At 47.4% G+C, this 286,891-nt stretch overlaps 4 protein-coding genes across 10 annotated transcripts; 2 read left to right on the forward strand and 2 right to left on the reverse strand.

Moving 5' to 3' along the window:
- Window positions 1-421: 421 nt before the first annotated feature.
- On the reverse strand, window positions 422-41,662 carry Rims3 (regulating synaptic membrane exocytosis 3). Of its 2 annotated transcripts, none has more exons than XM_085839004.1 (8): window positions 41,545-41,662; window positions 24,472-24,646; window positions 19,208-19,455; window positions 13,993-14,134; window positions 10,160-10,269; window positions 8,141-8,242; window positions 7,736-7,875; window positions 422-5,949 (listed from the first exon to the last, which is right to left on the reverse strand). In XM_085839004.1, the coding sequence occupies exons 3-8, from the start codon at window positions 19,422-19,424 to the stop codon at window positions 5,737-5,739; spliced, it is 924 nt and encodes a 307-aa protein (XP_085695130.1). In that variant the 5' UTR covers window positions 19,425-19,455; window positions 24,472-24,646; window positions 41,545-41,662; the 3' UTR covers window positions 422-5,736. The 2 variants fall into 2 exon arrangements, with proteins under 2 accessions (XP_085695130.1, XP_021016549.1); XM_021160890.3 differs by having other exon boundaries at window positions 41,356-41,659.
- Window positions 41,663-68,729: 27,067 nt separating this feature from the next.
- Window positions 68,730-131,855, forward strand: Nfyc (nuclear transcription factor Y subunit gamma). Of its 5 annotated transcripts, none has more exons than XM_021160775.3 (10): window positions 68,827-69,073; window positions 99,270-99,382; window positions 107,764-107,835; window positions 110,089-110,202; window positions 115,571-115,666; window positions 120,410-120,583; window positions 123,930-124,088; window positions 127,548-127,655; window positions 129,903-129,962; window positions 130,994-131,855. In XM_021160775.3, exons 2-10 carry the CDS (start codon window positions 99,278-99,280, stop codon window positions 131,111-131,113), a joined length of 1,008 nt encoding a protein of 335 aa, XP_021016434.1. In that variant the 5' UTR covers window positions 68,827-69,073; window positions 99,270-99,277; the 3' UTR covers window positions 131,114-131,855. The 5 variants fall into 5 exon arrangements, with proteins under 5 accessions (XP_085695132.1, XP_021016434.1, XP_085695133.1 ...); XM_085839007.1 differs by lacking the exon at window positions 68,827-69,073 and adding an exon at window positions 69,454-69,601; XM_085839005.1 differs by lacking the exon at window positions 68,827-69,073 and adding an exon at window positions 78,202-78,226.
- Window positions 131,856-141,822: 9,967 nt separating this feature from the next.
- On the forward strand, window positions 141,823-193,212 carry Kcnq4 (potassium voltage-gated channel subfamily Q member 4). 2 transcript variants are annotated; one of them, XM_021159917.3, is made up of 14 exons: window positions 141,823-142,139; window positions 171,600-171,690; window positions 172,078-172,204; window positions 172,402-172,577; window positions 173,236-173,361; window positions 173,764-173,874; window positions 174,045-174,140; window positions 176,039-176,127; window positions 177,745-177,906; window positions 184,607-184,827; window positions 187,005-187,104; window positions 189,443-189,574; window positions 190,830-190,959; window positions 191,280-193,212. In XM_021159917.3, exons 1-14 carry the CDS (start codon window positions 141,823-141,825, stop codon window positions 191,490-191,492), a joined length of 2,091 nt encoding a protein of 696 aa, XP_021015576.1. In that variant the 3' UTR covers window positions 191,493-193,212. The 2 variants fall into 2 exon arrangements, with proteins under 2 accessions (XP_021015576.1, XP_085695134.1); XM_085839008.1 differs by lacking the exon at window positions 177,745-177,906 and adding an exon at window positions 180,245-180,301.
- Window positions 193,213-220,085: 26,873 nt separating this feature from the next.
- Cited4 (Cbp/p300 interacting transactivator with ED-rich tail 4) lies at window positions 220,086-221,417 on the reverse strand. Its single transcript, XM_021161181.3, has one exon. The coding sequence runs from the start codon at window positions 221,172-221,174 to the stop codon at window positions 220,626-220,628; it is 549 nt and encodes a 182-aa protein (XP_021016840.1). The 5' UTR covers window positions 221,175-221,417; the 3' UTR covers window positions 220,086-220,625.
- Between the last annotated feature and the right edge of the window lie 65,474 nt (window positions 221,418-286,891).

Raw genomic sequence — 286,891 nt, forward strand, 5'->3', positions numbered from 1 at the left:
ATCAAATTTAAAAAGTCCTCTTCTGCTTGCTAGACTTTCTCTTTTTTTAATTATAAGTAAGATAAAACCTTATAAAACATCTTTTCTGCATTAGGATAAACACATTTTCTCCTTTAATCTATTAATACAGTAAATTGCAGATGGATTTTTATAATATAATGAAACATCTTGCATGCCCGTGATAAACACTGCTTAATTATGTCTTATTACATTTTAGTAATTGTTGGAATTCATAGTTTGCATTTGGGATTTTCCCATCTTTTAGAGGCAGGGGAGAGCGAGGGCTGCTGCAGAGGTCCCTGATTTACTGCAAGCCCCAGCTCCGAGCTTGGCTACTGGTGACTGTTTTTATAAGGTGTGGCTGGAGTCAGCCTTTGCCTCGTCTCTCCTGTCCCCTCTATTTGGGTGTGTCTTTTAGAGTCTGTAGAGACACAAAGCAAGGGTTTCTGAGGGTACCAGGTGGGAAGCCAACAGGCCAGTCTGATCCATCATGGCTCAGGAATGTTGCTGAGGGAACTAAGCACCCCAGGCAGGGGCAGGAGGCCGGCATCATCTCCATACCTTTTTCTGAGCTGTACCTCTTTCCCACCTCTCAAGCAACCCTCTTCCCTTTTTAAATACTCAGAACTCTTCTCTCTTGGAATGAAGAACATCCTCAGAAAGCCATACATAAAACCAATTTCAAATGGACTTTATTTTTTGTTTTCTGCCCAAATACTGTACATGCAGAAGCCATGTGAAGAATTTTCTCCTCAGGGGGATTGGCAAGGACATCACATGAGGCAGCCGGTATTCCCTCCCAGCTGTCCACCTGCCACCCAGGAGCCACAGTTTGGGAAGATGCTGCAGAGAGCTCAAATAGAAAAGGCTAATTGCTTTTATCTAAACAGTGTGCTTGTCAGTCCCTAACAGCTCTCGCTTTCTCTCGCGCTCTCTCTCTTTGCAGGATGCAATTGGAAATTCTAAAAAAGGGGTTCCTGCCTTCTGTGAGTTCTCATTGCTACAGGAGTTGCTAAGAAGTCTCAGGTCTGCTTTCCCTGAGGAAGCAGCCAAATTGCCTTCCAAGAGAAAGTTTTGGAGAAGAAATTTGGGAAGAAGTGGTTTTAAAAAGCCAAATACTTAGAAGGATGTTCCCTCTCTCATCCCATCAGAGAGAACTCCTTTGAAAGGGCTCTGAGTGTCCACTCTTCCTGGCCTGTCATCTAGAAGCAGAATGACGGGTGGCCCAGCCTGACTCCTGGCGGGGACATAGATCTACTCAGGACTCAGCCTAGGTGGTGACATTGCAGCACCTAGGGAACTGTCCACTGTAGAAGACCCTTGGTTATTTCTCACCAAGACCAGAGAGAGTGGTAGGAGGAGGGCAAACCACACAGAGGTGAAGCCACATCTGGGCTTTTCAGGAGCAGCATCTGGGCATGGACCAAATGAGGGCAGGCTCCCAGCGTGAGAACCAAGGGGGATGTGAAACAGGCCCCTAGCCATCTCAGCAACTCCAAGCCATAGACTTACAAAGCCTGGAGGGGGCCATGGAGCAACCAGCGAATGCTCTGGTTTTTACAGATGAGGACACAAGGTCACAGTTTCTGGCAAAAAGAAAAAAGAAGAAAAAAAGGTACAGAACAGCCATCCCTGTCTAGGTCATTGGCTAATGGGACAGATGCTCAGTTGTCCCTGGAATCTCAGGTCCAGGGACCCTTCCTGGCATCAATATGGACTTCCTTGCAGGCCCAAGGCCCTGTCCTTACTGGCGACTGTCCAGCCAGAGCTGGGTTTCTCCAAAGCAGCAACACAGGCTTTTCAAGGAGCACTTGCTAAGACAGACAGGAAGGAGATAAGGTCTCTCACCTCTGTGGCTTCTCTTATAGGCACAGCCATGCTGGGCCCACAGAAGCCCATGCTCGGGGTTGGGGGAAGGGAGTTGCTTTGCTACATGGAAAGATTAAGCCCTTTGTCAGAGAACAAGGACCCTCCCTTGGGCACGCCACCATCTGAGCTGTGTTCATCTAGCTCCACCGACAGAGCTGCTGCCCACGGAGGCCAAGTCGCTCTCTTTGGCATCACTGACATTGCTCCGAGATGCTCAGGCACTCTCCAAATGACCCTCTCCCAGCCAGGCCAGGCTGACTGGATGGGGCCCCCCTGCTCTCTGATGGTGGTTGATCTCCCTAGCTTCTTCTGAACTCTTCTGACCGGGCTAGAAGCAGGCTGGAGGGAGAAGGCAGGGAAGGAGCCTGCATTTCCATCTCCTCTCTGATCATCCATCAGAAGACGACGACGACGGAGAGGGGCTGTGATCCAAAGAACGTCTGTATGTGTCAGAACATTAGAGACAACAACTGAGGAGTGGGAGAGAAAAGGTGGTAGCAGGAAAGCAGGCCTCCTCTTGTCCACTTCCCTGTGGCCGCTACACAAATGCTGCTGGACAAGCTTCAGGCCACCACATGAAGTACCGCATCTCCCCACCCGGTGGAGAGCAACCTCGGGCAAAGGAAGCAACTTCTTAAGAGTCTGCACAGTGCTGGACGCAATCGGAGAAACACAGAAGAGCAGCCTTGCTAGGGCACTACTGCCTCCTAGGCCAAGGGCGATGGAGAATGTGAGGTATCAGGGGCCCTGGGTATGTCAGGGCTCCCGGGAACACAGTTGAGGATTGTGCTACATTTCATTTTCAAAGAAATGCCCTGGGAGGGCTCAGTTGTCTTTAAAACAAAAACAAAAACGGAGGCTGCTGGTCTCTCCCAGGCTGGCAGTTAAGGAAGAGCTGGCATGCTTCCCTGGTTGGGGGCTGAGCCCCTGGGAGAGTTAGCTTGACCCCAGTGCTCCAGGCACCGAGTCCCCAAGAGTAGAACCATCCAGGCACTACCACCCCTTCCTCTCTGGAGCTTCCTGCAGCTCTGCCTCCACCCCATAGTGTGCTGGCACTGCCTGGAACCTGCTGAAGAGGTGATGTTCAGAGTCTGGTGAGCTGAGAGGCAAGATGAGAGCGCCTCTGGCCGGTTCTTCCCCAAAGGATCAAATGTCCCTGTCAAACCAAGACTTGGCCCATTTCCTAGAGACCACTTCATATCACAGAGTCCCATCTCTGCTTTCCTTGTAGGAAAGGAATCTGTTAAAAAGTGGGACAGGCTGAGCAGGGCAGAAATACAGAGACATATGCTCTGAGTCATTTATCACTGCCCCTGCCCACAGCCCAGCATCGCTGTAGGGCTGCTCCTGTCCCAGCCCATCACCGACGAGTCTGGCCTGCCTAGAGGAGATGGGATGACTAAATCCCACTCCTGCAACCACTGACCCCTGGAGCAAGAGGTTCTGTGAGGTGGCCTGTTGGTAGGAGAACTCACAAGCACCTGGCTAATTCTTGATCCATTGTCCTTTCCTCAAAGGGCAGATGGCTCCCAGCCCAGGCAAAAGTCACACTTGGGCACACCTGCTTCTGGAATGGCATCCCACCCAGTGTAGCCCCCAATCCAGTGTGCTGAGAAACAAAGCTTTAAACCCAGCCTCCCCATCACATGTACACACTAGCCTTACACAACCCACACGTGGGAGCAAGCACCCAGAAGGGATTACTCAGTGTTAAGAAGAGTGAATTCCCCAAAATCAATTGGGGAGGGGGGCTATCTTCCATGGAGGTGGGACCGCCAAGTGCCCATCTCTTAGGTAGTTTACAGCCTCTGACTGTAGGCAGGTCAGCACGAGTTCCCAGCACATCAAGTCCCTCCTCTGGCTAGAGTATCCCCTGTGCTGACCCTCCTAAGAGGCAAGGGACACTCTGCTGGCAGCTCCCACTTCTGGGAGTGACTCAACGCCACATCTGCAAAGCTCTATGTTGTCAGTGGGTCACTGACACTCCTCCACTCCAGATGGCTTTCACACCATCCAGCCGGTAACTGCTTTAAAGGTGCACACACCTCAAGCACACACCTCAAGCAACAGCCTTTCACAAGCTAGTTTCCTCCTTGCCCCCAACCCATTAAGGCTTGGAGCCCAAGAGCACTTTGCCCCATATCTAGTGATATGGGAGATACATATATACTCCCTAGCCAGAAAGGCTGGCAAGAGAACTGGCCCCCACCTCCCTCTCCTGCCTGCAGGGACACATCCCCCGTTTGCTCCTTCTCCTCCTCCTCCTCACCCCAGTTTGCATGGGGGCTTCTTCATAGCCCTTCTTTGACAGTGCAGGACTCTGACTACAGGGAGGCCCTTTGGGCTGAGACAGCTTTGTGTACCCCAGCTTTGGTACAAACGAGATTCACATACAGGCCAAGGCTGCTTCACAGTTATCCCCATAGCTCTCCCTGCCTAGGCACTTATGCTAGAGGCATGGGCTAGGAGAGAGGCAGAGAGTCTTCCCCATCTCCCACCCATCACCTGTGTCCTTCCTCCTACTCGACATGGACCAGGGCTGCTTTGCCATCTCCCAGGCAGCCTCCAACCCTACCCTATAGCTAAGGAGGGGAGAACAGATGCAGCAGTCCAGAGCCAGCCTTCAGTATTCACATCAGCCATCTTGGGATCTGGCCCAGGCACTAGTCCCTCCAACAGTGTTCTCAGTGGTTGGGAGGAGCCCCAGCCAGACAAGGGAAGGGGGTAGTAAGGTAGAGGCAGCTGGGATGCCTAGAGCAGGGGCCCACTCAAGAAAGTCAGGGAGGTGGAGGGGTGAGTATTGCTGGTACAGAGCTGGTGACTGAGGCACCCTTGAATGCAGAGCCAGGCTGCCCACAGAGCTAGGAGGCTGGAGCCCTGGTGTGTCAGAACTCCAGATGGGGGTCTGGTGTCTACAGATGAGCAAAGAAAGTAGAACCCTGAAAGAATAGCTTCGTGCAGCCAATCCCAGGTCAGACAGGTTTCCAGACAGTGGCTCAAAACAAATTAGCCTTAGCCCTCCTTCCTCCAGCAAGTAGCCCTATCCATGGCACCTCTTACTAAGCCATGCTCCCTCAGGAATAACCCCAAAGGGGGACAGGGCCACCTCGATGCCTGAAAAGGCCAGCTACTTCAACAGGCAACCTCCTGGGTCCACTGGGAGCTCCTCTGGCATGTTGGAACACCCCAGGGGAAGAGAGGTCTCAGTACATCCTCTAGTGTGCCTGGCCTGCATCCTCCTCCCCAGACACCCTCTGTCCTGGGGCCCCGGCTAGGGCACTGAGTGAGCATGCTACATGCTGTGGAGTGCATTCAATGGGATGACCACCAGTGTGGCTGTGGTAGGGAGGAGAGATGTAGATTCCTAGATGGAACCAGGTGTGGTCAGCTGCAATGGATGCTACATTCCTCAAAAAAGCTGCAATGCTGGGAGAGGCAAAGAAAAAGACAAGACAGAAAAGCAAGTGGAGACCATAAGACAACAAGGCAGGGACTAAGCGAGGCCCACCAGTGGCCACATCCCCTATTTCCACCCCTGGAGACTCCATGGGCAAGAAGTGTCCATATGATGCTCCTTTGGGTACTTTCCAGCAAGATACAGAGATGTGGACTATATAGTCCATGTGATCACCAGGACTGATTGTACACAGACAAGTGGACAAATATGTGGACACACACACACACACATACAGAGACACACAGAGACACACTAGAGTCTCCACTGCCAGCTGGGACGAGCCCAGTGGCTAACAGGCATGCAGCAGGATAAGGGGTCCAGAAGGACATGGAGACTATGTACAGGGGGTGGTGGGGCCAGCAGGCTCCCATCCCCCAATAGCCCCTGGCCTCTTGTCCTCATCGAGGTCCTTAAGAGCACGAGGGGCTGGTGGCACTCTCCAAAGAGGACTGAGACAGGCGCCTGGTGAGGGATCCGAGTGTGGAGTCGGCCACAGAGGATGTGGGGAAGAGTTTGTACCAGCCGGTGACTGCAGCACTCAGGTCCAGCTCGTCCAGCATGATCTGGGCCATACCCATGAAGCACTTGTGGTCCATACGGCCGTAGTCTCCCCAGACGATCACCTGGCAGCAGTGGGAGGAAGAGGAAGGCACTGAACCCCCAGGACTGGACAGTGGGCCCAGGAACCTATCAGCTTCACCAGGGCACAGATGGGAGAGTCAGAATTAAAAATTATTTGGGCATGCACTGTCTGAGTGGCTGGGACATGGCAGGCTATATCCTATGGGGGCCATGCATTGTCTGAACTGTTGTAACAAGTCTTCTTTTCTCCTGTGGCCCAAAAGATCTAATTAACCAACACAGTGCCCCACAGTGACCTCGGATTAGATCCTGGGTGGATCTGGTTCCACTCCCCTCAACACCCAAGGCAGCCGCTCCCTCCAGGAGTCCAGGGCCTGGGTCACAGCTGCAGTCTTGTTGTGGGCCTTAATAAGCCCCTGGCCCGGCCCTGACTGGCTCCATCTGGAACTTGAGGAGGAAGCAATTACGTCAATGATTTTTCAATTTTTTTTTTTTTTTTTGAACAGGCATCTGATATTGGGCTTCTGCCCCAGAATCCTAGAGTTGTGCAGTTCTTTGGTTGGTAACCCCATGGGCTCTTACAACAGAACCGTCACAGCTCAGGCTGTTGTGTGTGTGTGTAGTGGTGGTGGTGGGGTGTAGCTGGACTGAAAACATCAGAGGTGGATTCCTGAAGGGGATTATGGGATTCCAGGCTCTTCCTCTGCTTCCTCCACAGCTCCGACTGACAGTGACCGGAGTCTCCACAACTCAGTCAGAATAATCTTTTCTCTTTTTTATTAATCTTAGGTGTTTGTTACAAATAAAAAGCAAGGAGTCTTTAGGCAAGGCAAGCCAATAGCAGCCCCCACCATGGTTTAACTTAATGGGTGGCTGCCCATGTGCATACATACACCTGAGTGGAGGTGCTCCCCAAAGGCCAGAGGCACCTCACCCTCCTGGAGCTAGAGTTAGAGGCAGCTGAGCCACCCAACATGGGTAATAGAAGCAGTCTTCTACAAGGGTAGTATATATTCTTAACCTCCAAGCCATCTCTTCTCACACATACCACCTACAGCAACTGTCAAGCAGGAATTTGAACTCAGGACAGAGCCAAGAAAATCATATAGGCCTATGTGAGCTCGGGTTCATCTACAGAAAGGGCACAATGAGGCAACCCCTTCCCCTCCCACTCATCAGAAAGACCCACCAACAGTGTTTCACTGTCAAGGAGCTGGGCCGAGAGTCACCTGAACGTGGACTCCTCTAGTCCCACAACTTAACAGTCATTTCATCCTTCCAAGCCCCTGCCTGCTCATCAGCACACTGGGGAAACCACACCTCCCTTCACAGAATCCTCTCTGACAGACACAATCATCCTAGAGAGTGCCTAGCCACACCCAGTCCCCAGTGAGGTACAGAGCACTGGTGGGCGGTAGCTACAGCCTGGTTCTCCTGCCCTGATGTGAGAACTGGGGAGCCATTTTGCCATGCCCAGAACCCTATGAACTGACAGGGGACAAAAGCATGCTGGGAAAATAAAAGGGGGGAAGGGAGGGAGGGAGGAAATGGGCAGGGGGGCTGGGGGGGGAGGGAAAGTGGCTGGGAAGATGCTCAGGAGAACAGTGCTTACCACAGAAGCTTGGTTCAATCCCTGGAGTCCATGCCAAGGTGAAGGGAGAGAACTGACTCCATGATAGACATGTACCCCCGTACATGTGCACCCCCCCACACAATGATTAACAGATATACATCAATGCCCCTGGTTCGATCCTTGAGCAGAACTTGAGAGCCTACCCTGTAAACACTGTCCTGGAGAACTTGAGAGTCTGCCCTGTAAACACTGACCTGCAGGACCTTGCCTTGAGGCCCCTCATCAAAGAGCAGAGCTTGCTGGTACAAGGGATCACAAGTCTTCTTGGCCACCTTTGTCTTTTTCTTGGCTACACATGCCCCGTTCTCCAGCAGGTAAGCCTTGATATAGGTGGCTGAAAATGAAGGAGTGTGGTTGGGAGAAGTGCCACAGCCTGCCTCGTCTCCACCCTCTAGGTAGTCCTGGCAGGGAGTGGATTGAGCTGGCCAGTGAACCCAGCAGACAAAGAGACGACCCAAACACTGTGTCTCCTCACCCCACTCCTGACCCATCTTGCTCAGCAACCTCCCACCGCTTTAGGCTACTGCTGAGCTGGGGACTGGCTGGTACCCCATCCCTACTGGGATCCTTCCTCAGGTCTCCCAGCTGCCTAGCCTCACCTGGGAGGGATTTGGAGCCTGGTTTGGGGGTCAGGCCCCGAGCTTCAATCACTTCCACCTCCAGCTGGCCACTCCGGTCCATGATGGCAATGTGCACATCTCCTGCAAGGAAAAGAATGAATGTCCAAGTGAGGTCACATGGAGCTGGCTGGCAGGATGCAACAGAAAACATTAATCTGCAGGGGATGCTACAGTGTCCCTGGGAAGGGAATATGATAGAGCAAACTGCACATGTTGAAACAGCTCTCGGGCTGGTGAGATGGCTCAGTGCGTAAGAGCACCCGACTGCTCTTCCAAAGGTCCGAAGTTCAAATCCCAGCAATCACATGGTGGCTCACAACCACCCGTAATGAGATCTGATACCCTCTTCTGGTGGGTCTGAAGACAAAGACAGCTACACTGTACTTACATATAATAAATAAATAAATAAATAAATAAATAAAGCTTTAAAAAAAAAAAAAAAAGAAAGAAAGAAATAGCTCTCAGGAGACCACTTCAAAGGGACCAAGGCACACTGTGGGGAGTGACCTTCAAGGAGCACATACTTAGGTTATAACTAATGACTGCCAAACTCTCACCCATGGATGGTGGGTGAGGGGCTTCTGCTTCACTACACAGAACAGGCAAGCCTGGGGGATGCAGCGTACGCGGCAGCCCTCAGCCAGTCTCCTCAGCATATGGCAGACGGATAACAGAAGAGTATCCATGCAAAGAGAAGCTAAGCTAGGAGCCTGCCCAGCACATCTTTGACCCCGGGAAAAACAGGCTGGGCAGGCCTAAACACCCTGCGTGATGAGAGCTCACAACACACTCCAAAAAAGGTAAGGGACTCAGTCATGCTGACTTCCAGGAACTCCTAGCTGTGCTCATTGTGGGTGAGCAAAGTTTAGAATTATACAGTAGTGTTTGGAACTCCCTTCAGACAGTGTTGAATTATAAACCTGAGTCCCCCTCCCTCCAATTAAATGGGTGAGACTTTGAGTTCTGTCAACCGTCATGTTATTATTGTACTGCATACTTTGGGGGCACGAATTCACCACAGTTAGACACACCCTGAAATTCGTCCTTCTCACTCCAGAGGTTCCTGACCTCAGCAAAAAGACCAAAGGGTGCCTAACCATGAATATATACTTGTTTTTCCCGGTCTGCAACACAAGGGGGCACCACACACAAAATATTCTAGGCTCTAATGGGTTCATTATAAGGTAGTGGCTGCCACTTCTCAAAGTGTAGGGAAGGGCCTGAGATATTGAGCAAAAGCTTGGAATTAAGCAAATCTGATACTCGGGCTGGAAGAGTAGACTCTGCCTCTCTGAGGGTCCTCTGGACCCCTCTTTCAAGGAAGAAAGGAGAGTACCATACAAAGAAGCCTGGCATAGAATCTAGCTCCATTTTCTGTTTCTGCTCTGAGGCTTAAAGGTCAAGCACCATCAGAAACATCTGGACCAGGTAAAGCTCAGGTTAGACTAATGGGGAAGCCTGCCTGGCCAGGACCCAAAAGCACAGGGTTGGGGGAAGATTTGAAAGCTGCTAAGAGGACCCAGCATGGGCTTTGAGCACTTCCTAGCTGCCAGGAAGAGATGAGAAAATTACTAAAGGTCCCTAGGTGCCAGTCACTGATGGGAGGAACCAGTCCAATTAGCCACGGTTCCTAAGGAGAGTGCTAAAATGCTTTATAGAAAGTATCTAACAGGAGTGCAGCAAGAAGAGGGGTTAGATTGCAGAACTGAAGCAGGAATTACTGATTCCATCTTCCAGATGAGGAAACAGAGGCTCAAGAAAGTCTAGGGAAGGTAAGTCAACATGGGCTAACAATGTGACCCAGCTATGCACTGAGGGATGCGACAGTCTGGAAAAGCTGCTGCTGGGTAGGGGTCCTTTCTGGCACCTCAGGAAGACACCTGCTGCTGCCTCTGATGCTGCTGCCGCCTTTGGCTCTACCACACATTGGACCCCAGAGCTCCTCCTTTCTACTATGCACCCCCCCCCCCAAACCTGCCCTTCTTCAGCAAGACTTACCCATGGGGGGTGTGGCCAGCGTCTGTCGCCCGACAATCTGGGCTGGTCCCAGGCCATCCAGAAAGTCACTGAACTGGCTTTCAGCTCCAAGCCGTGTGGGAAAAATAAACCTGCAGAAGGACACAGAAGGCATGTGAGGTAGCAGGTGGGCTCGGATGGGGTGGATGCAGAGTCCTTCCATCTGGGAGCCTTGGGTCTCAGGTTCTCTTCTATACAGTGTAACTATACTATTCTAAGTGGGAGTGAACATTTGTCATTTCTGCACATTGAAGAAAAAAATACTTTGGGCTACATTTCAGACAGTCCCGCTATGTATTTCTGGCTGACCTAGAATTCACCAGGAAGTCCAGGCTGGCCTCAGACTCATGACAACCCTCCTGCCTCATCCTCCCAAGTGCTTGGGTAACAAGTAGGTATCACAACGTCTAACTTGGAGAAAGACACTCTGGTATCACTAAAGAAGATAATGAAGATATTTAAGGCATTTGAATCCTTGAGCCTCAGTTTTGTTTGTTGAGACAAGTTCTTGCGACTCCCTGAGCCTCACAATGTGGCCAAGGGTGACCTTGAATTCCCAATCACCTTAATCTACCTGTTGACCTCTGAGATTACAGGCATGTACTACCATGTTCAGCTTAGGCAGTGCTAGAGACAGACCCCAGAGCTTCCTGCATGCTAAATGAACATGTTACCAACTGAAGCTACATCTCAGCCCAAGCCCCCAGAGTTCTGAAGTGAGCCTCAGAAGGCAGGGCTTGCTGGACACATGTATCCTCACAAAGGCATGCTAGTGCCAAGAACGAGAGACTCTGTCTGGAATGAGTTCCAAGAACAGAGGTTTGATTTTTTTTTTTTTTTAAACCAGGAACTTAAAATCCAAGTCAATAAGGTGAGATGGTGCTCAAAACGGGAGCAGAGACCAAAATAACCCAATGATAGGGCTTAGATGAATGGCAGGTGACTGTGGGTGGTCTGTGACTGGAGAGGAGGGGGCCGGAAATAGTAACAAGAAAAACTGACAGTGATTGAAAGCTGGCCAGCTGCCAGCAGTGCATTGAGTGTTCCGCGTGCCTTGTAGCATTAATCCTTACAACCAGTCTGTGTGGTGGGAACCCTTATCCAGTTTTACAGATGAAACAGACATTTCCAAGACAGAAGAGTCTGGCCTTGTCCACAACAGAGATGACAGTGCTCACTGGGGGGCTGGGGAGGACTGGGGCAGCTGGCACAGGGAAAAGTTCTGGATACTTGAGATAACAAATGGCAACAGATTTTTGCTTCTGTTCTGTTGCTGCTGCCACTGCCTCCTCGGGCCCCGGGGGTTCAGGGCATAGCCAACAGGAAAGCTTCTTTAGGGGCCACAGTGAACTAGAACATGCCAGTCTCCTAATGACAGCCATGAAAGGTGGGTCAGAAAAGAATCCCCATTGGACAGTTTGGAGCTCCACTGGTCAGTGACAGGCAGGGGGCAATAGGATTGTGGGACAGAACCTGTACTTCTCCTACAAGGCTTATCTCCCCCCCCCCCATCCCCAAGAAGCTTCAAAGACACCTGCCTTCATTAGCCTCCATCAACAGTAGCCTAGTGTCACTCTTTTTGTGGGACTGGGGGTGGGAACACATGCTCTGTGTGTGTGTGTGTGTGTGTGTGTGTGTGTGTGTGTGTGTGTCGGCCAAAGGTCATCACTGGGTGACTTTCTCAATCACTTTCCACTTTAGTTGTTTACATAGAATCTCCCATGGAACCTAGAGTTTGTAGATTTGGAGAGACTGGCTGCTAGCAAGCCCTAGGAATCCTGCTCTCTGTCCCCCAGTAATGGGCTTACAGGCATGTGAATGATCATATCCAGCCTTTGAACATGGGTGCTGGGACCCACACTCAGCTTGCACAGCAAACACTTTACTGACTGAACCTTCTCTCCGACTCTCTCATTTCTTGGTCTTCCTCCCCCACCCCCCACCCCTCTACCCATTCCTCTTTTTTTTTTTTTTTTTTTATTCACACAATGTCTTTTGTAGCCCAGGCTATTTTGGAACTCACTATGTAGTTAAGTCTCTGACTTTAAACTCTTGGTGCTGCCTCCATCTCTCAAGTGCTAGATTTACAGGTGTGACTGCCACCCCCAGTCTTAGTGTTACATTCTTATGACAGTGAGACCTCAGAAGAAATAGAAAGATGTAGACTAAAAAAAAAAAAAAATCTCAGAACTGGGGTGGTAGTGGTGGTGCTGGTGGTAGTAGTATACAGTATGGACTTTGTGAATAAAGGCTATGGAATCAAATGACCTTAGTGTAAACAAAGACTTGGGCACCACATTAAAACTGTGCCTGTGCCATTCAGGGACCTCAGTTTCCTCTCTCGTACATGGAGACACTGGTGTGTTACACACTCACTAAGGGCAAGTGCAAGTATTAAATGATCATAGCACATGGCTTCCAGAGAGGGAATCACTAGCCTTAGGTACCCAGCTTACTCTGTACAAGGTCTCATGTACAAATACTAATGGCTACTTATTTCCGTGAGAAGGTACAGTTGTCCATTTGTCTCTATAGGGTCTGCATCTGTGATTCAATCAACCACACACTGAAAATATGGAGGAAAAAGTCGTACTGAGCATATATAGATGGTTTTTTCTCATTCCTTAAACAATACAGTCTAAGCTTGGAATTGGGGGTGGATACCTATAATATCAGTCAATACTCAGGATGCAGAGGCAAGAGGATTCTGAATTCTGAATCCAAGACCAGCCTGACCTATATAGTGAGGCCTGTCTAACAAGCATCTCTACTGCATTTAGCTTATGTGGAGAATTACAAGCGATCTAGAGGATCTGGTGTATACAGAGGATGTGTACAGGTTGTATGCAAACATTATATCAGTGTATTTAAGGGATTCAAGAAGCTGTGGGTTTTGGATCCGTGGGAGGTCTTGGATCCAATCCCACAGGGATGCCAAAGTCTCTGTACAGTAGTGAGAGACAATAACTGCATATTAAATAAGCCACAGGATCCCAAGACTGAAAATTATAGAGGCCTGATGAAACACAAAATCTACAAAGCCCAATTTAGAACAGATCTGTGAAGTGTCTGTCTAAGCAATGACTTTCAAACGCTTACTGCAACTCGAATGCAAAAAAACCCAAACAACAAGAAACAAACAAAAAACCAAACCGAAAACAAAGACTGCTAAGACCCCAGCCCCCCATGGATGTCCTGGATAAAGAACTCAGGTTCTCCAGGCAATCCACCCTTGCCACACAGGTGACACCTGTATTATCTAGTTATTTTGCTAGTGCTGCTTTTGACCCACTACAGCGATTTTACTTCCTGCCTGTGAGTCACAAGGTAAGATGTGACAGTTTTTAAAACATGGATCTAGTCCAAGTTTCTTCCCTAATCTCCAAGCAAGGTGATTTATAAAGATTTCACACAACTAAGCCATGAAAATGGGTTTAGGCTTAGAAGGAATTTAGGGTCACAGTTTCCTTTCTGTATATGTCCTCTGGAGCAGGGTGTAGGATGGGTAATGGGAGGCAGGAGCCCCAATGTCCTTCCTGAAATAAAAGAACAAAAAATGTGCCCAGGGCCTCCGAGGAGACCTGGACCCCAGGGACAGGGGACGCTGGGGAAGGGGAGATGCAGGCATCTCGGCTGGAAAGCCAGTTGGCAGGTGCACACATGTGCCCTCGGAGATGTTGCTATGTAGGAGGGGACAAGGGATGCTGGGATAGGAGGGGAAATGCAGGTATCTATGTAGGAGGGGACAGGGGATGCTAGGGCAGGAGGGGGATGCAGGCGTCTCGGCTGGAAAGCCAGGTGGCAGGTGCACGCACGTGCCCTCGGAGCTGTTACTGTTGGTGCTCCCATCGGTAGACTCCCGGCTTCCCTGGCGGGTTACACGGCTCCGCATCTCCACTGCTATGCCAGTCTCTGTGCTCCGTCGGATGTTGCTTCGAAGCTTCTTGGTGGCCCCTTCTGGGGTTCCCATCCCAAGGAGAGAGAGGGGGAAAAGGTCAAAACATGGCCTAGGCTCCTTGAAGAGTGCTACCAAAGAGATTCTCTGATCAGAGGCAGGTGGGGATCTGCCAAGGCTGGGACACCACTTGAGCTGACCCCAAAGCTGCCCAGGGACATGCTGTGTGCTCCAATAGAAGTTCAATTGGAAGTAAACAGCCCTGTAGTCTTGGGGCCCTCACCATTCACTAGGCTCCCCCTCTCTACCTTCCCATTCTGTTTCATCTTGAACGCCAAAACTTAAGACTTGCTTCTTCCTCTCACTTCTGGAAAGTTTGTTCTAGGATTTCCAGGTTTACTTTCTCTTCTAGATATCTGACTAGACTCCAAAGCCCTCTCTGCTGCTCCGCTGGAAGTCTGGCCATTTGAAACTTGTCTTCTCAAGGTAAGTCTGGTGGAGAGCATCATGAATGTCAGGTCAGAGTCGGGTAACTAGCTTGTCCAGGACTGATGCTGGATTTGAGAAGGTCCATAGAAGAACCCCCCCAACCCCCCACCCCGACACACACACACACACACACACACACACCCTGTCTCTGTAGCTTCTGCTCAGGGGCCCCAGCCCCCTCCTTAGCCTGGCAGGAAACACAGGGCACTTTCCCTCTCTGAGTAGCACACCAGCCTGCCTGGGTTTCCATGGCAACCTTCTTAGCATTGCAGTGTGGTCCCTCTAGACAGCTCTCCTCCTGGGCGGGGGTGGGGTTGGGGGAAGACAGGCTGGGGTTTTTGCAGGGACTCCCCTGCTAAAGCTTGATGGCTGAGCAACTTGATGGGGAGGGAAGTGGCACTCAGATAGGGACTGTACCAAAAGGGCCATTTGCTGCCACCAGTTACAAGCCCAAGAAAACTGTTAGTGGAGTGGCCAGTAAGCATGCCTAGGGCAGAGTAGCAGCACACGATTCCGAAGGCAGCCAATGGGCTATGGAGGGAATGGTCAAGTCCCCAGCCTAGGAAAGGGAGGTTTTGCCCCACTTACCCTTCAGGAAGTCCCCACTGAATGAGAGAAGGCCGAGGGGACAAACTCTAGCAGATAGGGTGGTGGAGGGGAGGCAAAGAGAACAGGACAGTGTGCCAAGGAATATGGCTTCTAAACTCAATGTAGCCTATCTAGTCTAGATAGCTAGAATAGCCAGCACATCCAGGAACCATTGTCACACACACACACACACACACACACACACACACAGAGTCATTTTAGCTCGGACAGATTTTTCTTACACAGCATAAGATAGACACACAGGAGGGCTGACTATCATATATGTGAATAACTTCATGTATGATATCATGTGTCTGTATATACACAGTCACACAGGCCCTCCAGGTTTTGCATGGATAGAGTGTGCACTGTCAAACAGGTTGTGTGTGTGTGTGTGTGTGTGTATATATATATATATGATCTTTAACATCTAGAATTGAGCCCATCTACTCACCACACATCATGATGTCCACCCACCCATGTCGTGTGACCTGCCATGGGACTCCGTTCCTGACTCCTAACTGCCGACTCCCCTCTAACTCAGAAGACAGATGGCCATGGGGGCTGAAAGTCACCCTGCCTCCCCCTCACATCCTCACCCCCTCAACACACATTCTTTTGGAGCCTGGGAAAGCTCTGACCCATTTGGAAGTGAAATCACCTTCTTAGATAAGACTTGCCCAACCCGGTGTGAGTACCCATGAGTGGGGGACTCCTGGAGGGTCTGAGATATGCACTTCTCTAGGCCCCTCCATCACTTCAGTGAGGAGGAGTCTGGGTTCTGATGCTACAGAGCTGGGGCTAGCCAGGAGGCCCTCAGACTGCCTGCCTGCTGACATGCCACCCCTCCTTTCCCAGTGCTTCCTCTCTTGGAGGTGTGACTCAGCAGAGATTAAACTCTTCAGTTCGAGGGGGAAAGGTCTTGCATACTCAGAGCGAAATCCTCCCACTGGCTTCGTTCCCAGTTAGCCTAGGCCCCTGCTGAACCAGGGAATAACTATGGTGCTCCCTCTAGAAAACCAGACCAAATGGTTTGCAATAATTCAGTGTTCCCTGGAGAAAGCTTCCAGGAGCCATTCTCTCTGTGCTATCACATACAAAAGACCGGCAGCCATGGCCTGCAGCTACACTCTACCATCTTCCACAACTCTCATGCCCCTGACTCAGCCAGCACAGGAGGGAAGGGCTCTGTCCTTGGTACTGGACATTTAGAAGGGGGTTGCTTCAGCCCAGCATGACCCTCTGTGGTTCTGCCTGATTAATGTCGGGTCAGATTTTACATAGGTCCTAGGATCCCCAAACTCCTCACCCTTCATTGTTCCCACAATTCAGTAAACTGACAGATCTCAGAAGAAGTTGGGAGAGGGCATTGTTAGCTCCATTTTGCTGAAGAGGAAACAGCCCTAACTGGAAAGTGACTTTCTGACAGTTCCACAGAGGGCTATGGAGCCAGAACTAGCCCTCTAAAGCACAGGGTGGGATTTTAGAGATCTGCATTAGGGAAGCATAGTGATAAACTACAAGAGGGCAGGGGACCAGAGGGACTGGTGTGACAGACTAGACATTACACTACATGAACTGGGATCAGGAACAAAGAGGATCAGGCAGGGCTACAGCCAGCATAGGCTACTCATGAACTGGGAGGGTGGGGTTCTTGCAAGAGACGATCCAGAGCCCCAAAGGCTAGGCTGAGGAAAAGAATCCCTCCTAACTCCTCATAGCCAAGTTCTACGGGCAATCAAGCCCTTCTACTTAGGGCAACAGGGGTCCCCTTCTGGGATCTTTTCTCAGAGCAGCAATCCCTGGGTCAATGTCCATGGCGAGGTGACCACATACTTGTCTGATTCTCCCATCCAGGAGGATGCTGCAGGCTGAGGCATTGGCATACTCAAAGTTTGTACATACATTCGTGCATGTGCATGAATGCACGCACGCACACACACACACACACACACACACACAGAGAGACAGAGAGAGAGACAGAGAGACAGAGAGACAGAGAGAGAGAGAGAGAGAGAGAGAGAGAGAGAGAGAGAGAGAGAGAGAAATGAGAATAAAAATAAACCTTAAAAAAGTATTAACACTTTGCCGAGTGTCTCCCACGTGCCAGTCACAGGAGGCTGTGCACCTCTGCACATCTATCTTAACTCCCTTGTTCAGCAGGGGCCTAGGCTGGGCAGGAACAAAGTCAGAGGGAGGATTTCTCTCTGAGTTTGCAAGACCTTTCCCCCTCGAACTGGTTAGCCCTATAAAGCATATATTACCGTCTTCAACAAACAGCAGGCTCAGAGAAGTGAAGCAGCCTGCCTGAACTGTCCATCTAGTAAATGATGGGGTGTGGCCACACAGGCCAGCCTGGGGTCGTTCCCCAGGGAAGTGCCTTCTCCTCAGGCTCTGGAAGTCTCATAGATCAGTAAGAACATCAGACTGGATGACCTCGAGGGCCCTTCCTGCTATGACACTCAGTGATTAGATGAGTCACAGGGGCCTGCACTTGGAAGAATGTCTGGGCAATTCCCCTGGCCCCAGACCCTGAGCCCTCAGTTGTGCCCTTATGTACCACAAAGACAAGGGATCCAGATGCCCTGTCATCATTGCCTCTCCCCAAGACAGCAGGTCTTTCTGGCATCTACTCTCACCCCAGCCTGCTGCTGTCTGAAGCCACAGCAGATCTCTGCAATGACTCCCAGTGACTCAGGCCCTGCCTTGGCCTTAGAGATTATCTCTCTCAATCACTTTGCATATGAGACGTCTTTGAGTCTGAGGCTAGACTCCTGTGCTTGTACCACCAGACTCAGACCTCTGGAGTCCGACTCCTCCAAGGCCTTTGAATTTTAATCCTCTGCTTGGTTTCATCCCAGCCCTCTGTGTTCCAGTCCAGCTTCCCACCTCCCTTCTCCCTACTCTCAAGCCCACACTGCCCAGCCAAAGGCACCGATTGCCCCTATACCCCTTCTTATCGAGCCTTTCCCTGAGCAGAAACCACAAGGGATCCTGAGCACTGGAAAAGACCATCCCCTGTGTTCCTGAAGATGGCTTTGTAAAAATCTATTTTAAGGTCTGGAAAAGCACCCCCAAATACCAGCCCCAGTGGAGCGTCTTGATGAGCCTCCTCCCTGGATGCTCAACATTCTACCCTTCCCCACCCCCGTCCAGCTGCCTTCTTGAAGGGTTTTGGGGGAGTTGTTACTCTGAGCAAAATAAGCCGGAAGAGATTTAAAACAAAGCCAGCTGGTATCTGGACCGGTGCCACAAACTGAGGGGGTCTGGGTTGAGAGAGCTGGCTCTTCTGTGGTGTGGGGACCACATGTGGCTGTGTGAAACCAGGTGGGTACGCCCAAGTCTGAACATAACTGAAACTCTATAGCTAGCCGTCTGAGAATGCATGCCGTATACATGAGGATGTATCAGCTAAGGTGTAAGTGTGGCACTGTGAGGCACAGGTACATACATCTAAGTGATGTGGGTCCTTTTGTCTGTTCAGAGACCCATATTTAGAGTTTATTGCGACCATGGGCAGTGTAACAAGAGCGACAGGTCCATGCTTTCCTGGAAGTGTAAGAGGCATGCCTGAGCAAATGAACACTCTGGGTATGTCACTGTGTGAACCATATATTTGTCTCTGTCTTGTGTGACTCTGCAACACCTATGCATGACTATGCAACTGTATTTGTGGGGCTATTTGTCCTTAGGGGACTGAGAAATGACAAACAGGATCATGGAGCTGTGTGTCTGTAAAAAACGTGGGGTCCCTTAGCGTGGTTGTTTCTTATAAATGTACACGTCTGTACGTGGAGGCGGCAGCATGTAGAACAGGAGCCAGGAAGGACAACTGGGGCTTGAGTCCAGACTCCACCACCCTAGGCTGTGCAGGCTGGAGTGCCTGACTTTTCCTCTCTGGGCTGTTACTGCCTGCTAGTGAGAACCACAGCATATCACACACACCGGCCCATACAGCACCTACAGAGTGTGCACCTCTTCTTAAATCTCTGGAAACTCAACAACACATCCCCCACAACCCCCCACTTCGCCCATTTCTTTGTGTCCACACCCCTCACCAGGCTGGGGGAGCTGCAAGGTGCTTTTGCTCCACTGGGTCAAGCCGACGATAGCCACCATCTTGGCGCCCAGGCTGCTTCGCCGTTTCTTGGCTGTGGTGGTCCCGGCCCCACCTCCAGCTTGCTGGGATCCACAGATCTCACCGCTGATGCTGGAACTCCTTACGACATTCCTGGAGGCCCCTGCCGAGGCTGGACCAGGCTCCCCGTTAAACATGGTCCCCAGGATGGCAGGGCTTCAGGCAATTCTGCAGGTGAGTGAGAGAAAAAGGGATTCCGCATAAGACCCGTGACTCTCCTGCAACCCCACCGCCTCCTAGCTGTGGGAGTTTGGGTCATCCCTTGGCCTCTCTGAGGTGGTAAGGATGAAATGAATGAACCTCCAACTGACTCAATAAATGAGGGCAGGGTCACTTGCCTAATGTATGAGGCCTGGGGTGTGACACCCCCCTCCCCACCATAGCCACAATCAAAACCAAGGCCAGCAACCTGGCTTTGTGGGTACAATGCTTGCTGCCAAGCCTGACCTCAACTCTACCCCTGGAACTTACATAGTCCTAGGGAATCTCAACTTCCAAAAGTTGACTTTTAATCTTCCCATACTAACTATGCCACAGGCACACCACCACCCACTTTAAACAAACATGTAATTTAAAGTGTCTTAATATATAAAATAAAATAAGCAAAGTCCCTAGAGAACAAAAAGTGAGACTTTTACTGCCTGGCATGGACGAGCCGCGGATGCCCATTTGGCAGTATTAGGCTGGGGTGGGACTCTAAAGGCTCCCATGCAAACGCTGGGTGACTTTCTGACCAAACATGCTAAGAGTTTCAGTAAGGGGGCTGGAGAGATGGCTCAGCGGTTAAGAGCACTGGCTGCTCTTCCAGAGGTCCTGAGTTCAATTCCTAGCAATGAGTTCAATTCCTCACAGCCATCTGTAATGGGATCTGATGCCCTCTTTGGGTGTGTCTGAAGACAGCTACAGTGTACTCATATGTATAAAATAAATAAATGAATCTTTTTTTTAAAAAAAGAGTTTTCAGTAAATTCCTCAGCAAAGTAAAATTTAAAAAAAAAAAATCAAAGCCCTTCTACTTTTTAGGGTAGCTATAAGGATTAAAATGCAGAGAACAGTCCCAAGGCAGGTTGCTCTCCTATCAAGTGACAAGGACAAGCAAGGACAAAAGTCTATGCAGTCTGAGGAACAGCTTCTTCCGAAAGGCGCTGGCCCAGAAAAGTCTAAAGTGGAGTCAAAAATCACAGTTCCCAGTACTGCAGAGAGGTCTCGCTGTCGGCGTTTACCCCAGCTCTGTTTTGTGCTCTCAAAATACACTTTTAAGCCCTGGTATTTTTCATCTCACATCATATCGTAAGCATTTCCCAATGTCATTAACACTTTGTATAAATGTTTCAATGCCACTGTAATCGTCCCTTGTACAGACGGCACATAATTGACTTAAATATTTCAATGCAGTTTCCTCTTGAATCTGTTCCAAATGTCTCTCTCCTCTCTTTTAAATAAAGACTAAAGCCAGGCGTGGTGCTTCACGCCTGTGATTTCAGCGCTGGAGAGGTGGAGGCAGGAGGATCAGGTCACCAGACTGGGCTACATGAGACCTCGCCTCAAACAAAACAAGCAAAGGCTGAGATGAACATCTCTCTACGAAGGCTCTGCTGACTGCCTTAGGAACGGACTGACTGGCGGTGATGGAGTGTGGAACACCCAACCCTCTCCCTGCTGGCTAGCAGACAATGGTTTTGGCCAAGTGCTACCCTGCCTGTTGCTTCGGAGACAGAGACTGATTACCTTAAGGCCACTGGCTTTCTCCTCAGCAAGTTATTTGTTGGGGAGTAGACATCTGGCCATTGCTTAATCAATTCACCTTAGGAGTGGTAGAGCCCTGCTCCCTCCCAACCCATACCCTTCCACCTCAGCACAGCCACAGGCAGAACCTGCACTGCTGAGGACCACAGTACACAGCACAGAGAATATCAGGTCACACCTGGAGCCTGCTGTCATCTGGTACTCAGTTCAGAAAGAATGTGTTTTCTCTTGCCTAAGCCAGTTTGAATCAGTGTTCTCCATTATATCCAAAAGCATTCTGCCTGATATTAGGGCTTTAAAAAAAAATTCTTGGACTATATTGCCAAATCCCTTTCCAAAGTACAAAAATTTACTGTCCTCATTAACTGCATTCAACAAATGTTTAATTTCCTAAAATTCCAAGGCCAAGGCTGAGTGCCAGGGATACAGCACTAAGCCAGGGCCACTTGGTCCTGCCCTCCCAAGACCTCCAGTCCAGGAGGGGAGACAGACAGTAAATAACTAATTGTATCATTAAATATTTAATGCTGGTTACGATAAGAGCCAAGGAAGAGGAGGACAGAGGACTCTGAGAACACTCTGGGGGAGGGGATGGCAGGCGTCATGGCCTTGTCTTACACAGAGGTGGAGTCTCTTTGTGTTTGTATGTGTATGTGTGGAAGCAAGAAACTGGCATCCAGCCTCCACCTCAATCCTTCTCTACCTTATTTTGTGAGACTGGGTCTCTAACTGTACTTGGAGTTCAGTAATTTGGCCAGACCAGCTGGGGAGCTGAGCTCAGGCCCTCATTTGCATAGCAAGTCCTTTACCTACTTAACCACCTCTCCAGCCCTAGAAGTGGGGTCTCCAGCTACCACTGGCTCGGTGACTTAGCTGTTAAGTCCAAGACCACATTAGTTGGCTATGCTCAGGCACAGTAAGAAAGCCATCTCTTTGTTCTCTGTACCACCTAGCTTCTATGTTGGCATCCAGTCTTCCTGGGCTGGCTGTGCATCCCACAGGTCAGGACATTTTGCTTGAGAGATTGAATTTTCAAAAGGATGTAGAAAAGTGCAGGGGAAATGAAAGTGGAGGGGGGTTGCTTTTTCTGGCGGCTGAGGAAGACAATCCCCACGCCACTGAGGACAGCTACTAGTCCTTCTGTCACATGGCTCCTGCCAGCCCACCCAGTGAATTAAGGCTGTGGATAAGGGGGTGAGATGAGCCTCCTTCTGCCATCTGGGGCTGTGGGGACTGCTGTCCTGGGTGGTGCTACAGACTCTGGGGTTGTATTTCTCTACCCCCCATCAGCCTTAGAGCTAATGGAAAGTCTCTGTGGCCTGTGGTGATCTCCTCTGTTTAGTTTCCAGTTCTTGTGCCAGTCTGTGTGGGTTTGGGGGTATCTGTACAGTCTTCTGGTGGAAGATGGGACAGGGCTTATCTGATGCTGTGACTCTGCCACAGTGTGAGTCTAATTTGCCCACTACAGTAGCTTTGCTAGATGCCTTGTTATCTCTTCATGGCAGATGAGAACAGCGAGTCTCAGAGAAGCAGAACAGCTTGTCCCACTCTGCGAGAAAGTGGCATGGCTTGGATTAGAACCTGGGTCTCCTAAGTCTATAAAGAGGCCAACATGCCCCTGCCTCTCCATCCACCCTGAGTTTCTGAGTTCTTTGAGAAAACTGCAAGGAAAGTATCTACAATGATAAAGTCCAAGCTCCCCAAGCCAAGCATTTAAGGGGCAGAGATCCCAGACTGTAAGTAGAAAAGCAAACACGTTCCTGGTGAGCCTCCAGGACACTTGGGGGTGAGAAGGGACAGAATTCCAGACCATGCCAACCTGGGAGCTCATGTTTACTTGCGAATAATAAATGGACTGACAAGCAGACTGACATCCAGGGCTCTACCACAAAGAGCCATGTTCTCATCTTCAAGCATCCTTCCTTAGTACTGATGAGTGCTTACGTGATTCTAGTGTGCAGGCTACTCCTCAAGAAGGCAGGAGGAAACACATGCAAAGTGCTAGGCCTAAGGTCATGGGCACACGTCTTCCTACAGAAACCTGGAAGGGCTGGGCATCAGGATGTGGGTCAGAAGAAGCAGGTTCCTCTTGTCTTCTTTTCTGGGTCTTGGTTTCTTCATCTTTGTGTTAAATGGAAGGTGTTACATCAGGTGCAATGGGACAGTCTTTTTGTCGAGGAAACTGAGTGTGAGACTACATGCTGCAGGCAGGGGCAGAACTGGGGTTCGTGGGGCTCAGAACAGAGCTCAGCTGGCAGAGTGCTTGTCTAACTGGCACACATGTAGCCTCAAGCACTTGGGATGTAGAGACAAGAGGACCAGAAGTTCAAGGTCATCTGTAGTTCCATGAGTTTGGAACCAGCCTGGGCTACATCAGACTCTGTCTCAAAACAAGGAGCCATGGAATAAGATGGTAACAATAACATGTCTCTCAGTCCTCTCTGCAGGGAGCCAGAGACACAGGATCCAATCACAGTGGGTTCCAGAAGAAGATAGTCCACTACACTGCAACCCCCCGAGCTGTCAAATCACAAGGATTTGGAAGGGAAGGCGGCAGAGCCGGGGTATAACGAGGTCCAAATAGAACCCAGAACATAGTATGTTGCACACTGATGGACACGAATGATCGCCAAATGAACTACATCCTTTCCATGAAGGTCATATCAAGCATCCCCCTGCTTGCACAGGCAGGCTCTTTCCCTGCCCAGTTCATGACACCTCAAAGGTCATGACCCTCTTGAGGGCTCCTTGAGTTGCAAAGACCTCACTTAGCAGTGTTTGGCAATGATGCCCACCCACTACACAGCAGCAGAGGAGCTGGTTCTAACAGGAGATACCCAGGAATGGGACTAGTGCTTCCTTCTCTGCCCTGGGAGCTGAACCTCTACCTGAGATCTTGCTCCCCTAGGCACTCCACAGTTCCTGGAGCAGCTCTCAAGGCCCTAACAAGCCCCTTGCACCCTTGATGATGTGGCTAACAAGTCAAGCAGTTTTCCTTGACAAGCAATGAAGAACCCAAGAGCTCAAGATGAACTTACCACCTATTCTTACAACATGGAGGCCCATGGACCTCATCCCAGGGTGCTTGTACCATTATGCAGGAAAGGACTGCAAATGACTGAGGCTCATTCATCTTTCCCCACTATCTGCCTACAGCAGACATCAATAGTCCACCTTGTTCCCAGAGACCTGACAGACCTCAGAAGGCCCTCAACACAGTGCTCCAGCGCCAGCTCAGGAGAGCAGCCTCTGAGCCCAATCTGTCAAGCCCTAAATACTCCATCCTTTCAACATCGGTTAGGGAGATCAAGGCTCGGAATGGAAAAGAGATACATCCAAGGCTGTCCTCCAACCCTTCTTTTAAAGCCCAGATTCCCATCACCCGTCAGGAGTTCCCATCCTCCCTCCCTCTAACCTAGAAGGGAAGGTTAAACTCACCAAGCTGCTGAGTCTGAGTGTGGTGCTCCGCATCACAAGGGGCTGTGCTATCTCAACAGCACACCCCCTAGGGAATCCGCACAAAGCTTCACTTCTGCTGAGATACCAATTTTCAGAAAAGGAGGTAAAGGCAATCAGGGTAGGCTTCCAGGGGGAAGGAATGCGATGACAGGGTCTGCAAAGAAACAGAATCGAGCACAAAAAGACTGCAAGTTGAGGCTTTTGTCCCTAGGGAATCCTAGCAGCGGCCAGAGGGGAAACAGACGCCGAAGACAGCTGTGGGACACTGAGCAAATCCTCCCAGTATTCAGATATTATTTCCTCCTCTTGTTTTGCTTTTTGTTTGTTTGTTTGTTTGTTTTGCTTTTCGAGGCCACAAACTCAGAGCTCCATCTGCCTCAGAGACATGGTCGCAAGCAGCCCAGGCTGACTTCCAGCTCATTATAGCTAAGGACAACCTTGAACTCCTGACCCTTCAGCCTCCACATCCTAAGTGGGATGGCAGGCAGGTGCCACCACACAGTCTCTAATAATGAAGGACTCATGCAGGCCAGAATGCTCAGGAGCCCTGGGCCCATCCTCTGTCTGCTTTTGGTATATTCCCTAGTACCTGTTTGTCTCTTAGACCAGCAGTCCTCACCCTTCCTAATGCTGCAGCCCTTTAATACAGCGCCTCACACTGTGGTGACCCCAACCATAAAATATTCCATCGCTCCTTCATAACTGTAACGTCACTACTGTTCTGAATCACAGTGTAAATACCTGTGGGTTTTGATGCTCTTAGGCTACCCCTGTGAAAGGGTCCAGACCCCCAGCTTGAGAACCACTGCCATAGGTCCAGTGCCATAACCAGCAGTCGGGTGGGAGGCACTCCTAACTCTGAGAAAGTCGCCCAGAGGCCCAAGCCCTCCATGTCTTCCAAGAAGAATCTGATAACCACCTACACCTACCCAGCTTTCCCAGCTGACTATGGGTCAGATGGGCCAGCAGGAGTTGATGGAAAAAGACAAAACAAACAAAAAGCCAGAAGGCACGTGCTCAGGAGCTGGGCAGTGACAGCCGGGCCTGCCACTCATAAGCAGAGTCGAAGAGTTTCTACCTCCAACCCCCAGCACATGGCTCCTCTTCCCTAAAGTGGGATGACCACGTGTGCTCTGCTCTAGGAGTGGTAGATAAAAGGTTACAAAACAAGATTGGTACGTGTGCGCCTTCCAGCTGGGCAGTTACCTGCTTGCTGAGAACGACGGTGCCTGGAACATGGTAAACACTTTTCCAGAGTTGGTTCCTAACCCACCCCACCCCACCCCCGTGCAGCGTGTTCAGAAGGAAGTCCAGGGACTAATAAGATCACCCCCAAACACCACTCTAGGTGTGTGGGGGGACATATGCACCTCTCAGTTGGGATGGTGGGTAGCTATGTCAGCATCTATGTAGAGTCTGTGCTAGATGCTGGGGCTGGTGCCTAAGAACCCTGCCTCTCACCCTGGTAGAGGACCTAACTCTAGCCCCTCCTTCCTCTACTTAGGGAGCAGTGGGAGGATGACAGGGGTTGGTGTGTGGTGGGTGAGGCAGGCTAGTCCAAGAGGCACAGGCTGCCAGGGTGGGGTGGGGAACAAACCTCACCTAATCTCCTAGTGTGGAGACCTCTGTCTTTCCAGACAACAACACTCCCAACACATACATACATACATACATACATACATACATACATACACACACACACACAGAGAGAGAGAGAGAGAGAGAGAGAGAGAGAGAGAGAGAGAGAATTTCAAACATGATAGCATCATACAAACCCACAAAGCTGCTACCCACGTTTTAGAGACAGAGACACAAGTGTTCATCGATATGCACATGCCCCAACCAAGACGCTCACCCACACAAAGACACACAGAAGTAGCCACACAGCTATTCAGAGTCTGTGTACACACCTCATACAGTCACATGCAGTGTCTCCTCCCCTTGGCCCTGCCCAGTCAGAGGAGCAACAGCAAAGCCCCTTGCTTCCATTGGCAGGAAAGCGAGATGTGTGTTATCCCGAGGCTGGCTCCCTAGGCTGAGGCTCATACACCAGCTTGGAGTAGGCTCTTGCATGAGCTTAAACACATACACACTCATACACACTCCAACCCCCAACCCCATTCTCCTGGCCCCATCTCTGCTAGACCGGACAAAGAAGCTCATCGGAGAGGTTTGTGGTAAAGAGATGGGAAGCTGGCAGGGAGCAGCTGCTGTCACCATGGCTACCAGCTGACCCACTTCTCCTCCACCCAGACTGGCCCACCCAGTCCAGGAGAGCCAGTTACAGTCAGCTTTGGGTAAGGTTGGGGTCCTCTCCCATCACACACAGAAAAGGAAGAGCTCTCTGAGGGTGTGATAAAGGTTGAGCTGAGTCCCACAGAGCCTTCTATGACGGAAGGCACCAGGCTCCAGACAGTCTCTGAAAGCAGAGCACTGAAAATATGTTCCTGAGAGATCTGTGTCCTCCCATCATCTGGGTCTCTCACCTCAGAGCACCACCCAGGCCCTGGACACATTCTCCATCACAGCCCTCACAGTAATGCAGGGTGCAGTGATCATGTGCCTCCCTCACGGAGCCCCAGGGTTCAGTGTCCTTCCTCACAGGTCCAGCAGACTCTAGGCCGGGGAACAGGCACATGGAAAGCAAGGGCCACCTCCTGCTTCCTTCCAGGCTCAGCGCTGACGTGTGTCTTCTCCCAGCCAGGGGACTCCCGAGGACATGGCTCTGTGTATCCCCTCAGAACAGCAACTTAGAGCAACTCAGCCCCCAGGATGGTCAGTCACAGAAAGAGATGGTCTTTACACAGGAAGAACCCAACCCCTTTGCTTGACCCCAGCCATCTCATATCCTGACTTCAGTCCCTGACTTCCCCCTGTAGGTCCCACTACATCCTGGCTTCTTGTCCTATCCTGTAATAGGACCATACTAACTTCTTTTTCTTCATTCTTCACAAGTACCACGGTGTCTCCTCTGTTTACCTGGGGCACTCTTCTACATTTTTCCCCTACTGCCATGTTCCAAGAACTGCACGCTTGTCTGTCCCCCGCCCCCTTGCCTACCTGATTCCTGCTCTCCCCTCAGTTCCCCTTTGAAGGTCATCATTCCTAGCAACTTTCCAGGGCAAAGTCAGTCCCCTCCCTCTTGCTCCAGAACTCTGGTCAGTCCTTGAATGTTACAGTTAAAGCCCTGAGGCCCTGTACCTAAAGTGTGGCCTTGATTGAAAATGTGATCTTTGCAGATGTGATTAAAGTCATCCTGAAGGGTGGTGAGGGTGGGGTTGTCCCTACTCCAGCTTGTATCCCCTGCAGGAAGACAGCACTGAACAGAGAGAGGCAAAGGAAGAATGGTATGTAAGTCTAGACTGGAGTCAACAAGCCAAGGACTGCTAGTAGCCACCAGGAATCGACCTGCCAGACACCTCGATTTCCAACTCCCAACCTCCAGAGCTGTGGGAGAACAGAGCCAGGCTGCTCTGGGCTGTCTTATTTGTACTATTTTGTCTCAGCAGCCCTGGGAAATGAATATACCGCAGTCTGTGACTTGTTCAGTGCCTGTCTTCCATACCCAGCCTCAGGCTGTGAGCTGCTTAAAAACAGGAACTGTGTTCTTCACCCTAAATCCCAGGACCTGGCATGGGTCTGACAACATAGCAGGGCTCTGTAAATATTTACTGCAAGAATGAATGGCAACCAAGAGTACTAAATGAACGCCGATGAAGAGAGGATCCATGAGTCAGTTTTATTTTCTTCATGTGACATATTGTGTTTTCTAAAGCTACTACTTTAGAAACCGCATTAATGCTATAATAAAGGAAAAAAACAATAAATATTTTCCTTTCCAAAACATATGCTAAAATAACAGACATTTCCACCCATGTGCTAAAATAACAGACATTCCCACCCATGTGTGTTCTGAGACAGGGACAAGTTCTGCTCCATGCTTGACGACTGCTTTCTATTGATTAATCGACTCCTCCTTGGGTAGCCAGAGTACTTTCTGCACAGTTACAGAGCTGGAGCTCAGGCCTGGGCAGGTAGAGACTCCAGGTGGGAAGGCTACATACGGTCTTCTTGGCCATCTCCACTATCCACTCCTCCACCATAGACTGTGGAACCTAGCCAACATGGCAGCCATCACCTGATGGTGCTAAACTTGGCATCAGAGATTATCCTCCCATATCCTGGCGATGGGCCATGCATCAATACAAACAGTATACTCAATGAACATACAAAGCAGTGCTTCTCAGGCTCAGACGCCGACACAAATCACCTAGGGATCGTGCTGAAATGCAATTCTGACTCTAGGGCTCACAGATGGAGCCTGGAATTGTGTAGTTTTCACCAGCTTGCTACTGGCCTGTAGACCATAGTCTCAGGACTCATGGACTGGAGATGCCAAGGGAAAACTCTGGGTGCTCCGTAAAAAGAAAGAACACTGTAGGATGGGGAGAACCAGAGATAGCATCAGGAAGAAGTATGGAGCAGAGCAGAGCAGAGCAGAAGATGGGTGGGAATGGGAAGACAGGAAAAGAGTGGGAACTACGGAACAGGCATGTTCAGAGGCTCAAGAGCAGAGCATAGCAGAAAAGAAGGTAAACACAACAGGGAAGAGGGGACTGGAAAGAGGGCTTACAAGCAGTCAATTAGGGGCCCTGACTGTAGAGCTAAGCAGCATGTCTCTTAATCCCATAGGAATGAAATCTAACACGATTTAAGCACCATGCTTTCCAGAGATCAATCTGGCACTTCGTGAAGAATCAGAAACAGGCTGGTGGAGAGAACAGCTGCTCCATACAGGTTGGAAGGACTAGACTGCTGCCCTGCATGAGGGAAGGGGAAAGGGTAGGCATGAGTCAGGAGGGGCTTCGGGAGTCACTAGAGGGAGTAAAGGGACACATTTTGGAGAAAGGGGTAAATGGACTCCACGCTGATTTATAGGGAAGATGAAGATGTAAGGTGCCATCCGCAGAGCCTGAGGTCCCTGAGGACAAACCTGGCCAAAGCGAAAATGGGTCACAAGGAGTCTAAGCCAACACTGCAGTTTATGGGTATAGGAGCCACTGGACAGGAAGCAGATCCACTGAGCTCAGGGGACAATGGGCATGGTGGTTCAGGCCTGTAATTCCAACATTTGGGAGCCTGAGGCACAAGGAATCCCATGAGTTCAAGGTAGCCTGTGCTGCAGATTGAGTTCTTGTCTCTCTTTTGATGTTGTTTGGTTGAGTTTTATTTTGTTCTGTTTTGAGATAGGGTTTCTCTGTGTAGCCCTGGATGTCCTGGAACTCGATTTGTCTACTGGGCTGGCCTAGAACTCAGATATATGACTGCCTCTGCCTCCAGAGTGCTGAGGTTAGATAAAGGCATTAAAAAAAAAGGTAAACTCAGAGAAGATGACTTGAGAATACAGGTGGACAATCCTACACCACCTCACTGTAGAGGCCACAGAGAGGTCTGCCTCAGAAGCAGGAGAAGCCAAAGGGGACACTAATTGATTAATTGGCTAGATGGATAGGATCCTGCTATGTAGACAAGGCTGGTTTGCAACCTTTTACGCAAACGTCTAGGATTGCAGTTGGGTACAACCATATCCAACAGGAAAGGTAGAATTTGGATTGGCAGGGAAGGGTCTGATACTCTGGGGATGGCCTGGGATGCAGTAGGATCCCAGGGGCCATGAGGCTCCCAAACACTTAGTCCATCTCAGCCCAGCACTGAAAAAACAATTTCTGCACCCCCAAGCACATGTAAAGTTTGCCTACATGGCCACAGAACTCCCAGGCAGACCAGAGGTACAGGGGAATAGGTGTTTGACTCTGTCTCACAGCTGGTATGCACATCATTTATCGTCACCAGGACCCCTGTGAGAATAGACAGGGGTGCTACTAACAGTCTGGTGAATACTATAGACATGTGTAAACTCGGACCAACCTGGGACAAACGCCCTGAAAGATATCTGTTTCAGTAAGACACTCACCTGCTTCTCACGCTCCCCCATCGTAGATAGGGAGAAAAAAACTTACAGGGTGTCCTGGCAGAGACAGGCAAACTCATCGGGGGCAGAGGGACTGGTAATGGTGTTAGGCTCAAAGCCTTTCCTTAGGTAGCTCCCGCTTGAGCAAAGAGGCTCAGCAGGACAGCATCAGCAGTACCAAGGACAGCGGCCAGCGCACACTCCTTGCCTGCCCCTTCCCTGGTCAGGGCTGCCTTCCAAGCTAATCAATATTTCATGGAGGGAAGGGGCTCCAGTTACCAGCCCTGCACCAACCCGGAAGGCGCCGCCGCTGTGCCCACTGCCCACCCTGGGGACCTTCCTCTCATATTCAGCATGGCTTCAGCTGATCTGGTCACAGACAGAGGCAGCCTCTCTTCCTTCATCCCCAGGTCTCTTCCAGGCCTGTGAAACAAACACCTTCACCCAGAGCTAGACACACACTGCTCAAAGAAGGCCACATACACAAACATTAAGCACAACCACACCCAGCATGCAAGCTACCACAACAGGGCACTCAAACATGAAGCACAAGCATTCGCAGAGCACAGACATGTGCACAGACACACATCATTATGCATCACTGACTTCCATTGCACACATCAGAGATGGAATGACCACAGACCTACATCCACATCCCACCCATTAGATCTGCACATGCGCGTACACACACACACACACACACAATATGTCTTGACAGTGACCCCTCTCTCCATAGATACACAGCACACACCCACACTCTGCCCAGGTTCCTACTTTCCTGGTGCCAGGGCAAGGTACACAAGCTATGCATGTGACTAGGCAGGATACAGACAGACCCCTCTCTTTTTTTTCCTCCTTCCCTTCTGCAGTTTCTGCTCTGGACTTGAGCCCTGTAGAGAAACCTAGTTTCTGAGGTGTTTTTGGTCGCTGCAGTTCAGCCCTCAGGGACAAACAGGCACAAAGAGGTGTATAGAAGAAGGAGTTGGGGAATGGGGACCCTGGAGAACCCAAAGCCCCTTAGCTCTGTTGTCCTAGGGCTCCAAGCTCTGGGACACGAAGCTCTGAGGACTGCAACTCCCAAAGCCTCGCTGCAGCCTGGGGCTCCAGGCCCCTAGGGAGCTCCGAAGTCAGTGCTGTGTATGGAGACAGGAGACCATGATGTTGGAGCCCATCTACCACTCTATCCCAAGTCCTGGTATGGAACGAGAGTCTCTCCTGACCCCATCCAGACATCTCAACACCAACAGGCCCTTTCAAACAGGTTTTGGGGACCACACACAAATTCTCTTGTCTGCAGTAAGATCATTGCAAGAGTCTCAAAGCATAACCACTCCTCCAAAACAAACAGAAACCCAAAATAAAATCAAAGAACAGCCCAAGTGAGAAAGCATATGTGAAGACCTGGGTTTGATCCCCAGAACCACCAAAAAGAAAGAAAGGGAGAAGAAGGGAGAGTGAGGAGGGGGAGGAGGAGGAGGAGGGGGAGGAGGAGGAGGAGGGGGAGGAGAGCCTGAGCACAGAACAAGCAGAGGAGAGCAGGCCAACACAGCAGGAAAAACCTTCAATATTTTTAGGCAGATGGGAGGGACAACTTCCAAGATTCCGTAGGCAAAAGGTGCACAGCTCTGACTCCCTGCCTCACCACAACTCTGCATTCTCCACACATCAGTGCACCACACTGGTGACTCCTGCCAAACCCCAGTCTCCTGTCCATTATGTTCTTTAAGTTGACACTTTCAACTTAAATGAATTATTTTAAATAGAAATTCTGTTGCTACTATAAACAGAAAAGCCAATATCACCGTTAATAAATAGGAAAACACTGTAAACATGAGTAAAGTGAAACAACAACGTTATGGGCTGGTGAGTCGGCTCAGTGGGTAAGTCCCCTGCCTCCAACCCTAATGGCTGAAGTTCAGTTTCTGGGATCCCCGTGGTGGACGGAGGAGAACGGACTCCCACAGTTGTCCTCTGGTCTGCACTCGTACACGGTGGCATGTGCCCAATCACCTACTCACCCACTCAAGAGAAATGAATCTAATTGTACAAACCTGGCAGCTTACACTGTAACCCCAGCGCCAGAGAGGTGGAGGCAGTATGACACCAGACGTTTGAGGCCAGCCTGGGTTTCAGAGTAAATGCCAGGTCAGCCTAGGAGCGTGAGATCCTGTCTCAAAAAACCAAACCAAACAAGCAAAGATCTGTCACTGCAGTTCAGCAACACGGAGTTTCCAACCATAGCGCTCACCCCTATCAGAGCTCTCTCTACTGAGAGAGAGTGGGGAGGAACTGGGGAGTTCTGAGAGGCACTCACAACGATACAAACTCATTCTCCCTGAGGTGATCCTGGACATGCTAGAGTTGAGATAAAATTAATGTTCTCACCAAGTAAGCCGAGGTTATACCACAGCAGATCTGGGAGTCCCTGCACACCATCTTGGGTCCCATTAACGGTGCCATTCTACCATATGGGAAGCCCACCCACCTTGCTTTCCTCTCAAAGGAGCTGAGCACAGCAGCGGTCTGGCACCCTGTTGCCTCCACCCATTCTGGAATAACCATTTTATATGAATTGCTCCACTTGGGGCTGATGAGAGGACTTGGCAGGTAAAGGTGCCTACCACCAAGCCTGCTGACCTGAATTTGATCCCTAAGACCCACATGGTGGGAGGTCGAGAGAACTTCCTTCCACACGCTGTCCTTTGACCTCCATATGTGTGTTACTGTGTGTGCGCACACACACACACACACACACAAATACAAATTTCTAAAAGAGAAATTGCTCAGGGTTACTTTTTCCTATTTATATATTTATAATTTGTCACTATAGTCCCCCAACTAAGAGAAAACTCACAGCAGGAATTTTAATCTGCATTTTTAAGATGAGAAGAGGCCCAGACAGGCTAAGAGACTTGCCCACAGTCATACAGCTCCACAAGGCAGATCAACTAGCAGGAGATCTGACTCCCACACAGATGACATCACCCTCACTCTGGGTGATCCTGGGTTGGGCAGTGGGGAAGGCAGAAGCATGGGTACTGGCATATGCTTACAGGGCTCTCACAACCCCAAAGAGCAAACGGGCAGGAGCAGGTAGCCAAGAGTAGGAGTTTTGCCCTGGAGTTATACAGCAGGACATCTCTGCATCATCAACACAACCTCTCCAAACTTCAGCTTCCCTGTCTTGAAAATGGGTGAAATAACAGCACAGCTGTATCTTTAAAACATAGTGGAACCGTGTGGATGGTGCCTGGTATAGAGTAAGTGTCAAATGGTTTATTACTAGGAAAGCAGGAAGAGCAGAATCAACACAGGTCAGGAATGACTGGCTGGTGAGACAGCCACGAGATGGTTCTTCACTGAGGAAAGGAAATGATATTATTATATTGTACTATATATATAATGTATATAATAGTAATTATATTTTTAGTACTATTAGTATTATTACTATTATCATTCATTATTTTAGACAGGGTTTCTCTGTGTAGCCATGGCTGTCCTGGAACTCACTCTGTGGACCAGGCTAGCCTCGTGAACTCAGAGGTCTGCCACCTTCTTCTGCCACTTGAGAGCTGGGATGAAATGTGTGCTACTACTGGTAAGATCAGTCTTAAAGGATGAGTATGATTTGAGAGGGAAGATAATTCTGGTTGGTGTGGTGTTTCAATGCCTGTTGGGAGGCTGAGGCAGGAGGAATGTGAATTTGAAGCCAACCTGGGCTAAATGGTGAGATGGTATCTCAAAAGTTCAAATACTAAGGATGTAGCTTGGTAGATGGCGACTTGTTTAGTGTGTACAAGGCCCTGGAACTGATCCCTAGCACTAGAGGGAGACTATGATGAAGTGCAGTTCTAAGTACTCAGAACTTGCCTCGCCCCATCATCCCACACCTTCTATCTGTGCTTGGGCCCTGAACCACATGTGACATGTGACAAGTTCTTCAGTGTCTGCCCTAGCCACTATTACCCTGGAATGAGTTCCCTTTAAGTCACAATTCCAGGCCCCCTTTCTCTAGGCACTGTCTGCATAGAAGGTTGTCTGCCCACCTGCCTGCTCCACCTTAAACACATAGCAGATATCTTCTAAAGCACTTGCCTGGCTAGCAGTGACACACACACACACACACACACCCGAAGGAGGTTCCAGGAGCTTCGTTTATGTCTGACTTGGTGATCCCTCCCAGCAGATTAAAGGTGAGTGATTCAGAGTAACACCTAATTCCCTCAGAGCCAATCAGATCTTCTCCTGGGAATTTGGACTTAGATCTGCCAAGCCCTAGGTGCTAATTCTGAGTATGGCCAGAATCCAGGGTCATGATACCAGAATCCAGTCAGGGGACAGATAAGGCAAAGGCAGCCAGAAGGATGCAGAGAATGAAGATTCAAATTCTCCTGACCTTCCAGGTCCCGCCTTCCTAGACTAGTGATGTCTGTTTATCCATCCGTCCACACCCCCATACCCTACACCCCATTACCTGTAACAAACCTTTATTACTAAAGCTGGCTTGCCTGCTCTTTCCTAATTAGGACAGAAGAGAAGCTACTGGAGATATAAAGATGAACACCCTAAAAACACACACTGTACCCAAGCTTCAGGCTTATTGGAAGGAGACACTTATGTAGTGTTGACACTGATGCTGCGAGGGCAGGATAGGTAACCACACTGGACAGGCAAACAGTCCTACACAAGGGGAGGGGCGGGCGAGCCATCATAAGCAGTAAGAACAGCAAGTGTAGGTACACAGAGGCACAAAACAGCCTGGCCTGCTGGAGAGACAGCCAGGTGTTCAAAGCATGCTGCGGAAGCCGGAGAGGTGGGGATGGACGGAGAGTTGGGTACAGATCATAAAGAGCTTTGAATACCATGCTAAGAAGCTGAGGCTTTTTCCTGCTGGCTATGGGGAGCTATTGAAGTATTTTAAGTAGCAGGGGGTGACAAGGTCAGTTCTATGTTTTGGAATGATCACTCTGGGGATGTGTGGAGAAAAGATTGAAAAAGGAAGGCCTGGCGGTAGAGAGGCCACTGAGGAAGCTTCAGGATGAAGTACTTGCTCTTTCATGCACCAGCCAACTCACTGTGTACCTACTATGTGCCAGGGCTAGGTAACACAGGTGCCAGACCCACTGAATGCTCAGGTGAGCAAAGAGGATGGGAAGCAAGTAAAGGGTGCCAAGCGTCGTGAGGAAGTACAAGGTCCTGGGTCTGAGGCTCAGTCTCTAAGCGCTCACTGTGCAAGCATGAAGACCTGAGTTCAAATCCCAGCACCCATGTAAAAAGCCAGGTAAGGCTGTGTGAATGTGTGTGTGTGTCTGAGTGTACGTGTGAGTGTGCGTGTATGGGATTAGGGGACAGAAGTGGGAGGATCTTGCTGGCCAGTCAGCTTAGAGCCAAGACCATGAGCTTGCAGTGTGCTGAGAGACCATATCATGGATATGTGTATTTGCACACTCATGCGCATGAACCATACCACACACAGAGAGACATACACACACAGGAGGAGAAAAAGGAAAAGGAGGAGGAGGTGGTGGTCTCATGGATGTGAAGTGTTTTGCTTTTAGACTTCTCTGCTGTGGTAACACTTGGGAAGAGTCAGCAGGGCCCCAGGATGGGGTGTGCATCCAGGACAGTATGTGTGAACCTCCTTCCGTGGAGGTTAAGAAAGAATGGGAGAAGATGATGTAAAAAGGGGAGGTAAGAAACAGATTATACGGGGCCTTGGAGACTGCGTCAGTAAATCTGGATTTTATTCTAAGAAGTCCTGGAAGTTTTAAGCAGGGAAATGACACAATCAAACATTTATCTTTAGAAGATCGTGCTGGCTACATCTACCAAACGACAGCAAGTGGGGCAGTCATGAGAGTGTAAGGAATCCAGGCAGGAGGCTGTCATCGGCGTCTAAGTGACAGAGAGCAGTGCTCTGGAAGGGGGTGTGAGCAGGAAGAGGGGCTGCAGACCTGACCTGAGAGAGGAACGCTGGAGAACCAGGCTTGTTAGGCTTGGCTGTGGGGGCGAGGACAGGGAGGTGTCCAGGAGAATTTCCAGCTTCCAGCTTGAGCAAGTGGGTGGGTGACGGTGACGGTGATAGAGACAAGCCAGGGACCCTGGAAGCAGAGCAGGTGCAGGTGGGTGGAACTGGGGACCTGGGTTCCATCCTTAGGTGGTGTCTAGGGAGCAGTAAGACCAGGTACTGAACATGGAAGAGATGACTAAATTCAGAAGAGTAAGTGAGATGACCTGGGGAAGATAGGCAAGGGGACAATGTAGTGAAGAGAGGGACCAGTGTAACACAGGTGCCATGGCAACAGCAGGACCTGGGAGTAGAGCGGCCAGCCATTCTGGACTTGTACTGTCAGAATCATGAAGCCAAAAGCTTTCAGACCCCAAAGGCATCTGGCCTTGAATCTCCCTCTCCCAGGCAAGGAGCATACCCTGGGCTTAGAAAATGCCCAGATGAAAGCTTTCCCTTCCTCTGCAGCCCTTCATCCCTCTGGGCAAAGCTAAGCTCTCCCTCCCAAGCATGACAGTGCATGTCTATAATTCTAGCACCTGAGGAACTGAGACAGGAGAATTGCCACAAGTTGAAAGTAGCAGCCATGCAAGACAGGACTACACAGTAAGAGCCTATGAATTGAATGAATGAATGAATGCCAAGTTCTTCCAGGCTCAGCTCAGACAGGTGGAAACTTCCCAGCCTAGGCCTGCTGTCTTGCTACCAGACAGATACCCTGTCTTTGAAACTCAGGTCTTCCTCTTGATAAACTGTGGGGCTGTGGTCAAAGACCCTCAGTTCCCTCATCTATGCAATGGAGAGGATGACTGTTGTTTCCTCAGTGGTGAGAGTGGGTGTATAAAGCACTTAGCAGAGGAACCATAGGGCAAACACCACGCAAGCCTCACTGACATGAATATCCTTCTGCCTTCACACAGACAGTCACTACCCCACACCTCTCCCCCATCTTTGATGTCCCCCACTCAGGAGCTATGTTCAAGTCAGCATCCTCTCTGGACTGTGAGCTAGGTAACATGAAAACTCTAGTGCTAGATGACAGCTCAGGTCCCTTGTTCAAAACCACTCTTTTCAGACAGCGGCAGCAAAAAAATAAAAAAGTATGAGGTCCTACTAAGCACAGGATTTCTCCCACGCTAGCCCTTACAGTGTGAGGCCTGACACAGGCCTTACAATTTCCAGTGAGATTTTTCAATTTCCTCTTCCCGTTTTATAGTTGACGACATTAAAGTTTAGATACCATCTTGTTCTGCTTATGAACTGCTGGGTTAGGATTCAAACACATAGCAGTTTTCAAACCTCTACACCTTGCCCTCTGACTCCCTAGAGGCTGGGAAAACCTGGCCCCAAGGGCTGAGCTTCGGTCAACAAGGCTGAGATGTGGCTCAGCCCACAGAGAGGGATCTAGAGAGACTAGAACTGTCTCCCTCCTGGGAAGAGACACATAAACAAGGGCTCCCTGGGTACCACCTCTGCTGCTACTCAAGGGAGGGGCTAAGAGAGGGCAAAAGGTCACTCACGAGGAGGCTCACTTGTGCCCATAGGTTCCAAAACACACACTCTCTGGAAGTCTGACCCTGTCTCCAATCCTTAAAACCCTTTAGGGGTTGCCACTTCAGGCAACCCCTAAAGACTTCAGGATAACCCTCACATTTCTCCTATCCCGCTAATCCAGGGTTGTGGAGCTTGGCTGTCTCTGAGCCTACCACACGCCCCTCCACTACACCACCAGGAGCTGTAAACACTGTTGCCTCTATCATCCTTGCATCTTTGCCTACATGGCATCCTCCATGCTCAGCTAAGAGGACAGCCTCTCTGGAAGCCCTTCTAGAACCTCAAAGTAGGGGAGCAACCTGCAGTGGTGGGTCTATGAACCTTGCTCTCAGCACATGTCACCTATGTAATCACCTGCTCTACACCATGAGCCTGCTAGAGAGTGGTTGCCATAGAGCAAGGTGCTGCCTGGTCCCTACAGCTTGCTGTACCAACGGCACCGACCACAGAGGCAAGAGTGCACCCTCCTCCTCTGCCTCCCTTTCTTGTTTCTTGTGAAGTGACCTTGAAAGGTACCCTGGGTTGTTTTGTTTTGTGTTTGAGACAGGGTCCCGTGTAGCCCAGGCTGGCCTCCAACTTGTTATGTGGCTCAGTTTAGTCACTTGCCATCCCCTGGGATTACAGAATGTACCATCAGACTCAGCTCTTTCTATTCAGCTATCTTGAACTCTTAAGTGTGAAGAGTCCAAACTTGCAAGGGATGAGAATCACCAGAGAGGGTTCCACCTGCCCTAGGCTGGCTGCATATTCTGACATCACACTTAACCCAGTAGCACCTTCTAGGTAGCTGGGCCAGTCAGGATGCAAAGCATACCTGGTTTGAGTTTCAGTTTTGAAACAAGGTCTCATTCTGTAGCCCTGTCTGGCTTGGACTTTGCTATGTAGACTAATCCTACAACAACAACCCTACTGCCCCTGCCTTCCCAATCACAAGGCATTCAGCCATGCACCACCAAGCCCAGCAATAATTCTTGCTTTCCAAAGCCAACTGAGGCAAGGGAGGTGAGCTGGAAACCTGAAGTTGTCACAAGTGGAGGACATGAACCTTACTCTGTCCAATGCCCAAGTCCCTTGCCTTCTCTCTGCCACTGACCCTTGTGACTCACTACTCAAAACCAATCCATCTCACCCACAGAGCTCCTATCCCGTACCAGACATCCCTGTGCACACAGCCCCATCATGAAAAGAGGCTGGTGGCCAAGTCATCTGTACGCACTGTGAAAGAAACACCCCCAGGCCAGCCAAAAGCAAATGGGGGGAGGCACCCCCATTATCAGCAAAGTACTGCTGTAGGAGAAGTGCTCTGCACCCCAAATCGGTGGCAAGAGCCATAGTCAGCACTTCCCTACACCCCCTGTGCCTGGGCTCCTGACAAGAGTGGGGGACACAGAAAAGCCTTCCAAAGTAGGGCTCCTAAGGTCAGAGAGCCCTGGGGCGGCTAGCACCTGGGGGTAAAAGGTTTCAGCTGGGGAGTGGGGCAGACTCAGGTGAGAGTTCTCACATGGCACTAATGAAATCAACCACCAGCCTCCCTCCCCCTCCCCTGAGACCCTCCAGGCTCCAGCTGATGCAATGCCCAGGCCTGATAATTGTTTTCCTCACTCCTTAAAGGGCCAGCTACCACTCTAGCTATGGACAGATTACCCAGACCCCTGACAGCCCTGCCCCCAATCCCAGAGCTCAGAAACTGCTCAGGGTGAGCAGCAAAGAACCGGCGGCAGCGGCAGCTCAGAGTGCTCAGCCAGCCAGCAGCTTCAAGCCCGGGCTCCAAAGAGTAAAATCCAATCAATATCCAGAGACTAGGAGTGGCAAGGAGGGAGCAAGAACAGTTAAGACAGCAACACCTACACTGAGCACATCCCCTGGAGGAAGGGACTAAGGTCCCTGCTGAGTCCTCAGCTCCTGGCTCCAGCATGCCTGCCCCAGCAAATGCTTGGCACAGTGTTGCTTATAGTTCAGCAGTTACCCACTGAGCTCAGGAGGGCTAAGGGAGAAGCTGCTCAAACCTACCACTGTATTTATTCCTCCTAAAACCGTAGGACTGTTTTGCCGAAAGAGGCTCGGAGAAAGCAGGTAATTCCTTCCTTTCATATCACATAGCCAGAAAGTAGCAGAGCCAGGGTTGGAAGACAAGTTTAATCAGCTCTGGGGCTCTACCTCTTATAAACGGCCAGATGGTTGGAGAACCCAAGGAAGTCCCTGAATACCTGGTTTAAGCACAAACTGCATGGACCCCCTCCCCAGCAGGCCCCTGTCCAGAGAGTGTCCCATTGGGCCATCCTCTTCACTTGCCTATGGGGACAGTTGGCAGCTGCGTGATTGTGATTACGGACTAATTGGTGGCTGGCAGCAACTGTGGAGATGGGTTGTCAATCCCTTGGTGAAAGACCCTCTTTCCACCATTCAGGCCCCAAAGCCCAGTGAGAAGTCATCACCAGCAGAGAACAGAGCAATAGGAAAAGCAGCTGCCTTCCTTCTCTCTCCAAGACATCACCCTTAGAGATAGGGTTGGACACAGCAATTCCCCCAGGCCCAAGCCCTGAAGGCCCCTGATGGCACTGCCAGCTAGGGCCCCTTGTTACTCTGGCTTAGCTACATTTCCCACCTTAGCCAGGGACCACAAGAGCTATAGAGATACTAGGAGGGGAAACCACTCCTTGAGGTTGGGTTGTACAGAGGTAATGGGGGCCTGGGATCCAAGCAACCAGGAAGCCAGCCAAGGAGACCTATTCTCCCAAATGAACAAGATACCAGAATAGCCCATGAAGGGTCTTGCCAAGCTTCCTTGAAGCCTTGGGTGACCCATCGTGCCCCTGACCACTTTTTCCCAGCTTCCCAGAAGCCCCTTCTTTCACCCTGAAGCTGCGTGAGCACCACCTCTCTCCTTTTTACTAAGAAGGGGAGTGTTTCTCTGGGTACAATGGTGTCACGTTGGAAGGAAAAAGTGGCCGCTTCCCAACCAGGGTACAGGCAGGAGGGAGAAAGGCAGGCTACCTTTCCAGGAGGGATTTTAAGCACTTTGCAAAAATGCCATGCGAAGCAATGCTGTTGAAGATCAGGGCCCCAGGTGAAACCCTGAGCGTCAGCAAAGTACTCCAGATTCTAGGGTTCCTACCCCATTTTCCAGGTTTCCTCAGGCTCAGCCCCCGCCCCACAGTCATCCCAGGTTGTGCGCATCGCGGAGCCTCCCCCCTACCCCCGCCCCCCAGATCTGGCATACATCCCTACGTAGCGCTCGGCGGCCGGCCGGAACCCCCCTTCGCAGCGTGGTCCCCTGACCGCAGCCCCCTCCCCACGCCCACTCGCAGGCGCGCAAGGCCTGCTGACTTACCCCGAGGTGGGGCCGGGGTCCACGCCTGGAGCGGGGTTCCGCTGGCGGAGTGGCGCCGCAAGGCGAGGCAGGTGCTGCCCCGGGACCCCGCCCCGCGGACCCGGCGGTAGGCGCGGCCCGGCCCCGAGCGGGCGCGGACTCCGAAGGGGTAGGGACGCGGGGCGGGGAGGGGCAGCGACAGAGACTCACGGGGGCATCGCCCGCCACCGGGCCGGACAGCTCCGCTCCGCCCGCCTGCGCTGCTGGCTCCGCAGCCGCCACACAGTTCTCAGTCGCCGCCGGGTGCAAAGCCCAAGCCACGGCTGGCGGGAGGAAGCGGGCCCTGGCAGGGGCGGGGCCTAGGGCTGGTGGGAGGGATTAGTGGATGGGGCGGGGCCAGATGGGGCGGGGTCCGAAGGTGGGCGTGGCCTCTGGAATCTGGATCTTCTAGGTGTATCCTTGAGGAGTAGGCCTGGAAGAAGTGAACCTCTAAGAATCAGGGGTTGGGGGCCGCTCAAGTCCCTAAGATACTCCTCCTGTCCCCTGCCTGTCCACTCTTCTACACAATCTGTTCCTTCTCATCCTTCCTTGTCCTTGGGGGCACCTCCCAGGTGCCTCCATCTATTCTGAACAAGATCAAGGAATGTCAGATGGTAAGCAGTAAGGCTAAACACCTTACAAACATAGAGTCCATTTTAAAGACCAAAAAAGGGGGGAAACTTTCGGAGGAGAAATGACTTGCTCAAGTGCCTGCTGTAAAAGATTTTCTGGAAAGAGGGAGAGAGAGAAAGAGAGAGAGAGAGATTTCAGCAGTCACAAAAGAGTGCTGCTTTTGAAGATCAGAGTTCAGTTCCCAACACCCAAGTCAGACAACTGTGACTCCAGCTCCAAGGAATCTGATGCCCTCTTCTGGCATCTGAAGGCTCCAGCACATGTGTGCACATACACACACAAAGTGAAAGTAAGTCCTTTTTATATATATAAAAAAAAAAAAGGAATTTCCAATATACTTTCAGACTTCAGGTAAGGGACTGGAGTATCAGGTCTATGACCCATATTAGCTCCTTTGCCACCTGTGGCAGTGCCTTTCAATTTGGGACAGTTTTGTCCTGAAGGAATTTTTTCACAATATCTTGAGTTACTCGTAGTTTCCGAAATTATGAGGGGTTTCCAGTAAGAAACAACCCTGGAACTGTGCTGACCAGTCCTGATACCAAAGAGTCCTCAGGCCCAGTGTCAATAGGACTGCAAGTGGGAACCCTGTATTACTGTTGGTTCTCTAGAGGGACAGAATTTAGAGAAGAAACATACACACACATGCACACACATACACGCACACATGTGGGAGGGGGGTTATTAAAATGGCTTACAGGCTGTGATCCGGCTTGTCCAACAATGGCTGTACAATGGAAAGTCCAAGAACGTAGGAGTTATTCACTCCACAAGGCCAGATGGCCTTCAAAATCTGCTGGAATGCCAAAGAAGTGGGTTCAAATGTCAGTGCCAGACTGAGGTTGCCAGTGAGGGTGAGGGCCAGTATGCAAAGAGCAAGCTTCATTTGCTTCCATCAACAGTGGATCTTTCAACCTCAAACGATCCAGGGTAAAAGTGGGTCTTCCCACTTCAAATGATTTAATTAAGGGGGGAAAAATCCTTCATTGGTATACCACTTGGGTTTCAGTTAATTCCCAATAAGGTCAAGTTGACAACCTAGAAAAACCATTACACGGGGCTTGGCACTTGCCTGGATGTACTTCAAATGGATGTGCTGATTTAAGACCCAGCAGTTTAGGCTTCTAGAGAGATAGATGGCTTAGTGGATAAGAGCACTGGCTGCTCTTCTAGAGATTCTGAGTTCAATTTCCTGCAACCACATGGTAGCTCATAACCATGAGATCTGCTGCCCTCTTCTGACATGCAGGTGCACATGCAGATAGAGCACGCATACACTAAATGGACAAACGAACAAACCTTTAAAAAAAATTAAAACGACTTGGTGGCTTAAGAGTTGAGGTTTCCTCTCCTACAGTCCTGCCTGGTCCCAACTTGGTTGTGTTTAAGTGAGCTTAGGGCTGGTCAGCTCTGCTTTCAGACTGGAAAGTTTGTTTGTTTCTCTGTGTAGCCCTGGCTACCCTGGAAGGAACGTTGTAGACCAGGCTGGCCTCAGATTCAGGAGATCTGCCTGCCTTTTTCTCCAAGTGTTGGCATTAAAGGTGTGCACCACCAGGACAGGCTACTGCTGGAAAGTTCTTTATTTTGCAAAATTTAAATGAGGAGTGGGAAGGTGGAAAGAACCAGAGAAATGACTCCAATTAAAGGGCTTCCCTCACCCCATTCTATACCTTCTCCACATGGTAAACTGGGGCCCAGCGATGTGGAAAGCTGGGTCCCTCGAGGTGTCAGCTGAGACTCGTGATTGTATTTGTTTATTAATGATAATGTCCTTACTGTCTAATCTAGACCTAGAACCAGAGTCTGTGTGCTAGGCTGCTTGTTCTGGAGCAGGCAGGAGAATTAGATTAAAGTGGGCACTGTGAGGGCTGGGGGAGTTATCTGGAACAGTGAGGGAGGTGACTGATGGAGAATACAGAACTGTGAGGGTTAAAGTGCCTGAGGGGAGTCTCTCTCCCCTGCCACCTCTCTCCTCGCCTCTCTCCTCTGTCGAAGAGACCTGTAAGTCAGGCACCACCTTTGGCATCATGGTCATTTTGCTTGCTGTTGAAAAACCTTGGACTTCCTTTCTGAAGAGATATACAAATGTACATTTTGTGTATAAGTTCAGGTCCCTCAAAACTATGTGTGTGCTTCCAGAGGATTGAGGTGAGTTGGCTCTTAAGTCCAAATAGAAGAATTAAGCATGCAGAATTTTAAATTTAAAATTAAATTATATTTCAAAAAAACATATTACAAAGTTCATGTTGATAACACAGTATGCTAGCGAAGCAGGAATAGGCAGATCCATGAAACAAAACGGAATACAGAAATAGACCCACTGGTGACTGTAGTCGCACAGAAATTAAGCATTTCATGAACCTCTAGATGAGAGAAACTCGAGGTCTCCAAACACAAAGTAATTCAAAGGGGATGGAAATGCTAATTGCCAGGGCTTAGTACATATTGTACAGAAGTGCTGAACTAGCACACTGCCCTACATAAACAAATACAATTAGTGTGTGTTAACGAAATACTTTTAATGTTTAATGGAGAGGGAAATGTCAACTACCCTGATCTGATCATTGCACACTGTGTTTATTTACATGTATTGAATTATGACTCTCCACCCCATGCATTTGTACAATAACTAAATGTAAGAAACAGGCCCAGCCACACTGGGGAATTCTGGGAAGATGAAGATAGTGCTTCAGATAAATCAGGGGTGGAGGGGACTGATGGGTCATACCTGTAAGCTCGGCACTTGGAAGACTGAGAGGGAAGAGTCGGGAGTTAGAGTGTAGCCTGAGCTACACAGCAGGACCTGTCTCAAGAGAGCAAAGATGGAGACATCGAAAAAATAGGTCATTCATCAAGTGGAGAAAGAGAAAAAAGCCATGTCTTACACAAGTAGGAAAAAAAAAAAAAAACAGGTAGAACACATTTAAATAATTATAGCATATGACACACCGGAAGGAAAACACGGGCGAATATTTTGAACATCAGGAGACCAAAACCATTTTGTAAGCTGAGAAGCCGTAACAGAAAACACTGAGACATTCATTTTCTTGTCTACCAAAGAAATGACCATAGTATCAAATTTGAAAGACAAGTCATAAATTGGAGGGAATAAATGCTCTCCACTCTGCCCCTCTGGCCCGTTGTCTCTTCTCTCAAGCCTAGGGGGGAGTACACAAGGAGGGCCTGTGAAAGTCTGGACCAAGCACATTGCCGAGACTCTTCCTAAGGCATCCCGGCCAGCGCCCACCTGTTCTAGGACCGGGAAGGCCCGGAAACCCCGGCTCTGCCATCTGGGTCCTCAGCAGGTGACAAGGCTGAGCCAGGGTCTGGCCGCAAGCTGCTCACTACTTCCCTCACGTGGTCATTCTGGAAACTGCAAGTTTCAGTTCAAGCTACTTCATATAGTTTGTCAGTGTCTGTCTGTCTTTTTTTTTTTTTTTTTTTTTTTCTTTTTGTTATAGTGTGATTGTCTTTTTTAAAATTGGGTATTTATTTCATTTACATTTCCAATGCTATCCCAAAAGTCCCCCACATGCTCCCCACCCACTCCCTCACCCACCCTCTCCTACTTCTTGGCCCTGTCTCGTTCCCCTCCCTGTACTGAGGCATATAAAGTTTGCATGACCAATGTCTTTTCTTTCTTGAGAAAAGGTCTTACTATGTAATCCTGGATGTCATGGAACTCGTTTCGTAGACCAAGATGGTATCGAACTCCCAGAGAGCCACCTGCTTCTGTCTCCTGAGTGCTGGGATTAAAAGTGTGAGCCATCAGCCCGGCGTGGTGGCGCACGCCTTTAATCCCAGCACTCGGGAGGCAGAGGCAGGAGGATTTCTGAGTTCGAGGCCAGCCTGGTCTACAGAGTGAGTTCCAGGACAGCCAGGGCTACACAGAGAAACCCTGTCTCGAAAAACCAAAAAAAAAAAAAAAAAAAAAAAAAAAAAAAAAAAAAAAAGTGTGAGCCATCAAACTCATCCTGAGAAGCGGGGTTTGGTTTGTTTTTTTTTTTTTTTTCTTTTAATATGAATATATTGTCACTGTCCTCAGACACACCAGAAGAGGACATTAGATCAAATTACAGATGGTTTTGAGCCACCATGTGGTTGCTGGGAATTGAACTCAGGACCATTGGAAGAGCAGCCAGTGCTCTTAACTGCTGAGCCATCTCTCCAGCCCCGGAGCTTTTTCTTAAAATAAGTTTTCCCCCTTAAGAGAGTGAACTTCCACATAGTTGCTAAGTTAGTTCATTTGTGTGAGAAGCGAGTGTGTGTGTGTGTGTGTGTGTGTGTATACATGCCAAAAGTATCAAAGGATAACTTTCAGGAATCTATTCTCTCTACACTGTGGGTTCATAGAATCTATGGAGACCTTTCTCAAAAACAAAACAAACAAAAAAATAAAAGGGTGAGGCACTGGAGAGAGAGACGACAGACACAGAGAGACAGAGAGGAGTTCAGCAGTTAAGAGCATTTGCTGCTCCTGTAGAGAACCCAGGTTTGATGCCCAGTACCCTCATGGCACCACATGACTGGAGACTGTTATTCCAGCTCTGAGAGATCTGACAGCTTCTTCTGGGGTCACCTTTGCAAGCACCAGGCAGGCATGTAGTACCTATTGATAATGCAGGCAAAACATTCATACACAAAAATAAACGTTAAAAATGAAAAAGCAACAAAACATGAGACAGGAGGGCTGTGTGGCCAAAAGGCCTTGTCAGAAGCCCCCTGGAGGCCACCTGCTATTCTTCCATAGAGCAGCTATTGAAAGCCAGGCACTACTTACTGGGCATGGAAGAGTGCTTAAGACCCAGCTTGGCCCTCCTGAAATTCACAGCCTGGGTTAGATGTGGAGAGGAGATAGGAAAGGCAAAGGAAGATTCCAAATTCATAACGTAGGCACCCTAAGCAGGCCTGGCAGTCGGGCTGAGGAACACTTTTCCTCTATGCATCCTCTGCCTCCTCCTTACATTCTTTTCTAGGGCTAGAAAACAGGCGAGCATGATCTATACCTCCAAAGCCTTGCTGTGGGTTTTGGAGCACGCTTCTCCTGCCGGTATCTGGTATCTGGGCTCCGGCTTTCTTGGGAGCTTGGCTCACCAGGTGGCTCTGCTGATTACAGTGTTCCCCTGTCCCACCGCATGGCCCAAGGAGCATGTGCTCTGTCGGTCTCAGCCCACATGTCACCTTCCCCGGAAGCCCCCTGCTCTCTTGTCATCCCTGGCCAAGATGGCTCTCAGTGTGTGCTTCAGGGTGCAGACTGCGAAGCAGCGCAGTATGAACGGAGCAGGCTTTGGCATCGGAGCCCCGCTGTGCTGTTGATTTTCTGGGAATGGCTCTGAGTCTGTTTCCTTCAGCATGTGTGAAATGTGCTGCGGGCTTCAGAGGGGAGTTGTAAAGCTGAATGAGCAAATGTATATAAGCAACAGTGATCAAGACCCAGGGCTGGGCAAGTGCTGTTTATACTTCTGAGTTCTTTTCTGCTTTCATCTTCTCTATATCCCAAGTTCCCAAGGACCCAAAAGAGGACAGGGAAGAGGAGGAAGCTATCCATGATGGCACTGAGCATGCATGGCGACCTGGCTGCTGCGTTAATCAGGGAAAGAAATGGTGACTCCGTGGGGAACGTTCTAGGCAGGCTTTCCGGACCCTTGAGCCTCGATCATAATCGCAGCAATGGTGTAGTTTCTATGTGACTCACGTCCACTCTGAGGAAAGCCACCCACTTCAACCTCATCTCTTGCAACCCGAGAGTCCATTCCAGGACCAAAAGCAGAGCTCCTGGAGAGGCTGCGGTGGGGGTGCCAGCAGGAACGTGCTGCCAACTGCCCGCAAGTGCCTCTTAATCTCACTCTGCTTCTGTCTCTGGATGGGAACGTGAGAGTGAGACCAAAGGGCCAGAAGGAGCATGCAGGAGTCTGCCACCTTAGCCCTTCCATCCTCTAGACCAGAGCAGGTGGGGCCAGCACCTGAGGCAAAGGACGCCATTTCCAATATGAACTGCTGACATCTGATGGCCCTGCACAGGCCAGCTAGAGTGTCTCTAGGATCAAAGAACAAGAGGAAGTTTCCAGGTGGCAGAGGAAATTGAAGTAGAGAGGCCAGAGACAGGTAGGTCTTGGGCAATTGAGCCACCTACAAGCTAAGGTAAGAGACATAAGTATAGTGTGGAAGTACGGAGGAGATCATAGGTTCCAGTCCAGTCTGGGCAACACGGCATCCTACCAGGAGTGACAACACACACTCCATTGAACTGGAAACTCAGACTTCCCTAGTCATTTTGGGCTTTGAATGCCCTTAAACCAACAGGCTAAGAAAAGAATAATAGTGTTAGGAGGGGTGATAGATGCAGATTACCATGGGGAAATTGGACTGCCTCTCCACAATGGAGGTAGGCAGGATTGTCTGGAGTGCAGGAGATCCCTTAGGGCATCTCTTAGTACTACCATGCCCTGTGATTAAAGTCAGTGGGAAACTACAACAGCTTAATCCAAGCAGGATGGCAAGGGATGCAGACCCATCAGGAATGAAGGTATGAGTCACTCCTCCAAGAAAAGAGCCAAGACCTGCTGAGGTGCTTGCCGGGGGTAAAGGAAATACAGAGGGGATAGTAGAGGAAGGTAGTTAGTTATAAATACCAGCTAGGGCCTAGTGACTAGTTGCAGAAACAAGGATTATAAAGTAATACGAATGCTTCTGTTTTATTTTGTTAAGAACACATTTGTATAGCTATTTGTGCTTTCTTCCAATTTCTTTAACATCAATCAGTATTTAAGTTGAGATACTATAAGAATGTTCCCAGGGGACATTGCCCCATTGTAAGTTTACAAATGTGCTTGCAATTGTACGAGGAATTGTTATATCATGTTAGGCATATTCATGAATTTTTTTTTTTTTTTTTTTTTTTTTTTTTTTTTGGTTTTTCGAGACAGGGTTTCTCTGTGTAGCTCTGGCTGTCCTGGAACTCACTTTGTAGACCAGGCTGGCCTCGAACTCAGAAATCCTCCTACCTCTGCCTCCCAAGTGCTGGGATTAAAGGCGTGCGCCACCACGCCCAGCCTATTCATGAATTTTTTTATTGTTTCATTTGAACATGAGATATTATTTGTGTCAAGTTGACAAGGGGTGAATTGTAGTGGCCATTCCTGGTTATCACCTTTAATCTGGGCCACACCTTCTGCTAGAGACCTACATAAGGACATTGGAAGAAGGAAGATTCTTTCTTCCTTGCCTGCTTGCCTTGTGGGATTGAGCAACTGCTAGATCCTTGGACTTCCATTCACAGCTGCTGCTGACCATTGTTGGGGAATTGGGACTACAGACTGTAAGTCATTAACAGATTCCCTTACTATATAGAGACTACCAATAAGTCCTGTGACTCTAGAGAAACCTGACTGATATAATCTTAAATTTTAAAAAAGAGGAGGAAGAGGAGAAACAGGATTAAAATAAAAATGAAAGCAGAAGCCGGAATGACTTTAGGCAGCAGATGAAGGGGCAGTGCTGTCTGTAAATGGAACTGAAGAGGTGAGTGGGACAAGAAGAGAACAGGATGAGAACAGAGTTAGACCTGCTGTCTTAGCTAGGCTTTTACTGCTGTGAACAGACACCATGACCAAGGCCACTCTTAGAAGAACAGCATTTAATTGGGGCTGGCTTAGAAGTTCAGCCCATTATCATCATGGTGGGAGCATGGCAGCATCCAGGTAGGCATGGTGCAGGAGGAGCTGAGAGTTCTACGTCTTAATCTGAAAGCTTCTAGCAGAATACTGACTTCCAGGCAGCAAGGAGGAGGGTCTTAAAGCCCACACTCACAGTGACACATCTACTGCAACAGGGCCACACCTTCTAATAGTGCCACTCCCTGGGCCAAGCATATACAAACCATCACACCTGCCTCCTGCCAATCAGCTCCAGGTCGTCTAATGAGAGATACTCCTTGTACGTGAGCCACGTTGACTAGGTTCCTATATCTTGTAGCTCAATAAGCCTGATTCCACTGTCTGTCCCTCTTTGGAACTTGGTTTCCTGAACTATCTAACAGTTCTTTCCAGATCATGGTAGCAAGGCAACAGGGTCTGTTGCTGGCAAATGAGATGGGGATTGGAGCACTGACATCCCAGCTCCCAAAATAGCTTGGTGGCTGGTTAGCGGATCCAACACACACCTGGCTTTGAACCTGAGCCCCATTGCTACAATCTGCCTCCCCCTTCCATCACAGCCTTTGTTGGTTACAAAGGAGAGGAAGCGCTTGGAGGCACTCTTGGCAGCATCCTCTGGCTGCTAAATGCCCTACCTGCCCCCTTAACACCTTCCCTGACCGCTTTAGCCTCTGCGACAACTTCACTGCCAGGCTTGTTTCAAAGAAAGAGCTACCCCAGGAAGATCTTGAGACAAAGACACTTTTCTTTGGCATTGACGTTTCCTGCCTCCCAGCTGCTTGGCTCTCGCGTCTGCCCTGCCTTCCTCCTTGGCTAGGAACCATGTGTTGGTGACAGGTCCTTGCTTCTCTATGGTGCTTTGTGCTTTTCAGAGCCTTTTCACAGGCTCTTGTTTGCTGCTCACAGAAACTCAGGGAGGGGCAAGAAAAAGTAGAAGATGCCACTTACCGTCCCCCACCTCTCCTCTCCAGTTAGAACTATTTTATGGGCTTTAGAGAGTGTCTTACGTAGACCTGGCTGCCCTTGAATTTTATGTGTAGCTAAGGATATCACTTTTGAGTTCCTGATTCTCCTGCTTCCATCTCCCAAGGGCTGTGGTTTTAAGCACATGACACTAGGCCAGCAAAACAATTTACTTAAAAAGTTTTTTTGATAGTTTTTGCCATGTGTCCTAGGCTGGCCTCCAACTTATCCTCCTGCCTCATCCTCCTAAGTAGTGAGATTACAGGCATTCAATGCCACACTTGGCTGATACACACACACACACACACACACACACACACACACACATATGAATGAATGATTTTCAAGACAAGATTTCTCTGTATACTCTGGCTCTCCTGGAACTCACTCTGTAGACTAGGCTGGCCTCCACCTGCCTCTGCCTCCAGAGTGCTGGGATTAAAAGCTTGTGTCACCACTGCCTGGCTTAAAAATAAATTTTAATTATCTCTATGCTACTTTTAGAACAGGCATGGTGGTACACTTCTCTAATCCTGACACTTGGGACACAGAAATAAGCAGATCTCTGTGAGTCCTACGCCAACCTAGTCTACACAGTGAGTTAGAGGATAGCCAGAACTACATAGTAAAACCCTGCCTCAAACAAACAAACCAATGAAAATATTGAAACTGAGTTTCTTAATGACTTGCCTATGATCACACAGCAAGTTAATGGCTAAATGGAATCTAGATAGTTTCCAGGCAAGGACCACACTTTAATGTCGTTATCATCTCAGGATTTGCCTGACCCCAGCTTGCAAAATGGTACTGACATAGCAAGAAATGGCCATGAGAAGTAACACTCCTGTAGCTGCTGATCAGGGTTTGCAGGAGACATTTACAATAACCCCTCCAGAGACCTGACTGCCCCACCATGGCTTGGGTAGCACCAAGAGACTGCAGAAGAAGTCTGGAATGGATGCAAGGGTTTTGTGACAGTTCCTCTGGTGTTGGCAAGGAGAAATGCTTCGAAAACACTTCCCATTTTGATTGGAAGGTAAATCAGAATTTAGAGGTTTCCCCCATTTTGTTCCTCTGTCAGGATGCTAAAAAGTAAAAATAAATGAGTAAGAAGCAGGTGCAACAGACCTTGACTTCTTTCTCCCTAAACTCTACTTTGTGACAAAGACACACTTTCCTGTCCCCTGTTTTGGGCTCCCTTGTCAACTGTGTCCAGGGGTTCATTGGATACTTTTGGAGCCCTCTGAAGCTGTCACAGCAGAGTCAAATTATCTCACGAGGCAAGCTGCAAGCTCTCTGTGAGGCAGTCCTAGGGCAGAGGTGCAGCTCAGTTGATACAGTGCTTATCTGGTATGCACAAGGCCCCTGTTTGATCCCCACACAGAAGAAATCTAGCATGGAGATGCATGCCTATAACCCCAGCACTCGGGAGTGGAGACAAGAGGATCAAAGTCGTTATTGAGGATGTATCAAATGTGAGACCTGCCTAGACTACAAGAGTCCCTGTCTCAAACAAAACGAAAGGAAATGACAGTTTTATTGGTGAGGGAGTGGCAGTCCCCCAGTGCTTGTTGGGGGTCTGCCCTCTCTTCTTGGCAGTGCCCTGGCTGAGTGCTCACCACACCCCTCTGACGGTTTCACCTCATTCCACAACAGCAAGACCCCATTGCTGGGGAGCCGGCTATTTCTGTCAGCCTTTTCTGAGGACCAAGACAAAACTGTGTCCGTTGGGGTAAAGACAAGGCACCAGAGCTCAAACAAGGAATTTAGCTCAGTGAAATGTTTAGGAAGATTCTAGAAGACCTGGAGGAGGGAAAAGAGTAAGGTAGAATAAACTTAGTAGCAGCAAGAAACTCCTACCACCCCAAGGCCTAGAGCAGTGGTTTTCAACCTGTGGTATTCGACCCCTTTGGGGTTTACATATCAGATATTTACATTGTGATTCACAACAGTAGCAAAATTGAAGTAGCAATGAAAATAATTTGGTACTTGGGGGTCACCACAGCATGAGGAACTGTATTAAAGGGTCACAGCATTAGGAAGGTTGGGAACCACTGCTCTCGGAGATCAGATGAGAGGGTGTGATCTGTGCTCCTAGAACAGGGTGTTTTGTTTTGTTCTGATGCTACAAGCAGGATGACCAGCGATCTCTGGGGCTCCAGGAACCTTCTGCCAGACCTCCAGACCACTGACTGTGACAGTGGTCGGCCTCCAACCCTTCCAGAGACTCCACCCTTAAGCACTAGCTGCTGCCAGAGTTCCAGCAGATGCGGAGAGAACAGCAGCTTTGCCTTTCAGACATCCAGGCTGCCAGCCTCTCTTCAGGCACCGAAGTTCCTACCGGAACTTTCTATTGGTCAACACGACAAGAATCCAGGTGGCAGGAAGAAATCTGGGAGATGTATTTGGTTGAGGTGTGAGGGGCGAATGCATGTTCAGCATTCTTCAGTACAAAGCAGTGTGGGAAGGCGTGTGGGAAGCTGAGAGCCAACAGATGAGTGAGTACAAGCACAAACACTATTGAAACTTGCAACTCATTTTGGTACCATTCATAGACCATTATAGAGTCCATAATGTATTGGAAGTGGGGGTGGTGGTGAGGATCAAATCTAGGACTTTGGGGCTGGCGAGATGGCTCAGTGGTGAAGAGCACTGACTGCTCTTCCAGTGGTCCTGAGTTCAATTCCCAGCAACCACATGGTGGCTCACAACCATCATGGGGTCTGATGCCCTCTTCTGGTATGTCTGAAGACAGCAACAGTGTACTCATATAAATAAAGTAGATAAATCATTAAAAAAAATACTAGGACTTTGTACATGCTAAATAAGTGTTCTACCTTTGCTACGTACTATATATTGGATTCTGTCTGTCTGTCTGTCTGTCTATCAGTCTATCAGTTTATCATCTATCCATCTCCTTTGTGTTGCTGTTTGAAATAGGATCTTGCTAAATAGCCTAGGCTGGAATTCTCTCCAGTGCTGAAGTTATAGGTATAACGCATGATAACCCATCCACTTCTCTCGTTCTACCAGCCCCTCAAGTCCTTTTGAGGACCTATGTATTATTAGGAGGCTTGTTTCATCTGGTAGAGCAGGCTTGAACCAATCAGGGCACTCAGTACTTCTAGCTGCAATGATTGGCTGGGTGGGCACGTAAACATAGGTGGTCCAATCAGAGTCTGGCAGAAAGACTCTCTTCCTTTCTACTTGTAAATGGAAACGTGCGACATTTAGAACTGTTGACAGGTGTCTTGGGCCAGTATGAGAAGTGAAACCTACGAAGGGAGTGATGATGGTGGTGGTGATGTTGCTGATGGTGATGGGGGATGTTGATGGTGATGATAATGGTGATGATGGGGGTAGTGATGATGATGATGATGATGATGATGACGGTGGTGGTGGTGGGCTCGTACGTAACTCACTGTAGCCACCAGAGGGAATTCCAGCAGAGTGGACCAGGCTCATGCACCATATAATGTTTCATCAGTTGTAAAACATGAGCAAGCGGGCTGGAGAGTGGTTGTTAAATGGTTAAGAGCATTGGCTGAGTTCAACTCCCAGCAAACACATGGTGGCTCATAACCATCTATCATGAGGTCTGGTGCTCTCTTCTGGTGTGCAGGCACACATGCAAAAAAAAAAAAAAGGAACATTGTATACACGATACATCACGATACATAAATAAACCTTAAAAAGTCACGAGCAAGCAGGGGCCACTAATAAGCCTTTTGGAGACTTTAAAAGCAAAAGACAGTTCTAGGAGCCTGCATTCCCCACAGTAACATCCTAGATGAGGACTTTGAAATATTCTTCACTGTGTCTTCAACAAGAAATAAGTTCTATGCACTTGGCTGGGGCTCAGCTCAATGCTCAGCCATCAGCAGAGGAGCTCCTTGCAGTAGATGGTAGTTAACACAGAGTGCTCTGGACTGAGAGCAGAGCCTGGGAGACTTCGGAGCGCTCAGCACTAAACGGGATGCCTTCATCAACTCCCCTCCCCCAACACACACACACACACACACACACACACACACACACACACACACACACGGCTCGAGGATCTACAAGAAAGAGGGGCAGAAGGATTGTAAGAGCCAGAGGCAGGGGATGTCTTCAAGAAAACAATTTTCCAGTATCATGGAATTCCTGATATATGTAGGAACACACAAAGACTATATGACAACGTATACAATCATATACACCTAAACAAGTTCAAATCGAACAAAATTACAACATGGAAAAGAGGAAGTGGATTCAAGTCCCAGACCTGGCCAAGGTGTAATTTGCAATCAATACCTGTGAGGAAAGGGAGAATCGTTTTCTCCCATGGAGTGTTGCCAGATATCAACCACACTCCAGGGCAGGTCCGGTACCCAGGAGTAGCTGGCCAACACAAATGGATAGGCATGCTTTTTTTGTGCACCTTTTGCTTTGTTTTGTTGTTGTTGCTTTGTTTTGTTTTGTTTTTGTCTTATTGGGTTTTTTGTTTGTTTTGAGTTTTGGGGTTTTGTGTGGTTTGGTTTGGTTTGGTTTGGTTTGGTTTGATTTGGTTTGGTTTGGTTTGGTTGTTGTTTGAGAGAGAGAGAAAAGAAACATGAAGTTGGGCGAGTAGAAAAGTGGAGGAGCAGGAAGGAGTTGGGGGAGGGGAAAGAATTTGATCAAATATATTGTATAAAAATGTTTAACTGAAAACAAATAAATACAGCCTGGAGAGATGGCTTAGTGGTTGAGAGGTCTGGCTGTCCTTCCAGAGGACCTAGGTTCAAGTCCCCACACCCACATTGCAGCTCACAACTGTCTGTAAATTCCAGCTCCAGGGGACTCTACATCCTCATTCATGCATCCACGGCAGGTAAAACACCAATAAAACAAAAATAAATAATAAATAATAGGTCATTAAATAATAAATCTTTCACTGTGACCAGTGCACATGTTGATATACACAGGGCTAAAACAAATTTTATAGTACTTTTCACAGTACGTAATCTTGCTTTGTGCAGGTTACTCCATGTCCCTGTCCTGGTTTATGCTACCCCATTCCATAGTCTAAAATAAAAGCTTGCTCCACCATCTCAATGATTTCATCATCTCTTAATGTCTTGTGACCTGCAATTGGATCCACTTCCTATACATTGCCAACATCAATTGCTGCAAATTCTAACTCTTTTATCCCCCTTGGTCTTTTTTGGGGTAGAGTCTTAGTCTTGCTATACAGCCCTGGCTGGTCTAGAACTTGTTATGTAGCCCAAACTGGCCTCAATTCCATGGCAATCTTCCCATCTCTGTCTTTTGAGTGCTGGGATTACAAGCATTTGCCACCATACCCAACTAAAACCTTGATTTTTAGGCATTTTAAATGCTACCAACTGCCTTGTTTCTCACATTCTCCATCGTCACAACTCCACCGCTGTGTCCCATATCCTATCAGAGACGAGCAAGTGCTACATAGTGAGACCCTGTCACAAGTAAACAAACAAATACAAACACTTCTACTTTTAATTGTGTATATGTATGTCAGTTTGGGGTTTGTATATGAGAGTTCAGGTGCCTGAGGTTCCAGAAGAGGGCGTCAGGTCCCCTAGAGCTGGAGTTACAGGTGTTAGCGAGCCTCCTAACATGAGTGCTCGGAACTGAGCTCAGATCTTCTACAAGAAGAAGTGTTCGTGCGGGCTGTGGTGGCACACGCCTTTAATTCCAGCACTCAGGAGGCAGAGGCAGGCGGATTTCTGAGTTCGAGGCCAGCCTGATCTACAGAGTGAGTTCCAGGATAGCTAGGGCTATACAGAGAAACCCTGTCTCCAAAAAAAAAAAAAAAAAAAAAAATGTCTGTAACCACTGAGCGACCTCTCCAGCCCTGCAGCTTTTCTCTTGCACTGTCCATAACCTCTTGTCTGCCAGAATATTTAGTTTGCTCACCTGCTCTAGACCCTCTCAAAAGCAGAAATAAATCAAGAAAAGGCCCTTTTAAATTTTGATTTCAACTGCTCTCTTGAGTCTGAGATGTGGTTGAATGAGACAGGATGCAGGGATGCAGTAAATCGGCAGAAGAAGAGATACACTCAGCGTGGAGGAACCTGACAAGAAGGGGAACAGTGGGCACAGAGAGGAGGAGGCGGAAATCCAGATCCGCATGAATGAGTGGAAAGCAGAAGTAGATTTTGATCCCAGAGTAGCCTTCCTTAAGCTTTTCTTTTGAGACTTCCTGCTCTCTAGCTCCCACATCTTAGTTCCCCAAGGCTGATGTCTGGAGTCAGGTAAGCTTCGGTTCTGTCCTATCTGAGCCAAAGGACTTGGGGTACATTTCATCTCTTCTTTATATCCACCCACTTAGCCGAATAAAACCCATACTGCTTGGAATAGTGGTAGAGGCCTGCAATCACTGCATTTGGGAGGTAGATGAAGGAGGAGCGGGAATTCAAGGCCAGCCTCAGCTATCTAGTGACTTCGAGGCTAACCTAGACTGCAGGAGGTTCTGTCTCAACCAGAAAACCAAGCAACAAAATCGTCTCATCAAGTTGGTTAAGGACTAAATGACACCAGCACATGCTAACTCGCTTTATTAGCTCCCTACCACTATTAATTACTGCCATTACTAGTCCCCTACCAATATTAGTTACCACAGTGATTACTTGATCGAATTCTCTGGGCCAGGCACCTCTCTAAGGACTTCTGACAGAAAGGGTTTTCAAGCCACGCATTTCTAAATACTCCCTCTAATAACTTATCTATCATTGAGTATTTGAGTATGCACTATGTAACAGGCGTAAGTTGGGTTTTTTGGTTTTTTGTTTGTTTGTTTGTTTACCTTGAATGGATGCTAATCACCCACTATGATGTCAGATGTTTACAATATCTGGAGTTCCCCAGGTGGTCTTAGCTCACCCTGGAAGGACTCGAGATCTGTCTGACACAGGGAGAGAGCTATGGACCAAGTGTGGGCTCTGAGCTCTCTCCCTGGATATTCTTGTTGCAGGCTACCCCCACTTTGGTTCTAGACCTAACCCTTTCAGCTGACATTCTGCCTCTCTTTTTCAGTCTTCACCTTTGACTCCTACTTTCATTACATGCCTTTGAACTCTCTCAGCCCTACCCCACCTCATGGGACCAACAAGATTAGGAGAAAATGGGCTGGTGAGATGGCTCAGCAGCTAAGAGCACCCGACTGCTCTTCCAAAGGTCCTGAGTTCAAATCCCAGCAACCACATGGTGGCTCACAACCATCTGTAATGAGATCTGACTCCCTCTTCTGGTGTGTCTGAAGACAGCTACAGTGTACTTACATGTAATAAATAAATAAATCTTTAAACAAAAAAAAAAACAAAACAAAGATTAGGAGAAAAGTTTCATGTTCCCAATCTCTCCCTGCATAGGCTTCCAAACTGAGGTTAGCACACATCCAGAAGATATTTTAAAACCTGGTGTGGATTTTACACCATTATTTGGGGGGAAGGGTTGGTTTTGGGGTTTCTGAAACTGGATTTTAGAATCCAGTTAGCCCTCAGTTTGTGATTGTCTTGCCTCAGCCCCGCCCCCCTTTTAAAGATTTATTTATTTGTTTCATGTATGTGGGTATGCTGTCGCTGTCTTTAGACAACCCAGAAGGTGGCATCAGATCTCATTTCAGATGGTTGTGAACCACCAATGGTTGCTGAGACTTGAACTCAGGACCTCTGGAAGAGCAGTCAGTGCTTTTAACTGCTTAGCCATCTCTCCAGTCCTTGGACTCAGCTACTTGAGTGCTGAGGTTACAGGCGTGAACCACTACACCCAGCTCCCAACACATCTTACACTTCTTTTTATGTTTTGTTTGGTTTTGCTTTGTTTTGTTTTGTGGCTGGCCTTTCATTCACAGAGATCTGCCTGCACCTGCCTCCCGAGTGCTGGGATAAAGGCCCATGCCATCACACCAGGCAACACTTCTTGTTTTCATTCACTTCCCGTTACTATACTATTGCTGTGCAAAGGCACTGTGACCAAAGCAACTTGTAAAAGCAAGCATTTAACTGCCTTCTTACTTACAGTTCCAGAGGACTAGTCATTATGACGGGAAGTGTGGCAGCAGACATGCAGGTGGGCAGGCATGGTGCTCGAGCAGTAGTTGAGAGCTCACAAGATCTGCAGGTTACAGGCAGAGACAAAGAAGGCCTAGTGTGGGCTTCTGAAACCTCAAAGCCCACCCCTAGTAACACACTTCATCCAACATGGCCACACCTTATTTATTTATTTCCAAACAGAGTTTCTCTGTGTATTCCTGGCTGTCCTGGAACTCACTCTGTAGACCAGGCTGGCCTTGAACTCACATAGATCCACCTGCCTCTGCCTCCAAAGTGCTGGAACTAAAGGTGTGAGTCACCGCACCTAGTTAAGGCTGCACCTCTTGATCTCTCTCAAACAGTTCTACTAACTGAGAACCAAGCATTTAAGCGTCAGAGCCTCTGAGGCCCATCCTATTTGAAACAATCACACTGCCAAACCAATGGACTAGAGACCCCACTATGGCTCTTCTATCCTATCTCTCCTTGTGGCACAGTATGTTATTAGTCAACTTCAGATCTCTCAGTTCTCTGGCTCAGGGAGGTAAGTGGAGCTGGAATTCAAACCCAGATCAGGCTGATTCCAAATCATCTTCTATAACCAATACTCCACTATTCTTTCCAATGCAGGTCAAAAGGCTGTCTGAGTATTCTCTACAGTGTATGCATCTACCATATGTAGCTAAGTTTTATTTTAAGGGTCTTGCACATTCTAGGTAAGTTCTCTATCATGTAGCCCAGGTTACCCTTAAATTTTTTTGATTCTCCTGCATTCACCTCTGGCATGCTGGGATTACAGGTGTATGCTGGGATTACAGGTTCAGAGGTTCACCCCATAATCATCAAGGCAGGAACATGGCAGCATCCAGGCAGGCATCATTCAGGAGGAGCTGAGAGCTCTACATCTTCATCTGAAGGCTGCTAGCCAAATACTGACTTCCAGGCAGCTAGGACTAGGGTCTTAAAGCCCACACCCACAGTGACACACCTACTCCAACAAAGCCATACCTCCTAGTAGTGCCACTCCCTGGCCTAAACATATACAAACCATCTCTCTTTCCTCTCTCTCTCTCTCTCTCTCTCTCTCTCTCTCTCTCTCTCTCTCTCTCTCTCCATGTGTGTATGTGTGTAGCAGGATTTTCCCTGTCTAATTATCAATACAACAAGAAGCCTGTGATTGGACAGGGGAAAGGGAGGTGTAGCTAAGAGTTGTAGACACAAGAGAAGGAGAGGAGAAGAAAGGAAGTTGGAAGGATATGATCCAGATTCACATGGCTTTAAATAGTCACAGGTAGCTATAATATCATATAGGGATACAATAATTGGGATAACTTGTCTAATCTAGGTGGGCAGCTTATATCATTATCAATTGGCTCTGAAATTAATTGATATATAAATCTGACTGATTAATTATAAGCTTCTAGAGTTTTGATTTTACAGTGTTACTGGGAATTGTGACAGCTAACCTCAAGGTGGGCGGTCATTGCATGGGGGCTGGCATGGCAACAACCCACCAAGGGAACGTGGGAGCTCCCAGCCAGAGAGTCTGCTGAGATGAGAACACCTCGCTGGAGTCATGTGGCCCTCCAGTGCCCAATGTAGCACGAGAACTTGCAGTTCTTTTTAATATTTCCCACAACATGTGTGTGTTCTATATGCATATACATACATCTATATACATACAAATACATGTACATATGTATATTTGTTTTGTTTTGTGGTGGTATTGTTTTAAGACAAGGTCTCTTATAGTCCCTGTAGGCCTCGAACTCATTATGTAGCTATAGCTGGCCAATGAATGCCTTATCTTCTTACTCTACTTCCTGAGGGCAGGGTTCTAGATATGGGTCACCACTGGATAGTGTTTTGAATGTCAATGACCTGTGAGCCATGGGTGACTATGTTTTATAGTATATGGACTGTCGAATTTTTATTTTTAGAGTGATAAATGATGAGACAGGAATGCTTACTGTGGTGGCACACACCTGTCATTCTAGCACTCAGGAGATAGAGGCAAAGAGGATGAAGGATGTCCAGACTAGCTGGGGCCACATAGCAAGCCCCAGGCCCAGCCTACTCTATAGAGAAGGACCCTTGCCATAAACAAACAAACAGACAAACAAACAACCAAATAAGTAATACAATAAGGAAAGATTGTCAGGGGTGTGTCCCCTCCTCTTTCCTCAGATGCAATCATGCTCTGGAGGCTCTCTAAAGCAGGAATGGCTATAGCCCAAGGCCTCTAGAAGAGAAGTACTATCTTTGGCAGGAAGGCTTTCTTTGCTTATTAGCCTTGGGGTCATGTGCAGGTCTGTCCTTTCAAGGTTTTCTTGATGAAGAAGGGATTACATACTGAAGTTTCATGCATGGGGCACAGTCCTGTGTCTTAAAGGCATGAAGGGGATGCAGGAGCTGGGAGGCCATGCAGGGAAATGTTTGTCCTGAAGAGACACCACCAGTCTCTTGGCAGTGAGCCTCCAGAACCAATACAAATGACTAAATCAGATTGGATGCAATTATGCCTTGGGACTGACCAGCAGAGACAGGCAAGAAGAGTGGATTGTCCCAGCCTGTTTCTTCTTATCTCATTGATCAGTTTGTCTGGTGGACAGCAGGCAGCTTTCCCTGGTTCCTCTTGTGACTTCTCAGGAAGTCACATCCCACGTTTGTGAGGTAGTGGGCACCCAGAGTATGGAAGTTTTAGGAGAAGGAGACTCTATGTTTGTCCCAAGGTGGCCTCAGGCAGCAACCATGCATATCTCTGCTCGCTTTGTTGGCCTTGCCTTCGGTAGAGGTGGATCAAGTGGTTAGTGGTTTGGAAACCAAATACTGCTGAGATTCCGAAGAAGCACTGGACTGCAATGTGTGTCTCAATCAAAGTGATTGGTCGGATGGAGTCATGTGCCTGCTCCTCTCAGGTAGGTCATAGGAGAGCAACTACGGAAGGAAGTCTCCCCTCATGTCAGTACATATCCTCAGAAAGGCAGAGACCAAGACAGCATAATGCAAAAAACTCATCAAAACTAACCAACTAACTAACCAACCAACCAAACAAACAAACAAAGAAACACCTGTGAGAGAAAATGGGCATGAACTGGGAAAGCAGGCGTGGGGGTGGGGTGGGGGAGTTCTCATCTGGGGGGCACACTGGAGAATGGGGGTCAGTGATACAGTGTTGACCCCTAGTGAAGGATGGAGAGAAGGGAAGACATTCAGAGGGAACCATCTAGAGGGCAGTGTGGTTGTAAAAAAAAAATGGTGAGGGTACTGAGGTATCCTTGAGTCAAAATCATCTGTCAGAAATGTACTGCCTATTCTGGGAACAGGTCTTCTCTAAAACTGTTGCTCCCTGTAGTTGAGAGCAGCCTGGGAAGAGGAAGACTTCAGTGTAAGGAAGGATGGATTTTAGAGCTCTGTAGCTGCCAGTTGATCAGTTACAATTCCCCTCAGCAGAGATCTGAGAGTTATATTCATGCACCCCCTGAGGCTGGACCACAGAGAGATGAAGGATGGCTCTAAAGCCTAAAAAGGGTGGAGGTATGGGGAGAAGAGTGTGATTAACTAAGTGAAGAGGTTCATAGAAGTTCCTGGCCAGCCTGGGCTATATTAACCCTGTTTCAAACAAAACAAAACAAAACAAAGCAAAGCAAAGGAAAATGGGAAACAGTCATGTTGTTACTGGTTGAAAGGGCAAAGGGATGTGGGTTGTGCATTGAGGCAACAGGCGTCTGTTCCACAGCTTGTCATGGAAACACCACATGTCCCAAGATGCTTCCTCAAAAAATTAAATATAGGCTTAATTCATAAGGTCACTTGTAGATCTGAACCTGAAAAGAGCTGAAAGAACACTCTAAAACACGCTCCATTAAGTTGTGTGTGGTTTTATTGAAAGAGCGTTTCATTTTGTACCTCAAACTAGCCTTGATCTCACAGAAAACTTCCTGTCTCATCTTCCCAAGTGAGAGCTACCACATTCTACTTGTACACTGCTATTCAAAGCAGCGTTAGTCATAGCACCTGAAAGGTGGGAATAACTCAACTGTCCATCAAAATGAATTACAGTCACACATTAAATAAAATATTTAATATAAAAGAAACAATTATAAGGAGTGGTGACACACACTTTAATCCCAGCACTCCAGAGGCAGAGGCAGGTGGACCTCTGTGAGTTTGGGGCCAGCCAGGTCTACTTGTCACGTTCCAGCCTAGCCAGAGTTGTATGGTAAGAACCTGTTTTTTTTGTTGTTTGGTTTTTCGAGACAGGGTTTCTCTGTGTAGTCCTGGCTGCCCTGGAACTCGCTCTGTAGACCAGGCTGGCCTCGAACTCAGAAATCCACCTGCCTCTAGAACCTGTTTTTGTTTGTTTGTTTGTTTGTTTTAAAGCAGAGATGGTGACACAATCCTAATCCCATTCAAAGGGACTGAGAGTTTGAAGTGAGCCTAGGACACACACAGTGAATTTACGGATAGCCTGGGCTAGGGAGGTAACTGAATAAAATTCTTGCAATGTGTGATGATTGGTTTTAATGTCAGTTTGCCCCAAATTAGAATCACCTGAATAGGGAGTGTGACTGTTATTCCTGGTTATCAACTTGACTACATCTGGAATGAACTACAATCCTGAAATGGAGGGCGCACCTGTGATCCAGATCTTGAGGTTGGAAGACACAGGCTTCTAACCGGGATCTTGACAAGCGGGTCTTGTAGCATAGGGTCCTTGAAAAGCTTAGCCCCAGGCAAGGTAGTACACACCTTCAATCCCAGAAGACTGCACCTGAAGAGCTCGGAGTTCAAGGTCAGCCTGGGACAAAGCAAGTCCAAGATTCAGGTGTGGTGGTACATACCTTTAATCTGGGCCACACCTTCTGCTGGGAGCTTATATAAGGACTTTGCGAGAAGGAAGACTCATCTTCTTTGACTGTTTGCACTTACTTGCCAGCATATCTGTTAGAACCTACTTCTATAGAAGACCAGCTCAAAAAGCTAGCTTCGTGGACCAAGCAACTTCTAGACTTTTGGACTTCCCATCCACAGCTGCCCGTTGCTGGGTTAGTTGGACTACAAACTGTAAGTCATTACAATAAATTCCTTTAATATGTAGAAACATGCCATAAGTTCTGTGACTCTAGAGAACTCTGACTAATACAGGGGCCTTTCTTCTTGCCCGTTCAGCTTGCCTCTTAGTAGCTGCATTGATCTATCCTGTTGTTGTTGCTCATGCTTCCTTCACTGATAACAGAACCAACATTTCCAGGCCTCTACCGTTGACTAACAGCCAGTGGCTCTCCAGGAACCTTCCAGGTTTCTGGCACAGATTGGGACTGCTTAGGCGCCCACTGAACAACTACTGGGTTGTCAGCCTGTACAGTAAGACAGCTACTGTGGGACTACTCCAAGTAAATGAGGCACCCAGCATTAAAGACCGAACAGCTGCTAGGCTCTCCGCCTCTCAGGAGTGAGACAACTGTTACTACTTAAGCAGAAGGAAATGTCATAAATTATATTCATCTTATTGGTTTTCTTCTTCTAAAGAACCCTGGCTAATACACTGTGCAGGCATAAAGACCGGAGTTCAGATCCCCAGCACCATGATAAATACTGGGTGGGTACATCAGTCTACCTCCAATTCTTTTTATTTATTTATATTAGATATTTACTCTATTTACATTTAAAATGTAAATACCCCTACCTCCAATTCTAACACCTGGGAGGCAGAGAAGGAATCCCTGAAACAAGCCAACTAGCCTTACTAGCCACATCAGTGAGTTCTGGGTCTACTTGAGAGACTATACCTCCATGAATAATAGGGAGAGTGAATAAAGAACTTGCTTAACTTCAGCCTTGGGCCTCCACGAGTATATATACATGCATGTATACACAGCATATATATATACACACACATATATACACATGCACCCCCACAGATGAGACACCTCTCTCTCTCTCTCTCTCTCTCAAACTCCAACAGCATAAAGCTGATCCTTTATCCCTCTGTCTTTCTCTCCACTCCAAAACAGTGTGCCATGCAAGGAAGTGGTTTCTGAAATCCATCTGGCTTCTCTGGAGTGCTTAGAACCTTAAGGAATTTACTATGGTCCCAGAGCTGAGCTTTAACTTTTCAGACCCTGAAGCCTGATTTTTACAGTGAGCAGAGAGTGGAACAAAGTACTGGGGAGCTTTGATGGTCACACACTCACAGAAACCGTTATTTATGGAAATCCGCGTTGGACTAATTTATAAAGAGAAATACAGGGTGTTTTGGTTTGAGTGACACACACCTGCAGTCCTAGCTACTGAGGAGGCTAAAAAGGTGGAGGGTGGCTTGAGTCCGGGAATTTGAACCAGCCTCTCGACATTGCTGAGCCAGCATGCAGTCACATCAGGAAAGAGTGTGTAAGACTTTCTTGGTTGTCAACTTGACTGTATCTGGAATTAACTAAAACTCAAGTGAATCTGTACACCTGTGAGTGATTTCTTTTTGATTGAACCATTTGAGATGGGAAGATCCATCCTACACCCAGATCTTTTGAGGTGGGAAGATCTACCTTAAATCTTCTGGTGGCATTTTATATAAAGGAAGCTTTTGCTCTCAGCCCAGTTGTGTCCACTCTTGCCCTTCACTGGTGTCAGAGCCTACTTCTTTGGGATTCAGACATATGCTGAAGACCAGCTGAGGCATCCAGCCTTGTGGACTACTGGAGACAATTATAACTGAACCACAGCTTCTAAGCCAATATTTATTTATACACACACATATACCTCTAGAAAATCCTGACTAATACAACAAATACAAGATGCTAACCATTTCCACATCCCCTTTCTTTCTTTATTAATCAGGGATAAGTCTTTACTCTTTGGAGCGATCAAGTTAACATGGTAATAAGCACAAAGAGAAATGTTTGTGGCTTGTGTAGTTAGAAAGTTTAGAGGTAGGTACATAGAGCCTGATGTGGGGACTGGAGGACAGCCTAGTCATCTGTTTCCCCGAACCACTTTGTTCCTTGTGACTCTTTCTCTGGTTTTGTTTCTATTTTCACTTCATTATGTGGAGGAAAGACATGGCAGCAGGACAGGGAGGCCAGGGGCCAGAAGAAAGAAGCTGGCTGGTCACATTGTTGCATGCTGATCTTTAAATTAAAAAAAAATTATTTATACATATGTATACAGGTCCCCACAGAACTCAGAAGAACGTCTCAGATCTTCTGGAGCTGGGGTTGGAGTTGTGTATGACCAACTGACATGGGTGTTGGGAACTGAACTCAGGTCTTCTGGAAGAACAGCCAGTGCTCTTATAACCACTGAGCCATCTCTCCCGCCCCTGCATGCTGATGAGCTTAAGAGATTTTTTTTTTTTTTTTTAAGCAGAGGTTGCTTAAGAGAGTCTCATCTACCACATAGGTAACATCAGGTGCAAAATTTCTAGTGTTCAATATTCAATGTCCAACGTTTTCCTTTGGATCCTAACTTGTTTTGGGATGCTGTTCTTGGCCAAGTCCTTTGGTTCAAAGAATCTCTCCAAACAGGGTATAAATCACGTGACAAAACTGGTTCAGCTTGCTTCTTAAATTATATTCTCACTCTCGCCTTCTTTGAGATTCTTCCATCTGACTTGACCAGAGTTTGCTTTGTTTTGTGGTCATATTTGTAGATAAGCTCTTGGCTTACCCCCAGAGAGACCTGGGGCAGCAGCCAGAGGAATCCCAGCAGTTTGTAAGAATGAAGACAGAATTCTTGCTCCGATGATGCTGTATATCACATGTATTAGCTGTGGACTCGCGCCTCTTCATTCCCGCAGAAGCAGCTTTATTTGTGGCATGCTGCTTGCGTGGCAGAGGGAAAATAAATGATAAAGTAGACGCATAAGGACATAATAAGGACAGTTCATAAATTTCTGCTCAACTTCTGACCATCATACCAACATGGGAGGAGGAAGTAGGATGGTCAGAAGTTGAAGGTTATCTCTGACAAGACAGAAAGTTCAAGGCTAGTCCGAGCTACATGAAGCCCTGTCTTTTAAACACAAAAATTAAAACACATAGTTTGTGTGCCCTCCACCCTTGACTTCTAGTGCTGGCCCAAATGCCCTGTGCATGCTTGGTAAGAACTGGGCCAACATTCTGTTATTTAGTTGTATCCCTTGCCTTCTATTCATATTTCTGGGATCAAAACAAGGCTCAGCTAAGCTTGGTGTCTCATTCCTAGCACTTCGTTTCGAACAAAACCAAAACAAGCTCATTGCATCTCAAACATGTAATCTAAATACAGGGGAAATGAAGACAGGATAAGCAGGAGTTTGAGGCCATCCCCAACTACTTAGCAAGTTAGATTCCAGGCAGCTTGGGCTTCTTGAGGCCCTGTTTAAAACCAAGACAAAAATTCAGGCAGGGGAAGATGGTTCAGTGGGTAAAATACTTGCCTTGCAATCATAAAGACCTGAATTTGAGTTCTCAGCACCCGTGTAAAAGATAGATGTCAGGGGGCTGGAGAGATGGCTCAGTGGTTAAGAGCACTGATTGCTCTTCCAAAGGTCCTGAGTTCAAATCCCAGCAACCACATGGTGGCTCACAACCATCTGTAATGAGAAATGATGCCTTCTTCTGGTGTGTCTGAAGACAGCTACAGTTTGCTTGAATAAATAAATCTTAAAAAAAAAAAAAAAGATAGATGTCAGGATGTGCATCTGTAGTCCAGCAAACAAATCCAACCAACTGATAAACCAAACTTCAAAACAAGGCCATTCATACTGAGATTAGGGTTGGAAGTTCAATTCCTTAGAGATTCACACAGGAAAGGCTTTAGAGACAGGGCACAAAGACCATAGACACTTCATAGTAAGCAAGGACTCACGTTCATCTATTGTGCTTACTGTATTGTTATTGGTGGTAATACTGACCATTAAAACATCAAAATAGTACTGACAAATAGCTACTGTCCCTGTCCTTTTGCTAATTGCCCTCTTATCCCCTGGGACGTAGTAGTCAGAAATCAGCAAGCAAAGGGTTAAGAAGTAGTACAGGCTACTTTTAGGACCCTAAATGGACTTTTTTTTTGTCCCTTCTACTGTTTGTGTTCTGGGGATTAACCCCAGGGTGCTGTGCACAGTGAATAAATGTTCTGTTATAGAACTACACGCTCAGTCCTTTTTTTTTTTTTTTTTTTTTTTTTTTTTGAGACAGGGTTTCTCTGGCTGTCCTGGAACTCACTTTGTAGACCAGGCTAGCCTCGAACTCAGAAATCCGCCTGCCTCTGCCTTCTGTCTTTTCTTTTTTCTTTTCTTTTTCCTTTTCGTGTGTGTGTGTGTGTGTTTGTGTTTGCTGGGCATGGTAGTTTATGTCTGTAATCCCAGGACCCCGAGGCTAAGCAAGGAAGATATGGCTGAGTTTAAGGTCAGTGTCATGGAAACTTCACCCTATTTTTTGACACAGGGTTTCCCTGAGTAGTTCTGGAAGTCCTGGAACTCGGTAAGGCTGGTGTTGAACTCAGAGACCCTCTTGCTTCTGTCTTCCCAGGTGCTGGAATTTCAGTTCTACCGTGCTGGACCTCCCACTGAACCAGGAGCTTGCTTATTTAGCTAGGCTGGCAGGTTTCTTTTCAAGCCTTTCAGGTATGGGAGACTACTATGCTAGTGGCTTATGGAGTGTTGGGGGATCTAATCCAGGTCTTAATGCTTGTAGGAAGCACTTTACTGAGCCACCTCCCTTAAATTTTTTATGCCAATTTTAACGTTTTAAAATGTCACCTTTTTGGTTGTTTGGAAATTTTATTTATTCACTTACTGGTGTGTGTGTGTGTGTGTGTGTGTGCGCGCGCGCGTCGCACATTAATGATCAGAGTACAGCTTTCAGGACTCAGTTCTTCTGGTCCATCCTGGGTTCCAAGAATCGAATTCAGGTCGTCGGGTTTGCTGAGCCCCTGGCGGCTTTTTAAATTTGCCATGCCCGCGAAGTTCTTCTCTCCCTACCATTCATTTCCTTGAAAAACAAAACACGGAAAACTATTTCCTAAAACTTAGAAGCGAGCGCATCCTAGCTGAGCTTCAAGGATAGAACGTCCTCGGAGGTCACCGAGAAACGCCTCCCGAGTCCCTGGGAAGGGGCGGGGCCCCAAAAGTCTCCGCTCTCGCCATCCCGCTTGTCCCGGCAGGCAGCCCTACTCAATTCTCGCGAGACTTCAGGCACCTCAGCCGCTGCGCACTACGCGTTGCTGGGAGTCGAGGCGCGGAGTGGGGGGAGGGGCGGGGAGACGGTACAAACGGCGCGGCCGCCATCTTGTTTGCGCCCCCGCTCCGCACGCGCTCCGGTTTTTCGTGACGCACGCTTCCCCCTCCCCTCCGCCGCGCCCGGGCCTCTGCATTGCCCGACGGCGCAGCAGCGCGGGGGCGGCTGCTTTCTTCGCTGGACGCCGGAGTAGAGGCCTGTGAGTGTATGGAAGCTTAGGCGAGGAGGGGAGAGAGAGATGGGGCGGCGGGCAGTGAGGGCGGTGCTTCCCGCCAATGACGGAGAGCTCCCTTCCTTCTGCGGCCGCCGCTGCACTTCGGTCGGCTCTGCCACCGCCATGTTATGTGTTCTCCGGGCCCGCCGCTGTCGTCGCGGCTGCGCTCGCGGGGTCCGTGCGCCTGGGCCCGCGGGCTTTCTCCCATTGGCGGAAGGCGACGGCGGGGGGGCTCGCTCGTGATTGGTCGGCGGCGGGGAGGCCGCGGACCTGGCACCTTATTGGTCACGCCGGCTCCGGCCTTGGGGGGTGATGAAGGAATTGGCGGCTGTCGAGATGCTAGCTGCTCAGGCACAGGCAGCAGGGCGACAGTCCCTCTAATGCCAGCGTGGCGGGGAGTCTCCGGGACGGAGCCGGAGGCCCAAAGGAGAAAGAGAGTGGTAGCCTGGCGTGTGGCCTGCAACGGGAAGGGGTCACTACTAATACCAGAGGCACGGTCAATTACAAGATGGGGTGTGCAAGCCCCTGCCTTGTAAACACGGAACAGAAGTGTCTTCGAGACCTAGGGGTGCTAGACTTTGGAAATTGATCCAACTTGGGAATGACCCTGAGTAGAAGTCTGAGTGCATGGTATGGAAGTAGTGGGAGTAAGGACCAGAGGACAGAATCGGATTAGGGAGTCTGCTGTAAGAATTTGGGTTTTGAAACCCGGAGGACTAGTGTAGAACTCCAGATTCCATTCTTGGTTCTGAAATGGAGAGTGGGAACCAGGTAAACAGCCGGATCCCACTGGACAGGTGTATCAGCTTTTAGAGGCTGAATGCCATTTTAACATTAAGTAGAATCAGAAAGTCAGCTGTAGAATGTATTTGCATAATTGGGAAGTTGGGGGCTACAGGATTTGGGATCATGCTAGTTTGGAGATGTTAAGTGTGAAATTTTCCCTGGTCTAAGAAGAATATAGGATCAGAGCTTTGTGCTTGCTAGACAAACATTCTACCAACTGAGTTACCCCCCTTCCCCCTTAAAATTGATCTCGCTTAATTTTCAGTTCAGAGGGCAGGTGAGACAAACTCAGGAGTAATAGACCTTGTTTTGCGTGCTTACCTGGGTGTATAAGTATATTTTACAGTCACACAGATATTCTGTGAGGGAACAAGAGTTTGTAAGTTGCTGGACTCAGGTGTACTACTGTCCCTGTTGTGGGACCAGCCGTGCAGATTAGGGTGGGAAGGCTTGAGCCCAGGAATTTGAGGTCAACCTGTAAGATGTGGTGAAACTCTAAAAGGAAGACAAAACCACGAGGAATTTAGTTAAGTTCACAGCTAGTAAGTGACAGCGCAGATCCAGACACAGCTGGAATTCTCCATCCTTACACTGCTTTTAGAGTTCCCCACTTCATATCCTTCCTCCTCCTCTTCTTCCTCTGTCTTCCTCTTCCCTCTTTGCTCTCTCTTTCTTTGCCTTTTTTCTTTTGAGGCAAGTTCTCTGTAGTCCAGGCTACTCTTGCCTCAATCAGGCTGTCACTTACTAGCTGTGAACTTAACTAGCTGGTAATGACCTTTCACTCCTGATTCTTCTAGATCCACATCCTAACTGATGAGATTTCCCAGAGAGTCCTACCACTCTGGGATCTTGGAGCTCTTAATTCTTTTTTATTTTGAAAATTTTATTACATTTTAATTTATTATGTACATGTGAGTGTGTGAGCCATAGTATGCTGGAGGTCAGAGGACAGTTTGTAGGTATATGTTCATTCCCTCCTTCCATCATGTGAAATCCATGGGAGGAATTCCAGTCCTCAGGCTTTGTGGCATTGTGGCAAGAGCTCTTACCAGGTGAGCTACCGTGCCAACCTGGAGCTTATTTGATTTTATTTTCCTTTTTGAGATGGTGGTCTCACTATGTAGACCAGGCTGGTCTGGAATTCATAGAGATCCACCTCCTTCCTCAGGAATGGTGAGATTAAAGGTGTTACCATGACCAGCTGGAGCCCTTATTTATTATTTATTTAGGTTTTGTGTGTGTGCCTGTGAGAGAGAGGTGGGGGCAGGGGAGGGAGGTAGAGAAGGTTTCTCTGTGCAGCTCTGGCTATCCTGGAACTCCCTCTGTAAACCAGACTTGCCTCAAATTCAGAGATCTACTTGCCTCTGCCTCCTGAGTGCTGGGATTAAAGATCTGTGCCATCGCTGCCCTGCTGGAACCCCTGTATTTAAACTCTGTATTACCTTGATGCCACAGACTGTTGTGGGAAAAGGAAAACCCTTGCATCTTCAGCTGCTTTTAGGCATTTTTTTTGTGTGTGTGTGTGCTGAGGTTCTAAAGAGAGAACCTTGTTGAAGTCACTTAGCTTTGCAAATCCAAGCCATGTCTATCTTCGGTCACTGGATAGATCCTCATTCTACTGGACAGCATTGCCTCACCTATGGAAGCATTGACTTAGTGGTAGAGATGACCCTTTAAAGGCAGGTTCTTGGGCTGGGGATGTAGCTTTGTTGGTAGAGTATGAACCGTATTAAGGCCTGGGTTTGATCACTAGCATCTAATAAGCAGAACCCAGTGATGAATACTTGTAATGCCAGCATCTAGGACATAGAGATTGATGATAGCCTGGAATATATGAGACTCTGTCTCTAAGTTAATTAAAATGAAATAAAAACAAAGGCAGAGTCTTCCTGTGTAGCTCAAGCTAGCATCTAACTTGGGATTCTCTTGCCCCAGGCTCCTGAATATTGAGTCTACAGGGTATGTGTTGACTTTTCTTTAACCCCTTTGGTACAGTGCCCAGAGTGACATGTCAGGAAAGTGCACTACCACATGATTCCAGTGGTAACTTTAAGTAATGGTTCAAGTTTACCTCATTCATTGGAAGGAGAATGGCAGAGGACACACTTATGGTCACAAATGACCTTGAATTTTATTCCAGCCGCAGATATTACAACTTAAGGACATTTCTTAGCTAGCAAGTTGTTCTTTTCTAGTCTACTTATTTCAGAGGAAACTGAGTTATCTGATGTTTTACAGACTCTTTCATTTACTTTAGTTTCTCATGCATGAACTGAGAAGTTAGGAAGGTTAATAATGTACAGTTCATTTTAGTATTTTTCCTGCAGAGACTCAAAGTTCCCAACATCCTTTAAGTGGATCATTTACAGGAGGAAATGGATTATGCTTTGACCACAAAGTGCCTCTGGGAAGGGGCAGTAAAGAGGCTGATTTTAAAGTTGGACCTAGGAAAAAATTGTGTCTCTGTAGTTTCTGCAGTCTCTACTGTGTGTGCTGGGGTAGAGTCTTGTCTGAGTTTTCTTTTCTTTGTAAGTAGTAATTACAAGAAATGAGTATAATAGAGAATGAGAAGATGACATTGTGGACCTTAGTAAATGAGAGAACTCAGTATTTTCTTTTTGGAACTGCATAAAATGTGCCATTCTGACATCCAGTTAGAGCTTCCTCAACAAGGAGGTCTTTTATAATTCTTTCCTTGTTGTGTACAACAGGATTCCACTTGGGGGAGCAACCACTTGATAGGAAAGAGAAATCTAAATCATTTGTGGTTTAGAGGCTGATTTTCCACAGGTCAGTGTGAGGTCAGTCTTAAACTTCTAAATGCTCAAAGTGGTTGGGTAATTTGTTTCAGAGAAGAGTTATCTCATGATACCCTCTGCTAACTCCTAGTTGCATCAAAGTAAAGATGGAGGGGGAATGAAAAGATTTTCATATTTGCCAAAAGCAATTATTAAAGTTAAATAACCAGTATTATTCTGTCCAGTAATTTTTTAAGTTTTTTAATGTAGAAAATTTTAGTTGAAGTTGGATTTTTTTTTTTTTTTAAGTAAGAGGAAAATAACATTGTATGGGAAAAAAATCTGCTTGCAAACAAAACCTTTTATCAGGTTGCAAGATTTGTTGTACCATTCCCACCTTTCATCTTTCTCAGCGGTGACGTGCACTTGGATCCATTTCCAGAATGGGCTCATGCACCCAGTCTGCAGAGAACTTTCTAATGGAAAAACTTCAGGTGTAGTTTAGAGAGGTGAACTACAGTCTAGCTTTTCTACGTTTGAATGTTTCTAGAATCGGTTTAAACTAAAAGTTTACTTTTTCAATGTCTAAGGTACATAAAAGGGGCTGGAGAGATGGCTCCACTATTAAGAGCACTGACTGCGCTTCCAGAAGTCCTGAGTTCAAATCCCAGCAACCACATGGTGGCTCACAACCATCTGTAATGGAATTCGATGCACTCTTCTAGTGTGTCTGAAAACAGCTGCAGTGTACTCAGATTAAAAAAAAAAATTCTTAAAGGTACATAAAGGTGTCCTATTTAAGTTTTACTGTCCATTTAAAGTCAGTATATAAGGATTGCTCTGAGTATGAACTATAAACAATGATCTTGAACAGTGTTTCAGTAAGGTAAAAAATAAAATTACTCAAGAAATGATACTACTGTATGTATTGTTTTATATCATGACACTGGCGGAAAGCTGTTCATGGTACCTGATTGCTCCAATCCCCAAACTCAGTGAGCTGTATGAAGTGAGATTCTTTGCCAATGTTGTGTCCATTTTAAAATACGAGGGCTAATGAGGTATATACTATCTTCACAGTTGATTATCTTTGTTACTTTTAACTGTCTTAAAAATTCCTACTCTTCCCTGAGGGCTAAGTACCATAGAACTTGTTCATTATGAAACAGCACAGTTTGGGAAGCAGAGTGTGCTTGGTTGGCAGTAATCTGGAAGGCAGATATACTTTGTATACTTTGTTTTTGGTGATAATTTAATGTCATTTTCAGTAACACTAAATTTAAAAAGAAAAACATGTGCATTAAACTTTATATCCTTTTTCAAGGCAGGGTCTCTCTACGTAGCTATATCTGTCTTGGAACTCAGTATGTAGATGAGGCTGGCTTGAACTCACAGAGATGCCCTTGCCTCTGCTGGGACTAAAGGAATGTACTACCATGCCCAGCAAGTGCATTGAACTCTTCGCTATTTTAGAACACCAGCTGAATAAGGCTGCCTGGAGTCTTTCCACAAAAATGTGTTGCTGACTAGTGACCAAGTGAAATGTAGTTTCTTATTTTACAATTGTTAGGCCTTTGTACATGTGTGTTTGTGAGAACTGGTAAAGATTTTGTGTTAGGATCCTTGTGTAGTGGAGTTCAGGTGGTTGTTCTAGGGTAGTCTGTGAATGAAAAATAAATATTCTGTGCAGGACACCTGGGTCTTTCTTTGGGAAGGAATTCCTGAGAATGACGTATGTCTCAAGAATGACATGGATTCTTAGAGGTTAATAATATGTCAAAGGCTTTCCAGTCTAATAAAAAATAAGTTAAAATTAATAACATCTTTTTTTTGAGCTTGTATGGGGCACATTATTGTTATTCTATATGTGTCATTAACCACTGAGTCCCAGGCACCAACAGAATGACTCACTGGGTGAAAGTGTTTTGCCTTGCAAATCTAATGGCCTAACTTTGATCCTTAGAACCTGTGGTGGAAAGAGAGAACCTACTTCCAGACATTGCCCTCTGACCTCCACAGCCCACACATGGAGTAGTTATAAAATAACATTACAAGCACCAAATCTTATATTTTTCAAAGAATCTTAATAGTTCCCTTCCGACTCCCTCTCCCTCTTCTTACTCACTCCCCCTTTCTCACAGGCTTAACCGCCCTTCCCCCGTATTTTTAAACAGGCTGTTTCGGCCTCACTGTCCTGGAACTCACTATGTAGATCAGTCTGGCATAGAACTCACAGAAATCCTCCTTTCTCTGCCTACTGAATGCTGGGATTCTGATTTGGGATTGAGGGTCTGTGCCTGTAAGTAGTTACTGAACAAATTAAACTATTCTGGTCTTCCAACCTTGTAAGCTGTTACAGTACTGGAGACTTGCTGCAGTAGACCTTTAACAAGCTGGAGGTCATCGGCTACACGGTCATGATAAGGAGGAATTGGAGTCTCAATCTGTCTAGGTGCAAAGCGTTTTTGTGTGCTACTCCACATGGCTGCTCTTTTTCTTGACTTTACATGCTCTTGTCAAGTGTTGAAACAGCCTGTGACTAATAACCCCATTCATAGCGTTCTAGGCAGCTCACCCCATGTTTGCACAGCTGAGAGCTGAAGTAAGTTCCTCCAGAATAATCTCATCCATTTGTCTCATTCTATGCCTTGGAGTCTCTACCTGCCCTGTCTAATTTCTTGAGGAGTCTCACTATGTATCCCTGGCTAGCTTGGTACTGACTATGTAGTCTAGGCTGGTCTTGAAGACTATTTTTTAGCCAAGTAATTTAGGTGTATCATCTACCTAAGGTCCTCTTTTTCCTTTCATTCATTCATTTTCTAAGCACCAGTGCTACATGACTTTAATTTGATGATAGTCATGACTCTTAACTTTCTGGGCTGCCTTTGGGTTGTATCTTAAAAACTAATGGTGCCTGGCAGTGGTGCCGCACACCTTCAATCCCAGCACTCGGGAGGCAGAGGCAGGCAGATTTCTGAGTTCGAGGCCAGCCTGGTCTACAGAGTGAGTCCCAGGACAGCCAGGCTACATGGAGAAACCCTGTCTTGAAAAAGAAAAAAACGGGCTGGTGAGATGGCTCAGTGGGTAAGAGCACCCAACTGCTCTTCCAAAGGTCCAGAGTTCAAATCCCAGCAACCACATGGTGGCTAACAACCATCTGTAACGAGATCTGGCGCCCTCTTCTGGAGTGTCTGAAGACAGCTACAGTGTACTTACATATAATAAATAAGTAAATCTTTTAAAAAAAAAGTAAAAAAAAATGAAAAAGAAGAAAACACAAACAAACAAACAAAAACTAATGGTTAGGCTAACTTTCTGTTACTGTTGGAATTGAACCTAGGACCCTATGTGTGCTAGGCAAGTGTTCTGCCACTAAGCCACTAGCTGTGTCCTCAGTACCTCTTACATTTTAAAATGGTATCTCACTAAGTTGCCTGGTCTGGCCTTAGCTTTACCTACCATCCTCTTGCCTTCGTCTGTAGCTGGGATTACAGACTTGCACTGCCACATTTGGTTACTTCTGTCTTCTGAAAATATGTTAATACTTAAAAAAACAGAATCTTGAGGTAGGTTTGATATGGGAAGTAGCTGATAGTTGTTCAGAACTAAACCAGGGGGGAAAATGGCTCAGAAGCTATAATCTAGTGAATAGCTTCTGGTTTTCTTTAATTTGATTATAACTTTTGAGACTGGGTCCCTCTGTAACCCTGGCTGTCCTGGCTGTCACTGTGTAGACCAGGCTGGCCTTGAATTTACAGAAATCTGCCTGCCTCTGGCTCTTAAAGGCTGGGAGTAAAGGTGTGCACCACCATACCCAGCCTGATGTGTTTATAATTTTTAAAAGGTTTGAAACATTAAGATGCAAAGATTTGGCATTAAAATAATCTGACTTTTGTGTTTTTTTTTTTTTTAAATCTGGAGCTCACAGTGCCGTAGAGCAATGTTCTACATGACTGTTTTTGTTAGTGCTAATGGTACTTGGCCCTTTAGATGGGACATTCACTCTGCAGTGCTGCTCAGTTCTTACTGTCTCACTTACTGACACGGCAGCCAGAGTCAAGAGTAGTTTATATCTTTTCAGGGGACAGGAAGGGTCTGAACAGGATCTTGTTGTTTAGCTTTGGTCTAGTGCTTACTGTGTGCAGCCAGGGTGTCCTTCCTCCTGCTTCAGCCTCCAGGGTACTAGAATTACAAATGTGCACCTGATTTATATATTCATGCTGAGCATTGGGAATAGATGTAAGAAAGACATAGTTGCTGACTTGAAGAATCTCCTGTGGTAGTAAAGATATTTTGAAAAACAAATTATACTATGTATAAAGTACTGTAGTATGCTTAGGTATTTATTGAGAACCTACCACATTCCAGATTTGCTCAGTGCTCTCATTTATCTCAGTACTCCTGTGAAGTAATACTATTTTATCACTTTCAACAAGAAATGATCTCAGGAGTGGCTAAGTAATGTAGCTAATATCAAACAGCTAATAAGGAGGTAGCTTCTTGTCAGAAATTAGTGTTGTGGCCAACAATGAGCTCTCAGCCCCTGTGAGAGCACTGAAGCTTGAATTGTGTAACCTGAGTTACTGGTTTTTTCTCTTAGTGATTTGAGTGCTTTTTATGGTGAGTTGATGCAATTGTGTGGCATAGAGGGCTGCCAAGATTTGGGGCCAGGGAAGAATTGAAGTTAGAGTCCCAGATATCCCATGAGGCACTTAGTCTACAGTAATATCAGCTAGGGAGGAGAAAGCTATAGTAAGTGAATGGGTCAGATTGCCAAATGCAAATTCAAGGATAATTTGTGTTCTCTTCCTACTGTGGTTTGAATTCTACTGTGGTGACTGCTGATGAAAAATAGGAGTTGAAATGTTTTTCCTGTACACTGCCAGGGACTAATAAAAACTATGCCCAAGACTGTCACAGAGTAGCAAGGGACTTGATTGGTTTAATCGGGTACATCAAAAGCAGAGCTGAAGGGCAGACTTTTGGAACAATAAGCAGACCTCGGCTGTGACTGGTGGTGAAAGGCCTGGATTTCCGGCCTAAAAACCAGAGAGTTTTAGTTCCAGCTGGAAGTCCTCTTACACAGCTCTTTACAGCCGAGGAATTGCCTGCTGTAGGGCTACAGGACACAGAAGAGAGATTACTGCAAAGTATGTTTAGGGCTTTAGGACAAAGCTTGTTTGGTTCTGCATGATGTCTTCTCTGTAAAAAGCAGAGGATGTCATTTAGTACTTTATATATTTTTTAAAATTCTTACTCAAGCACAGTATAATGTACTGTGTATAGTCTTTACAGCGTGTACGACCTGTATTACAGATGGGTAAACTATGGTTCAAGCTTAGTCCTTGTCATATAATTAAAAGGTAGTTGGTAGAGTCCCGAATATATAGACAACCCTGTGTTATCCCTGGTGACCTTCAGCACCATAGAATGTTTCCAGAAACAACAGTGAGCCAAGTAAAACTATTAATCTCTCTGGAGATCAGTCCTGCTGGTTATTTAACAATCAAAGTAAACAAAACAAACAAAAAACCCAGACCTCTTTCTATGTAGATCACATTGGAATTCTGAATTCTTCTGCGCCATCCTCCCTGCTGGTTACATGGGATTACAGGTATGTGCTCCCATACCTGATTCAGAGTTTTGATGTCATAGAAGGCTTTTCCCCCATTACACTTTGAGTAAGTTGGAGTAGAGCATTGTGATAGGATTCTTTTGAAATGCTGAAGCCTCTGCAACCAACTTTACCCCCCAAAACATCCTATTTCGATTTGTTGGTGTTTACAATAAAATGCATTGCCTTGGTAGTAATCTATGCTTTTAAAATTTCTACAAACAGAAAGGTACCTTTAGAAATCATGAAGACTGCTGTATGGGCATAGCTCCACTTTGATATTATTAAGTTTTTCTTTTATTAACCCAACCTGGTTTTATTCTCTTAATAATGATCAACAAAAACCTGGAAATAGATGGTTACAACTTTCCAGGCTTTTGCACATTGCTTTTTTGGTTTACTGCCATAGGTTACTGTAGCAATATCTTACAGACACCGTTCAGGGCCAATCAGAAGCAGTGAAATTACCTTCAATTTTTTAAATGGAACTCCATAGCCAATAGAAAATCCTTTAGGTCGGAAATGTAGCGACCCTTTCTTTCGTTTTTTAAAGGACAATTCTAAATTTGCCCTCCCCTGTTTTAGAAGCGCATGAGACCATATGTGTCTGCTGTGTACATTTGCTAAATATTTCCAATCCTTAAGTTCTTGGGTTTGAAGTGAAGAATCTGACCCCTGTTCTGCTTCTCAAGGTAACTTTAAAACAGGAAGTGTACAAAGGAGGTAACTGATGACGTGAACAGCCAATCATGGCTTTGTATTCTTAGCTGATAAAGCAGCTCAGCCAATGGGACTGCTTCGGAGGCAAGGTTTGGTGTCAAATAGCAGGCTAGATTGAATGCCTTTGACTGTTAAAGTGGAAGGAGGCTGCAGGGCTTCATTGGAGCCTCAGAGTTTTTCACTGAGGCAGGGGTCAGCTGAAAGACAAAGAAAAATGGCGAATAGTTTGCTGGGGGGTGGGAGGACAGCTGTTCGGGTTTTCACTGGAATGAACGAACATTCCAGACTCAGGTTTCTGCATCTTCTGCTGCCTTTTGTCCTCCGTTCTTTTTTTGGGGGGAGGGATAGGAGTGACTTAAATTCTCCCTGTCCGAGGAGATATAAATAACTCCATGTAAAATTAATGCAGTTCTCGGTAAGTTTAATTCTTTGTTTTGTGTTGAGATGATAGAGACTATTTAGCTTCAGAGAGTGTAGACAAGTTGCACTGTTTCAGAAAATGGCCACTTTACATTCCGTGCATACCTTCTTGGTGCACCTAGATTACCTTGCTCTGTTTAGCTTTTGCATGCCCTTCAACTAAGATTTTCCTAGTTTAATATCAACAAGACAGATGCAAGAAGGGCTAATCAGTTTTCATGGGCATTCAGAAGCAGAGCACTTTGTCTTTGCATTGGGTAAACTTAACTGTTTTCCAAATAATTTTCCTTTGTTCAAGTGCACTGAAGCTTTTCTACAGAATAAGATGAGTTTTAAGAGGTTTTTTAAAAATTTTTTTATTTCCATGCATTTGGTTGACATATATGTTTTAAAGATAGAAGCACATTATTGTTCTTTCAATTGCTTGAAAATATGATTAGCAACTGATTCAGGTTCTAATGGGGGAAGGCCCACATGCCAGCCTGAAAATTCTCCTGTAACTTTCTTGATCTACTTATCTGTCTCTGGATTTTAATAAGATTCAATTGAGTAAGTCTTCATTGTTCATCTTAGTTTAATATGCTGACTAGTTTAGCATCCAGTTAATACTGGGTGTAAGGAGCTTACCATGTTTTTGTCAGCTGTTGATTGGGTGCTTTAAAATGATTTAAGCAGATGCCTTTGTTTTCAGTATGAAGTATATAAGGAAGGGGCTTACCTGCAGTTTGTGACTAGAAAAGTTAAAGTGTTTAGGTAGCCTTTTGCCCTTGGTATTTACCCCTTTCTTTAAGGATATGAAGCTTATGCAGATTGCTAATCCATAACAAGTCAGTTCTTATGAGTACTGAAATCATCAGTCCTATGTACTAAGATCTGTAATATGCCTGGTTTTTAAAAAGCAATTCTTTGTTTTCTCTTTATTTGGAAATGTTGGATGAAGGTCATTCGAACATTCCTGCTGCAGATCAGTTAGAGCAGTGAGGCAGCAGCTGTCCCTGGACAGGGAAAGGAGCAGGCCTGGCTGAGGAGAACTTGGAAGGTGTTGGTCTGCCTTCACTTGCTTCCTCTTGAGGGAAGGGTTTACCTGAGAAGGATCCCTTGGGGCTTTAAGTGTAGATAATGTGCAGCTGGAGTGGGGTAACAGCCCAAGTTCCTGGATGCAGGCCTCTGCCGCTGCTCTGAAAAGTGACCTTGAGGAGTTGAAAGATTGAAGGACAAAGTTTGTTTATGCAGATTGGAACTAAAAGGCTCTCTTAGGATGAAAGACTACTTCTGGGTGTTCTAGTCCAGTGGCTACTAGGAATCTGTTACAGTTCAGCTCAGGAGTTTTTAAAGGAGTAATAGGCCTGCATTCATTCTCTTCTTCCCCTGCTTTCTTTCCTACCCCCAGCCCCAGGAAAATTTTTCCTAAATCTTTCTGATATGATAATTGAGTGAATGATCTAACAGATTCAGAGTTCCTTGCATGCCATTCTGTCACCCTTGTAATCTCAAGGGTTCTTAGTGGAGAAAATGGTATTTCAGGAGTTCAAGTAGTTGTATTTGTGAAACTCCTCTTGGAGTATTGGAATGCTGATGGTAAGAAAATATTAATTTGAGGGAATTTTAAGTCCTAAGAGAAAGGATTATGTGTTAAATATTATATTTTAAATGATACTTCTTTATTTTGTATAGGTTGTTGGTACATATTAGTTGTTTCAACTTGTATATATGGTTAAAAAAAAAGATTTAGTGACCTTTTTGGCTCTGAGAGAGGTCTGTAACAGAGGGATAAAATTGAAGGTGAGAGAAAAAGGGAGGCTGAGGTAAAACTACAATCTAGAACTTTGGAGAGCTAGTTACTTAAAGCATGAAGCCAATTTTCCCATTTTTTTAAAAGGTCATCCATTACCTGGGGAAAACACAGGCACACCTGTGCAAATGCCTGAAGCAGCTAAGGTGTTTCCTGTATATTGAATGTTGAATGGCATTTGTGGACCCCTCATTTGATACTTCGTTGAAAGACATACGTTGAAAGACATACAATTCCTCATTTAATACATTAGACTTGAAAATATTTTCTATACAAAAGAGGAAAACTTTATATGATAAAGAAAGAGCAAAAAACCTTATGGAATTAACCATAACTCATACTGGAAGTGGCAGGAGAGAGAGGTGAGGGCCAGGGAGGCTTGGATAGAGCCTAACACCTGGACCTTTTTAGCTTGTCCAGTCTGGTGATAGACAGTATTTTGAGCCAGTAGAATATAAATTATTTAAAGCTGAGAGTCCTGTGCTCAAATCAGTTTTGAGTATGGGCAAGTCACCTGTTCAAAGTAAACATAAAAATATTAAATTATAAAACTATAGGGCCTAACAGGCTGTTAGCTGTGCAGCTTAGTTGGTAGAGTTGCTAGCATATAGGAAACCTCGGATTTGATTCCTAGCCCTTCATAAACCTGGCATGGTGATCCATGCCTATAATCGCAATACTTGGGAAGGGGGAAGCAAAAAGGTCATTCAATACCAGCCTGGCAATATCTCAGAAAAGAGACCCAGAAATAGCAATTTGGTGAGTGGGATAGTATGTGTGTGAACTGTGTACACATGCCTTGGTGTGTTGGGGACAGAGCTTAACACTGGGTGATTTCCTTTATCATCCACTGCTTTTCTTTTAAAACAGAATTTCTCAGTTAACTTGGAGCTTACCAATCGGCTAGACTGGCTGGCCAGTGAGCCCTAGTGTCCTTTTGTTTCTGCCTTCTTGTTATGAGATTACAAACAGGCCTATATACCACCATGCCTGACTTTTGACATGGATGTTGGGTATCTAAACTCAAGTCTTTAGGCTTGTATGTACTTTCTCACTGAGGCATTTCTCCAGCCCCCACTTTTACATTTGTGTGTGTGTGTGCTGGTGGTGGTGGTGATGATGATGATGGTAGTGAGGTCACGATCATGGTGTGCTGTACATGTAGGTTATAGGACAATTTCAGTAGTGGGTTCCCTCCTTTCACCATGTGTGATCTGGGGGCTTAGATTGAAAGGCTTAGAGGCTTTACCTGCTGAGGTCCCCCACCCCTACCACCATATATTGTCCAGGCAGGTCTTGAATACTCTAGTCAAGGATGACCTTGAATTCTTGACCTTTCTCCACCTCCTGTGTGTTGAGATTCTTGGTCTACACCATTTGGCCTCAGAGCTTCGGATAGAAACTAGGGCCTGGTGCCTGCAAGGCAAATAATCTACCTGCGCTACATCCCTGCACCATTATTTAGAGGTGAGTCTTGAGTGAGGTTCTGTATATTGAAAATTCTCTGCACATTATGAATAATTGCATAAATATTGTCTATTGCTGATGCAGGCTAATTGAGGGCCTGAAGTATTTTAGGGAGATAGGTGTGACATCAAAGAAAATGCTGGTGTTGTGATATACTTATAAAATAATGTTTGATTACCTCAGCTGCATATTCTCATTTGTGTTTACAGGATCCTGTATTTAAGTTAATTTATTTATTATTTTGTGTATGTATGTAAGTGTGGGCATGCATAAGAAATGGCATATGTGTGGAAGACAGGATAACTTTTAGGAGTCAGATCTCTACTTCTACCATGGATTTAAGAGATTACATTCAGGTCTCAACAAGTACCTGCTGAGCTATCTCACCAGCTCGATTCTGTCTATTTAATATATATTGGGATTATTGAACCATCATCAAGATTCTTATGAAGGAATTTTAACCGCTGTGTCAAAAATTGAGAGTCTCAGAGGATTCAGGAGTTCGTCAACCTCCCTGAGATACATGAAACCTGCCTCAAAAAACAAAACAACAAACATCAAATTAAGGACCTCAGAATAGGATACAGTGATCGTGTGTGTGTGGGTATGTGTGTATGCACATGTGGAGATCAGAGGATGACCACTTAAATATGGAGTTCAGGGATTAAACTCAGGTCGTTGGACTTGCCTAGCAAATGTTTTTTCCCACTGAGTCATCTCCTGGTCTTTTCCCCCTCCCACCTTTTTTAATGGAATGCTGCTTTAAAAAATGTCATCAAACTTAGGAGCTTCTCCAAGTAAAGACTGGGAATGGGAAGCCTGTTCTGATTGGATACTGAGGTGTGCATTTTATTTTCATGTGGGTAAGTTCTTGTTGCTGATTGCTTAGCAGAGATGTGTTGTTTATTTATTTATTTTTTTTTTTGCTTTGAGGTCGTGGTCTTTCTGTCTTCAATTATTTGGGAGCTTGAGAAGTAGAATACCTTGTAGACTAGTAGAGAACAAGTAAATATTGGATTGAAGACTTTAAAAAGAAAATAGGACTCATTAAAATCTAAGCATGAACATAAATTTGACACAGTTAATACTGTATATTGCTTCTGTAGTGTAAGTGATAGACCCTCATGGAGGCATTTTTCACACCTTCTTCTTTTTTTTTTTGGTCCTTTTGTTATTTTGTCTTTTTTTTTTTTTTTTTTTTTTCCTTTCAGAGCTGAGGACCAAACCCAGGGCCTTGTGCTTGCTAGGCAAGCGCTCTACCACTGAGCTAAATCCCCAACCCCTTTCACACTTATTTTACATGTCTAGTGTTACCTATTTTTAGGATTGTGCATCCCCTCCTAGTTGATATTTTGTGATTTCTTTCTTTTGAATTTCCTGTCCTATTAAGTTACTTCCTCTCAGGCATGGTCAATCTGAGGGATTGATGTTGATCTATTTTATTTTATTTTATTTTATTCTCTGTGTATTGAAAAACTTAATTCAGATAGAAGATTCAGCAAAGCTAACATTAACTTAGCTGAGTAATACCCTAGTTCCTAGACAGTGTATGCTTGAAAACAACAGCCTTGGTGACTCGGCTTTTTATTCCTAAAATTAGACTAGGCCACCTTTTCAAGAAGCTGTGTACTTGGGTTGTAGAGATGGCTCAGTGTTTAAGAACACTTGCTGTTCTAGAGGACTGAGGTCAGTTCCCAGCAACTACATCGTGGCTCACCACCACCTGTGATTCCAAAACAGGCTTTTTTTTTTCTCTCTCTCTTCAGACACTTCCCATGCATGTGGTACCTATACATAAATGCAGGCAAAATATGCATACATAGGAAATAAAAATAAATCTGAAAAAGGGTAAAAACGACAGAAAAAAACCCAAGTTGTATACTTTTGGAAGGGCTTCAGAAATCTAAAAAGCATTATTGCTGCTCCTTTTTTGTTTGTTTGTTTTGTTTTTTGTTTTTGCTTTTCTTTCCTTTTTCTTTTGCAGTACTAGGTATTAAATCCTGAGCCTTATAAAGGTTAGGTTAGCCCTCTACTACTGCTACATTCCTTAGCTCCTAAAATCATTGTTGAAGCAGATTGTGGATGTCTTTGTGAATCAGATTATTTTAACCCAAATTTATCCCCAGAGTTTGGTTAATTCTAAATGAGACTGAAAGAATAATTTAGGCAAGCACTCTAGTGCATCTGCAGCCCTCCTGGAGTCGTGGGATCTAGTCTAGTTTTTCTTGGAACAATTGAGGCCAGAGAGAGCTGGGGCTCTATTAAGATTTCAAGTTTTTAGTGACTGGCTTGTGTTAAAATCGGAGCTTTTAGTCCCACTCAATTCATTGCATGTTTGTTTTAATCATGTCTGGGTGATTTTATCTTTCGTGTTTCTTTTGGTACACCTGTACGGGACACAGAGAACAGAGAAGTAGACCATGAAGGAGGTTTGGTAGTCTACACGTAGATCTGTTGGTTCAGATGTTTGCTGTGGCAGCAGACCTAGTGTCCCTTTGGGGATTGAAAATCTCTTGCCTCAGCCAGTTGCTTGTTCTGAAAACTGAGAATCAGCTAGGAAGCTAATGGTGACCACCTGGCTGAGGTGTCCCAGAGAACTGGGTGACTTTTAGGCATTAACAAAGAAGTAAAATAAGGTACACAGCATAACACCTGCATTCCACCTCATGCTTTTTAATTCTTATTTGTTATTAATACACTTCAAGGGCAAGCTGTTCTCACATATGTTTGGGCCTAGTTCTTCAAATGAGTTCTTAAGGTGACATTTTAACGACATAAAGATTTTTAACATTTGACAAGACTAAAGTAGGAATCCTTGTCTGTGTATGCTTAAAGTAATACTTTATGCCAACTTCTCCCACCTCGCAAAATGGCATTATTATAAGTGTGCTCATGGGTAGCTGTGAATTTTTGTACTTTGTTTCTTTTTGGTAGCCTGTTTCTTGAAGTTTCTCTAACCACTATCATATATCTAAATGAAAAATCAGTTTATTGAAAGAATGAGGGACTGAGCCATATAACTTATAAAACATTAAGTCCTGAAATACTCTGTGATTGAAATTGATTATAGACACAGCTGAGTAGTATGTACTTCATGTCTGCATTATGCAAAACATGCCTTTTCTTTTCCATCTGTTCTTAGTATGAAGGCCAGCTCTGTAGAGCTTGGTCAGTTTCTACTTGTTGATTATGCTCATCTCCTTTCTCTCCATGCAGTAACTGACCCAAAGTTACGTATTGTAAATTGAGAGGGCGGCTGATTTACTTTTGTTGTTGTTGTTGTTACTGAAAAGGGCAGCTGATTTACTTTTGTTGTTGTTACTGAAAGTACTGTCATTTGGCTCCCATTTCCATGGTGTTAATTACATAGAAACATTTGGATAAAACTAGGTTTTCCTTTCTCTACCTATACTATATAATTCTTACCTCTGAGGAGATCCTGGTGGCTTTACACATTCTTTTTCAATAGTTCATTAGATTTACATATTGTGTGTGTGTGTGTGTGTGTGTGTGTGAAAACTTAAAATGCACAAGTAAAATTTTACTCCAGATTTAACAGCCTGGTAGGGATACTTACAGTATATTCCAAATATTAGGAACTGATGTGCAAAGTGCAAAGAAAGGACATAGGATTCAAAGGATGTGTGATGGGTTACAATCGTAGCTCAGTTGGTAGAGTACCTGCCTAGCATTCATAAAGCTTACCCCAAGTGGTAGCATGACTCTGCAGTCCTAGCATGGTAGGAGGAGATGGATGGGGTAAATACTGGAGGATCATACATGTAAGGTCATTTTCAGCTATATAGAGCAGTCAAAGCTAGCCTAAGCTTAAAAAAAAAATCAAGAGAGGAGACCTCAGTTTAGGAGGGTAAACAATAAAACTGGCTTTATCAGACTTCAGGAGGTAGGAACAAGACTGAGGCATTAAGAACAAGGTCATGATTCACAGTGCAACTTTTGCACTGAGGAGAACAGTAAATAGGTCACTGTGCTCAGTATAAAGAGATGAGTAAATGACAGGCAGGAGTAGTAACAGAAATGTCTAGGGAAATTGGAATCAGCTGTTGAAAAGGCCTTGACATTGAGAATGATTTCTGTTTGACATTAGTGACTGTAGAAGATGAAGGGTAGTAGATTGGTGCAGCTTTATCAGAAATATGCTTTCACTAAATTTACTGCACATCCTATGTAAAATGAAGATGGAGCTAGAAATTTTGTGATTTTTATTTTAACTTGATCTTTTCTTGAATAAACTTTGTAGATGACAATGTCACTTGACACGATGTCAAATGGTTGATCATGTCTGCTAGAGGCTTGTGAGGAAGTTTAGAGTAGTTGGTAACATAAGTGGCTTAGAATTATACTTGGCTCACAGTGATGGCTAAATGGGTATTAGCTATTGCCATTGTAATTATTATTTTTATTATTGTATGGAGGTTATGGAAGCCTGAATAAAATGGTGGCAGCATGATGAGAGGTCAGGTGAGGATACCACTGTTGAACACTGTCATGACTTAGCAGTTCGTGGAACATGAGGGACAGTCTGAATGACTAACACATAGGAACTTAGAGGGAATGGAGCAGGTTTGAAGAAAATATAAATTTGAATTTGGACATGGGAAATTTCTAGTTAGAAATGTCCAGTGGGTAGATTGTACATTTAGGACTGGACATTGGGGAAATGTCAGAATTGGTAGTATTGAGAATATTTGGATATTCTCATTGTCTTCTCCCTTCATTTTCTGTGACACTGCTAGGAATTAACTCTGTCTGTGGCCTTATGCCTAGTGGGCAAGTGTATCACCATTAAGTTATATCCCTAGCCAATAATAATTGGAGTTTAAACTCAGTAATTATAGCTATTCTCAGTGACAGATAAGAGAGAATCAAGGGAGAGAGAGAATGGTTAGAAATTATCAAGCTTCATCTCAGAGATAGAAGCATACAAAAGTGTTGGACCCGTGGGGTATGGTGGTTACACGCCTTTAATCTTACCGCTCAGGAGGCAGAGGCAGGAGAATCTCTGAATTTGAGGCCAGCCAGGGCTAGTGAGATCTTGTCTCAAACAAACAAAACCCAAATGAACAAATAAAACAACCATGCTAGAGACTGCCTATAACTAGGTATCCATAACAAGGTAGACATGCTATTTAGCCCTCATCTCCCTTAGGATGTTTTGAGTCCTGTGTGTGCATGATACATGAGAGCATCATTTTAAGCTCATAGGTATATATGCAAGAACCTAGTACTGACTTTCTTTGTGTCTTGACCTGCAAGAGAAACACAGCTCTAAAACCCAGAGCTTTTCAATTTCCCTAAAGATACAGAGGTGCTCCCTCTGATCTTACTGGGTAGTTCCCTGAAATGTGTGTGTACAGAAAGGTATCTCTCCATCCAGTGCAGAGATTAGATTCCTGGCTTGCATTGGATTTAGTGTTACTGATAATAATTTTGACAAGTCTGAAGTGTGAAGCCAACGAAAAGTACATGTGTAGGAATTTGGCAGTGCTTGTTTAGCAGATAATTTACATTCCAAAAGAGTCTTAGTTGAGAACCACTGATCTATAGGATCTAGCAGAATTTTCACTATAAACTACCTGTATTTAGTTTCTAGGTTAAATATGTTGTAATTATCTTCAATAGAAAAGAAAGACAAGAACTTGTCACTAGAGAATTAATGGTAAATTTCCAGCTGTCTTACTTGGTTATTTTTATCCTGAATTCTTGTGAATTCTTTTTCTTGGTAATTAACTGGCCAGATTCCTATTCAGCTACTCTCAACAATGGCTAAGCTTACAACAGTGTGCAGTATTTATATGAATCAGTGATTTAGTATTCTTATTTGGTACTTACTAATGTAGGTAGGACAGAAAATGATCTCCATTTTGAGGGTGAGGAAGCAGGGGCACAGCCTGATGAAATGAGCCCAGTGCTTTCTACACTGCCCTTCCTTATTATATAGGAAAACTGTGGTCTCTGCTTCCTCTTTCTGATGAGAACAGAAGCTTGCTTTTTGGGGAGTGAAGGAGGATTAGGGATGGCTCATGCTCATATGCTACTACTTGGGAAGTCTAGGCAGGGGGATTACCAAAAATTCAGGATCATCTTTTTTTATAGAGTGAGGACCCCCCCCCCCCACACACACATACCCTATCCTCCCAGTCTAAAAAAAGGTTGCAGGGTGGGGGCAAAAGCCAAGTGGTTGTTTGCACATGCCTTTAATCCCTAATCCTCAGGACTGAGGGTCTCTGAACTCAAGGCTAGCCAGGGCTACACAGAGAAATCTTGGCTGGAAAAAACAAAACAACAAGAAAATCTAGCCAAAGGGACACAAGAAAATTTCTTAAAGAGTTCTCAATCTTAAGGAACAAATGCATAGTAAGATTGAATTACTTTGAAAGCTTTTATTGAAAAAGGTGGCTTTAGTCACTTTTCAGAACAAATTACAGATAGATACTTTGGACAGTAATACATATTTGGGGAATTGCCTTCTGTGACTCCAAAGTTCACTACAGTCATACAAATAGATGCTTCCCAAAATAGATAACTTGGTTAGATCAGGGTTAGCATTTCTGCAGTACTTTTCAGTCATACAGGGCCACAATATGTAGTATGTATTGGGTTCTTCACTTAAACCACAGAGATCAGTATTTTTAAAATGAGAAATGACTGAACAGTCTGCTTTAGATGTCCTAGCTGTGGTTTATAATTCTTGCTTCACCCCTAGTGAAGTAGTTAGAACAAAGGGAATCTGTGCAGCTATTGAAACATATATAATGGAGGACTGACTAAGGCTGTTGGGTATTATAGTTTACCAAGCCCCAGAAAGTGAGTTGGGTCTACAAGGTCTTTCAATTTCCACTACTGGCTGGTAACCCATTGGTCTAATCTTAGTCCTCGAAGGATTCTGCAGCTTACCAAACTTGGAAACTTTAATCAGTTTCCACCTTGAAAAGAATATAACAATCTGCTAGCTTTGCATTAGAGATCTCAAAATAATTAGAAACAACAAAATAAAGATAGATATGTGTTCCAGCATGAGAAAATCCAAAAATTCTTTAATTTTATTTACCAATTAAAGAAAAAGATTTATTTTTATTTTTCTATATGTGTGTGCATGTACACAGAGGTTTCTATACTGATGAGCACAAGTACTTAAGAAGGAATCTCTCTATAGGCAGATTTCAAAAATCTGAGGCCAAGGAAAGGAGTCTTGAGATCTTAGACTAGTTCTTTTTTTTTGTTTTTCGAGACAGGGTTTCTCTGTATAGCCCTGGCTGTCCTGGAACTCAACTTTGTAGACCAGGCTGGCCTCGAACTCAGAAAGCCGCCTGCCTCTATCTCTCAAGTGCTGGGATTAAAGGCGTGTGCCACCACGCCTGGAAATTTATTTTTTTAATTTTTTTTAATTAGGTATTTTCTTCATTTACATTTCAAATGCTATCCCAAAAGTCCCCCAGACCCCCTCCCCTACTCCCCTATCCACCCACTTCTACCTTTTGGCCCTGGCGTTCCCCCATACTGAGGCATATAAAGTTTGCAAGACCAAGGGGCCTCTCTTTCCAATGATGGCTGACTAGGCCATCTTCTGATACATATGCAGCTAGAGACACGAGCTCCTGGGGTACTGGTTAGTTCATATTGTTGTTCCATCTATAGGGTTGCAGACCCCTTTAGCTCCTTGGGTACTTTCTCTAGCTCCTCCATTGGGGGCCCTGTGTTCCATCCAATAGCTGACTGTGAGCATCCACTTCTGTGTTTGCCAGGCCCTAGACTAGTTCTTGATTGAGGATCCTGTGTTTGGTCACTGGGTCCATGGTCCTTCAACTATATGCAGTACTTGTTTGTTTTGAATGTGTATCAGAAACAGTCACTTATATAAGAACCAGGAAGAAAATAGTGTGGACATTTGAGACTTAAAAGAGCAAATGCTAAAATAATAATAAACCACATTAATAAGTCTGGAAATGCCACATACAGAAGTAGACTCAATTGTGCACTAAGGATATTTTGAGAGGAAGAAAAAATATTGTTTGAGACTAATTAGTAAATATTAAATATTTATGTATTAAATGTCTTTACAGTTGGAAAGGAAAGATAAGTTTTTTATTTATGGTAGACCCCAAATCCTTAGACAGTAGTTATAGTCCATGAAATGGCCCCCAGAATTCTTGCTTTGTGTGTCCAGGAGTTTAAATAAAGATGGATCTAGGTGGATCTTTCTTTATTTTTTTCTTCTTTTAGCAATAAAAAAACAAAACAAAACAAAACCTTATGGTGGTTTGCTTCAGTCTCTATATACTTGACCATGCAATGCCTGAGGAGGCCAGAGGAGGGCGTCTGGACCCTCTGGAACTGACATTACAAACAGTTTTGAGTTGCCCCATAGGTACTGGGAATTGAATGTAGGTACTAAAAGAGCAGTCACTGTAATTAACCACTGAGCCATCTCCTTCCTCCACCCCCTCCCACCACCCTCAGATAAAACTCACTATGTGACTATAGGTGACCTGAAACTCATTATGTAGACCAGGTTGACCTCAAACTCAGAAATCTGCCTGCCTGCCTTTGGCTTCTAAGTGCTAGAATTAAAGATGCTCCCATTCAGAGCTTACTTCAGAGTTCGAAACAGAATTTTTCTTTTGGTGATAGGGTAAGTGGAGTATAGTAGCGCGGTAGCAGCCCTAGACTCCACATTCTGATTACTTCTACAAGACGAAACAGCCTTACACTCCCAGTTTATACAAATCTAAATTGTCAAAAGAGATGCATTCTAAAGAGTTACATGTTTCTGGATTCATTTGGAGGGGAAACCTGGATCTGTACTCATCACTGGCATTCCCAGTTTTTAGAATTTGAAACATTCCTAGTCACTTCCAGCTTTAATTGTTTGCTTTTTTTGGAATTAGAACATTTTGTTCTAACTTGACTTGTTTGAAAGGCCTGGAACTATTTGATATTTATAAAGAGATGAGAGGTCTCTTTTATTTTAATTTATATCTCCATGCATATGAAACAGGGCTTTTTAAAGAAAAGAAGTAAAGCAAGTACAGGGAAAGAAGGCTTGATTCCTGTCAGAGCTGTTGGAATGGAGCCATGCATGGGACTGCTCTGAGACTGCTGAGCAAGCAAGAGTGGCTCTAGGAAGTTAAGTGATTTGCCCACCATCAAAAACATACAGGAATTGGTATTAAGGACCCCCAGGTCCAATGTATTTTAACTTGTACTTTACTGCCCTCCACTGTTCATAGCTGAAAACTCATAGTTGCTGATATGTCAAGAAATTTGGGAATGGAAAGATAACGAAAAAGTGACAGCAGGCCAAGGAGAACAGATGTGGAGTGGTTTGTGTGTGGTCTCAGCACTCAGGAGGCTGAGGTAGGAGGATTACTTGAGACCAGGAGTTGGATACTTCCCGGGCCACCATAATGGGAACCTATGGAGAAAGAGAAGGAGACAGAGAAGTGGAAGCTACAAGGATGCTGGGAGAAAACGGATGTTTGGTCTAAGGATTTAAGTCAGTAATCCCATGCTGAGACTGTCTTTGAATATTTTGAAAATATACCTGAAAACAGCAGAGAGAGGAGGGAGAGAGGAGGGGGGGGGGAGGGAAGGGTAGAGAGAAAAGAAAAAGAAACTTAAGTACTTAATGTCTAATTCTCCTGTTCACTGTGTTGGAAACTTAAGTAATTTAATATGCCTAGTTGTGTAAAATTGGAATGATACTGATAAGTTTATCACTGAACTAAATGAAGATGTACTAAAGGTAATGTTTGTGGCAAGTGATTTGTAAATTCCAAAATTCCAAAGTTGTCATCTTTAAATACTGTTCAGAATCACACTTCTTAATTCTGGAAACAGAAATCTTGCCAGAAATTTGGCAAAGTTTATTTGTAAATCTCAGATGGCCTAGGAAGCAAAATGACACAACCTAGCTGCATAGGCCTTGATCTTTCTCCAGCTAATGTCAGGATTTCCTTCAGTGTCAAGGCCTGAAAAACTAGTTGCTCTACATTCTTTTGCAACAATGCATTTATTCTCTTTTGCCTGGAGAGTCAAAGACAGTACATTTATTACTTCTGTGGGGCAGAGGACGCAGGCCAGGCCTACTTCTAATGAAGGCTGAGCAGGTTAGGAGTCATGGAAGCCACAGAAGAGCTGTATGCTCCAGAAAAGCTTCATCCCGTGTTCTTCGACAGAAAGGAGTGAGTGAATAGAGCATATGACATTGCTCTAATTAGTACCCTTTTTCTTTAAGGGGCCACATACTTTAGGATTTGGAAGCCTTGTGGTTTCTTTTGAAAGCCATAGAGAACTCAAGCAAATGAGAATTGCATCTTCAAAGAAATTTCATTTACAAAACCAAACCATGCATCCTTAAGTCTCTTTCTGTCTTACCTTACTTACTGGGATTCATTAGAGCCTCCAATGGAGTGAACCTCCTACTGACATCATCTTGAGTTACACGTGTGCAGCAGAACACTTATTTTTTTATTTTTATTTTCGAGACAAAGTCTTGTTCTGTAGCCAGGTAGCCTGGCTTTATTTCTCATATTATGAGACTGGTTTTGGTATATCCCATACCATATCTAGTTACCACTAATGGTGATGTAATGAAAATGGCTCCAGTCAAAATCAAGACCATGACAATAGCAAGAGAACCACCCCTGCTGCTCCCTGATGTGCTCTACTACTGAGCTGTATCTTGATCTTCCAAGAGAGTCATCAGAGTGGCACAGTCCGCTTTAGAGGTCTTGTACAGACTGCATGCATAGTTCCTTTTTCTTCAAGAATGACAAAGTAACAGGTGTTATTTGCTAATAAGTACCTGTTTGTTCTTAATGATTCAATCGAATCATTGTTTGCAGCTTTTTTGTTGCATTTTTAGATTGAGTATAAGAGTACTGTGAGGAGCTGGAGAGATGGCTCTGTGGTTAAGAACACTGACTGCTCTTCCAGGTCATGAGTTCAATTCCCAGCAACCACATGGTGACTCACAACCATCTGTAATGGGCATCTGATGCCCTCTTCTAGTGTGTCTGAAGACAGTGACAGTGTACCCACATACATGAAATAAATAAATCTTTAAAAACAGAGTACTGTGAGCCTAGACCTCATGAATATTAGGGAAATCCTCTACAATGAATTAACTCACACCTTTCATAGCCTCAACAGAGCCTTAAACTCTCTCTGTAGCCCAGGCAAGACTTGAACTCGTGATTCTTCTGCTGCAGGCCTCCCTCTTGCTGAGATTGCAGATCTGCACTACTAAACCCAGTTGCAGTTTCTTACTTTATTGTTAATGTTTAGGCCAGACAGAGGTGTTTGCCCCTCCTCCTTACCAGAGTCTGTTTTAAGTGCCTTTTGGAAAGAGGCTCTAAGTTAAAATGATTAATGGTTGTTAAGGACATGCATCCTGTGCTTCTGCATCCTCAGCTGCTTTATAGCTACCAAGGCAAAGTTCTTGGATGTGTGTGGTCCTTTCTATTATTCCTTTTATATAAAGTTCACCTCAGGTAGTTTTTTGTTTTTTAAGAGATCCTTTGGAGCTAGAATTAACAGGGGGTTGGTTGCAAGACACATGGATTTTTCCACTGGTCTGAAACTCAACAGAGATTTGTCTGTCTCCACCTCCCAATTGCTGGAGATTGGTGTGCCACACTACCAAGATTTGGGATTCAGGAAGGGAAACACCTTTACTTGATAAGCCATCTTATCAGCCTGAGAAAACCCTTTATTCTAGAATCCTATGTAACCACTTCTCTTTGGTTATTCAGGCAATCCTTCCTCTCAGGTCAAGCTGTTCAGGCTTCCCTTTTCTTAGGCCATACTGCTCAATGACTCTTGCCTGTCACAGTGGCTACCTTATCATGTGCTAGTTGCTATGAGGGAACCAGAGATGGCTCATACAAGCAGCAGACTCAAGGAGGTACTACTAGGTTAAGGCTATTTAGAGATTTGAGCCTTGCAGAAACAATATTTTCATGATGGACTTTGAGTCTTTCCTTTTTAGCTTTGGAAAGGAAACCATTTATAAAATCAGTTAATTTAAAATCAGACAAATTAATAGATATTGGGAGTTGAAAATACTTCCAGAAATGACTATTGAGTACTTCATCTCATTAAACAAGTCTTATTCAAGTACTTAAAAAGTAATTAATGAACATGAATAATAAATTGAATATCAATAATGAATTGAATCTGAGAAATTCTATATTGCATTTTTCATAAGAGTGATGTAAGTTAATGTGTTTGGTCTAAAGACAGTTTTATTTTTGTCTTTGTTATATAAATAGCTTTATCCAGTGGTAGGCAATGACTTAACATAGAATGAAAAGAATCCTAAAGCTCCCAATTTCCACTAACTTCCCATATGGTCTCATTATGTGGCCCAGGTTGACCTAAACTTTCCCATTCTTTGCTTCTGCCTCCTAAATGCTGGTATTAGGAATAATTCTTCTAATTTAAATGTATGTTTCATCACCCAGATGAATCTTGAATGGTTTTCCATGGGGTGTAGAGGTTATAAATGAGCTAATTTTGTAGCAAGATCAATTCAGTTGTTGTTTATGTGCTAATTAATTACTAAAGTAATTCAAGTTACTCCTCCCCACTCCCTTTTGAGTATTTAGCCAGCAGAATTAGTTTGTGTTTATAGTTAGGCTGTCTGTGTTACATTAATATTAAATCATATTAAATTATACTTCAGTGAATAAATACTGAAAACAAAATTTTTATGAGCTATATTGCTTGAGATATAGTGTAAATTTTAAAGCCAGTCCATGTACCCTTATAATATATTATGTGTTTTGAAGGAAACAGTTAAAGCTTACCCAATTTTAAATCTCACAGGTGTCTGTGCTCCAGTGAAATCTAGTCACCAATGTCAGGTAAAGGAAAAGGCATTACTAGTAGCAGTGTGGATTCTCCCTTAACTGGGTAACAGTCTGCACAGCAGTGTGCTAAGATCACACCTATCCATGGTTCCCTGCAACAAAAGTTAGATTGTTTGTTTTTCCTGTTTTTTTTGTTTGTTTGTTTTTTGTTTGTTTGTTTAAGATATGGTCTCATTCAGCAGTCAGGACTGACCTCTAGACTCCAGATAATCCTTCTCCAGTGCTGAGATTATATGTATGAGCCACCATACTTTGCTTTAAATATGATAGCTTTGTGTGTGGTAGTAAGGAACCCAGAGTTATGTGAATGCTAGGCAAGTGCTTTAGCACTGAACCACATACCCATTTCTTCATCACTACTATCATTTTTTATAGCCTAGGTTAGTTTTGAACTCAGTCCTCTACCTCAGCCTCCTGAAGGCTGTGATTACAGGTGTATACTGCCACATCTGGCTAGAAAAATGTTTTAAAATTTTTGCCTGTTTAACAAAAGGTTGATTATCACTCTCTTGTCATGAATATTTCATAGGAAATTATTAATAGAACTAAATTGAAATTCTTTCCATGGAGCTGGAGGTGTAGCTCGGTAGAATGTTTACCTGGTAAACACCAAGCCTGAGTTTGGTCCCCAGTATCACATGAACTAGATGAGGTCATATATGCTTATAATGTCAGCACTCTGGAAGTAAAAGCAAGGGGATTAGAAGTTCAAAGTCATTCTTGGATATGTAGAGTTCTGGGCTAGCCTGGACCATGTGCAATGACTGTTTTAAAACATTTTTTTTTTCCAATGATTTCTCTGTTCTGGGTACATTTGAAGTACAATAAAGGCCCTGTGATAATAAGTGAAGTGCCATGGAACTGTGTTGTATGGGGTTTCTGTAGGTATTTAGGACTTGAGATTTTTATCTAGTCATTTCTATTTGTGATTCAACACCTCTTTTTAACTCTTTCCAAAAACTCTTAAGACAACATTGCTTCCCAGATACTAAAAGAGTTCTTGTTGATGTATAGAGCTCTTTATAACCCTCCAGCATCAGAAATTGGCTTCAACCATTTTTCCCATTACATCATCGTCCACTAATGCCATTACACCAGAGTGAAATCTGCTTTGAAGTCTTAACTGTCATGCCTCCCTGTACATACTCATTTCTTTAAAAAGGAAGTGGGGTGGGGTGGGGGATCAGGTAGGTTATGTAGTCCTAAGCAAACATTTAGCATGACTTAAGCATCCTCACAGTTTAAACCTAGATTTACCAGCCATTCCACTCTGCTAGTGGAGAATGGCCTACCCAACTGTACATACAAGAAGCCTAGGAAGTTACATATTTGAAGCCTAGTGTATTGTCTCATACCTTTAATCCTAGCATGCTTTTAATTCTAGCATATATGAGGCCAACTTAGTCTACATAGTGAGTTTCAGGACAGCCAGAGATACATAGTGAGACCTCCTGGGAGGTAGAATGAAAGAAAGTGCATTACATGTTTGGTCATGTGATCAACCTGGCTCTGGTACTTTTTTTTTAACCCTGCAGAATTAGTTCTAAGTAGCTTACATAGCACTTTCCCAGTGCCCTGTCACTGGGATATTAGACATTTTCAAGTAATTCCCTGCAATAGAAATTCCTTAGATAACCAAAAGTTCCTTGTCCTTCAGTTAAAAGCGAGCCAGGTAAGTGTTTTTAACTAGCTTTAAAAAAAGACAAAAGGATGGACCATCCAGAGACTACCCTACCCTGGGGTCCATCCCATAATCAGCCACCAAATGCAGACAGTATTGCATACGCCAGTAAGATTTTGCTGAAAGGACCCTGATATAGCTGTCTCCTGTGAGGCTTTTCCTAGCAAATACAGAAGTGGATGCTCACAGTCATCTATAGGATGGAACACAGGGTCCCCAATGTAGGAGCTAGAGAAAGTACCCAAGAGCTGAAGGGGTCTGCAACCCTATAGGTGGAACAACAATATGAATTAACCAGTACCCCCAGAACTCGTGTCTCTAGCTGCATATGTAGCAGAAGATGGCCTAGTAGGCCATCATTGGGAAGAGAGGCCCCTTGGTCTTGCAAACTTTATATGCCTCAGTACAGCTAGGAAGTGGGAGTGGGTGGGTAGGGGAGCAGGGCGGTTGGGGGGGGGGGAGTATGAGGGACTTTGGGGATAGCATTTGAAATGTAAATGAAGAAAATATCCAAAAAACAAAAAAGAAAGAAAAAAATGCTTTACAATATTATTTACAGTTCTGGCTACTAAGGGAATGTTTTTCTTTCTCTTTCTTTCTTTCTTTCTTTCTTTCTTTCTCTCTCTCTCTCTCTCTCTCTCTCTCTCTCTCTCTCTCTCTCTCTTTCTTTCTTTCTTTCTTTCTTTCTTTTGGGGGGGTGGATATTTTTCGAGACAGTGTTTCTCTGTGTAGCCTTGGCTATCCTGGAACTCACTTTGTAGACTAGGCAGGCCTCCAATTCAGAAATCCGCCTACCTCTGCCTCCCGAGTGTGCTGGGATTAAAGGTGTGCACCACCACGCCCGGCAAGGCCTTACTTCATTACAAAGTAGTTTGAAAAATGTAGGTTCAGACCTTCCTCTCTTCATCATGATTTTAGTCCACCACTTCTTTCACCTATCTTTTTTCTTTAACCCTCAACATTTATTTTCTGTGTATGTGTGTGTGCTACAGCACAAATGTGAAAGTCAAAGGACAACTTGAAGAAGCAGTTCCTTCCTGTTACCAATATCTTTGAACCATCTTATCCTCCCCTTTTTTTCTTTAAAAAAAGAAAAACAAAACAAAACAAAGTTTCATGTAGTACAGGATGACAAACTGTTTAGCCAAAGCTGACCTTGAACTCCTCATCTTGCTTCCACCTCAGACGTAGTAGGATTATGGCTTCAACTATCTTTAAAGCTTCTAATTGTTGGTGTACTGTGTTTGGGATTGTGCCAAAGCAAAGCTGGAATTAGGAAGCTATTAGGGAGTGCTCAGTTTCAGCTCAAGAGACTTCATACTACCCACTTAATTACCAGTTGTACCTTTAGCACTTTCAGTGTTTTTATTTAAGATAGATTTCTTGGCAATAAGAAGGAATAATAACATCAGAAACTCAGAGAAATAGTGTCTCAGTGTCTAACAAATAAATAAAAATTAATAAATGTAACCATTACTGTTATTTTCCAAAACCCTTTAGCCTTGTGTTCTGTGTTTATCATCAGTCCCCTATGCTACAGGCTGTGGCATGGAGTATGAGCAGCTACGGATAACTTAGAGAGCTTTGAAGACAATGATGCTGAAAATTATGAATTAGACTGGACCACAGAATTCCTTCCCATTCTGTGGGGATATTCCCATGGGAAGTTAACTTCTGATTCACATTACTACTCTTCCTCTGGCTCCTTCTCTGTGTGGCCCTCGCTGTCCGGGAACTCGCTCTGTAGACCAGGCTGGCCTCAAATTCACAAAGATCCACCTACCACTGCCTCCCTGCTGGGATTATAGGTATACATGGCCACTGCCTGGCTCAATACTTGATTTTCTAAATTGGAACTTTTTGATAATCTGTGATGTAATCTAGGAAAGTTTTGCTTCAAATGTCTTCTGTGAAGATGTAATAAATAAAGCCTATCAGCACAGCACAGACCTTAACACTGAATGAAACAAACCAGTGACAACATCTGAGGAAAGATAAATAACTAGCCCAGTCAGAAAGTATGACTTTATTATTTCTAATGTGCTTTGTGTCTGTGTGTGTTTTCAGTTGTGAAAATGTCCACAGAAGGAGGGTTTGGCGGTACCAGCAGCAGTGATGCCCAGCAAAGCCTCCAGTCCTTCTGGCCCAGAGTCATGGAAGAAATCCGAAACTTAACAGTGGTAAGGAAAAACATCGAGCTTCTAAAGCAGATCAGTAGAAACAAGACTCGGACACTTTTATTTTCAAGCATATTCAGGGGTAGTGTATTCCTGACCTGTATGTTGGGAAATAAAAATAGAATCTAACTTGTAGGAGGCAGTACCAAGGTGTGTTTGTGACAGTGGCTATCTGTTTAGATGTTCTGCTTGGAGGCAGGCTCATGTGGAACTGCGCTTTAGCCTATAGAGAGAAGCAGAGATTGTGCCTTCCTATGGTAGTTTCAGCCTGTTTCTTTAGTTATAGCCTAGTTTATTGACTGTACCAAATTTCTATAATTTTGGTAAAAACTATTGAACAGCTTATTCAGCAGGAGATCTGCTGTGAGCTAGCACTTACAGTACTAGATACACTTAGTTAAAACATACTTAGATTAGGGTTTCTCAGTAGCAGCATTATGGGATCTTTGTTCTAAGGGTCTAGTCAACTGCCAATAGCAATTTTTTCATAACTGTGATAAAAAAAAACCCCAAAACAAACTTCATAGACTAACAGATGTCCCTTTGAGCTAAAATCCTCTTCTGTTGATAACTATGAACATAGAAAAATCAGATATAATCACATTTTTAAGAAGCTTACCATCTTCTAATTGCAACTAGAGTAATATTTCTCAGTAGCTATTCACTCAGTACTTAAGGACAAAGTACTAGTGGTGAGTCCTCAAGCAATGAAAGGGAATGTACTGTGGGAGGCCCGGAGACAGTGTAGTGCCTGTTTTTCTCTGGTTGAGCTAGAGAAGGCTTTAAACAATGGCATATAGGATGTCTCAGCAGCTAAAGTACTTGCTACCAACCTGATAACTTGAGCTTTGATAAAATTTAATAAGAAACAAACAAAAAGAATAGCGTGTTTATTTTTATTGGGTCTTAAAATATGACCATTAGCCACATGGATTGGATGGGGAAATAGATTTATGCTAGGAAGCAAAAAGAGCACATGCAAAGGCTGGAGTCCTAGAGGAAAAAACCTGGGTTTAGAGGAAAAACAAAAAGATTTGTATGGTAAAGATTGGGGTAGGAATGCAGTATGTGGTACAGAGGTAGTAGCAAGAGAAAGGTGTGATAAAACAGAAGTATTTTCAGAAAACATTGTGTCTTAGCAAGTATGGAAGGAACTCCCTGTGTCTTGTGCCGTTGCTGCCTTGGCAGCATCAGCATTCTGGCCAAGCAGATGCCAGATTGTTTGTCCTGACATGGAGCTAATGTCTTAGGGTTAGCGGTGAGCAAGATTGATTTGTTTGTTTTTCTCAACAAATTCATATTTTTACCCACTTTGTTCTGTGCTGTGTTTTGTGACTCTAGTAATAACATTCAACAGACTAGATCATTGACCTCCTGGAAAATGTGTTCTCATAAAACAGACTGTAAATAAGTAAAAATTTAAACTAACTTGGTACTGTGAGTACCCATTGAGTATTTATCAGGTATTAGCATGGAGGTAATTAATGTTCTGAATATACCACTGGGTGGTGTTTGTTCACATAAGGGGGGTTTTGAATTATTGAGCTTGGCTGGACCTTTTCTGAGTGGCCTGTGCTCATAATGGATTTCCAAAAGTTTCTTTTCAGTATTCTGTCTATGCTGTTTCAGATAGAGTAAACAGAGGGCATAACAATGAAATTTATAAAGTCAGAAGTCTAGGGTGTTTTGCACAGATTTTTGAAAGATAATCTTTAATTTTAATAATCAGGATTCAGACACACACACACACACAATTTATTAGATTGGCTTATAGGATGCAACCTAGGTAGTCCAACAGTGAGTGTCTTAACAGTGGAGAATCCAAGAATCCGGTAGTTGCTCAGTCAGACCCAATAATGGTGTTGAAGGCCTAGAGGGCTGCTGGGCTTCAGTCCTGCTTGGAATCATGAAGAAATTGGTTCTCATATCAGCAGAGGAAATGTTGTAGCTAGATGAACTAGCCATTAACAGTGAGGGCAAACAGACGAAAGGCAAAGGTTCTTTCCTTCGTGTACTTCTGTGTAGGCTGCTACCAGAAAGTGCCAAGTTTAGTGGGTCTTCCTGCTTCAAATACTCTGATCAAGAAAATCCTTCACAGGAGTACCGCAGCAGTTTGTATTTTAGTTGATAACAGATTCAGTAAAGTTGACAGCCAAGATTAGCCATCATGTATATAATTTAGTGGTTATGTTTATTTGATTTTATGTGCTTTATTTGATTTAGATCAGGCTGGTGCAATACGAGTACCCTTCTGGTTCTAGTTTTGTAGGTGAAGAGAAAGAAATGAAAGAAGGAAGTTGTTTTTACTTGTTCTTCCATTGACTTAAATAAACTTGTCTCCCATGTATCTCAATTCCTTAGATCTCTACTGTGCTGTAACATCTGCTTGAAAGAATGACTGACATATAATAACTGCATAATGAATAATTGAATGAGCCAGACTTCTCCCTTCAGACTTAGTACAGAGCAATGTTAGTTCCAATTTTTCATAAGAGGGCTGGGGTGCTTGTTTCCTAAGAGTGAGGCCTGCAGTTAGTTCTCAGGCCTCTGACTATACCTCTGCCTCTGCAGCATGTCAGCACTTAATTTGTATTTTTCCAGGATTCAGTGGTACTTAATATTAGACTTTTGAAGGGAGTTGAGACAAGATCATTTTACACAGCCCTGATCAGTCTAGATTTGCACTGTGTAGACCAGGCTTGCCTTGAACTTGCAGCAGTCCTCCGGTGTCTGCTCCTAAAGCCTGGAATTACAGAAGTGTCACCACATCAAATTGATAGCAGACTTTCCCAAACGTGTCAGATCCTTTTAAAATGTTGAGCAGATTAAAAAAACCCTATTATGCATAAATTATCCAAGTATAAGTAGAACAGGACTATTTGTAAAAGTGATGTGTGTTTATATTGAGATTCTGGTTGTTCCAAAGCAAGTAACTGTACTTTGACAGGTGGTATATTTCATGATGTATTGAACATACCCGTCCTTAGTCATTTTAGTGTGAATCAATAGCAATTTATCTTTCATCTCAATTTGACCTTCCTATTCTGTACTCTAAAAAGCTCTGTAATTGTCCATAAATCCAGTTGCTCAGATGGGGATGAAGTTGGTTACAAAGTCTAGCAAAGCATCATGTCCTTCAGTGATTACATTGTATATTCCTGTTCACCTGGACTCCAGGGACAGGTAATAACAGGTTTTCATACTCTTTTAAATCCAGATTTCCCTCCACCCTCTGTCCCTGTCACTTCTATGGGGTGTGTGGGGTGAGGGTGGGATCCTTTCAGCTTTCCAAACACTAGAATTACAAGCATTTAGCACCATGTAAAGTCATAGTAGACATCTTGTCATTGAGTTTTATAATCATCAGGACCTTTAGAGTGGAGAGGAGAAAGCTAATTTAGTCTTTGAGGGAGTAGATTGGACAAATGACGAGGATCCTGATTCTTGAGAAATTTAGTCTTCCCCTGACTGACTTTCTATGTCTGGTTCAACCTTCAGGTAGCTGTAATTTAGTAATCAAGTCATTTAAAGTTCCATCTTTTCATGCTGAACACTTCTAGGTTGGACAAAGACATTTCTAACATGATAGTCAAATTATATTGACCAAATATAACCAAGCAAGAACATGGAAGACTGACAGACTGTTAAAAGACAGACCCTGGGGACTGAAGAGATGGGTCAGAATTTAAGAGCACTGGCTGCTCTTCCTGAGGATCTGGATTCAGCTCTCAGCATCCACATAGCAGCAGCTCATAACCATCTATAACTTCAGTCTTAGGGGATACAGCACCTTCTTCTGGTCTCTGGGGAGCAGGCAATTACGTAGTGCATAGATATACATGCAGGGAAAATACTCATACACATAAAATGAATAAAGATAAATCTTAAAAACAAATAGAGCTGGGCGTGGTGGCGCAAGCCTTTAATTCCAGCACTTAGGAGGCAGAGGCAGGCAGATTTCTGAGTTCGAGGACAGCCAGGGCTATACAGAAAAACCCTGTCTCAAAAAAACCAAAATAAATAAATAGATAAATAGATAAATAAATAAATAAAACAAATAGGTACTGGGCCAGGCATGGTAGCTTCATTTATTCCCAGCACTGGGTATTTTTTAAAGGCAGGTATATCTCTGAGTCCAAAGTCAGCCTGGTCTACATAGTGGTTCTAGACCAGCCAGAGCTACATGATGAGACCCTTCTTCAACAACAACCCATATAGATAGGCCAAATGCTATAATCTCTTTCTGTACATCTGTGCTTTGCAGACTTACAGAGTGACCCATAATCTTCACTCTTGATGATAGTTATGAAGGGAATTTTTAAAAAACCAATCAAAAAATCTTGATATCAGGATTCTACTCCTGAGTTCTATTTTGTCGGTTTGCAGCAGAGTGCAGGCAACTTGATTTTCTTTTTTTTTTTTTTTTTTTTTTTTAGTGGTTATATATATATATTTTTTTAATTAGGTATTTTCCTCATTTACATTTCCAATGCTATCCCAAAAGTCCCTCATACCCCCCCCCCCCACACACACACACAACTTGATTTTCAAAAGCTTCCCCTAGACATTTCTAGAATGAAGCCAACCATTAGAATGACTACTTTCAGAAGGATGAGAATCGTGACTTTCTGGAGTGTCCCAGTGAGCTTAGTAAGGAGATTTCTGTTACTTAGAACTCGGGGTTCTGTAGTGTAGCTTAGAACCTACTACTGACTTTTCTTTGGCTTTCAACTTGAGTAATTTCAAGTCTCCGGAAACTTGGCACTGTAACACAGTAGTAATTTAAGTGTAGTTCTCAGACCATAGTCAGGAGCACCATAGTGTTCAAAGATGCTCTTCTGCAGTTTACTCATCCAGTTCCCAAAGAGCAGAGGAAGAGTTTGGGTTAGTCCTTCCTCAAGTCAGCTGGGAGGAGTCAATGCTGTTTACTCTCACAGCGCTGCCTGCTGATGTTAAGTCAGCATGGGGATTCAGTAAGCTGTAGTAGAGAGATCTCCTTTTCTGCAAACTTACTTTGGGCTCTTATGTGTATCTAGAAAGCTGGAATGGAAGTCTAGAAAACTCAGCTGTTGTCAGGAACAGTTAACCTCACCTGACAGAACTCCCTGTTATGATCTATTTTTCACACAGTGCATCTTTAAAAAAATGTTTTTAATATTTTTTATGTAGAGAAGTGTTTTGTGTTGCCTGCATGTATGTATGGGTGGTACATGTGTGGTCCTTGTAGATGTCAGAAGAAGGCTTCAGGTCCTGTGAAACTGGACTTAAAGATGCTTGTGAGCTGCCATGTAGTGCTGGGAACCAAACCCAAGTCTTCTGCAAGAACAGCTGTGCTCTTTCCAGCAGCCCCCACATACTTCCTTTTGAAGAGGGACACTTCAAGGCTTGGGGATCATGAGACCTCACAAAAGAAAAAGGTTGGGTAGGTTAGCTACAGGGAATTTGATGCCCCTTTTTGGCCCCTTCAGGCAGTCTTACACATGTGACATATACATACACAGATATTCATGAGTATGTACAAAAAAATAAATCTTAAAAAATTTCTTTTGTCAATTTCACACATTTATGCAATGTATATTGATCATATCCACCCCAGATCTTCCCTCCCAATGCTTCTAGACCTCCCTGAACATTCCCCTTCACCTTCATAGCCTTTTTAAAAAGAACTAAGTCACTGTTGCCAGTTTTACCTGCATGGGCATGGGTGTGGAGTCTTCCATAGAAGCTTGAGTGATCTAGTAGTGACCTTACTCCCAAGAAAAATGACCCTCCTCCTGCCCTCAGTTGCCAGTGACCCCCCAGTTGGAGTTGGAGCCACATGAGCCCCTCTTGTCCGTGATGAAATGTTGACTGGCTTGATCTTCCAAGTCTTCTATACGTAACCATAGGTGCTGTCCGTCCATGAGTTCAGCAGCCATGTCATATCCAGAAGGCAGCATCCACAGCATCACTCCTAGTCCTTGAGCTCTTACATTCTTCTTAACCCTGTTTCCACAGTTTCCCTGAGCCTTTGAAGGATCAATAAAATGTCTCATTGAGGGAGAGATACGCATCAGTCAGTTATTTTTAGCACTTGACTGAGTACAAATTACTCACTGTAAAAAGAGCTTCTGTGATCAAGGCTGAAAGCAGAATTAATAATTGTGTATTAATGTAAATATTTAGAAGATAGTTTTATATTGACATTTAGAAAAAACTGGGATTACAGACTGCCACGGTGGGCTAGAAAGGCTTTTAGATTTGGGAGGAGGGGGGAGAGAGAGAGAGAGATCAACTCTGGGCTTTGGTTATGTAATCTTAGACATTAAATGACAAATGGCAGTACATTTGCAAGAGAGCTAACTCTTATGTGCTGTATGTATCCAGGGAGAACTTTGAGAGTTACATCCCTTTCCTCTGGTATTTTTGAGTAAGTAGCATTATCATCTTGTGTGATGTGCTACGCTAGTAAGAAGGCAAAGGATAGATTTCAGTGATTATACATTTTAAAACGTGCCTCCAGTCCAACTCCCTCTTTCTCTTGCTACCCTTTGCTCTCAGGTCATACTTCTCACACTGCATGCAGGTGGGATTGGTTCTTACTTTCTCTCTGTGAGAACACAAGCTTTTGCATCACTTACACATAATTTCTACCTTACCTTTCCTGTGGAATTTTTCCCAACTCTTCTTTTCTCCTAGACCCAATTTGACAGCTGTTACTTTCTTCTTTGTGTCTCCGTGGGACTTTATACTCTCTAGTGTAAGATAGAGACTGTATAATGTTTTTGATATGACTGTCTTTGGCAAATCACAAGTTCCTCAAGAATAGGGGTAGGGTTGCACATTCACGTAGTTTAGGTGTCATAGGTTAGGCTGGGCTGTAGGAATGAGTTAAAGAGGAGCAGAAGCAAGGTTAGAAATAGTGTCTTCTGTCTCCCGGTTAAGTTGTAATAACCTGGATATCTCTGCTTCTACCACTCCCAAGGTTAGTTATAGTAGAGGCTTCATGGAGAATGTTACCAAATTTGGAAAGAAAAAGATCAAAAGGTGATGTTTGAGCTTGTAGAGCTGAGTATAGCCAGGAAGCTTGTTGGTCTATGGAGAGACGTTTGGGTTTTTTGGTTCTTCTTTTTTTTTTTTTTTTTTGGTTTGTTTTTGTTTTTAAGTTTCTGCCTTGAAGGTATTCCTCTATGCTGCCAGTTCTTGTACTTTATGTTTGGTTTAGTGTTTTGGTTTGTTTGTTTGCTTGCCTGAGACAGAGTTTCTCTGTGTAGCCCTGGCTGTCCTGGAACTGCAACTCATTCTGTAGACCAGGTTGGCCTCAAACTCAAGTAGATCACCTGCCTCTGCCTCCTGAGTGCTAGGATTAAAGCCATGCACCACCATATCTTTTAGATAGTTTATCCTAATTTTTTTCTTCTATAAAGCCTCTCTCCCACTTACCCCCACCCCACCAGCCACTGGATTCTGAGAAACCTGGTGATATTTTTCTAGAATGCCTTTGATACATAGAGTTTTCTGTTTGTTTCAGAAAAGAAAATCTACTTGTGCTTGTTAATTCAAATAATAGTTCCTCCTTCTATAACATGATAACATAGATACCCAGGTGATCATACTGGGTTTAGAGAGCCATGCCCATATGAACACTCAGGAGATACCTAACTTCAGCACATATATTGCTGATTTTAGCACTCCACCATGTCTTCTCTTCAAGGTTATTTTTTATTTCTAGAATTATATCCACTTTTGAACATGTGTTAAAATAGCAGTAGTTTCAGAATAAAGCAAGAGGGGGTGAGGCTTAAATTGTACATAAATTGAGTGGTGACACTCAAAAAGTCCTTTCTTAAATCCTAGCCAGTGTAGTGTATTTTCCCTATCCTGTTTCTGTTTAAGAAATAAGTAGCAGTCATGATTCTAGAAGGCAGCTGCTGAATTTACCCTCATTTTCAGGTTCCCTACAGAATAGAGAACTGCAGCAACGTCAGGGAAAGCTCTGTGAATTTGAGGCCAGTAATGAGATCCTGTCTCAGACAAACTCAAAAGAACTGTCAGGACAGGGAATGCCTTGGAGGAGAAATTTTATTTTAATCTGCTTGTTGTAGATTAGTAACTTGGTTCCAGAAAAGGAAGGAAGAGGGGATGCTTGAAATGAACTTCTTCTAAGCAGAGGCAAAGATCCTGTTAGTGGTTGACTTTCCTTCATGAGTGCAGTCTGAGAGTTTGGAGCTCTACAAGGGCTGAGGAAGAGTTTTGTTTAGAGCGTGTGTTTTGTTAATTTATCTGTCCCTCTTTCCTTGCTGCATTTCCTGAGCTGGGCTCTGTCCCAGTCTGTCTGCCAGTGCCTGTGCTCAGCTACTTTGTTGCCCACTCCACACTCATGTGCCTCTTATTGCTCATTTCAGAAAGATTTCCGAGTACAGGAACTCCCACTGGCTCGTATTAAGAAGATTATGAAACTGGATGAAGATGTGAAGGTGAATTCACATTATTTTTATATTAGGTTCATATTAGAGCTAAAACTATAGGTACTGATTATTCCCCTATAGCTCAAGGTTTAACATAAATAAAAATATTATGTTACTTATGTTTTTTATTTGGCTTTTAATTAAAGTAGAAGTAACTTTAAATGAAACAGTTTTAGTTATTGAATGATTTTTCTTTGAAAATTGGGATATCATGGAATTTTTTTCCTCCAAGATACTTAGTGTTTGCTTTGAGATCAGGTGCTACCCCTGATTCTTTGCACTTCACAGTGTAAACATTTGCATACATCAGCTCAACAGAGCGCTGCTTTCCTCTCAGCACTTGCTACAGTCTCAAACCACCTGAGCTACAAGAAATTTCAAATAATACTGCATTGCCTTAGTTACTTCTCTGTTGTTGTGATGAGAGAGTGTGACTAAGGCAGTTTATAACAGGCTTTATTGGGGCTTATAGTTTCAGAGGGCTAGAATCTATGTTCCCTAAGTCAGGGAGCTTGCAACAGGTAGGTAGATATGGTACAAGCAGTTGCTAGGAGCTCACTGTTTTATTCTCCCCTCTGACAAATTTTCTCTGTATAGCCCTAACTTGTCTTAGAACTCTCTGTGTAGACTAGGCTGGACTTGAATTCAGCTATCCACCTCCCTCTGTCTCCTGAGTACTGGGATTAAAGGTGTTCACCATAACCTCCCTGCTGGAACTCACTTTTTTTTAAAATTAATTAATTAATTTTCTTTACATCCTGATTGCAGCCCCCTTTTCCAGTTCTCCCTTTGCAGCCCCTCCACCATACTCCCCTCCTCGGAGAAGGGTGAGGCCCTCCCTGGGTATTCATCCTGCCCTGGCACATCAAGTCATTGCAGGATTAGGTGCATTCTTTCCCACAGAGGCCAGACAAGGTGGCCAGTTAAGGGAATGAGATCCACAGGCGGGCAACAGATTCAGGGACAACTCCCACTTCAGTTGTTGGTGAATGGAGCTCACATTTTAAAACGCAAGCACCAGGTAGAGAGACTGGAATGATACAGGCTTTGAAACCTTAGAGCCTGCCCCCAGTGACATACCTCCTGGATTAGGCCACACTTCTAATCCTTCCCAAAGAATTCCAACTGGGGACCACATATTTAAATATATGAGCCTTATGGAGGCCATTTTCACTCCAAACTACCAAATGCACCTTTCTGATATTTTGATTATTTTAAAAACAAACAAACCATGAGTGAATCGTACTTGTGAAAGGATTAATCCCTGGCCTTTTTTTTTATTATTCCTAGAAGTTTACCTCTAATTATGATTCTTAGGGAAGAATAGTTCTGACTCTTTACCTCTCAAAATGTGTAAAGTCTTTGAATTTGCAAGGGAAACTAACAGTTCATATAGTTCTTACCTTTTATTAGCTTCTGTGAGTTTGTTTGTTTGCGTCTTGTTAAGACAGGTGTCACCTCATTATATAGCCCAGGTTTGGCTAGAGCTCTTGGTTTACCTGTCTCTGCCTCATGAGTGTGGTATTATAGGCATGTGCCACCTTGCCTACACACTACACAGCTATAGAAGTGTGCACAAAGATGAACCTATGTTGGTAGAACCAAGATCCCCATTCTCATCTTATATATCTTTAACTCTATCTACAGCTGCTCTTTACAGCTTTGGTTGAAGTCAGACATATTAAGACAGCTTAGTACATGTCAGGCACTGTGCTGGATACACTGGCCACCCCCACTTATTTCCCTCAGTCACACCGAAAGTTTGTTTTGTTTTGTTTTTAAGTTTAAGAAAACCAGAAAAGTGAGAAATATGAGATTTTATCCCGATCCATTGGTGCCCAGGCTCATTGTCTTTTCTCAAGTGGTTTCTTGGGATTCAGATCTAAACTCCGCTACCTGCTGGCTCTATAGCTATGGCTACATCACTTTACTTTCTTAAATTCTACTTTTTTTGAAGGTTAAAGAGAGTAAGCACCGGTACCTCTGTAATCCCAGCATTGGGAGGTGGAGGCAGGAAAACCAAGTGTCTAAGGAGCATGGTCTGAGACACTGATGAAAGCCAAGAGTAAACACCATGCCTTGACCTGGCAGTCATAGGTGCTGTGTCTTACTCCTACTCGGGGATTTAGTTTACTCTGGACGCTCCAGAGGCTACCACTTTATTTTTTAGTTCTTGTCTAAAGGTTGGCATCAACGCAAGAGGCTGACTGGCTTGAATGCTTTATCTGGTGGTTAACAGTGCATGCCTACAATCTCTTACAGATGATCAGTGCAGAAGCCCCTGTGCTGTTTGCTAAGGCAGCCCAGATTTTTATCACTGAGCTGACTCTTCGAGCCTGGATCCACACAGAGGATAACAAGCGTCGTACTCTTCAGGTAATGCAGACTCACATTGGTAAAACTAGGGCAAGCAACTTGTCTTCTCCCATGCTTTGGACTGATGGACCTCTGCCAAGCTGATATGTAACTGTGATCTTTCTCTGTTGAAACACAGGTATACTTTGTAGATACAATGATGGTATTTCCTTTCTAAGATTATTAGTTTACAGTTCTCACAAGGTTTTCACAGCTTAGTGATGGAGCACACTCTTTTACTTGGTGCACCTACACAGAGGCAAAGCTCAAGTCATCCAGTGCTTGCCTTTTTCTAGATGTAACTTCTGTTGGAAACTGAGAGCTGTTGGGAAAAGACAATCCCCAAAGAATTCAAGGTCTCATTCACTGCATAGATACTTATTTTTTGTTCCTTGTCTGCCTTCCTTGAAGTTGTTTTCTTTTGTTCTCTTTTTACTTTACTATTTTGTTGTGTTTGTTTGTTTGTTTGATTGATTGATTGATTGATTCAGGGCCTCACCATGTAACTCTGGCCAGCCTAGAACTCATTATGTAGGCCAGGCTGACCTTGAACTCATTGAGATCCACCTGTCTTTATTTTAACCTAGCAAGTCAATATTTATATTGTCTGTAGAACCCTCGATGATACTAGTTCTCAAAATTCTTTCTTATTATCTAGGCACTAGCTCTTAGAGCAGCAGTTCTCAACCTGTGAGTCAAGACCCCTTTGTGGGTCTCACCAGTAGCAAAATCACAGTTACAAAGTAGCAGTGGAATTAATTTTCTGGCTGGGGACATTAAAGTGCTGCAGCATTATAGAGGTTGAGAACCACTGTCCTAGAAGAAAGGTTTTCCAGATACAGACAAAAAAGGCGGGGAAGGTGTGTAGATACAAAGGACTGAAAGTATTTTTAATAAAGCCAATGAGTTCTTCATTTTCCTTTACCTACAAAAGTGGAAATGTATATGCCTACTCATTTCTATGTTTACTGAACACCTAAACTGTGACAGGACCTGTTATATGCCCTGTACATCAGCTGTGTACAAAACAGATACAGATCATATGCTTGTGGAGTGTGTAGCTAAGTGCAGATGCACGTTAAGTAGAAGTTAAGATTTGTATCTGGGCATGATAGTATAAGCCTGTAATTCCAACCTCAATAGACAGGAGCAGGATGATCACGGGGAGTCTGAGGCATGTTTGGTTGACACAGTAAAATTCAGGGAAATCAGAGCCACATGAATCAGGGAGATGTCTCAGTAGATAAAGTGGTTGTCATGTAAGCAGGAGAATCTGAGTCCACCTCTGCAGAACCCATGTAAAAAGCCACACACGGTGGTCTGCTTCTGTGTTAGGAAAGAGACAGGTGGGTTTCTGGAGCTCATTTTTTCAATCAGTTTAGCCAAATCATTGAGTCCCATGTTCTGTGAAAGACTCTGTCTCAAAAAAACATTAAGATGGAGAGAGACTCAGGAAGACTCTGATATCAGTCCCTGGCCTATGCATGCACTTGCACGTATGTATACCACACACACAAGTTAAGATTTATAGGCTTTACTGTTTATTTAATTTTGGGACAGGGTCTCTGTGTAGTCCAGGCTGCCCTGAATTATCTTCCCAGTCCTACTTATTTAAAAATATTGTGTCGGGCATGGTGGTGCACGCCTTTAATCCCAGCACTTGGGAGGCAGAGGCAGGTGGATTTCTGAGTTCGAGGCCAGGCTGGTCTACAAAGTAAGTTCCAGGACAGCCAGGGCTATACAGAGAAACCCTGTCTCAAAAAACCAAAAATAAATAAAATAAAATAAATAAAAATATTGTATGCATATGTACATGCATACTGTGGAGGCCAGAAGAAGGCATTGGATCTTCTGGAGCTGGAATTATAAGTGGGTGCTAGGAACCAAACTTGGATCCTCTGAAAGAACAGAACATTCTCCTAACCACCTCTCCAACTCTAGGTCTGAAATTTTTGATTTTCCTGAGTGCCAGGATTATAGGTATGTGCCACTATGCCCAACCACTATAGTGCATGGTGTCTGCACACTGTCTCTCACTCTCTTGTATATGTATATATGTACATATGATCTTGTATGTATGTATGTATGTATATGATACATGTGTTGGGGTGGTATATAATCTTGTAAAAGCTATTGTCTAGGTCAGTTCAGATTAAAAAGTAAAATGGAGAAAGTACTTGAATAATAGCCCTCCTAAAAGGTGATAGCAGGGCCTGGCAAAATGACTTAGCTAGGTGAAGTACATTAGACACACACACACACACACACACACACACACACACACACACACACACACGGGATAACCTGAGTTCAATCCATGGTGGAAGAAAAGAGCAAAGCTGCTGATCACTACACTCATACCATAGCATGCCTAATCTTACTGTGTCCCCTCTATAATTAATACAAAGGGTTTTAAAGGTAATGGCCATTAAGCCTGTGTGCAGCATCACTAGTCATCTGTGAGTAAGAGCTTAAAACCACAGTGAAAAATGTTCTAATCAACCAGAATTGATTAGGCCAGTATAGGTGTAGAAGGTATCTAAAAATGAATGCTGGTTAGAATGTACGGTGGTGTAATCACTCTTAAAAACCTACTTAACAATTTGCAAGAGTTAAACACATACTTACTCTAACTTGGCCATTCTACTCCTGGGTTTGCATTCTTACTTACTCATTTGTATGTTGTATTTATAACAAACTTATTTTTAATAGCTCAAAACTGGGAACAACTCAGCAACCCATCAGAAATATATAAACAGGTGGTGCACGCCTTTAATCCCAGCACTTGGGAGGCAGAGGCAGGAGGATTTCTGAGTTCGAGGCCAGCCTGGTCTACAAAGTGAGTTCTAAGACAGCCAGGGCCACACAGAGAAACCCTGTCTTGAAAAACCAACCAAACAAACAAACAAAAAAGAAATATATAAACAAATTCTGTTATATCATGAAATGGATCAGGATTTAGGATGTAAAGACTCCTGCTCCATATAATACAATAAAACTAAAAACTAGTAAAGATCCTAGAGGAAATTGTCTAGTGTATATTAAAGCACCACCTCCAGTGATAATGATCAGTGCTTCCTCAGTTGTAGGGTTAGTGTTAAATTTCTGTATTTCACTGAAATGAGTAACTCAGTAAAATATTAAGGAAGGCACAATAAAATGGGAGTGATGGTGCATACCTTTAATCCCAGCATTCCTGAGACAGAGGCACATGGAGCTCTTGAGTTCGAGACCAGCGTGGTCTACAGAGTGAGTTCCAGGACAGCCAGGGCTACACAGAGAAACTATCTCAAAACAAAACGAAACATCAAACTAACAAACTAACAGATATATACTTGGGAAGTGAAAGCAGGTTCTAGAGTACAAGGTCATCCTTGGCATATTCTCTCTCTCTTCTTCCCCCTCTACCCCCTCCCTCTCTCCCCCTACCCCCTCAAATTCAGGGCTAACCTGGGCTATAAGAAGGGTAGAAAAGATCAATTTAAATGAATTGAAATGTTTGCCTTTGTGTGTGTTTGGAGGTACTTTATTTTTTTCCTTCATTTCATTCTTAGGAAGCTGTTTAGTTAGCATGAATAGGTGTCATCATCAAGAACGCTATACTAGCGTGTTCATCTTAGATGAGTTCTGGCAGACTTTAAGATAATGCCCTTCTTCGGTTAGGAGGGTTTATTATCAAGTTGGTAGTTGGCAAGAATGGTGGATTGGAGGCTTGCATTTCAGTGGCTTGGAGCCATGACAGATACTAGGGAAGGAAAAAAACAACATTTCCATGACTCCTTTTGGCCCTTTGCTTAAGATGTGGGATCTAGAGGTTGCTAAGGAGTTTTTTGAGTTTGTTTGTTTTTCCTTGTTATGCTATTGTCAAGGATTTCAAACATAAAGTTTATAGTGAGTACCTGTATAGTTTTTCCCCAAATTCTGCTGTTAAAAGTTTTACTTTAGCAGGCCACAGGATAACTAACCAGGGCTATACAGAGAAACCCTGTTTTGAAAAACAAACAAATTGGGCTGGTGAGATGGCTTAGCAGTTAAGAGCACTGACTGCTCTTCTGGATGTTATGAGTTCAAATCCCAACAACCACATGGTGGCTCACAACCATCCCTAATGAGAAACAAATAATAATACTTCAAAAAACCAAAAAAACAACAAAAAACCTATGGACTGGAGTGAGTGGGGCCCGGGAGCAAGCGGGGCCCAGAGCAAGAAGGAGAAGGGAAGGGGGCGGGGAGGATAAATAAATAAAGTAAGAAAAACAAATTTATTATACCTCTCACTTCAGCCATGAAGTGATCTATTTTTAAATACATTTCAAAATTTACTTTCCCATATATACTTAACTATATCACTCACTTGAGCTTAGTGGTTTTGGTTTTGTTTTTATTTTTTTAACCTTAAAACTTTCAATAAAGTACACAAATCATATGGGAGAAAGTGTTGATTTTTATTATTCAAAGGAAGGGGAATATCAGACTTGAAGAGAAAGTCCACCTGTGACATTCTTTTCAGCTGACTCCTGTGTTCACTACCTACCTATAGTAAATTCAGGCTTGAGTATTCAGGCTCAAATTCAGATTAAACTATTCATTAAGCAATGCAGTTTTGATTTCTAAACTAAAACCCATAGGTAACATAAAAATCAAGTGACTGGGGCTGGTGAGATGGCTCAGTGGTTAAGAGCAGTGACTGCTCTTCAGAAGGTCCTGAGTTCAAATCCCAGCAACCACATGGTGGCTCACAACCATCCGTAACGAGATATGACTCCCTCTTCTGGTGTGTCTGAAGACAGCTACAGTGTACTTACATATAATAAATAAATCTTTAAAAAAAAAAAAAATCAAGTGACTGGATTATAAGTGCCTGTAAAAAGAAAACAACAACAAAAACCCAAACAGTGCTTAGGGCCTTTAAAAAGATCATACAAGTGAATGATGGGCTGACCTTGTGGACCACAGAATGCCAGTTGAGACTGCTGGCTTTGTCCTGAATTAGCCAGAGGATGGTGGTTTTACAACTTTATGGAAGCTTTGAAACCAGGACAAGCAGAAATAGTGGTGAGTAGGGCTCAGATGTCCTGTCCTAGAGCACGCGATATGTGTATCTCTTTCGTTGATTTCTGTCCAGCAAGTCTGCTATAAATTGGGCTGTTCTTATTTTTAGCTCTAGACAAACCTAGAGATTTTTAATACAGTCTAAAAGTCATCTCTTTGGGCTGGGGTATAGCTCAATGGTAGAATACCTGTCTAGCTTGTATAAAGCCCTAGGTTTAATCCCAGACACTGGGACTAGGGGATAGGATAGGATCATGCCCTTTTACTTGAAGGATAACAGCCAAAAGAACTAGATTCTTCCTAGGCCAGTTTTTAACTTTGTTTTTCTTTGTTACAGAGAAATGATATTGCTATGGCAATTACAAAATTTGATCAGTTCGACTTTCTCATCGATATTGTTCCAAGAGATGAACTGAAACCTCCAAAGCGCCAGGTGAGCAGGGAGGGTTTGCTCAGCTGCCACCTCCAGGGCCTGGGCAAGATGCTCTCCGGGGCTCCTCCCACCCACTCAAAGCATTTCTTGTTTGTGGTTCTCTTCTGTAGTCCAGATCATCCTCAGCATCTCCTTCTACTCATTTATGGGTACTTTTAACTCAGTGCCTCTGGGGTGGTGTTGCAGTGAGAACAAAGTTAAAAAGACTAGTCCCAATAGCGGGGTGAAGCTCAGTTCAGGATTTCTTCATCTAAAATAAAAGCTTTTTTCAGCCAGTCAGTTTTCAGATTCTAAGAAACAACCTCTTTGTGCCTAGTGATCAGATTGGAGCCAGTGGCTTTTATTCTCTTACTCTGTGCTGTGTCTCTGTAGTGTGATGACTCTACCCATCATCCACTGAGTCAAAACCTATGACCCCATGACCCCAGGAATCAATAATTAAAGTTCCCTAGATGCTTTAGTGTCCAGTGAAGTTTTAGAACCACCATTTACATTTTTCTTTTTAATTACAAGAACTGAGTGTCTGCCCTTCTTCTGCCTGTTCATCTCCAAAGATCACACCATTTGTTTTGTTCAGCAGTTGGGTGCATATAACTTAGTTGTGATTGTGATAGACCCCAGTCCTATAGAGCTCATTGTTTTAGGCACACAGTTTGCATGATTCACTAGGTTTAGTGTAATATGTCTCAGAGAAGTAAAGCCATACCATGTCCTGCTTGTTTTATTTTTGTTCATAAGATATAAGTGTTTTTAACAAATTATTTTGTAGTACACTGTTTAAAGTCATTTAATGACAACCATTCTCCCCATGTTGACCTGTACAAATAACCAATCAGAAAACGTGTTGGAGAAGTGGGCATCCTAATTGACATTAATTCTGACCCTGCATGAGGGTTTTTGGGTTAGCAAGCCCTGGGTCACCTCCTTATGGGAGCAGGTTGTGCCTCACTGAAGCTCTTTATTTTTCTGGGCAGTCTTTGCTACTGTAAACATCCTTGACTGGAAGCTGTAAGGTGTTGAGAGGAGCTTTCAGTCGGATGTTTACAGCGGCAGGCTGCCACAGTCGTCCCCGGCTGCGCTCATCGGCTTTGAGACATTGCAGGTTTGTGCCCATGAACTTGTCTCCTTTTCTTGGGTTACTTCCTTTCTCTCTGAGAAGTCACAAGAACTCAGACGGCCTCTCTTCATTTGGAGCTGATAATACCATGAGCCTGTTTTCCTTATTGGATTTTTGCTCCCATGTATCCACCAGAAGCTTCCTTTAAAGACAAGGTGGTAAGATCTGTGATGCAGTCAGGCATTGCTCTTATTGTACTGATTGTTCACTATGGGCTGCCTGCTGAATAGATGACTAAAGAGGAAGTTATTATCCTATACCAGTGGCTCTCAACCTTCCTCATGCTGCACCTTTTAATACAGTTCCTCATGTTGTAATAACCTCCCAACAATAACATTTTTTCATTGCTATTTCATAACTGTAATTTTCTACTGTTATGAATTTTAATGCAACTATCTGTTTTTCAGTAGTCTTAGGTGATCCATGTGAAAGGATCTTTCCATCCCACCAAGGGGTCACAACCCACAGGTTGAGAGCTGCTGACCTATACCTTCCTCCAAAGAAGTTTGTTCTTCTGGGTCTGTCAGGGTGTTAGATTTGCTAGTGGTCTACCCCATCTCCCTCTTTTGTTGTTTGGTTTGGTTTGGATTTTGGCTCTCCCTGTGTATCCCTGACTAGACTGTGTAGACCAGGTTGTTCTGGAACTCGGAGAGATCTATCTGCTTCTGCCTCCTGAGTGCTGGTATTCAAGGCATGGACCACTACACTTAGTCCATCTCCCTTTAAAAGGTATACAGCAAGAACACTCCTTTAGCTGCCTGGTTTTAGTTCTTTGTAGGTGTTTGAGCTATTGATTGGCATCCTATTCAGGACAGCTGCTGCCTGGCATTTAAAAGGTTGAGATTGCTGAAAGCTGGCCTGAAATTCTAAGATAGCATTTTTTAATTCTCTGTAGACATGAAGTTTTCCCAAGCTCCAAATTGGCTGGCACCTCCTAAAGTCCTTTAAAAGTGCCTACTCTCCAAAACACACCCTCTAAAGGAGGCAGCGGTTCACCCTGCCACTAAAGCAAATGTATTTTTCCCCTACTCTGGAGCTGGCTGCTCATCAGTGTAGTGATGACCCTGTGCTGTGATACTGTTTGTTCACTGTCACTGTTTTTCAGTCTCAGCATTGGAGAAGCCTCTGTTAGTGTGGAGCAGGTACCCTTCTGTACTGAGTGTTAGCATGGAGCAGGTACCTTTCTGTACTGACCTAGTCGGTCAGGTGTTTTCCTAGGGCTTGGTGCTGATCCATCTGGAAAGGGAGACACTGAATTATGAGGCTTCTCAGAGATGATTTGGAATCTCCCTCTCTCTTTTTTGCCATGAAAGTAAGTAGATTGTCTGCAAGTAGATGGTAGTTGAGGGTTGACTTCTCCCCCACTAAGCTATGAGTTGAAAGTTCCTTGCTCATTGAAATGTCATTATCTTTTCACCCATTTCTTTAAATCAAGCATCATCATTTCCTGCTAGCTTGACCTCCATTTGCAGAATGAGTCTTCATAAAGCAGAAGAACCTTACTTGTGCCTCCTTCCATCACAGCAATTTGAAAATAGCCATGCTTGTCCTGACAACAGTGTTCTAGAAACTGTCTGATTCACTATTACCTGTGAGGATGCAGTGGGAAGAAGCATGGGAGGCACCTGCCTGCCTGCCTGAGAGCTTTGGCTAAAGCACTATTTTGGGTTCTGGCAGAGGTATTTAAAGAATTTGCTTTTTATCTTGGAAAAACAAAACAAAACCCTTGTTCAATGTTGTAATTATGGACACCTAGAGCTGATCACCGGTCAAAGGCAGGAAGTGACCATGTCCCCAGCTGCTCTGTGTTCTCAGTTCTTAATACTCTCATAAGCCAAGGGTGTTTCCACTGTTAAGTCTGGCCTTCCTATTTCTAAAATAGGAAGGGGAGATCTCAGTGAGGGGAAAAATAGACACTGAACTTATTTCCACAGCTTTGGAAAGAGCAGTTGACCTCAGTTTTGTGGTCTAAAGGAGTATTGGTATGTATCCCTGCCAAGACATGGTTGCCAGCTGATTTTTGCTTAAAATGGAAAAGAAACCAAAATTGAAATGGACCTGGCTTTGACTTGAAGTTGAGAAAATAAAAGGAGCTCTCCTTTTTTTTATTTTTTTTTTACCTCTGCTGAAGGTTGAGGACTGAAACTGTGGGTTTGAAGCATAGACTACATTATCGCAGCAGGTCAGCTTATGCTTAAAATCTTGCTTGGATAACCAGAACGTTAGGAACAGTTTTGTGTTCTGGGTTGATGACCATTGAGGAACCTTGTTGTGTTGTGATTGGAATGTCTCAGAGGCTAGTTATTCATGATCCCAGTTACAGGATTAACAGGCAGGCACTTAGCCTGGTACTACAAGGACAACTTTTCCCACACACTTGGTCACAGATCTGAGGCACTCTTTTGTAGAGTTACTGGTTATAGCTGTTCAGTTTAGAAGAATTCATACTGCAGTCAGTATGCATTCAGAAAAGTACTTCTCTGTCTCCAGCTCAGGTAGTATATACCAGTGCGTGTATGGAACTACCAGGGACAGTAGCAAGCAAGCAAGCGAGAGGCAGTAGTACTTACATCTGAGCAGAACTGACAGTTTGTCATGCAAGTACAAAATCTCACAATAAGTGTCCGTGACAGTGTCATGGAAGCGCACTTTAGAGAGCATTGAGCAGGTGAGAAGGTCTCAGTACTTTGAGAAGTATCTCGTTTTTGAAACCTGACAGGGGTAGCTCTGAATAAGGAAGTGAATAAAAGTAGCTAATATTCTTACTCAGCCCATGTGGTCAAATATATTTGTTGTCCTGGACGGGGACACTATGTGTCACAGGTCACTCGGGATGAGACGCTGATCTCTAGGTGGTCAGAGGCCTACCAGCCCCTGGGCTGTAACCATGTTGTAGTGTGTGTAAACATCCTACACTCTCAGCTGTGAGCTCAAGGTGGCTGGGAGAGGGTTGTTTACTCCTTCTGCCATGGAAAACGTCAGCTGAAGAACAATCTCTTCACCCGACAGATCGGACAGAACGCTGCCTCCCTAGTCAGCCAAAGCAGCGCCCCAGCGGAGAGCTATCGTCAGGTCCCCTGGGTTGCACTTCTGTGGCTAAGTACAACTAGACTCAGATGCTATGCTGGGGTAGACACATCAGTGATGAACATAGAGCTTTCAGTGTGTTGTGAAAGCTGGAAAAGCCTAGGAAAAGCTGTTTCCTCTCTCCCTGATAGGTCCCTTCTGGAATGAGGAGTGCTGTTTTTTATGGGACTTGGGGATATCAAGTTTGGGTAGCATCTTCCATCACAGGCTTTGACAGAATCTACTGACAAGCTCTGCTGGTGCATGGTTGTTGCTTATGGTAATTATTTGCCTGTTTGCAACTCATCACACAATGGATGATTACTCGGGATTTCAGAAAATTGGCTGTATGTTCTGTGAAGCCTATAGAAACTGTTATTTTTAGTTTGATTTAGCACAACTGGTCTCCAAATTCCACTTCTCCTTTGACTGCAAATGTGGAGAGCTCAGCATTCGGCAGGCAACTGCACATAGTCTGTTTCAGGGAAGAGTGGAAATTCACTGTGGCGGTTGCTGAGTCGGTTTTTTTTCCCTTACCTGCTTCTCCTTCCACCCCACAGGAGGAGGTACGCCAGTCTGTGACTCCTGCGGAGCCTGTCCAGTACTACTTCACGCTGGCTCAGCAGCCCACTGCTGTCCAGGTCCAGGGACAGCAGCAAGGCCAGCAGACCACCAGTTCTACGACCACCATCCAGCCTGGCCAGATCATCATTGCACAGCCTCAGCAGGGTCAGGTCTGTGAGTGGCAGGGAGTACCCACCTAGCAACACAGTGTCTCTTAGGTTTGGGTGGGGCAAGTGTGACCAGTACAGAGAGAGGCCATCACATCCTTACAGAGTGCTGCATTTGATGTCTGGAAACCTGAGCTTCCCCCACATTAAGTCACAGAGGCAAAGTATCACCCTAATCTCTCTGGACCCTGTTTTCCTCTTAGGTCAGATAAGGAAAGTGCAGTGGACAAGATGTTCTCCAGGATCCCTATGAGCCCAGATATATTAGAAGGAAAAAAAATTTCGCTAATGCACCCATGAACAGTAGTGGGATGTCTGTAAAAGATCTTTTCAGTGGACTCCATACCTGCTACTTGTCTATGCCAGGACTGGAATTTGTACGTTAAAGGGGAGAGCAGTACTATTGCTAGCTTGCATACCTCTCCTTTCTGGCAGGTCTCTGTCCTACTGTATTTGTGTCAGGTGACCTTTTCCTTTGACAATAGTAATCAGAGGATTTTTTTTTCTCCCCCATAGTACTGTTGAGAGCAGTACCATCCGTTGGGAGTCATGAGAGGCTGCAGAGGACTCAGTACTGTGAGCTCTGAATCCCAATTCTGTCAGTCATTACTTTATTTATTCATCAAACAGTGAGCATCCTCTGTGAGTAAAGTCTTATGCTAGGTATTGGGGACATAAGCATGGATAAAACAATCCTGATTTTCAAGGAATTCACAGTAGTCTTAGTTGGGAATACAAATATTTTTAAAGGTTATATCATCACGTGGGATGAGTAAAACTAAGTCAGCCTAAGAATTATATACAGAGTGTTATCAAAAGAGTATCTGACAAAGATATGAGGAATTGGTGGGAGAAAAGGTGGTTAGAGGCTCCTGAAAAGAATAATGTGACTTTTAGAGGGATCACTGGAAGTGTTAATACTTTGGGAAAGCATGGTGTTGCTACTCAAAAGCTCCAGCACAGCCAGCAGCTTAGAAATGAGAAATAGCTGGGCATGGTGGCATACGTGTATAATTCCAGCACACTGGAAGTGGGGGTGGGAGAATCAAGAGTTTGAGACAAGACTCAGCTGTATGAAATTCTGTTTCAAAACAAGCAAGTAGAGCAAGCAGACAGACAGAAAAGTGAGAAACGGCAAAGGAAATGATGTGAATTTAATTAGCATGAGAGCTATCTAGGCAAGTCTAGGAAACATATCCCAGAGAGTCTTGTATATTTCTAGTGAAGAACTAAGTTTGTCTAGAAGAAAAACATTGGGGTGGGATGGATTTAATTTTTTTTTTTTTTTTACTTTAGGATTTCTTGTTCATTTACTCATAAAATAGAAGTATATTAAGTACTTTCTCTGTCGGACACTACTAGGCAAACAAGGCTCAAAACTGATTATGGCCCAGTCCTTGTCTCAGGATTCACTGCACCCTGATGCCCTGTGCCTCTGCAGTGAGAAATCTTTATCTGCCAAAGGCTTTGTCCCTTTACTGAGTGAACTTAAAGAGAGGATGCCAAGGGCTGGCCCTGATTGACTGATTGACCCAAGAAGTCCATGGCTGTTTGCTTACAGCAGGGCACACTATGGGTGATTTAGCAGCTTCCATGCTAATACAAGTCCTCATTTTCTTGAAACAATTTAGAATACCTTGGAAATAATCTCAAAAATTGGGTTGGTGGAGTACAATGATGGGTTGGCAGCATGCTTGGTTTTGGTCAGCAAAGATTTCATCTGTCTTCCTTGCCAGCTGAGACCTGCTGGGCTTGGAGCTGAGAAAGCTTGTGAGGTTGGTGAAGTTGTATTGCTGTCCTGCTGGTTTAGGGTAGCCAGGGGCTAGGTTACACCTCCCTAGACCCATAGTGAGTAAGTAGTGAAGGCTGTTTCATTTTAAGTGCAGATATCTCTCCTAAGATAGGATATACATTATAATAAAGTTGGAAGGAACTGTGCTGAAGTGAATTCTGTGTTTTTGTTTTTAGTTGGGAACTCCCTTCTGGAGGTCAGGAATAGATCTAGCATCATGCTACACAGGTGGAAGAGATTATTTATTTGCTGTTGTCCAACCTACCAAGGAGACTTTTACTGAGAATGCTGTCTCTCCTCTTCCAGTCATTTTTTTCCTCCTGAGTAATCTCTTAAATCTCTTCTCTAGTTTCTATGACCCACACACTCTCCCCCCACCGTCCGTCCTTATAGTTTTAGTTACCAAGTTACTACATCTGGGGCACCTGTGCAGTCAAGAATTAACATTAGAACAGCAACATCGTTTGAAGTCTATGATACTTTGAGACTCCCTATCATCTGGTTGTCAGGGTTGTTAGAGCAGGGAAGATCATGTCTGGTGTGGGATGAGAATACAGGTACTCCACCAATCTCCCATCACTCCCATTTTTAGACAGGTCAGATATACTGCGTTCATTTCTCTGTAAAAGTCACATCTAAAGAAGCCGGGCAGTGGTGGCACATACCTTTCATCCCAGAGCTTGGGAGGCAGAGGCAGGTAGATCTGTTACGAGTTTGAGATCAGCCTGGTCTACAGAGTGAGTTCCAGGATATCGAAAGGTACACAGAGGAAACCCTGTCTCTAAAAACCTTTTAAACAAAGCTACATTAGGGGCTAAGGTCTTGGGATTTAGAGTCTGCTTCATAGTGATAAAGCTGCTAAGTACAAATGAACATAAGGCACAAAAGTCTTAAATCTGGACTCTTCATTCTTGACTGTTCAAGCTATTGCGTTGCTGGGTGCTGTTGAATGAAGGTAGGCTTTGTTGAGTTGTCAGCATCTGATGTTTTCACCCCTGTGGGGAGCTATGCTATAATCTGTAGCAACTGTCTGGCTAAGCTGGGCCAGGTTCACTCTGCTGCTTGAGTGGATGAGAGCCCACATGCGCTAGGCCTAGCCTGAGAGATGAGCCTTTGTGCTTTGTTTGCCTTTCAGTGTTTTTCATGCCTACAATACAGTCTAGGATCCTAAATATAGTGCATTCACATAGGCTCCACTTCATGTTTCATGGTGCTCTCTAGATTCACCTTCCCCTAATTTGACATGGGTCTGTTTCTGTCAGTTGTCATGATTGCTTTGATTTTTTTTTTCTTCCTTATTTTATATGCACTTTGCCATCACGGAAGGACTATGGAGTTGCAACATTTAAGCTTAGATATTCTGCACTGTGAACCTAAAACTTGGTTTGGCTTTCTTGTTTCTTTTTCAGACTTAACTCTAGCTGTGTTGTACAACCATTGGGCTGCATGTTAAGAGGGTGACAAATTTAGGCAGTAATGGAGTGTGTGTGCTTCCAGTTTACTACTGCAGGCTCCCAGCCAGAGCTCAAACAGCTTTCTCTTGGCTCTTCCTTCTAGACCACACCCGTGACCATGCAGGTTGGAGAAGGTCAGCAGGTGCAGATTGTACAGGCCCAGCCTCAGGGTCAGGCCCAGCAGACCCAGAGTGGCACTGGACAGACCATGCAGGTGATGCAGCAGATCATTACCAACACAGGAGAGATCCAACAGATCCCGGTAAGCCTGTCTTCATTGTCCCCAGCTGGATGGATTTCTTCAGTTCATGGTGTCGGTATTCCCATTACACACCCAGCTTCATTCGCTGTTTCCTTTCTGCTCTGCTTCAGTTCAGGTTCTGCCTTACTTGTGCTGGAGCTCCCCTCTGTTCCCCTCCTGCACCTACTCAGAGAAACGGTGCTAGCTATAGCTCTTGCCTATTACTACCACCACCACCGCCACTGCTACTGCATTTGTTTGTGCATGAGTAGGTATGCTTTTTTGTATGTGTATAGAAATCAGGACAACATTATGTAATGAGATTTTCCAAGGCACTTTTCATCTATACAAGTGGTTTAATGTCAGCTAAAAGCTTCAGTATATATTTTGTCAGGGAATTTGAGTACCACAACTTTTTCTACCACATGGGTCCTGGAGACTGAACTCAGGTCATCAGGCTTGGCAACAGATGACATTTCATCACCCCCAGACCTATCTTTTGATTAGAAGAGAATAAGAGGGGAGGTGTGTAAGGACGGCCATAAATAACACTTGTTACATATTCTTTAGTTGGTTCCCAGAGGAGCCTATAGCAAAGTATATTTTTGGCTTCCATTTAACTTACTCATTCCTTTACTTAAAAAGCCCCCTGTTCTTTTAGTTATCACAACAGCAACTAGGCATGCAAGAAGCAACAAGTGGTCAAAATGAGGAGTAGAGCAGTCCTTCATGAAATGTAGGCTGATAGGAATCCACGTGAACTTGCTTTGCCACTTTTCTGGAACAAAGCCCAAAGAACACCCTTTGTCTCATACAAAACATACGAGTTTTTCCAGGTATTTGGGTTCTACATTTTGTCACTATTTTAGCCACCAGTTCTAAGACATTCCTTTTAAATGGTTCTCTTTTTGTATGTGTTGTTGTTTGTTTTCAAAGACAGAGTTTCTCTGTATAGCTCTGGCTATCCTGGAACTCTCTGTAGACCAAGCTGGCGTCAAAGATCCACCTGTCTCTGCTTTCTGATAGCTGGGATTAAAGGCATGTGCCACCATAGTTTGACTTTTATGTGTTTTGTATGGACCAAAATAAGATCATTTAAGCCTGAGCTCCCCCATCGTGGAGTGGTAATTTTATCCCTCTGAGAAACAATGTATTGGTCAGAAAATGTGTTACAAAATTCAGCACTTCCATCTTCACTGCTCTCAGGACATCTTCTCGAAAGCTGGCATTTCCAGACTCTTGAGGCTGCTCAGCATTGTCTATAATAGTGGTGACCTAGAACACAGACCCTTTAATTCCCTCGTAAAAGCTAGAGAAGAGGCTTGTTTGTTGAGGAACTTGGGCAACAGACCCATGAGGAACAGTAGACCCACTGTGTCTTAAAGGACTGAGGCACTGGGCAACTCTAGGTCTCTCAGGCCTAAGAGCAAAGCTGCTCACCTGTTTCAGAGCAGAGCCACTTGGCAACCCCAGGAGCTGCTGCAGGTGTCATCTCTGTGATTGTTAGGAGCCTTACCTAAACTTGGGATAAGACTTGAGTTTTTCACCCTAGGATTCTTGCCTGCCTTCTAGATTCCCAAACCACTTTCATCCACAGAAATGGCGTGATAGCAACAGGAAACTGCAGTACAGATTTGGTTAGGAATTCAGGCACAACTTGCCAGCAGCTGTATGTATTTCCATTGAACCAGATGTTTAACAGGTTTAAATTCTGTGTCTCCTTTATCTTGCCTCAAGCCAATAGTTGTTGACCAAGAATATAAGTTATGGGGCTGGAGAGATGGCTCAGCGGTTAAGAGCACTGACTGTTCTTTCAGAGATCCTGAGTTCAATTCCCACCAAGCACTTGGTGGGAGGACTGTAATGGAATTCCATCTGTAATGGAATCCACTGCCCTCTTCTGGTGTGTCTGAAGACCGCACATACATAAATAAATCTTTTTTAAAAAAAGAAGAAGAGGAGGAGGAGAAGGAAGGAAGGAAGAGGAAGAGGAGGAGGAGAAGGAAGGAAGAGGAGGAGGAGGAGGAGAATATGGCTTATGGGCTAGGGATACAGCACTGTCAGTAGAGTGCTTGCCTAGCATGCATAAAGCCCTTAGTTTGATCCCTGTCACTGTATAAACTGTATGCTTGTAATCCCAGCATTTGGGAGGTAGAGGCAGGAGAATCAGAACTTCAAGGTCAGTCTTGTCTAGGTAGTAAGTACAGAGCCAGCCAGCGATGGATGCATGGATGGATGGATGGATATATGGATATATGAATATATATGTGTGTGTGTGTGTGTGTTGTTGTTGTTGGTATTTTGTTTTTAAAGAACTTCCATTTTTCTTGATGGCTCAAATGCTTTGAAGCCAGCATTTCAGTGAAGCATTTGATGTAGCGATGTAGCACTGCATGTAGGGCACAGCTTTCTCCTGTCAGCATTTTCTCCATAGAAGTAAAGTTCCTGGGATGAAGTTAGCTTTTGAAAGCCAGGAAGAAGCTTGTGCCAGTACAACAGTGTGATGCTGTGTGCCTGGGGAAATTCTTGCTTGCAATACAAGCAAGCTGAACAACCAGGAAGGTGCTTTCTGACTCCTAGATACAGACAGACCAAATTAGTGTATATTCTCAAAAACTTGCAGCCCCTGAGTTGTGGGCGTGTGCAACTACTGTCTTCCCCAACCCCCACCCCGCTACCCTTTATCTCTGCTGACCCACAGATCTCAGTGCAACTGTCTCATTCCTCCCTTTACCCCAGCTCCAAGTGACAGTACATTCATGGCAGAGTGGAATTCTAGGAGTCTGAGTTAAGGCTTTCAGTACACAATTAAGTGCAGGCTGCTGTATTACTGGTTATTGGAAGTCCCATTGTAAGCATGAAGAACTCCAAGGACAGTTTTGTAGCTTTGCTTTCCCATGATGGAGTTTTCTGTGAGAGTTTTACTGGCTTTGCTTCCCCTGGGGAGTATTTGGCCAGAAGCTAGTGCTGAATGTCAAGGATCTTCAAAGTCCCCAGACCACCACTACCCCCAACTCCCTCCTGATTGGTCCTGGATCGTGGGGTCAGAGATAGTAAAGCAGGCCAGGCTTTTCCTCCAAGATGTGCTGAATGGCTTGAATTGACAGCCATTTGTTTTGGGTGCCTGGCAAACCTTGGAACTGTTCAAAGTGTATGGAGATGGTGGGGGAGGGCTGCACTTCAAGCCCAGTCTGAAGTGTCGGACAGTCTCAGGAAAGCCTCAGATAAGCTCTGATCAAATAACCAACTGCCAGCAGAGGATGGTGTGCAGCCATATTAGGACATGCTCTTTTGTATGTGTGTGGGTGGGTGGTGCTTCCTTGTTTTGGCCTGTGTTTAAAAGGACCTTTTTTTTTTGTTCAGGGTAGGCTTCTATGAGAGACTTGCAGGGCGTGTTCAATCCCTAAATCTGGTCATAGGAAGTGTGTGTGTATGAGACTGTGTTCATCCCCTGTGGTCTCTATCTCTGCCCCATCCTAGGTGCAGCTGAATGCTGGCCAGCTGCAATATATCCGCTTAGCCCAGCCTGTATCAGGCACCCAAGTTGTCCAGGGACAGATCCAGACACTTGCTACCAACGCCCAACAGGTATGTACACTGGACAAATGGACTTGAGTGGGAGGCAAACATTAGCCAGCCAACTTTTTGTACTCTCGTCACCCTGTCCTTCAGCAAGAACCATTTACCCCAAACCTTTATCTCCACCCCTTATCTAGGGGCAGATGGAATTGTGTGGACAGTTGGATTCACAGTGTGTTTCTTACCATCTTGCTCTTGAGGGACAAAGGAACAGACAGCGAGGTCTCAAGAGTATCAGGAAGAACCTAGTATGAGTGTATGCACATCAAGCTGGAGGGAGCCAGCTGCCAGGCCGCGTTCCATCTAAGTGCCAGTGCCAGTTAGGTTCTGGTGGTCTCGTGCCCTTGGGGAAGCATATTTACTTTATGTCCATAGACAGGCGCAGCCAGAGGAACCCCACACCCCTCATGTCCTCCCTGCCTTGCCATCTTGAAAGCTGAATCATAAGTGCGAAGGGGGCTACTTACTCCAGTTCTCAGGCCTGATGGTCATCAATTGCAGATGATGGGGGGCAGTGGTGAAGGGGCTGCATTGTTAATGGATCCTTTCGCCTCAGACCCAAAAAAAGCAGCAATCGTTTAAGAGCTGGACCTGTCTGGCCCAGTTACATTTCTGGTGATGTATCTATTGACAGTGGTGACAGAGCTGAGTTAGAGCAGGTCTCCAAAGATCTCATTTGAGAAAATGTGAGGAATGAGCCAAAAGTAAGGCATCCACGCTCAGGATCATCTCTGGAATCATTAAAGGACCTTTCTCTCCCAGCTGCCTGCTTGCCTGTGGATCTGGGCTTCCCATGAGTTTCTTAGGTCTCAGTGATACTGATTGTCTTATCAAGACTGGTTATGCCCACGAGCCTGTCCCCTTTTTCTACTTCTTTTTTCTTTTCTTTAAAAGCATGTAGGTAGGATTCTTACAATTTTTCTTGAGATCCAAGAAGCCTTTTATGACATGGAAGCAGAAGGAAGTGAGAGGGTTTGTAGTTCCTCAGAGGCCAATTTGGGCAGTAGAAGCCAGAAAGTGGGGAGAATGGAAGAGATCCAAGAAGTGGGTACTTTGTGGATACTTAAAGTCTCCATGACATAATTTTACAAGTTGGCACCTAGTAGTTGTTTAATAAATGTTTGTTGAGTTCGTGCTGGATAAAATACATATGATTTAAAGGTAAATTAAACTTTTCAGCTGCTATGGATAGCAATCTTGTCACAAAGCACAGTTGGCCTTAATCTATGAGAATTATTGTTTGTCTTGGACTTGTTCATTTATCCTGAAAGCATTTCTGCAAGACTAACTTTGCACTAGGGGAGTGAATAGATTAATCAAAGCTACCTACAGTCCTCAGGCAACATATAGACCTACAGAAGGCAAAGGACCTAGAATAAGAAGCAATAACAAGCCCTTCACACCTGCCCCTTTCTTGGTCTTTATAGTCCTTGCGAGGCTTGCAGGAGTTGATTTGGGCCATTGTGAGGACACATGAGAGAACAAGCTTTACCTGATAGATTAGCTCTGAGAATTCCAAAAGCTGGTACAAAGGCTGCTGCAAGGTGCATGTTCCACAGGCACACATGCACACACCCTGGTCATCCCAGCTCTTCCCAGAAGCTGTCATCATATCCTGCAGTTCTGTGTGGCAGTATGAAGTCCTGTAAAATGTGAAGTGTGTGGGGTAAATGTTTTTCTTGCTGCGCACGACGACTCTCTCTCTCTCTCTCTCTCTCTCTCTCTCTCTCTCTCTCTCTCTCTCTCTCTCTCTCTCTTTCTCTTGGCCCAGAGGGCTGCACACCGAGTGTCGGAAAAAAGTACTTCATGGCTTGCCATGGGGACTGTGAGGGCCAAGGCTGCTGCTCACTAGGTGTTTCATATTGCAGTCAGATAATCTGGGTGATACAGGCCTGGTTTGGAGCCCACCTTCCAAGGATGGAAGGGACCCACCACTTTGCCCTTCATTTTGTAATCTGCTTTCACTGCCTGAATTAGGTATTGTAGTCAAAGCCATAACTCTGGCTTTAAAGCTGAGAGCCTCCTACCTTGAGGGGAGATGGTGGTTCTGATCTCCCTGTGTGGAGCCAGATCTTTGCTTACCCTAAGTGGAAGGAGAATAAGAGAGACTTTTTTTGCTCTGCAGGCCTTTGTCAAACACCTACTCAGTGGCAGGCCTCATTCTGAGCATTGTGTAGGTCTTGTGCTGTTCAGTCTTCATGTGAGCTGATAGACGCTCAGCTAACAAGCCTGCTCTCTCTTTGTGCTTCCCTACAGATCACACAGACAGAGGTCCAGCAAGGACAGCAGCAGTTCAGCCAGTTCACAGATGGACAGGTAGGGACCCAGCCTGAGTTGGGGCCCAGGGATGGCAGACGGTGTGGGTTTGGATGGCTACAGCTTTCTTCCTAGTAATGGACAAAACATTGTTAAATAATAAGTAGTAATCCTTTACGTCTGCAGGCCATGGGAGCCAGAAACAAACAAAACCTCAAGTGTTATACAGCTCAAATTACCATTCTTCAGGGAGTGACCTGAGCCCTGGAGGTGGGATGCGCCTCTTCCGAGTTCACTCAGTTACTGTTACAGAGCCAGCAATTGGTTCCTTCTCTAGGACTACTTTTTCCTATTCCAGGACACTTAGATATGTGGATTAGTTCAAATAAAGGGACATGTGACTGCTTGAACACTCTTAGATACCGAAGGAACAGGGGCCTTCTCTGCTCACCTGCTTTTCCCTCACAGCATAGTCTCTGGACCCACTGAGGATGAGATGGGTGACATGTCCAGATTTATGGTTTTTGATGCCCAGAAAGAGAAGAGTTGGCTTCTGGTCCCTCCGGTCTCTGCCAGGACCAATGCTAAGCTCTTAGCTCAGGGGTCCTCTGGGTGATTTCTTTTAGGGGCCCCCAAAACTAGGAGGCTGGGCTGCCCTAATTTGTCTTCTTTGCTCTGACAGGTTTGGTTATAGTAAATGGTTAACACCAGACCACCTCCTTGCACAGATCCCTTGGAGGAAAGGTCTGAGGATCCTTCTTGGTTTGTAAGGTGCTAGTACTATGGTCAAGTGCTTGTAGTTGCCAAAGCAGAAAAGGATACAGCAAGTTTGAGCTAACTGGAGAAAAAAGAAAAATGAAAGACACAGGAGATGGCCACTAAACTACCTCACGTGGCAGTCTGGTGCCTCCTGTGCCTGCTGCTTATTGTCTGCCTCCCCTACAAAGACTGCCACTCCATCCCGCTTCCTTCTGACACTTTGTAGTGGATAATAGTTAAGGTATCTGGGACCCCATCAAGTTGGAGGCTTACTGAGAGCTGTCTGCCTCTATCCCGAGAGTGACCTCATTCTCCTCTCTACCCTTTTGCAGCAGCTGTACCAGATCCAGCAAGTCACCATGCCTGCAGGCCAAGACCTCGCCCAGCCCATGTTTATTCAGTCAGCCAATCAGCCCTCCGATGGGCAGACCCCCCAGGTGACTGGAGACTGAGGGCCTGAGCTGGCAAAGCCAAGGACACCCAACACAATATTTGCCATAGAGCCCCAGGCGATGGGGACATACCCTCCCTCACCAGAGGACCCGGGACTTCATTGCCTCCTGCAGGCTAAGATACTGGTGCACTACTTTCCACGCCTGGGGACTGAGATTCTACAACAGAAAGATGCAATATTTTTTATTTTCTTTTTTCCATTTTTGTCTCCAAGGAATCAATATTTCAATATTTTGAGCTATGTGTCCAATGCTATGAAACGAGAATATTAAATAACATATTTATGGCCTTTTCTTGAAACGTGTGGTTGAAGAAATAATTCTCTTGTGTGTTTCCTGGCTTGGGCACTCTCCACCACTGCTAAGGGGCAGCCTGTGCTCTTCCTTCCTAAGGGTGTACAGGATTTCTACTCTGCCAGTTCTGCCCTCAGAAAAAAAGAAAGGGGCAGACCCTTTCCACCAGCATTCTTCTCTGCCCCTTCCCCAGAACCTTCCGAATCCAGAAGATGTGGAAACATTTCTCGCCTGTGGGCCATGAACTCTTTCTCCACAGAGAGCTGGTTTTCTCCCCGTCCCTTCTCTCCAGACCCAGGAGAACCAGGACTTTGAGAACCAGGACTTTGTGCACTGCTCTGGCCACTGTTTTATTTTTTAAATACATTAAAGATTGTGCTCATCTCCGTTGCTGCATGGACTTCAAACTGCATGAAATGCAATAAATCTCGTTTTCGGTACTTGAGAATCTGTGTCTGGGACATTCATGGGGGCTACTCACTTGGGAAAAGCTTGGAAAGGTTGATTTGTTTCAAGGTTGGATGTCAGGAAAGGTGGACCACTTGTCAGGAGCTAGTGTACAAAGCCAAAGGAACTTTCAGACTGAGATTCTTGACTGGTTTACAAATGAATTTCATCAGAACATGTCGCTTGCTCAGAAAAGCCTTGCCTCACCCAAACGAGCCATTTGTATGGCATTGTGGGGACATCTTTGCAGGAGAACACTGGCTTCTCTAGCAAACAAGGAACCCAGGAAATCTCTGCAACCTTCATTGTCATAGTGGCTCTTGCCACTGCCTGCTGTAGTTCTCATCACCAATGGCTTGGATCTGCCATAGAGGGCAGCCTGTGCCCCTTGCCATTCATCATGTTAGGGCTTCTATAGTCAGAGCCTGCTTCCTGTCCATTGAAGCAGGGGCAGCAGAAAAGAACCAGCAGTGAGCAATCTCTCTGGCCTCCTTGTCTTTTTACAACCATAGTTGGGCCTGCTGTCACTGTTAGATCAGTTTGCCATAATCTGGTAGACAACTCCCTGGGCTTTGGGCTCAAAGGGTGAAGCTGTGTAGGGAAGAGGCTTATACTAGACCCTTCAAGCTGAGGCCTGGTATCCTTAGGATTCCCTTGCCACCAATGGCTCACTGTAAATCTGCCTGGTAGGGTAGGCATTGGCGTAGCAAAGACTGATGGTTCACACCTCCTCTTAAAATGTGAGTCCCAAGTTCTGGGACCTACATTATATTCAGGTCTAGCCAAACTGTCCTTTACTCCTTGGGAAAAAAATAGGGGAGACTCTTGGCCATGTTGGTGACCATTTGCTTAAGTATACCTCACCTGATATCATAAACTAGGATTAGGAAAAAAAATGGGATCATAAAATAAGAGCACGTATATGCTAGACCTACATAATTTTGAAATGATTTGGTGCTGAGCTTCCTGGCTACCAAAGCAAAAAGCTAGGACCAAGTAAAGGATTCATTCATACTGTAAAGAAAAGTTAACAGTTTTTGCAAACCTCTTCCTAGTTTTAAAGGAGTTGGATAGAGTTCCCTTAACAGAGAAGATTAAGTACCTCACCATTGTCAGAAAGTAGGCTTAAGAAAGCCCCCATGTGCTTCTAATTCCCAAATTGGCCTTCCCATCTGTCCCACCCAAACCCTCCTTTGTGCACATCACACCATTGGACTGGTAGAGGGGCCTGGTCACAACAAAGGAACTGTACACTGTTTCCTGGTGCCCCCTGTTCCACCCCGCTTCCCTTCCACCCATTCCTGTTACCGCTTGCATTAATTTAGACTTCATTCTTAAGTATTTCAATTGATTGGTGCGATTGGCCAGCAGTTGCTGTGCACTGCACGCTCCCTTTAAATGGCCCCGCCTGCAGGGCCCATTCAGATGTAAGCAAACCCTTTGGTCCAGCCCCAAAGAGCCCCTATCTAATCCCCAGCATGATCCCCTTACACTCTGAGCATTTCTGAGTGTTCCCATCCTCAGTCTAACTGATCTTCACAGTGACCCTTCCGAAGCCCGGAAGATAGAGTACAATCCCTGAGATACCGGCAGTTTGAGAGGTCCTGTGCACTGACTTGTCCAAGGTCATTCTGAATTAGGGGGTGAGGTTAAACACAAACCTTGGCCTCCTGACCCCTGTTCATCTCCAGATAGATGCTTTATCCAAAGGCAGGAAGGGATGTGTGAGAGAAGAAAGCTTTACAGAATGTCCCACATTGGCTTTTACTCAGCTCCCAGGCCACTTTCCCCAGCCCTGAGTGTAAGTGGAATAGTAAATGAAGTTGGTGCTGCTCTCTGGTGGTTGGGTAGGAATTGGGGACCCCTGGGATTTTGAGAGGACAGCGTGGTTGATGCCTTGCTTCCAGGTTGGCCAAGGCCACGAGGGGGCAGCATACCACCCTTGCCTGGGTCCTTACCATCTAGTCCTATCCTCTAATCTATTTGAGAGAGTTCTAAGAACTAAAAGGGGTGCGATCATTTTCTGCTAAGACCACAACAAACCCCTTGAGGAGAAGGTCCTTTGTGATAACAGTAGGACAGGAAACTTCCTTCTTTGGAGTATTGTTTGAAGAAAGTAGTCCATTCACCGTATAATTCCAGCACCTGGAAGGTGAGGACAGGGACAGGAAGTCCACATAGCAAGTTCAAAGCCAGTCTGGGCTACATGAGACCCTGACTCAAAAAGGGGGGGTGGGGTGGTCCTACATTCTCTCATTTCATCACTCTATTAATAAGTTAGTAGCCTCTCCTACTTTATAAGGAAGAAACTGAAGTACAAAGAGGTTAAGAAATTGCTCACCTCTCTCTTTGCTTCTTTGCATCCTGCTTGCCCCCACTGCCCACTGACCGCACTCAGTGTTCTTGTACTAACTGGTTGGGTTTCTGAACTTGCAGCCATATTTTCAGAATGTGCTGGCCCGAGTGCCTGGAAAGCCCTTTTCATTTATTGATCTCATATACATCCATCAAAGCCCAATTGAAATGGCTCTCACTGAGAAACTTCTAATTCCTTGAGCAGAGTCAGCGAGGACTCTCTCAGTGCTCCTACATCAACGTCTACAGACTATTATTAGAGCTCACATACACAGCTGGGCAGCAGGGATTTCTTTGGCACCCTGTGCGCATGTCAGATGCTGTTTAGGACATTCTGCATCCAGCTGAGAACAAGCCAAGCAAGGTAGGTACTGCTGTTGTGGACTGAAGCACCTGCCGCATCCTCCATCTCTGCTCTTCCAGGCATTTTGTTCACTTTTGGGTTTTTGTTTTTGATAAATATATATCTCTTTCTATCTATCTATCTATCTATCTATCTATCTATCTATCTATCTATCTATCTATCTATGAGTACTGATGGTCTGCTAGGCAGGATCCTCTGAGATAGACCTTAGAAGAAATTATTGTGGAGGAAAATAGAGCTAAACTGGGGAACAGAGGGCTTGCCTAACATAAAGCCTTGGGTTTGATCCCCAGCTCATGATAAACTGGGCATAAATAGCACACACCTATAATTCCAGCACCTGGAAGGTGAAGACAGGGACAGGAAGTCCACATAGCAAGTTCAAAGCCAGTCTAGGCTACATGAAACCCTGACTCAAAAAAAAAAAAAAAGGGTTTGGTCCTACATTCTCTCATTTCATCACTCTATGTTAGTAGCCTCTCCTTTATAAGGAAAAAACAAATACAAAGAGGTTAAGAAATTGCTCAAATTATGTTGTGGTGCACACTTTTAATCCCAACACTGAGGAGGTAGAGGCAGATGGATCTCTGAGTTTGAGGCCAGCCAAGGCTACAGAGAAACCCTGTCTTAGAGAGGGGGTGGGGGGAAGGGGAGAGGAGAGGAGGGGAGAGGGGAGGGAGGGGAAGGGAGGGGGAGGGGGAGAGGGAGAGGAGAGGAAACACAAAGGAAATTTCTCAAGGGTACCAGTTGGCTGTCAGTCTCATGTAGCCTGACCTCTGTTGATCTTGCCCCTTTCCACAGCACCAGCTACCTGTAGTGCTTTCTAAGGTGACATCTGAGATATTGAGAGAAGACCCTATGGTGGTCAAGTGCCCAGTCACATGAGTAGTTTGGACACAGCCTCTTCAAGGCCCCAGAGCCAGGCGAGTGATATCACCCCTAGCTTAGGTATCATGCCACTGCCATAGTCCAGAAAGAGGGGACAAGAAGACAACAGGGCTGGCATTCAAGAGGGGAAAATCTGAGCTGGGTCCCAGCTGGGTCAGGCTGGACTGGGTTCCTCGGGCTGGCTAGTGCTAGGGCAAGATCTGAAACAGAGCCCCAAGCTGGCCTGCGCATCGGAGCCTCCAGCCCCTTCTTGGAGACCTGGCCTTCAGTGAGCCTTATGGCACCTGAGTGAGCTCCAGCCCCTCCCCCTAGGCTCTGTGCCTTTTTAACAGGTGATGTCTGTGGGACAGAAGCTTTCTAAGATAATGTATGTGTCCAAATGTCTTTATTTTGCCCTTTGATTTAAACAACAGCTTGGCAATAGATGGAGATGAAGGTTCACAATTCTTTGCCCTCAGCACTCTGAAGATGATCTTCCACTGTCTTTTGGCATCTGTTGTTGCTGATGAGAAGTTTACTGTCAGTTCAATTATTGGACCTTTGTAGATAAGTGATCTTTTCTCTCTGGTGGCTTTTAGAATTTCCTCTCTATTCTTGATAATCTTCACTTTTGCCTAAAGGTGTTTAGATGTAGGTTTTTGTTTTTGTTTTGTGCTGTCTTATTAGGCAGTCTGTAGATCGTCAAACTAGAAACTCATATCTCAGTTCTTGAAAAAGCTTGGTCACCTTTCAGTATCTCCTGAGTGATGACACACATACTGGAGATTCCCATTTGTTTTGTGATATCTCTTCTTTCACATGTTTAATTCCCTTATTCTGCACCTTAATCTGGTAGCTTTTCCCAGTTCTAACTTCTAATCTACTGATTCTCTCTTCAGCTTTATTTACTAAGTTGCCCATTGAATTTGTTATTTTTCGATGTCAATGACCTTAGTTCCTTAAAAATTCAAGGTTAGTAGTGTTCATTTCTGCTGTGTGTGTCTGTTTGGTGTCTTTCTGGTTTTGTTTTATAGATGCTGGTCCTTTAGCTTCTTGAAGATTTTTAACTGTATCAGACTTCTTTCAGACTGTCCCATTTTCTCTTGGTCTTTAGGTATGATACATAGCAAGACCCTGTCTTGAAAACAATCCAGCATTTATCTACCACACCTAACATTTCAAGGAAAAGCTTCTATTGATATTTGACGAGATTTGAGGTCAGAGACCAGGAAGGCTCCAGAAGCCTGAGATAGCTTAAGACCAAGCTTGCCCTAGAAGTGCTGCTCTCTGTGCCTCTCCATGTTGTCTCTGAGCCTCTCACCTCTTGTAAGAGCCCCTGAACTCATATCTCCTACCAAATATTAGCCATTCCTTTTCTAACTCTCCTCCCTTGCACTCATGGTCTTCAGTCCCTCCTACTCTCAAAATCTGCCTCCTACCCTGTTTATATTGCCAGGAGAGCTAGCTAGCTTGCTTGCTTGATGTGTCTGTTTGTGCTGAGGTTTGAACCCAGGTCCCTGTACCTGCTAGGCAAGAGCTCTGCCGCTTAATACATCCTCAGCCCTGTTTTGTGTTTTATTTGGAGATGAGGCCTCACTAAGTTGCCCAAGCTTGCTTTGAACTCCAGCACTTGTGATCTCCCAGCATCAGCCTTCTGAGTAGCTGGAATGACAGACACGAGCCTCCAGGTGACACTTGGTGACTCAACATCCCTTCCTCTACACTCCAACAGCTCTACTGCCCCAGTGACTTTTGCTGAGACCAAGGAGCTGCCAGAAGATGGCCCAGGACCACGGCCATCTTCATGGCCAGCTCTCCAGCAGCTAGGGAAGAAGGAAGATTCCCAAGGGCAGAGGAGGAGCTGCAAGTTAGGAATGGATTTGACCTTTGTTTCTACACCCCTTTCTCTTTCTTTGTCTTCTTTAAGTGATCCCTGCCTTTGAGCCTTAAAAATCAATGGAGGTTTACATTCACCGAGCTCAGAGACACTCCTCTCTGAGCCTCTTCCCACTTCTGTGGCTCTGAACTGTCTGGCCAAACAAGCTTGGGGGGGGGGGGCAGATGAGTGGTCCACTCAGATCTGGGAAAAGGGGCTCCTTAGCCCTCTCCAGTTCTTTGAATCCCTTTTGTCCTTAAGCCTCCTGTCCATTCTGGACTGTCTAGGGAGTAGAAAGAAGGCCTCTACATCCCTCAATGGCTTCCTGCTATTGCCCTGTGAGCACCTTCTGCCAGTTCTCACCTGAGCAGTAAGAAGTGTCTCCTATCTGTACAGCCTCTGCTAACCTGTGCCTTCTGGCATTGCTGTGTCTGGCCCTCTTGAGTCCTCCTCTGCTCTGGACCAAGGCTCAGGCCCCATCTGCTATCCAGACTCTTGAGCCTCTGCTGTTAACCACATTTCTTCTTTCTTCCCTGTGCCCTAGAATACCCTCCCTGACCCAGGCCCTGGCTACTCTCACACACTGTAGCCTAATGCTCTATTGGGCAAGTCTCCACCCAGCCTGAGGCTGCCTGACAGGTATGAATCTCCTGAGCTCCCAGCATGTTTGGGAGATGCTGAAAGAGAAGCAGCAGCAGTTTTGTGGAGCCGTGGACCATAAAAGTTTTTCTCCAAGTCCCCTTCATTCCTGTCCTAAAGTAGGCTCATTGGCCTTCTCTCATTGCCAGTGACAGCTTCTCCCTCCTTGGGCCCTCTAGCAATCCAGCAGCTGTAAGAAGACTCAGGAGAAAATCAAGTGTTGGCACACACTGGTAATCCCAGCACTGGGAGGCAGGCAGGTGGATTGTCGCAGTTTCAAGACCACCAGGACTATGTAGGCAGCTGCACAGGAGACCATCAGAGAGATAGGGGAGAAATAGGCAGGTGGGAGGAGCCTGGAGCCCCTCACCTCAACCATTCTTTACCACCTTATGATTCTGTCTGCTAAAAGAAAAGAGAAAAAAGAAGAAAAAAAAAGAAAGAAAGAAAGGGACTCCTGGTGCTGACAGTGGCTGAAAACTGCTGAGTGCAGTCAACCCTCCCACTCCAGCAAGGAATCCGAGCCGTGAAATGACCTGAGGTCATAACAGGAGTCAATACCAGGGATGAAGCTACTACCCCCAAGAACCAAGGTGCCAGCCACTTCTAGACCTTGATCCTCTCAGATCTGGGCATCCTACCCCCTGGCAGGAGCCAGTGCTAGAGACTCAGAATCATCTCTTAGAATTCCTTCTCCTTGGCACTCAGGGCCCAGGAGTTCTGGGAAAGTGCAAGACAGTGAGGGTGTGAGCTCACTGCCTGGTTGTCTCTCCTTAGGTGAGTGTCCCTACCTCTCAGCCCATTTCCCACCAAGCACCGGACTCTGTTCTTTGTAAAGGAGAGGATCTGGCCCCCAGCTGGTGCTCAGCAAATGGGAACACTCTCCCTCCCCACCCTTCCTCGCAATCAATACCTGCTCCATTGATGGATGATGGGGACAGTGATGGATTACAGCAGATCAGGGAGTTGGCCTGTTCTTATACAGCCCTGGAAACTCAGAGCCAGGGAGAAACATGGGTCAGGGGATGAGCTCAGAAGACTAGGCAGGGTTCCCAAGGAGCTGAGGAAGCAGAGTTGAGGAAGTTGCAGAGGGTGGAGTCAAGGGCATAGATGTGGGAGTTAGAGGATGGTATGTGGAAAGCCATAGCATACCCCACCTCCCTCCAGTAGGGAGGCTAGACCTGGGAGCCAGAGACAGCTGTTTGCTCAGAAAAGTGTCTTAGTCACTAAAGCCTGCTGTGGGGAAAGTCCGTTCTCTGTCATGTCCTGGGAATCCGGATGGGCACAGGAAGGCCACTGAGTAGCACTCAAGAGTAGCCACCTGTCCTCTCTGGACTCTCTCCTCTGCCTCCTACACGCGCGCACACGCGCGCGCACACACACACACCCTAGGAAGAACTCTCTCTATGTCTCCCTCCTCTCACTATCAATGCACAATACCTTCCAAGAGGTGCTGACCTTCAGAGATAGCCTCTAGGACCTCTGTAGATGCTTCTGAAATCTAGCTTCCATCCCAACAGGAACTACAGTTCTCTTACCTTCCCCCCAGCCTTGGATAGGGTAATATAGACCATGAACTGGAAAAAAAATGACATGACGAGGACCCTCTGCTGTGGAGTTCCATTCACAGAGGGAAGGGGAGCTTGGCAATCTCCCACACGAGAAGGGGAGCATGGGTTCATAGGTGGTGCTCAACTGGAGGATCAGATTTCCCAGAACAGACCCAATTTTAGATATTCCGAGTGCTGATAAGGGCAACCTGAATTCAAGTTCCGTTTCAGCTAAGATCAAAGCCTCAAAAGACCCCAGCAGCCACTTTCCATTGTGTAATTTGAATTCTTGACTTGAGTCCCATCCCTGGGCCTCTAATGGAGAACTTGCTGTTTACCAGTCAGGAGAGACAATGCCATATATGGGGTGGGGGATATACGGGCTTCAGCTTATAGGGAGAAGATAGATATATCTAGCCCTGGCATTTGCAACCATAGCGCCCCCCCCCTTCCAGGTCTAGAAACCTTCAGTTCTCAGTAGGTCAGGGCATGACCTATGCAGGAGCACTGCGCACTCCCAGCACCAGCAGCAGTGGGAGAGATTCAGGTCAGACCCCAGAGTGCATCCCAGCTGGGCAGGAGGGTAAAAGGGTCGCTAGGGGTTGGGGTACAGGCTGCCAAAGGTAGCTTGGGGACCTCGGATCCTACCCACCCTCCCTGTTCATAGCCCTCCCTCCAGCCCTCCCGCTCTGGCGCTCAGCAGATCAATGCTGCCTTTGCTGACAGCTGAGAATCGAGTTTGCAGCCCGCCCCCTCCCCCGCCCCTCCGGCTAGCTGTGTCCCCCGAGATCCTCCCGGAGGAGTGGAGAAGAGTTTGCTGCGGAAGCGCTTCACCCTGGGGCAGGGCCTGCGGAGGGAGCGGGAGAGTCTGGTTTGGCCATCGCTTTAGGCCGGGGAAGAGGGAAGGAGGGCCAGCAAACCCGAATCATCACCTAGTACACAGTCAGGAGGGCGAAGGAAAAGGGGCCAGACAGCTCACAGCTGGAGACGGAGGTCAGGCACCGAGAACTTTTTGCTGGAGAGGGGTGCTCCTAGAGAAAGTCCGGGTGGGGTGCTATAGGCCTTTCGGAGTGTTCTGTCCGTTCCCCTAACACTGGCTTGACGTTTACTTCTATACTTCTATCTGCCCTAAACAAGCTTTCCTGGGCTAGAGTGGGAGAAGTGGGTGGCGGGTGTGAATCCCACGGAGCGGAGATGGAGTGGGGAGATGAAGGCAGGTCCGTAATCAGGGAGGGAGCGTCCCCTCTGCTCAGGGTGATCAACTGGGGTCTCCTCCTTCATCAACAAGACGGGAGGAGAAACGCTTCTGGGCACAACTGTGAGCTGCACCGCTCCACACATCTCGATAGCTGTAGGGCACCGGGCCCTTCAAGTGACAACAGCAGGAGGAACGGAAGCTGCTGTCCCAACTTCACTCTGCCCTCAGCGCATTTTAAACACCCTGCACTAGAAACCGAGGGCACGACCCGACGGGCACACCTCCTCGCTTACATCACCCATCGCGCTGTACTGCCCGGCTCTGCACACCCTTCTGCACTCTCATCCATCTATCTATCCACCCACCCACCCACCCATCCATCCATCCATCCACCCACCCACACACACTGAACCCACGCAGACCCACGGCTGGCTAGCCAACTCTCACAAGTAGGCACTTCTCTGGACACAAACACCTCCACTCTACAATGTAAGTGTCCCTCGAGCTACCGCGGCCACAACTCCACACTCCACGCCCCACTTTCCACAACCACTCCCCAGGCGTCCCAACCTCCCTCCCAAGAGCGGGCCACAAGGGCCACACCACTCGTACACGCCCGGCCTCGGGGCCCGGCGCGCTGCCCGCGCCACGCGCTCGGGGCCGGGACACACCGACTGGGCGGACCGCGCGCCCTGCCCCGCCGCGTCCGACCCGGGTCCCCCTCCCGGTGCTCTTCTCTCTCGCTCCCTCCCGGATTTGGGAAGGCGGCCGCGGGGCGGGCGGGGGAGGGGCGGGGCGGGGCGGGGGAGGGTGACATGTGAGCGGCGCGCCGGCGGCAGGTGGAAAGGCGAGCGGCATGGAGCGCGTAATAAGAGAGTTGGAGTCGGAAAGAGCCGCCCCAGTCGCCGGGGAAGCGGGCGGTCAGTACGGGCTCCCGCGGCCCCGAGGCTCCGAGCGACCGCCTCCGGACCCCGCACGGACCCGGCCTGGTCCCTAGCCCCCGCCGCCTGCGTGCGCGCCCAGGGTCGCCTCGCCGGCCCGGGGTTCGAGCCATGCGACTCTGAGCCGCTGAGCGCGCCCCCGCCCCGCAACGCCCCGGCCCCCCGCCCGGCGCCGCCCATGGCCGAGGCCCCCCCGCGCCGCCTCGGCCTGGGCCCCCCGCCCGGGGACGCCCCCCGCGCGGAGTTGGTGGCGCTCACGGCCGTGCAGAGTGAACAGGGCGAGGCGGGCGGGGGCGGCTCTCCGCGTCGCATCGGCCTTCTGGGCAGCCCCCTGCCGCCGGGCGCGCCCCTCCCTGGGCCGGGCTCCGGCTCGGGCTCCGCCTGCGGCGGCCAGCGCTCCTCCGCCGCGCAGAAGCGCTACCGCCGCCTGCAGAACTGGGTCTACAACGTGCTGGAGCGGCCCCGCGGGTGGGCCTTCGTCTACCACGTCTTCATGTAAGTTGGGGCCCCCGCACCCCTAGGCGTGCCCCGGCTCTGACCCCGCGTGAGCCAGACTCTTTAGGGACCGCCACCCCGCGCTGGCTCCACCTCTCTATCCTATTGCCCCGGGGCAGACCCTCACTCAGTTCTCCTCTCGGACCTGTGCCCACTTTTCGGTCTCCCAGTCTGACCTAACCCCTGATCTCCCAGCCTTGACCCCTGTTGCCCTGCGTCTAACCTCTTCTGCCTGCTCTCCTTACTTTCATCCTGATCGCAGAGCCCCACTGCTCTGACCCGTCATTCAGCTTCTTGCTCTTCTCTGCTTTACCAAGTCCGAAGCCGCTAAAGTGGGACTCCCCTTATCTTTTGTTCACCTCACCCTCCCTGTGTCCCAGACACAGAAGACCCTAGCCCCTACATTATTTTTCTCCCCTCAGGCTCTGTAGCTATGTTGTGTTCCCACCTGGTCCCCTTGGAGATTTCTCTCTTCAGAGACAGGCTGTATCCAGATCAGGGCTGGCCTTTGATTGTCTAGGTGTCTAGGGTCCCTATGGCTCTGACAGGCCTGTGTACTGTTTCCAACTTTATCCGTGTCTTCTTTAGTCTTGCTCCGCACCCTCAACTTTGAAGTACCCAAGGCAGCAGGCTGCCCCGCCTGCCCTACCCTGTCCTGCCTTGCCCTGAAGGCTGGACCCAGCTCTCCTGCCTTGCTGGCCAGCTGTACTAGGCCTGGCTCTGGGCATGGGGAAAAAGAAAGAAGAGAGGGGTATGTTTGGAAACAATGCCTCTGTGGGGCCCCTCCTCCCCTCAGCAGGCTCCTACAACTTTCAAAACACTGACCCCTCTTGGATGTAGAGAGTGAATTTTGGCTCAGAAGGCAGTCTTGGGGGAAGGCCTGGTCGGACCAGGAACATGAGAGGCCCAGGCCATATCGGTTAATGGGCTGGGCCTGGTGCTGAGATGCTGAGAAGTGCCTGGGAGAGACAATGAGCTGCTCTTACTATTGCCTGCTTCAGGGTCTCCGGGGCAGCCCGCTTTGTCCACCTGATAGTCACTTGACAATCTGTCCCTATGCTAGACTTGAGTCTCCCTTTGTGTGTAAGTTAGCTTGTCTGTTAATCTCTCCTCCACCTGTCTGTCCCACAGCCTTTCTGTTGGTCTGTCTGTCTTCGTGCTTTGTGGGCCTATCCTCTTACTTATTTTGATGCCTGTGTGTCCATCTGTCTATCTCTCTGTTCACCTGCTTGGCCACCCTTCTATCTGGCTTTCCCCACCCGTGTCTTTCTGCTTGTCCTCCTTGTATGCCCTCTTACCTCTGCCCCATGAGTCCTGGGGTGGGGGGCTGGGCACAGAATCTCAGGGGAAGAGGAAGATGGTACCAGGAAGAATAGAGAAAGGGAACTTTCTACAGACCCACTTAGAGTGGCAGCTGTGGTTTTGTGCAGAGACCCCAGGCTAAGACTCTGCAGGGTGTAAGGTCAGGCTTTGGATCCCAGTGAATAATCAGGGGCAGCCCGCATCTCAGTGCACCCAAAAAACCTGGACGGATGTCTGTTGGATGTAGTTGTCAGTGGAGTGATATAGTTCAGTGTTGGTGGACTAGGGGCTCCAGTGTCCACTGAACATTAATGTGCCAGAGCTAGAGGTATATCTTACACACACACACACACACACACACACACACTCACACATACACACACACACACGAGTTGCATGGCAGGCCCCTTATGTGCCCAGGGAGGCTAAGACACAGGGCACAGCTATGCTTTCCACAGGCTTTTCCCTGGAGGTGACTTTTCCAAGGCATGGCAGGGCCTAGAGAAGTCAGTTGGCTCCTAACTTAGTTCCTTGGCCCCAAGCTGGGGCCGTCAAGTGGAGATGAAAGCAGCCTAACCCAGACCAACCATTACTGTAGCTTCTTTAGAGGGGCCTCCCCTTCTTACCAGGAGCTAAATTGGATGACACCTTTGCCCCACATCCGGCTCTCTCCAGATGCCAGGAATGCCCTGGCTAGGGGCAGCCGTGTCCAGAACACTTGTCTCCAGGAGCTCAGGATGGAAGTGTTGATTGGAGCCCTAGGGGAAGACACATGGTGTGACAGTGTCTGGATGTTTAGGGATCTCAGGGAACTGGCTGTAGATCTTGGAGGTCAAGGAGACCGAGAAGGCCCTTCCTATTGAGTGCTGTGTGGCACTGTGTTAGTTGAGAGCCTCTCTGAGCATTAGATCTGTAGGTCATTGGAGTGGGTAGAAATCTCGTATTTTGGGACTTCTTCATGATTGGGCTAATGGGTGGGAAAGAGCTAACTGAACAGTTGTGTGGGTGAGAGGACTAGGAATGGGTGCTAGCACTGGGGGTGGGAGGGAGCCTACACAGAAGTGTCTCTTGTTCTCTGTGACTTCCAGATATGGACTTTTCCGGCCTCTCGAAGTAGGGACTTGCATGCTCTTGCCAAGAAGTGCTTAGGGTAGCATTTCTAGCTTAGCCCCACCCCCACTCCCTTCGAGTGGGGTGGGATTCCCATGCTTGGGGCATCAGTTAAGAGCCTCAGTTAGGACCTGTTTCCAGAGTCCCAGGCCAAGGGTGGCGTCCCCACAGAAGGGCCTAGGAGAAAGGATTTGGGAAGGAAGATGGTTGAAATACCTCCCTCATACCAGTCAACTGGTCTCCCAGGACCCACACCTTCCAGGACTCCTAAGGGTGGAGAATTAAGCCTCTCTTGCTCTCAGCTGTGCCTCTGGGAAGTGACAGAAGCCTGTTCTGTCCTGTCTTCTCCTTGTAAAGATCAGAATGAAGGGTCACTAGACCCTTCTGGGCTCTCTCTGTCTCTAGGCCCTTAGTCCTACCACTTCGCCCCTTCACCCCAGAGCTCCTGCCACTAGCATGTACCCGCCCCCCGCCCCCCCCCCCCAGGCCTTGCTCTTGGCACTTTACTAAGTCCTCATTACTGAGTCCCTAGGAGCAGACTCACTCCTTGTGGTACCCTCTCAGACCACACTAGCACCTTTGGAGTCCCAAACGTGGAAGGGGCTGTGAGGGAGCACGCCCCTCCCCCATGTCCACTCTGCTTCCCTGGCCACTGCTATGTCCTCACCACTCAACCCTTGCTCCCAGCCCCCAGCAAACTTCTCTAAGTGAAGGTTTAAGACTCTGTAAACATCCTCCCTCAGCCTTGTCCCTGGGGTCAGAAACTGTGGGAATGGGACGAGGAGGAGGGTAGCCACAGCTCTCGGGGCCTGTACACTCCTAACTTTGGAGTCCCCCCACCCCGACCTCCTACCTCAAGCTTGTGAGACAGAGCATAGCCTGTCCAAGAAGTTATCCCAGCATGGAACACCCAGACCAGACCAGGTCAGTTCTCACATTCTGACTGCCCCATCCCAACTCTGAGAAAACTAAGGCTCTGGAGACCAAAGTCATGTGACAAATTGGTAGCAGAAGCAGAGGGCCAGACCTTCAGTCCAGACTCCCTGTCCAGAACCATTCTCTCTGCTCACTCAGGCCACCTGGTGTGGTCCTTGGAGTTCAAACTGAGATTTCTGATTTTGTGCAGGCACACACCCTTCCCAGCCTGGTGAGGCAGGCCCTGCTATCCTCCCCAACTGACAGGTGAGGAAGGGGAAGCCCAGGGAAGGTCATGCCATTCACAAGGAAAAGCCTCAACCCAGAGCCCTCTGTTATCCACTGACCTTAGCTGGGTCAGGCCCCAGACCCTCCAGAGCATCTGTGTCCCTAGGGCCTAGCACACCTGCTGCCAGGGGGCACAGTGATAAGATTTTATAGAATTGGGTGAAAACTGTTCTGCTGTTTCTGGGGGCAGTCAAGCTTGCGTTGCAGAGAATAGCCCTGTTGCATGCTGTACTCACCACAGCCCTGGCACAGGTGCCCACGGATGTCACACATGCACATGCGGCAACATCCAAGAGAAAGAACTGATGTTCCACCCTCTCACTAGCTTCATAGACAGATCAGGAGGGACTCTTCCCTTAGTGAAATTTCTGCCTCTCCTTTCCCAGGGTTTCAGGCTACCTTATGAGCCGTCCGGGAACTCTGATACAGTGGGGATGGCTTGGGCTCCTCCCATAGGGCCCCCTGAGTTCCTTTGCCCAACCCTGCTGTGTGCGGCTGGGTCTATCAGGCATAGAACGAGACACACTTTCCTCCAAGGTGACACTCAGCCTCCCAGACAGCACTGCAGAAACCTGATGCTCCAACACCTTCCCGATGTGACTGGGAAGGACTTGGAGTGTGTGACCCGTGGCACTTTTGTGCTTCTGTTTTTCCTTTATAAGGAGTGGGAAAGTGAAGATGTCAATTTTTCAATGGCTTCTTTGCCCTTTCCCTTCCCCTGGCACCTGCCACTCCCTCCTTCTGAGTCAGGCCACTGTCTGTCTGTCCCGCTCCAGAGCTTAGCACATTTCTCCTCCTCACGGAGGAAGCCCTTCTGAATGTCTGTCTACAAGCCCCGCTGCTGAAAGAGCCCATAGCCACACAGCGTTGGAACCAGGCATGCTTTAGGAGGCGATTATTCTTGGGCTGGAGGCAGCACTTGGAGTGGGTGATTAATTTTAAGTTCTCGGAGCCATCAGAGTCACTGAAGTGGCCCAGGAGCAGGGGGAGGAGGCTCTGGGGCCTGCCCCAAAGGAACTCCATGGGGAAATCTCTCCACTCTGGTTCTCCACAGTGCTAGACCTTGACAGCTCTGCCGTGACAACTGAGGGATGGGAGGAAGAGGGGAGGTTTTTTCATTTCTCTGGAGCTAGTTCCACAGGGACCTAAGACTTGGCCTTGCAGATGGAGTTTGTTTCTGTAGCTGCCCTTAGCTTTCGTGAAAGTTGCGTAGTCTGTCTGAGTTCTGGTTGTCTAGTCTGAACAACAGGAATACAGCTACCTCCAGGTGGCCAGGGCTGAGGAAGAAGAGCAGCCAGTGTTTGGTCATAAGTCCTCGTCCTGATGGGAAGTCTGACAGGGTCCTGGGCTCAGCAGGGGAGTATGTGTGCTGAGGAAATAGTGGGGGTGGTATTGCCCATGTCACCTGTGTATCTGCCAGGAGCCTGACACTGTGTCTTTGTGGCGTTCTGTGGAGCAGCCTCCAGGCCCACCTGAACTTTTTTTCTCTTTTAGAATGAATCTCCCTATTGTAGCCCAGGCTAGCCTCAAACTTCTAGGCTCATGGTCTCCTGTCTCAGATGGGGTCAGTGAATCCCTCCAAGCTTCTTCCTTGCACCCTCTCATTTATGCCTCCTAGCCATGGTGTCAGGGGACAGTCATCTTTGCTTCTTGCTGGGTAGGGGATGTCACACAGCTCATGCCCGGAGTCACTAACCTGAGTCTCTGGGCTACTTATGGATTTGTTTCTTCCGTTGTGTCACAAATGACATCAGCCAGCACAGCGCACAAGCTTTGCCAGGCTTGGAGAACCAGAGACTTGCCTGCAGGGAGCAGATGGGGGAGGGGGTGTCTGCTGTGGGGAAGCTGCCCAGTCTCTAAGAACACTGCTCTCTAAGTCCCCTGGGGCCCTGGTTCTGGCTCTGTGTTTGTGAGTGTGCCTGTCCCTGCACCAGTGTGCCATTGTGGGGTTGAGGTTTGGGTTTCATGGTTCATGTTGTTGTTGCCCCCCCCCAGCCCCACCCCACCCCACCTCTACCCCACCCCCATCCCCAGCTAGCTGACACAGAGAGATAACCCAGTACCAGTGGTCTCTGGAACAAACCCGGGAAGATGCCCGTCCACACTCCACCCTGATCCTCAGCCTCAGTGTCCTCTTCTGCCAGATGGGCCTAACAAGGAAGAGGACCCCACTTTCTCAGGATTGCAAACGCAAACCTATGCCTATGGTGAGAGGTACTGCTGACTCAAGAGTTGAAATGGGAGAGGGAAATCTCGTAGAGCCTTCTGCTAGGCCCTTCAAAAGACACCAGGCCATTTAGAGGGCTACCCAGGAGGCTGCCAGTCCCACGGAAGCTCCCTGGGGCTGGGGGGAGAAGGCATCCTCTGGCTTCAGAGGTTTGATGGAACTCACCAGGACTCCAGGCAGACTGAGTAACTCTGTCCCCAAGGCAGGATCTGTGTACCCTGGGGCTTGGCACCTGGGGGTGAGGAGCGGTGGGGGGGGGGGGAAGCCCCAGGCGGCAGACTAATTGGGCTAAGAATCCGTGGGCAGCGCCTGAGGGAGGCAGGCAGAGAGAGCAGAGCAGTCACTCTTCCCTCATCCTTCCTCCATGGAGAATGGGAAGCAGTGGGTGGTGTGGGGTCTCTGGCCTAGAGGCTGCCTGGAAATCATGTGACTCCTCAGACTCTCATACAGGCTGGTGGTCTAGGAGCAAGCTTGCTGGAGATGATACAGTTCAATTCTCACAGAAACCAAAGGGATGGAGGTCAGTTAGCAAGAAGGACTGTCAAATAGCCAAGAGCTGGAGAGGGATTCTGTGGGATACTCTTTTCATAATGTGGAAAAGCCTGTCTGACAGAGCTGAATGATTTACTCTGATCATCCCCATCAGACAGAGGAATGGCGCCCTCCACAGCATGGAGGGCGGAGGGTAGATATGTGCTTCCTCTGAGCCCAACATTGGAAAGGAGATAAATCAGGGTCTGTGGGCTCTGGAGTGAGGGAAGGGCTCTCTACTGTGTCTCCCTTACCCTTCCTTCCTTACAACCCCTCCTTGGAGTGTCCAGGTCTCTGCCTTTGGGTTTATTTTTTGCTGGGCTTGGCTGTCTCTAGGGGTTGGAGAAAGAAGGAGGGCAAGAAAGAGTGGCTTTGTCAGCACAATCCAGGTGCTTCTGGCCCATCTGGGCCTGAATGCCACCCTCTGCAGAAGGGACAACCCTCACCCAGGTGCAGTCAAGATCCTGAGCCCCAGGGAGAATCCTCCTTCAGGGATGGGGTGGGTGGGATCCACACAGCTTCTCTGTCTAATCCACCTTGCTGCAGTCAGAGCAGAGACTCAGAGCTCCAGAAGCCTCAAACCAATCAGGAGACAGGATCTGATGGCCCAGGACACAGCTCAACAGATAGATGTTGTTGTGTTGTGTGCCACATATCCCCAGGGAAGGGCCAGCCCCTGAATACATTCTGCCATTTCCCCTGCCAGTCTCTGCTTAGAGGCCATGGAGTGGGAGAGGTGTGATAGGGAGGAAAGTGGTACCCTTGGTCCACCAGAAGGATTAGGAAGGCATACAGCCTGGGAACCGAATAAGGCTGAGTGAGCATGTCTGCAACTTCTTCAGGTTCTTTTTATTTTTGGTGTGTGTGAGTGTGTGTGTGTGTATACAGGGTCTTTAGGGTCTTTCTAACTGGCCTAAACTGACTCGACACTCCATATCCTCCTCCATCATTATCTCAAGCACTGGCATCACCACATCTGGGAGGTTTTGTAAGTGATGCTAGAGATCTAACCCAGGGCCTTGTGCATGCTCGGCAGGCAGGCTCATGTATACACACACACACACACACAGAGAGAGAGAGAGAGAGAGAGAGAGAGAGAGAGAGAGAGAGAGAGAAGTTAAATGACTGCTGGGCATTGGTGGCTCACACCTTTGATTCCAGCACCCAGGAAGAATAAGCAGGCAGATCTTTGTGAGTTCAATGCCAGCCTGGTCTCCATTTGTGGGTTCTAGGACAGCTACACAGTGAGACCCTGTCTAAAAACAAACAGATAAATGAATCCACAAACCCACAAAAAGAAGTTAAATGACTTGTCTAACATCAACACAGCTAACATTGGAAGAAGAAGCATTGTAGAAGCAGGATCTGAACCCAGAACAAGACTCCTGGAACCGAGTGCTAAGCTGTCTGCTGCTCTCTGCCTTAGCAGGGGTTTGAGTTTACAGGGCCCTCCTACCTACTTCCTGTCACCTAGGATGCAGGAGATTGAAGTCAGGACCTTGTGCAGCTAAGCAAGCACTCTACTGCTAGCCCCCTTCTTGGGTTGGGGGGAGGAGGGGAGGCTCAAGCCTCCTGCCTTTTCTCTGTGCCTCCTCTTCCTGTCCTTAAATTCTGGGCTTTTTGTCTTGGGTCCTTTCCACACAGTTTCATGGTGGGCTCACAATCCTGTGACATTATGTGATCTTTTTGAGGAAAGTTTCCCTTCCGAGGTTTTATCTCTGGACTCCCAATAGTACCCAGGTAGTGAATACCCAAACTCATCCCTCCAAACTGGTCCTCCTTCCTGGATCCAGTGGCTTTCCTACCTCCAAACCCCAGGAAGCTCTTCCTACAGGCACCCTTTGTGCCCCCTCTTGGAAACAACCCACTATGCGCAGCTAAGTGCTTGGTGTGCTTTTTCTTAGGCTGGTCACATACATCTCTGTCACACCCACTCCGATTGATCCTTCAAAGCCCTGTTTGAACATCGGCTCTTCTCGGATCTCGGAAGCACTCTCTGCCCACTCTACTTCAGCCTCTGCTGGAGATCCTGAATTTTACCTTCTGCCCCATGTATTATTCTTATTTCTTTCTCAATGTTCTGTCAGACCTGGTTAGGGAAGGGCGAGCACTGTGCATGGCTCACATTCGGGAAAGTTGCTATCCAGGCATGAGAGAGTGGCGGTGGCCAGCTTTTAAGAGGAGGAGGGTTTTACCTGCTGGAGAGAAGTAGAGAAAGGATTCCTTAGACCTCCAAGTGCTGGAATCTCTCTCTCTGCCCATATCCTGAGTGCAGAGCTCTGATGGGCAGGAATAGCTAGGGTGAAGGTTTAAGGCAAGCTTTCCTGGTCCCTTTGCAACAGGTTCTATAGAGCCCTTGGTCACTGAGCTATGCAGGGAACCCCTATCCTTTAGAGCTGTAGGCAGAGCAGATAGGGGCAGGAACCCTCCATGCCTCCTGATCAACTGCTCTGCACATACAGCTGTTCTTCCCGTCCCTGTGACTAGCACTGCTATTGTTCGCATTCTGCTGACAGGACAAGGAGGCAAACCAAGTCATGCAGCCAGTCTGTTGCAGAGCTGGGATTTGAACCCACATATGTGAGACCCTCAAGCTCCAAGTGCTTCTCAGATGCATGAGCAGAGAGCCTGGGGTGTTTTCAGTGGCCAAGGGAAACACTGAGGAAAATAAGGACATCGTGGTGACTTTTTCTTTGAGCTGAATGCGGTCCATTTCGAAGACTGTCACGAAGTCTGAGACTATGTGCTTTCATGTGTGAAGTGATGAGGCGAGGATTTTTTACAAATGTCCTTACTTTGGCAAAATAAAAAGTTGAAAACCTTATATGCAGTCCCTGAAGTACTTTTGGAAATTCAACCGAAACATGAAATCCCCAAGAGCTGGGGCCCTGTCCTGGCTCCCGACCAATAGGGCTGTAGGAGTTGGAAGAGACCTGGCAGCTGGAAGGATTATTGGGGGACAGAGGAGCCTCAGGTCCTGTCCCCTCTCACCCTAGACTGTTTCTCAAGACTGACCTGAGGAGTTGGGCTAGCCCAAATCAGGAGCACTGAACCAGGAGTTTCCAAGCCAGGCATGCTCCTGCCTTTGCTTCCTGTGTAATACCAGGCAGGCCCATTCTCACTAAGTCTCTGCCCACCCTAGAACTCCAGTTGCATCCTGCCCACCTCTTGGGCCGTCTGCTAGTTGAAGTTTTGGTGAGTTAGGAAGTGTTCTGAAGAACAGGGCTGTGTGCTGGTTTTCTTATTTTTATCTTCCCATTCTAGGCTCCCACTTCCCTGGAGCCCTGGAGCCCTCACCTGTGTCCCTCTTGCTGACTCTAGTTTGAGCTCTGACATTCAGCCATGGAGGAACAGCTTGGCCCTGTTAGAACAGGTTAGCCAGCATGGCAATGCCTTTCTTGGGAAGCCTGGGGCCAAAGCTCATAGATGCACCGGGCTGAGGTCCTAAGAACACTCAGAGCCCGTATTTAGTAACAAGATCTTCACCCCATCTGTAACCAGAATTGTGCTAACTGGGTTCCACACAGTACTCCATGAATCCCCACCAAGATCCCTATAAGGTAGATAAGTCATTGTGCCAGTTGTTCAGAAATGGAAGCTGCAGCTTGCTGGTTAAGCACAAGCCCTTGTCATTGACAAGAGGAAGAGGCAGGAAGGAGTATCTGGAGAACTAGAATTTTCTAGATTCAGCCCAGACAGTGTCTAGAGAGTCCGAGTGTTCAGGGAGCCTGTGCTGCAGTATCTGGGTGGGAGGGAACCTTGCGCACAGCTGCTGCAGGTCAGGCTTGCAGTGGGAAGGGAGGCTTGCCTGCTGGGTGGTAACCAGCCGCACCTCCCTTCCCCAGGCTCCTCCCCCTATTCCAGCTCTCAGTAACAGTAAAGATAATAATAGCGAGTGTTTATTGAGTGCTTACCAAAAGCCAGACAGACGCTGCTCTGGGAACTTGCCTCTCCACAGCCCTGTGATGTGAATCCTGCCAGTGGGCCCGTTTTTTCCGATGAGGCTGAGGCCCAAGTTAGTTAAGTCTCATGCTTGGATGGTAGTAGCTGGGCCAAGACCCAAACCCTGGTGTCCAGCTTTGGAGGCTGCAGCCTTGTGAGCCTTCTTCATCCTCAGCACCTGTTGCTCGGGGAGACCGTCCTAAACAGCACTTCAACCATCAAGTTCAAGACACTGCTCCTACCTCGTCCTACTATGCGGGACTCATTCCTTGCCCTTTGTTCTGCTCTCATTCAGCAAACTTCACTGGCAGTCCCTGGGGGTGCACCCTAAACGGGAAACTGAGGACAGAGCAGTGAGTCAAGACCCGAGCCCTGTTCCCTAGGGGTGGGGGTGGGGTGGGGGACATGGATGGGTTTCTCCACTGCATGATAAGTCTTTAGGTACCGCAGATCTTGTGGGATCCTAGCAGAGAGTGGTCAAGTGTAGTCCCAACCCAAGTTGACTGAGCAGTTAGAAATGCCTTTGTGGGACTGAGCGGAACCTTGATGGAGGAAGGACTCTGAAAGGAACCCCAGGATGCCGTCCCAATCGGCTTGTTCTTCCTCTGCTTACCCCAAGACCCACATCCCAGAACACCCTTCCACAGCTTCTCCTAACTCTGCCCTGGACCTGGCTGTCCCAACCTGGCCTGCAGCCCTGGGAACTTTGCCTGTAGGGAAAGCTCCAGGCATGTATGCAAACTGCCCTGGGAGAGGCAGCAAGCAGAGCTGGGGGGGTGCTTGGAAACAGGGAGAGTGAAAACAGGTTGAAAGGCTGGTTGGAAAGGGCCAGAGGGGGTGGGATTGGGGTCTGCAGGTGTCCCCAGAGTAGTGATTCTGAACAGCCCCATGAGATTGTGCAAGGATTGACGGAGACAGTGACGGAGGTCTGGAGAAAGAGGAAAGGCCCAGCTCCTCTCTCCCTCCTGTCAACAGCTCAACAGGGTTTAGAAATCACCAGTCTCATTAGACTTCCCAACCCTGCCACACTATTGATGAAGAGGCCAAGGCTCTGAACTGGGCAGAGACTAACCTACATCAGCAGTTGAGCCCAGACCACAGCTTGGTCTTAGGGAGCTGTCACACCCTCTGAGCCTTGCCTTTGTGCTGGAAAGGCACTCCCCTCTCCCACGTGCTGGTCCACAGAGTACTTCACAGCACACCTGGCCCAGTGTGGACATTAGTTATTGTGGGTTTGAATAATCTCCCTGAATCCTTGTGACAGAAATCCTCATGGTAGTACCTCCTGGAGGAAATGTTACTCACGCCATTTCATACTGAGCCTGGGAAAGAAATGTAGCTCAATGGTAGAACATTTGCTTAGGGTCCTGTATTTGGTTCTTAGTACTGAAAAAAAAAAAAAAAGTGTGTGTGTGTGTCTGTCTGTCTGAGGTGATAGCCTGGTCAATAAAGTGAGTTCCACCCAAGCATGAAGATCCAAGTTTGATCCCCAGCACATGGGTTAAAAAGCCCGTGTCAGTACAATTTGTAATCCCAGCATTGTAGAGGCAAAACCCTGAGACGTCCTGCAGGCCTTGCCCAATCAGTGGGCCCTACACCCCAGTGAGAGAGACCTTGTATAAAAAATAAGGCAGATGGCTCCGGAGGCTCTAGCCTCTCTAGACCTGCCCTCCCCTTCACCCCAAATGCTGTAGAGTGCACCTCTATTCACCCCAAGTACTCCAGCATTTCCCTACCCAAGACCTACTGCTCAAAGACTGGAAGGGTGGGGAGCATGAGCCAGGCAGGGAGGGCCCCAGCAGAGAGCTAGGTGTGACTCCGAGGCTGACCTTTACACATAAGCACATACATGTGTGCATGTCCATGTATTTAGCTGGGATAGGCACACTGCCCCAGTTTTGAGCACAAATTAGCTGCTGTCCCAGGCAAGACCCATTAGACAGCTGAGCAGAGTGTTCTCTCTCTCTCTCTCTCTCTCTCTCTCTCTCTCTCTCTGTGTGTGTGTGTGTGTGTGTGTGTGTGTGTGTGTGTGTATGTACAAGTGTTAGGCTGGGCTGACCTGCTAGCTGGAACTCTGCGTCAACTCCACGCCCAGCCCAGCCTTGATGCAGCTGCTTCCCCATGGGAAGGGCCTTCCCACTTGCCCTCCTGCATCAATGGTCTTTCCCTTGGTCTGTGTGACTGCCAGGGCGTAATCAAGAGGTCACCTGCCAGCCCTCCCCATGATGGGTTTGGCCAACTAATGCTCTCACATGACAGGCATGGGATGAACCTGTAGGCTGGGGAAAGGGATTTGCACGCTCCTAATCTGGGGGCTGCAGCCCTCCCCCTGTCTTGGCTGGGGCCGTGGGAGAGGTTTGTCTCTGCCCTGTGCCCAGTGGCCCCAGCTAGATGCTGGCACACGCCCAGCTCTCTGCCCATGGTCCTCTGTGTCCTTCTCGTGCTCCCCACCCTTCCAGTCTTTGAGCAGGAGTGGGCCTTGGGTGGAGAAATGCTGGTGTACTGGGGGTGGATAGAGGTGCACTCTGCAGCATTTGGAGACAGAGGAGGGCAGCAATGGCAGAGAGGTTTAAGGCCTATGTCAAACAGATGATCCTTTGGTTGGGGTGTAAAGTTGGAGTGTTTGGGGCTAATCCTGGGCCACCCCTTCCTGGAGAAATTTGGCTACAAGTCAAGGAGGCAAATGTGTGGGTTCCCTCCCCCTCGCTGGGCAGTAAACACAGCCGTCGCCTGGGAGATGGGCCCAAACATCCCGGCCCCCCACTGTTATTTATACCAGGGCTCCCTTGCTTCTCTGGAGCCTGGTCTGGCTCTTGAATCCATCCCTGAGCTGGGCAATCAGAGTTGAAGTCCATGTCAAGGTCCTAGATGCTAGCTCACTCTTGCACCATACACACTGTTGATGGCTTCTTGTTCAGGCAGTCCTGGGTCTTGTCGATCAGAAACGTGCTCCCAGGGCTGGGTGTAGCTGGGATGTGCCCTGGGTTTGGTATGCCTGTTGTGTTGCTGTGGTTCCCCCGGACTTTACTCCCCGCTGCCTTCAACAGGGGAAGGCTTAGATGAGAGCTTTTCAGCCCATTTGAAGTAGTAGACCTGCTTCTCCAATAGGACCCTGACTCAGGTCAAAGCAGGGCTGGTTTGGGCGGAGGTCAGGGTAGAGGCTAGCTAGGATCCTGTCCACTCTTCCTATGGAGCCCTGAATACAGACTTGAAACCTGCATGTGGTTCTCCTTCCAGGCAATCAGGGTGAGAAACCAGGGACTGCTAACTCACAGTGAGCAAAAGCAGAGGCAGATAGGATAGGCCCAGTAGGGGACGAGAACGGGGCTATGCCACGGGCTAAGGATCACAAGGTCACAGGGCCTGGCTGTCCCACCCCGCCATATTCTGCCACAAGACTCAAGAGTCCCAGAATTGAAATTCAACCGTGGTTGTCCAGATCATTATGAAGGCAGACGTGCCAGAAAGAACAGAACTCATTTTACTTAACAGCTTGTTAACTTGATTTAAACTTTTAAATATTTAGACTTCCCATATGTGGGTCTCCATTTGAACTCTTTCCCTGCCCTGCCAGCATCAGAGGTGTTTGGGTATTGGCCCTCCCTCCCTCGGCCCAGGCTTCTTGAAGTAACCCCAAGACAACTTTCTCCAGAACCCTCAGGTTTCACAAAGCTGGCAACATCCCAAGTCACCAGGGTTCAAGCCTTGGCATCCACTTAGACCAGCCTGGTGGGCTTGAAGGATCAAGACTGGGCTGCTTTAGAAAATGAATGTCAGTGGAGTGGGGCAGAGGGAGGGACAGCTGGACATGGCACAGACCAGACAGAGAAGACAGTGACAAAGGTTTCTGAGGCTGCCCAGCTAGGGCTTGAAACCCTAAGTGGCTGGAGGGGTACTTCTTCCCAAAGTTGAACAGGGATGCTTGGGGGTGCAAAGGGCTTCCGAGCATGGGAGAGAGCATAGAAATCACTGTGGGAAGTGGACTGAGGCTGTGAGACTGACTTGGGACCCACTCACACTGGATTCCAAGTAGACTGGGTGTGGGGCCAGACCTGACTCCTAAGAGGTCATGAAGAACCCAATAGAGAGACCAGGCTGAGTCCTAGGCTGGCCAGGAGTAGTGGTTGGGGGAGAGGGACAGGAGATAGATTATCTTTATTCTGCCTCCTGAGAATGCTGTCTCTCTTCTCTGTCTTCCTCTATCTGTTCCCCACTCCTGCCATGCCATTTGCCTTGGGTTTCTGGATAGGAGGGAACACTCATCCTAACTCCCTGCTCCCTTTACAGAGGGGCCACTAGAGGCTTTCCCAGGCTTACTGGCCTGCGTATTCATTCATTTATTCATTCCCTCACTCAGTAGGTATTCATTGGGAACCTACATTGTATCAGTCTTGTCCTGGGTGTTGAAGAAAGACCTTGAAAAGGATGAAGTTTCTTAATTCACAGAGCTTGCACTACAGGGGTAGGAGGGCTATAAAACCTGTCTCTAGTGTTTATCCCCTGTGCCTAGGTGCCAAGGAACAAAGAGTCTATCTATTACCCCTCATACACTGGGCAACAAGGATATTCATGATGTGGGCCTGGCGCCACCCCTCTTTGTAGGAGGAGCCCAGATCTTCCCACTCACTTAGTCTTTGAGCCCCTTACCAGGATCTTCCTGGCCTCAGGGGTCTCCAAGAAGACCCCGAGGAGGGTGATCAGCACCTTTGGCTATGGTGGGAGGAAGAGGGGTTTCTAGGACTCAGTACTACCGCATCACTGACAACACAGAAAATAGCTGCTATACAAAGGTTTCTCTGTGAGCCAGCCTTCTTTATCTATTTGGCAGGTGCTTATTTTCTCTCCATTTTCCAGATGAGGACATCGAGTCTTGGCAAGCTGAAATGACTTGCTTGAGGTCACACGTGAAACTCCCTGACACTAGGAGCCTTTAAGGACGGTGCTATGAGGTGCTGCCTGGCACCTGCTGCCCTGCCTGGGCACTCAGCCTGTGAGTGGAAACCTAGCCCTAGCGCGCTCTCCTCTTTCCCCCCTTCGTCCTCGCAGGGGCTGGCATCATCCCGACCCTGAGAACTGGGTCCTGCGACCCTGGCCAGAGCAGCACTAGGAAGGGTACAACAGGCCAAGACTCCGTCGTTCTTCCCCTCTTCCCTCGCTCTGTCGGCCTTCTTGGGTGGGCGATCGGTTGGGGTGTTGAATGCACTCTCTCAGCCCCCGGCCTCGGTGACGCGGCAGCACCTTCACACTTTCCGCTTGGCCCGCTGCTCGCCTTTCAGGCCGCAGCGTTTTCAATTGTTAATTTGGAAACGAAAAATAAGCCGGCCGGGCGGGGAGGCCGCGGGGAGGTAACAGGAGCCGCTGCTCCTGAAGTTTGCAAAGGCAAAGCCCCGCCCCATACTGCCCCGCCCACAAACCACGCCCCTTCCACTATGCCTCGCCCAGGCCGGGATCTGGGGTCTGGTGGCTCGCACCTTAGAACAGGTAGAAAGCCGTTCCTTGTGGTAGAAAGCCGGCCTGGGCCGAAGGCTGCGCCGGGAGAGGGGGTCCCTAAGGAGCTTCCCCTAAGAACATTTTCCTCTCCCGAGGAGCCGCCTGGTGTCAGCCTTCTGTGTCCCCAGGTGAACCCAAGCTTTGCTCAGGCTTCATGCCAGAAGACCCTTTCCTCCAGGCTGCAGCATCCGGGATCACTGATCCTGTTAGAGAGAAGGGGAAACTGAGTCCTAGAGAGGGGTAGATGATGTGCCATAGGTCCACCAGCCAACGCAGAGCTGAATTCAAGCTTATTCTGGCTGGGATAAGAGTGGGGTCTATCAACAGAAGACAGGGCAGCAGAACCAGAGATGTATGTTGTTGTCCCCCTTTCTCTCTGATCTGCAGGGCCCTGGGGCTAATGAAGTTCTGTTTGATCTACTCTGACTCCTCCTTGAAGCCATTATTCAGAAATGGGAGAGTTCTAGAGGCAGAAGATTCTGCATGCAAATAAAGTAAATTTTAAAAAAAAAAAACCCTCTTCTGGATGACTCCAGGGCACTCACTTACTCACTCACTCACTGACTTCCTAGAGAACACGCAACGGCAGCTCTAGAAGCTGTCCAGAATCTCACTTCCTGTCCCGGAAGCCAGAGTAGCCAGCTAGACCAGCCAAAAATATGGCTCTTGGTCCTGGCTCCTGCAGAGGGATACACAGGCAGCTGGCCAAGAAAGGGTAGAGAACCTGCCCATCTAAGTCCTGGTGCTGCTTTTGCCCCCGTGCTATGCCCTCCGGTGCCCCCAATCCTTATACTTCTTAGAACCAACAGGCAGGATTTTGCCTTTTGGAGGACTCTGGTCTGCTGGAATTATTGGCTGGACAGCCCTCCCCTAACAAGCTGAAGAAACGGAGAGGGTATCTGCAGATAACCTCCCGGCTCCCACCTTAACTGGGGCTATGGAACACCCCAGCTCCCAGCTTGAGCCCACAAGTCTTGTCCAGCTTGCAGGGTTCATTAGCTTCAGCCAGGGCGGGTTCTGGTTTTGGCGTTCCTAAGGGGGCACTCAGATGCTCCAGGTGTGGCCTGCCAGTTTGCATACTGCTTTGCTTATTCAGACCCACAAACCTCACTCTGGGTGGGGTCCTCAGTGGCTGAGCCAGCAGAATTCCCAGGCTGGGATCAGGTTTGGCACCTGAGCTCCCCAGGGGGCCCTGCCCCCTCCCCCAAAGCTCCTGTTCCACCCTGTCAGCTCTTGCCAGTTTGCTCGCTCTCGCTCTCTGAAAGTACTGAAAACCAAGTGGCTGGGACTAAAATCCCCCTTCCTCCTCAGCACAAGTCTGCTGATTAAGAGAACAGAAGGCTCCTTAGAGGTGACCCTGACCCCTCTCAGGCTCAAGTAGCTGGGGAACTGGGAAATCCTCGAACACAGGGCCACCCAGGTCACATGCAGAAAGGGCCAAAGCCGATTCCATCCTGGTCCTTTGGCTGTTTGAAAGGCTTGGGAGGTGGGGGGAGAGCGGGTGCTGAGTCTTACTTCTGCTGTCATCACCCTCAGGACTGAGACATTCAAGGCCAGGCCCAGTACCGAGTGTGATCTAGTTATGAGCACAGGGAGGCAGGCCTCCTTCTCGGACTCAGTTTCCCCATCTAGAAATGAGAAGATTGGTAGATTTTAAAGGGATCTTTAGTGCCAGAAATTAGCCCAGATCTAATCTCTTGAGCAAGTCATGGGAGTGTCCTGCTAGGATTGTACCATCATTTTCCCAGCTCACGGTGGGGCTAATGTTCTTCTTCTTCCCTGGTCCACGCTGCTCCTGCTCATGTCCTGTGTCTCTCCTGGGAGTGAAGGATCACATCCTCGGCTACCTCATGTCCACTTCCACCTCCTTCCCTCTCTTCCTTATCCCATGTCTTCCCTGAGCAGCTGGAACACAGCAGGTGCCTGCCCTCTGGCTCAGGCCTTCTGCACTGCCTTTCCCCTCTGCTCAGACGCTTGCGTGGTTCTCTACTTCTTCCACTATGCTCAGATGCCACCTCCCATGGCCTGCCCACTCCCACACTGGGTCTCTGTGTCCTTTTTGTCCCTTAATTTTTCTCCATCATCATTTGGTGACTCATTTATCATCTCCTTCTACCGAGAACATAAGCTCGCTGAAGGCGGGGCTATTGTGTGACTTTGTGCTTGGCTCTGGTGAAGTCTTTAGTAAATGGTCACTGAATGAATGAATGGTGAGTGAATAAATACTTTGTGGTTCTGGGCTGTCATTCATTTCCTCCCAATCTCTCCTGCTTCAGGGAGTGTTGAGGTAAATGGAGTCAGGCTTGCCAATGTGCTAGGGAGGAGGGGTATTTTTTTTTTCCTCAGGAAACTTAACCAGTATCTGTTTGAGTCAGGCACAGGACACGCACAGTAAAAAGGACAGACCTCTGGAGTTGTGGTGGCAGTTGTTACAACAGAGCTTTTCATTCCACCATGGAAGTTAGCAAAGAGATGGGGTGGAGGGTCAAGGGAGTATGAGGTGCGTCCCACCTAACCAGCCAGATTAGGGGGGGCACACACATGCAAAGATGGACAGGCAGAACACAAATGGTGTGGAGAACAAGCAAAGCCCTGGGTGCTACGGTGGTGCAGCAGAGAGCGCTAACAGAGTGCTGTGCCAGGACCTTCCTTGCCACCACACTTGAACCGGAGTCACAAGTCAGTGGATTTCACATTAAAGAAACAAAAGCAAAGCAGCAGAGATCTTGGTGCAAGTAAAATCTTGTGTGAAGCCCAGCTTGTGAAGCCGAGCCAACGAAACACACATTGAATTGTTTAGTGGGGCCAAGGGAGAGTTTCTTCTGGCCATCTTGCATACGTTTCTCAAATCTGGGCAACTTGCATTCCAGCCCTTAGTTCCCCTTCACTAGGCCGTAGCAGCTAGCTATTAGAGAAGTCGGTGTTGCCCTGCTAGCCCCACTGATAGACAGCCGTTTCCTGCTTGTTCCATCACCGGCTTGTGTTGACATATCATGCAACTCCCTTAAACGCTGCAGAAGGCAGTCTGACTGGTAGGAGCAGAGAGAGCAAGCAGAGGTTTGGAGGCTGGCCCAACTGGGAAAAGATGAGGCTATCCATTAAATTATTAGCCTATTTTCTGTTACGATAACAATATACTTGAGGCTAGGTGCTTCATTTTTTAAAAAAGGGCTGTGTTTAACTCATAATTCTGGAAGTTTAAGGGAGTGGTAATAGCATTAGCTCAGGTCTAGTGAAGACCCTCATGGGTGATAATATCACAATCTTGTGTGTGTGAGTGTGTGTGTGTGATCACATGGTAGGATAGGAAGCCAAAGACAGTTCAAGGAGATCTATGCTAATGCCTCTGAGGTTACACCTTCAATGATCTAACAACCTCCCATCAGGCTCCATCTCATATTATTGCCACACCGGGGATCAAGCTTAGCACCATGAACCCTTTGGGGATGACCACACGTAAACCACAGCACTCAAGTGCCTTGTCCAGTAGACACTGTTTTCCATGCTGTGTGTTTTAGAGGATCTGGCTCAAGAAAGACTGGCATAGGAGGTGGAGAACAGTAAGAAAAGGGGATGTTGCAGAGTCTTTATAGCCAGGAGCACATCTGGGATTCATGAACTAGAGAAGGGGAGGTGGACTTCAGGGCCATCAACACTGCTCTCTGTACATCTCTCCCTTACCTCCCTGGTTCATGGTTCCCTGTGGAGAGAGAAGCTGATCGGGGGCTGGTGAGATGGTTCTGTGAGTAGGAATGCTTGCTGCACAAACATGAGGACCTAAGCTGGATCCCCAGCACCAGCACAGAAAAGTGGGCAAGACCACATGTGCCTGTGACCCCAGTGCTGGGGATGGGGGCAGAGATGAGAGGGACTCTAGGGGCCTGCTGGCAGCCCACCTAGCTGAGAGATGGTGAGCTCTAGGGTCAGTGAGAGACCCTGTTTCAAGGGATTAAGGTGGAGAGTGACATAGTAGGACATTTGAAATGAACTTTGACCTATGCTCATGCGGACCTGAGTGGGCACATGCACTCATGTGCAAACCCTCCCACAAACACCCTAAAAAACAAGAATCCTGTCGGCTCTGCCCAACTTCAGTTGTAAGTACACACACACACGGTTTTGGTTTTTGGAGACAGGGTCTCATGTGTTTCAAACTGTCTTTGGACTGGTTTATGTAACTGGCCTTGAGTTCCAGATCCCTCCTGCCTCGACCTCTTAAGTCCTGGATTAAAGCATGTGCCATCATGCCCAGCTGGTGGACCCTTCTTGGTTCAAACTCCAGCCAGGAAGGAACATGGAATCATCCAGGGCCTTTCCATGAGGTGCCCTGCTGGGCTGAGAGGGTTCCAGTGGCTAGGGGTGGGTCAGCCCACAGCAAGCAATTCTAGTTTCTAATGGAGCCAGCTCAAGGGGTCAAGTTTTTGCAACATGTCCAGCTAAAGGGAATGTGTTTTCTAATTGGTCCTCCAATAGGAGACATTTTTTTTTCATAGTTTGCACTATGTGCTGGCAGCTGCTGTCTCTCCAGGGAGATCCTTGGAGAAAGTAGAACTGAGCTAAGTCTCTCCCTCCCACTGCCCTGCTGGACAGTCATAAAGCCGAAGGAACCTTAGCCATTATTGGATTGTCTCTCCTTTGTGTTACAGACAGGGAAACTAAGGCTCCTTTAAGACCTCATCCCCTCCCTGAGCCCCACTATGGACCTCTGGCCCAGAGATGCAGCCTTGCCAGCAGCAGCCTTGTATGGGGCCCCGGGTCACGTGTTCTTAGTCCCTCTGCCATATTTAGAATCGCTGGATCAGGGGAAACTCTCCTCCCAGCCCTTGAGGATTCTTGGAAAGAGCCTCATTCTGAGGCCCGCTTAATGCCGGCCCCCATCAGCGCCCCAACCCAAAAAAAAAGTAAGTGTCCTTTCTCCTTAGAGGACGGTGGGACCCTCTAGGCTTTTTTGTGCCCCACCCCCATCTCCTTGTTGGGATGTGCCTGGCAAGTCTAACTGAAGTCCTTTCTTCAGCATCAGCTCTGGTTTGGGGCTCAAGACATACCTTTCAGTAGGCAGGAAACAGGGGTCATGACCTCTGCCCTTCAGGAATCTTGGCTGAGTCATGACTTGCTGGCACCAGGGTCTCCCTGCTGAGGGAAACAGAGCAGCCCTGCTTTGGGGGTGGGTCCTAGTCTAGAGAGCAAAGGAGTCATACTCTCCGGGCCAGAGGCAAATATCAGGGAGCCAGCTGGCTGTTAGGCAGGTCCTGGGCACTGACAGGCAAGGCTCGGGCTGGGGGTGGGACCTTGGAAGGATGGAAGGATGGAAGGAGGTCTTGGAGGAAAGAGGGCAAAGAGCCTGGGTCTGACGTGGTGAGGGAAGCACCCCCTCACTCCACCCACATAGGCTGTGTCCTCACTGGATAATCAAACCTGAAAAAAAACAAAAACAAAAACAAAAACAGAGAAACCAAACTGCCTCTTCAGCTCTCATAAAATCCCACCTCCTCGGAGTTCCTGGGTGTCCATGCTTAGGTCCCTCTCTTGACCCAGCCTGGTCCAACTGAACCTGGTCCTACCTCTCTCCCCTTCACCCTGTCAGCCTGGGAATCCATCCTTAGCTTACTCCATGGTCCAGGCTTCAGCTCCCTGTCCTCCTGGCTCCTCCCACCCCTGCTCTCTCATTTGAGAGAGATTCCAGTGTCCAACTTTCTCCAGCTTCCCTGGCCTTTCTCCTTTGCAGTTCTGGCTCACTGGATCCACTCCTACTATGTGCTCTTTCTCCAACCAGGCCAGCTCAGGTCATTCTCTGCCTGCCTGTGAGGCTGTTCGGATCCAGGGACCAACATGTTACCAAATCCAATAGACACTGTCAGGACTTGTATACTACCGTCCCTTCCCCTCCTCCCTTCTTTTTTTTTTTTTTAAGATTTATTTATTTTATTTTATGTATATGAGTAAGTACACTGTAGCTGTACAGATTGGTTGTGAGCCATCATGTAGTTGCTGGGATTTGAACTCAGGACCTTCGGAAGAGCAGTCAGTGATCTTAACCGCTGAGCCATCTCACCAGTCCGCCTCACCCCACTTCTTGCTATCATCCGCACGCTTGCTTCTCTTGACTTCTGTTTCCTCTCCATCTCCCTGGATGTGCTCTTTTGGTCTGGACAGAGGACTTCTCCCTTCACACTGCTGGGGTGACACTGAGTCCTCCCCTAACTTCACTGTAGTTCTCATGTATTACTGGGCAGTTTCACCAGCCCAGTGTACTTGCCCAAAATGGAGTGGCCATTCATCCTCACTGTCCCTAAGTTTCGCTTGGTATGATGCCACCAGTCCATTCTCTTCTCTCTGTTCTCTGCTGCTGCTTTCCTGGTCCAGGTCTCCATCATTTCTCAGATGTGTTATCCTGGAGCTCCTAGTCAGTGTCTGGCCTGCATGTCAGTCCTATTCCATGGTCTGATCCTGAAACACAAGTGGAACATCATTGACATTTCTGTTCTCTGAACTCCCTCCCCAATGGCTCCCATTGCCTTTCGGATCACGTTCAAGTATCAGAGGGTGCTCTCATGGATCTGACCTTCTCTGTGTCCCCCACTGGGTCAAGGACCTTCTGGGCTGGCTTCCCACAGACACCCACATATTTGCATGCCCTGCTTCTTCTGTCTGGGTCACCCCAGCCCTGGCTGGTTACCTCTCCACTTTAGCTGAGCTGACATCTTTTTGAAGCAGCCTCAACCTCCTTAGGACAGTCACCAGCTTTCCCGCTGGGTCCCCACTGTTACAGTTGCCATGTCTTGCAATCTAGATTATTTATTAAATTCAACTGACTGTATATGAGATTAGTGTTTTTGAAGTGAGTGTGGTTCAGAGAAATTAGAGGCGATCTCTTTTCTTCCTACTGTGAGATCCCCTGCCATCCTCTGAACACATCCCCTCTGGGCGTGTTTCCAGGGTACCTAGAACTGAGCTGATCTTCTCCCTTCCCATCCCACTACGGAAGAATCACCAGGCTGATGGGAACCGTCAGTGATGAGACCATTCAGGGTCCCTGACCTTTGTGCTGTGGTCTGGCAGGGAACTTGAAGCCCAGAGAAATTCTTGGACCTTGTGGTCCAGGTGGTCTTGGGCTCAAGTTTTATATTGTGACTTTGGGAAAGCTAACACCCTCCCTCTTGTTTTTTAAATATCAGCTTTGGGGGCTGGTGAGATGGCTCAGTGGGTAAGAGCACCCGACTGCTCTTCCGAAGGTCCAGAGTTCAAATCCCAGCAACCACATGGTGGCTCACAACCATCCGTAACGAGATCTGACTCCCTCTTCTGGAGTGTCTGAAGACAGCTACAGTGTACTTACATATAATCAATAAATAAATTTAAAATAAAAAAAAATATCAGCTTTGTTGAGAAGTAAGTTCTATTCCGTAGCATAACTCCTGTTAATGTGTGTACTTCTGGACTCACAGACTATCATGGCTTGTCACCTCACTTGTATGCTTGGGAAACTGTGGTAGGGATTTTGTGGAGAATGTGTGTTGGAAGGATTTGGTGTTGTGTTGTACCAATGGGAAGCCCTGGGCCACCTGGAGCACTTATGCTTGTAATTTGAGCTTGCACAGACTAGTGGTGAAGCTGATGCTGGCATAGCACCTCCCTCCCTGACAGCCCCCCAGCCCTGGCCGTTTCTAGTAGTGATCTGAGGCAGTGGGGAGACAGCAGGGATTGCCATTGTGTTAAAGGTGCTGATTTGGCGTCAAGCGTGGAAGCTCGAGCCTGTCATCCTAGCAATGAGGAGGTTGAAGGAGGGGGATCTTGAGTCCTAGGTTAGCCTGGGTACACAGTGAGACCCTGTCAAAAGTAAAAACAAATGAAACCCTGCATTGGTTAGTAACTGAGCTCCATTCCCACCTTGAACTTAATGAATCAGACATTGTCAAGGAAGTACCCAGAAATCAGCATTAAAAAAAAAAAAAAAAAAAAAAAAAGACAAGGTCTCCATGTACTCAAGGATGACCTTGAGTTTCTGAGTTTTGCTTCCGTCACATGACTGCTGGAATTACAGGCATGTGCCACCATTGACAAGCCTTCCAGAGGTTCTGATGTCCTCTGTAATTTGATAGCTGTGGATCTAAGCAAATATCTACCCTTTCCTCTCTAATCTTCCTGCATGAGTAGGGGGATAGTTGCAGAATGGGGGAGGGTATATGGGACAGGAAAGACTGTTATAGACCTCCTGGCTAGCCTACATACTGCCCCTATCTGCCACACCTCTAACTCCTGGTTGGCCAAGGGAGTGCACAGGCCCACTTGGCCAAGATGGGGTGCATAAAGATGTCATGGAAGAAGCCTCTAGACTGGTGCTCTGCTAGGGAGATCACAAAAGGCCCAGGCCAGCCAGCCCCAGAATACCACCTAGCTGGAGAAACTGAGGCCCCAGAGGGTCAGAGACAACCCTTGAGCAATCCTATCAGTCCTATGATGAAGTCACAAGCCAGTGTGGCAGACACACCCAGACTTCCTCTGTCTCCTAAGCTGTAAACATCTGAGCTTGTGTTTCTCCGAGAGCATCTTTGTGTGATGAATTCAGCCAAAGCAACCTTGAGGCCAGAGGCTGTAGAGGTTCTAGCCCCAGCTCCGCCACTGAGTGGGATCTGAAGCAAAGGTGTCAGTCCTGCGTCTCATGTCTTCATCTTGAAGATAGGAATAATTATTCAGGTGCCAGGAACAGGGTGTTGTTCATCATCAGAGCTAACAGATCCATTCAAATGAATTGAAGACCCAGGATAAGGAAATTCCCTTCCCTGATAGTGATGAAAGGAAGGGAAGGTGAAGTTCAGGGTTTTGCTGTTGCTTTAGACAGAGTCTTGCTATGTAGCCCAAGCTGGCATGAAACTTACTATGTAGATCAGGGTGACCTCTAACTTGTAGTGATCCATCTGCCTTCAAAATTGCTGGGACTATACATTTACATTGCTACTCTCTGACAATTCAAGGGACTTGTAATCAGTGTTTGCCCAGTGGAGCTGGTCAAGGATAGGGGCAACTGAGGAAAGATGCTGAGACGTTTGTTCAGTCTGGATGGATGGGCTGAGTTTTAGGAGATTCGTCAGTTGGTTCAAAATGGGCCCTTTGGCTTAGGGACAGGGTGTTTTGATGTTGTTTTCTCGGTGCCATGAAATCTGTCAGTCAGGAAAAGGGAAGGATAGTGTATGAAGCCACTCTTCTAGAGAGAGGATGCTGGAAAGGCCTCATCAAAGGAGTGGTGTGTGAGCAGGCACCCAGGTAAGCAAGGGAGCAACCAACCAAGCAAACCAGGAAAGCCTGTAAGTGGAGATACTTAGATGAGCTACTGGCAGGCTCAGGAAGTGCACGGAGTGAGCAGTGAGCAAGAGAGCAGAGAGGATTAGATGCAGGGGTGGGCAGGCAGGTAGTGTGGGAGTAGGTGATGTGTGGAGCTGGGATGGGGGAGCAGATGGTGGGGCTTGACCAGGAGGAGAGATCTGGTCTGATCCAAGCTGGAGGTGGTGAATAGAAGATGACAGAATCACAGCTGGCTCAGGTGGCTGGCCTTAGTACCCAGTTACCACCGCTGAGCTACCAGGGAAAGGAGATCTTGTGGCACATTGGGATTCTAGCTTAGGACATGTTTGGTTCCAGGGGCCACCAGATAGCCAAGAAGAAACTTTGAGCTGGTAGGTGGACATGAGCTGGGCTCTCAGGAAAGCCTGCCACAGTTTCACACCCGCTAGGCAAAGAGGTGAGTACAGTAAGGGCTGGGGGCAGGACTGAACAGGATACTTTTTTTGTTTCTTGTTTGTAGTTTTCAGAAAACTGCATTAAAAAATATGTTAGCGGTGCTGGACATAGTAGCTCATGCCTATGAGCCTTACTAGTCCAGAGACAGGAGGATCACAAGTTTGAGTCTAAGCAGTTCAGGGAAGTCCTATATAAACAAACAAATATATACACACAATATTAATTATTTTAATTTTAATATTAATAAATATTAATAACTGGTGATAGTGGGAACCAGTGGGATGGCTCAGTGGGTACAAGTACTTGCTATCAAGCCTGGCACACACACACACACACACACACACACACACACACACACACACAAACACTCATGCACAATAATACAAGTACTTGCCATCAACCTCACAAGTTGAGTTTGATTCCCAGGAACTAGATAATAGAGGAAAAGAAGCAATTCGTGCAAGTTGTCCTCTGATCACACACCTGCTATGGTGCACACACACACACACACACACACACACACACACACATAGAATTATTTAAACAAGTTGGAGACAGTGTTGCGTGCCTGTAGCCCTATCCACTTGAGAGGTGCAATGGAAGGATCTCTTTAGCTCAGGCATTTGAGACTCTCTTGTTAATATAGCAAAGAACCCGTCTCAAAAAAGATAGGGGGATGGGGCTGCAAAGATGGCTCAGTGGTTAAGAGCTCTGCTGTTTAAGAAGACCCACATTCCGTCTGTCCCAACATCCACGTGGTGACTGGTGACTGTCTGTAACTTCAGTTCCAGAGGAACCAACATCTTCTTTTGCCCTCCTCTGCTACTGTATGTACATGGTGTGCAGACATACTTGCAAGCAAGATACCTATACACACACTACTCTAGTAGAGACCCCAAATTTACCTTCCATCACTTAAATAAGGCAACTCAGGACCACCTATAAGTCATTTTCCAGGGGACCTAGCACCCCCTTCTGGCAGCCACATGCATCTGCACTCATGTGCACATACTCTGTCACCCCACATATACAAGACTATAAATAAAATAAATCTTTTGAAATGTTAGAGACTTGTCTTAGTCACTGTTCTACTGCTATGAAGAGACACCATGACCAAGACAACTCTTATAAATGAGAGCACTTAACTGGGGGTTTGCTTATAGTTTCAAAAGTTAATCCATCCTTATCACGGAGAGGGGCATGGCAGCATGCAAGCAGGTATGCAGGCATGGTGCTGGAGAACTAGCTGAGCACTAAATCCTGATCCACAGGCAGTAGGCAGAGTGGAGTTGGGAGAGGGGAGGCGAGGAGCGGGGAGGGAGATAAATGGACTAAGTAGGATTGGAAGTGTCCTGGGCTTTTAAAACTCAAAGGCCACCTCTAGTGACACACCTCCTCCAACAAGGCTACCCCTCCTAATCCTTCCGAAACAGTTTTGTCAACTGGGAACCAAGCACTCAAATATATGAGCCTGTGGGGGCCAACCTCATTCAAGCCACCACAAGGCATAGATAGGCTCTACGTATGGAGCAGAATAACTAAGCCCGCGCCTAGAAAGCCCTGGGTTTAATCTCCAGCATTGCCAAACAAATAAATAAACGAAGGAACATTAGCTTGTTATTGTGTAAGCAATCCATAGTCATTCTAAACAGAATCTTAGGAAGCACAGATAAAAACAAACAAACAAACAAACAAAAGCCAAATCCCTTCCTCTTGCCTGCATACATAAAGGACATCTCTTCCTAACCATCAGGATCACATGACACTCGAGGTTTCACAATCAGCTCTTTTCACTCGAGTCTCCTGTGGATAGTTGATACCTGTGTAACTGTTGAAGTAGCAAGAAAAAAAAATAAAGGAAAAGAATTCCAGAAGTGCTCATCAGAAAGTCATGTATACCCACCGCTGCCTGAGGTCTTGGGCAGCTGAGAAAGGCAATACCAACCCTGTGTGGGCTGCAGCCCCCATTCCAGGTAGCCTCCTGCTGTTGGTCCTGTGGTTAATGACTGAATCTGAGGACTGTGGGGCCCACGTTTCCCTCTGTGCTTGCCTCGTGTCTCTGCTGACTCAGCTCTGGCCTGGAACTGGCCGCAGAGGCCTCCGTCATTCATCTGAAACCCTTTACCGGCAGCTGCTTCTTGCCTCCTTGATCCAGGGGCATTTCCTGTGATGCAGTCTCAGATGCTGACCTCCAAGGAGATGTAAGTGGCCCAGGGCACAGCTAAACCCTACTCTCAACTGTCCATCAGCCCTTACAGAGAAGGAGGCTGGCCAGAAGAGATCAGTGATTTTTCCTAGGTGTACACACATATTCACATGCACGCACGTGTATACACACACACACACACACACACACACACCACATGAGATGTGCACACATGCTTGAACATAGATAAAGATAAGTAGAAAGAGAGTTGGGCTGGGCATGGTGTTGCACACTTGTAATCCTAGAACTTGTGAGGCAGAGACTGGAGGCTAGAGTTCAAGGCTAGCCTGGGCTACACAGCAAGGCCCTGCCTCAAAAAAAAAAAAAATTAACAAAAGAAAGAACAAACCCTGGGGCACATACAAGAAAGCAGGCTCCAGAAAGGGAGTTTGAAGAGGGAGCCATGAGTAGGAAGGACTCAAAGGTTCTGGGGAACATATAGAGTTTGTACAGGGCTGAGGAACAGGCAGTGAAGGAGCTCAGGCAGTGTGCGAGGCTCAGGTGGATCTCAGCAGTAAAGCTCTGAGAACACACAGGAAGCCTGGCAGGTCAGTGCAGAGTGATGCATTTCCAGGGAAGAAGCTATCACTTCTGGTGTTTTCTGGGTCGGTGGGTGCTTAGCACACCTTGTTCCAAAGAGTCCACACTCCCCTCGCCATGTCTGTAGCTCTCCTGAGTGTATACACCTGCATAAGGCCTCCCCAAAGGATTCCTGGCTCCAACCTCCCGTCAGCCCTGGAAATACACAGCAACCTTAAGTGAAACCCATTTCCTGCTGTGGGCCATTGTTTCTCCATGTGTAACTGACAAGGAAAGTGTTGGATGGCTTAGGGTCTAGCATTCCTTTCCTAAAGGGCCACTTGGTACCTTCCCACTGCCCATAGGGTAGTTTCAGGCCTTAGTCTCCAGCTCCTCACTGCCTGTTTCCACTTTTCTTTTCCTTTATTCCTTGTGTTGCTTCTTCCCTGCCTACCCTGTCCCCCTTCTTTTTATTTATGGAGTGATGGTGGTGGTGGTGGTGGTGGTGGTGGTGGTGGTGTGTGTGTGTGTGTGCTTGAGTGCACGTGCACATGTGTGTGGTGGTCACCGGTGTGAGTGTCTGTACTCATGGAGGCCAGAGGAGAACATTTGTGCCCTATGATATTGCTGTTTGCCTTATGGCCCTGAGACAGGGTCCTCCAATGGTCCCAAAGCTCACTGTTTCAACCGAATGGACTGGCTGGCCCATGAGCTTCTGCGAGCTGCCTGTCTTTGATCCCAAGACTAGGGTTATAGACTCATGTGGTCGTGCCCAGCCTTTTTTACATGCGTGTTTGGGATTCGGATGCTTGTGCTGTGGGTGCTCTCACTGCTGAGCCGCCTTCCCAGCCCCTCTCTTCTGTAGCTGACTCATTATGAATTCCATAGAAACATGGAGACAGAGCAGCTGTCCCTATTCTTCAGTTGAGACCGCAGCTTCTGAGCTCTGCTGGAACACTTCCTTGGGACCTTAAAATGGAGCCCAGGGCCAAGGCGAGTGGGTGGCTGAGCCTGGGGAAACACTGAGCCTCTATGTTCTCTTGCCAGCCCAGAAAAAAACTGAGAAGCCTCCTCCTCGCTGAGCTCCAGTCACACCAGGGTCCTCTGGAGAGGGCTTGGGAGGTGTCAGCTCAGCATCCCTCAGTCATGCCCTCCCCTCTGCCATCTAACCTTCCTGGTCACTCTCCAATTGCAGATTTTTGCTAGTCTTCAGCTGCCTGGTGCTGTCCGTGCTGTCCACCATCCAGGAGCACCAGGAACTTGCCAACGAGTGTCTCCTTATCTTGGTGAGTGCGGGGAATCCCCCATAGGCGTTCCTTCAAGGGAGAACAACATCTGTGTAGGCACTCTGCACCCGAACTGAAACAAACCTCACCAACAGAAGGCCTTCCACCAACCGAGAGCCATGCTCAATGCCACTGAACCAGGGTTAAGAGTCTAGAATGACAGTAAGACTGAGGGCGGGGAGAAGAAAAAACAAAACAAAACACCAACATCTTATGATGCTTGTGTATGAGGGCAAACCTGGGCTTCTGTTCTTCCTAGAGGACAAAGAGAGGGTAACCTCCCTCCTGGAACACTCTCAGAGCTTTCCAGGTATAAGAGGGACCTAGCCAGGTGTTGGTTTTCCTAACTCAGGATTGGGCTCTGATCTGGGTCCTGGTTCCCCACAGGAATTCGTGATGATTGTGGTCTTTGGCTTGGAGTATATAATCCGTGTCTGGTCGGCCGGATGCTGTTGTCGCTACAGAGGATGGCAGGGACGCTTTCGCTTCGCCAGGAAACCCTTCTGTGTCATCGGTATAAAGCCTTCCCTACTCTGCCTCACTCCAAATCTCAAGGAGCCATTTTGATCCCAGCCTTGACCCCGACTCTGGTTTCTCATGAATTTTCGTGGGCCCTCCCTATCTGAACCCCACCCACTTAATGTCCCCGGAGTTCCAGACCCCAGGTCTTGACAGGGGGTAGGCTGGTAACTTTGACACCCTGCCCTGCAGACTTCATCGTGTTCGTGGCCTCGGTGGCAGTGATAGCTGCGGGCACACAGGGCAACATCTTTGCTACGTCCGCGTTGCGCAGTATGCGCTTCCTGCAGATCCTGCGCATGGTGCGTATGGATCGCCGCGGTGGCACCTGGAAGCTGTTGGGATCCGTGGTCTATGCGCACAGTAAGGTGAGGCTGGAGAAAGGTGAGAGGAACCAAGCTGCCCCGGACTACACTAGGCACAAGCAAGAGGCGGAGCTTAGGCGGGGCCAAATTGGGACGGGCGCGTAGGGACTGGAACCAGGCAGAGCTGGCCGTGTTAGGCACTGATGGGGGGTGGGGGTTAGTGGGTGCGAGGCATACAGTGGGGCAAGTACAGTTGGGGTGTGATGGGGGCGTGGCTTGTCTGAAGTATGGGGCTGGAGCTTAGCAGGGGTGAGGTTTAATAGAAACTTCAGGAAGGTCTGACGTGAGGGGTCGAGGCACCTGGAGCCAGCAGGGGCGGGGCTCAGACAAGGCCTGAGAGGTAGGGCTTAAGGGTCACATCTGGAAGCCCTTAGGTTAGGAGAGGACTGCTCCCAATGGAGTGGGGAACTGGATGGGTGAGGCTGGAAAGGAACCATAGGCGCTCCTGGGTTGAAGCCTGAAAGATGGAGCAAGAATGGCAGAGCACAGAGGGCCTGGAGAAAAAGGGCTGAGCTGCCATGATTAAGGGCAGGCCTGGGCGTCTGGCTTTTGGGGTTTCAGAGAAAGCTGGGTAGAGGCTTCTTCCTTGAAGAAAGGGGCGACTGGAGAAGTGTGTGTAGCCTTATCCCCTGACAGGTAGGTGCCCCTCCCCCTCCCCCAGGAGCTGATCACCGCCTGGTACATCGGGTTCCTGGTGCTCATCTTCGCCTCTTTCCTGGTCTACCTGGCTGAGAAGGATGCCAACTCTGACTTCTCCTCCTATGCCGATTCGCTCTGGTGGGGGACGGTGCGTGAGCGTCTGTGCAGGGCTGCCCTTCCCCCTAGGAGCATCCCTGGACATTCCCAGGCTCTGTCCTCCTAGGATGCCCCACTCAGGGTTGGCCGGTCCTTGTCTCATCACGCTAAGGCTGTGGCTCCTGTGACCAGTCCCCATGCTTGTCCTACCCACTCTGTGGGACCTGTCTGTGCCCTCATCTCCAGCCCTACACTCAGCCCTTGTGATGTGTACCGCTTTTCCTTGACTAGTGTGAGAACGGAATCCACCTGAGAAGTCCTTGAGACCAATCCCTATGGTTGTAGAGGAAGCCCTTCTCTTGTTATTAGTTTCCCACTTGTTTTTGCTGTACCTTCAAGTCCTTGTGTCAGGTCCCTGTGCCCAGTCCTATGGGCAACCTGTTTGTATCTCCAGATCACACTGACGACCATTGGCTATGGTGACAAGACGCCACATACATGGCTGGGCAGGGTTCTGGCTGCCGGCTTCGCCTTACTGGGCATCTCCTTCTTTGCCCTGCCTGCCGTGAGTTCTCTGCTGGTTGTTGAGGGAGGCTGGGGATCAGGACCTGACCAGCCTGGTCCTAAATTTACCTTGGGCAGTCTGGGGTGTCCCAGATGCACAGGTATGGGAACATCCTAGTAGCCTCTTGTCCTCCTTGCCACACTACCTACAGCCATGCCTCATCCCCACAGGGCATCCTGGGCTCTGGCTTTGCCCTGAAGGTCCAGGAGCAGCACAGGCAGAAGCACTTTGAGAAGCGGAGGATGCCAGCAGCTAATCTCATCCAGGTACACGATGCTTAGGCAAGCCTGTGCTGTGTCAGCCCTGTGTGCTGACCTATGGGTTTCAAACTTTCAAAGTTCAGAGAGGCTAGAGACTTCGGCCGGGGGGTGGGGGTGGGGTGGGGGGGTGGGGGTGTACCTGCCACATTATAGACAGAGCTGGGATGTTGACTACAATATCAGTAATGCTCCCCACCCCCACAGCAAATACCTGCTTTTGAACTCCCTAGACTCACCCTGTTGCCAGCTCTGGCCATAATGTGGGATGGGGAGAGATCCTGGGGCAAAAGGCCCCCATCTCATGGTGGAGACCTAACTCTGCCATCCTGAACTGTCAGCCTTCTCCACTCCCAGCACCTTGATACACTGTATCCTAAGGAAGTCATGCAAGAAGATGGTCCAAGGCTAGACTTTTAGAATTGCCAGCATTTAATGGGCAGCTGAAAAGGGAGCCAGTCAAGGAAACAGAGGGGGAAGTGGCCAGAGATGGGAGCAGGTGTAGGAAGCCGGGAGCTTGTGATCTCTGTTTCCCTCCGTGTGATGGATCTGAGTAGACTCTGATCTGTGCGTCACTCACCATTGCCTTGGCTCCTCTCCAGTGTAGGGGCATGCAAGAGAACACCCTGTAGGAGATAGTTGAGGGGTACTGACACAGCACACCTCTGCCTGCTCCCCAGCACACTGCCCTCTGACCACCCAGACCCAAGCCTGACTCGGCTCCTCCTTATCTCTTCTTCCCAGGGCATAATAACCCTTTCTCCATCCCTGCTATCTACAACCACCAGCCTGACCTTTTCTTCTTAGCATCCCTTGGGGCACAATGGCCACTGTCCTCTGGGAGCTGGCCTCCCCAGGGGCATTGTAGGGGCAGGCAGCTGGCACTGTCCATGCTGAGAGACAGCTGGTATTGTGGTACCCATAATTAATGAGAGCTCTGGCAGCTGCTCCCCTGCCCATGCCAGGGACCCAGGCAAGCAGGAAGTAAAAATATTTCTGTCTTAGGAAGGCGCCAGGCTGGTGAGGTCACTTGTGGCAACCCCGTAAGGACAAGAGGCACCCAAAGGAGGGGGGCATCCAGGCTGGTCTGATTCTGCTTTGTCTTGTCTGTTTCTATATCTCCCTGCTCTGGAGGATCAATCCATTCCCAGGCCTTTCCAGATTCCCCTCTTCACCTAGAGAATCAGGGACAGTTTTGCTTCTCATTTGACTCTAGTTCCTTCTGCTGCAGTGTCCATGGCTGCTGAAGAGTTGGTGGTCAATAATCTTTGTTGCTCTAGTCCCATGGTAGCAGTAGGCAGCTGATGAAACTACAGTGGACTCGCTGTTTGTAAATCCATTCACCCAGTCAACATTCCCTCTCTAAACATTCGCAGAACCACATACGCGTGCCAGATACTGTACTTGGCACCAAGGATGTAGGGGTGCCCGTGATGCAACTTATGAAGAAAGACACTAACCAGACGCTGTAAATGCGTACTTAGCTAAGGGAGTGAACAGGAGGGCTTAAAGGAGTCTGGCCATGAGTGCACCAGGCACTAAGCTTAGCGTTGGGCAGATATCTATTCATTTTGCCCATGCAACACTCTGTTAGGTCAACAATGGTCAGTTTATTCTGCATGGGAGAATGGATTAGAAACCCATGCCTATCTGACCACAGACCCCCCAGCTCTTACCCAGTGCTTGTAGGCCCCTGGCTCTGGTGCCAGTTTACTGGGTCACCTTGAGGAAGTCTTTTCTCTCTAGGTCTTGGTTTCTTGGCTGGCCCTGCTGGTAGCTATGGAATTAGACTTGGCCTCTGGTTCTGGCATCACTCTCAGCTGGCCTGGGACTGGGTTCCTTCAGGGGCAGAGGGCTGGTGGGTGGCTAAGAACTTCTATGACACCCCATTCTCCATGTCCCTCCAGGCTGCGTGGCGCCTGTACTCCACGGACACAAGCCGGGCCTATTTGACAGCCACTTGGTATTACTATGACAGCATTCTCCCATCTTTCAGGTAGGTGCTGCGGGAGTGGGAGAGGGTAGGGGCTGGCACTAATGCCCCTTGAGAAGATGCCTTCAGGATTGAGAAAGGAGATAGCTCCCGAAGGAACATTTGGGACTAGCTCTTTAGGTCCTACATAACTTGGAGCCTGGCTGGTCCTCTCCCCAGCTCTCCTGTGTCTACTGATCCCAGGGTATTTATTGATGCAGCTTTGCCCCTGAAGCTGAGCCCCACTCATGGAATGCTGGCATCTACATGCTCACCCATAGATGATGCCACCCAGGAAAACTACACCAGCTCTTCTCCCCTCAGTCCTGAGTCGGAGACATATTAGCAATGCAGCTGGTGCTAGGCGGAGGGTGCTATGCAGAAATACGCGTGCTTGCCCCAGAGTCCCTGCGTGTGACTGTGTGGCCCCTGTTACTGTTGTGGGCAGCATCCTCTGAGGCCAGCAGTGGGTCTGCTCTGCAGGCCCCAGGCTGGGCTGAGACTGAATGGGGGCGGCTCCGCGCTGGAAGTTATTAATAGCATCATCAAGGTGTGTGGAGCCAGGTGCCTGGCCAGGCCCTGGGGCAGGAATGAAGACTGCAGAGCCGGCTCCATTGGCTCAGTCCCATGGGCAGGACGGCATGGAGTGCGTGCTAGTCCAGCCTGCTGTGCTCAGCGCTTCTCTCCACAGTCACTGCCTCATTAGTTACCCTTGAGCAGCTGTTGCGTGATCCCACTTGCCCGTACCCGCACCTGGCCCCCTCTTACTCCCCCCTGTCCCCCAGGCTTCCCAGGGGATGAGCAGGAGGTAGGGTCTGGAAAGGGGGCTCCCCACATCACTCCTCCCTCTCCCCATCTCCACACCTAGCAGAGGCAAGCTCCTACCTCAGAGGTAGGGCCAGAGGCCGGATTTGAAGCAGCCCCTTTATGGAGATGGGATAATTTTAAGGAATCAAGACCAAGCCAGAAAGGGCGCAGGGACTAGATGCTTAGAAATTGGCAAGGAAGTATATGGCAGGTGGGGTGGGGGACCCTAGATAGAGTGGCCTGGGTTTCCTAGTAAGAGAAACAGAACTTGGTCTGGAGATTTGGGCTCCGTTGGAAAGGCAGGAGAAGGGTGGGTACCTTCTTGATCATGGCAGTAAGAAATGGCCTGGCGAGTCAGTGGACAGCCAACCCGACACCATCTCCACTACCTCCAGAGACTCCATGGTTGAAGGAACACTGCAGGGGTGGAAAGCTGGGCTGGCCACCCTATCAAATCTGCCCTTAGCTCCAGTATCCTCCTGAAACCCAAGTCAGATTGTGACACTGAGGATCTCTGAGCTGCTGCTGGCTGCACGGCTCCCCGATGAGTAGCAGAGTCAGCTAGATTTGAGCTCCCTCTTTGTGTGGGTGCTCTGGACGTATGCCCAACCTGCAGAACCATACCTAGATAACTTCCGATTTCCCAGAAACTTCTTCAGCGAGGGAGAAAGCTAGTCTCTCCACGCTGCTGTTCTGGCCCGTGGTGTTTGAGAGAACCCTTAGAAGGTAGATCAAGACTTTGCAGGATCTCAGCTCAGTAGCTCTGGGCCCACTGGGTGAGGTGGGTGGTGTCTCCAAGGCCCTGACTGTAGCTGATGGCGCCCTCTCCTGCAGAGAGCTGGCCCTCTTGTTTGAGCACATACAACGGGCCCGAAATGGGGGCTTACGGCCCCTGGAGGTGAGGCGGGCGCCAGTACCTGATGGAGCGCCCTCTCGCTACCCACCCGTTGCCACCTGCCACCGGCCAGGCAGTGCCTCCTTCTGCCCTGGGGAAAGGTAGGGGCCCCATGAGGCCACCACCACCTCTTGCTTCTCCTCTTCCTCTTCTGTTTTCTGTCTCACCCTCTCTCAGACCTCCTCCAGCCACCACATGGGTGTCTGGACCTGTTTGGGGGATTCTCTGGCATTGTTGTGAGGCCTGGTAGTTGTCATCAGATGGCCAGACAGGTACAGACCGAGGGCCCTCTCTAGAGAGACCACAGTGGACTTACCTTTCTGTTCTTTGGGTCTCCAGGGTCTGAGAGGGACAGCTGTCCACACCATTCCTTCCTGTCATCTCCATCGTTCATACCATTGTCCTCTTTCTTTCTCTGTTTCCACGTCTCCACCCCACCCCCATTCTTCCATCCCTGCATCCCCATCCCTCCCGGGAAGCTGGAGAGAGGAGGAGGCCGCTGGCCCCAGGTGCTTACGGCTCAGGTAATCGAGGGCGCCCGTTCTGTTCTGGGGTGTGAGGGCAGGGATCCCCTCCCCCAGCATGCTCACTGAACATGCTGAAACACACCTCCCAGGAAGCAGGTGCCTGCCGGAAAGAGAACTCTGTGACTAAGACCGCTGTGACTAGGACCTTCGTAAACTCTACCAACAACTAACACACTCATCTCTGCAGCTCTTGCCTGCAGCTTTGCTAGAGTGGGGCGGGGGGGGGCGGGGGTCTCTTGGGGGCTCTCTTCTTCTATACTGAGGTACGCTTTGCTGTACCCAACCTTCTCTCCCAACTTGACCTGGAACTTTTGCCTGTTGAAAGAAGAATCAAGACAGAGCAGTGCTTGCTTCATCTGCGTGCCCCTAACTGGAGAAATCTCAGGCATGTTAGAATAAGGGAAACCCCTCCTCATGCCTTAGGAAGAAGAGGGACTTCGGTGAGGTTGCTTCAACCTTTTTGAAGTCAAGAGTCAGCTCAGCGCCCTCAAGCTCTCCTCCTCTTTGCCCACCGCTTTTGCTTTGCCTCATCCTTGAACTAGTCAGGTAGACATCTGTTCTTTGAGTCTGGGGTATCATTAAGCCCAGGTCCAACATTAGCAACCAGGGAAGAGGTGGGTCCCTCTACACATCGAAGCTCATCTCTGCCTTGTGTCCTGGAAAAAGTCACCGGGCAACTCTGCTCAGTGCATTGGTAGCATGTAGGCTGCTCAGGGGCCTAGGCTCTCTGTTTGGGGGCTGAAGAGGCTTGGGGGATGGATTGATGGGAATAATTGGGAGCAGAGTCTTTTCCTTGTTCGCAGTAAGGGCTCTTACTGGCCAAGGGCTAGATAGGTCTGGAACTTCGGGGAGAGGAAAGATTGGACCAGTTAGACTGGGAGCTCCCTTGAAGAGAACCCCCTGGTGTAACCTGACTTGGGTTCTTCATCACTGCCTGTAGGTGCCATGCTTGCCAAACCACAACTTATAGTCAGAAACTCACAAGGTTTGGCATTCTGGCAACCCTGAGCAGGGCCAAATGTGGACTGTGAGCTTACAGTTCACTCTTGTATCCGAATCAGAAGATACTAGGGGTGGAAGGGAGCTTGGAGCCTGTGCCCTTAATGATTCTTTGTCCCGAGTTCTCAGAGGCCTGGGAACACATGGATGTTAAAAGCCTGGCATTATTAACACCGTATCTGTCTGCTCTGAAGTGTCTGTCTGCTCTGTGTGTCTGTCTGCTCTGTGTGTCTGTCTGATGGTGGATGAGGAACCTGGGTGGATCAGGTGGGTGTTGAGCTGTGACTTTTGGATCCATCACCAGGCTCAAGCCAAGTGACCATGCCCTTAATCTTGGCTATCTTGACCCTAGGAGATGGGGTGTAACTCCTGCTAGAACACCCCCAGACACGTGTGTACATAGACATGTGTATACACACATGTGAACACACTTATCTTCCACAACCCACCCTGGTTTGGCCACACGGAGCTTGGAGATGGCCCACACTGAGCATGTTTTCAGAAAGTGGGACTCCAAGGAGGAAAAGGACTTCCTGGGAATGGCGTTCCCAGAGCCAGGACCTCCCTTTGAGGGCTATGGGATGAGTCTCTAAAAGCCTGGTCTCCTGACTGCCTGTATCCACATCCCATAGAGCACGAACTCAAACTGCGAAGGATGGGACTTCTCCATCGCACAGACTCAGTCTCTGGAGAAGGGACCTTGAGTTCTGCAGGCTCGCCATACACCCGAGGGATCGTATGCAGAGCCTGAGCATCTCTGCATCCTGGGGTTGGGATGGAAGATGACTTCAGTCGGGAATCTCTTTCTCCCTCCAGCCACAGGAGGCCAGTCCCATCCTGGCTGCACTCCACACTCTACCCACCCGTCTCTTCATCACTAACCTCTGTTCGTGTCTTGTTCTCAACTTTCCAGCCAGATGTTTAGTAATAAGCGGAGTTTCTTTCGGATCCACGCCAGCTGGAGACCGAGGTACCCCCCTCGTCTGCTCCTCCTGTCCCCCTCTTCCTTTCTCCTCCCACTTTAGGGGCTGGAGAGGGGGTCAGGATGGGTCAAGGACAAGGTGCATGTGCCTGCCGCCTGCAATCTGCCTTGGGGCCCTAAGGAGCCCCCTTGCCTTCCTGGGGATGCCTCTGCCAGGTTTAGGGCATGGGCCCAGTATGTCAGAAGGGACACTCTCAGGAGCTCTGAGTGTGTGCTGGCTATGCTGCAGATCCCTGTGTTATCTTGGCCAAATTCCTTCCCTCCTTTGGACCTTTTCGCTTCTGCAGAATGGGCAGGATGAACTAGAGGCTTTCTGAAGGTCCTTCCCACTCTGACCTGTGCCAACCTTGGAAGTAGTTTCCTGACTCCACCCTCCACCTGGGAAGCCCACAGGTGTCTGAAGGGGCTGTGCCCGGCACTTCTGTCACCAATCTCAGAGCCCCTGCTCTTTTCAGCTGCATCACAACTACATTTGTGGTACCTGCCCCCGTGCCAGGCCCGGCTCTGTGCACTGGGGAAATGGTAATGAATAAAACATGGTCCCCAGAGAGTTGCAAGGAGTAAATGTGGTTCAGTGCATTGAGTACAACACAAGAGGGGAGCAGAGGGGCTGTGCAGCTGAAGTCAGGCATTTAGCCCAGAAGCAGCCCTGCAAGAGGGGGCTGCCGGAGGAGGGTACTCAGGCCAGAGAGCAGCATAGATCAAGCTTGGAGGGGAAGGAGAAAGCATAGCTGCAGGAGATGAGCCTGTAGCTCTGATCTGAGAGTGGCTTGCTGGGGCAGGACTGGGTCACAAAGAACCCCAGCCCAGTATGAGCCTCATTCTATTGGCATATAGGTGGCCTAGGTTTGTGGAGCCCCTGCCTCCCCAAGGTGCCAGTGGAGCCTTGAGGTTGAGCATGAGGGCCAAGGCCCCAAATTATCTGTATGCTTCTGTTGAGAGGCAGCCCATCTTAGAATTGTTCGTTCCAGGCCACCGCCGAGTTCCAATTTGCTAGTCATGTGTCCTTGGACACAGCACCTAGCTTTCTCTAAGTTCCCTTCCATGTAAAATATAGGTGCTAATGGGACTCGCTTCTGCTACAACTGACTGGCTCCTGTAAACGCTGGCCTCAATCAGTTTCCTGTTTGTCAGTTAAGAAGGCCTTGGGGGTGGGGCTCAGTTGGTACAGTGCCTGCCTAGAGTGCATGCGTTTGCTTCCTAGCGCTGCATAAACTGGATATGATGGTGCATGCTTATAGTCGTAGCACACAGGAGGGAGAGGCAGGAGTTCAAGGTTATCCTCAGTTACATATCAAGTTTCGGGCCAGCCTGTGCTACGTGAGAGCCCATCTATAAACAAACAAACAAACAAACAAACAATAAAAACCATACTTTTGAAAAGTGTCTGGAAGCCAGGGAGGATGTAACTTTCTGGTGGGTCTTGAGGATGCTATCCCCAATCCTGAAAACAGAAACAAAACAAAACAAAACCCAAAAGCTTGGGAGTATGTCTGTAGGAAATAGGGGTTGCCTGAGGGTGGCACTGAGGAGACTGGGTTAGACCTATTCCTGTGCAAGTGTAGGTTGGAGGACAGGAAGAATCAAAGGCCAATGGAAAGGCTCCTTCCCCGTCATCCCTGAAGAGGGGCTGTGTGGAATAGCACAGGGGTAGGTGTCTGCCTTTCCCAGCCTGGACTGCGATGGGCCGAGTTCCCTGTGGCTATGAGTACAAGGGCTGGCTGAGTTTTCAGGGCAGTTAGCAGCTAAGACAGGGTTTACCCACTCTGTCCCGTTCTCCCTCATCTTCCCACCCCAACCCCCCCCCCCCATCCTTCCAGGCACCACAGTTCTACTTTTCTCTACCTCAACACTGCTGACATTTTGAATCGGACGATTATTTTGCTGGGGCCTACAACATGCATCTTGGGATGATAGACAGGACTTCTGGCTTCCACCCAGGATGTCCCAGGAGAGCACCTTCACAGAATGTTAATCCCCAGTGTCTCCAATGTCAGGTGCCCTCTGGTGGGCAAGATTGCCCCCAGCTGAGGACCACTGCAGTAGTTCCCACACTAAGCCCTTGTCCCAGAAAAAGACACAGTCTCTAAAGTCAGAGAAAATGGAGCCCAACCTTGTTCTGATTTTAGGCAGACCCTTTCTCTCTTTCTGCATCTATAAAAGAAGGATGGCAAATTTAGAGACCCTACAAAAGGACACTCAGAGGCCTAAAACACCAGGGTCTGCAGATGGGCCCTGTGTGCTCTAAGAAGCAGAGGAAGAAAGGAGATTTTTGGAGCCTACCGTGTGCCAGCTTTTCTTCCATTTTCTTTGAGCTTTCAGGCTCCAGAGAGGCTGACGTGAGCCTTTTTCTGGTCCTTGCCCAAGGAGTTGGAATCCAGGGCTGCTCCGGGTGAAAACAGTGTCTTCTTGCACTCAGGAGGAGCCAGGGCCTTTGACTGCCTGGAAAGTTACAGAATCCCTAAAGCAGGCCAGAAGCTCCCTCTGCCACCACAGAATGAGAACCAGAAAGGGACTTTTAAAGGCCTCTAGTACAAGCCTGAGCCCCCTTCCTCTGAGAGTCCTGCTGGGTCTCCAGAACACCCAGGAGCAATCTCCAGATTCCTGGAGCCGAAGCACAAGGGTTTCTCCGGTATCCTCTCCTTCTTTCCCCACTGGAGTAGCAGAGGACAGGGTGGCCTTGCATGGCCTAGGGTGTGTGGGTGGGTGCTTGCTAGCATGAGGAGAGCCCACAGGAACAAAGCTTGCAGAGGTTTAGAAAAGCCACACTCAGACTTCACTTGGAATCTCTGGGTATGTCAAAGAGATCCCAGGCCAGTGAAGAACGTGACAGATTTCTTCCTGACAGCCCCAAGTTCCCAACCTATGATCTATAACCTCTCCCCCTGGGGCAGGGACCTATCCCTCAGGATGGCCCTATATCTGGGGCACCTCTCCAAAGGGGTCCCTGGTTTTTGTGATCTCCCCCCACCTCACCATCCTGGCTCTGCCTCTCTGCTCCATGTCCTGGGCATGGGGTAAGGCTACCTCATACCTCATATGGAAACCAGCTTCTGTCATCTGCTCAGCCTTTAATCTGAAAGCCCCCAGGCAGGTACTATGACCCCTTCTTCACCTCTGCCCCTTCCCAAGCCTTGTCTGAACCTGGTTGCTATTTTCCTGTGCAGAGTGAGGACCTGCATCAGGGGAGATGGTGGTGATGATGCAGGGTGTGGGGCAGAGGATGTTGGCTGAGGTCTTACCCACATCATAGCATGGTTCTTGAACCTCTTAGACACAGAGTTACTCTACCAGGTATTGGTTAACTGGGGCCTATTTCAGGGAAGGTTTGGGGATGTGGTGGGGAGTTGGGTACAAGAAGTGAGAAAGCATACACATGTGCTAACAAGCACACAGGTGAGTAGGCAGAAAGGCAGGCCTTCCAGGTGCTCCAAGACCATGTGGATAAGATAGCAGTCTTGGAGAACAGAACTCAGACAGGGGAACCACAGGAGAACAGGCTTCTACACACAGATTCTCACAGCGGGGGGGCTGGCACCTCATGTGTCCTGGACATCCAGAGCCTCGGCGGCTCATCATATCATACAGCCCCACAGCTACTAACACATGGAGAGCTGTGTGATAGAGACCTTAGTTCGTGGTGTTCTATTTATACAACTGTACCAAGTCCTAAAGCCGTGACCTGACCAGTGTGGGATAAGATAGCTCCGGCAGAATGGGGAGGAGGGAAGTGTAAATGTGGTGGGGGGCAGGGAAGTGTAAAGTTGACACATGTATACACAGTGTGTACATGCATGGGTGCCTGTGTACCCAGTTACACGGTACACACCCTCTCTCGCTTCCACAAAGCCACCCCCTGTGTATGGTGAGGCCCAGAGCAATGCTCTGTGTGCCTGGCTGGATGTGCTCTTCCTTCTACAGTGCTGTCTGTGTCCACAGGGTTGCTACCTCCCCACTTCCCCCACCTACCTGGGCTGGTCCTGGATCCTCGTCCTCCTGTCTCTGACTTCCTTCTGGTTTCTCTCACTGCTTTCACTCTGACATCTGTCTCCTGTGTACCCCTTATCTGTATGGGGCTGGGGATGGGAGGTGGGGCTGGGGAGGGGATATGTCCCCATTGACCTATCTAGCTTCATGTAGGCATCAGGGCCCTCACGCTATACCTGAGGAAATAACTGATGGAAACCAAGACCCGGTAGCAGCCCCCTAGATCAGCTAGGTTAGCTTTGTCCTCACCTACCTACTTCAGGCCAGCTCACTTGACTCTTTCTCTGCCGTGCCCTGCCCTGGCAGCAGCCGGATGGGCATCAAAGACCGAATCCGCATAAGCAGCTCCCAGAAGCGGACAGGCCCCTCCAAGCAGCATCTGGCCCCTCCGCCGATTCCCACCTCGCCAAGCAGTGAGCAGGTGGGAGAGGCATCCAGCCCCAGCAAGGTGCAGAAAAGCTGGAGCTTCAATGACCGCACCCGCTTCCGGGCCTCTCTAAGACTCAAGCCTCGCTGCTCTGCTGAGGGTAAGCCCCAGGGGTCTTGGGCTGTGCATCTGCTAGAGGCAGCTTGGGTAGGGACTGGCTGGGATTGTCTGCTCTAGAAAATGGGCATCATAAGTTCTTCTTTGCTATAATCCAGTCTCCAGACTGTTGACCAATCAAATGAGAATTTAGAGGGAGCACTGGTTGGTGGTAAAGACATCAGATTTGGAACCAGGCTTCTGAGATTTGATTCCTGGCTCTGTCTTTTCCTTTTAATGTTTTTTTTTTTTTTTTAAAGATTTATTTATTATATGTAAGTACACTGTAGCTGTCTTCAGACACTCCAGAAGAGGGCGCCAGATCTCGTTGCGGATGGTTGTGAGCCACCATGTGGTTGCTGGGATTTGAACTCTGGACCTTCGGAAGAGCAGTCGGGTGCTCTTACCCACTGAGCCATCTCACCAGCCCCCTTTTAATGTTTTAAAATTATATTTTAATTTTTAAAAAGGATTTTACTTATCTTATACATGTGTGATCTACCTCATATATGCCTGCATGCCAGAAGAGGGCATTGGATCCCATTCCAGATAGTTGTGACCCACCGTGTGGTTACTGGGAATTGAACTTGGAACCTTGGAAAAGCAGACAGTGCTCTTAACCCCTGAGCCATGTCTCCAGCCTCCTATTTTACTTATTTATTGTGTGTATGTGTCCGTGTCTGTGCTGGTGGAAGTCAGAGGATAAGCTGTGAGAGTTGGTTCTCTCCCCCTACCACACAGGTCTGGGGATCAAACTCTAGTTATCAGCTTCCACGCCAAGCACTCTTATCCACTGAGCCTGTCACTTATTTTAGATAAGGACTGCATCTCTCTGGGCCTCACTTTCCCCATCTGTAAAACAGAGGCAACAATATTATCTATTTCAGATAGAGATTCTGAGGACCCCATAGTGGGATGAGCCACAGCGTAACAAGTGCTCAGCAGAGGGCCCTCTGGAGGAAGTCCTGTGTGCAGCTATCCCCTGGACAGTCTCCTTTGCTTCTCCTTGCTACCTCGTTTTGTAGACATGGAAACTGAGACTCTCAGCACGAGAGTGAGAACACTCTTATCCTGAAGCCAGGCTGGCCAGCTCTGAAGCTGGTGTTCTCTGCTGTCCCCTCGTCCCCAGCCCAGCCTGCTGTCACTGTGGCTGGGGGTCTGGCAGGGGCTGTATCTCTACTCTTAGAGGAAGAGGGTCCCTTTGCGTTCTAGTTCTTCACTAGGACTTGGGTGAGAAGGTGCCTTGTTCTGTGTCTATTCTGGGGAACGGGAGGGCTGTATGAGGTCTCCTAACAGACCCCTTGCCTCTGCTGAGTGTGCTTCAGGATCTTGGTAGAGAAGAAAGGGTCAATAGGTCTGATGGAGATGCGGACAGGATGATAGGTCCGATGGAGAAGCGGACAGGATGCTCCCTCTGTTCTTGGAGAGAGAGAGAGAGAGAGAGAGAGAGAGAGAGAGAGAGAGAGAGAGGGAGAGAGAGACACCAGATCAGAGCTGCTGCCTGCGCCGTGCCAAGATGCTGAGGCCTGAGAACTCAGCCTTTTCCTGGAAAGTTACTGATCATCACAGACCAATGGCTCTTTAGGAGGTCCTGACTCATGGAAGCCTAGGCATGGTGGCGCCTGGGCTCACCTTCCTCCGTGAGGAAAGTATCACCCTCTTCAAGCACAGGGTACCCACCTCAGAAGAGCTGTTCTCCACCCTGGCTTTAAGGGCCTTCCTTGTAGCAGGTCTGGCACTAGCTGGAGTACCCTCCTCCCCTAACCCTTCTTGCTCCTAATTGGAAGAAGAGACCACACAACGATTCCATGAAGAACATCAAATAAATGCCTTTCCCTTGGGGCTTCCTGCCCTGTAAGGGGAACATGTGGCATGTCCTCAAAGGCTGTGTGCCCCATCTTTGTCCCAGGCTAGACCATATGTCCTCTAAAGCAGCTGCCACCCACCTGTCACCAGGCAGATGTCTGCCCTGCCCAGCCATGGAATAGGCAAAACGACATGTAACATAGGACAGTGAGAGGCAACAGCCAGCGAGGCAGGATACCCATCTGCCTTGAGCTGCAGGAAGGTTCTGGGTTCTTTCTAGATCCATCTTCCCATGAGTCCCACTAATGGAGGTGGGGGCTGAGAGTGTTTTCTTCTACTGCTCTTGGCCCTCATATGCCATTCCTTTCTCTACAGAGGGCCCCTCGGAGGAAGTGGCCGAGGAGAAGAGCTACCAGTGTGAGCTCACGGTGGATGATGTCATGCCTGCTGTGAAGACGGTCATCCGTTCTGTCAGGTGAGGCTGAGACTCAAGGTAAGCAGCCTTCCATCCCACCTGCCACCCGTCACTACTCCCCATCTGGGCCTGTCCTCATGGCCGGCCCTGGCACAGGTCCCAGGGTGCCAGCTGCTAGCTGCCTGGAGTGCGGGAGCTGTGGACAGGAGCATATGGCTTCCAGCACCGTCTGCGCCTTCACAACACACATCATGTCCAGAGGCCTTGGCTCCGGTGGCCAGGGGCACAGCTGCTCCTTGGGGTCTCTGTCCTTACACACACAGTGTCTGCTCCATCCAGGCTGTCTGCGTCCCTCCCCCTTTCCCCTCTCCTATTTTGTGGTGGTGTCCTTCCTTCTTTCTCCCTAGCTGCACCAGAGGCACCTGGTAGCTTCTGCTGTTGTCTCTGCCTACTTTACGAGTGTTTTTCTTCTGTATCTATGTCTCAGTTCCAAGCTTCTTTCATCTCTACAGCACAAAGTCTTTCTCCCTGTGTGCCTTGGTCTCTCTCCCTCTCCCTCCTAGGACATCCTCAAGATCAGTACTCCGTAGGTCAAGAACTCAGTGAAACTAAGTCAGGGTGTCATGGTCAGCATTAAAAAAAAAAAGTGAAGTTGGGCATAGTGGCACTTCTGTGATCCTAACCCTTGGGAGGTAGAAACAGGAGGATTGGGAATTCAAGGTCGACCTTGGCTGCATAGACAGTTTGAGGCTCTCTGAGCTACCAACCTCCTGCTTTAAAAAACAGAAAGAAAAAAAGTATGAGACTAAATGTCTCATACTAAGGCTGCCTATGCTTATGAAATGTGTGTGTTTAACCTGTGTGTGAATGAGCACTGGTTTGCAGGATAAGATGTATTTCTTAGGTCTTGGTGAAACAGTTTTGAGAGCCATGATATATTATTGGCTGCTGCGATAATTAAGTAGGTGCTGGTCTCCTATGCTCTGTAGCCATGCCCAGTGTGGATTTGGCCCCAGCTTCCTGGCGAGGAGTCCTGGCTGGGTCTCCACTTCCAGCCTGCAGCTGAGCTGCCGAGGCCGCGGAAGCTCAGCCCCCTTGACTCTGTTCCCTGGCTCCAGCACCTGCCCGCGGCCTCTTTCCTGTATTCCTTTTGAGATCAGCCAGCTGGGCTCCTCCTCACCACTTTCTCTCCCTTTCTGTGACCACCATCTTGGACACAGTATCTGAGCTGTGAAGGCCAGGAGAGCTCTCCTTAGCCCCCTCACAGCCCCCTCACACACCCAGAATGCCCCCAAACTGCTCCTCTGTCCATCTCCCCAAGTCAGGCAGTCAGTACCATTGTCAGTCTGCCCTGTCTCCAGCCATAGAGTCAACTTGGATTTTGACTCAAGTCTCTTGTCCAACCTCTTGAGTGGCTTGAATCTGTCTCCTACCTCCACCCCACTGTCCCCTGCCAACTCCGGCCCATCCCGAGAACTGGTCTTGGTGCCTAGAGCATGGAGCACCCCAACACATTCTAGAAGTTGGCAAAGCAAGCATGTTGAAGCAGAGCGGTAGTGATGGCCCCCATCCCAGTGCCTTCTCTACACAGCCCCCACCCCAGCCCTTCCTCGTGGCTCGTTCTGGCTCCTCACGCTGCCCACCACTCTTGGGATTGTCCCCTTTCTCCCGTGCTCCTCATCCCACCCCTCTGAGCTCCGTCTCTTCTCACTTCCATGTCTGTTTCTCCTTTCTTCAAAGCAAGAAAAGCTTTCTTGCCCCTGGCTGAAAAATACCATCTGAGGTTCTACCTACTGTGGCCCTTCTCCTGGCTCCCAGCTCTCCTTTCCTATTCTTTGAACCTGGCTCTTGTCATCCTGTACTTCCCTGGGTTATCCCAGCTTCCCCCCACCCCCCGCCCCTGAGCTGGGTAGGGTTTTTGGTTTGGTTGTTTTTTTGTTTTTTTGGGGGGGGATGGGGTGGGGAGTAGGTAATGCTTATAAGAGATTCTCTCTACACCTGGCCAACCTGTAGCCAGAGGTTGGATATAACTCCCTTTGGGTGCCCGAGAACCCGCACACAGTTGCCAAGAATGCAGGGTGAATGCGACATTTCTTCCGCTAAGCAAGCAGCAGCAGCTGGTGTGTTAGAAGCTCCAGGTCTCACTGAGCTGAGAGACAAGAGGGCCATTTCCTGTGGCCACCATAGAGGCATGTGAGAAAACACTGAGCCAGCCTCTGGATGTGCAGGGCAAAGGGGAACATGGTGGTTAGTTAAAGAGCTAGGGGACCCGGCAGAGGTTGTTGGAGAGAATGGTCGAAGCAGATGACCTGAACCTGGATAAAGAAGCAGAGAAGGGACTGGAAGAGTCCCCTACGAGAACAGGCGCATCTATCAGAGATTCCCCCTTCCTTAACAGGATTCTGAAGTTCCTGGTAGCCAAAAGGAAATTCAAGGAGACGCTGCGGCCATATGATGTGAAGGATGTCATTGAGCAGTATTCAGCAGGACACCTGGACATGCTGGGACGAATCAAGAGCCTGCAAGCCCGGTGGGTGTTCAGGCTCTGAGGAGGGAGGGGTGGGGAGTTGAGGGACCTGGCCCAGGGGACGGGGCAAAAGGCCATCTGTGCTCTGTAGGGGTATTGCCAGGTGGTACATCTGTAATCTCAACACTGAGAAGACAGAGGGAAGAAGATCATGAGTTCTAGGCTAGTCAAGGCTATGAGACTCTGCTTCAAAAGAGCAAAGAAACCAAAAAATCAAACCCAAACCAGAAGATCCCTGTCTTGCAGTGTACAATGTTTGGAAGTCGAAAACCAAAACAACAACCTCAGTAATAGTCCTCTGGCTAAGTCCAGTCCACATTCGTGACTTGAAGGCTTTCCTTAGGATGCTTGTCTTCAGGTCCTAAAGTAACTGGACTACAGAAATCACTGACTTCCCATTTCCCAAGTGGCAGTGTGAAAGTGAAGCAAGTTACCATTTGCTTCTCTAGAATCCTGCATGTCTACTAGGTCCAGGATTAAGGAAAAACCTTTATATCAAGTCCCAAACTGCCTAGAGCTCTCCTTTCTCCCGCATCTCTCATTGTAGTTCATTCATTAACTTAAAAAGTAACAATTAAGGTGGGCCATGGTTGGTGCACAGCACTGGAGAGACAGAAGCAGGAGGAGCTCTAAGTTTGAGGCTAGCCTGGTCTACACGGAGAGTTCCAAATCAGCCAGGGTGATGTAAGGAGGCCCAGTCTCAACAACAATCACAGGATTGGATAGGGGTGCCGTTAGAGGCGGGAGGAGTTCAACTTGGCTGTGTAGAGAGCTGGATTACAAGAGATCCTGTCTAAAAGGGAAAAAAAGAACAAGTATTGTGGGAAGGAGTGATCTGATGTGACTTCTGCTGCGCTTAGGGCGAGTAAATAAAGCCTGAGTTGATCACTGGGTTTAGCAACATGATGTTCCGTTGGGAGAGGGAAAGTCTGACTACAGTGGCTTTGTGGGGAAAGGAAGCCGGGCTGCAGGCAGAGGACTGCAGGCAGAGAGCAGAATAAGGTGGGGTCGTCTCTGGCCTTGTCCACCTTCTAACATTTCCCTCCCCCGCCCGTTTTCCCATCTCGGAGGCTTTGCTTGTTATTTGGAGAACTTTCAAAGCCGAGGCTGGTGTCTTCCAGGTTCACCTCCCTTGGGCAGGAAAGTGGCCTCTTCCCATCAGTGCAGTCTGTCTTCCTGGTCAGCAGTCAATCTAGGGTTCTCGTGGAAGGGAGGTGCAGTGTAACTCAGTCTCTCTGATGGTTGCTTTCCCCCACAGGGTGGACCAAATTGTGGGTCGGGGCCCCGGGGACCGCAAGACTCGGGAGAAGGGCGATAAGGGTCCTTCAGACACGGAGGCAGTGGATGAAATCAGCATGATGGGGCGCGTAGTCAAGGTGGAAAAGCAGGTGAGTATAGGAAGGGCTTCTACCAGATGCCTGAAATACTTGTCAAATATCTTGGCCTAGTAGGGCCCACATGCTGAGTTCTACTCCTCCAAGCCCCACCCTACAAACAAACTCCCAGAAAGCCCATTCACAATCATTCCTGAAGGATCTCACAGGTAAGCCCGTCCTAACCACGCCTCCTACCTAGTAGTCCTGTTTCCAAGCCCCGCCCCCGATATCTAGCCCCGCCCCGCCCCGCCCAGGCCAACTTCCTTCCTTAGGGGTGATCGGTTCTTGGGGTCCAGCGTCACCTCTCAGCCTCGTCCCGCTCCGCCCACCAGGTGCAGTCCATCGAACATAAGTTGGATCTGCTGCTGGGCTTCTACTCGCGCTGCCTACGCTCTGGCACCTCGGCCAGCCTGGGTACCGTGCAAGTGCCGCTCTTCGACCCTGACATCACCTCGGACTACCACAGCCCTGTAGACCACGAGGACATCTCTGTCTCCGCACAGACGCTCAGCATCTCTCGCTCAGTCAGCACCAACATGGACTGAAGGGCTTCTCAGGGGCGGGGCAGCCTTCGGATTGCCCCTCGGATTCACCCCGGGGCCTCTGGACTCCACTCTTACTTGAACTCGCTCCCTGGCAGGGAGAGAGGCCATACGCAGTATTGAGCTGTCTGGGTAGGCGAGATACCCAATGCCAGCCAGGTACCAGCGCCCCAGGAGCATGAAATGCCAGGCCACAGCAATGGCTGACCGGAGGCCACTGGGCGCTCCCAGACCCTGCCCGCTCCATCAAGGCTCAATGTGGCCCGCCTGGCAGGGGCTCTGCCCTGGTAATGGGAGCAGAGCACTGGGGCCCTGGTCCCTGACCCAGCTTCTAGCTATGCAAGGTGAGGTCTCCAGGCCCGCCCTTCCAGGCAGAGCAGGGAAGTCCTCCTGCCAAGCCCCACCCCACTCGGGGATGGGCCCAAGGTGCCCCCACAGGTGCCCACAAAGCACAGGACTCTGCCATAAGGTAGATGGGCATCATATATGCAAACTATGTTAAATATGCAACTTTAGGGACCCCCATGGGGTTCCTCTGCCCCTCCCTTACTGGGAGATGGGCCCCAGCAGTAGCTGGTCTCAGGCTGCTTGGCTATACTCCACCTCCATTCTTTGGCTTATCATCCTTCCTCACCCAGCATGGGGCCTAAACCTCTCTGTCCTCTCCCAAGGGCAAGACCTGGGCCTTTCTGCCCCTTTGTAGGTGTCACCCCAGGGGCTCGATCTTACTGCTGGATATCCATTCCCATTGGCCCTCCAAACAGTTTTGACAGCACAAGTTCCTGTATTTCCCCTAAACCTACCAGACAGTGGCCCACCTGTGCCACCACAGTGGCAGGAACCACAAGCATGGTTCTTTTATTTCTCCAGCAGAATGCTGCACACACCGATGCACACGACGCCACACACTTGAAGGCGTGAGCACAAAGCCACTGGATCTTTCCTGGGCAGGAGAGAAGGGTTTAGAGCATCCATGTGTCTCCCCAGGCTCCGCCTCAGAGTTTGACTTGCTCCCCCTCCTCACAAAAGGTCCAAGAGTCCTCTGGTTGCCCTAAGGACTATGTTGGTGTCCCCATAGTGTAACTCAGGCCTAGGCCTTGGGGCCTTGCACACCTGGAGAGAATCCAGGCACATCCTCTTCCTAGTCTCAGCGAGGACACGTGCATCCAGTGCTATAGCAACTGCACCTGGCTCTCACTGGCACCGGTCTCTGCCCCACTTTCTCACTTCAATTGGCAGCGCTGCATATTGGCACAAACGCCCAAACACTGCGGGCCCCACCCTCAGTTTTAGAGCCCTACCCCTTTGCTCCTTTCCTGCTAAGCTAATGCAGGTGGCAAGAGAGTGAGGGGTGGGGTTCCAACGACAACACTCCGGGGGATACTTGGGAACAAGGGGCTGAGGCCGAACTGTCTGCATCTCATACTGGGACCTGCATGTACCAGTGCCAGGGCTTGGGTTGAATCCTGCTCAGCCCTATGGTGCCCAATCTCTGCCCTACCATCTGCATGTACCATCAGGCCCTGGATGGAGCCCATCCTGGCTCACTTCACTTGCATTGTATTGCCCCCTGGGGAGCCACTCCACCCCCTCAGAGATGGAGCTGTACAGAGGGTCTGGAGACTAAGATTATCCTGTGACCAAAGGAGACATGGGAAGAGGCCCTCCCTCCTTCCACGATTGAGGTTCCCCCACCAACCCGGTTCTCAGATATGCAAGTACCTCACTTTGTTAACTTATTAACTTATTGGTTTCATTAAAGTTTTCAGTAGGAAGTGATTGGCCTTGGTTGTGCTCGGTGCCTGAAGGCTGAGGCTCCTGGTTTGATGGTGAAAGTGAGACTTGGGTTTATTGTAAACCAAAAAAGCCCAGCTCCATATGACTCAAGGAAAAAGAAGAGGCACGTTGTCCCAGATAATTAAAGCATCTAGGGGATAGATTTGGCTTCACCTACAGGTAAATATAGTTGCTCAAACACATGCTGACCCCTTGTCTGCTCCACCCACCTCACAGGCTGATTGATTTCTTGTGAGGACCAGTGAAAAATGGATACCACTTTCCTGGTGGTTCATCCTTGTGAGGAAACCAGAAACAATGATAGGGAACTTTTTGTTTGTGGGGAGAGAGGGGTCATTTGCTTTTTGTTTGTTTTTGAGCCAGTCTCTGTCCATAGCCTATAGCTGGCCTTGAACTTGAGATGGTCCTGATCTCAGCCTTATGGCCGATAGGCTTTCCTTTTTGACTTCCAACAGTTGACAATTCGTTTTGTTCATTTACACACAGAAACACTGGTAATGAGAAAAAAAAAAAACAAAAAAAAAAACAATGTGACTATACATTTAGCACAGGACACAGCCGGCACACCCAGCCTTGTATTTTTTTTTTAGACAGGGTATTGCTGTCTAGCTCAGGCTGGCCTCAAACATGCCATGATCATACACACAGTCACCACCACTCCCAGCACTGTCTTTTGTTTTGTTGGCTCTGGAAACATAGAAGAGCTTGGAAGCTTTTCACTTCTAGCATTAGCCCCAACTCCTAGGGAGGTTTGGACTGGACACCTAGGGCCATGCGATGGGACAGAACAGGAATTAAAAGGCGTTAACATTTCAGTGATTCTCCAAAAAGGCTCAGTGGTAGGAAAGTCATTTGTCCTTACCCTTCTTCATATAAGCAAAGGTCTCATTTAAATTTGAGCCACTTGGGAAACAACACCCTGACATTTATGGATCCTGCCAAATGATCTTAGCATTCTGGGTCTATACCCGCCAATCTCTTACTGTCGGTATAACCCAGATGACTGGAGAAGTGTAATGTTTCCTCTAAATGCACACCAGACCCAGAGTGGGTACTGCAACAAAGAGGATTTACAGTGGGGAGTGGGCCACAGTGTTGCAAGAGACACAAAAGAACAGAAAATCCAAGGTAATCCAGAGAAAGTTGCTGAACACAACAGACCTTCCTGGAACTGCAAGAATGCAGGAAGCCATCAAAACGCCTAAGAGTGGTGCTGGGGTTGTGGCTCTGTGGTGGCAGAGCTCTTGCTGGGCATGTGCAAAGTCCTGGTTCAGTCCCTAGCACAAACAGAGGGAGAGAGGTGTGTGAAGTGGGGGAGAGGGAGGGAGGGAGGGAGGGAGGTTTGGTGGGGATCCATGAGACCTACCTAGGTGTGCACACCAGATGTTGCCACCCACACAGCCTTGCAGACCCAGATGGGAAGGAGAGTTTGAAAGAGCATTACAGACATTCTGGAATCTACTGATGACCACAGACCCCCTGAACAGTCAACAGCCATACACATCAACCCACACATATGGGACATCCATGTAATGTCTCCCACCAAGTAAAACAGAGCTATGCTTCATACAAACAAGGTCCTTATCACTCTCTCCCTGCAAAAGGGGGAAACACAAAGTCCCACAGCCTTTAAAAACCTTTTATTTGTAATATTTTAATGATGTGTACTTGCATGTCTCTGTGTGGGTTTGTGCATGTGTATGTCCCACAGGGGGTAGAGACTTTAAATCCCCCTTGTTCTCCCAGAGCTGGCACTACAGGTGGTTGTGAGCCAACAGACATGGGTGCCAGGGGCTGATCTCCTTTGGAAGAACAGCGCACTGTTAACGATTGAGCCATTATCTCTCCAGCTCTCAGGTCTCCAACAAAAGCATCCACACCCAGGAACAAGCCAGCCAACCCTTACTGGGATGTGTTAGCTATTCTTCTGACTCAGTGGCCATCCTGCGTACAACCAACCATTAACCTCACACTACAGTTCTCTGCAGACAAAAGATTGTCTGCAAAAAGATCACTCTTGCTCCAAAGGGAAAAGGGACTTATTCTGAGCCAAGTTTGAGTGACCATCGCTCAGGGATACGAATTCAGGTTGCCCTGAATGACATCTTTATTGTGGAAGCAGTTGCATGAACTTTTATAGGCATGGACCAAAAGACAGTCATAAATCAATGCCTTTACTAAGTCTGTTGCGGGGGACAGTGTAGGTGGATGGGATACAGCAAAGTGGGAACATCTTTGTACAAGTTTCAGGTTTGAGCTGATCTGATGACATTCTTAACTTTTGTGTTGGTGGAAGCCAGACCTTAGCGGTGATAGTTTCCAAAACTTTTACCAATCACAATTTTCTCTCTCCCCCTCCTTCCTCCTGCTCCCTCTCCTCGCCCTCTCCCTCTCTCCACATTCTCTCTCCCTGTTCCCCTTCTTCTCTGCCCTGCCCTCTCCCTCTCCCCTTTCTTCCTTGCCCCCTCCCATGCCCGCTCTTGTCCCCAGGGTTTCATGTATCCCAGCTTGGTCTAAAACTCATAGCTGAGAACAGTGGTCCTCAACCTTCCTAGTTCTGTGACCCTTTAATACAGTTCCTCATGTTATGGCACCTCCCAGCCTTATAACATTATTTCGTTGCTACTTCATAACTAATTTTGCTAATGTTATGAACCGTTATTTAAATATCTGATATGTGGCCCCCAAAGGGGTCACACATGGCCCACAGGTTGAAAACCAGTGGCTAAGACTGACATAGACCTTTCTGACCCTCCTACCACCACTTCCAAGGATGCACCACTATACTCAATTTATAAGGTACTAATAATCCAACCGAACATCTCCTGTATGCCTAATAAGCATCCTGCCAGTGGAATGACAATCCCCATCCCAGAGGGCAGCACCTGTATTGGTTATTGTTCTCGGCCTTTTAATGGCACCTGACAGAACAACTTAAAAGAGGAGAATTTATCTTGGGTCATGGTGTCACACATGTAGTCTATCCTGGTGGGGAAGGTTTGGTGGAGTTCATGTGGCTTTGGGAGCACGTGGCTTCGGGAGGTCTTATAACGTATACAGCGTATACCCCTCAAGCTCTGCTTCCCAGGCCTTGTGTCTCTGCCAGCTAGACTCCAAGTCCAGAAAGCTTCACAGCCACCCGAAACAGCACCACCTTCTGGACCAAGTATCCAAGCACACAAGCCTGTGCTTGGTCATTTACATTCAAACCCTAACAGTAATAAATGGCGATTAAGGAGACTAAAGATAGCACAGTATAATTGTGGCTCTTGATCTGCAGCATTCCAATCTGTCCAATCAGAGTCCTAGTCAATCACTCTGCAGAATCTTCAACACAGATGTGGCTTTTTAAAGGGAACCTTAGTTCATAAAATAGAGAGAGGGAGGCAGGAAAAAAATTAATGCTATTGAAATACCAAACCCAAAAAGAAAAAAATTCATGCCACAACAACCCAAACAATGAAGAGAACAGATTTTTTTCCTTTGGTGTGGTAACTGGTCTTTCATAAATACACGTTTCTTTATGCAAAATATACTATAGCTTATGTATGATATTTCTCCTTCCCCATCCCCACTTAAAAAAACAACTTTCATTGGTCCTTTGTGAGCTCTACATCACGCACCCCAGTCCCACACACCCTCCCCCCTTGCAATCTCCCCCAACAGAGAGAAAAATCTCCTTGTGGAAGCTGTACTGTGTCACAGTGTGTCCTTCCCCTTTGTCCACAGGTCCTTGCTTGCAAATGCACATTGCAAGACTTTGGTCTGGTAAGAGGTCTCTGGCTTCTGCTATTCTATCAACCCTGGAACCTCACTGGGATTCCTTTTGGACATCCTCTTGTTGCTCTGTGTCATGGAGACCCTGTAGTTTTGGATCTGTAGGACTGGCCCCTTTATGCACTTCAGCACTTCATTGATAGGGTAGTTGTTGGGGTGGGACAATTCAAAACCCTGGGTCTGAGCCTGAGAGAAATCTGAGCTGGTCAGCCTGCCGGCTCTTCCACTCTCACACCCTCGGGGCAGCCTCACTGGCATCCCCCCCCAACACACACACACACACACACACACACACACACACAGAGAGAGAGAGAGAGAGAGAGAGAGCTCTTCCCTGCTGCACAGTGAAGGTGCAGTGCCCGCGCTCCCAAGACTTGTAGCCGATGAGGGACAGGGACAGCTCTCTCACTCTCATGACCCCAGGACCAGATCCCTCCTGCCCTGCCCTTGTCCTCTGCCAGTCCCTCAGCTGGCTATAGTTTGATGGGGTTTTTGGGTTGTTTTTGTTTTTATTTCCTGTGGATGGCTATTTGGCCTCTGTGAGCACATGTGTCCCATATACATTCCCGGGGCCTGCAGAGGCCAGCAGAGGGTGTCAGATCCTCTGGACCTGGAGTTACAGATGTGTGTGAGCCACCATGTGGGTGCTGGGAACCAGGTCCTCTGCAAGAGCAGTAGTAATCTTAACCTCTCGCTGAGCCATCTTCTCCAGCCCCTGGTTAGGTTCTCTACATGGTTTAGTGGCTTAAATGATCTCTAATGGCTCTGAGTCCTTAGCACTCCTGCATGGTTTGGGGTGTTATAGCTCTTCATTAACTTTTATTGTTGTCCCTGGAGAATTGGCTGCAGGGTCCACTAAAGAGACTAAAACTGTGGAAACTCCATTTTCTTTGTAAAAGAACGTAACCTAGCTGATGCACACCCTCCTGCATGCTTTAAGTCACCTCTACCTTACAATCCCCAAACACAGTGTGGATGCTGTATGAAGTAGTTGTTATACCATATTGTTTAGGAGTAACAATGAGAGAAAAGCCAGAACCTGGCCAGTATAAAAGCAATGTCCAGCTGCCTGTCATTTATCTATCATCTTCTATCTATCTATCTATCTATCTATCTATCTATCTATCTATCTATCTATCTATCCATCCAGCCATCCAGCCATCCATCCATTCATCATCTAGATCTGATACCTGTCTAGTCTATATATCTATAGACTTCCAATCTATATACCTATCATCTATTTATTAGTCAGCCATCTATTTGTTCATCCATCTATCTACTTACCTTCATGTCGTCTGTCTCCACAGTGATTGGAACTATGGATGCAGATACAGAGATACAGATACAGAGGACAGAGGGCTGACTGTTAAGATGAGCCTTAGAGTATCCCTGGATTCTACCTGGTCCTGATGTGTAGCAGCTCAGCTTCCCCTGGTAACAGGGAGCAAGTCCATGCAGCCAGGACATTACCTCTTCCTTTCATTGATTGTTATGTGGCAATGAGAAGATAAAATGAGTTGCAAACTCATTTCTTCCCCTCAGGATGAAGACTTCCAATGTAGCAGGGCCCAATGTTACAGGAGCCAAACGCAAAAGTTTGGTAAGTGAGTGTATAGGCTAAATAACGGCCACCAAAAGGAGGAATTTCTAATCTCTGTAGACTGTCACCTCATAAGGAAAAGAGAGAGAGAGAGTGCATATTAAATTAAGCTTTTGTTTGTTTATTAAATTTTTCCTGAGGCTATCTCACTACGTAGTCCAGGGTGGCCTCAGAACTCTTCAAGACTTTTTAAAACTAAACCCCTCATGTGTTGATGTGCGTGAACACAAATGCAAACATCCCAACCACAGCATGCTTGCAAAAATCAGAGGACAAATTACAGTAGTCTCTCCCTCCACCATGTGGGGCCTGAGGTTTGAACTCAGGTCACCAGGCTTGGTGGCAAGTGCCTTTACCCACTGAGCCATCTCTTACCCAAGGCCTCAAACTCTTGGTTGTCTTGCCTCAGCCTCCCTGATGCTGGGATTACAGCCTGCAATAAGGATCCTGACAGGAGAAAATATCCTCTGTTAGAGATAGGCCTTGGATATGATCATAAATACATTTTGTTTGTTTGTTCATTTTGATGAGATGGTGGTACTGCTGAGAATAAAACCCCAGGGCCCCTCACATGCCAGGCAAGCACTCGGCCATGAAGGCAGACCTCCAGGCCCATGAGTGTCTTTTTGAGAGAGAGGCAGAGGGAGATTGTACACACAAAAGAGCAGGTGGTTTGAGGACAGACACAGAGGCGGGCTGCTGCTGCCAGCCATCAGCTGGAAGTCTGGATTCTCCCCTTGTGCTCTGTGGGGAGTGCCCACACCTTGGCCGAGACCTGGTGAAGCTGACCTTTGCCCTCTGGAACTGTGAGAGAATCTGTTGTTGCTTCAAGCCATCAGGTTTTAAGTGACTCACTGTAGTGGCCACAGAAATCAATACTGTGGGGGATTTGAATCAGTGTAGGTGAGAGGGGCACTCCTTGCCTTCCTGGAATCCTGGAATGCTTGTTGGTGAGGCTAAGTCGTTATCCTCCATGCTGGGATGAGTCCAGCGGAACCCACCTGACCCCAGGTAACTTGGGGCCTACTGGGGAGGGGTGATATGTCAGGTCTTTAATGTTTCTGCTGACAACAGGTGAGATGTGTTGGCATGGGCTGCAGTAGTCGTGGTGAAGCTAAGTCACGTGTTGGAGCCACAGCCTGCATTCTGGCCACTGTGTCTGAATCGTACATGGGTCTACTGAGATAGCACAGGGAAGACCTGCAGAAAGGTGTGCGGTTACCGTGGGTTGTCCCGTCTTGTCTGGCTGGCTACTGAGAGCCTCCTCTGCCATGAGTCCTTTTCACTAAGGTTTTCTTTGAAATACAAGTATCTTTTGTGCCATGGCTGGAAGCCAATCAGAATACCTCTTCCCACCTTCTTTATGGCAAGTCTGTCATCACTGTGCTTCCCAAATCCTGGACCATGCAATCAAACTGATACCCACTACCCATAAGTCAGTGTCCATCCATACTTTCTGTCATCTCTCAATTCAGATAAAATGAATAATCAACCACACACACACACACACTCACACACAATCAAGCACACAAGCACACATATATACACTCACACATAATCAAGCACACATACACACACTCACACACACAATCAAGTACACACATACAATCAAGCACACACACATATATACACACTCACACATATACACAATAAAGCACACAAGTGCACACATACACACTCACACACACACAAAGACAATCAGGTGTGGTGGTACATACCTATAATACCAGCACTTGGGATGGGAAGTTTCAAGTCATCCTCAGCTATGGAGTGGCTTCCAGGTCAGTCTGGGATAAATGAGATTCTGTCTCAAACAAACCAAAGAAAAAAACACAGGTCCATCAAAAAGGCTCAGTAGGGCCAGTGGATCTCTATGAGTTTGAGGCCAGTCCAGTCTATAAAGTGAGCTCCATTCCAGCCAGAGCTGCATAGCAAGACTCCCATCTCAAAAAAAAGAAAAAAAGAAAAAAAGAAAAAAAAAAAAAGGCTCAGCAGGTAAAGGTGATTGCAACAAGCCGAATGACCTCAGTTCAATCCCAGAATCCTCATGGTGGAGAGCTAAGTCAGTAACATCCTCAGACGCCCACACCTGTGCCAAGGCTCACATACACTGCCTCCAAATATAAAGCAAACAAAACCATTGCCAGACACAAAGCGCCCTGAAAGGTGAGTGGGGTTTAGCCAAGCATGGGAATGAGGGTGTTGGTGTTGTTGGTGACTTTCAAGCTAGAGTATGTAAAAGCTCAGAGTGTGCCCGATGAAAAACAGACCTGGTGATAAGGCTTCAACAGTGTGTGTGTCAGGGGCAGGGCTGTCAGGGAGGAGAGTGCAAGATGGGACGATGGAATTGGGGTTGAGAATTTGCGAGACTTTGAGAGATATGACCCTGTATGCCTGAGATACAAGCACTGGGCGTGAGGGGGGAGGCATATGGGAATTAGAGGCTAGCCTGAGCTACATAGCAAAACCCTATTTCAAGAACCCTAGGGCTGGGACTGTAACTTGATTATAGAACACTTGCTTAGTATATGCAAGGCCTTTCGTCTAGTCCCCGCCCCACACGCGACCACACTCACAGATTGCGGTTCATAAATCATTCCGAGGAAGCAGGAAGCAAAAGTTTGTGTTCAATTAGGAGCTGCACTTGGGTAGCTTTGTACTTTATAAAGTTTTATAAAAGTTTCCTTCCTAGGATGGCTGGTGGGTTTTCAGGGACAAGGCTGGGTGTGGCTGGCAGCAGTTAGGAGACTGCTACAGTCATCTCAGCAGGGGACGCTAGCATCCTGAGCAAGTCCCATGGCGGTTCACTAATTGAGTAAATGCCTATTGGGCACCTGCTGTATGCCAGACCCTAGCTCAGCACAATATGCAGGATGAACAGGCGCAGGGGATGAGTTATAACCCTGAGGTCATCCAGGCCCCGGGGGAAACAGATGCTCAATTAGCCAAAGCACAGTCGCTGTTTCTCTTCTCGGATTGTCTGGCTCAGCAAGGAGAGTGTGCAGGTGGCCATGGGAGTCCCTGAACTACTATCACCTTGAGAGCAGAGACGAGTTTTAGCTTGGCGTGTCATTTATCTATTGCTGTGTAACAACACTCCCCGGCTCTTAATGGCTTAAAGCAACAATTGCTTTATTTATTCTTGATTTTGTGGTTCAGCAGTTCGGTCTCAGAAACAACTGAGCAGTCTTCCTGGCCTCACCTGGGATCACGAATGTGCTTGTAATCATCTGGCATCTTGCCCAAGGCTTATACTGGAAATTCTTCCAACTCTACGGCAATATGGAAGTGGTTGGACCTTCAGGAAGTGGGGCCTTCGTGGAAAGTAGCCAGGTTCCAGGGAACTGCCCTCAGAAGAGATTAGTGAAGGTTTTCTGAGATTGGATTAATTCCTCCCAGAACTAATTATAATTAGTTGAGAGCCTGCCATCTTCCCCCATCCTCCGCTGAATACCTCTCCCACTAGAGAACATTTCCCTCTACCATGGTGCCACTCACAGTGAAACCCTCCTGAGCCTGGATGCCAACACCATGCCCTTGAGTCTCTAGAACCCCGAGTTCCATCTATTATACAAGCCTCCTTCCTTTATAAGGTACCCAGTGCCAAGTATTTTGTTACAGCAACAGCATGGGTGGAGATAACCTAAGATGGTTTTACCTGTCCACTGTTTCATGTACCCTCCTGGCCCACAGGTTGGATGGTTTATCTGGCCCCACACAGATCTAATTCTCTCATAGGTTAGGGCAGGTTTTTGTTTTGTTTAGTTTTCATAGCCAGAGCAGAAAAGCAGTCAACTCTCTAGGTCCAGGCTCAGCAGCTGAACCAAGCAGCCCAGGGTTGCAGCGTGTTAGGGTTCAGCTCACGCCACTGGCACTCTGAAAATGTTGCAGAGCAATGAAAACCATACTGCATGCTTCTTATCTTAGATGATGTCATGTTCTTTTGACAGGCCCCAAGTTAAACTAGCGTCTTTGTTTCCCCCTGAGACGCTGCAGAGCAACCTTGCTTTGCCTTGCCACCCACCTCCTATGGGCACTGGGACTGTGATGGCTGCCACGTGGGTGCATCAGTCTACATAGCAGATACCACAGACCTGGCAGCTGGCATTGTGCCTTTGTTTCCCCATGGTTCAGGAAGGTAGGAATCCAAAATCTAGGGATACGCAAAGTTAGCTTCGGTCTTAAGCTTCCTTTCTGAGCTTGCAGTATGCCTTAGTTAGGGTTTGCACTGCTGTGGAGAGACACCACGACCACAGCAGCTCTCATAAAAGCTCTCATTTAACTGGGGCTGGCTTACAATTTCAGAGGTTTAGTCCATATGGTCATAGCGAGAAGCATGGCGGCATGGGGCTGAGAGTTCTCCATCTTTATCCGCAGGCAGGCAGCAGCAGGAGACTGTGAGCCACTCTGTATGTAGCTTGAGCATACAGAGCCCACCCTTACAATGACACACTTCCTCCAACAAGGCCACTCCTCCTAATAGTGCCACTTCCTATGGGCCAAGCACATAAGTCTATGGGGGCCATGCCTATTCAAACCACCATGGTTTCCACAAGATCCCTGCACTCTTGAGTGTCTGGTGCTTCTGGTCTCCCCTTCTTTTAAGGTCACTGTTGATGTTGCTCTTGAGCCTATACCAACCCCACAGGGCCTCAGTGACCTTCGCCAAGCCCTGCCACCAAGTACAACTGCATTTTCAGGTTCGAGGGACTAGAGCTTCATCATGTGAGTTTTGGGGAGCCATAATCTATCCCATCACACATGGGGCAGCATTTGATCCACCTCCCCACCCCGCCCCCCGTCCTGCTTTCTGGAAATGTTCAGGGGCTCAGAATTGCTTTGGAGCCTGTTCTTCTGGACAGAGGTAGACACCTGAACACATCATAAAACCAATAATTTAAAAACCTTATTTGGCGGCTCTCTTCCAGGAGACCTGAGTTTGGTTCTCGGCACCCACCTCAGGTCGCTCATAACCATCTGTAACTCTAGCTTCTTGGCCTCCCTTAGCATTAGTGTTGTGATCATAAAAAGAGAAAGAGCTATAAGAATATGTTCTGGCGGGGTGTGGGGGAAGGGCCCATGCCAAGGTATCTCTTCTCCCTGAGGGACCACACACACACACACTGGTATAGTATAGAATAGAGTTTATTTAAGGCATGGGGAGGGAAGTTAAGAGGGTAGTAGAGGCAGAGAAAGGCAGAGAGAAGGAGAGAGTAGAGAAGAAGAGGTCGGCCATGACCATGCAGGGGGGTGGAGGTGGGGATAGGGATGGGGAGAGAGGGGGAGCCAGAGGGCAAGAGGCAAGGAAGAGAAGCAGGAGTAAGAGAGAGAGAGAGGAGGGGGCAAGCAACCCCTTTTATAGTGCCAGGCCTACCTGGCCGTTGCCAGGTAACCATGGGGGTGGAGTCCAGACAGAATACCAACAATGTGTACTCATACGCACATACCCTGTGAAGGCACACACACACACACACACACACACACACACACACACACACACACTCACCTATGTACAATGAAATAACAAAACGTATTAGGCTGCAGTGGCACTTTAGTCCCAGCATTTGAGGAACAGAAGCAGGTGGATCTCTGTTCCAGGTCAGCCAGGTCATAGCAAGCTCCAAGCCAGCTGAGGCTGCACTGTCCCAAATAATAAAAGTAAATCTTTAAAACCTTATTTGGTTAGACACAGAACCTTTGTTATAATATTATGTGTTTGGAACACTCCCCTCCCCCACTCCCATTAATGCGGAGGTGACCACAGTCCTAACCATGCCACAGGCATGGAATACGTGCCCAGCATCTTATGGCTACCCAAATAAACCAGGTCTGTCTTCATGATGCAATGTTTACCTAGAAATTAGAGTAATTTGTAGCCTACAAAACCTGAAAGTCTGTTTATGTGAAATCTTGCTTCTTGCCTAAACCATGCCATGGCTTCCCTCATGGGGCAGACATTTGCCGATCTGTCTGTCTCACGGTAGGTCTCATGGGAGGTTCATGGAAGAATATGCTGAGACGTTTCATCCAAATGGAAGACAAGGAGAAGGCAGGACTGGCAGGCTGAGGAGTTAACCTCCTGTGGTGCCTGTGGCATGGAGTTGGTTTGTTTTGCAGTGTTATCAGAGACCTGACTAGCAGCTAGTGAGACAGGGGTGTGTGTGTGTGTGTGTGTGTGTGTTCATATTGCACCTAACAAAAGGTCTCCTCAAACCCTCTCTATTTGTCTTTGGTTTTGTCCCAAAGTCTCTATTCATTAGATATACCCTTTCTTTCATGCTTCCCTCCAAAACCTAAAAAAAAAAAAAAAAAAAAAAAAAAAAAAAAAAAAAAAAAAAAAATGAGGTCGAAGACAATGAGGATTTCCTGGAAGACTGAAGTTTTCTGGGAGGAGATACCCAAGGCTTGAGTCTAGCCTTATCTGCCTGCTCAGAACGCAGAGAAATCGGCCTCATCTTTAGTGTGGTTTGAATAAAAATGGCCCCCATAGGCCCCACTGGGAGGAGTGCTATTAGGAGGTGTGGCCTTGTTGGAGTGGGTGTGGCTTTGCTGGAGGCTGTACATCCCTGAGGGATGGGCTTTGAGATCTCAGAGGATCAAGCTAAGCTCAGTGGCTCAGTTCTCTTCATGCTGCCTGCTGATCCCATTGTAGAATTCTCAGCTCCTTCTCAGCACCATGTCTGGCTGCACGCTGCCATTCTTGCCGCCATGACTAAACCTCTGAACTGTAAGCCAGCCCCAATTACATACTGTTTTTATGAGAGTTGTCGTGGTGTCTCTTCACAGCAATAGAAACCCGATGACACCTCTCTTTCATGGTCTGAGACTCCCTCAGCTCCTCTCCTGGTACCAGGACCTCTCTGCTTTCTCAGTTTGATGTTAGCGAGATGGAGGACAAGAGACGTCTATTTTGTTTTAAAGTTGTTGTAACATTTGTCCATCATGTGTGTTGGGGGCAGACACGTGGAAGTCAGCAGGTAACTTGCAGGTGGTTCTCTCTTTTCATCAGGTGTGTTCTGGAGATCCAGTTCATGTGGTTAGGCTTGGTGGCAAGTGATCTTACCTGATGAGGTGTCTCACGACCTGTGTGTGTGTGTGTGTGTGTGTGTGTGTGTGTGTGTGTGTGTGTGTGCAGAAGTTGGAGTGGTATCGGGCATCCTGTTCTATCACTGTACCTTTTTTTTTTTTTTGAGACAGTTTGTCTTACTGATCTTGGAGTTTGAATGGTGGCGGGCTAGCAAACCCCAGCAGTTGTCCTAGATTCGCCCTCCACAGTGCTGGGCGTCACAGATGCGCCCAGCCTCCCAGGCTTTCTCTATGGACGCTGGGATCTGAACTCAGGCCCCATACACTTGAGTTCACCCACAGAGCCATCTCTCCAGTCCCTGAAAGATGTATTTCATGTTTTCAATCGTCATCATCCTCCACAGCAGAACAGGCGCTCACAGGTAGGTTGGCAGGGAGCAGAGCAAAGCTACTTGGGAATAATTGTCTCCTACCCAAGAAACCTTCCCTAGTCCCTGCTATGTGCTCCCACAGCCACAAGGGGTCAGTAAAGACCTTGGTGTCGCAGCACCAGCCTGGTATTAGGAAACAAGCCGGGTTTGGGGGTCCTAGATACCCTACCTGAAAGGTTCAGAGGGTACAGGGCTGTGTTCCCAGCCTTTCACTTTTGTTCCAGTTGTTTGTTGCTTGCTGATACACATCAAGCACTGTTACAATCGCCACGGTCATGGTCATAGCAGCTCTTGTAAACTCATGAGTCCCTACTTCCCTAGATCAGGCAGTAGTTAGTATACTATTGTCTAAACAGAAATCAACAGCAGCAAAAAAGCTCAGATAACCCCAGAAGGTGGTAAGAAAACAAAATGGAAATGGGGTAGTCACAGAGTTGGGAGAACCCTGGGTGTGGCAATCGGGAAGGTTCAAGGGAAATAGCAAGGCTTCCAAAGCCTCCAGGAGCCCTGTATCCAACAGCTCCGTTCTGCAGACAAGGAAACGGGGCTCCAAAAGCCAGTGTAGAGCCCGGAGAGGAAAGAGCCTAAGTGTCTTAACTTCCAGACCAGTCCCTAAATGGCTCTCATTCCCCTTGCTCTTCAGCTTGCCCTGTGTCTTCTTGGTATGTGAGGGCACTTTGAGAACGTGGGTCTTAACAGGACGGTATGTGTATCTCTGTGTGTAAAACTTTCAGAAGTCCTCAGAGCAACAACTACACGAAAACCACACAGTAATGATAAAGGGATCCCACAGAGTTCTGATTTTGGTCTCGTGATTCAACTTCAAGGCCTCCCCATATATTATTACACATTAAATTCTTCCCCAAATTTCGGGTTTGGTGCCTTGCCTCTCTGAGGGTGTGGCCCTGGGAAAGTTATTTCTTCAGCTCCCTCATCTTAAAATCTGAACTCAACTTTCCTAACCCCGAAGCCACCTCCCTCTCCACACCTCGGGTCATTTGCGTGACTGGGCACTGGGCTGAACCCTGCCTCCTGCTCTTGAACCCACCCTGCTTACACACACCAGCCCTGAGCCCGTTCATACAAATGTTAAAGCCAGTCACGCTTGTTTAGACACTCTCAGAGACGCGATGAGGTAGGTTCGGGTGTGATCACCACATTTGCCAAGCAGAAAGCAGGTTCCAGCAAGAGAGGACTTGCTCTAAGTCACACTGTGTGAGTGACAGAGTCAGGATTCAAACAAACAAACAAACAAACAAACAAACAAACAAACAAACAAATCCTTCATCTTTCCTTATTCAAAGTTCATATCTAAGATAATGGAAAATATCAAAGCTCCATTCCACCCCCCACCCCGAAAATCCATATAGGTGGTCCAGCAAGCTTCACCTGGTAGGGTACTGCCACCTGCAGGAAAAAGCATGGTATTGCACCCCACTTCAAGCAGGTGTCATCAGGCCAAACTCAGAAGTAACTCTGGCTGAATTTCATTTTTCTTTCTTTTCTTTTCTTTTCTTTTCTTTTCTTTTCTTTTCTTTTCTTTTCTTTTCTTTTCTTTTCTTTTCTTTTCTTTTCTTTTCTTTTCTTTTCTTTTCTTTTCTTTTCTTTTCTTTTCTTTCCTTTCCTTTCCTTTCCTTTCCTTTCCTTTCCTTTCCTTTCCTTTCCTTTCCTTTCCCTTCCCTTCCCTTCCCTTCCCCTCCCCTCCCCTCCCCTCCCCTCCCCTCCCCTCCCCTCCCCTCCCCTCCCTTTTCTTTTCTTTTCTTTTTTTTGTTTTCCGAGACAGGGTTTCCCTGTGTAGCCCTGGCTGTCCTGAAACTCACTCTGTAGACCAGGTGGGCCTCGAACTCAGAAAGCCTGCCTCGGCCTCCCAAGTGCTGGGATTAAAGGCGAGTGCCACCACTGCGGGGATGGGGGGGGGTGCATGAGCACTCCACAGAGCACGTGTGGAGGTCAGAGAACAATTTGTGGGAGTCGGCTCGCCCCTTTCACTGTATATTCTGGGGATTGAGCTCAGACCATCAGGCTTGGTGGCAAACACCTTTATCTATCTTGCCAGCCCAAGGTTTTCAAATGTTTTTGGTCTAGTGAACAATCTCAGTGAAGGCACTAGAGCTGTATTTAAGTGCAAAGAATAAACTCAGCATGAGGGATGTCCTTAGTTTGACCCCAGCACCACCAAAAAAAGAAAAAAAAAAAAAAAAAAAAAGGTGGGAGAGAGGCTCGAGGGGGAGAAGTCTGAATTGTGGACCTCTTACCTCATGAAAGTACTGAAGTTCAAAATGAAGTGCTCCCCATAGTCTTGGGGGTTTGAAAACTTGGTTCCCAGTTGGTGGCTGCGTTTGGAGAGGCTTAAGAGTATGACCTCCTTGGAGGAAGTATGTCACTAGAGGTGGGCCCTGAGAAATTAGAGACTCTCAACATTTCTAGTTCACGCTCTTTGCTTCATGTTTGCAGTTCCAAGTATGAGCTCTCGGCTGCTGCCTGCTGCCTCTGCTCTGTCATCTTGCTTGGGTCTAACCCTCTGGATCCATGGTTATAGTGTTTTATCACAGTGATAGAAAAGTGACTAGCATAAGACAGTCATCTTACCAATCCGATTTCCTCTTCTCTTCTATACCTTGCAGGGCTCTGCCCTTGGCCACCCACTCTGACCATCTTGCATCAGCATCCTTGGGGCAACTTCACATGTTTATTATCATCTCAAACCTCACTCCAGAGCTTTGGCCCCACTGCCTGGCCCTGGCCCTGCCCCTCACTTCTTCAACATCAGCCAGAGTTGGCCCAATGCATCCGTTTTTCTCTGATCCCAGCTAAATCCAAGGAAGAGTCATTCTGCCCCCAAAGCCACTCCCTTGGCATCACTTTTGCCTCCTCTTTCCTGTGGCCTCTACAAAAGTTGAAGATGCATCATTGAGACTGCAGGATTTACTTTCACGTAGCAGGCATCAAAATTCTATTAGACACACAACCACTCAGAATAAACAAAGACCTTAGTTTTGAGTGTGTGTGACTCTGTGTATGTGTAGGTGAGAAAGTACCTTTTCCCTCTTGTTTCTCCCTTTTGTCTGGCTGGAATGCTAACATAGTAGCTGAAACATATTTTTGGGGATCACAAGGTCTTATCCATCGGGCTGGTTAGCTTTAATGCCAATTGAATGAAACCTAGAATCACCCAGAAAGGGAGTCTCACTGAGGGCTTATCTTGATCAGGCTGGCCTGTGGGCATGTCTAGAGTATGGGCTAGGGGTGGAGGAGATTGTCTTGATTGTGTTAATTGATCTGAAAAGACTTTCCACTGTGGGCAGCACCATTCCCTAGGCAAGAGGATCTGGTCTGTATAAGTGTAGCGAGAAAGATGTGCACTCGTAAACAAACAGTTGTTAATTCCTCTTTGCTTCTGACTGTGCTGTTTCAACTTCCTGCCACCTTAACTACTGCACCACAGTGGACTATAGCCTGAAATAATAAATTAAAATAAGAGCTTTCTCCGCTAAGTTGCTTTTTCATTGGGTATTTTATCACAACAATAGGAAATAAAAACTAGAACGCCCATGAATGACAGTCATATGTGGCGGGGCCTAGATACTGACATTATGGATAACATTGCCAGTCCCGGACACTCTCTATTCATTGAGCTCACGCCACTGTATGGCACGTAAAGCCACACAGAGATTTAAATAATGAAGATGCAAATTCTTGTTCAGCAAAGAGTGGCTGCTTAAGTCAGCCCTTGCACTCCATTCTTCTCTGCACCAAGCCTCTCTTAGTCTCTGCTGGCCTGCTCACTCGTTCAGCCATCTTCTCATTGGTTCTGGGGCTCTTGCTGCTACCTGAATATGTGTGACGGCCTGCTCAGGGCTCCTCATTTCTCCATGTGCCCTACTCAGCTCTGGTCTGCCCACCTTAATGTGATCTTCCTTCCTTCTCCACCCGACTCATATCCTCCATGGCTCCAGTTCAGCCTGTCACTATCAATGGCCATTCTTTTCTGACCTCGCCCACACCAAGCACTTCCTGTGTTGCCAACCATCTACCCTGTAGGCTGACCGCTCCAGATTCCTCCTCCATGAGCACTGTTCATTTGCACACACTGCCCCTTCCTGTGGAATTTTCTGCTTTTGTACACCAGGGTCCATGCTTTCCTCCACCTGTTCTATGATACGAGCACCTACTATGTGTCCTGACTGTGAGACATGCTTCCACAGCCTTAATTAACCAGCAAGTCTCCTTAGGACTTCTGTCTTATACACGCGAAAACTCAGACTGGAAGAGAAGACGTTTCCCAAAGTGAGAGTTCATCCAGCTGCAAAGGAAGCTGGGAAATGTAATTCCGAGCTGGCAGTCACGTGTCTATTAGTCTGTCTGTCTACAAGAATGAGTGACAGCAAGAATGCTAAATTCCACAGGAATGGTGATGTCATCTTTAATCCCAGCTCTTGGGAAGCAGAGGCAGGTAGATGTTTGTGAGTTGAAGATCAGCCTGGCTTCCACAGAGAGTTCCATGACAGCCAGAACTACGTAGTGAAATCCTGCATTAAAAAAAAAAAAAAAGAAAGGAAGACAGGAAGGCAGGAAGGCAGGAAGGCAGGCAGGAAGGCAGGAAGGCAGGAAGGCAGGAAGGCAGGAAGACAGGAAGGCAGGAAGGCAGGCAGGCAGGCAGGCAGGCAGGAAGGCAGGAAGGCAGGAAGGCAGGAAGGCAGGAAGGCAGGAAGGCAGGAAGGCAGGAAGGCAGGAAGGCAGGAAGGCAGGAAGGCAGGAAGGCAGGAAGGCAGGAAGGCAGGAAGGCAGGAAGGCAGGAAGGCAGGAAGGACTAAATTTCAGCAGTTGTGGGTACACAAGACTTGGGCCTGTCATGTATTCCCAACCTCACTCTGGGCTTGAGTTCTAGTCTCAAGGAAGCCACTTATTACCACTGTCTGTCCATCAAAACCGTCCTTCTCTTCCACAACAACAACAACAACAACAACAACAACAACAACAACAACAACAACAAAAACAACCCAAAAACAACCACCACCACAACAACAACAACAAAACAAAAAACTCTTTCTATCCTCTTTTAGCATAGTACACAAGCTAACACTTGAATATCTTCTGTTCAAGATTCTACCCCTTCTCCCACTGTTTTGTTTTAGTTTTGGTTTCTTTTTCTTTTGGTGTTTGTTTGTTTGTTTGTTTGGATTTTTTGATGGGTTTCTCTGTGTAGCTTTGGCTAGCCTGGAACTCCCTCTGTAGACCAGGCTGACCTCGAACTCACAGAGATCTGCTTGCCTCTGCCTCCCATGTGCTGGGATTAAATGTATATGACACTACCCACCCAGCTTGTTTTTGTTTTTGAGACAGGATCTCGTGAAGCCCAGGCTAACTTCCAGCTTACTATGTAGTTGAAAATGGGCCCTTGAACTTCTAATTCTCCTGTCTCCACTTTCCGAGATCTGGGATTAGAGGTCACCATTCCTAGTTTATGTAGTGATGGGCACTGAATGCAGAATTTTGTTCATGTGAGGCAAGCATTTCTACCAACTGAACTACATACCCAGCCTCCCCGCTCTCTTTTCTGAGACAGGGCCTTGATATATAGCCCTTACTGGTCTGTAATTCACCGTGTAATCCAGGCTGGCCATAAACTATAGTGATCCCCCTGCCTCTGACTTCCAAGAGCTGAGATTACAGGTGTGTGCCACTATGCCTAGCTTCAAGTTCTATCTTAAATAAATTAAGTGTTTGAACTCTGTAAGTCAAATTACTAGGTGTGTGTTCATGGGCGAGCCAACATACCTCTGCAAAGCACAGCTCCTTTATCAGGACTAACAATGCACTGGGTTAGGCTACTGGGAAACAGCTGAGATACTGAGTCAGTCCTGGCTGGCCTAGCAAGCAGAGAGTGCATGTGTGACGAGTGTTGGCTGCAATTTGTTGTTGTTTGGGAGGTTATTTTGAGACAAAGTCTCTCTATGAAGCCTAGGTAGACCCCAAACTGGTAACTCACCTGCCTCAGCCTGCCAATTGCTAGATTACATGTGTGTGCAATCAGGTTCAACATTACTTCCAAATTCAATAAACTCCAATTTTTAAATTATTTTTAAAAACTATTTATGTGTTTATCTATTTGTGTGTGTGTGTGTGTGTGTGTGTGTGTGTGTGAGAGAGAGAGAGAGAGAGAGAGAGAGAGAGAGAGAGAGAGAGAGAGTGTGTAGAGGAAGGTAACTTGAGTTGTCAGGTTTTATGGCAAGCACCTTTACCCACTGAGTCATCTTGCTGGTCCTCAATAGACTTTATATAGAAAAAGGGAAAGAGAGATGAAGTATTGCTATTTCAAATCAGCTATGGAAAAATCAAGACTTTTTTTTTGGCGGCAGGGTCTTTCTTACCCTAACTTTAGAACTTAGCACTATTTTACTTCAAACCACACATAGGAGATAAGACACTCTAACTCAAACCGAATGAGCTATGAATGAGGGAGAACTGGTTCTCCAGTAAAAATTTGGGACAACTTCTTTCAGGCCAAAGGACTGGATCCTGAAGGCATGAAGGTAGATAGCCCATCTCAAGAGCTGGAGGCCATTTGCATGGGGCCCGATTTGAAGTCACTCCTCCCCGTTGCTGGACCTCTTCTCTGAATGGGTAAACTGCCCCTGCTCATTCAGCATGGGCTGTACAAAGCGCGGGAAGCCACTATCACACTGGGGCTTATCACACCAGGCACTGCGCTGAGCCTGTAGCGGCCGATAGCACACAGGAGCCAGTGGTTGAGTTTATCTGTATTTGAACATACTGTAGATCAAAAGGAAAAACAAAACAAAACAAAAAGAAAAACCCCAGAGGCTCAGAGAATGGCAAAGTGGCTTTGCTAAATGTAATATATGGAGTTTGAAACCAGGATTTAAACCTACACCAAGACCCAGGTTTGTCCTTCAACTCCAGTTGCTAGTTAATATGTATGTGTTGTTCTCAGAAACAAAGTCCAGGCAGAAAGAAAGCCCCACAGTTGGCTGTGGTGATCCCTGAGGCTGAAAAGGCTGCCGTCTCCTTCTTTAATTCAAAGAAGCTCTTAAGGGGAAAATAGAGAGATTTGATGATATAAGAAATTAGCAATTGCCAAGGCTGGGATGGTGTGGCTCAATGGGCAACATGTTTGCCACAGAAACAGGGGGACCCGAGTCAGGTTATTAACACTCATATAAATCCAAGCATGGCCACAAGCATCTGTAACCATCAGGTAGGGGACAGAGAGGAGGGGTCCTCAGAGTTTGCTGGCCAACTGGCTGAAGGGTGAGCCCCAGGTTCGATGAATTAAAAAGTAAGGTGGAGAGCAACTGAAGAAAAAAATCCTGCAAAGACCTCCTGATTTCAGATGAGCACATGGGTGTGGCCTCCTTCACACACATGAGCATACACATAAGCATGCACATCACACACACACACACACACACACACACACATGAGAGAGAGAGGGAGAGGGAGAGGGAGAGGGAGAGGGAGAGGGAGAGGGAGAGGGAGAGGGAGAGGGAGAGAGAGAGAGAGAATTGATAACTTCCAAAAGGCAAAAGATACCATATTACAATTAAATAACCAGTGTGGAAATAATGTCTAAACACTCCCAAAAGGGTTTCACTGTTCAGATTTTTTTAATGACTTCTTTATTTCATCTTCCATGTACGAATATTTGCCCACGTGAATTTATGTGCACCGTGTATGTGCCTGGTGCCACCAGAAGTCACAAGAGCAAGTCAGAGCCCCTGAAACTGCAATTACTGATGGTTGTGAGCCTTGGGGTGGGTTCTGGGTATCAAACTTGAATCCCAAAGTGGGGGACCCAAGAGAGCAGCAAGTGCTCTTAACCACTGAACCCTCTCTCTCCAGCCCCAAGGCTTAGTATTTATAATACATAAGGATTTCTCATGTAAGCTCAGCCTGGTGCCACCAGCCTGCTATCCAACTACTGAGAGTGAATAAGTCAGAGGACCATGAGTTCAAGGCCTGCCTGAGTTACAGGGAGAAGTCAAGATAAACTCTAGGGACTTAGTAAGACCAGACCTCAAAGTAAAAAGAAAAGAGGAAGAAACAATGTTAGGGTTCTAGCTCAGCGGCAGAGCCTATGGTGTGGAAGGCAGTAGGTTCAACTCTACAGCATAAAAAGTTCTAAACGATTAAGAAAACTCCACACAACCCCAACAGAGCCCCCAGACAGTGGTGTGAACAGCAATTCATAGAGAAAGAAATACAAATAGACAATAACTTTAATAATGATCAAATAAATGGAAAGTAATTTACTCTTTCTATGCACTTAGCTAAAGCTTTGACATGTTCTTAATGCCCAGGATAGCTGAGGGCGCGAGCCTGCAGGATTTCTTACATAGAGCTGGCAGGGGGTAAAAAGGAATTGGTTACATCACTCCAGGAGACATTTTATTTGCACATATCGTCAGATCAAATAATCCCTCTGTTAAGATTTCACCCGCAGAGCACTTTCCATGGACATGCAAGGTAAATAGACCAGGCCGTCTGATAGCATTATTCCTTACCGGGATTTAGGAAACAGCTGGCATTTCCATCACTGCGGGCTGCAGAGGGGAACTGCTCACCGTTCAGTTATTTAAAAAAATGAAGTTGCCTGACATGGTGGTGCGTTCCTGTAATGCTAACACTCAGGAGCTGAGGCAGGAGGATCTCTGCAACTCCAGGCAACCCTGTCTGGCTACATAGAGTTCTAAGCCAGCCGTGTTTACAGTATGAGACCCTGTTTGAAGACAAGAATAGAACAAGTAAATGATGAGATAGAGCCATATTTACTCATTTAGGAAGAGTATGAAAATACACTAAGGGGGTGGAGAAACCAGTTAAGGAAAATATTAGGGGTTTGGAAATAGTACAGCTGGGAAAGCACTCTCCTGATAGGCACGAAATCCTGGGCTTGATCTGCAGTACCCTACAAGCCGGGAGAGGTACATGCCTGTAAGCCCAGCACTTCAGGGCAGAGGCAGGAAGATCAGACAGTCAAGGGGATCCTTAGTAACTTAGGGAGTTTAAGCCTCACTGAAACAAAAGGGAGATGCTATAATCCCAACTATATCAAAGTGCATTAGTATATGTGCATTTGACATAACGTATTCATTTTGCATATGGGAAAGAAAAGCTGGGGGATTTCTGGTTTATGTTTCCTAAAATGCTACAAGTATTTTGGTGGTGGTGTGAGGGGTGCTTTCCCTCTGGCCTGTGGCTCTGTTTCCCCACAGTGGCTCTCACCTGAGCAGCTCAAAGGGTGGTTGCTTAACATCCCAGGGCAACCTCATGGGAAGCACGAGGTGCCTGTCTGACAGAGGAGACAGAGTTTGGAGTAGCTTCCCATGTTTTTCCCATCGGACAGGGCACACACAGGTGATATAGCTCAGCCCCACCATCTTCAAGTCATTCCCAGGCTGACTCCATCTCACCCTTTGTTTGAGACAGGTTCTCATGTAGCCCAGGCTGGCTTTGAACTCAGTAAGCAGTCTAGGCTGGCCTTGAACTCCCAGTCCTCCTGCTTCCAGCAGCCACGTACTGGGATTACAGGCATGTGCTATCACATCCTTACCCAAAAACTCTTAACTTTCCAGACTCCATGCTGCTCAGCAGGGGCTGCTGGGAGTCCTCCATGTGCGACTCTGGCCCTGTGCTTCAGCTGACCTTAAATCCCAAAGTGTACAGCACCCCCACCCCCAACCCAAATCAGCGGAGGGCAGCAGCTGTGACTGTCCATCCTCAACCTTACCCTAGCACTGTACCAATTTTTAAAAATTATTTCTATATTTATTCTTATATGCATGGGTGTTTGGCGTGTGTGAATGTCTGTGTACCGTATGTATGTAGCAATTCTGGAGGCCAGAAGAAGGCATGGAGTAACAGACCATTGTGTGCCTCCATGTGGTTGCTGGGAATTGAACTCAAGTCCTCTGGAAGAGCAGCCAGTGCCTTACCTCCTTTGCCATCTCTCCGGCCCCTCACTGCATCAACTACAATGTCTTCTCAGGACCCAGCTCATCTGAGTCCTCCTAACATGCACCTTTATTGTCAGTGTGACTCTTCTCTTATATGGAGAAAGAAAACCAAGTCCTTGGGAGCTTCAGTCACCTCTGCATCTCACAGGCACAGAGAAGCAAGCTCGGGATGGGACTCTGTTCTTTCACTTATATTCAGTTCCTTCCCCAGACTCATCGTGGGTATGGGCAGGCCCTGCAGAGCTAGGGTGTGCCTTGGACTAATTCACTGTGCCCCAGTTTCTTGACCTCTGAAATAGAGTCAAACTACCGGGAAGAACTCCTGACGGGTTGGGTGGATACTGAAGCAGGAGCTGGAAGAGAATGAGTGTCTGCTGCTGGCCCTCCTCGTGAGTCTCCATCAATGCTGCACACAGTAGGAACGCTGGAGGAGGCACTCGTTAGGTGCTGACGGTGTCTTTTAGTTGGCACTAATCCTGACCCTGCGCTTGCAGCATCAAAGTGGCTGAGTGAAGAGTTAGACAAGGGTGGATTAAGGAACTCATAAGGATCACCCAGGAGTCAGCTAAACCGCTTAAGCTGCCTGGGAAAAGGCTGAGATCAGGCTGCTCATTAATTTATTCAGCAATGCCTGCTGAGCTCTTAGCTGAACTGGAACGGGGACAACCAGGATGGAATGGCAGTGCTGTTAGCGAGAATCAACAGCGTACTGTAGGCATTCAGTTGTTCTTCTGTCTGCTGTCTTCCAATAAGGAAATGACACTCGGGGACCAAGGGGTAGCCGATGACACATGTGCACTGTAACTGTGAGGGGACACTTGTAGGACCCTGGTGTTTGTGGAGGGCACTCACTTCCCCTTCGTGAAACTGTTGCCCTAACAGGGAAGTAGCAGCCTTTCCCCGAAGTCCCTTTGGGCATGTGGCTCATCTGTAGAGGGATGCCCTACCCAGTCAGGGCCATGCCAATTCCAGAGCAGCCTGCAATTCCGTGACTGATGGGACAGAAACAGGGAGGAGTATACTGGTCTAACCTGGATCAACTCTAGCTTCAGCGTTCTGCATGGGGCTGGCTGACTCTTGCTGGGTTGGCTATGTGACTTAGGCTCCTTTGGGCTTCCTCCTATCCCCTGTGAATGTAGACTCTGAAGACAACAATCTCCTGTGAATAGAACATCTTCTTGGAGCCTGCTTCCTGGGGAACCCAGCTTACAGCTGTCTCACTGTCATACTGACCCTGCTGGGTGGCTAGAGCAGCCTCCTTAAACACTGCATTGACTTCAACTTTTCACATGTGTGTTTGCATGTATCTGCACTATGTGAGGCCAGAAGAGGGTGCTGGAGCCTCTGGAGCTGGAGTTAGGTAATTGTGAGCCTCCTGATGTGGGTGCTGGGAACTCTGGTCTTCAGAAAAGCACTCTTAACCACTGAGCGGGCTTTCTGGTCCTTTTCTGTTTTGTTTTGTTTTGTTTTGTTTTGTTTTGTTTTGTTTTGTTTTGTTTTGTTTTGTTTTGTTTTGTTTTTGAGATAGGCTCTCTCATATATTTTACTCTGGCCTTAACCTCAGTATGTAGCCAAGGTTGTCCTTGAACTCCTGATCTCCTTACCTCTACCCCTACCCCCCCCCAAGTGCTGGGACTTTGAAGCTTGCATTAACCTCCATAGCAGCTCTATGGTGGTTGTGCTGTTAGTTAGGACTCCATTTTACAGAGAAGTTCTATTAGTCGAAAGACACAAGGTTTGAGTGATAAAAGATAAATAAAAATAAAGAACGTTGGCCTAGGGATGATGATGATGATGATGATAAGGCATGCTTTGTCTGTGCCCCAACTGAGTTCCCAGTCTCTAGGGAGACTGAATTTAAAGATCTGGGCAGACACTGCCCAGGCAGGAGACTGAGATCCTCAGGATAGAAGGTCAGCAGGCTGCTTTAAGAGGCCGGCTCTCAGGATGAGGTGAAAGACACCACAGGAAGTCACGTACTAAGACTCATTGGTCAGGGGACTTTGTCTGAGGTCAGGCAGCTCCTGAGAATGTTCTAGAACTGGTTATGTGGTAAAGAGACTCTGAGTTCATTTCTTTTTCACCTGCAGCTATCGGGCCAGGGCCTGGTAAGCTGTTCTAGTCTTATCTTCTCTGCCCATTCTAGTCTTATCTTCTCTGCCCATCTGTCTGCTGACCAGCTTGTCAGTGGTCCCCCTTGGGAAGGTGACAGGCATTTTGATTGTTTTGGTTTTGATGTTGGGAATTAAAGCCAGGACCTTGTACATGCCAGCAGGATCTCTAATTCACTTTTTTAAATCTGTATTTAGCACCCTCTCCCCCACTTTTTTCTCTTTTGAGATGGGAATCTTACTAAGGGGTCCAGGTTACTAATCTTACAGGTTAGTCTAGAACTCACGCTGCAGTGCAGGCTGACTTCGAACTCAGCTTCCTCAATGTCAGATTACAGGTGTGGGTCACCACGCATGGCTTGATGTGGTGGTCTTGCATCCCCTCCTACTTGGTAGTTAAATCACCCACTTATTAATTCATCCTGAGCTGCTTCCTCACTTACAGAGAGGGTAATTGCCTTGTAAAGTAACAGAGCAAAATTTTTAGCCTCTTTTTATTGGTGGAGAAACCAAGGCCCACAGAAAAGGCAATCAAGATAGTGTCTAGCCCAGGGCCAAACCTTCCTAATTGAATTCTGGTTCGGGGAGCCTGGGCAACGCTGGAGCAAACACAGAGCACTCTTAGCTCAAAGGTCTGTCCAGAGGACTCTTTCCATCTGTCCCAGAAGGTCCTGGGATCTAAGAGTAGCGCTTCATTCATCTACAGAACACTTCCTGTCACCCACTCTCGCCCATGTTGCAGGTATTAGAGCTGGTGCCCTCACAGTACACTCTGGGATAACTCACAGCTGCTGGGGTCACATGCAGGAGCACTGGTCACTAGAGCAAAGGCCAATGATGTGGAGACAAAGGGCTCAGTGCAACGGCCTTGCTCTGTAGTCTCTGGAATTTACTGTCTCCTAGAGAGTGCACCGCTGCCTGGCCCTGGCATTATGGAAGCCTGTCTGACTAGGTCTCTTTCTCCTGGCTTTCAGCCTGTCTTCCAGCCTTTCTCCCACACAGTAGGGGATCTTTTCAGAGTCGACAGCAGAGGGTGCACTAGAGATCTGGACTTGAAGGTCAAATCTTGCCAGGCTTGGGCTGGCACCACACCCCTCGTCTGTGGAACGAGGACTGAGCTGGTCACATAAAGTTGTCATGAAACCATTAGATCTTCCCAGTCTGTTCCAGGTGCTCCCTGTCTTTCCAGAGTCCACGAACTGGTATGTGGCCCTCCCTTTAGTCAAGGCCTGTCCTGTTCCTCAAAACATTTGTCATTCCATATTGTTGATCCCATCAAAGGTACCTCCCTGAAGCTGAAATGACCTCCACCCCAACCAGCTGAACCTATTCCACCTGTTTTCTGGACAAGTCCCTTCCATGTTCCAAGAACAGTCTGTTTCCAGGTCTGTCCCTATGATTCCTTATGCACCAATGCTCAGAACAAACATCTCTATAGTTTCCGGAGGTGACTAAGAGTCTGACAGTGTGCTATAGTCATTACATGGATGAAGTATGAAGTATGTGTGAAGTATGTATGGTTCAGTCTCTATCAACACACACACACACACACACACACACACACACACCCCGCTATAGAATCATCACAACCAATCCTTCCAAAGAAACCAAAGGGGCAGTGTCGTGGGCAAGTGAGATAGTCTCTGTCCAAAGCTAGAGCTGCCTGGATCTTCAGGGACCCCTCCCCCCCAGTTCCTGGAGTCCTAGTGGCTAGGAAACCAAACGGATTAAGCTGTTAACTGGCCAGGCAGCAGCCTGGACCCCTCAGGTTATGTCATGACAATTGCACAACTCTCAAGACATTTTCAAAAGAAACTATCAAGTTTCTTGTCCTTTGGGCTGTTGAGGTTGCGAGCCTCAGTTTCATTTTGGGACTCTAACAGCCTCAGACTTTTTGCAAGTTACAGGTACTTGAGGGTGGGGATGAAAAGGAAATGGAAACTCAAAATTGTAAAGCAACCCAATTTTATTTTGGTTTTAGAGGCCAGCGGGAGCATGGCTCCACTCTGCAGGGGTTAGGTGTAAAAACCTTCCCTCCCCCGGGCCAGAGGCCCTGGGAAGGTAGGGGGTACGGAGAGGTGGCTCCCTAGACCCAATCCGGTTAGTAGGCTGCTCGAGAAGGAAGGTCAGGCAGAGGCCTGTAATGGCTCAGATTGGGGCAAGGCGGCGGAAAGAGGGCACAGAATCCAAGAACGTGGAATCCGAAGGCTGGTTCAGTTCCCTCCATTAGACCGCTGAGGCTTGGGTATGAGAAGCGAGACCCAACTGTCATCTGGCAGGAGGCAGAGCCTGGAGGCAAGGCAGGTGTTCTCGGCTGGAGCCGTCTCGGCACGAAAACCCGGCGCCTCCACCCTCACGGAGGGTGTGTGGGAGCCGGGCCACCGGGCGCAAGGTCCCGTGTCTCTGGGTGGTGGCTCTCAACAGCTCACCGAGCCGGCGGCCGGCGCTGACCCCAGGTCTGAGAAGCAATCGAACTCGCTCTGGCCAAGGAAGAGCTCGGGCAGCTCGCGTACGCGGTGCAGCCCAAGCTCGAGTTCCAGCGACGTCAGCGCCTCTTCGTCGATGAGCTCGGTGTCCATGCATCCCAGGGCGGGTGGCGGCGGCGGCGGCGGCAACGAGGCTGCGGCTCCAGGCGCCGGCTGCAGAGGTGAGGGCCCTCCGGCGGCTGCCGGGGGCGCCGGGATGCGACCCGGGGACGGTGTGGCTGCAGACTGCAGGTGTGTGCTACCGGCGCCCGGCGACTGCGAGACGGGGAAGGGCTGGAAAGAGACCGGCGACCCGAAGGAGCCGTATGCCAGGGTCCCGGGTGGCGGCGGCGGTCCCAGCGGAGCCCCCCGCGGCCGCAGACCGCTGTCCATGCCCGGGCCTGCGTATGGCTGCAGAGTCCGGGGAGCGTGCGGGCCGTGGGCGTGCGGCGGCACCTGTAGCAGGCAGTAGCCCTCGGAGAGCATCAGGTGGTCGGCCATAGCAGCTGGCGGACAGTCAGGGCACGCCCCGGGTCTCGGCCAGCGGCTCCTCTTGGGCGGGAGACCCGGGCACTGTGCAGTCCCTGCAACTCAACCAGGCAGAGGAAGAAAAATCGGATTCGTTCACTGTCTCACCCGGGTCTCCCGGATCTCCTCTTCTGCGCTGCCCACGGCAGTAGTTGCAGGCCGCAAAAGAAACAGACAGCCCAAGGGTTCCCAGGCTTTCGCGCAGTGCCTTAGAGGCCAGCGAATTTTTTATACCAAGAGGCGGGAGTGCCACGCCCCCTGTCTGTCATTGGCTGGATGAATCCCTTCTGGGCGGGTCGTGAACCTGTCCAAGAAGGCATTGGTCCCGCCCCCTACCAGAGCTCCGCCCTTTGGGCCTCCAAGGGCGTCCCGGGATGCAGGCACTTTGGTGGGGCTGGGTGGTTGACATTTTTCTGGGGCTTGGTCAGGCCTTCGAGGTACTGGTTAGTGGGGGTATGGGAGTAGCTTGAATTTGCCAGATGAGGTGAGAGGGCCAGTTCCTGGAGTTTCAGGATCTTGGGGTCACTCAATTTACTATTTTTTCAGACTGAGCCTCAGAGGCAGGAGAGATTTCCTAGAAACACACAGTAAATAAAGCCTTTAAGATTCAAACCCGGAACTTTGTATTGCACTTCAGCGAAGCAGTGTCCTTTGAAGAGGTCAGCTCTCTGTTCCTACAACCCCCAGGGAGCCAATTGCTCCTTCTCTCTGGTTCACACTGTGCTGTCTGTTGAAGCTTGTCCTAAGTTGTTATTAAAGTAATTTATGGGCATGTCTCCTGAAGGACTTGTTCATCTTCTTACCCTCAGCATTTGGCCCGCAGCCTGGTTCAGAGCTGGCTTTCTGTAAAAGTGGAATGAATGAGCAAATGATGGCGTGAATTGCAGCTCATTCACCAAACTGTGGCTTCCTCCTCCGTAGGATGCTGGCCAGAGTAGCAGAGACCACACGCGCCTATGGTGAAGGTTAGCTGAGGCTCTGTGTGTGTGTGTGTGTGTGTGTGTGTGTGTGTGTGTGTGTGTGTGTGTGTACAGAGCCCTCCATAGTGCTTGGCACATACATATGTAAATGTTCCTTAATCTAGTGAAAGGTTGGCTATAAGGCTGGCTCTAATGATCACCCAATGGGGGATTTCCAAAACTTCTTTGAATCACAATAATCCTAACTTGGAGCTTTAGAGCGCTAAGTTTTACAAGCGCCTTTCTGGGGTAGGGTATGAATTTTTAGCCCGATTTTGCAGATAAGAAGACTAAGGCACCAAAGGAAAATGTGGCTGTGCAGAGGCCGTATGCAAATAGTTATTCCTATATGCAACAAGCTCTTTGAGCCACAGGCACGCCAGGGGACAGTTTCTGACTTACACGTGCTGGCTTTCCCCTCCTCAGGCTCCCCTCCCCCCTGCAGCAGCCTCTGGCCTTCCTGGAACTTTGGTTTATCTAGCTGGTGTAGAGGGGAGAAGTTTAGCAGCAGAGTTCAGAGGCCCAAGCTCTAATCATAGCTCTGCCACCTGCAGGGGCGTTGGGTGGGGGTTGGGGGGCATCACTTGATTCCATAGGGCCTCAGCTTTCTGCTGTGAAAGGAAGTTGGTGGTCCTAGCCTAGTATAAATGAAAGCCTTGGGCTATCTCTTTTTCTCCAGATAGGGCTCCACACAGAAATTCTTAAACCTGACTGTTAGGGGGAACCCTAACCTTCTGACTCAGAAGGTTAACACTGAGATATTTATTTATTTGTTTGTTTGTTTGTTTGTTTGTTTTAGGCAGAGCCTTGCTGTGTAACCCAGGCTGGTCTTGAAGCTGATATTATTGTGCTTCAGCCTTCCTAGTGCTTAGACTGTGGGTGGTTTGGAATCATAAGACTATGTTTTTTTTAAAAAAAAAATCACCCTGACATAGCTGGTCTAAGGACACCATCGTTTGGCAGTGGTTACATCACAAGACAGTTTCGCTTTTAGAAAAAAATGTGTGTGTGTGTGTGTGTGTGTGTGTGTGTGTGTGTGAATAATGCTTTAAAAAGTTCTCTAATCTGGGGCTGGAGAAATGGCTCAGCACTTAAGAGAGCTTGCTGTTCTTCCAGATGGCCTGAGTTTGTTTCCCACTGTTCGTGCTGGGCAGCTCACAACCACCTTTAATTCCAGCTTCAGATGATCCAATGGTTTCTTTTTACTTTTGTGGGTACCCACATCTGCACCTCACACACACATACCCAAACCAAAATTTAAAATAAGATTTTTGAAGTTCTTTAATTTGGTAAATAAGCACCAACTGTCTACAATACATCAGACATCAGTTTGTGACTTTCAAACTTTCAAGGTCATGGGATTTTCTGGGAATCTAATGGAAGCTGCAGACATCGTGGCCACAACACAACTGCATGCGCGTTTGGTGCATTAGCTGACAACTAACAGTTCATTGGGAGACGGTGGAGGGGCCTGCTTCCATCAAGGGCTTGCTATACAAACATGGGGGCTTGCGTTTGGATTCCCAACATCCACATAAAAAGCTGAGAGTGGTGTCATGTTCTTGTAATTGTGGTACAGTAGAGGTGGATCAAGGAGAACTTTGGAGCTTGCTGGCCAGCCAGACTGGCCTAATCTGCAAACTCCAGATTTAGGGAGAAACCGTCTCAAAAAGTAAAGTGTGTGTATGGGGGTGCAGTCTAGTGAGATGGCTCAGAAGTAATGGTGCCTGCAGCCAAACCTAACAACTTGAACTTGATCCTGAGGGACTCCTATGGAAGAAGGAGAGAATCAACTTCCAAAAGTTATTCTTTGACTTCCACATGCACATCATGGCACACACACACACACAAATAAATACATATAAAATAGAGGGAGACACCAGACTTCATCCTCTGGCTTCCGCATATATTGTGCACAATGAACACACACTTGAACACATATGCATATATACAACACACACATGCATACAAACCTATTAGGTACTTGGAGACATACAGTAAAGAACAAAATAAGTAAAACGAGGCCCTGCATGCTAGGAAGTGACAAGCAACATGGGATCCGTGAGAAATGTAAGGGACAATAAGCATTTAGGAGAGGAGGACACAGGGTGCAGATTCTACGGGGGAGCCACCAGCAGTGGGACTAAGCCTCATTGGGACTATGAGGTCAGGGCAGAGTTTGGAAGAGTCAGGAATGATAGCTCATGGCTGTGATCCTGTCACGTGGAAGCTGAGGCAGAAGGATGGGTGAGTATTCAAGGTCAGCATGGGCTATAGTGTGAGACCCTGTCTCAACAAAACAGAAGAGGACATGAATAAAGAAGAGGAAGGAGGAAGGTCTGTCAGCCACATGGTGTCTGGAGGAGGAGCTTGCAAACAGCCATCATGATGTCATCTTCAGCATCTGAACTCTCAGGACATCATGCCTGCTTGTATGTTTGCACGCTGGTGTTCCTGGAAGTCAGAAGAGGGCTTCAGATGCCCTGGATTTGGAAGGAGTAAAGAAGAGTTATAAGCCACTATATGGGCACTGGGAATTGAACCCAGTTCATTTATAAGAAAAAAAAATGCTCATAACCACGGGGACATCTCTTCAACCCCAACTTTTGAAATTTTAAACTGAAGATGCTCAAATCTGTGCAAATATTCCAAAGTAGAATAAACTCCAAAATCTGAAGCATTTCTGATCCTAAGCATGTTATATACTCAACCTGTGCTATTGTTCCCATTTCACAGAGGAGAAAAGTAGAGGGGACAGCCAACATCACTCAGCTATTGACAGAGAAGAGAGTGTGGTGCTCCTATCACCACCCTGTGGCCACCCAGAAGCCACTCTCTTTCCCTTTGTTGCCAGCATGCCTGAAGGTCCAGGCCCACAGTTCCAGTGGCTTGTTCTGTCTGGAATGTTGTCTCCTCCCATAGGTCAGCTTGGCTAATGCCCCACCCACTCTGTCTTCACTCTGATATGACTGCTCTCTTATTCAAACAGCCCTAGTTAATTGCAGTGGTACTCTCATGTGTCCACAAGTTCTTTGACATTCCTGCCTTCAATTCCCCTCTCCTTGAATGTGGAAGAGATGGTGTGACTCACTTCTCATGGGTACAACAGAGCTGATGAAGATGCTTTTGCCACTAAGGCATGAAAGGTGTGCTCTCCTCTCCCTCCTCTTCATCCTCATCCTTTTCCTCCTCTTCTTCCTCCTCTTTCTTCTCCTTTTTCTCCTCTCCCTTCTCCTCCTCTCCCTCCTCTTCCTTCACCTCCTCTTTGAGATGATATCTCATACAGCCCAGGTTGCTATGTAGCTGAGAGGATAGCCTTCAATTCCGATCTTCATGTCACTGCCTACCAAGTATTTTGATTACAGTTGTGTGCTGCCTCATTCGGCTTTGGCTTTCTCTTGAACCAATCCCATGCTCTAGAGTAAGTGAGGTGACATGATGTGGAAACACTCAAGTGGCCAAGGAAGGGCCCACAGAACTAGGAGCCATGGCTTCCCACCAACAGTCAATATGGCACAACAGCCTTTCACCAACCTTTGCCAATGTTTGTCAGCCATCAACTCCAGTCAAGCTTTTAAATGTCTTCACCCCTGTATCCTGTTTGCAACCTCATGAGAAACCCGGATTGAAGTTATTTCTAAATTCCTGACCCCTAGGAATGGGGGTATCAAATTGTGGGTTTTGCATTGCTAAGTGTTGGGGTAATGCATTAAATGGCAAGAGAACGACTATATTAATAAGGCAGTTTGTCTCTGTTCTATTTCTGGAAAGGTATTCAGCTTGCCCTAATTTTTTTAAAGCATTTGCATCTGAACATACTACACCATTCACTTATTTATTGTCTAAGTGCTTATAGCTTTACCATATGTATTCCAACTCCATAAAGGCAGGGGATTAGCCATTTCATTTAGGCACCTAAAACGTTTCTTGTTTTTGTTTTTTTTTGTTGTTGTTGTTGTTGTTTTTATGTGCCTGACATTTCATTAAATATAAAATAGTGTCAATTTAAGAAAATCTTATTTTCCCCCAAACCTGTGTATCTTCAAATGAATGAAATATGGTTGTAAGGGACTATTCAAATCAACAAGAATGGCATGGTGGTTCACACCATGGTGGCTCACACCTGAGAGCTGAGGCTCTCGGGAAGCAGAGGCAGGAGGACCAAGAGCTCAAGAGTCAGGCCAGTCTGGGCTGCATAGTGACACTGATTTAAAAAAAAAAAAAAGTTGGTGCTGGACAGTGGTGACACACACCTTTAATCCCAGCACCTGGGGGGCAGAGGCAGGCAAATCTCTGTGAGTTTGAAACCAGCCTGTTCTAGACAGAGCAAGTTTCAGACAGTGCAGGGTGCAAAGAGAAACCCTGCCTCAAGGAGGGGGGGGGGGGGGACGTAGGTGGAATCATCTAGAAATAAGAAATCCAACACAAATCTATGGTTACCAGGGACTGGGGCTGGGAGAATGGGGGAATGAGGTTTTCTTTTGGCATGATAAAATGGTTTGCTCATTATATATGGATGCTGGCTGCAGAACAGGGTGAATCTGTTAAATGCCACAGAATCCTTCCCTCTAAAATGGTTCATTTCATGTTATGCAACTTGCATCTTAATTGGGAAACAGAACATACCACTCACCGCCAACCAAGCCCTGTGTGGATTCAGGGAGTATCTTCTTCTGCATTTCCTCTTTTCCAACTGGGGAGGGAGACGTGATGGCTGGAGGAGTGGCAGCTGTTTTTCAAACCTGAGGACTGATGATGATGAGGAGAAGGAGGAGGGGGAGGAAAAGGAGGAGACAGCAATAATAACAGCTAATGTTTAAGGAACACTTACTGTACACCAGATGCTGTTCTGAGCTCTTTACAGATGTCTACTCATTTAATGTTCATGACAACCTTATGAGAAAGGAAGAAGAGGCATGACCCATGCTAAGGATAGCAATGTGGAGTCCAGTTGGAACCTGTGCTGTCTGTGTATACCATGGAACCTCTAGAGCAGCCCAAGGTTCTTGGGAAGTAGAGAGGACTCTCCCTGACTGTGAGGTCCCACTGCCCAGCAGGGACTCATCTGCTCTAAATATTATGCATGGTGTAGTGTAAAGTATGCAGAGCACAAAGCTTTGTGGATGGTTCTGCTGAGGCAGGGAAGTGGGCTTTGCCAACCAGGGGCACAGAGAAATAGTGGTTGTGAAGGGCAAGCTTCAGGAAGTGCCAGGCACCTGTGCTAGGTGAATAATATAATAGTGGGCATTTGTGTTTAGGGGATGGGGCATACCTGGAAAAGTGAAGGTGTGTGATGCTGGAATTACCCATGCATTGCTGCCTGGGCTTCTCACTGTAGCCCAGGAAGGAGAACCAGCAGGAGAGCTTCACTTGTTTAACAGAAAAGAGGACCGAGGAGCATCCAAGAGGCATTGCCCAGCTAGCAATGGTCAGGGTGGGACTTGAGCCTGGCTCTTCTAACTTCTGACCCACACTTATCTGCTTATGTAAAGGTGGCCCATGGCCACCCTGACTCCTTAGAGCAGTGTTTCCCAACATGTGGTTCACGACCCCCTTGGCAGGGTGTTGGGGGGAGTGTTGAGCAACCATTTCACAGGAATAACATCAGATATCCTGCTTGCCAGAGATTTATACTACAGTTCATAACAGTAGCGAAATGACAGTTATGAAGTAACAACAAAAATAACTTTGTGGTTGGGGGCTCACCACACCACGAGGGTCACAGAATTAGGAAAGTTGAGAACTACTGCCTTAGGGGAAGAAAGGCCATAGAAAGGTTCTAACCAGAGAAGTGTGCTCCTACTGGAATGGTCTCTCTTGCTAGAGGACAGGATGGGGTGGGTGTAAGAATTGCCAATGATGACAGACTTATCCATTCACTTATTGATTCCTTCATTCAAAGATACATTCTGCACTCATACTGGTTGCCAACCACTCCCTACCACAATGAAACATACAACAATTCCCAGCACTGCGTGAACTGGGTGTGGCAGTGGTACATACCTGTAATTCCAGCATTTGGAGGTGAAAGTAGGAGGGTCAGAAGTTTAGGGCCATCCTTGGCTACATATTGAGTTTGAGGTTAATGTCTGCCTGGACTACATAAAAAAAGATCCTGTCTAAACAATGGAAGAAAGAGAGGAGAAAAAGGGGTGGGGGCTCTGGTGAGGTTAGAGAGAGCTGACTGTGGTGGTTTGAATGGGAATGGCTTCCAAAGGGTCATATTTGAGTAGGTGGAACTGTTTGGGAAGGTTTAGCAGGTGTGGTCTTGTTGGAGGAGGCACGTCACTTGGGTGAGCTTTGAGGTTTCAAAGACTGGCTCCATGTTGACTTTGCTCTCTCTGCCTCCTGTTTTGGGTTAAGATGTGGGATCCCACCTGATCCTACTACAATGTCTTTGTTTTACCATCATGGACTTTAACCTAGAACCATAAGCCAAATTAAACATTTTCTTTTATAAGTTGCCTTTGGTCATGATGTTTTGTCAGAGCTATAGAAAAGCAAACTAACTACTACAGTGGCATCGTGCTGAATTCTGAGGGAGAGAAGGAACCAATTCTGCCAAGAACAGAGGAACATAGTCTAGACCAAGGAGTATTATGTGCAAAAGATCTCAGGAGGGAGGAAGCTGGCAGGTTGGAAGTCCTAAGGAAGGCTCAGGTGTGGAGGTTGCTGAGTCCAAGCCAATGATTAGACAGGCAAGCAAGGGTCAGACCATGAGTTCAGGCCAGGGAACACATCGGGTTTCAAGAGGAATGGAAAGCTACTGGATCCAGGAGTCACTTCGGTGTCACATCAGGCCCACAATCCTGTGACCTGTGGGAAAGAGAGATGAAGGAGGGGACAAGGGTCTCAAATACCCACAGTATAGTCAGCATAGAGGCAGAAATCAAATTGAGTCCTTAGAATTCTGCTGAGGATTTGCAATGTGTATTTTTACGAGTTCATTTCTTATGGTGATAGATTTAGGGACACTTTGTATGATGATATACAGTTTGTGAAAAGAATGCACTATAAAAACACAAGTTAGCACACACACAAAGATTTTCAATATCCCTATGTTAAATGGTTGTGAATAGGCTGGGTGTGATGGTCTATCCCTTTAATCCTAGCTTTCGGGAGGCAGAGAGAGACAGATCTCTGTGAGTTTGAGGCTAGCCTGGTCTACATAGTGAGTTCCAATACAGTCAGGGCTAAATAAAGAGACTTTGCTTCAGTTTGCTTCAAAGAAGAAGTGGTTCAAATAACTGAGTGCATTAAGTCAATAACTTATACCAATAAGTCAATAACTGAGAACAATAAGTCAATGACTTAGGGCATTAAGCCAATGACTTATACCATTAAGTCAATAACTTCTATCATTACGTCAATAACTTACAGTTATCATTAAGTCATCTCTATGTAATTTACACACATAAAACAGTATAAACAGCACGTAAGTGGTTGTTATGCGCTGCCTTGTTTAGGGAATATTGACATAAGGTTTCTCTATGTGTTTAACAATTTGGGGGAAAATATTTTGGTCTGTGATTGTTTAAATCCATGCATGTACCCAGTGATACAGGGCGTGGACAATTAATTTAAAAATCTCTAGACACATAGGAAAAAGAGGAAAATGAGGAGTAAGAAGTGTCCGTGGGACTGTCTGTATGGATTACAAACACAAGACTCCCTGTCATGGCAGCCACTGGGTCTAATCGAGTCCACATCCCAGCTCCTCGGATCTACTGAATGGCTGCCTGCAGAACCTACTCTACCAGCTCAGTTTCTGAGTCCTGGGGACCCAATGTGAACCAGACTCTGGGACAGTGGGTGCTCCAGAGTTCCCTGAGGGTCAAGCTGGGACCACAACCTTGGTTTTCATTCTCCTGTTCTCTTCCTCCCTCTTCTCCTGCGAGCTCTGCTTCCAGGAAGACTGACCTAAGGACGTTCATGTGATGAGGCTGGCTGTGGGTGGGAGGCTGACACACACCATCTCACTCCATCTGCAAGAGCACTCTTACAGGTGCCTCTCTTGACCTCGGTGACACTCCCTGAGATGTCCCCTTTCTCATTTTATTCCTGGGGCTCCCAGTTACATTGGTGACCCACTGTTTCTGGCCATAATCCTTCATGCCCTCGCTCATCAGACTATAGTGGAGCACAGGTGTAAGCTGGGCTAATTCTTTCTCTCTGGAAATTTGGAATAATTCATGCACTGAGCACAAACAGGGCTAGGACAACTCCTCCCCAACTCACCACAGGACAGCTTTTGCCCTAGGTATCAGGTAAATGGAAGACGCTTGTCTACAGAGGCAGAAGTATGAAGTAATTGGCAGAGAGAAAAAAAGAGCAGGTGGGACAGAGAGGGAGTTTAGCTAGATTCCTGATGGCTTATTAGCCATTGCCCAGTCCCTCCTATGGCCTGCTGTCCTGGAGTCAGGGATGCTCCGAGTCTCCTCCTGATATAGCCCTGGCATGCTTCAGCTGGCCCAAGATGCACAAGAAGGAGCCTTCAGATGCAGACGTCTATCCTCATTCTACAGACAGGAGGGAACCTACTCTTCAGCTCGTGAGAACCACGGGAAAGGATGCAGTGGGAATTTTCAGAGGGACCGGTTTGTTCTGAGATCAGCCTCCTTCTACTATGTCCCCAGTGCCCAGGCATTCCACAGAGTATAGGTTTGTGGGCACATGGTGTTGTGACTTTTGCATCTCTGCTCTGGACTGGTAGAAACTGCTTCCACAGGCCCAGGAGTTTCATTCAGATTTGCTTAAGAACATGGCAAGCATGTTACTTCTAGCCTGGCATCCAGAGATGTCCTGCAAACAGATTGCGTGCCCAGCTTTGTAGCCAGGCTCAAAGCATGCCTCAGGACCCTTGGCTCTCCCTAATGATGACTTTGACATATGTTGTCAAGAGTCAGAGGTCTGGTATAGCTACGGGAGGGGCATCTGCTCTGAGAGGTCTTGTCTCACTGACCTTGAAGAATCAAGATGATAAATATGTCAGTGGCGAGCCCAAACCAGGCAGGTCTCATTCCACAGCCACTTCCTTCTCCACTGAGTCATATTTGAGTCCCAAGTCCCTGCTTTGATACCAAGCACAGAACAGGTAAAGGGGGCATTGACAGAATGTCTGTCATTTTATCTAGTACTATGGGTGTTGTGGCCATATTGTTGCCATGGCAGCACTTTGAGCAGGACCAGGCTCATAGAATCACATTTGCTGTTTTATGTGGGAAGGATTAGGATGGAACAGTGGAAGAGGATGGGCTCTGGGAATACTCTGGAGTTGGGACTTTAAATTTTACCTAGGGATCTTGAAATATGAGTGGCTAGGATAGAGCGCAGGCCCGGTGGTCACCAGAAGCACGTGCATGCTGCTTCTCCCCTGAGAGATCCAGGTTTATCCCAGATCCCATATCAGGTGGCTCACGTCTGTAACTCCAGTGCCAGGGGATCTAACACCTCTGGCCTCTGTGGGCACTGTGGTTGCACGCACATACCCACACACAGAGACATCCACATAATTAAAAAGTAATAATAATAATAAAACCATTTTTTTTGTTTTTTCCAAACAGGGTTTCTCTGTGTATCCCTGGCTGACCTGGAACTCATTCTGTAGACCAGGCTGGTCTCAAACTCAGAGATCCACCTGCCTCTGCCTCCCAAGTGCTAGACTAAAGGTGTATGCCACCATCACCTGGTAAAACAAATGTTTTATAAAAAAAGAAATATTAGGAAAGCTATTCCTTCTAGTTGAGCCTCAGTTTCTTCATCTATACAATGGGAGCGGGCTTAGCAATGATCTGACTGAATTACTGGGAGGATTAAGTGCACAATACTATACTTCACATTTCTATCTACACAAACTAAGAACTCAGTAACCTCCTCCCTCAGTCTTGTATTTTCCATAGCATCTGGCACATGGCAAAATGTTCAGACAGTGCTGGGTCAGCTTCAGACCATCCTTGGCTATCCAGCCTTGGTTACACTCCGTATGGGGTACAGCTGTATAGGTAAGCCCGGAAGGGACAGGCGATTCCGGGACAGGCGGATGAAGCTCTTCGCCGAGCCCAGGTGAGCCGTCTCGCAGAGCTATGAGATAATGGGTAGCTGCTTCCTGCTTTAAGCGTAAGTTCTCTGTAGTTACACAGCGGAAGCTGGCTGATTTTAAAACAACACAGTTATAGGAAGTGTTGTATGATGGTTCTCAGCGTGGACTTGATTATATTTGGGGTCACTCTGGATACCTCTGGGTGTGTTTGTGAGGATGTTTCTAGAAGGTTTGTCTGAGGAGGGAGAGTCCAGAGGAGGAACTTGATAGTAGCCCAGATGGGGAGACTCTAGGCACTGTTAATCAAACTGAATTCAGCTCTCTAAATGTCTGCCACTGGTGATGGCATTGGAAGGACCTAGGAGCAGTGGGTGACATTACCAGGAAATGGTTCAATTCAAGGGAAGGAATGACATCAGTCAGGGAATTTCTTCCTCTTAGAAGGACTTCATGGCCATGTGGTCAAATTTCTTAGACCCAAGGAAATAAATGACTTTCCTCAAGGAGTCCTAGCAGAGTTGATGTCTACAACCTCATACCAGTCTCCCCCAAACACCTCTATCCCAGCAGCTTCCTGCCGGCGGAGATGATTTGTTGACAGCTACCATCAAATGTTTGTTAAATGTTTGTTGTTAAATGTTAGTTGTTAAATGTTAAATGTTTAAAAATGTTAAATGTTAAAGAGGAATGGCAGAAGGCAGTGGAATGAGGCAGACAGGAGTCTACCCTGGCAGATGCCCTCTCCCTCTTCTTTCGAGGGAATGCCATTGGAGGAAATTTTGCGGTGACTCTATAGACCCGACTGGAAATGGGCTGATCCCTTCCCCTGTTTCATGGTTCCTCTTTCCATGGCCGTTGCTGCTTATAATGAGCTAGCCCCAGCTAGGGAGCTACAGGTCCAAAGAGAAAAGCTAGAAGCCCTGGGAAGCTTGTGTGTACTCAGACTTCCTGGGCAAGTAATAGTCTATGGTGCCTGGGGAAATGAGGCGGGTCTTAAGAATACCAGTGCCCAGTGTGCACCCAGCAAACCTTTACTAGACACATGGAGTAGAGCCGGGAAAGCGAGAGAAGAGAGCATTGCCGAGGCCAGGCCAACTGGGGCACCAAAGGCAGATGTGTCTCAAGTGCCTGGCTTGCCCCTTCATCTGTAGAATCTCACCCTCCTTTCCAGAAGTGGGAGGTAGGCCTCCGTTCTACAGAGAGGAAAATGAAAGCTGGCATATTTTGGTGACCCTCTGGGTTCAGGGCCCATTTGATCTGATTTCAAAGGCTGACCTTTCTAGGTGTGTATTGGCATGTCCTCATGTGGCCATTGCCAAGAGCCCAGCAATGACCAAGTTCTTGCCTGGCACTATTGTGCTTGGGAGTGTAGGGTCTTCTTTACCAAGGATTTTTTCCCCCTTCTTTTCTGGGGAATTCCTGGAAAGGCCTCTTGCAGCAGAAGCCACCACTCCATGGGGATTGAAACTCATCCAGTCACACACATCTTCCCTCTCTTCTCGATCAGGATGAGGATGAAGGATAGCTCCCAGAGGCACAATGGCTCACTCGGGCTCCCATGTAGATTGGGCAGCTTCAAGTGAGATCTTAGCACTCTGCTCCTGGGCTCTGACTCATGGCAGCTGTGGAAAATCGTGGCCAGACCTGCAGCCTTGACTTTCCCACCCAGGCAATGGGTAGTACTAGGCTGGTTTACTTGACTGGGCCTGGAGCCAGGGGCCTGGGAAAAGCTGAGCACAGCATATCACAGGACCTCTCCCTTGCCCTATTCCCAGGGCCAAGAGCAAACACAGTGCACACCTCACTGCAGACACTAGCCTTTGTAGTTAGCTCCCAGAGGGACCAGGTTAGGCCCAAATCTCCAGCTCCTGGCACAGACAGGGCAACCAGCTTTCCTGTGCTGTTGAGAAATGCTGGCTTCAGCAACTCCTGGGGTCACTCAGTGCTGGGTAAATCCCAAGGCTAGTTACCTGGACTCTGGCACTGGGTTTATTAGTTGACAGTTAAATAGTGGCTCAGTAGTTAAAAGTGCTTGTTGCTTTTGCAAAGGACCTGGGTTCAATTCCCAGCATCCACATAGCAGCTCACAACCATCTATAGCTCTAGTCCCAGGGGGTTGGGATACTTCTTTAGGCATCAGGCATGAACATGGTACACATATATACATGCAGGCAAAATGCCACACACACACACACACACACACAAAATAATAAGATAAATAAATCTTTAAATTTTTAAAGATGAAATGGATGAACAAGAGCAAATGGGCAACAGTGTTGCAAGGCAGGCAGATGTGGACTCTCAGAGTTAAGCTTATCACTGCTGTGATGAGACACGATGACCAAGCAACCTGGGAAGGAAAGGTTTATTTGGCTCACACTTCCATATCACTCGTAATCACTGGAGGAAGTCAGGACAGGAACTCAAGCATGGCAGGAACCTGGAGGCAGGAGCTGATGCAGAGGCCACGGAGGGATGCTGCTTACTGGCTTGCTTATCACGACTTGCTCAGCCTGCTTTCTTATAGAACTCAGGACCACCAGCCCAGGAGTGGCACACCCATAATGCACTGGGCCCCCCACCCATCAATCATTAATTAAGAAAATCCCTTACAGATTTCCTACACCTGGATGTTACAGAGGCATTGGGGTTCCTCCTCTCAGGTGAGGTTAGCTTGTGTCAAGCCGACATAAAACTGTCCAGGCCAAGGACCACTTTCAGAGAGGAAGTGAGGCCCAGAGGGTTTTCAAATGCAGGTTGCACTTCCCTGCTGACTGCCTTTCTGTAGTGCCAAATCTTTGGAAACTGCCCCTTTCTGAGTTGTTTGATTCCCAATATTGGAGACCAAGCCCATGGGCTTGTGTGTGCTAAGCAAGCACACTACCACCCCAGGCTTTCATCCCCAGTCTTCTACATTTTTAGGTTTTTGAGACAATGTCCCACGAAGTTGTCCAGGCTGAACTTGAACTAGTCTCAAGCCTCCTTCCTGAGCAGCTGAGATTCCAGGCCCAGTGGCTTTCTGTGTATTTTGAGGCTGTTGGTGGTGGTTGGCTCCTTGGAGTGGAAGCGTGAATGACTTGACTTGACTTGAGACTGACAAGGACCTCACCGAGGGTCGCTCCCTGTCCATCTGACAGCAATGAACCTCAGCGGCCCTGTCTGACTGGATTCAGACCTCGTTCCAGCCACTCTGGTTGTGTGTTCTTGAGAAATTGACTTATCTTCCTAGCTTCAGTTCATGGTGGCAAGGATTAAATGAGACAATGCGAAGACAGCCCTTTGCACAGTGCCCGGAGCAAGTGCTCCAGAAATGCCATCTGCTGTTAGGTTGTTTTTGTTTTTGTTTTAATCTGGGGTCCTGGCATCAAGTGTGCTCTCACTGTGTGGTGCAGTGGTGGGAGCTGACACACCTGTCATTGTGTGACCTTGACTAATCGCATCTCTTCTCTGTGGCCCAGTCATGACACTGTAAAGTGGATTCTACCTCATCTAGGATTGGCGTACCATGTGAAGAAGGGTGCAGTTGGAATGGGTCAACCACAAAGTAGGTACTCAGTGGCATCCCTTGTCCCTCCCGTACTACTAAACTCTTACGATAATGCTATTATTTCCATTTATGGAAGAGGAAACAGTCGTTAGAAGGGACGCAGAAAAACGTTTGTTTAGTGAATACGTGAATGAGTGGGAGTGTGACTAGAGGAGCCGGTGAGCGACGACGTGCTCAGCTGATGAGGGATGCACCCCAGCAGAAGGGTGCTGCATCTCTCCTGGGAACCTCCTGGCCTGCGTAGCCACTCGGCTTCGCCTGACAATTTGGGGCTGCGGGCCCGCCGCTGCTCCCCACCCAAGTGTGGGGGCTGGGGAGTTAATGGGTACGGGGCGCTTGGGGACCTGCTGATGAAAGGGGCCGCGTGCTCAGAGCGGCCCAGTCATTAGCCAGGCGGGAGCGGCGGGGCGGGCTTATCGCGCATCAGGGCCTCCCCAGCGGGCGGGTCCCCGACGCGGCCGCCGCCGCTGCCCCAGGCGGAGGGCACGGAGGTTCCCACGCTCCCGCCTGGGGCCGGGGGCGTTCTCAGGCCGGCGTGGCCGCGCTCGCCACCACCGCGGAGGCCAGGCTGTAATTAGGGTAATTGCGCGGCTCCGCGCCTAGGGCAAGTGCAGGACCCTGGCTGTGCAGCACTGGTCCGAGATGGGCAGGGACAGCGGGGGCTGGGAATGTCGCAGCCTGGTCCTCCAGACAGGTGAGTCAGCACACCTGGGTGGTCCCAATCGGGAAGGGACTCCTGCACTGGCTTTATAGGGAAATGAGAGCAAAGAGAGAGTCAGCCTGAAGGCAGCACTTACTTTGTGCTTGGTGGTGTCCCAGAAGCAGCACAGTGTGGGGGGACTTCTAAGAGCACAAAAAGGAAATCTATCCTGACCCGTGGGGTCCTGCCAGAGCATGCCAAACTTTAAATAGTGGGCATCAGGAGGCCCAGAAGGATCGAGAAGGATGCCCATGATCACACAGTCAAAATGTCTCAACTAGTGTCGATTTTGCTCCTTAAAGCATCCCAAATTCACAGCACTAGCCAGTCTACCTCTAACCCTTAGGTTCTGGACTGGTCTATTATAAATCAAGCCCTTACCTGCTGAGCACATGCCTAGCACTTGGGCTGAAGAGAAAGGAGGGCGGCATGGGAGATCTGGACTGTCTTAAAAGACCACCATCACCAGAAGAAGAAAGTAGAGAAAGGATTAGGAGAGAAGGGAGATGGGGAGGGAGAGAAGGGGAGAGAGGAAGAATATATGAATCTGGGTCCTTCACAGTGGCTCTCGTCTCTAATCTGGACACTTGGGAGGCTGAGGCAGGAGGATTATCATGAGTTTGAAACCAGCCTCTCTTACACAGCAAGAATCTATCTCTACAAACAAAACACTACCAAATATATGCAAGCACATTTTTTTTCTCCCAAAGGAAGGAAAAAGAGAATTCTATTTCAAGATCTAAACATGTGCTCAACCCAAACCTTAACCTTGCACCATACCTAACTCCCAAATTAATCTTGACCTTGGCTTCTACTGTGTCCCCAAAGTTCTCTAGCATGATCTCACTGTTCCTTCTTCCCAGGCTGCCTCTGCCTCTGCAGCTGTTTCAAGCTGTGTCTTCGTGTACGTGCACACTCGAGTCAGAATGTCCTGGTCCCAAAGCCACCTAGCAAACACCTTTCACCCCCCAAGGCCAATCATAAGCCCTCTGTGTTCTGTTCCCAGCCTGAGCCACCCCGTTCCCTGGCCAGGTGGGCTCTTTTCCGGTTTCTGAAGTTATATAGAAGAAAGCCCTGGACTCTGGGGGCAAAACTGCAAGTACAATTACTAAGTGTGAATGAGAGAATAGGAGAATGGGGAAGTAAATGAATGAGAGAATAAATGAGTAAATGAATTATTAATTAAGCCAATAAATAGATTTTTCTGAGGGCAAATTTCAATGCCCAGTCTGGATCCCTTCCCAAACAAGGAACAATAAAAAGACTTAAGATTTCCCTACTCACTAATATCTTGAGATGTGTGTGTGTGTGTGTGTGTGTGTGTGTGTGTGTGTGTGTGCCTGGACCCAGAATCAGACAAGGCTGGAGAATGCTCCTGGCCACAGTGTTTGCCAGCTGTGATCTGAGCAAGATCTTTACCCATGCTGGCCCCTGTGAACTGAGGCCAATCAAGGTTGTTGTGACACAGCCTTGCCTGTGACAGGCTTAGTGTTAGGTGCTGCAAGAAAGGGGTGGGAAAAGTATCCCCTCCAGGGACATTGGTGAGGGAGGGAGCCAATCTGCAGGGGAGGGGGCAGTCTGGGCAGGCAGGGAAGCTTCAAGGAGCTTGTGAGAATCACAGGGGATGGCTGTTAGACAAGTCAAGGCAGAGGCTGCCAAATGTTCAAAGACAAGCTAGAAACAAAGGGTTTCTTTCCTGTGACTGCTGGGGATAGGGTGGGGGTGAAGTGTGAAGTAGGGGCAGCAGAAGTCAGGGCTGGCCAGAGTAGCAGTGACTGCATCAAGAAGTGCCTTCGGGCAGCCTGTGAAGTATGGACTCCATCCTGCTTGCAACAAAGTGGTTGCAGCTTCGAGAAGTGTGCACAGCTAACCCTGTGGCTCACTTTTATAGGCAGAGGGGAGGATGACATGGGGATGAGTGTAAAAGACATAAAGTGACACTGATGGCAGCCAACTGAGTGCCTACTGTGTGGGGCACCATTTAAGCACTCGCATGTTTCCATTTGAATCTCTGCTGCCCCCATACAATGTGGCTGTTCTAACAACTTCCTCCTAGAAAATCATCTATGCACTCAGATCTGCACTTCCGTCTCCAGCTTGGACTTCCCTGCTGAGCCACACACCTCTGCTCTGCCATCATGGACTCTAGTCCTCCAAAGCCCTTTGGCTTTTCCATTGAGAGGTCAGTAGCATCTTTACCCTCACAGGTCTCAGCATGATCTCCCAGACCAGCTTCTCTTTCAGGCATTCTCTATCTTAGCTGATGGCCAACCCCTTTCTGCCCCAGCCACACGAACATTTTTCTTATCAATCCTCAAACTCTCTGAGTATCCATTAGCCTCAGAATTATTTTTCTAGAAATATTTATTTGTTTATTTATTTTATGGGTGGTATGTGTGTGTGTGTATGTATCTATGCACCTTGTGTGTGCTTATGCCCTTGGAACTCAGAAGATGGCATCGGATCCCCCAGAACTAGTGTTACAGATGGTTGTGATCCACCATATGCGTGATAGGAATCATATCCGGGTCTACTGGAAGAGCAGCAGTGCTTTTAGCCACTGAGCCAGCTTTACAGCCCCAGCCTTAGAATTCTTACACCGGCTGTTTCCCATTTGGAATGCCGTCTTCCAAGAACTCATACCATTTTATCCTTCAAATTCCAACTCCAGCATTACCCACTAGCCCCATCCCTATTTATATGTGAAAGGACTCTAAATGTTTCTTCATGTTATAGTTAGCATTGAAGTTCGTTGTCCTGCTCCCCTCCCCTACCAGGAAGTATGTCTGCTCCCTAAGGATGGGGGATGGGGTGGATTCTTTCTTTGCTTTATAGCCTCAGTATCTAGAATCTTGTCATCTGCCCCATAAATTATTTTAGATGTTAAATACTGAATCACTTTACAGAGAAACAATCCAAGACAGAAAAGAGGCTGCACAACCTTGCCCAAGGATGCATATAAAAGCAACGGCTGTGCCACGTGATGATGTGCACCTATAATCTAAGTGATGTGCACCTATAATCTTAGCGCTTGACAGTGGAAGCAGGGAGATTTCAAGTTTGAGACCAGCCTAAATTATACAGGCATTCTAGGCTAACCTTAGCTACCTAGCAAGATGGGGTCTCAGTAAAAATCTGTTCCCTTTGTTTAGATTCAGAAATGTGACTCTAATGTATGGCATTTTAAGATTTGAGGCAGGAGCATGGCTGACTTTACAGTCTGAGAAACTGGACTAGAATCCAGACTCCAGGAATTAACAAACTGTGTAATCATGGACAATTACTTAACCTCTCTGCAGTGATTTGAATACAACGCCCAATGACATTTCAATACTTGGTCAGTAGTTGATGGAACTGTTTGTGGAAGATTGGGAGGCGTGGCCTTTTCGGAGGAGGTGTGTCACTAGGGTCAGGCTTTCAGGTTTCAAAAGCTAACTAACTGACTTCTGGATTTTGTTTGTATATGTGAGTTCTTCACTGCTGCAGCAGCCGCCAGCCACCTCCACCTCTGCCTGCTACTTCTGGCCTGCCATCATGGACTCTAGTCCACCAAAAAAAACAAACAAACCTGTCTCTTGTATAAGTTGCTTTGGTCATGGTGTTTTGCCAACGCAACAGGAATGTAACTAATACACTTTCTGAACCCCAGGTTTCCTGATCTACAATGAGACTAAAGGCGGCAGTGATCTGAGACTTTACAAGGGGATTATACGAGACAGGTTGTGTATAGATAGCCTCAGCATCTGTTCATCTGGCCATAACTTTAAGTCCAAACTGCAAGCTGGATCAAACCCTTCCTCATCCTGTGTCGAAAGGTGGGCTGTCTTTCTGCCTCTCCCTTTGTGTTGTGGCCCGCAATGAACTGATGACCTGCCTGTCATTCCCACCACCTGGTGGGCTTTGTAAGACAAGGCCCGTTTAGTGTCTCCACTTAGGAGAAGAACTTGGTCTTAAGAGTAAAGCTGGTTAAGAGTAGCCTGATGGTGAGGTCACTCCCTCTGGCTATATACTCACTCCCTCTGGCTATATACTCACTCCCTCTGGCTATATACTCACTCCCTCTGGTGATATACTCACTCCCTCTGGCTATAAACTCACTCCCTCTGGTGATATACTCACTCCCTCTGGCTATATACTCACTCCCTCTGGTGATATACTCACTCCCTCTGGCTATATACTCACTCCCTCTGGTGATATACTCACTCCCTCTGGCTATATACTCACTCCCTCTGGCTATATACTCACTCCCTCTGGCTATATACTCACTCCCTCTGGCTATATACTCACTCCCTCTGGCTATATACTCACTCCCTCTGGTGATATACTCACTCCCTCTGGTGATATACTCACTCCCTCTGGCTATATACTCACTCCCTCTGGCTATCTACACACTCCCTCTGGCTATCTACACACTCCCTCTGGCTATCTACACACTCCCTCTGGCTATATACTAACTCCCTCTGGACATATACTCACTCCTCTGGCAGTATACTCCTCCCTCTGGACTATTGACTTCTAGGCTTTATATTTTAGAAAAACCATCTCTGTGGGAAGGATGTACAGAAGTGTTGGTAGCAGCAATTTCTGCAAGAGCCCCACATCCATCTGCAGCAGACTGTGGTATGTGGATATGTGGTGGATAGCAGGACAGTGGTGGTTATGAACCCAACAGTGGAATGTTACACAGCACTAGAAATGGATGACCACTGCAAACCTCAACAGACCACTGCTGATGATATCCAGGAATCATACTCTGGGTCAGAAACAAACAAACAAACAAACAAACAAACAAACAAACAAACATCAGGTCACATCCACATAGGTTTGAGGTGATTCTCAAATATTGTACACAGATGTGCAAATCGAAATGGCCTTTTAAAGGGGTAGAAACATGAAATAATTTTTTTTTGAGACAAGGTCTCCCTACCTATGTCTGGATGGGCTGAAACTCACTACGTAGACCAGGCTGGTCTCGAACTCACAGAAATCAGACCATCTCTGCCTCTCAAGTGCAGGGATTAAAAGAGTGCATCACCATGCCTAAAAATAGCCAGATGGAGTGAGGGAAATAAGTTTTAAAATCAGAGAAGCTGAGGGTGATGGCTCATACCTATAATCCCAAATGACTCTAGCAGGCAGCTCAGTACCCCTTTCTGATCTTGAGTGGCAAGGTTTCAGCCTAATGGATGTGTAGAATATTGTATGGAGCCTACAGCACACCCCAGACAGCAGGATTATAGGGAAGCCCCTGGGCTGGATTGTTAAAAAAACAACTTGATAGATATGTAAACTAATAAAAGAGTAATACGTAGGAGTATAGTATAGAGGTTCTTCAAGACACTAAAAATAAAACTACCATGTGGCCCAGTTATCACACTTCTTGGAACACAGTCAAAGGAAATGAAACCATTGCATTAAGGGGACATGTGTGCCCATATTTACTGCACCTATTCACAGTGGCTAAGCGTGGATATGACTAGACATCCACCATCACATGAATGGATAAAGGAAGTGTGCCACACATGCACACAGGATGGCACTCAGTCATAAAAAGACGCGAAGTGGTCATAACCAGAGGACAGTATGTGAAACAGATCAGACACAGAAAAACACACATCACATGTTCTATTTGTAAGTGAAAAAAGACAGTCCACACCAGGGTAGATGGGTCAGTGGGTAAGAGTGATTTCCGTATAGGCATGAGGACCAGGGTTCAAATCCATAAAACCTGTGTAAAAGGCAGTGTGGCATGCACCTGTAATCCAGAACTGTGTATACATGTGTATTCCAGATGGGTGGAGACAGGAGGACCCCTGAGGCTTGCTAATTGATAACCTTTAGGTGTAGTGAGAGATCCTGTCTTAAGGGAATAATTCGGAGAGTGATCAAGACACTGTGTGATCTGGGTGCAGAATAATGAATGCTGGGGAAGAGCCAGGGAGTGAGATAGATGGATATTAGATAATTGGTACCAAATACAGTTAGATGGAAGTAACATATTCCACTATTCTGTGGCACATATGTAGACCATATTTCACAACAACACATTGGTTTTGTTGTTATTGTTGAGACAGAGTCTTGCTATGTATCCCTGGTCAGCAGAAAACTCACCATGTAGAGCAAGCTGGTCTCAAATTCACTGAGTCTGCCTCTGCCTTCAGAGTGCCATATATCCAGCTAACTGATATATTTTGTGAGCAGCTAGAAGATAGGAACTCATGATGACAAGGAGACAGAGTTGTTAATTACTTTGTTCAGTTCTTTCAGCCAATTTATAATGTATGTGATATTGGAGTATCATATGATATCCTATGATTATACCCCATAAATATGTACAATTATGTATTGATCAAATTTTTTTAGTTAGGTGTGGTGATACATGCTCACAATCATAATGCCCCCCACACTCAAAAGCAATAAAGGAAGGAAGGGAGGGAGGAAGGAAGAAAGGAAGGGCAGGAGGGAGGAAAGAAGAAAATAAGAAGCAAGCATGTACAAAGGCTGGGGAGATGGCTCAGTAGGTAAGCAGTGCCTCACAAGTCTGAAGACCTGAATTCAATCCCCAGAGCCCACGCACAATCCCACAGTACTATCCAGTACTTGCACTGGATAGTTTTATGTCAACTTGACACAAGCTAAAGTCATCTGAGAGGAGGGAACCTCAATTAAGAAAATGCCTCCATGAGGTCCAGCTGTAGGCAAGCCTATAGGGCACTTTCTTAAGTAGTGATTAACATGGGAGGGCCCAGCCCATTGTGGGTGGCTCCATTCCTAGGCTCATGGTCCTGGGTTCTATAAGAAAGTAGTCTGAGCAAGTCGTGATGAGCATGCCAGAAGCAGCACTTCTCCATGGGCCCTGCATCAGCTCTTGCCCCAAGGTTCCTGCCCTGTTTGAGTTCCTGTCCTGACTTCCTTCAGTGATGAGCAGTGCTGAGGAAGTTTAAGCCTAAGACAGCCTTTCTTCCCCAAGTTGCTTTGGTCATGGAGTTTCATTGAAGCATTAGTAACCCCAACTAAGACAGGAAGTCAAGTGTCTGTAATCCCAGCATACCCCTTACAGGTGGGAGGGATGGGAGGTTGAGCATCCCCAGAAGGTACAAAGGATCAACACCAACACCCAAAAGCTGACCTTTGACCTCCACACAAGCCATGGCATTCATGTACTACACAGATGCACACACACACATCAAACAAACATGTTTAAGGATATGGGCCTGCTCACTACCTTGATTAGATCATCTGACTGCCACACATGTGTCAGATCATTACACTGTCACAGGCACATGTCCAGGCAAGACAACAACTAAAAACTAAAGTAGTCGACCTTGGGGCTGACCTTGGGCCGTTTCATTAATTTCCGCACTTCACCACATCTTTGGAAAAGTGTCATGGGGGATCTTAGTTACACAACAGTCTTGGCTCCTTTTTGTGTGCATTGTGGAGCAGAGGCTTCTAAAAAGTGGCTTTTGCTTGACTTTGGTGTTTTGAGTTTTTAAAAAATATTTTCCGATTAATATTTTGTCATTTTTTTTCCTCGCGGAGAAGTGGATCAGAGTAATTTCTACTTCAAAGCAAGACATGTGGGAAGAAAATGTACAATTCTTTGATGAAAAATATTTTCTATTGAACTAAACTTGGAGCGCTTCAGAGGAAAAGAAGAGTTCTATGTTTAGGGGGATGGGGAATCAATCAGGTTTCTGTGGCATTATATTCCCTGTATAATAAACTTTGTGTGTTTAAATGATAGATTTTAAACCATTGCTATAGAACCTGTAGAGCCTATAGAAGCCTCACTACACTCGGGAATACGGCCACACCAGTGCTGGATAGTTTTATATCAACTTGACACAAGCTAGAGTCAAGGGGGAGCCTTGGTTGAGAAAATGCCATCAGACCAACCAAAATGCCATCAGGCAAGTCCGAGGAACATTTTCTTGATTGATGATTGATTTGGGAGTGCCTAGCTCACTGTGGGTGGTACCACCCACCCCTGGGCTGGTGGTCCTGTCTTGGGTGTTATAAGAAACAGGCTGATTTATGTAGCAAAATCCAGGCCAACCAAGGCGATGGAGTGAGACTCCATCTTTAAAGAAAAAAAAATTATTTGCTGGATGGTAGGCAGTACTCAAGTCACCACTCAGCCTGCTACTCTCTGCTTTATAAAAAGTATGTATTTAAAAAACGGAAACAGAGTCTCATTTATCCCAGGCTGGCCTCAAGCTTGCTAATGTAGCAGAGAATGACCTTGGACTTCTGATCGTCCTGCCTCCATGCCAAGAAGGCTAGGATTACAGGCACACAGCACCACACCTGGTTCTGCAGTGCTGGAGATCCAACCCAGGGATCTGTGCATACAAGGGAAGCACTCTGCCAACTGAACTAACTCCCAGATGGCCAAGCAATACACATCTTTTTGAGAAATCACTTACTTGGTGGCTTCAGATTCTGCCCCACTGTTCTGTTTACAAATCTCTCCATCAGTTCAGCCCTGTTTCCCTCACTATAGCTGATTTTGCCCCCAAGAAAGAGCATGGCCCATAAGAGAGAGAATGGATTGTCTCTCATTATTTTGTTCAAATAAGCACACTTGCCATGAATGTTGAACAATGGGGAGGTTTTGAGCCATAAGTAGTGGCGTGTGCCTTTCATCCCAGTACCCAGGAGGCAGAGGCAGTAAGTTTGTGAGTCTGAGGCTAGCCTGTTCTACATAATGAACTCCATGGATATATATATATATATATATATATATATATACATGAAAGAAAGAAAGAAAGAAAGAAAGAGAGAAAGAGAGAGAGAGAGAAAGAAAGAAAGAAAGAAAGAAAGAAAGAAAGAAAGAAAGAAAGAAAGAAAGAAAGAAAGAAAGAAAGAAAGAAAGAGAGAAAGAGAGAGAGGAAGGAAGGAAGGAAGGAAGGAAGGAAGGAAGGAAAGAAGGAAGGAAGGAAGGAAGGAATTTCCTGTCATCCTTCTTCCATTTCTTGGTATTGTCTGACTAGGAATAAGAGAGGGCTGAGCTCCCAACTTTAGAGACAATATGATCCAAGATCACACTAGCTTTGTGCTGGCTACTGTTAAGTCACTCAAAGCTTACAATGGCTAAGACTTCTTTGTTTCACACATAATCCTGCTGAGCCGTGTCCAGCCAAACCCTTTACACTAACACTTGTACACGAATTTATAACACATACTTTTTTTTATTAGTAATTATGTGTCTGGCCTCATGCTGGGCACTTTACATGGTAAATTATTATTATTCTGGCTACCACCCACTGAGCACTTTTACTGTGGGCTGACATTGTGCTAAGCACTCTGCATCCTTCATTCAGGCCTTATAACAGCCACTTAAAACAGGCTTTATTGGCCCCACTTCACTTGTGAGAAATGGAGGCTTTCGGGAATGATGTCATTTCCCAAGTCCATCAGTCAAGGTGATGAGTAGAGCTGGGAGCTGCCTTCAGCGTCCACTCTATCCCGCCTTCAGCCACAGAAGTGAGGAAGTAAAGTTGGGCATGATATTGCACATCCATGAAGTCAATATCCAGGAAGCAGAGGCAGGAGTGTCAGGAGTTCAAGGCTTGCCTGGGATATTTGAGACTCACTGTCTCAGAAAAATAAAAGTGACTGAGGATGCAACTTAGTTGGCAGAGCACTCACCTAACGAGCACAAAAACTCAGATTCAATGCCCAGCACTGAATATAACCAGGCACGGTAGCTGGCATGCCTATAATCCTGGCACTCAAGAGGTGGAAGCAGGAGCATCAGGAGTTTGAGCCCAGCCATGAGACTCTGCCATAAGGAAATCAATCAATCAATCAATCAATCAATCAATCAATCAATCAATCAATCAGGGGTAGGAGGAAAGGGAAAACAGAAAAAAAGGAAGCAAGTGTCAGAGAAGTCAAATATCTTGTTCAAAGTCACCCTGACAGGAGGGTTGGGTCCATGAAGACCCGGGTTTCCCTGACAGGAAGCTGGGCTAGTCACTTTTGAGAACTTGGGAGACAGTGCCCTCATGTGGGTCTTGAGACTGTACAGGTCTGGGACAAGTCAGCCCAGGCTGGACTGATGACTCCTATGTAGAGGTATCTTAGTCAGGTTTCTATTCCTGCACAAAACATCATGACCAAGAAGCAAGTTGGGGGTAAAAGGGTTTATTCAGCTTATACTTCCACATTGCTGTTCATCACCAAAGGAGGTCTGGACAGGAACACACCCAGGGCAGGAACCTGGAGGCAGGAGCTGATGCAGAGGTCATGGAGAGGTGCTGCTTACTGGATTGCTTCCCCTGGCTTGCTCAGCTTGCTTTCTTATAGAACCTGGGACTACCAGCCCAGGGATGGCACCACCCATAATGGGCCCTCCCACCTTGATCACTTATTGAGAAAATACCTTACAACTGGATCTCATGGAGGCATTTCCCCAAGGGAGACTCCTTTCTCTGTGATAACTCCAGCTTGTGTCCAGTTGACACACAAAGCCAGTCAGTACAAAGGGACTTGTTTTATTTGTTTGGGACAGCATCTCACTATGGAGCCCAGGCTAGGCCTAACCTTTCCAAACTTCTGCCTAACTCTCCTAAGCTCTGGGATTGCCAGCTCCTCTGTTCTGGGCTCTGGATGCTTTTGGATCATAAAAGCACTGGTCAATATAAGAAGTGGCACTGCTCTCGTCTGGCTACTCTACCTTGCCAAGTCTAATTTGGGAGGCTGAAGGATGGCTTCGCTGCATCTGCCATTGATTTGCTTGCATGGAGCAGACAAACACGCCAGCCAGTCTCAGCGAAGTGTCATTCAATACACAGAGTCTAGGACGTCCCAGATCTCAAGGTCAGGCAGATCACACAGAATCTGACTGGTAGGACCAACAGTCTTCAGAGAAACCAGCTCTCTGCAAATGCTCATCCGTCTCTGTGCTTCTCTGGCATACCAGATTCTTCCTCTCTTTAGATGGAGCTCTCAAGTGGCTCCCTCAGGGAAGCCCACATGCTCCTCCCCTGCCTAGACCCACAGCTGTCTGGACTCTGCTTGTCCTAATCCAAAGTTCAGGAGTTGAATGGCAAGCATGGCTGTGGCAGTGGCTCCTCCAAGTCAGAATCTCACATTTAGCACTATCACCTGAACAAGAAAGGCCTGGATTGCAGAGAACAGACAGGGTCCTAGAAGCCCCTTTCCTTGGGGCCATAAAAGGAGCCTATGGGCTGGGCAAGGGACCTAAGAATGACACAAGTCTGGGTGCTTAGAGGCCATTAGCAGCTTTATTTGGGCCAGTCCTTCCTCAGTGCAGTTTCTTTGGGAGTAAAAAGCTTTTATCTGGAATTTTAGTGCCTCTAGAAAAACAGAAAGATTATGGGAGTCCAGTGGAGAGTGTGTGGCTCTCATTTTAGGGGCTGTCCCCTCCCCTGGGGACATGCTTCTTCATTGGTTATGGTGTTTGCAGGCTGCATTGACAGACCACTCCTAGGGGCTGATCACCCTTCTCTTCCCGAGTCACTGCTCAGCCCTGTAAACATGATAGGTGAATTTTGGTGCTTTGGACCAGTCAGCTACTAGTCCTCTGAGTCTAACTCATTGTCCCTTGCTGAGTGTCAAGCTCCTTATAAAGTTAGGTTCAGAAGGTCATTGCTGCAAAGCCTGTCCTTTTCTCAAAAGCAGTAACTGGGCCGTGGAGAGAAGAGATGAACAAAGGCTATGCCTTGGTGATCCAAGGTAAATAGCACCCGGCACCCAGGCCAATATGTTGTTTTTATTGTAGCTGCATTTAAACTAACTGAATTCTTGCTCAGGCTGAGGCTAAATGCATTTAAGCAAAACAATCCAACACGGGGGCCCGGTGATGGCTCAGAGGTTAAGAGCACTGGCTTCTCTTCAAGAAGACCCATGTTTGATTTCCAGCACCTACGTGAAGGCTCAAAATCAGCTGTAACTCTAGTTCCAAGGGATCTGACGCCCTCTTCTGGCCTCTGCAGGTGCACACATATGGTGCCTAGACAAACAGAGGTAAAACACCCTACACATAAGAGGATGAAAAATAAAGTCAAATATAAAAGCAGGAGGTAGAAAGTTTTCCAGGATGTAATGTATAAGGCAGAATGATTAAATTTTACAATACCTAACACCATAACAAAAGAAGAAGAAGTTTTTTTTGTTTTTTTTTTTTTTGTTTTTTCTGGTTTTTTGAGACAGGGTTTCTCTGTAGCTCTGGCTGTCCTGGAACTCACTTTGTAGACCAGGCTGGCCTCGAACTCAGAAATCCGCCTGCCTCTGCCTCCCAAGTGCTAGGATTAAAGGCCTGTGCCACCACGCCCAGCTGAAGAAGTTTTATAGTAATGGCTGACATTTAGGAAGCTACACCAGTGAATGAACAAGTAAATAAATACTTCTTGGTATGGACATGGTGATGTAGGAGAATCGAGAGTTCAAGGCCAGCCTGGGCTACTTGAGAACTTGTCTCAAAAAGGTCAAACAAGCAATCAAACACACACACACACACACACACACACACACAACCCCAACAACAAACAAATAAACAAAGGGAGCCAGGCAAGGTAATGATGGGGCACACCTATGTCCCATAGTACTAGGAAGGCAGGAGAATTGCCAGAAGTTCAGGACCAGCCTGATCTACAAGGCAAGTTTCAGTCCAGTCAGAGCTGCATACTGAGACCCCTAAAATGAAACAAAACTAGAATTCTCTCTCGCAGTCTTTGAGTTCTGAATGGGAGCCATCATAACTCCCTGGACCTCAGAGCCTCCTCTGCAGTCACCGTACTTTATACAAAACAAACATGTTTTGTCATGTGCTGGCCTCTTTTTTCCAGGTCAGCCAATTCTAGCGTTAGGGGTAGCATCTATCTTTTAAAGCAAATACTTTAGGATCTAGTTGCCTTGCCTCTTTTGGGTTACTCTGACCTTGCCCCATCCTTCAGAGAAGAGGGGTTTGGGAGACTAGCTGGGGTCTTTACCTTCCCTATTTGGAACCTGGGACACACCCCTTCTTCCTGGAAAAGCTGAGGGTGTTGCCAAGGCAGAGAGGGAACCAGCAAGTCGGAAGTGGGGAGGGCTAAGTCACCTTGGGCAAGTCCTTTCCTTTCTCGAAGGCACTCAGAGGTGATTTCTGATAAATAAGAAGGCTTGAACTTGTCTCATTAGGGCGTCATTGTATAAACACCTTTGATCTCCTACAGCTTTCTCTGGTCTTTGCTTGGTATGTGAGCATATAAGCGGATGAATCCTGAGCCTTCAATAACCCGACAGGAAAGACCCAGCTACACGCTAGACGACAGACAGTCCCTGCCAGATCTGGGATTCCAGAATGTACACAGGTGACTTGGCAAGGGCACAGCCTACACCTCAAAAGATGTTGATCTCCAAGATCAGAACATTCCTGGTTCTGTTCCAGATTCTTCTCCCATCCCATGGTAGACTGAAGACAGGTTTCAGAGTCTAGTTAGAGCAGTGGTTCTCAACCTGTGGGTAGTGACCCCTTTCACAGCGGTCACATATCAGATCAGATATTCTGAATACCAGACATGAATGTTACAATTCACAACAGTAGCAAAATTGCAATTACAAAGTAGCAACGAAAGTAATTTTATGCTTGAGGGTCACCACAACAGGGGGAACTGTGTTAAAGGCTCCCAGTGTTAGGAAGGTTGAGAACTGGATGGATTAAAGCCAGGGTTGACCTCTGAGGAGTCACTAATTCCAGCCAGAAGTTTTACCCATGGAACCTCATTGCCTGATGAAAGAAGGATCAGGCTGCAGGCTCCCAGTACTTGTGAGAGTCCACAAGGTGAGGGTGGAGTCCAGAGATTGGCCTAGGGCTTTGAGCACTGTGTGGACCCACTTGTCTTCCCTCACTTGGCCTACTCTTGCTGAGGGGCTGTGCACCCAAGAAATCTTGCCTCTGTCTTTTTTAGTGGGTTTGTATTCTCCCAAGCCAAAGCCCTCCTCAGGGTGTATCTCTGACCTTGAACAGGGTATACAGGGAGCAGGGAAAGAACTAGTGGGCTGAGGCCATGTGTGGGACTCTGAGGAAGCCTGCCAGGGCTGAAAGGCAGTGTTGGAGCTGCCTTCTCTTGCTGAAAATTTGCCCAGGGCTAGGTGACATCCTCCTTCTCTTCTTGGAGACAGAATTAAGTGGCTTTTAGGAAGGCTGGCATCACTGCACATTAGACTCACCAACTGGCAGAAGAAAGGATGGCATCAGCCAGGGTGACAGGAAGTCAAGGGCTGCAGCACCAAAGGGAACAGGTTTGCCCACATTCTTGGCTGGACAAGATTCCAAAACACTTTTCTGTTTGTGTTACCATCCCATCCACCACATGATCTGTCCAGACAACTCGGCCATGGGCTCTTCTCAGCACCAAGCCCCTCGTCCGCCCTCCTCTCTCCCCACAATAACCAGGGGTGGGTATCACTTTGCAGATGAAGAGGCAAGCTCAGCGAGGAAGACTTGAGGGCCTAGAAGTGATGAGAAGGAGTGAACCTTGCAATGAGAAGCTGCTACTCGGGCAAGGCCTGGTTCCTATAAGCACACCTCTGCTCCATAGTCCCACAAGGTCCATTTCACATCCAGGTAGAGAAGAACTAAAACCCTGGAAGCTTCTGCTCAGAGCCCAGCATAACACAGAGCCGAGGAGGTGTGAGTAAACTTAGCTCTGTTAGGGTCTGGTCTTCCCGTGCTGAGCTCTCCTCCATGGGAGAGGGGAGAAAGAGACTTGCAGATGCTCAGATGTCTACAAGCCCACACCATGAGCTCAATGCAAAGCTGGTTTTCCATCTATCTTGAAAACATCTGCCTTTCCCACTAGACTTCATTTTCTCTGTGCTTTCTGGTATGACGGGCTGACAGGAAACAGCTAACAAAGAGTTCTCAAAGAGTAAAGAGGCCTGAACTGTTATTGATTGTTCTTCTGGTTTTGTTTGTTTTGAAGATAGATAGGGTCTCCAAGGGTAAGAGTCAAGCTAACCTCCAACTTGCTAACATGACCTTGAACTTCTTTTTTTTTTTAAGTTTTTTTTTTTAAAGATTTATTTATTATATGTAAGTACACTGTCACTGCCTTGAGACACACCAGAAGAGGGAGTCAGATCTCGTTAAGGATGGTTGTGAGCTGCCATGTGGTTGCTGGGATTTGAACTCAGGACCTCCAGAAGAGCAGTCAGTATTCTTAACCGCTGAGCCATCTCTCCAGCCCAACCTTGCACTTCTGATTCTCTTCCCTCTGACTTCCACCTCCTACTGCTGGGCTTCCAGGCGGGCATCCCCACTCCTAGTTTATGTGGTGATAAAGATGGAACCCCAGGTTAGCGCTAGCTGAGCACCTTCCCAACCTAGCCATGTCCCAGCTGTGTTACCGTTATCGGTCACTAACACAGTGGGCCAGCCCCCCACACTGCAGGATTTGCAGAGAAAAGTGGAGTAGCGACTCCTGCAACTCCTCCCCTGATCTATTTCTGGGTTAAAATTTATTGTTTGTGACAGCTCAATGCTATAGACCATCTTGTATTTATTTTCCTTTGCTTGCTTTGTTTTGTTCAGAAGGATATATGGGGACAATTGGTAAGATCTGAAGTAAATGTGTAGTTCTATTATATCATATAATGACAAAGTATCTATTTCTTTTGAGGCTGGGTCTCTTTCTATAGTTCTGGCTGTCCTTGAACTCACTCTGTAGACACAGGCTGGCCTTGAACTAACAGAGATCCTTCTGCCTCTGCCTCCTGAGTGCTGGGACTAAAGGCGTGCACCACTGCACCTAGTTAATTTTTTCCAAGTTTGTTTATTATTATTGTGTGCGTGTGCAATGTGTGAGTGCTGGTTAGCACATGCAGCAGCACGCGTGTGCGATGTGTGAGTGCTGGTTAGCACATGCAGCAGCACACATGTGGAGGTCAGAGGACAATGTGATGGAGTTGCTTCTCTCCTTACCCTTTTACCTGGGTGAACTCAGGTCAAGCTTGGCAGCAAGAGCTTGGCCTGTGGAGCCACCTCCTGGCCTACACTCTCCAGTTCTGATGGTTGTGCGTGGTTATATAGGAGACGGACGGTCTTTTAAGGGAAATACATATTGAGGTATTTTTAAATTTTCTTTTTGTGTTTATTCATTCTATGTGTATGAGTGCTTTGCACAAATGTATATATGCACATTGTCTGTGTGCCTGGCAACCTGGGAAGTCAGAAGAGAGCATTGGGTGCCCTGGAACTACAGTTACAGATGGCTGTGAACCACCATATAGGTGCTAGGATCTGAACCCGGATCCTTTGCAGGAGCAACAAGTGCTCTTAGCTGCTAAGCCACCTCTCCCACTTATTTAATGATAAAAAGATATTCTGTTAACAACTTTTTAAATTTCAAGACGGGCTAGCAGGAGTGCTCAGCAGGCAAAGGAGCTTGCTAACAAACCTGATGACTGAGTGTGATGCTGATGAACCATGGAGGAGGGCAAGAACCGATACACACACACACACACCCCAAACATAACAAAATCCACATTTCTGGAAAGTGTGTGCTCACACATAGGCATAAAGCAAAGGTAACAGAATGACCCTGTTGGGGGGGTGGGGAGACTGGGAGAGAAGGTAACACTATTCTTACAACTCTGCTGTCAAGCTGAAATTACATCTAAACAACAAAATTTAAGCAACCGTATTGACTTTTACTTTGAACAATTGTCAATTCAGGACCGTAAGTCACCATCAGACTTCTCATCTGTCAGTGGTGGCTGACCCTACTCCAGGGTGACATCTGGTATCTGAGGGGTCTTATACATTGTGGACAGTCTGGGGACCAACTAGGTTTCTGGATGCCAAGGCCCAGCTGGGTGTCTTAGTCTGTCTTGTGTATCAGCTTTTCTGCTGATGTAACTGGTCCAGCCTGGTTTGGGGTCTTAATATGTGTCATAGCTGAAGCTTACAATACAGTCACATTTTCAAGGCTGTAGCTAAGCCTGCCTCATGACCACAGGTCACACTCATGGTCATGTCTTATCTGATGATGGTGCTCTGCTAGAAACTTCTCAAATTTAATTTCGACCCACCAAGGTCTCAGGGGATCAGGCACTTGAGCGAGTCGCAGTTATATTAAGAAAACAAATCACACTGATTGTATCTGTTGAGGCAGGTTCTCCCTGTGTAACCCAGGCTGGGCTCCATCTGTGTCAGGCTCCTATGGGCTGGGTTATAAGAGTTTACCCCCAAGGTCAGCTAAGAAAGAGGATTTAACATAAGGAATTAAGCACCCAGCATTGGACAACTGGAAAAGAGTGAGATCATCAGAGATGGTACACTGCGGGAGACATGTCACTCCAAGAAACTGGGAGCCAGAAGAGCAGAAGGTAGTGCTAAGAGCCCAGAAGCAGGAACCCAGGGCCCTAAGGCCTTCACAGGGCTGGTTTGGCAATACGGGAAGGCAAGCTGGCTCAGAGAGCAAGTTGTAATGGAATCAATCGTCATAGTCAGGATGAGGGGCTGCTGTTGGCAGGAATGGAGAAGCCCCCTTCTTCCTTCAGCCTGACAAGCTCCAGTGCCCTTGGAAGGCAGCGCCTACTAGAGATTTGGCTGGAAAAATGGAGACAGACTTGACCGAGTGCCTGCTTCATTGTTATCAGAGAGTGTCTAGAAGTAGGTTGGAGCTGGGGGCTAGTGGTTAGTGGGGAGAAGAGAGGGTTTGGGCTCAGAGATATGAACTCTTCACTCCCTAATCCAGCCTTGCTGCCATTTGGTCTCTGTGACTCCTCCTTCTGGGCCAGGGCCTCTTTGAGGTGCTATCTTTTCTGGGCCAGGCCACTTTACCCTGGGGTCCTCTTTCTGCTTTCCCTTAGTATTCTGAACCTGTGGAAGAGGAGAGAGGCAGCCTCAAAGCTGGAGCCTCATACTCAACTTCTTTCTCCACAGCTCCCCAAAACTCCGTGTTTGTCAGGAACTGCCTCTTTCTTGGCATCAGCCAAACTCTGACTCCATGGGTCACCAAATTTCATTTCTTGTTATTTAAAGACAAAAGCAAAATACCTGATGCAAACTTTTCTCTCTAATTCTTTTTTTTTTAAGATTTATTTATTTATTATATATAAGTACACTGTAGCTGTCTTCAGACACTCCAGAAGAGGGCGCCAGATCTCGTTGTGGATGGTTGTGAGCCACCATGTGGTTGCTGGGATTTGAACTCTGGACCTTCGGAAGAGCTGTCGGGTGCTCTTACCCACTGAGCCATCTCACCAGCCCTCTCTCTAATTCTTAATTCTTGTATTTTTAATGACTCTTCAAAAATAGCTCTGTCGTCTCATAAGAGTCTAATTTAAGCATCATGAATATTTAAAAGATAAGCATACAGCTGGGCATGGTGGTGAACAACTTGAATCCTAGTACTTGGGAGGCTGAGGTAGGCAAATCTCTGTGAGCTCAAGCCAGCCTGATCTACATAATGAATTCCAGAACAGCCAGAACTACATAGAGAGACCCTGTCTCAATCAATCAGTCAATAAAACTAAATTTAACAAGGAGGCAGGAGATATGGTTTTGTGGGTACTTGGACCTAAGTTCTGATCCCCAACACCCATGTAAAAGATCTCAGGGGTAGGGATGGAGATAGGGTGCTCACACTTGTGTAGTCTAAGCAAAAGTAGAGAGCTTTAGGTTCAGTGAGAGACGCTGTATCAGAGAATAAGGGAGAGTAATAGGACTCCAGATGCCAACCTCTGGCCTCTGCACATGTACTCACAGGCGCGCACGCACACACACACACAATTTAACAAAAAGTAAAGAAAAAAATAAAAGGAGAATTGAACTGAGTGCTGAGGTGCTCCACTGAACCTAATGAAGGGCCATTAAGAAAACCACTTTGGTCAAAACTGTCATGGTGGCTCACGCAGATAAACCCAACAAGCAGGAGGTATAGACAGGACCAGGAGGCCAAGGCATGAGAAGTTCAAGGTCAGCCTTGGCTGCTGGAGACTATGTCTCAATTTCCTTGCTTCCTTGGTTTTATTTTTAAACTTTATTTATTTGTATGTCAGTCTATATATGTGAGCATATGAGCATGTGTGAACATGTGAGCATGTGTGAGCATGTGAGCATGTGTGAGCATATGAGCATGTGAGCATATATGAGCATATGTGCTGAGGCCAGCAGCCAAAAGAGGGTATTGGATTCCCTGCTAGAGCTGGAGTTACTGGTGGCTGTGAACCTTGAGTCAGAGGTGTTGGGATCAGATCTTATGGAAGAACAGCAAATACCACACTGAACTATCTCCCTCCCTCCCTCCCTCCCTCCCTCCCTCCCTCCCTCCCTCCCCCCTTCCTCCCTCCTTTCCTTCCTTCTTTTCAAATGGAGAAAAAAAAAACAGTAAAAGCAAGGAGTAGGGAGGCATGGCACCCTGTGATAGGGCACTAAGTGATAGTTAGATAAGAGAGACAAGTGCTGATGTTCTGCTACCGTTGGGTTATTGTAGATAATAATGTGCTTCTATTTCAAAAGCCAAGATGCCATGTGATATATAAGGCCCTGGGCTTTGTCCCCGTGATGGAGAAAAAGCTAGATGAAAAGGTTTTTAATGTTCTCACCTCAAAGAAATGATAAACACATTCCACTAACTGGTGAGATTTTCATGGCCATGAGTTCAAAGTTACACTGGTCTGCAGATTGAGACCGTTCTTCAAAGACAAAGGAAGTACCAGGATTGTGCAGAAACAAGACTGAGAAATTATCATAGACAGGAAGACTAAGGAGGCCTGACAGATGAATACATTGTGTGTGTAGCTTAGGAGAAATCTTGGAACAGACATACAGACACGCAGACACACAAACACACAGAGTACAGTAAAGAAACTAATAAAATTCAGATGAAGTCTGTAATTTAGTTAGTAGTATGTTAAGATTTTATTTATTTTTATGTGTATGCGTGCATGCCTGTTTGTATGTATGTACATCATGTACATCCCTGGTGCCTTGGCGACCAGAAAGGAGCATCGTATCCCCTGGAACTGGAGTTACAGGTGGTTGTAAGTTTTCATCCATTGCATCCTGGGAACCAAACCTGGATCCTCTGCAAGAGCAATTGCTCTTTTGCTAGTGGCTAGTGTGCATGTGACATTAAGGAGCAAGACAACAAAAATCTAAAATCAGGGCCTGAGAATGGAGCACAGGACAAGAGCACTCTCTTTACCTGGGTAGATCCACAGCACCAAAACATTAAAAGGAGAAGAGGAAACCTTCACACAGTCTCCTGCTATGCCCATGAACTGGGTGCTTTGTACATGCCACATTTGGGGGACCAGTGCTAGCCTTTACTATTTTTTTATTACATTTATTAGGTGTGTGTACTTACTTATATGGACATGTATTTCAGTGTGTGTGTCTGTGTTTGTGTGTCTGTGTGTATGTGTGTGTGTCTCTGTGTGTGTGTGTCTGGGGGGGAGTGTCAGAGAACAACTTGAAGGACTCAGGTCTCTTCTTCCACCATGTGGGTCACAGGAATCAAACTCAGGCCTTCAAGCTTGGTAGTAAATCCTTTGCCCACAGAGCCATCTTGCTGCCTACCCTTACCTCTGCCCTTCTTTACACTGCTGGGAAACTCTGAGGGTTGTGTGAACTGGTTCTGAATACAAGTTCTGGAGCAGCTTAGTACTAGGCAAATCACGTAAGTTCAACTAAACTTTTCATTTATGTTTATGAGCGTGGGTATTTTGTCTGGAAGTATGTCTCTGTGACACACATGCCTGGAGGTGCTGAGAACCAAACCTGGGTCCTCTGCAAGAGCAGCACGTGCTCATAAGTGCTGAGCCGTCTCTCCAGGTCCCCACATTGGTATTTAAAACTGTTATTTGGCAATATGTTTATATTAAAGGAGAGCTAGAGGGCTGGGGATAGGACTCAGCTGACAGAATGCAGACCTAGCAAGCATAAAGCCCTGGGTTTAACTCCTGGTACTTCATAAAGCAGGAGTTGTGACACATGCCTGAAATTCTAGCTCTCAGGCAGTGGAGGCAGGAGGATGGAGCTTTCAGGAACATCCTCAGGTATATAGATGGAGTTCAGCCTGTGGCTCATGAAATAATAACAATCAAGTTATAAAGATAGAACAGGGAGCTCCTTGGTTTGTCTTCCCTGAATGTCACATGACATGCACACTAACCATGAGCAGAAGAGCAATTGTTCTTACAGAGGATCCAGGTTAGGATTCTAGGACACAATGGATGATAACTTAACCACCTGTAACTCCAGTTCCAGGGGATACGATGCTCTCTTCTGGCCTCCAAGGGCACCATCCAAGGATGTACATGATATACATACATAGGTACAGGCATGCACACAAACACTTAAAAATAAAAATAAGTAAAATTTAACATACAACAAACTAAGCTACAGTCTTCATCTGGATATTGTTAGTTTCTTACTGCACTGGGTGTGTGTATGTGTGTGTGTGAGAGAGAGAGACAGAGACAGAGACAGAGACAGAGACAGAGTCAGAGACAGAGACAGAGACAGAGACAGAGACAGAGACAGAGACAGAGACAGAGAATCTGTTTGTGAATCTGTATGCCTGTTACAGGATTCCTCCTAGGTTACCTATACGTTGTATACACCTATCAGACCTCCTTAGTCTTCCTGTGATAATTTCTCAGTCTTGTTTTTGCAGGATCCTGGCACTTCCTTTGTTTGTCTTTTGAGACAAGGTCTCACTTTGCAGACCAGGATAACTTTGAACTCATGGCCATCTCTCTGGTTTAGCTTCCCATGTGCTGGGATTACAGGTTGTGACCCACCAGACCCAGCAACCTTGGTCCTTATGAAGAACACAGTTTAGGTATTTTTGTAGAATGTCCCTTGGGGCCCAATCTGAAGTTTCTCAGGATCAGACTGTGGTTACTGGTTTGGAAGAGGAAGGTCACAGGGACGATGCGTCCCTCTCCTTGACTCATGTTGTTGATATGTGATAGCAACATCCCTTGTGGCCGTGATATTAACCGTAGTCACGTGGTTCCAAGGTCATGTCTGCTGCCAGATTTCTTTATTGTAAAGTTACTCTTCTTTCTTTACTTGAGAATTGAGTCTGAGTCCAATCCTCGGTCAAGGGTAAGAGAATGGGTTCTGCTTCCCAGGAGAGGGGTATCAAAGTGGGGACAGCCATTAATGGCACTGTGGTAATTAAGAACTCCAAGGAGACACTTTGAGGCTGTACTAATATGCTGTTTCTCTGTAACTCTTCATTCTCTTTTTGAGTATTGGTCAGTGTATCTTGCCTACAGCGATTCTTCAAGAACTAGAGAAGAACACTTTTCAACATTAAACAACACATTATCCATTGTTTGAGAAAGCATGCAATGTCAATAAGCTATTGTGAAACCAGCCTTTGTATTGTATTAACCACAATCAAATCTACATGCTCTAGATGAACTTAAAATGTATTCAGGGCTCATTCAGAGCTAGGACCCACCGCTGTGGCCATATTGAGTCTGAATGAGTGAAATCTTTGGAAAATGGTTTTCACTCCTGTCCTGCTTGGAAGCTCATGTCACCCTCGGGTTTGCAATCTCCTTCCCATCACCTCACAGCCAAAATGAAACAGAGGAAAGAAAGAAAAAAAGAAAGAGAGAGAGAGAGAGAGAGAGAGAGAGAAAGCAAGCTTGTTTAGACCTTTCATTTGTAACTACAATATCCTCTAGCTGTGACAAGGTCGCCAGCAGGACAAGCCAATTTATGTTCTTTCCTAGAAGGGGCATTTTAAGGAAAAATAAAGTGGCTTGAAAAATCAATTATTGTGTATGTGTATGTGAATGAGTGAGTGTGTGTGAGTTTGTGAGTGAGTGTGTGTGTGTGTGTGTGTGCGTGCTCGAGGGAAGTGAACTCGGGTCTTCAGGCTTGGTTACAGATGCCTTTAGCCACTGTGTTCTTCATCAAAAAAATCTAATTTTAGATCAGCAGGAGAAAGAGAATAATGTCTAGTTATTAAATGTACTGGCTGGTTTTGTGTGTCAACTTGACACAGGCTGGAGTTATCACAGAGAAAGGAGCTTCAGTTGAGGAAATGCCTCCATGGGATCTGGCTGTGGGGCATTTCCTCAATTAGTGATCAAGGGGGGAGGCCCCTAGTGGGTGGTACCATCCCTGGGCTGGTAGTCTTGGGTTCTATAAGAAAGCAAGCTGAGCAAGCCAGGGGAAGCAAGCCAGTAATGAACATCCCTCCATGGCCTCTGCATCAGCTCCTGCTTCCTGACCTGCTTGAGTTCCAGTCCTGACTTCCTTTGGTGATGAAGAGCAATGTGGAAATGTAAGCTGAATAAACCCTTTCCTCCCCAACTTGCTTCTTGGTCATGATGTTTGTGCAGGAATGGAAACCCTGACTAAGACATTAAAGAAATGAGATCACAGGCTTTGGGACAATTGTGCTTCTTTCCCTTTGGATAGGCACTGAAGAACAGCCTTCCTCGCTCCCCCCCCCCCCCCAGCTTGGGGGAAGGGTGTTGTGCATTCTGATAGCAACCCTGTACTGGGATGATGGTAAATTACTTTGGATAGTAGCCAAGCTTTGTATGAACACACAAGAGATATTAAGTAGCCAGTTGACAGGTGAGCTCAGGCAAGGGTGGTCTCAGCTCAAAGAAAGCAGGCATTAGAGCCAGAAAGAGCTGGTTTGGAAACTGTATTAAATACAAGTTCCCTGGTAGGCTAGTACCAAGCAGGTCATTAAGTTCCCTTAAAACAAGCCAGAAATGTTATGAGGATTTGAGATGATGGGTGTAATGTTTTTGAAATGGTATCTGGAAAATAACATGTATTCACAAATGGTAATAACAATACACTAATAATAGTAATAAAATAAGCCGGGCATAATGGAATGCTTTTAATCCTTGCACTCAGGAGGCAGAAGCAGGGGAATCTTTGTGAGTTTGAGATCAGTCTGGACTACAAAGTAAGTTACAGGCCAGATAGGGTTACATAGTTAAGACTGTCTCCAAACAACAAAGTAGCAACCAGAGCTGGAAAGATAGCTCAACAGTCCCAAGCACTGGCTACTCTTTCAGAGGGCCCAGGTTTGATTCCCAGCATCTACACCCACTGGAACCCCAGTTCCAGAGGATCCAGCACCCTATTCTGGCCTCCACAGGCATTGTGTGTGAACACTTGATACACAGACATACATGCAGACAAAATGTCTGCACACAAAAAAACAATACATAAATCACTAAAATGAAGTAGTACCATCTATTGGCTGGTTACTGTATTGGACACAAAAGTAGACATTTCATGGATTTATTTGTCTTCCACAGGTCCCAGGTTGCTCAGGATGGCCCTCAGTACATTTGTAGCTAGGGATAACCTTCGACTCCTGGAGGCCCTCCAGCCACACCCTCCAAGCATCATAGTCCTTTGCCACCACACTTGGCTTACCTGTGGTCATTACTTTAATGCTCACATGAATGCTGTGAGCTAAGTGCCTTTTGTATTGCTTACAGTCTGCAACAATGAAATTGAGGCTCAGAATTCAGTAATTCCTTTTAACCTGACCCAGATCATGGGTAGCTTGCTGATAAACTTTGCTGATAAACACACTCTACACATGACACTCCCCTTCCCCCCATCCCTGCACTGTTTGAAACCAGAAATTGTGATGTACACCTGCAATTCCAGTATTTGGGAGGTGGAGGCAGGAGGGTCAGAAGTTCAAAGTCAAGGCCAGCCTGGGAAAAGCCTGCCCCACAAAAAAAGGGCTACAGCTTTTCGGGATGCTACGGCCCATACATGGCCTTCAGATCAGCTCAGAGATCCCACCCAGGTCTCCTTTGCTGTTCAATGAAATATTTGTGATGTCAGTGCCATTGAGAGCTATTTTTATTTGTTTATTTTTATTTTTAAGATTGGGGGCTGGAGCTGGGCAGTGGTGGCGCATGCCTTTAATCCCAGCACTCGGGAGGCAGAGGCAGGCGGATTTCTGAGTTCAGGCCAGCCTGGTCTACAGAGTGAGTTTCAGGACAGTCAGGGCTATACAGAGAAGCCCTGTCTCGAAAAACCAAAAAAAAAAAAAAAAAAAAAAGAAGAAGAAGAAGAAGAAGAAGATTGGGGGCTGGAGAGATGGCTCAGCACTTAAGAACCTTACTTGCACCCATGATTGGAGGCTCACAACTATCTGTAGCTCCAGCTCCAGGAAATTTGTACCTCCAAACTTCTTTTGGCCTCCAAACATACCTGCACCCAGGTGCACATTCATGGAGACATGCACATACACAGAAATATTCATAAATTTCTTTTAAAAATCTAAAAACTTTAATTAATTAATTAATTAATTAATTGTGTGTGTGTGTGTATACACAACTTGCAGAAATTTGTTCTCTTCTTCTACTGTGTGGGTGCCAGGAATTGAACTCATGTAGTCTGGCTTGGCACCAAACACTTTTATCCCTAAGCCGTCTTGCTGCTCTGAGAGTTGTTTTTATAACTCTATAGCAAGAGTAGAGTAAGACAGGTCAAAAGAAATAAGCCCACAGTTACCTGAGAGCAAACCTTAAGCATCTAAAGATTCAGGACAGACAGGTGTGACTACGTGGAGACAGTTAGTGGAAAGCTCTGAGAACTTCCACACTGTCCCAGGGTCCCCGTTTGAGAGAGACATCACAAAATGTCCTTAAAGTCTACATTTACTTATTATTTCTTTTTTATTTTGTTCTGTGTTAGACAGGGCCTCACCAGTAGCCCAGGCTGACCTCCATTTGAGACGACCCTGCCTCTATCACAGTGCAGGATCTCTGTGTGCTTAGCACGTCCTGAAGGTCTGAAGGTCGGAAGCTACACACAATGAGGGTTTCTCATTAACAAATAGTGAGTTGGGACTGGGATGTAGCTCAGTCAGTAGAGTGCTTGCCTGGGTTTGATCCCCATGTAAAATAGATGTGGTGCTGCAAAATTTATAATATCAACACTGGGGAGGTATAGGCATCAGGATCAAGAAGTTCAAGGTCATTTTCAGCTGTAGAGAAAGTTTAAGACTGGCCCTGGGATACATGAAGAAATAAGCAATCATAATTGTGGAAAAAAGGGTGCTTCAATTGAGGTGATATCCTGAAAACGTGTTCTTGTTTGTTTTTGTTTGGTTTGGTTTGGTTTGGTTTAGTTTGGTACGGTATGGCTTTAGTAGTGATGGTTTCTGGGGGTGAGGTGGGGATAGGGGCGTGTCGGGATTGAGGGCGCCTCCTCTGTGACTTACCCCTGTCCCTCAGCCCTCCCTCGTCATTTTTTTTAAAGATTTATTTATTTATTATATGTAAGTACACTGTAGCCGTCTTCAGACACTCCATAAGAAGGTGTCAGACCTCGTTATGGGTGGTTGTGAGCCACCATGTGGTTGCTGGGATTTGAACTCAGGACCTTCGGAAGAGTAGTCAGTGCATTTAATGGCTGAGCCATCTCAGCAGCCCAATTTTAAGTCCTTACCACTTAAGCTTTAGGTTCTGATTTGGGACAACTCAGAATTTACTGTTTAAAAGGAGCCTCCTGAACCTTTAGGTTTGGGATTGGGTATAAAAGAGGCTTATTCCTACTGTGGCCTGGGGTACTAGGAGTCACAGCTGAGAAGTGTCTATAGACTGGCCAAGTTCCCTTTAGGAGTGACAACCACAGTCTTTCTAGCTGGAGCAGGAACTAGAGAGTTCACTGGATTGAGGAGAGACATACAGCAGCCATGACAAACAGCAGCAATAGCAAAGGTAGCATTAGATGGCTTAGTGTCCTTTACCTTTTGCTTACTAAGTAGGTTCCCTTCTCTTGGAGTTTGGAAGGCATGGTTGCACTTGACAGACCAATGGCTAAAACCAGAGGAGAGGAGGCACTGCCCATAAAAGTGGGCCATCAAATACCCCACACATTCTTTTGTAGGGTCTGGAGAAATGGCTCTGAGCATGTACTGCCTGCCCTTTCAGGGGACCTGAGTTATGTTCCTGGCACCCACATCAGGTGACTAACTGTCACCTGTAACTCCAGCTTCAGGGTAATTTAACACCTAAATTTAATGGCCTTTGTAGGCATTGTATTCATGTTCACTTGAGCATACTGGTACACACACACACACACACACACTTAAAAACAGTAAAATTAAATAAAAATTAAAGGTCTTTTTTTTTTTCATTACAGACATTAACAGTGGTTCCCTGCCACATCATGTACTGCAGGGGACAGTGATTGCTGGAATGGGGACTCATATACAATGTCCTCTCTATCACCTCTCCATGGGGAAGCCACAAAGCCCCTTTGTGTTTGCCAGGCTGGAGCCGCTGGGCCCTTGGTGGTTGGAAGGACCTAGGAAGGGCTGCCGTTGTCCTTGGAGAGCCCAGTGAGAGCTACTTCCATGGCTGAGGCAAGAGCCAGGAAAAACAGAGCCGGGAGGAAAAATAACCTTGCCATCACAAAGCTTTAGTCTTTCGGAAAAGCAGTGTCATACCTGACCATTGCTTGTGCCATACAACGGGGTGTCCATTATTCATTGTGTTTCCAGACAAAGGGGCCTTCTGTTTCCATCTTAAGCCAGGTTGTTGTGCACCACCTGAGGGTGGAAACCAACGTTGAGAGCCCCAGGCTCTGTCAGCCACCAACACCACCCACCCTACAGAGGACCTAGTACTTCATCCCAGACTCCAGGAGCCAATGGAGGCCAGAAGGAATCCTAGAGCAAAGAGCGTTTCACAGATGCTCTTGGGGCAAGTGGAAGTCAGGGTACATTGTGTACCCCACAGACTGAGGCTGAACAAAAATGCTGCTTTCTCCTTGTTTCCTTGAGCCTTCCTTCTCTCAGCATCAGGGGAGACATCACATGCTTTCCTGTGCCACCTCCCACAATTCCAAGCTCCTCTCATGGAGACACACCTCCCCTTGGTTTGCCTGTGGCCAATGGAATTGAATGTGGCTCTTGTAGAGGTGTTTTTGTTCATTGCTGTTGTTGCTGCTATTGCCATTGCTGTTGCTGTTGCTGCTTTGTGACAGGTTTCCATGGAGCCCAGGCTGCCCTTGCGTTTGCTACACAGATGAGTCCAGCTCTGAGCTCATCCTACCTCTTCTTGCGAAGGCCTGGGACGACAAGTGTGTGTCACCACACCTGGGCCCGTGGACGTTAGTGCTTCTCTCATATTGGTTCTCGAAGTCATCCAACACAAACACCATCTCTAATATTTGAAGGCAGAAAATGAATAAAAAGACAAGCCTGGAAATGGTTGGTACCTAATGGAACAAAGCAGGCACAGATAGGACTCTGGACAGTATTTGAAGGGTGTTATAGAGGAGTTAGTTAGCTCTTGTCTCAGGCCTGGTGATCTGGAGTAAGCCTTGGGCCAGGCCTCCCTGAACTGGTGGCAGCAAATGACCTGATAAAGGAATGTCCCTGGGAAGCCCATCTGGCTGCCTCTCAGCCTTGGTTTCTTCACTTGTGACATGGGGACAGCACTCTTCTCAGCTCGTGAGTCTTGGGTGGGATCAGTTTGGCAGGCAGTGTGAAGAAGCACAACTCTTATACAGTTCTGGCAAAGCCGAAAAGAAAAGTAGCCAGCTTGGAAGTAACTATCTTCCCTCCTTTCTTTCCTTAAAAGTTTGTATGTGTGCATGTATGTATGTAATGCATGCATGTTTATATGTATGTATGCATATATATGCATGAATGTATGTGTATATATGCAGGTCTGTATGTTTCGAGACATGTGTATGCATGCATACATGTATGCATGAATGTATGTATATATGTGTGTGTGAATACGTGCATGTATGTATGTGTTTTGAGACAGGGTCTTCTGTGTAGCCCTCAAACACACAAGCCTCCTGTCTCAGCCTTCCAGGTTCTGATAATAGCTGTATACTATGCACCCATCTCTTGAGTAGTTTTCCCTAGAAGTTGTCTATCGCTTCTGCTGCTTCTGCTGCCTCCGACTTTCCCTAACAAGATCTGTTTTAGTAAAGGACCACTTAGCACTCATTTACACCTGAGTGTGAATTCAAACCCCACCCCCCACCTGTCCCTTCAGTTCCCTCACCCTTGTCTCTGACTGGTGGGAATAGCTTTGTGGTCATGAGCCCAGTACTTCACCAGTCTCCCGATGGCAGGTTCCATACTGGATTTTTAGGCTGTGTCAAAGATTAGAAATCTGTCTTTCAAAATAAGTAGGGAATTTGAGTTTAAGAGCTTTGCTCTCAAAGACAAAAACCACATGATCATCTCGTTAGATGCGGAAAAAGCATTTGACAAGATTCAACACCCATTCATGATAAAAGTCTTGGAAAGATCAGGAATTCAAGGCCCATACCTAAACATGATAAAAACAATCTACAGCAAACCAGTAGCCAACATCAAAGTAAATGGTGAGAAGCTTGAAGCATTCCCACTAAAATCAGGGACTAGACAAGGCTGTCCACTTTCTCCATACCTATTCAACATTGTACTTGAAGTCCTAGCCAGAGCAATTCGACAACAAAAGGAGATCAAAGGGATACAAATTGGAAAAGATGAAGTCAAAATATCACACACAAAAAAAAAAGAGCTTTGCTCATGGTGCTTAGGAGAACCCTGCTTTCTAGAGCGGGGAGCTTTAAGTGATGGACAGTGCAGAGACACAGAAGGGGATCCCAGTGAGTGCGTTCCGCCTGAGGGCCTGTCTTCTCTGGAAGGGACTCCATTAAGTGCCAGAGAAAACTGCTGTTTTAATCCAAAGATGGGATCTTTGATTTCATTGTCACAAATACTTCCATCCCAACCCTTTCTAAATTCTGTCCATGTGGGTGACAGAAGAAGTCTCCAAAGGCTGAGTGACAGGCAGGTCTCAAGTTTTCTCCAAGTGACTGTGGCAGAGGAGAGGCTGGGGCCAGTGCCCAGGCCAGTGTCTCTGCTGCTCATGGGGCCGGAGCGCTGGCACCTCTTCCTGGGTCCTCCCCTCCCAACAAGCTGATCTAGTCTGGTCAGGCATTGTTGAGAAGTGTGTGATGGGAGCTCCTTATTTCCCACTGAGTCCCGTCACATCTGCTTTCTAGTTCTATATCCCATGACGCATCATTCTGGAACTTCATTGCTCCCATTCACTTTCTGGGCCAGGAGGCAGCTCTGTTTTTGCAGAGGTAGCTATACTAGGCACCAGAGACCACTGCCTGGGCAGAGGGGCTAACGCATACCTCCATCTGTCACATACTTGCCACATGGCTCAGTCCCCATCGTGATGTTTGGTGCACAGCTGGATTCTAACCTGATGAGTTCACTACAGGAGATGGAAAGTCTTCCATGGCTGTGGGAACTTCGTTATCTCAGGACTCCAAGTGGCTTGGTGGTTCATATCCCCAGAACGGGAGAAGCACAAGAGAAACGAGAGACACAGAGAAGATAGTGGACCCCTGAGGTTAGTGCTGAGAAGGACCAGTGCCCCTGGTAACGTGAAGAGCACTGGATAGACTAGATGAGGGCAGAAGCATGTTGGGAGGGAGCTGGAGAGAAAAGAGCCAGAGATGGCCGGTGCAGACCTCACTGGCAGTGAGGGTGGGACAAGCAGGACTGTGGGCTAAATGCCGATGGGTACCAAAAGGGTTCTCTGTTCAGCATCTTTTGTGACCGTGAGCATGGCCGTGGAAGAGGGGAAGAGGAAGACTCTGGAGTGAGGGGTTTTCTGGTTAGATTTCTGAGGGGTGGGGGCTGCACTTTGCTGCTGTTCAGATGGTTCAACCCCGGGTACAAGGAAGAAAATTAACGGAGATGGGTGTGGACCTGAGGCTTCAGTGCACTACCCTGGAAGGGCTCTGTTAGCTGCTGTGTTCACAGTGAATCAAGAGGCAAGGGAGGCTATGCATATATAAGCATATAGCCTGGAGCAGTGGTTCTCAGCCTTCCCAGTGCTGTGGTTCCTCATGCTGTGCTGTCCCATCCATAAAATTATTTTCCTTGCTACTTCATAACTGTAATTTTGCTACTGTTATGAATTAAAATGTAAATATCTGGTATGCAGGATACCTGATATGTGACCTCTGTGACAGAGTTGCTTGACCCCACCGTTCCAAAGGGGTTGTGATCCACAGGGTGAGAACCACAGCCCTAGAATTTTGGACAATAGGTAGGAAATTGTTACCCTGGGAGGCTGACTGGGCATGCATTGCCAGCCCACCAGGGCCTGTTGGGTAGGGTGGGTATGGATTACAGTGAGATCCAACAGCACAGGCAGTCCAGCCACTCCTTGGACCACTCCATCAGGAAAGGCAGGAGAGAATGTCACCTAAGAAAGGTGACTGCAGCAAGCAGAGGCTCAAGCAAGGCCTTTTTCAGCCTCTCCTTGTATTCTCTGTAGACCTGATAACTGGGGCTACAGTACTTTCTTCTAACTCCCTTGACTGGCCATCAAACACCCATATCTACTTCCAAGGGGCCAATTTTGGCGTTAATTCAGAAAAAGAGCTAAAGCAAGCTGCCCTAGAGACGAGTCGTCCTCTCTCCCTAGAGGTGTGGGACCTATGCCCTCAGAGGATTAGCAGCAGCTGAGACTGGGGTGTTGGAGAGGAGAGGACTACTGTTCGCTGACTGTGGAGTCTCAGATCCATGAGGGAGTTGGGGCTCAGTCATATTCTAGTTAGATGGAGTCTGCAAGCCCACCTGTGTCTTTGAGCCTCGGTTTCCTGATCTGTAAAGTGGTTGCTGGGATCCTGTGTGTGCAGGCTCCTCGTGCATCCAGCACAGGAAGTTCATGGCAGAGTAAGCTTTCTGTGGTCTCTGCAGTCCTTCGAGGTCTCGGATTGAGCACAGGTTAGGGGAAGGAAGCGGGGAGAGCAACAGGAACTGGGCTGGCATAGGTGGCTCGCCAAGGAGATGAAGGTAAGACCCCCTTCCCTAGCTGCTGGCCTCTCCCTGTGGCCATATACATGTGGTCCTGCCCCAACACAAGTCAGCCTTGCCCATGGGGCAAGGTGCTCGCCCTCTCTGCACAGTAGGTGATGGAAAACATCTTTCTTATATCCCAGGCATGCATAGAAAACAAGCTCTCTGCATGCAGACTGGCGCATGTGCGCATACGTATACACACACACACACACACACACACACACACACACACACACACACGCACACTGACCAGATTCCTGTCTGCAGTGAGGGTTCAGTTCCCCTGGTTTCAGATGAGGAAATAGAACTTCAGTTCAGGGTGGATCTCAGGCTTGGGTGTTCATCTGCTGCACCCAGGGCTCTTTCTTCAAAGCTATGCTTGATGGTAAGCTAGGCCCAGTGGCCAGCCATAAGCAACTGTAGACAAATCCTCATTCCCAAGTCCCAGAGGACTTGCCTGTGCTCTCTGAAGGTTCCCGTTATTCTTTATTATTTAAACACACACCCCACCCTTTCCCAAATGTGTGTACTCACAGGCTCAGGCTCAGGTGCCTGCAGAGGGCAGAAGAGGATGCTGGATATTATTGGAGCTAGGGTTACAGAAAGTTGTGAATCAGTCAGCGTGGGTGCTGGGAGCTGAGCTCCTGTCCTCTGGAAGACCTCACCAGTTCTTTTTTTTTTTTTTTTTTTTTTTTTTTTTTTTTTTTTTTTGAGACAGGCTGTCCTGGAACTCACTTTGTAGACCAAGCTGGCCTCGAACTCAGAAATTCGCCTGCCTCTGCCTCCCTAGTGCTGGGATTAAAGGTGTGTGCCACCACGCCCCGAGCCTCACCAGCTCTTAACCACTGATCCCTCTCTCCTGAGCACATGCCTTTTAAAAGTCAGAGATTGGGCCTAGCAGTGCTAGCACACACATTTAATCCCAGCACTTGGGAGGCAGAGGGATCTCTGAGTTCAAGGCCAACCTGATCTACAGAGCAAAGTTCCAGGACAGCCAAGGCTATACAAAGAAACTTTCTCAAAAAAACAAAGCAAAAAAACCAAAAACAAAATAACAAAAAAAGATTTTGGAGTGACAATGTGGCATTTTATACCTCCACTAGTGGCAAATTTGGAAACAATGTTCTCCTGTCATGCAGAGGGCTCTGAGGAAGGCCCTGAACCAGAGAGGGAGCATGGCAACATGGCTGGTTTTTCTCAAGCAGCCTGCAGCCACCTGCTTGGGTGCTCAGGGACACAGGTGTGGCTCCCCTGGAGCCAAAACAATGCTTCAAGGCTCACTTAGCCCAGGACTCTGTGTTCCCACCTGCTGCCCAGGTCCCCACCCCAACATGCCTGGCTGCGCCCCAGGAAGCAAGGCAAACAAGCTTCCATTGATTCCGGTCCTGGCTAGGAGAATGCTCCTTTGTTGAGCTCCACACCTCTTCCTCTAGTGTCCGTGCCCACAGGACAGGTGTTCAGGTTAGAGGCAGCCAGGCCAAGAGGAGAGCCTTTCCTAGGTATCCAAAAGAGAAGCCAAGGGCAGAATGTCTCCCCTCCCCCGCCACCTCCCTCCCTGTGGCATGTGTCCTTTTCTCGCCTGTCATTGTTCAAGCCTGGCACCCTTCTGTTGGACAGTGGAGCCCAAGCTGTGTGTTTAAAACCCTTCCCTCGTCTTGAAAGCCTGCTGCTCCACCAGGTTGTGTCTGGACAGAAGCTCATGTGGTGCTGAAGCGCTGTTTATCCTTGTCCACAGCCCTGTGACCAGCCTGGAACTCCATTCAGAGAGACAGGGCAGTCTAGGAGAACAAAGTCCACTTAGACCTTAAAAGCTAACCTGGTCTCTTTCCCACCTCCCAACCTCCACTTTCTCTCTCACTGTGTAGACCAGGCTGGCCTGGAAAGCCTGGGCTCCAGCCCTGCCCACCTCCTCAGCCTTCTGAAAAGCTGGGGTTATAGGGCACAAGCACCATGCCTGGGTTTTCAGAGTTTAAATTTTTTTTTTAAATTTTATTTTAGGGGGTCTGTGTGTACCTGCATGTAGAAGTCAGAGACCTTTTATTTAGTCAGCTCTTTCCTTCTGCCTTCATGCCAGTTCTGGCGACCAAACTTAGGTCATCAAACTTCCCAGAAAGCCCTTTTATGCTGTGAACCACCTCACTGGCTGTTGGTTCTCTGGCACTCAAGCTCCTTAGCAGGCCGTTGCAGCACTCCCTAATTTGGGCATAAACCATCTCTCACATGCTCCTCCAGCTGGCCTTGACACTCCACTGCTCAGCCACCCACCTGCTTCACCCCTACTTACCAAGCATGCGCTGCGTACCATCATTGCTCAAGGGGCTAGATCTGCTTTGGGAAACCAGGCAACTCCACAACAGACTAAGGAACGTCATAACAGAGTGTGTAGGGTGCTGTGAGGAAAATCCCCCAGCTCAGGGAGTGGGTAGTATGATATATGTAGGGATCAGGGAGGGGACACTGTGTGAGGTGGCGCTGTGACAGAAGGAACTGAGAACCGAAGCAGGGGACAAAGAGCACAGTAAAGTTTGCCTTCTCTACTGAGTGGCAGGAGCCTCCTAGCCTAAGTGTTCTGTGTGCTTGCCACCTCCAGGCTCCGCCCCCAACCCCGCCCCCAGCTCAGTGAAGCCCTTTCCACAGTATCCATCTCTCCCTGGCCTATCCAGGATCACACTGCAGCCTTCCTTATTTACTGACCTTGTCTCCCTCCTTCCAAACGCTAAGATGCTATCTCTGGTGGTGGACTTCGCCACTTAGAGGGTTCAGGTTCAGATTTCTCAGAGACTTGCTTAGTAGCAGCTGTGGAGCCAGGCAGAGGCAACCTGATTCATCTTCAGCGCCCTTCCATGAGGTCTGGCTTACGGCCACTTTCACAGATGGGTATTCTGAGTGACTTCATGTCTAAAGAGTCGCGGGGATGGAATTGGAGTAGAAATTGTATGACCCTGGAGCCTAGCTCTGTTAACATTTTTTTTAAATAAGAAATTATATCATTTCCCCCCTTCAACCCTTCCCTCTTGTTCTAAAATTAATGTTCTCTCTTTTTTTTTCTTTAATTGTTGACAGAGAGAGGTAAGGGGGGGTATGCCCCATCATGCCCAGGTTATTCAATGCTGGGAACTAAATCCAGGGTTTCATGCATGTTAAAGTAATTACCAAATGAGCTATGCCCCCAGCTTGCCCGCCTAATCTTAATGACCCGGAGTCACTTCCTTCTTTAGGCATGAGACTCTGGTCTTCAGATGCCCCAGCCTGACCCTAATCTTCTTCTCCACCTTCTCTTCTATGGGACACTCTGCTTTGACACATTATCAAAGCAGACATTCCGCCTTCTGTTCCTTCCTGCCTGTGTCGTACCAGAGTAAAAGAGCACAGCCATGGCAGCCAGCTTGGGACAAGGCCATGCAAGAGTAGACACTGCCTTCCCCTCTCACGATGGGTTCCTGCCACGGGGGTCCAGAAGGAGAGCCAGGAGTTATCAAGCAGAAAGAACCAAGGCCCAGTGCTCATCAGAGTTGTGCACTGTAACTACCGCTGTTTCCCTGATGATGTCGTGGGTGTGAATGACGTCTCAGAGTGAGAAGTGTCACAAAGGCCTTTGCTCTGGTGACTCCTGGCTTGCACCAGTCAGTTTTAAACTTTTTCTTTTGGGTTTAGTTCGGTATATCAACGGCAATAACAGCCAACAGCAGCTGCTCTATCATCCAGCAAACTGAAACTGTCTCTCATCTTTCTGCTAACACCCTGAGGATGCCATTGTGAGTCTAAGACAGGTGAAGCAGTGTGCTAGAGGTCTCCCAGATGGTTCTCCACGCCTGGCAAGCCCTAGCTCCCAGGCTAGTGGACACCCAAGGCCTTGATCTCTACTAGCTCTGCCACCAGGTGTTGGGCTACTTGATCACAGGCGGCAGGTGGGTAGAGGGACTTAGGAACCCCAACCCCTTAGAGAGAGTATAGTGCTGGGTCTGCTGTGCATCTCTGCTCACATTGCTTGCCCTCTCTGTGTTATCATGGTATCAACTGTGTAATGGAGTGATAAATCCCCTCTCTTGGGCCTGCCCTGACAAGGATGCACAGTGATGTTTGTGTACATGCTTTGAACCTACAGTATATTATTATCTATTATCTATTTTCCTGTAGGAGAATCAGAAACCATGTGGGGGGGGGGGATGCTGGGATGGGCTTGCTCTAGGTAGAGAGAGGCAAAGTGAACCTATTGCCTAGCCAAGCTCACATGACAGGAGACCTGCTAAGTAGGTCAGCTTGCGGCAGGAAGAGCTATTCTGGGATCTGCTTGTCAGCGTAGTGCAGGGGCTGCGAGCAAAGCCTGGCTATTTCAGGGCCGCCAGAGAACAATGCTCAACAACTTTCTCTTGGATCCTGGCCCTGCCTTTGTGGCTTGGGTCTGAGAGGCCAGAGGCCCTCATGAACTCAGGGCCAGGGCTCTTCGTGAGTACTCTAGGATAGAGGTGAAGACATAAGGAGCATCCCTGCATAGCTTTCCGTCTCCTAGGTACCACTGCCCAAGAACTGTGGGTAAGGACAGTAAGGTTCTAGGCTTGCATTTCCCACTGATGGGAGGCTGAATGACTGCCCTACAACCCAGCGACTGATTGTATAGGCCTGGCTTCCTCTTGTAAATGTGTGTGTGTGTGTGTGTGTGTGAGTGCACGCATGTGCACCATATGGTAGGTATATAATGTGTGTGTGTATAGTATGTGTGTATAGTGTATATGTATGGTATATTGTGTATATGGTAGTTATGAGTGTGTGGATACATATGGTCTATATGTATGGGGCATATAGATGGTATGTGTGTATGAAGTATTATGTGGTATGTTGTATATATGTGATATGTGGTATGTTGTGTGTATGTAATATGTGTATGATATGTCATATGTATCCATACATAGTATGTTTATGTCTGGTGACATGTGTGTGATATGCAGTATGGGTGTATGGTGTGATATGTATGTGATGTATGATATGTACACATATCGATATAATGTGTGTATTGTGTATGTTATGTAGTACCTTTTGGGTGTGTGTGTAGGTGACTGTTTATGTGTGTGTGATATGTATGTGTCATGTGACAGTGTTTGTGTCCTAGCAATGTTTTATTTACTTTTTTATTTTTTATTTTTTTTATTTTTTATTTTTTTTGGTTTTTTCGAGACAGGGTTTCTCTGTATAGCCCTGGCTGTCCTGGAACTCACTCTGTAGACCAGGCTGGCCTCGAACTCAGAAATCCGCCTGCCTCTGCCTCCCGAGTGCTGGGATTAAAGGCGTGCGCCACCACGCCCGGCTTACTTTTTTATTTTGAGACAAGGTCTTACTATGTAACTGTGGTTGGCCTAGAATCCACTATGTAGATCAAGCTGACCTTGAGCTCAGAGATCCACCGCCTCTGCCTCTCTAGGCTGGGATTAAAAGTGTGCACTATCATACTCTAGCCGTGTTTCAGGATTCATGAGATATTAATAGTATCATGCGCAGGTCTGGTCCAGGCAAGTGCTCACTGACGCCTGTACCCACTTGAGCTTCTAGGACCTTCCAGGCCATGACGGTAACTATGGGGAGGACAGAAGCACTTGGTGTGCTGTAGGATAGCACAGCTGTGGTAGAGCAGGCTTCACTGGGATAGCTGGGTTTTAGCCTGGTACTCAGAAAGCTGTCTCATCTGGGCAGGACAGGACACATCTGTGGCCTCCTCGCCCATCCCATCCCCACCACCCCCACCACCCTCCAGCAGTGAGATTGGAAGCAGGAAACTGCTGAGAGTGAGGGGTATTCTCTGAACAAAAACAAAACAGAACAAAAATGAAGAGTCCCTTCGGGCACACAGTGACCTTGAGGTCAGCGTGACCACAGGAGACTGGCTCAGCTCCTCCCTGTTGCTGCAGGCAGGTGGCCTCCGGTTGCTGTGTCTGCACAATGCTCCAGTGAGAACTGAGACAATTAACACCACGCCTGATGGAGCTATTATTGTTACCTTATCTAATCCTAACAGCAACCCCCGTGATGAAAAACAGTTAGGACCCATTTTACAGACAAGAAAATGAGAGCTCAGCATGGTCTCCTAGGTGAGAAGAAATTTTATTGAGATTTAAGTCCAGTTGGATGCTAAGATTGTTGTTTTAAGCCCCACTCACTATGCCTGGTGTGTGTGTGTGTGTGTGTGTGTGTGTGTGTGTGTGTGTGTGTGTGTGGCACGTGTATGTGTGCTCAAGTGCAGATACAGGAGGAGTGTGGAGCACAGCGTGTTACACAGCTGGAGTGTAGCTGCTGCTTCCGCTGTACCGTTATTATCACACATATTGCTCAGAAGTTAGCTGGAAATGATAAAAGTTCAGCATGACTCATAAAAATAGAGAGTTTTCTAAGCTATTAGACAAATGCAACAATGTCATTCCCAAGTGAACTGTCGGAAAGAGGGGGCTAGCACCTGCAATCAGGTGCTGATAGAATTCCCTGAAATTATGAAACCTGGTGAACTGTATATATCAAGCCATAAAGCAGTGGTTATATAAATTATGGTTCATGTCTTTGCTGGAAAATTTCACACCCACTTAGAAAAACGACAATATGACTGAACATGGAAAATGTTTATTATATAATTACTATTACAGAAAAGATGCTGGATATAAAATTCTAATTTTGTTCTAATTACACCTCCATTAAAAAGATCTTCTGCATGTCACAAAGAGCTGAGAGGGAATATGTAGACACTTGGTGTGTTAAATGTTGGAATTGAGGTTTCTCTTTTTGTAATTGATTCAATAATTCAACCATAATTTATTGAGAACTTACTAAGTGTCAGCCATCAAGTTAGAGATAATTATTAGTGTGGGTTATATTGGGCTGCAGGAAAAGAAGGCTTTATTGTTCCCTGAAAGCAGCTCCAAGCTGATATGATGTTTTTAGGGTACCAAGGCCCTCTGCTCTCTACTGGATGCCTCTGGTGTGCCACACCCACATTCTTGATGGGCAGGGCATGCCCCTTCCTGGGAAAAGTCTAAGGGAAGGTTGTGTGTATGGTGCCACCTGTTTACCAATACCCCAGTCACAACTTGGTTATGTAGTCACCCCTGCTGCAAGGTAGATCAGGACACTTCATTTCTCTAGCCATGTCTAAAAATAGGGCTTTGTTGATATAGGAGAGAGAGGACAGCAATGGGGTACCACATTGATTGTTGTGTGACTTCCTGGGAGAGAAGTGAACAAAGGTCTGCTCACCTGGAAAGAACACTGATACAAAGAATCCCTTTCACTCAAGTCCGACTTATTGAAGCTATGAGTTCATTGGGGTTTGTATGGGAGCTGGAGTGAGGGCTTACTTAAAGAAGCATGGCCAACTGGAGCCCACCCCAGCACGGTGCAGCTCACACAAGCTGTATCTCTAGAGCTCCCTGCCTGACACACAGCTCCACCAAAGACAGCCTCCTCCTGCCACTCAGCAGCCGCCTAGTACTTAGGTAACCACCATGCACATAGAGCTGCAATGCCTAGTGCACGCACATAAAGCCTCAGTGCCTAGTGCATAGAGCTGGCAACACCTTGAGTTTCCTTTGCCTGATAAGTTCCATGAATTTTTTACAAAATTATTATGGCTAGGCAGTGATGGGGCATGCCATTAATCCCAGCACTTGAGAGGCAGAGGCAGGCAGATCTTTGTGAGTTCAAGGCCAGCCTGGTTTAAAGAGCGAGTTCCTAGACAACCAGAGTTATTACACAGAGAAACTCTGTTCAAAAATAAAAATTATTTTGGTGTGTGTGTTTGTACATGCATGTTCGTGTGTGTGCACACGTGTGCACACATGCATATGAGTGTGGATGTGAGTGTTTACTACAGGCATGTGAGTAGCTTAGTTTGGAAATCAGACAATAATTTTGGGAGTTGGTTTGAGATGTCAGTTCCACTGTGGGCTCCAGGTCATTAGCTTTATGTGATCTAACCCACTAAGCCCAGGTTAGCTCGATTATGATGCTCCCTCTTACTCCAAGAGAGAGTATATCAGTTTGGAGCTATACAACACAAGAGCCCAGCATGGAGGAGAGACTTTATACTTCAAACAGTAACTGTGGACCACCTCTGGAGTGCTGTGCTGGGGTTGTGGGATCTCAGGGGATAGGGTGATGAACTCTGCCTGGAGGGTCTAGCCTCTCCACCTTTGGGGAGATTCCACCTCTAAGGAGGGTTACCATGATGGAGCTCCTCCTACCCTGCTCCTACCAGGTGGCACCAAGCTCTTTATAGGGCCTCCTGTGGGCAGGGGTGAGGAGTCTTCTTGACCCAAGCTGGGACCGGCCAGTGCTTCTGGGAGCTGAACAGAGTGGCAGCTTTTAGAGCCATGTTCTGACTGGCCATACTGACTGTCAATCCGATTCCCCACCTTCTGTCTACCTGTTGTGCTCTAAGGAATCCATAGCTAGCATTCCACTCCCCACCATCTATTTTTGGCTTGAGGTATCTAGAGAGACCAAAATAAACTGAGCTAATTTAGGGGTCAAGGTACGTTAACAAGGGCCATAGCTTCGATTTTCCCAGTGTGATGAGATGAGAAGTCAGGAGGGTTTGAAGGAGGACAGGGCAAGGTTTCCAGGCAGGGAGTCAGCAGTGTATAGATCTGGAAATCTTTTATTTCTGTGAGTGGTTTATTGATTGTACAACAAAAATGACCACCAAGAGGAGAAAATACTTAACAAGGCATTAGAGGAAGGGAGCTAGAGGCTGATGAGGCTCCTGGGGGAAGGGCTTGAAGGCCTGCCATCCAACAAGAAGCTTGGCTGTGTGGTCCTGGGCACAACGGCAACCTCTCTGGACTGGTGTCTTCAATTCAATGAGAAAATTTAAGTGAATTAAAAACCACAGCCAGATGTAGTGGTGAACATCTATAATCTCAACACTTGAGAGGTAGAGGCTGGAGAATCAGGAGATGAAAGTTATCTCTGGCCATTGAGTTCCAAGATAGCTTGGGTTATATAAGACTGTCTAGCCAGGCAGTGGTGGCAACACACCTTTAATCCCAGCACTTGGGAGGCAGAGGCAGGTGGATTTCTGAGTTCGAGGCCAGCCTGGTCTACATAGTGAGTTCCGGGACAGCCAGGGCTACACAGAGAAACCCTGTCTCGAAAAACCAGAAAGGAAGAAAAAAAAAGACTCTGTTTCACATAAACAGCACACACACAAGAACACCACTAACCGCCACCACCACACAAGGTGCACACCTTTCATCTCAGCACTTGGAAGGCAAAGGAAAGCAGAGCTCTGTGAGTTCAAAGCCAACCTGATCTACATAGTGAGTTCCAGGCCAGCCAGGGTCACATAGGGAGTCTCTGTTCTGAAAAAAACAAACAAAAGCATACTCCAAAACAAAGCAAACCTTAGGGAGACCTTACTTAGGGAAACTTTAATCTGCTGCTCTCTCCAGGCCTGGCTCACCCTCATGTCACACTGACCCCCAATTCTGTCATGATTTCCCTGTAATCTGTCTACCGGCAGCTCTCAGAGCTTCCCAGAAATGGGATGTCTGTGTTTGCATTTTCTTCTACTAGTCTGTCCATGCATACTGAGCTCCTGGAGGCTGCCTCCTCACCAGCTTCCCAGCCATTATCTCTGCCTTCTTCCTCTTGTTATCTACGGAACAGATAGCATGACTGATAGTTATAAAACATTTTCATAACAAGTGACCAAAGGCAATCTGAACAGGGACCCACATCAGTCACTGTCCTGTTGCTGGGGCCAAACACCACGACCAGAGCAACTTAGAGGAGAGAGTTTATTTTAGCTTACAGTGTGTGATGGCTAAGAGTCCACCACGGTAGGGAAGTGTAGCAGCAAGAGAGGCGCTGGCATGGAGGCTAGAGGGGGAAGCTGGAAGATCACATCTTTTGCTTCAGATATGAAACAGAGAGAGCAAGCACACAAACTGGATGTGAGGCACAGCTCTAAACCCTCATCCTCGGTGATATACTTCCTCCAGCAAGGGTGCACCTCCTAAGCTTCCACAAGTAGTGCACCAGCCTCAGATGAAGCTTTCTAAGGCCTGAGTCTATGGGCTAGGTGTTGCTTTCCCTTCAGACCATCACAATCCCTCTTTGATCCCAACTACTGGTTATTCCAGAAAAAGCAAAAAATGATGGTGCCAGTTAAAGGGTCAGCAGTTGCCAGGGAGCTGGAGGAGAAATGATAGAACACAGGAAGTCTGTAGGGCAGTGAAACTTCCTGTCTCGCAGTGTGGCTTGGGGGACCCATGTCCTACAGGCGCAGAACCCATGTACGGCACAAACTGTGGGCTGTAGTCAATTAGAACCTGCTGGGAGTAATGTGCCACACCAAGGCATTGAAATAGGATATGTGTGTGTGTGTGTGTGTGTGTGTGTGTGTGTGTGTGTGTGTGTGTGTGGTGTATCTGGTGTGTCTGTGTGCCTATGTGTGTGTAAAAGTCAAAGATAGTGATAGGTGATAGAAAGGTAGATAGATAGGTAGACATATAATAGATAGATAGATAGATGATAGACAGACAAACAAATATGAGAGTACATTTGCAAGAGAAAGTGGATGGTTTGGTGTGAAAGACAACTCTGTATTTCACATCAAAATTTTCCACAAACATAAAACTTCCCTGGAAATGGAGTCTAATACATGCCAGCTTGCATTTCTCTGGAAACCCTTCCTGCTTGCCACTGCACCCATTGCTCAGGGAGTCTCCGTGTGGCACCTGCACGCTGGCTCCACACTGGGAATCCTTCGTTTCCTACTTTGTTCTTCAAGCCTTCATAACTGCTGATTCTGCCAGGGCACTTCCTTCAGGTAGCTGGCAGAAGGACACCCCTGACCGAGAGCTGCCCCTCCACCCCAAACCTCCCCTTGCTGTGCAATCCTAGCTCGTGTCACTTAAATAGACACTGTGTGTGTTCGTATGTATGCAGGTGTGTGTGTGTGTGTGTGTGTGTGTGTGTGTGTGTGTGTGTGTAAGCATGGAGGTCAGAGGTTGTTGTTCCCACACTGCTTCCCCTCCCCTATGGGCATGACCTCAGACAAGCATGGAGAGAAACAGAGCTTCAGGAGGCAGGCTTCATTGAGCAGCTCATTTAATTGTGGGGAACAAAGGCAATTAACGGGAGTGGGTAGAGGCTATGCAGTAAGTGTACACCATTGGCCAGGCCTGGGAGCTGGGGATGTCTCATTTGCATGAGAACTCCATGTGCTGCTGGGGAAAGGAAGTTTACCTGGCCAGCAGCGCTGTGACCTCCTCTCCTGGGGCAAAGGTGAGGGCATGGGTGAGCTGGTACATGCAGGCCCAGGGCAGGGAGGGAGGCAGGGAGGCAGGGAGGCAGGGAGGCAGGGAGGCAGGGAGGCAGGGAGGCAGGGAGGCAGGGAGGCAGGGAGGCAGGGAGGCAGGGAGGCAGGGAGGCAGGGAGGCAGGGAGGCAGGGAGGCAGGGAGGCAGGGAGGCAGGGAGGCAGGGAGGCAGGGAGGCAGGGAGGCAGGGAGGCAGGGAGGCAGGGAGGCAGGGAGGGAGGAGTCTTACTCCTGTCAGTTTCAGGAGATTTCCAGGGATTTGGACATGCCTCAACCCCACTCTTGCTCCAGGCCTGCTACCCTGGCCACACAAAAGGTCAACCTTGGGTGTCACCCCATCCCCTGCTTTTATAAACAAGGTCCCTTGTTGGCCTGGAGCTTGTTATGTATGCGGAGCTGGACAACCAGCAAGCTTCAGGTTCTGCCTCCACCTCCCTAGTGGTGGGATTACAAGGGAACACCACATACCCAGGCTTGTACTCTACAGCATGGTGTCTGGAACTGAACTCGGGTCCTCATGCTTGTATAGCAAGCATTTTCTGACTGAGCCTCTTCCTAGCCTTCCATACACACATCTGGAAAGAGTAAGGGGAGTGAGAGGTGATGGGTGCATGAGTTTGTTGGAACTCTCCAGGTCAGGCCTCGGCAGGAGCCCGGGAAAACTGCTTATTGGTAACTCTGGTTCTCATGGTCTCCCACACAGAGTTTATGTGGTACTTGCTGTGGAAGATGAAGGAGCAGCTGAGTGTGTGGGCCCTGGGTATATATACCAGCTCTGGTGACTTACACAGCTTTGTATGTGACTCTCAGAAAGGTTCCTGGGGTATATTTTATATTCAGTCAGTGCTGGTCCTCATCATGACCCCACACAACAGTACTCTCCTCTTTATTGTTTCTTTTGCTGCTTTTGTTTTTAATTGAGACAGGGTCTCATGCTGTAGCCCAGGCTGGCTTAGAACTCACTATGTAGCTCAGGCGTGTCTTAAACGTGCCATAACCCTCCTGTGTTTACCTCTCCAGGGCTGAGATTACAGATATGTGCCATCCCACCTAAATTTATGTAGTACTGGGGATTGAACCCAGGGCCTTATGTGTGCTAGTCAGGGATTCTCCAAGCAGAGCCACATCTCAGCCAGATGGAGCAGGAGGAACAAGAGCTGCCATCTTGATACAAGTGATACTGAGACTCAGACCTGGGAGGTGACCTGCTTGCTCAGTTTACCCAGCAGAAGGTGATAGAGATGACCGGAACTCCGAATGACCGTCCATTCACACAAAGGGGACAGAGTGGGGCAGAAAGGTACAGGTAGTCCGAAGCCCACCCTCCTCCCCCACCATGGTGGCTCTAGTTTTAGTCTCCTGGGGATATGTTGTTGGGAGGAGCCCATACTGCTCACTGATGGCCTCTTGGTCTCTATGGGGAGCTCTGGAAGCTCTCAGGGGACAGCACCAAGAGCTCCCTGGGCTCTTTAGCCAGATCTAATAATTGGCTGCCACTTGCAAGGAGGAGAGGAGCCATCAGCTTCTATGAGTCTCCGGTCTCCCCGCTTTGGTGTTGGGGAAACCATATGGGCATTGTAGAGCGCTTGTATTAGTCAAGTCTCTGAAGGAGCAGAGATGATAGGATGGATGTTATTAAAAAGGAATTTATTAGGTGGGCTTACGGGATGCAGTGTAACTAGACTATACAGCAGCAGGATGGGTGGACTTGCAGGCAAAAGCGAAAGCAAGCAGGCAAAAAGCAACGTTTCTTCCTTCCATACCCTTTCACCTAGGCTGTCACCAGATACTGCCTCCTACAGTTAGTGTGGCCCTTCCTGCTTCAAACAATCTGACCAAGAGACACCTCCCAGGAGTGTCCAGAAGGCTGTGTTTTAGTTGATTCCAGATTCAATCGAGTTGACAACCAAGATTAGCCCTGAAGGGTGTGTGTGTGTGTGTGTGTGTGTGTGTGTGTGTGTGTGCACGCATGCAGGCTCAGCCCTGTCACTACCTTGCTTCAGGTTCCTTCCAGCTGCTCTCTAGGAGAGCCCTGGGACTCCTCAGTCACAGAGACTCTCCTCTGCTCCAAGCCCTTGGCCCACCCACTTTCCCCTTTATGACAAATGTGCTGTTGGGTTAATAAGCCATGTCGGAAATGAGGCTCATAAATCCCTGTCTTGGGACCTGAGACACCACATTATGCCAAGGCTCTAAGGAACTATCCAGGAAAACAGCCTCGTTAGCCTTTTCAAGCCAGGATTTCACCAATGGCTGTGACCATGCAGCCTGATTCTCAGACCCAGCTGGCCTACAGCATCCGCTCTCGTCCTGGTCCTTCACAGTTCCCGGCCCTGGTCTGAGCACAGGCCTTTTCCTCGTGGCCTGGGCTTCCTCACCGTACAAGTCTCAGAGGGCAGACTCCAGGCTCCCTCAGTGGTGCTCATGTGCCCAGTCAGTCCCAGCACCATGGTCATCCTGCCTGCCCTAAACCCTCTTCAGCTCCTTCTCTTTCTGGGCTACAAAGAGCACGTTCCCTAAGAGCCTTTTTCTGTGGTGCTGGAGAGATGGCTCAGCAGTTAGGAGACCTAATTGCTCTTCCAGAAGACCCAGGTTCAATTCTCAGCACCCACATGGCAGATCAAAACTGTCTGTAACTCCAAGATCCCATATCCTCACACAGACATACATACAGGTAAAACACCAATACTGAGAAAATAATATCCTTTTCTGCACCCCCAGATTTCCTTTGAGAGAAACCTTGGTGATAGAGGGCAGGACCCAACTCTTTTCCCACTCTTTGAAAGTACTAGCTGCGCACAAGGAGATAGATTCATGAGTCCAGTCCATGCCGAGCCCCTGCCTATCCAGAGCCACTGTCATGGTCTTGTGTTGAGAGATAGGGGCTGTCTTAGTCAGGGTTTCTATTCCTGCACAAACATCATGACAAAGAAGCAAGTTGGGGAGGAAAGGGTTTATTCAGCTTACACTTCCATACTGCTGTTCATCACCAAGGTAGTCAGGACTGGAACTCAAGCAGGTCAGAAAGCAGGAGCTGATGCAGAGGCCATGGAGGGACGTTCTTTACTGGCTGCTTCCCCTGGCTTGCTCAGCCTGCTCTCTTATAGAACCAAGACTACCAGCCCATAGATGGTCCCACCCACAAGGAGCCTCTCCCCCTTGATCACTAATTGAGGAAATGCCTTACAGTTGGATCTCATGGAGGCATTTCCTCAACTGAAGCTCCTTTCTCTGTGATGACTCCAACTGTGTCAAGTTGACACAAAACTAGCCAGTCATAATAGGAATATGAGAGAGAGAGAGAGAGAGAGAGAGAGAGAGAGAGAGAGAGAGAGAGAGAGAGAGAGAAGCAGTGACCTCAGATATCTTGGGCAGGCTACTCTCCTTGTTCATATCGCAGTGAAGGGTGGAGTGTGTCTTACAGGGTACCGCCAAGGAGCAGTACCTAGCCTAGTACACCAAGGCTCTAGTAGGTAGATGCTGTGATTATAGTAGTTGGCTTTGCCTTACGAGGTTTACTGTGTTGTGGGGAAGATGGACATTGAGTTAGCAAGTGTACATGTAATTAGTTCATGATGTTTCCGTCAAGTGTCAAGGGCAAAAGCCAGAGATGGATGTCATGACACAAGCCTGTCTGAGCCCTCCAGAAGCTGAGGCAAGAGGACTAGGAGATCAAGGCCAGCCTGGGGGCGACATTAGGAGACCTCGTCTCAGTGCTTTACATCATGGGAGCATAAGGCAGATGAGCCAGGCTTGGCCAGGGCTTCAAAGAAAGATTCTCAGAGGGTATTGTGTTTAGGTCAAGATGGGAATGAGGCTGGTCTAGGAGGATGTGAGGATGTGAGGGTGTGAGGGCATTCCATACAGCCGGGACAGATGCTGCGCTTCAAGATGAAACTGAGGAAGAGGAAAAGTGGGGGGAGAGATCAGGACTGCAGGCAGCCGGGGAGGTGAGGACTGGGGTCTGCACCCCACTGTGGGGAAGGAGAAGTGACAAGGAGATCTAGGATGGAGTGACTCCTGGAGTGTGTGTGGGTGAGAGAGGAGCAGCGATGGAGATGCACATCAGAGTCGGAATCTGGCAGAAGCAGTTACTCCACACAGCAGGTGTGTTGTCTTCCGTCTGGGATGCGCTCAAGATGAGCCTGAGGTTGCAGATGGGGTTAATCATTTAAGGGAAGTAAAAATAACAGAGAGAGTCAGATCATACTATATTAAGGATGCAAAAGTAGGCGAGGTAATTATAGGTTGAACCGAGATTTTGAGTTGGGGGAAGGGGCAGGCATGCATCACCTGAGTTACATCAAAAAGGGCTGGGGCGGAGGATGGTTAGCTCCTTTTTTGTGAAGAAGAGATTCAAGTGGAGACCAGTTTGAGTACAAAGGAGAGAAAGCCTACAGGGGATTCCTACACTGCCCTTCATGGATCCTGGCAGGAAGCAAGACAGTTGACAGAAGTCACAGTCCAGACATCTCCTGTGATGTCTCTCAGGAGCTTCATCCATCCATGCAAAAATAAACCAATATTTTGCAGTCATTGTCCTTGAGGGCATGATGGTGATATGAATCCCAGGCCTTTGGCTTTCTCTAGAAGACACAGACAGCAAATGTGTCAGCATGTAATATGACAACAGATCAATTTGGGAAATGATGAAAAAAGTCTAAACTGGACAGTGATAAGGAGACTGCTCTGAGTGGTCCTCTGAAGGAGTGGCTACTGGTGTGTGTGTATGTGTGTGTGTGTGTGTGTGTGTGTGTGTACTCATGAGGTAGCATGGTATTCAAGTAAAAGTCAGAGTTCAACCTCAAGTATCATTTATTAGGTATTATCTACCTTGATTTAAAAATATGTATATTTGAGGAATGTGTGTGCGGTGTGTGTGTGTGTGTGTGTGTGTGTGATGTATATGCATGTGTTCATGGGTACCAGTGCAAGCTTGTTATAGTGCACACGTCAGAGGACAATCTTGGGTCCTTGGCTTGCTTGAGCCAGTTTCTTCTTGTTTGCTGATATTAGCTAGTCAGTGAGGTTCTGGGAATTCCCCTGGCTCTGCTTCCCTTCTCACTGTAGGAGCACTGGATTCCAGATGTGCTACCATGCCTGGCTTTGCATGGCTCCTAGATCTAAATTCAGGAATTCAAGTCTGCATGCTTGCATAGCAAGCACATTACCCATTGAGCCAGCTCCCCAGTTCCCCAGGCCCCAGCCACCAGCTCCCCAACCCCCCAGCTCCCCAGCCCCCAGCTCCCTAGCCCCCCAGCCCCTCAGCTTCCCAGCCACCCAGCTCCCCAGCTCCCTGCCTTGTTTTTGAGATAGTATTTCCCACTGATCTGGAAATCATGAATTAGGCTAGGCTCTGCTGTCCAGAGAGCCCCATGGATCCTCTTGTCTCTGCCTCCCCAATGCTGTTTTGCAAGCATGTGGTTCCATACCCAGATATTTGCGTGGGTAGTGGGAATTGAACTTGGGTCTTCATGATTGTGCAGCAAATGCTTTACCAATTGAGCCATCTCCCCAGCCTAAAGGAAACTTGATTTTTAATAGAACAATTAATAAATTACATGCTTCTTTGAGAGTGCTTATTTGTTTAGTTTTGTTGTTGTTTGTTTGTTTAGTTAAGTTTTGTTTTTGAGACTGATATAGTCTTGAATTTGCTATGTAACTGAAGATGACTTTGAATTCCTGATCTCCTTGCCTACATTTCCCAAATATTGGGATTACAGGAGTGTGTCACCATGCCTCACAAATTTCTGATTTGGGAATGTATATGGGGTTGCCTTCCATTTTTTAAAGTTTATTTTATTCCAGTGTGTGTGTGTGTGTGTGTGTGTGTGTGTGTGTATGCGTGTGCCACAGTACCTGTGTTGTGGTGGTCAGAGGCCATCTTCTGGGAGTCAGCTCTCTCCTTTCACCCTGGGTTCTTGAGGTCAAACTCAGGTCATCTTGAGTAGCAATAGCCTTGGTCCAGCTCACTGACTCCACCTGTCCGTTTTTGTGTTTATATGTTAAATACTTGATGTAAAAATATTTAAGTTGGGGCTGGAGAGATGGCTCAGTGGTTAAGAGCACCAACTGCTCTTCTGAAGGTCCTGAGTTCAAATCCCAGCAACCACATGGTGACTCACAACCATCCATGATGAGATCTGACGCCCTCTTCTGGTGCATCTGAAGACAGCTACAGTGTACTTAGATATAATAATAAAGGAAAAAATGTCGGGCAGTGGTGGTGCACACCTTTAATCTCAGCACTCGGGAGGCAGAGGCAGGCAGATTTCTGAGTTCAAGGCCAGCCTGGTCTACAAAGTGAGTTCCAGGACAGCCAGGGCTACACAGAGAAACCCTGTCTCGAAAAACCAAAAAGAAAAAAATATTTAAGGCAACAGAATATGAAATAAAAGCCATAGAGATGGACAATGAAACCAATAGAAATCAAGTGAGGTAAAGCAAATGGCATTGAAAACATCTCCATGCCAGGGACAGGGACAGCTCAGCGGGGGAAGTGCTTACCACCGCTGCAGGAGCATGGGGTGCCCAGTCAATCCCCAGCAGCCATGTAAAATGCCACATGCACTCGGTGGTCTGTGCTCATAATCCTGACTCTGGGGAGGCAAAGACTGGGGCATCCCTAGGGCTTGCTGACATTGGAGGCCGTGCCCTGGCTCCCACACGCACCAGCACACATTTGAACACCAGGGAAAAAAGAAATGGTACATTTGGGGGGAAAAAGGTATTCGGAGCCTCAGGGTCCCTTAGTAAAAGACACGTAGACATTGGTAAAACAAAATTTAAATATGTTTTCTAGTTTACACAAGTTACTGAAGTGCTAAGAAGGCCGAGATCCAGCCCTCCAGAAGGCTGCTGCTGAGAAGCTGGGCAATGAGCGCAATGAAAAGGATCCAGGCTTAGTAGTTGTGCAAGGACACTGGAGATGCCCTGAAAGAAACCTAGAGGAGTCCCCAAGATCAACAACGACCCTAACCACTCTACAGCACGGCCAGAGTGCGCCATGGAGCTGAAAGAAATTTCTGGGAATTATCAAGGAAAAAAAAAAGGTTAAAAAAAAGTTATCATGTAGAGAAGGGGAGCCATTTTTTTCTGTCTTCAGAAATTAAAAAAAATTACAAAATTGCCATAGATGAAGAGGCAATCAATGACAACGGAGTAAAAAAAAAAAAATGTAAGAAATCATAGAGGCAAAAAACGGACAAGCTGCTAACCAGAAAATATTGCATTTTCTAAAGTCCATCATGGTTGCCAAGCTATTGGCCAACTGTTAAAAACTGTTTTATCTCACTGTGATTTATTCCCTCATTGCCCACAGGTC

The sequence above is a fragment of the Mus caroli genome, unplaced genomic scaffold (assembly GCF_978045245.1).
Source record: "Mus caroli unplaced genomic scaffold, Mus_caroli_1 scaffold_6, whole genome shotgun sequence".
Lineage (NCBI taxonomy): Eukaryota > Metazoa > Chordata > Mammalia > Rodentia > Muridae > Mus > Mus caroli.

Excerpts from the sequence above, each read along its gene's own strand:
- Rims3 (XM_085839004.1), bottom strand. The coding sequence starts at position 19,424 with ATGTTTAACGGGGAGCCTGGTCCAGCCTCGGCAGGGGCCTCCAGGAAT. Across the intron at positions 10,270-13,992 it reads AGTAACAGCTCCGAGGGCAC|GTTTATTTTTCCCACACGGC; the intron begins GTGCGTGCACCT and ends GTCCTTCTGCAG. Across the intron at positions 5,950-7,735 it reads CTCAAGGCAAGGTCCTGCAG|GTGATCGTCTGGGGAGACTA; the intron begins GTCAGTGTTTAC and ends CACTGCTGCCAG.
- Nfyc (XM_085839007.1), top strand. The coding sequence starts at position 69,469 with ATGCCAGCGTGGCGGGGAGTCTCCGGGACGGAGCCGGAGGCCCAAAGG. Across the intron at positions 69,602-99,269 it reads ACGGTCAATTACAAGATGGG|TTGTGAAAATGTCCACAGAA; the intron begins GTGTGCAAGCCC and ends GTGTGTTTTCAG. Across the intron at positions 127,656-129,902 it reads TTGCTACCAACGCCCAACAG|ATCACACAGACAGAGGTCCA; the intron begins GTATGTACACTG and ends GCTTCCCTACAG.
- Kcnq4 (XM_021159917.3), top strand. The coding sequence starts at position 141,823 with ATGGCCGAGGCCCCCCCGCGCCGCCTCGGCCTGGGCCCCCCGCCCGGG. Across the intron at positions 173,362-173,763 it reads ATTCGCTCTGGTGGGGGACG|ATCACACTGACGACCATTGG; the intron begins GTGCGTGAGCGT and ends TTGTATCTCCAG. Across the intron at positions 174,141-176,038 it reads CAGCAGCTAATCTCATCCAG|GCTGCGTGGCGCCTGTACTC; the intron begins GTACACGATGCT and ends ATGTCCCTCCAG.
- Cited4 (XM_021161181.3), bottom strand. The coding sequence starts at position 221,174 with ATGGCCGACCACCTGATGCTCTCCGAGGGCTACTGCCTGCTACAGGTG.